General features: G+C 44.5%; 2 protein-coding genes and 1 long non-coding RNA gene across 13 annotated transcripts; all 3 read left to right on the top strand.

Annotated features, from left to right (window-relative positions):
- Positions 1 to 243: 243 nt before the first annotated feature.
- Positions 244 to 17,798, top strand: TRA2B (transformer 2 beta homolog). Of its 8 annotated transcripts, none has more exons than XM_058662191.1 (10): positions 249 to 500; positions 10,270 to 10,403; positions 11,220 to 11,382; positions 11,557 to 11,712; positions 12,599 to 12,787; positions 13,608 to 13,723; positions 14,238 to 14,321; positions 15,770 to 15,829; positions 16,332 to 16,402; positions 16,810 to 17,798. In XM_058662191.1, the coding sequence occupies exons 1-10, from the start codon at positions 465 to 467 to the stop codon at positions 16,818 to 16,820; spliced, it is 1,020 nt and encodes a 339-aa protein (XP_058518174.1). In that variant the 5' UTR covers positions 249 to 464; the 3' UTR covers positions 16,821 to 17,798. The 8 variants fall into 8 exon arrangements, with proteins under 8 accessions (XP_004577779.1, XP_058518174.1, XP_058518173.1 ...); XM_058662190.1 differs by having other exon boundaries at positions 252 to 500; positions 16,329 to 16,402; XM_036494833.2 differs by lacking the exon at positions 11,557 to 11,712 and adding an exon at positions 5,879 to 6,154 and having other exon boundaries at positions 270 to 500; positions 16,329 to 16,402.
- A 2,270-nt stretch (positions 17,799 to 20,068) lies between these two features.
- Positions 20,069 to 20,418, top strand: LOC131479833 (uncharacterized). Its single transcript, XR_009245127.1, has 2 exons — positions 20,069 to 20,183; positions 20,346 to 20,418. It is a non-coding gene; the product is annotated as an uncharacterized LOC131479833 (long non-coding RNA).
- A 91,967-nt stretch (positions 20,419 to 112,385) lies between these two features.
- On the top strand, positions 112,386 to 282,982 carry IGF2BP2 (insulin like growth factor 2 mRNA binding protein 2). 4 transcript variants are annotated; one of them, XM_058662187.1, is made up of 17 exons: positions 112,386 to 112,638; positions 114,320 to 114,380; positions 233,072 to 233,120; positions 235,721 to 235,772; positions 243,945 to 244,008; positions 246,826 to 247,098; positions 248,937 to 249,071; positions 261,350 to 261,472; positions 261,794 to 261,929; positions 264,373 to 264,501; positions 267,981 to 268,067; positions 274,616 to 274,684; positions 275,226 to 275,342; positions 277,147 to 277,221; positions 279,966 to 280,097; positions 281,274 to 281,387; positions 282,501 to 282,982. In XM_058662187.1, exons 1-17 carry the CDS (start codon positions 112,461 to 112,463, stop codon positions 282,591 to 282,593), a joined length of 1,887 nt encoding a protein of 628 aa, XP_058518170.1. In that variant the 5' UTR covers positions 112,386 to 112,460; the 3' UTR covers positions 282,594 to 282,982. The 4 variants fall into 4 exon arrangements, with proteins under 4 accessions (XP_058518170.1, XP_058518171.1, XP_004577781.1 ...); XM_058662188.1 differs by lacking the exon at positions 264,373 to 264,501; XM_004577724.3 differs by lacking the exon at positions 267,981 to 268,067.
- Positions 282,983 to 288,358: the final 5,376 nt, after the last annotated feature.

Raw genomic sequence — 288,358 nt, 5'->3', positions numbered from 1 at the left:
GATACCGTTCCTCCCTCACTCCCCTTTCCCCTCCCCCCATAGCTTCCCTGAGAAATTCTAGAAGGGATTCAAGCGTAGCGGCTGACATCACTACGTCTCAGGGGCACGGTCTCTTCAGTCACTCCACACGCTCTCTTTCCCGCCTCGCCCGGGCCTGGACGTGAAGGGCGGGGCGGGCAGAGGCTGACGTCAGATCCGGCTTGGGCCGCCGCGCCGCGGGGGGGAGAGAGGCGGAGAGGGGGCGGGGCCTACACAAGCGCGCGTTCTGGGGGAGGCGGGGCCGAGCCGCAGGGGCCGCGTCACGTCCGGCAGCGTTAGAGCCCGTGCGGAGGCGGTGCGGAGTGCTTCGTGTCGGGCGGCTCGGCTGCTGCGTCCCGGGAGGCTGCGGCGGAACCTCCTCGAGGCGCCCAGAGGCTTGACAGCTTCGACGGAAGCGCGGCGGGTAGCGACAGCAGCCGGGCGTCATGAGCGACAGCGGCGAGCAGAACTACGGCGAGCGGGTACGTGGCGGTGGGGTCGGGGGTGGCCGTGCGGTTCCCCAGCCTCTCTGCATCTTCTTTCCAGGCCCATCGGCCTCAGGCCGGGAGGCGGGGGCGTGTGAGGCTCCGAAGTCCGAAGCCGGGAGGGATAGGCGACAAAAGGGGTTTAACGAGTCCCGGTGCCTAGTGTCGTGTGAGTAGCGGAGGAGGCTGCTGGCGGTCCCGTTGTGGCGGTGCCCGGGACGGCCGTTACGGGGAACGGGGGGTTCCTGGAACATGGCCGCTCGTGCCCGCGGGACTGGGGAGCGGCGTGGCGGGGCCGCGGGCCTGCTGCGGGCCGGCCTGCCGCGAGCCTCGCGCGGCCATCTTGCGCTGGCGGGCCGGGCTGCCACCGGCACAAAATGGCGGAGGAGCGGGGGGCTCGGGGGGCGCCCGGCGCGGGGCGAGCGAGGCCCCGGGGAGCCGGCCTTGGGAAGGGCGAGGGGCTGAGTCCCCTGAAGGAAGACCGCCGCTCGGAGCCCGTTAGCCCGAGGGCGCTGCGCGGGAGCTTTTGTTTCAGCCCAAATGGGTAGAGGGCTTTTTTTCCCCCCCCGAATACAAAAAGGGGGGGGCTTTGTGAGTGGAAATAGTCCGTGTCCCGTCTGGACAGACTGAAGGTGGCCAGGGTGGGTTTTTTTTTTTTTCTCCTTGAGGTTGCGAAGGGGAGGACGGCGGGCAGCGAGCGATGGCGGCGTCGTTTCCTTTGTTGTGAGGCGGCCTGAGGTGGAGGCGCAGTGCGTCCGCTTCTCCGCCTTTATTTTATTTTTGTGGGTGATGGTTGGATCCTGACGCCTAACGGTGCAGATGGGTGAGCCTGGGTGCGAGTGGCGGGCTGGGACCCTGTGTTGGGGGCAACAGGCTGGAGGGGAAAGGAGGATGTGTTGAGGCAGGGAACGTAGGGCGAGGAAGATAAGCAAACATGGATTTTTTTTTTTTTAAGCAGGAGTCAGTTAAGTGGTGTGGCAGTCTGTTGCCTGTTCCCCCTTGTGGTAGAGATGGAAATACTAGTTGTCAGGTGAATTTTTTTTTTTTTTTAAGAAAAAAGCGTTTGGTTTCTCAGGCTATTTTGGGAAGAACCTCATCGTTTGGCACCTAGTATCTTAATGAACTTGACAGCCAGATGAAATTGCCTTGAACATACTCAGATGACAGAGTTTTTTTCCTTCAGAGGTTGACTCGATTTTCTTAAGCTCCTGCCTTCTAGGATAAAGTTTGAAATATGCTCACAGATGTTACAGTTAATGAGTTCTGGTGGCTGCCGGTTACACATTTGGAGTTAGTCATTGGCGTTCGGATTGGAAGGCACTAAACAATTACTGGATAACTTGGCAATTGTTAATAATATATGATTGGTTTGACTAGCTCTCCTTTGGAAACAGGTGGAGAGGGCAGAGAATGTGCAAGTGTGCCCAAAGAATGCAAGACATTTTTGCCTGTGGAGGAGGAACCAATTGAAGGAAGTTTGGGATATACCTAGAAAGAAATGTCATCTCACTAATTTGAAATTTTCAGATTGGTTCTATTTTATATTCATGAAAGATAAAGTAGTTCCAGTGTTAATCATGTTCTTGGAAAGATTATTTGCTAAATCTGAGAAGTTAAAGTTGCATGTCAATTATTTTACTCTGTAAGAGACTTCAGAATTTGTAGAATACTTCCATATAGATTTGTTTAGTATTTGTGCTTGCTTTCCAAGGAACCGGTACAGATACATATTTACTCGGGCCTCAAGGGATTTGCAAGGTGCAGCTGTCAAATATGATGGCCTCTACACTTTGGAAAGTACAGGAAAGCAGGGAAAAAAACAAGTCATAATATTGGACATGCCCGGTATAAATAAATAGCTTCTCCAATCTGAAGGACTAGCTTTCTTCAATTCTAGAATCATTCTGAACTGTTGTGGTTCATGTTATCACTCAATACAAATCTGAAACTCATTGGAAATCTCATCCCGCCCCACCCTTATCAGTGATTCAGACACTGCCACACCATCCCCTCGAGCCCTCTGAGATTGATTGTGGAGTAACTTATCTTCAGTCACTATTACAAAAATATTTTGAGTGAATACATGGGCAGCTATAGCTGTGGTTCATCCTGTTTTGTGTGTGGTGTGTCAGGTTCCTCACCCCTCCCAAGTTCATGATATAACCAAACCTAATGCGAAGGTATATCTCATCTCCAGATCTAAAATCTTTTCCAGTACTTTCTAAGAGAAAAAATGGTCGCATTTTTTAAGACAACTAGCTGCTACCTTTTCTTCAGGGAGGAAAAAAAGTTACTAAGCAATTACATCACAGATTGGGGCGAACTTCAAAGACACAATATGTAGAATGTTATTCAGGCTGTTTTTGGTGTTGCTCAATGTTCCCTAATCCCCGTTTTGATTGTAATTGTTCTTACAAATTAGTGTTTGCTTAGAGTCCAGAAACTAAGGATAGTCTTGCAGAACAGATGTGTTAAATGTCTGTCAAGCTTTCAAAGAGTTCGGTGTTGTTAGTTTTAAAGCAAGTCTGTTTTTACCCAGCAAGTAGTTTGATGAAGTATGGGTTGTTTCTGTAGAAACATTTGCAGCATAGGCACTTTCTCTTTACTTTTTATAGAAATGAACAGTGTCTGGCTATACGATCCCATCAAACTGCTTTTCACATTCTGCAATTTTTCTCTTCCTTCTGCTTAATCTTGGAATGTCTCTTTTTGTACTCCTTATTTTTAAGCCCTTAACTCTAAATTCTAATTATCAAAACCAAAACATCTGAATCTGTTCTTATTGAAGAATTATAGTCAGTACCAAATTTCATTAACAGAGGATGGAATTAATATCAATTGTGGGTGGCAGGGAGAAACTGTTTAAATTGTTTCTCAGAATCTGGTTAGGTATGAGTCTCGACACCAGATATTCTCTCTTGACTTTTGAATAATGCTTTAAATGTGGATACTATCTGAAACTGGAAGGTGGTATTTCCAGCTGAAATTGCAAGTGATTTTACAAGGTAAGTGCTGTTGATTTTGTTAAAGGTTGAAGAGGAATTCAGATGATAAAAGAAGTGTTGATGGACCTTGTATAGCCTTTCCCAAATTTCCAATAAAATCTCAACATTGCTTTTTCATAGTTTACGTTGTGTCCAAGACAGGAATCACAGGGTTTTCGGTTTTGTTTGATTTGGTTTTTTGGTTTTTGTGTTCGTTTGTTTTGCATCTTCTTGAGCCTCAACGTTTTGTATTTATGCATACTTGTATTATTTTCTTGCAAGGTATTGTGATTACTTAGAAATTTTGAGTGTTTTTTAACCAGATTGGCATTTCGAAGTGTGAGTGGGATTAGATATTGTCTTCACTTAGTGTTTTTTAGGTCACAAGTTGAAAAAAATGCAAGTTGGTCCTCCAATTCCAAAAATCTTTGAATTGGGTTTTGGATGTTACTTTCTGTTGATAGTTTTGTCATTAATGAATGTCATATGATGGATATAGCCTCCCTTTTTGTGCTTAGATCTTAAAGGTGAACTGCGACAAAGCATAGTTACTAATTGTTTTAACTGGACAGCACCCAGAGAACTTCAAACTTACAGCTGATTATAAGCAGTTTGGTTTTTCTCCAGACTGTTGTCAGCCCTTAAGAATTTTTCTATTCCAACCTTCTTGTAGATGGAGTGGCTCAGAAAAAAATACAGTAACTTACTGATACTAAGCACTGACCATTCCACAGTAAGATGTCTATGTGTTCATCCCCAATTTAAGAAAATTATCTTGTTAACCTAATAAGTTTTTGTGTGTTTAAATAGACTTCAGTTGTATGCCTTGGGAACATTTTTAACAAAATTTGTGTCGATGGGACAAGTTTGTTTATCTCTAAGTAGGATCTCTTAACAATATGTGTATAACATTAGCCCAGTAGTTGGTCTTCTGGTTTTATGAAGTGGCCACTTGAATTTAGCAGCTGAGTTGAAATAAGCCTACTGTTTATATTATCTAGTACTGGGTTTGTTCTTAGAATATAAAAGGAGGAAGATTAGAGAATGTGGTAATAAAATAACAGCAGGAAGGCATCAGTATTGAGAACAGTTGTGACATCTAGGGCTTTGGTCTTTATTACAGTATCTTCACCTAAGCCCTCTGTCTTTACCATTAGGAGGCCCTAAAGAAATCTGCTTGGGCATTCTGATTCCACGATTACATTTGTGTTGCCAGAAAGTGTTTCCCATTACATTTTAGTGATGGATATTAAAAGCCAATTGCTGTGATTCCCTAAAATTAAAAGCTGTTTAAAAACTGTTTGGCGGAGTAAATAAAGCAATAATGGACTTTAAAACTAACCTGGAAATTAAGCTGTTAACACTTCCTAGGATGGCGATGGTTGTCTTTATACCGGAATAGATATAAAGACAAAAAAATTTCATTGTTTTCTAGAAAGAAAAACTAGGAAGTGATAGTAAAAATGAAATGCGGAATAATAAGAAAAACTAGAACGTTTGTTTATTTTATCAGAGTGTTCAAGACATGCTTTAATGATTCTCAAAATTGAATCTTTAGTACTTACTTCGGGAGGTGAGCTACAATTTTCTTAATATTACCACCTTTAAAAAACAGGATCTCCTTTGGATATCCAGAAGACTTTAATGTTTTGTTCATTTGAGTGGGGGAGGTTTTACAACAGAATTGTTGAAAATACCACTGCTGGATTCAAGTTTGTTCCGATTTCCTTTGTAGCTACTGGCTTGTACAAGTTGGTTGACTTCATTGTCTTTATTTTAGTTCTAAATCTAGTAATTGGATCATGCATACTAATCTCACTTAAGCAGCTTTCCCAGGGTGGGTTAAATATTACACTTCCAAATTGTCAGCTTCCCTGAGATTGTCTTTTTTTTAGGACTCTTTTAAATATGCAATGCAAAAATGTGTGACATAAATGTTTCTTTACCCTATCTAGACAAGTCACAGTATTGTAAACCTCTTTAAACCTGAGCCTTTGTCGCTGTGCAGATGAATTGTCCGTGCTTTCCTTTCTTGCACTTTTGTATTAATGTCATTTTTTTTACTAGAGTTGTGTTTTTGACACTTGTTAACACTTTGTATTGGTGAATACAATAAGTTAAGAAGTGTGAAATATAATTCTAGTTCTTAAAAATGTTCAGTGGCGCACTTCACGTTCAGCTTAAGCATGATAAATTTATTTGGAGTAGACAAATGAGATTACCATCAAAGAAAAACAGTAGTGTCAGTTTTTTGAGCTGCATATTCTAGGTCTTCTGTTTTTTTTTTAAACCAAAACAAAAGGGATTTTTTTTTTTTCTAGTTTCAGTTTTGGCACTGGATTTTATCCTGGAGTTTTAAAATATTCTTCATCCTGTTCTTTTTCTATTAAGGTTAATGTTGAAGAAGGAAAATGCGGAAGTCGTCATTTGACAAGTTTTATAAATGAGTATTTGAAGCTCAGGAATAAGTGAAGCTGAAATTTGAAAAAATAAAAGAAAGAATGCATGCTAATTATCAGACCAGAAGTCCCACTTGTAGAATATTGAGCAATTTGTGTGAAGTGGGGAAGATGAAAGAAGTCAGAATTTGAAACGGAAGAATGAAGAAAAGAAATAAAAATGAAGTTAAGATAAGAAGTAATCTGGAATCAGAAAGCACTACGCTAAGTAATTACTAGTCTGTTTATGTGTCCCTGTATATTTTGCTAAAGATGCATGCATTATTTGTTTAATAGAAGAAAATATATACAGGGTAAAGAAGTGCCTTCCAAGGGAAACGTTTAAATTAGGTAATTCTAATTTAACTGCTTAGACAAATGATTGAAATGCAATTTTAAAATACGCTTTGTAGTTAAATTACAGGCAACAGTGAGCTCTGTACCTCCAGCTGGGTAACAATTGGCTTCATGGTGTCCCTTTTTCTTTTTTTAACTCTTCCTGGGGAATGAGTGGTTAGAGTTGGAATGGTGGTCTGTGCCACCACCACCTAGAGACGCACATGGTGCTCTGACCCCTCTGCTTCAGTGCTGAACAGTTACAAGCATGGTGACTAATCCAAAATCCTAGCAGAGCACTGCACAAGATAGTTCTTTGTGGATGCCAGCAGGTTTTTGTTTTTTGTTTTCTTTCATGTTGCATTGGGGGACACTATGATCATTAAGCCTTTGTTACCATACATATGTACGGATGAACAAGTAGAATTCTTCAAATTTTAAGCACTTGAATGACCCTTTCAAGAGTTAAGCTGTTAACAGTGGTGTTAGAAGTGCAAATTATGAACTAGTGCTTTTTTTGTTGCTCCTCCCACCCTTTACAATGTCCTGTAAAAATAAAGCCATACTTTTGTCTTTTGTTTCAGCTGTTGGATGTAATTGTATGTTACCAAATGGGACTAGTACACACCAAGATAATGTCCAGTAACAGCCACCACTTCTGTCTGGTTGTGATTCAGAGAGTACTATTCTATATGTTTCTCCTAAAATTAAGATTTAAGAAGTTTAGGGTTTACTGGGGCTCTTTAAAAATTCTTTGACAAATTACTTAAAATGGCATCTTTGAAAAATTCATTTTCTGGTGCTTTAAGGCCTGTCATAACAGTATGAAGCTTGGCTTTTTAAGTTTCTGGTTTTTTGCAAACAAAAATCCCCTACAGGAAATGAGATTTAGCATTTGCTCTGCCCAGTTTTGTAAAATATCTAAACACTAATAACCAGTGATGATGTTACTCAAAGAACAAGCAGATAGCTGAGGTAAGAATGATTAATGTGGAGTGAATATTGAGCCAAAAGTTGATTGAGATCTAAAGAGAAGTAAAAGCATTTTGGCATCAGGGTATGGTTCAGGCTAGATATAAAGTGAAAACATTGGTACCGGTGGGCTATCTCACCTATTTTTAATGTTGGGGGCAGGCAAAGCAGCAGAGGTGATAGAAGCAGGGTAGCAGGGTTTTAGAAAGGTAACATTTGACAAGGTGAAAAATAGGCAGAAAACATATCTTCTGAAATGGAGTAAGTGAGCTAACTAGCATAAGTAAAGGTACAGTTTGCTTTTAAGAAATGTAAATACCTTACTCATACCAGACCTCTGCAGATAATTACAGTTTGGGGCCCTGAATGTTCAAAGGTTATAAAAATTCAATACATAGCTGTTGATGAGCCAGTGTTCTAAATTCAACGTATTGTCCCAGTTTTTTAAATTAAAAAGCAACTCAAAAATTTTGGGAAATGGAATGGAAAGTGTATTTTGGTGCACAATTTTGAAGTTGCTTTTTTTTTTTTCCCAAGTTTTTAAAATGCCTGCCAGAATAGAGAGCTGTAGCTTGTGTTTTGTTGGAAGCCTGCTTGTGAGTGAGGTCCAGTCATTATCAGTTAGGTTCCCTGGACATTATTTTGGGAAACCTGGCTTTATTTTATTTTTTTTCCTTGAGGCATTGGTATGCAGAGTAGGGTTGGCTTTTTTGTTTCTGTTTTGCAGCTATAGTTTTTGTCAGCCCTGAATGTAGAATTTAAAGATGTGCCTATACTACAAAAGATTGACAATTTTAACATTACACTTTAGATTTGGCTGGTATTTTTGGGTAGATTTGTTCTCTTGCATGTTATCCCAGCCAACTGCAGTGGCCTATGGAGGTGCAGAAGGCTTTAACTTGAAGGAGAGTCCTAAGAGGGTTTTCAGGACCTTGGTTGGGTGTCTTCTGCATTATATTTCTCCCCTTTGTAGTCTGAAAAATGGTAATTCAAAACAAAATACCTACATAGTCTAGCAGTTTTGTAGACAGTGAAAACTTGAAATTTCACAGTGTATTTCGACTTGGATTTGATGAGGAAATCTCATTAAGGTTGTAGTTAGGCTAGTAATATTTTTTCTTTACTGCTAGTGGGTAGGCTAGTGAAAACCTACAAGAGGCTTTTCTGTGAAGCAAAGGGAGGGAATCTGTCTTGCCACTCCTTCTTGGTACTCCAATTCCTTGACTAATTTCTGTTAGCTACAATTTACCTTGCTTTGGTTGAGCTTTTGAGGCACAAGTTATTAGGTAGGTTATCTCCATTTCTGGCAGGTTTTTTTTTTCTCCATTGAAGGTTATCATTCCTAAAGAAATCTTTCTAGCATTAGCATAAAATTATTACGTAATTTTTATTTCTCCATTTTTACCTTCTCTCCAAGATTGCCTTTATATGTGGTGAAAGTGGCAGAGACGGCAGCCTATGTAAGAGGCCACTTTTTAGTTCAAGGAGAGAAAGGGGGTGTGAATTCCCTGGATGTCTTGATTTGATGGAGAAATTCAAAGGATTATTTATTGGATCTCAGAGCATCAGTATGTCTTTTAGCCATTTCTTGGTGCTAAAGGCAGCTGTTCTCACTAATAAAGCATGCTATCATCTATTTCTTTTAATCTCTTTGCAGTTGCTCAAAGGTGTGGGGGTTTTGGGGGCAAGGCTGACCTGTTAAAAAAGTGTTTGAAAATGTCTAGAGTTGAGGCCCTGGAGACCTGAATTCAACTAACTGTGAGTTAGTCTCTCACTGTACACAAGTTTTCCCTTTATATATTTTAAGAATTCTGCCTTCATTATACTCTAAACCACAGGTCTGTATTCTTAAATGTTCAGGACTGTAACTCAAAAGTAATCTGATATCCTTTAAGAAAACGAAATAGCCATAACATTATCATTACTTGTCTGGAAGTCCTGACTAAATATTTAATATCTTTAACACAACAGTAACTTAATGTGCTTCTTTTGAGTATGGCAACTGAGATTAGACTATTCATGGATTTTGCCTAAGTGTTAACTCACTTTGGATAACTTGGCTGTCATACTGAGTGGGCTCTTTTATATCTATTCTGTGTACAAAGTACTTTGCCTGCAGAGCTTTTCTCTGGTTGTCCTGACTGTATATGTTATACACACATAAACACAACTTTTGTGTTGGTCAACTAACCATATGCCCTGGGTTGGTTGAATTAGTTGCTATTTCATTGTTCTTTTGTGTTTTCTTTTGGGGTAATCTTTGCTACTTAGCTTCCAGCCAGTCTTAGACTGAGCAATGTATAATTACACAATAATTACTCTCACATTGATTTTGCTAACAGTTCTGAGCCCTTTCTCTGCTGGGTCCAAGATTAGGAGCCTTTAATACAATCTGTCCTGGTTTTAATATATCCTTTACATAACATTGTTAGTTATTTCCAGTTACCTATAAAATTTACTGTTGCTCATCTATATTTTGATGAGAAAGCTTTGGATCTCTTTGGCACTCTTACCTTTTTTCTATAGCTTCATTCAGTTGCTTTCAGTTTGATGGTCTTTGAAGTTGCTTCTTTCCACTAGGTTTCTGTCTTTAATGCTTTGTGAAATCATCTTTGTCTTACTCAGCAGTACATAGAAATTTAACATAAAAGTTCATACAACTGCATTGAAATAGTTACAAAGTATAGGTTTCATAGGTAAGATTTCTTCCAACCTAGTCTTTACTGAACAACTTTCCCAAATACAGTCCTTGGACAGTTGCCTTAAATGCTTGGCTTTGACACTCCTTTTTGAAGGGAGTAGGATCAAATAACTCAACACCTGCTCTCAAAAGGTGGGCGAAAGGTCAAGTTAATTGATTAATCTCAGTTGACTCAATGAAACTATTATACCAGGTATACTCATTTCCTGCCCTTACTTATATTTTCTTGTCTTGGAAGGGTATTGCTCTCCCTCACCATTTATCTCACAGCAGCTTATTTGTTTTTAAAGTTACCCAGAAAGTACACAAATTAAACTTTTGACATCTACGTGTAGGAATCCCGTTCTGCTTCCAGAAGTGGAAGTGCTCACGGATCGGGGAAATCTGCAAGGCATACCCCTGCAAGGTCTCGCTCCAAGGAAGATTCCAGGCGGTCCAGATCAAAGTCCAGGTCCAGATCTGAATCTAGGTAAGAGGCTGTCTTGAGATTTTCTTCAGCTCTGAAATTTGTGTGTGCTTTATAAACCAGGGAAGTAGAAAGGGTCACATCATTTGTTGACCTGTTTAATATTGTACTAGATATAGTACAATATTACGAAGTTGTACGAGACAAAAGTAAGTGGTAAAGAGCTTGGGCTTTTAGAGTCAGTGTTCAAACCTTTTGTATGTTTTTGCTGGTTTAGGCAGATTAAACTTTAATACTTTAGCTTCCTTTTGTGTTAGTACCAGTCTTCAGAATTGTGAGGATTCGTGATGACTGTTAAACTGCTTATTAGTCTGGCAAATAAACTCTAGAACACTAATTTACAGTAACTGAAAGTCTTGATAAACAGGCATAGTCTAGTTTATTATGTATCTGTGTATGTAAAGTAAGAAATATCTTACAGTGCCCCAGTTTATGCCTGTTGTCAAGTATAATTAACATTTTGTTTCTCAAACATGTCCTATATTAGGTGGTAGCGGTATGGTTTTTCTTTCTGACTGCAAATGAAAATGACCTGATGACTTTGTTAATGTGTTAAATGAATGGTGGGCATTGAGGGTGGTATTCTGAGAGGGGGTCAGGGGGAAGATGGGCAGAAGCCAAACTAGTGAAATTCTTTGTGATTTATGTTTCTTCAAAAAATAAGTATGCTTTACTTTAAGAAATGGTTGAATAGAGCTTGCAGTTTTGAATTGTCTCCTGGCAAAGCTGAATATTGATTCTATTGGAATTTAACTCCATTGAAATTAGCTGATAACCACTTTTTTTGTCATATACTGAGTCATAGCCCTTTTCTTACAGGTCTAGATCCAGAAGAAGCTCTCGGAGGCATTATACAAGGTCGCGATCTCGGTCCCGATCCCATAGACGATCCCGTAGCAGGTCTTACAGTAGAGATTATCGCAGACGACATAGCCACAGCCATTCTCCCATGTCTACTCGTAGGCGTCATGTTGGGAATCGGGTAAGGCGGGAAACAGCTGTTGAGTGCCTGAGTTTACTTAAAAAAAAAAGAGAGAAAAACTGATTTAATTGGACAATGAAGCTTATAGCAGTGATTGCATGAGTGAAATCTTGAGGCTTAGTGTTTTGAGATGTCTCTTTTTTTTTTAATTTATTTTATTTATTTGAGAGACAGGCAGACAGAGCCTCCATCCGCTGGTTCACCCCCCAAAGTCCTGCAACGGCCAGGGCTGGGCCAGGGCCGAAGCCGGGAACGCATTCCAGGTCTCCCACGTGGGTGGTAGGAACCCAGTTGCTGGAGTCAGGAGCTGGAGCTGGGTATCGAACCCAGGTACTCCGACATGGGACGCGGGCGTCTTAACCGGTGTCTTAACTGCTAGGCCAAGTGCCCGGCCCCAAGATGTATTTCAAATGCCATCTTTTATATCATAACAACTACTGACATAGCATTTAAAATGGGTTGGGCATTATTAAATAATGAGTAGCTTATACTGCACAGGAGGATGTGTGGAGGTTTTTTGAAAATACTCTACATTTTATAAGGAACTTGAGCATCTGGCACAATTTGGTATTCTTGGGGTGTCCTGAAACCAATCCCCAGTTGTCCAGATCTATGGACAACTATGCAACATTTGGAACTGTCTCTGGTTTCAGGCGTCCACTGGGGGTCTTCGAACACATTGCCCCAGGGATGAGAGCAGATTCCTTTATGTTCCTATAAAAAAATAGAAACTATGTGCTCTTGTAAATGTTTTTGGCAATTCTGAGCATTCCATTGTATTACAGTGTAATTTTAAAACTAATTTTTTTCTCTAATGCTATTCTGATTAACCATATATCTGCCTGTTATGAATATGTGAATTCTTGACAATAAATTGCTAGGTGAATCCCTCATCCAGACTGCCCTACAGTCTGAAAGATGCCAAGTTTTTAGTTTGTTTGTTTTTCTTTTTTACCAGTAGAAGTCCCTATTTCTCTCAGTTAATTCTAAGATTAAAATTATTTTATAGTCTTTTTCTGCCCATTCTCAAAAAATGCTTGCAGTGCTTGCTGTAATGTTTTGTAATTTCTAAATGGTGGTATTTGGTCTAATTGTTAAGTAGTTAATTGTTTGTGTTATACTTTTAGCTAGCTTTTGGTTATTTGGTGTTTGGGTGGGGGGGGGTGAACTTTGAGACAAACTTTTCAGAATTTAACATCGATTTTTCTATTTCTAGGCAAATCCTGACCCCAACTGTTGTCTTGGAGTATTTGGTTTGAGCTTGTACACCACAGAAAGAGATCTGAGAGAAGTTTTTTCTAAATATGGTCCTATTGCTGATGTGTCTATTGTATATGACCAGCAGTCTAGGCGTTCCAGAGGATTTGCCTTTGTTTATTTTGAAAATGTAGATGATGCCAAGGAAGTAAGTAAACCATGTATACCTTAACTGCAACTTTCAATGAGCAAGTGTGTGGATGTGGATGGTGCTTGGTTTTACAGTGTACAGTAGGATATACAGGCACAGTTTGAGTTGATGTTAACCCTATTGTGGAGAAAATTGAATCTGTGTATGTTTCTAGTTATCCTGTGATTATGTAAGTAAGTGGATTGGTGGTTTTCTAGTTTAGCATACCTAATTTGTGCTTAAATATGAGCTATTTTTGTGTGATGAGAAATAACCAAAAATAATGGGACTAGTTTGGAGTATATTGGCAGATAATGATATTGGTTGAATTTTAATTTGACTTGAGGTAGATTACATTATTAGTGTGGGCTGTTTAAGAAATAAAGGCTAAATACTAGAATGGCAGCTAAGTCATACCGCGGAGAAGTAACAGTAAAGAAGAGAAGAGCATTAAGAAATGGTTGACAGGATAGTGTCTTAAAGGTGGGGATCACTTGATTTGTTAAATGAAAAACTACAAACTAAAGACAACTAGAATTTGAAGCATTGTTGTATGAGCGAAGATAAGGCAGCTAGCCAACTTTAGCTCGACTGTGAAAAACAGATTATTTGAATTATTTAGGTACAAAAGTTGACTATGGGATGTCTTCATAAAGCTTTGTGAAAAGATGTGTATTTTAAAACCACACTTGCGATAAACTTAAGTTCCTTTTTTTTCCCCATAAACCTAAAAATACTGTTCTAGTTCATGGATTAAATTAGTCTTCTGGCATTTGTAAATAGAGCATAATCAGTAACTTTATCCAGGATGTAGATTACAATTATTTATCTTTTGAAGGCTAAAGAGCGTGCCAATGGAATGGAGCTTGATGGGCGTAGAATCAGAGTTGATTTCTCCATAACCAAAAGACCACATACTCCAACACCAGGAATTTACATGGGGAGACCCACATAGTAAGTGTGTTTGCGATATGCAAATGTCATTGACAATTTGGTTTACTTCCTCTGTGCTGGTGAAGTCTTTGGCATTCCATCTGATTCAGCGTGTTAATCAGTGTTTAAACAAAGTAAAAAAAAAAAAAAAAAACATGGACTTTGGTTAATAGTGTTGTCATAGCTCTTCCACCCCCAAAGCGGTATTTTTCATGTGACTACTACTTTCTCCTTGGAAACATATGTTCTTATTTTATTAGATTAGTAGGGGAAGTCAGTAGGTATGTGCCGCATAAATAAACAACAAAGAAAAATTGAAGGCATTACAGCAATTCAGATAGTCTTTCTAGGGCATATCTTCAATTCTTTTCCTTCCTATTGGAATAAATCTGTAATTGAAGCATTTGCCCAGTACATAGGCGCTTGATGAGCCATCATGCTGCTGCTAAATAGATTTTTATAGCAAAGCTCATGTCGATGTATTTAAGCAAGACTACTGCATATTGTTTTGAAACGTCCACCTTGTCATTCCTAGTGGCAGTTCACGCCGTCGGGATTATTATGACAGAGGGTATGACCGAGGCTATGATGATCGAGACTATTACAGCAGATCGTATAGGTGAGTTCTGATGTAAAATGTAACATTTAGAATATGTGATCAAAATTTAAAGCAACGCTATACCTATGTTTTATTCCTTTATTATCTGGATTGGATAGCCAGTTGGATAAAAAAGACTGCCTCCCTGTTGCTCACACTGCACCCCACAGCTACCACTGTTTGCTGGGGTAGAGTTGCATGCTTATTCTCTAGCAAAAGACTTTGTCACCTTGATGTGCTAAATATTACGAGTGTTGGTCACCACACAGGGTCAAGATTTTGTGAGCAAATCAGATGTGTCAACTGAGTGTCTAAGGTCACTAAGCAGTTTTAACTTTAATTTTAAAAGCTTTACTTGGTACTTGAATTTTATGCCAAGAAACTCAAAGTATTATATCATTGTTTTAGAATGTCTAGGATTTTGTTATTTGAAGACAGAATAAAAGAGAGCTTCCATCCGATTTTCACTCCTCAGAGCTGGGCCAGGCTCAAGAGCCAGGAACATCAGCCAGTTCTCATCCATGGGTGACAAGCCCAACCTAAGCACTACAGCTGTCTTCCATTGCCTTCCAGGGACTAGATAGTAGCCAGGATTTGGAGCTAGCACTCTGTAATAGGGGACGCAGTGTCACATGCCCTAACAACACACTGTACCACAACATCAGCCCCCAGAATGTCTGTTTTAACAAGAAAGCCTTTTGTGGGCCCAGCGCAGTGGCCTAGAGGTTAAATCCTTACCTTGCACATGCCAGGATCCTGTATAGACACGGGTTTGCATCCCAGCTACTCCAATTCCCACCCACTTTCCCTGCTTGTGGCCTGGGAAAGCAGTGGAGGATGGCCCCAAAGCCTTGGGACCCTGCACCTGCGTGGGAGACCCAGAAGAAGCTCCTGGCTTGGATGGGCTCAGCTCCTGCCGTTGCAGTCACTTGGGGAGTCAGCCATCGCACATAAGATCATCCTCTGTCTTTCCTCCTCTCTGTGTATCTGACTTTCCAATAAAAAAAAAAGTCTTAAACAAAAGAAAGCCTTTTGTATATAATGTGATGCATTGGAAAACTGGCAAAATTCTTGAAGAGCTAGCATAGTGGCATAGTGGGCCACTGGGGATCCCCTATTGGCTGTGGTTCAAATCCTGGCTTATCTACCTCCAATCCAGATCCTTGGGAAAGCAAAGCCCAAGTCTTTGGAACTCTGTACCCACATGGGATACCCAGAAGCAGCTCTCAGCTCAGTCATTTAGGGATTGAACCAGCATATGGAAGATCCCTGTCCTCTTTGTAAATCCTGCAGTTCATATAAAAACAAAGGAACCTTTTTAAGGAATACATTCTTGAGAATTAAAATGTAGCCCTTTGTAATGATGGAAGGTTTTTTTTTTATCACCTTACCTATAAGAAAATGCAAAGTTCACATTGTGGATGTTTTAATTACAGAAATTCATAGCAGACTTAATTTTGTCTTCACAGAGGAGGTGGTGGAGGAGGAGGTGGATGGAGAGCTGCTCAAGATAGAGATCAAATTTATAGGTATGCCAGAAAATTACTATGTTCTGTGAAGCTGTAGAAACCTTTAATAAAAATGTCCTTAGCAATATCTAGAAAGCTAAGTGGTATTATATAAATCTGAATTTCTTAATGTTCACCCATAAAAAGGGACATAACAATATAAAGGGCTTGGTGGGCTTACAGAAATAATTTGGTCTGTAAAGAGAATTTACACAGTATTTTAAATGGATATAATGACAAAAATTAATAAAATGAACTTGTTTTTCCCATTCCTGATTACCATGTTCTTTTCAATATTTTCATTTGCTGTCTGTAAGCATCTCGAAATAAGCATCCAAGCCATTCAAATTAAACTGACTAGAAGCACTAGTGAAATTGACTTGGCCCTCATAACACATTTTATTCTTACTACTTTCAACATTGAAATCTCATGCTAGTGAGAAATACTTGAAAGTTGATGAGGGCCTCTTTTGTCATTTTGTGATTGATGGAGACTTACAGTCTTAACGTTTGCTTACAGAAGACGGTCACCTTCTCCTTACTATAGTCGTGGAGGATACAGATCACGTTCCAGATCTCGATCCTACTCTCCTCGTAAGTTTCTATCTAATGATTCTGCTGCTTAGGATGGCTTGCTCCGATTGTCCAAACTACAGCCAGGTAGCTTCCTTGTGCAGATAATGGCTTAATTTAAGTAGTCCTTTGGGTGCTGTTTTTTGCTTCTGGTGAGTGAATTGTCACCATCAGTAGCTTTTCTTTTTAGGGATCCTTGCAAATCTTGGACAACTTAGACCTTCTTAGGTGATTTAAATTTAAAACCTTTGTTCTTAGGCTAAGTTCTACTTCCCCAGTTAGAATGTCTGCTTTCCTAGTGTTAACACTAAATATTCATTTTCAAAGGAAGGAGATACTGATATGTAGGAGTTAGCTAATGATGACATAGTCTTTATTTTCTTCATTAAATTACATTTTAATCATCCATGTGTTTGTTTCCTTCCCAGGTCGCTATTAAAGTATGAAAGTGAACACTCTGAAACCTGCCCTATGCTGGGATGTTGTTTGTGGACAATATTTTTTATTGTCTCCTGTTTAAAAAGTGAACAGTGCCTAGTGGAGTTAGGTGACTTTTACACCTTTTATGATGACTACTTTTGGTGGAGTTGAAATGCTGTTTTCATTCTGCATTTGTGTAGTTTGGTGCTTTGTTCAAAGTTAAGTGTTTTCAGAGAAGTATGTTTTGCATGTATTTTTTTACAGTCTAAATTTTGACTGCTGAGAAGTTTCTATTGTACAAAACTTCATTTAAAAGGTTTTTCTACTCAATCCAGGGTATTCTGAAGATCGAAGCCTGTGTGTAAAATGCTGCCAAACGGCAAAAGCAACAATAAAGTTTGGTTTTTACTTTTCTTTCTGACATACAAATGCTCAACAGAAAGTTCAAATTAAGTTGTCAGTAGTAAATTAAAAGAAAAATTCCTGTTTATCCAGTCCATCAAACATCCATACCTATGATACTCGCAACTAAGTGTTAAAAATTATGCTCTGTAACTCTGTACTGCTAGTATTAGAACTAAAACTCTTGCAATATAGCAAATGCTTTATGCTTATAGATGTGGATTTGTCAGCATTTATGTAACCTGTATTATATATAGCAGGGAATATGAAAAGAGTTACACAATGTATGCCTTTAAAAGGCTTTTTCTTAAAGCTGTTACAAGAGGCTTAATGGTATTTCAACTAGATATCAGCAAGTGACAATACATTCCACCACTAATGTGCTCTTGTTCTAGCTTTTAGACCATACGAAAAAACTGGGTGCTTCCAAGTATGAGATGAGAGAAGGGAACACTACACCTGTGTCATGGATAAACTGAAGACCTTGCCTGTTCATTTTTTAAATTTTATTTTCAGGTCCTTTGCTTACCAGAGGAGACCCAATTTCACTCAAATGTTTTGAGGACTGTGTTTAAATAAACGCTATTGAAAAGAATATTTGTTGGTACTATTCAGTTTGCAAGAAAGTATTTGAATATATTCTTAATATATCTGTGTAATATGCTGAACTCGACCTTCACACATACCTGAGGATACCTGGAGTGCAGTTATATTGTAAAGTCAGTTATATTGTAAAGCGCTTCATCCTTGAGTGACCGTGATACAGAGTGCTTTACCTTGGTTCAAATATTGGAGATCATACCCTAGGGCCAAAGCCAATGAATTATAGATTCCCACAATAAAGATAGCCATTAAAGTCTCATTGCCATCATTGTCTTGAAATGTACAAGGATTAAAGATGGCGTCTGGCTGAAATGCTTAGTCACAAGCTGAGTAACACACTTTGCTCCATCAATGCCAATTTCTTACTACTAGAAAGTCCTAATTGTGTGGAGTGCCTTACATGATCTTCATCTGCCAGTGTCTCCTTCCTGGTTTGTTTGTGTTTTTCTCAGCACTTAATTACCCTTCTACACTGTGACCACACAAATTCAAAGTAGGCCAGTCATTTGGTCCCAGAAATATGATCTGTGTGGAGTCTAAAATTCAGGATAAAAAGTGGTTGAAAGGAATGACATCCATAATGTAGTGAGTTTTGGCTAATGATAATCACCAAGAGAATGTCATTAATCCTGATTTTTGGCTCTTAATTGAGTATATCACCTCTGCTGTCACAGTAAGACAGTTTTGACTTCAATTTCCTGATTCCAGCATCCAAAAGAATTTTGACAATTTCTAAATTGCCATCAAGAGTGTGTAACAGATAACATGTTAGAATTATTCAGTTTACCAGTTTGGAGAGTAGTGTAGTACCTTTCAGACTGGGATAGAACTAAGTTGTTGATGTGCTGTAATATTTACCTAGTTTCTGAAAGGAAAAAAGGTTTTGGAAACCTGAGTAACTGCTCCTGCAGATAGAGAGGGAATTCCAACTTCTCTGTGCACGGTGGGCATGTGGGCCAGGAGCCAACTGAAAGCAAAATGGCTTTTCCCCTCTTTTTGCCTTATGGATAGATAAAGTGGACATTGAATGCGATATTCTCTGGTGGAGAGCACCAGGACATTCATAAGGTGATGACAGCACGTGGCCACAGAGCTGAGATTAAAGTGAAATAAAACGATGGTTCTCAGGATTGGTTTTAGTGATCTGACAAAAGAATGCTCGGGAAAAAAGCTAGTGTGCCAGCAGTGGAAAGACAAACTGTTGAGAAGCCCAAACTTGAAATGCTGTTTTTCTTACATTAAGAATGTGATTCAATCTCTGCTCTTACTGCTCTTGGGTCTGCAAGGGAGGCCCAAGGAGCAATATTGGGCATTGAAGTAGGAAACAAATTTCTCCCAAGAACAGTTTTATTGACCAAAGTTTTTAGAATTTTTACAGGCATTTTGAGAATCGGTTAGGCTGGATTTATTTAAAGCACCACCCCAGCTTTTTGTGTCATGATTTGTCTGTTTTAAACCTAGCCAGTGCACTAAGATCACAAGGGCAGAATGCTCTTAGAATACAGAAGTCCAAAATCTAAGTTGGAGCAGTACTGGATTGATTGACATTTTACTCAGCTGGACCCGAGCTGTTACTCTGCTGACCTTGTTCCTGCAAACCTGGTGTTGAGCATAATCTGAAATTCGTACTAGGCCATTTCGCACACATAACACATCCACCCTATTGCTTAGAAACAATAGCCCTGCTACTTCAGTTTGTAAACCCAAACACCTGGTCTCTGCTAATGTGAAATCCTATTTCACCTTTTATCATACACAGGCTTGTTGAAGTATTAATCTCCATTACTCAGGAACAAGGTCAGCAGCGTCATACCTTGCTTAGAACCAAAGCCTGAGTCTCTTGAACATAGGCCTAGCATAAGTATCGGTGACATAGACCCTCTGATTAAAGAGGCCAGAATTCTAAAAGAAATCTACAGAAACAGTCTGGGAAAATGTGCTCCAGATTTCAACTCCGCTTATGCACACCCTAGGAGACAGGAGGTGGTGGCATATGTAGTCTGGCTCCTAACGCTCATGTGGGAAAATGAATTGTACTCCTTCCTGGCTTCTCTGCTGGTCTAGTCCCTGTTATTGCAGGCATTTAGGGAGTGAACCTGAACTTGGGGAAAGAGGTTTTTGTCAAGTTTTTTTAGGGCCTGGCATGTGGTATCCACATGGACATTGATTGGAGTCCTGGCTGTTGCACTTCTGACCCAGCTCCCTGCTCATGTGCCTGGGAAAAGAGTGAACGGCAGCCCAAGCACTTTGTCAGCCACACCCATGTGAAAAGCCTGGTTGTGAAGCTCTTGGCCTCTGCCTGGTTCAACCCTGGCTTGGTGCTTCCATGTAAGGGGAGAACTAGGTGCAAGATCCCTTTCCCGTCTCTTTCAAGTAGGTAAGTCTTTTTTTTTTTTTAAGATTTATTTTATTTTCATTACAAAGTCAGATACTGAGAGGAGGAGAGAGAGGAAGTGGAGCTGCCGGGATTAGAACCAGCGGCCATATGGGATCAAGGCGAGGACCTTAGCCACCAGGCCACGCTGCCGAGCCCAAGTAGGTAAGTCTTAAAAAGTTCTGTTTGGATTCTCGCTAGAGCTTTCTGCAGCCAATTATTTTTCCAGCAGATTGAATGTATGAGAACCAGCAATGCAGTGAGTATCGAAAGTGTGAAGCAGGATTCTGGCACAAACCCACTAAGTGAAATCTAATGCCCATCCTCTGACTTTGCTGCTTGTTTCTACTAGTTTACCAGTTTTGAGTCAGTGAAGAATCCTTGTTACCTTGGGACAAAGTCCAAAGGAAACTAGGAAGAACTCCCCTTGAATGTTAATGCCACCTTTATAAAATTTTGCAGTGGCATGAATGATGACATGTAGCTGAGGGTTTGGGGGATGTAGTTCCCCACCCCTGTGCTAGCATTGTGCCATGTAATACTGTAGTGTTACAGGGCGCCACAGCTCCTAGCTGTGCATTCATGAAGGTAAAGAGCATTACAGTTTCATGTTATGTTTACTATGTAAGAGTAATTTACAATGGGGCAGCATCAACCCACGTGAGAATCAGTTCAAGTTCTACCTGCTCCACTTTCTGATCAAAATGCTAATGACCTTAGGTAAGCAGTACAAGACATACGAAGTACTGGGGACCAAATGAATTTCTGGCCTCAGCCAATCTGGTTCAGTCCTGGCTGTTGTGGGCATTTGAGGAGTGAGTCAGCATTGGGAAACTTGTGTCACACTCCCTTTCAAATAAATCTTTTTTAGAAATTGGTGGGCCTGGCGCAATGGCCTAGCAGCTAAAGGCTTCGCCTTGAACACGCTGGGATCCCATATGGGCACCGGTTCTAATCCCAGCTGCTCCACTTCCCATCCAGCTCCTTGCTTGAGGCCTGAGAAAGCAGTGGAAGATGTCCCAAAGCCTTGGGGCCCTGCACCCATGTGGGAGACCTAGAAGATCGGCACAGCACTGGCCATTGGCAGTCACTTAGGGAGTGAATCATCAGACAGATGATCTTCCTCTTCCTCTCCTCCTCTCTGTATATCTGACTTTGCAATAGAAAATAAACCTTAAAAAAAATTGGTTAGTGGGCCCAGCACAATAGCCTAGCAGCTAAAGTCCTCACCTTGCACACACCAGGATCCCATATGAGTACTGGTTCCAATCTCTGCAGTCCTGCTTCCCATCCAGCTCCCTGCTTGTGGCATCTTTAAAAGCATAGTAGGAACGCTTGTACTGGCTGAGATGGAGAGTACATGAGAATGCAATGATGTCTTGATTCATACTTTTCCCCATTTCTCATGGCTCCTTGGCTTCAGATTGGCTCAACTCCAGACATTGCGGCCGCTTGGGGAATGAGCCAGCCGACAGAGGATCTTTATCCTCTGCAAATGTGCCTTTCCAATTAAGAGAAAAAAATGCCAGGGGCTTCTTCTGGGTCTCATTGTGGGTGCAGGGACCCAAGGCTTTGGGCCATCCTCCACTGTTTTTTCAGGCCACAAGCAGGGAGCTGGATGGGAAGTGACGTGATTAATAGGTGCCTGATAATCTAGAAAGTGAATTTTCTTGACCATTAAGGCAGACAGACCTCAGAAGCAATGTGCCTATCTGTAAAGCTTGTTTGCCTTTCAGTGTTGCCTGAATGTTCAGATTCCCAGATAGTAGCAAGCTCCATCCTGTCCAGTAAATCTTGTCTGTCTCCAGTTTTTTCCACCTGGAACACAGCTGTACCCATTCACTTATATAGTGTGTTTGATAACTTCCATATTATCATGGCAGTGTTGGGTGTTGTGATAGTTGTTGAGTCACACCATGTGATACGCTATCAGTTTTAGAGGACAGTGTTAGGTCTAGTCTTGAGGTACCTGTACAATCACCCACATTCCACTCAGGTGATCCTGATAATGGAAGTCTTTCGAGTGGGTTCTAAAAAGCAGTATCATTCACTGCTTTTTAGACATAGTTCATATGTATGCCCTAGAGAGTGTCTGATCTTACCCTGTAATCAGAGGTTTGGAAGTAGCTGGATCAGATAACAAAAGCAAGCCATGGCTCAATCCTCAAAAAGGGTTTTCACTCGCCTAGACCGAAACATCACTGTTGGAGCTGGGAGCCTGGCTTGCCAGTGATAACGATCAACCCCGATCTAAAGTGAAATGGACTTGGGAGAATAGTTGTGCAACAGATTAACTAATGTATTGGGCTTCCATTATGAAGAGAGCAATAATTTATTCTCACTGGAAATAATTCAATCTGGATTACTTTCTACCTATCTGGGTCATGAAGACACTTGTCCCACACAGCTTGGCTCTGTGATCCCCCTGAGTCAGACGCAGCTGGACATGGATGTACAAAGGAGCTTCAAACAGTCCACCAGTGGAATTAGTAGATAGATTTTCCCATGAGCCTTTTGGATCCATAGTTGATATTGTCAACTGTACGTACATATTTTAGGTTGACTGCTTTGTTCATATTAAGCATTTTCTGTGCTTTTAAAATATTTTTAAGACACCTGTTTATGGGAATCTTTGATGTTCACATAGTTGACAAGGATGCAAGCCCTTGAGGACTACCAGTTAGGGTGGGGACAGTCAAAGCATGAGGGAAGGTGGGTAGGACAAATGCTTGCAATTTTTTTCCCTTTTTTCCTGTATGGGGGTGGCAGAGTGGCATGCTGCAAGAGGGCCACTCCTAGCTGCCAAATTACATAAACACCTGAGGACGGGTGATATCTGCTTGATGTCATCTTAGAAATCCTAATGTGAAGAAGAATGTTCCAGAGGTATTGCTTCAGTGTTTGTATTGCTTGAATGGTTTCAAAAATTTTGAGATGCTGTTGGTTGAGAACATCCTTCCGTGATCCATCGGGCTGATGAAGTCCGTCCTAATGGGTCCACTCACTCAGATACTTGCTGCCAAAGCTCAGCCAGGAGAGTTACTCAACTTTTAGGCTGTCCAACAAGGTCCTCCACAGGCTTAAATGAGCTGGCTGTCATGTGCCTCTGGGCATTCTGTCCTGCACAGGCATCAGTAACTTAGGAGACCCAGTCCCAATATATGCACTCTAAGGTCAAACCACAAATCCTGTGATTTTTCCCTGTGACCAGAATTTTGAGTCCAGTGGTCCAGTTTAGGGATCCTACAAGAAGCCTCCCCTAGGTTAACCCAGACCTGACTTCTTGTGTGCTTCAGCCAATGCAGTTCAGTCTGTCACCCACATCAGCCTACATACACACTGGTGATTGCACTTGCCTGGTCAGGGGAAGTCCCTCAGAAATCATCACTGTAAAGTAGTCCTTCAGCAGTCCTCCTTCCCACACATCCTCCAACCCCCTTCCCAAGCAATCCACAACCCCCACACCCACAACCTTGTGTGTGTTCCCTGACCTGGTCTTCCAGTGGGGCGGCATGCTGGCATAAGGACCTGCCTGCCTGCCTGCAGCCTGCTGAGAATTAAACTTAAGTAGTTAGAAATTGTCAGCTGTTTAGCTTTTATTACTGAAAATGATGTGGATCTTCTGTCAACTTCTCCATTTTTAAATCCTATATTGGAATTACTAATCTAAAATGTATGAACATGTTTAAGGCTCTTGCATATGCCAATACATATCGCTAAATTCCAGAAAAACTAATTTACTCTTCTAGCAGGAAATGTGTGAAAGTACCTATTTCCTTACTGTTTTAAGCACTATTAAGTATTAGCATCACAGAATCTTCAAAGTTGATAGGTGAAAGCCCTCTTTCCAAGCTAACAATATCTGGATTATGTGATATGAAAGATTATACTGGCTGTACCTTCAAAACTTTGTTCTTTCAGTGTATCCCAAGACAAGCAATAGAACTATTTTCCACTTTCCAACCCATATTTTCCTGCTTAATCCCCCATCACAAAGCAGGATGATGGGATTATGTCATGCAATCTATCATTTCATAAGGAAACCAAAATGCTGCTTTGAAGTTAAGAGTTTATTTGGAACTCTTGGGTAGGCAACTTGTATCTTTTGTGTTCAATGAACATTCATTTTTATGTTCAACGTGTACGCTAATCTGGGCCCTTGGGATGCAGTAGTGGACAAAGTTATTTTCGTTTTGTTAGGGAGACGTAAGTATAATACAAAATATGTCAGACTTTGAGCACAATGGAGGAAAATAACATAAAATCCTAAGGGAAGACTATCTTGAACAGAGAAGTGGGGTAGCCAACATTGTTACTTGGGGAAAAAATACTCAAGCAGGGGCCCGGCGGCGTGGCCTAGCAGCTAAAGTCCTCACCTTGAACGCGCCCTGGGATCCCATATGGGCGCCGGTTCTAATCCCAGCAGCTCCACTTCCCATCCAGCTCCCTGCTTGTGGCCTGGGAAGGCAGCCGAGGACAGCCCAAGGATTTGGGACCCTGCACCCGCGTGGGAGACCCGGAAGAGGTTCCAGGTTCCCGGCATCGGATGGGCGCACCAGCCGTTGCGGCTCTCTTGGGGAATGAATCATCGGATGGAAGATCTTCCTCTCTGTCTCTCCTTCTCTCTGTATATCTGACTTTGTAATAAAGGATAAATCTTTAAAAAAAAAAAGCAATGGGAGCTCCTTGGCCTGTTCACATTTAAGGCACACCAGGGAGGGAAAAGAAGGATGAATGGAAAAGGGAGTAGGCATTAGCAGACATGATTTAACTTACAGAAGCTCAACTATTGAGTACCTAGCAATGTGTAACAGATGCAAGAATGGGCTTTCAATGTAGGGGAAAAGACAGTGTTGGAAACCATGAAGCAGTATGTAAATGTAAGAGAAAATTTTTAAGATCTATTTCCATTGAAAGCATTACAGAGAGGAGAGACAGCGAGATCTTCCATCCACTGGTTCACTCCCCAAATGGCCACATTGGCTGGAGCTGAGTGAATTCAGTGCCAGGATCCTGAGGCTTTTTCTGGGTCTTCCACACAGGTGCAGGTTCTCAAGGCTTTGGGCCATTCTCTACTGCTTTTCCAGACCATAAGCAGGAAGTTGGATCATAAATGGAACAAACCACCATGCACCTCAGTGCCTTCCTTCCACCAGGTGCCTAGGTGACCTTGGGGGCCTGGGGCTTTCAATGGAAGCCAACAGTGTTGGGGGTCCTGTGTTCAGTGTTAGGGTGCGTGTTCAGACCCAGCTGGGTGGCATGGAGTTAGGGCTGAAGGCTGGCATGGTGTGCTGTTGAATTGAGCACGTTGAGTTCCAAGTGGGTGGAGGGGTAGGGTCGAGGGCCAGTACAAATGCTGGAGGACTGGCTCTAGGGTCCCAGGTGGGCAGGCAGGGCTTCAGGCCAACACACCAGAAGAGTGGGATAGGGAATCCATATGGTTGCAGATGTGAGAGCTGTGGGATTGATCAGAAAAGGGGGTATAGCATGTGTGGGAGGGAGGACAGCTGAGGGAGTACATTACAGATGAGGAATGACTTCTGGGGGACGTCTGCTGAGAAGGACACTACTTGCAGATAGGTGACTTGCAGGTAGGTGAGGGGGCTGAGGCTGAGCGGTTTGAAGGAGGGAAGCTAGAGGACCTTCCTGTGCCAGAGTCCAGCTCCAGCTGAGTCCGGAACTTGGGAAGGGTGTGTGGAGTCAGCGATAAAGAGAGACAGTCACTGTCACTTTGTGCCTTCTTGCTTTTATTTTGCTCAAGAAGAAACTGTTCTTTTTATTTACTTAGACACATCACAAGCCTCTGCACAAACATTTTTTATCTTTAACTTTAGAACTAAGACAGCATGCACAGATGTTCACCTAATTTTTACTTCATGGTCAACCAGGTGCTCTTAAAGATACTTCTGTAAGTTACTATAATCAGTTTCTTTAAAGCAAGCCGTTATTCATTCTTCAGAAGTAGCCATTAGGTGACAGCCAGAACTCCAAGGCCAAGGCACAGATGGTTACCTACTAATCAGTAAAACATTCCTGCTACATTTTACTTTCACAACTTAACAATCACTTAGTGGAAGAAATACATCAAAAGGGAAAAAAACATAATGATCTAAGACAAAAAGTTTCAAACATTAAATCCCCCTACAACTGCAGGCTCTACAACCTCATACACAATCAAACAATAATCAAAAGATTATCTCCATGATGTTAATAAAATTGCCCTATATTTCCTGTAGTTAAAAAATTATGAAAGAGCTCCCAGCTGCTGGTGGGTCTCAGGATGGGGCGTCTCATCTGAGTTGCCAGCCACCACGTGCACGTGGTGAGCTGTGCCCGGGCGGCCAGTGTGCCATTTGGTGCCAGGCTTCGCCTGCTGGCTGCCCAGCCGGAACTTCTGGGGTTTTGGTTCTTTGAATCGCTGCTTAGGTAGCTCCAGGTTGAACCCACTGTGCTTCTAGGACATGAATCAATTCTAAAGATTCCCAATGACAGTAACTCTTCCTTTGAAGAACTTGTAATCACTGAACAATGCTGACCACCAAACACCAGTCCATGCAAAATCTATGGCTCAGAGCTTGTCCAGCAGAATCATATCCTATTACCTGACATGATGATGGATCAGGAGAAGGGTCACTGGCATGCGCATGATCTATAGCTGTGAACAGGCCTGGTTGGGGAACTAAGGGGACAACCCTCGCTGGGTTGAGGTTCCCACCAAATGGCGCGTGGGCTGGAATGGGGGCTGCGCTCTGATCAGAATACGGTTGTAGTCTCCCTTGACACAAGTGTGGACTGGGATTGGATGCACCGAGCCAGGCCAGACTCCAACACCCTCTGGTGTCCTGGAGGACCAGGGTAGATGTGGGATGGACTAGGCAAGGTCTAAACACCTATTGAGCCATATGTGGGTATGGACGAGCCATGGCTGGACTGAAACATCCAAACAGCAAGGGCCAGTTTGGGTTGAAGGCCAGTCAGGAAAAGCCACTCTTCCTGCTAGGACAGGAGGGGAACTGAGTAGGGCTGGCTCATGGACCTCCTGGTATGCGCAAAATCTGGCATTAGGAGAGGTTCTGATGGAGGAGCCTGGGCAATTCCTCTGGCAGGACACAAACCCTGCAGGTAAGCGCAAGAAACCTGATAGGAAACAGCCCAGACAGGCCATGGAAAGTTTCCCACTGGTATACATTTGGCATAGGTTGGGGGCAGACCAGGCTGAATCAGTTCACGTCATCCACTGGCAAATCTGAGCACCAGAACAGTGTGGGTCGAGCCAGGTTTGGTCGTGACAAAAACCAGTGCACATTACAGAATGCCAAGGTGAGGTTGCCTGTACCAGATGTGACTGCAGCACCCAAGCAGCACATATGAGAACCAGGGAGGGAGGGGGCGAAGCCAGCAGGGGGAATAAGGGGTGGTTCCCTTGCTGGACAGCTACTCCCACTGGAGAGTGTGAGCTGGGATGGGGACAGACTAGACTAAGCAGGGCTACAACGCCTGTGCGCCTCATGTGGACTAGATCAGGGAAAAGCCAGGCTGGGCAGATTATTTCTACTGGTGCAAACAAAGTTAGGGTTGTTAGGGCTTAGCCATAGCATCAGCCAGCAGAAGCTGGCACTGGGGGCTAATTCTGTCAAGTCAAACCACAGAATTACCTGGAAAGTGCAAAATCCAGGAGTGGGAGAGGCCTGGGAGGGAAATAGTGGGCTCCTCCCTCTTGGGTTACCACTTCCACAGGAGGGCACGAAAACTAGGACGGGGGCTGGGGTGGCAAGACCGATACCCCACAGCATCTGTGTGGGCTGCAGAGTGGAGCTGGTTAGATGGAACTAAGCTTTAATACCCATTGACATGTATGAGAGCTGAATGGGGTGTGGGACAGACTGGACTACTGCTACACATACTGGCAAACCAGGGAGGGGAGGGCCTCGAGGGGGTTATTGTGGGTCACTCCAGTTAGGCTGCAGCTCCCACAGGTTTGTGTGAGGGCCGAGTATGTGCTGGGCAGAACCAGGCTGGACTGCAACACCCATTGGTTCCAGTGGAAGTCGGGGCTAAAAACAGAACCAACCCAGCAACTGAAACCACCAGCTGATCATGGTGATGGACTTTGCCGGGCCCTGTACTTGCTAGAACATACAAGAATCTGGTCTGGGAACACCTCAGACAAAGTTTCTTTGGAGATCTCCCCAATCGAAATGCTGGACTCAGAACCCTAACCAAGAAAAGATAGAAGACAGAACAGGTCAATCAACCATCTCAGCTATATGTTGGCAGCGAAATACTGGGCAAACGGAGCCTCTATGATGGACTATGTCAATCAGTGGATTCTTCAAAGACCTCATCGTGCTTGGAGCGACAAGATTGGCAGTGATTCACAATTGGTGAACCATCAAAACCACTTGAGCAAGAACCTCGGAGTATGCCCTATATCGGGATCTGGGGTGAGTGGGAAACTGGGTGGGCCTTCTCCCTCAATATCCCCCTTTAAACATGAAGGAAACAATATGGAAATAAGTCTTACCCACTTTCCTATAGCCGTTGAACCTGTTTACCCTAATTAACTATGTAAAGATTGTCAAAAATATAATAAAAAAGAAAAGAAAAGAAAAAAAAAGAAAGTGTGAGGCAACAGGGCTAATTAACGATGAAGGAAAGGTCTTAATCTATACCTATAATTTTATGAAAACCACTTAGAGAAAGTGTATTTCTTCACTCTAAAAAAAGTGTGAAAGTTACTTTTTTGCAAGCTATGTGTGAAGTTTTATGAAAGATCATTCAGACTTGAGATCATAGAAGGCTGCATAAGTGTACAGAACCAATTTCATTTATGAGTTTTCATTTCTTTTTAGAATTTTTAATAGATATTCTTCATTGTAAGAAGTACAGAAGCTTCTCAGCTTGATGCAGTCCCATTTGTTTATTTTGACTTTGACTGCCTGTGCTCTTGGTGACTTTTCAAAGAAGTCTTTTCCAATTCTTATATCTTGTAGAGTGCTTCCTCTGTTTTCCTCTAATAGTCTGATGGCTTCTGGGTGCAAATTAGGTCCTTGATCCATTTAGAGCTGATTTTTGCATAAGGTGACAGATGGGAGTCTTACTACTTACTTCTGTATCCTGCTATCCAATTGTCTCAATAGCATTTGTGGAGGAGACCAGACTTTTCCCCTGGATCATTTTCAGTTCTCTTGTAGAAGATTCGTTGGCTATGCATGTGTGGGCTCCCTTCCAGGGTTTCTATTCTGTTCCATTGATCTTCTCTGTTTCTGTACCAGTACCAGACTGTTTTGATAATCACTGCCCTGTAGTATGCTTTGAGATCTGGAACTGTGATTCCTCCAGCTTGATTATTATTCTTCAAGATAGCTTTGTCAATCTGTGGTCTCTTGTGTTTCCAGATGAATTTTTGTATCATCTTTGCTATTTCTGAAAAGAATGTTGATGCAGTTTTGACTGGGATTTCATTGAATCTGTATATTACTTTTGGTAATATGAATATTTTGATGATGCTGAGCCTGTCAATTTAGGGAATATTGTAAGTTTCTCCATATTTTAATATTCTCTATTTCTTTTTTTTCCTGTTTTGTAATTTTCATTATAAAGGTCTTCCACATCTTTGGCTAGAAAACAAACAAAAAAAATTATGAAAGAGACTAAAACAGCTATATTTTGAATGCTCCAAAGAAACTGCAAAGACAGACTAGACTTTGAGATAACAATAACTATATTTATTGCCATAGCAGTTTCAGCTCTCACTCCCATCACTTGCATTAATATTTAGGATATTTATCAAGCCCTGTCCCAGAAGGTGTGCTATATGTCTGGGCCAGATTTCAGGGCAATGGTTAGCACACAATAAGGTATCCAGAAATCGCACGGGCTTAATTGTGCTCCTGTGTGTAAATTGTCAAAGGTCCAACCACCAAGACAGCATCAGAAACATTAACTCTCAAGCTCACATCAGTTGCAAAAGCCATCTCACAGGGGCAAACAACAATGCCTCAATAGATTATAGAATTCTTAGTGGGGTGCTTGAGTGTCCATGCAAACGGGGGTGAGACTGTATCAAGGTGGTCAGAGAGACATCTGCCGGGCCTTGCCAAATAGGGGAGCTTCCAGCTCCCCTGGGCCTTGCCAAACAGGGGAGCTGTTCTCTTCACACCTTCATGTCATCCACACGTCCTGCACGGACCCCAGCATTCCTGGGTCAGACCAATGCACCAACCCACTTGGAAACCATGAACTGGGCTAGTTAGCATTAACCAACACCCCCTGGTGCACACTGAAGTTAGGGCTTGGGGTCTTTCTGGCAGGGCTAGATCACAGTACCCACAAGTGAGTAAGAGTTGGGACTGGGGTTAGGCTAGGCCAGACCAAGCTGCAGCATCTGATAGTAAAAGCCAATACAAGTTATGGATCAGATCAACCATTGGCGTGTGCAAGATCTGTGCCTGGGGGTGAACCTGGTAAGTGAGCTAAGGGGATGGGCAGCTTGGGTTGTGGTTCCCACTGGTGAGTGTGAGAGCTGGAGTGGGGGTGGCAATCTGGGTTGGGCATGGCTGCAGTACCCCTCAGCATGGGTATAGACTAGGTCTGGGGCGTACCAGGCAGAGCTACACTCCAGAACCCACTGGTGGGCTAAGTTTCGGCACCTGCTGAGCCACACAACAGCAGGGTCGGGGATGCACCAGGCAGGGCTGGGCAGTAGCACCCAACAGTAAAAGCCAGAATGGGTGTGGGCTGGTCAGGCCAGGCCATTGTACCTGTCAGGACAAGAGGTGAGCCAAGTCAGGCTGGACCAAGAACCCACCAGTCTGTTTGGGACCTGCCCCTGGGAGGTGACCTGAGAAGAGGAGCTTGGGGAACTCCTTTGTCAGGATGCAGTCAGTCCCTACAGGTGAGTGCAAAAACCAGACTAGGAACAGCCCAAATAAAGCTAGGCCACAGTACCTGCCGACATATGTATGGGTCAGGTCTGGAGGCAGCCCAGGCTGGGCCATTTAATAGTACCCACTGGCAGATGTTAGAACTAGAACGGCGTGCATGATGGGCTGGATTGAGACACAACACTAACCAGTTCATATTAGAGCCTGGACTGGGGACAGTTCAGGCTGGGCTAGGCTGTAGCACCCACCAGTATGAGCTGGGACTGAGGGTAGACTGGGCTGAGCCAGGCTGCAGCACCTTCTGACAAATGCCAAAGTGAGGCGGGCTAAGCCAGTCTGGACCTCAGCACCCACCAGCACATGTAAGACTCAAGGAGTGGGGTAAGACTGGTAGTGGGGCATCAAGGACTCCCCTGCTAATCTACTGCTCCCTCTGGAGAGTGTGAGAATTTGGACTTGGGGCAGATCAGGCTGGGCAGGACTATAACACCCACTGGCATACCTGTGAACTGGGTTAGGGGAAAGTCAGGCTGGGCTAAGCAACCATATCCACTGGTACATGCATGAGCCAGAGTGAGTGTAGGCTGATTGGGCTTTGCTGCAGCATCAGCTGGCAGGTGCTGGAAATGGGGCAAGTCCTGTGAAGCTAGACCGCAGAACTACGTGGAAAATGCAAGATCTGGGGCTGGGAGTGGGCCTTTTAGGGAGACTGTGGACACCCCTCTGATGGGCTGCAGCTCCCATTGAGAACATGGGAGCATGAGAATCAGGGTTGGGGATGGACATGGAGTAGCACCCAGCAGCATGAGTGTGGGCTAGATAGTATAGTTCTGTTGGGTGAGCTAGGCTAAAGCACCCATTATTGCAGCAACCCCAAACTAGTGTGCTGCACCAGGAACCAGGGCTGGGGGTTCTGGTTGGGGTTGCTGGGTGTTGCTCGACTGGGTTGCAGTTTCCACTGGTGTGTGTGAGGACCAAGTATGTGCTGGGCAAGGTTGAGCTTGGCTGCAGCATCCATTGGTTTGTGTAAGAGATGGGACTAGCAACAGAACTGATCCAAAACTGCAACCACCCGTGTGTGTGTGTAGACTAAGCCGTACCCTGCACTGGCTGGCACATGCAGGAGTCAGGTCTGGGGTCACCTCAGATGAGGTTTCTTTGGGACTCTCCCAACTGAACTGCTGGACTGAGATCTTCAACCATGGGGAAAACGCAGGATCTGTGGTCTGACTGCAAAGTGCATTGTGTCAGAACGGGGCCTTCTCAGTTGCTAAAGATGATGTACTGGACAGCATGCCCAGATATACATGGGGGACATGGGATGCAGTTCATTAATGCCTGCAATGGATGCTTAGTACCATGGATGGCAGAATAAATTTGACAATTTCAGGCAAGCATGGATAGCAAGTATCTGGGCAAGTGAAAACTCAGAGGTGGACTTTGTCAGCCAATGAACCTCGGAAGGATTTTCTCATTCTTGGAGCAATCATCAGCATTTCAGATATATTAAAAGTACTTGAGCAGGACCCTTGGAGAATGCTTCACATCGGGGACCTTCAGGTAATGTCACGTGACTGTCCACCATCCCCAGCTACTGAAGTGGTTAGGATACTGGGTGTGGTTTCTCCCCATCTCTCCCCCTTTCTTGTAGATATAATAAAAGAAAAAGAAAATTGAAGAAAAAAAAAAGGAACGGAGCAGGTGGGACTCAAATTGGCACCCACATGGGATGCCATGGCACCTGCCCTGCCTGGGAGAGGTCTCCTGGGGTGGGGCAGCCCTACTGATCTCAGCCAGGCCAGGCTGGTGGGACGTTTGCTGACCTAACCTGCACTGTCCGAGACAAGTCTGCTTCTCATGCCTCTCAGCGTTGTTAGAGAACAAGCCACTGCATAGTCTTCTTAGACTGATGACAAAAACACAACACCAAGTCTGACCACTTGAACGTATGTCAAGCTTCTACATAGATTCCATCTACTAACTTCCCACAAGCCAAAGCAAATCACAAGGCCACGGTGTAAGTCAAGCAAGAAGGAGATGCACAATTTCTTGTGGGAAGAATCACAAAGGTGTATGCAAAGATCACAGATACAAAAGGGATCGGTAATTCAATCAATCACACCAAGTTTTCCAGACTGGTATTGGATAGGTGTCATTTTTTTCTCAATTGTTCAACTGCCTGGCATAAGACCCGCCTTTGTTTAGGTCATGTACACATTGACTGAGTGTTGCTGGCAGGCAGAACTCACCTAACACCACAGATCCTGAGAAACCCAGATACCTGTGTATCCAGCTTTCTTTGTGATTAGGACATATACATGTCACCAAGGCTTTGTGAGTCAGATACATCCAAACTTCAAATTAATGGGGCCCAGCACAATGGCTCAATGGCTAAATTCTTACCTTGCAAGTGCTGGCATCCCATATGGGCACCTACTCATGTCCCGGCTGCTCCACTTCTCATGCAACTCCCTGCTTGTGACCTGGGAAAGCAGTAGAGGACGGTCCAAAGCCTTGAGACCCTACGCCTGCATGGGAGAGCTGGAAGAATCTCCTGGCTCCTGGTTTCAAATCCGGCTCAGCTCTGGCCACTGTGGCCTCTTCAGGAGTGAGCCAGCAGATAGAATATCTTTCTCTCACTTCTCTCTGTAAATCTAATCTGCATTTCCAATGGAAATAAATCAATCTTTAAAAGGAAGAAGAAGAAAAGAAACTTTAAACCAGTAACCAGTGACTCTAAGGAGCAGAGCCTAGGAAATCTATCTGGGCAGAGTGGATGGTGAGTGTGCCTCTGAGAACGGCAGCAGTTTAGGGGGTAGGGGTTGAAGGGGCGTGGTTCCCGTTCCAAGCAGCCGGAGTCTAACCCTGGTTCTCGCCTCTTCCTTGCAGAGTCTGAACTACCCAATATTCTGCCAAAGCAAAAAACAAAACAAAAACCCTTTTGTGTAAATCAGCTGACATCTTGTTTTCTTCCATTCCCCCTACCCCTGTTTATAACTGGGTTTCCTGACTGATAGTTACTCCACGCCATAATGATGCCTAATTGATAGCCACCTCTAGTCTTCACGTCTCCTTCAATCCATTCTCTATTTAGCAGTGGAGATGACGATCCTAAAAGGTAAACCAGACCACATCATCCTTTGCTTTATAATTCTCCAATGACCTCTTCCTGCATGTAGATACAAATCTGAATCACCTTCAGTGGTCTGAAATACCCACTGTGAGGCCACCTCTCCAGCCCCCACCTCTCTCTGAAGCTTCCATGTGCAACCGCCTTTTCCCTTTGAATACTGGAAGCAGGAGCTCCAGCAAGAAAATGCTTAGGGAGGAGGCAAGGTGAAGACAAAACTTGGAACTGGGGGTAGGCATTTAGCCTAGGGGTGGGGATATTAGGATGCCTTTGTCCCACACCAGAGAGAGGCTCCAGTTCCTGATTCATTTCCTGCTAATTTGGACCCTCTGAGGCAGTACTTGGGTCCCTGAAATCCACATGAGAGACCGGGTTTCAGTTCCCAATTTCCTGTTGTGGGCATTTAGGGAGGGAACAAGCACATGGGAACACTATCTCCCGCTGTCTTTCTGTCTCCCCCTTTCCTCTAACTTTGATTTTCAAAATAATTAAATCTTTAAAATCAGCCAACAGTAACTCAAACAAATCTTTTATTAGAATTTCTTGATATAATGGGTATATTATTATTATTATTATATTTTAATGATCTTTATATAGTTGATTATGGCACAAGAGGTCAAGGACTACAGGAAAGTGGGTAAGACCATTGTTTCCACATTCTCTCTCTTTTTTTTTTTTCTGTTTCTGGGGGAAGGGAGGAGATAAAGGGAGAAGCCCCACCCAGCTTCTCACCCATCTCAGGGTTCCCGAAGTGGGGCATGCTCTGAGGGCACTGCTCAAGTTGTTTTGAGAGTTCAACAGTTCTGAATTGCTACTAATCTCTCCATTCTGAGCACGAAAAAATATTTCCAGAATCCACTGGCTAACATAATCCACCTTAGAGTCTCCATTTGGCCAGATTTTCACTGCCAACATGTGGCTGGAGTAGTTGATTGATTTGTTTTGTCTCCATCCTCTGTTGCAGTACCAGGTGTCCTCTGCAGGTTCCAATGGACTGCCATATCCTCCATGTGCACCTGGATATGCTGTCTACTGCTCTGTCTGAGCTACTGAGGAGGCTTAGCTTTGACACATGCACAACATGGTCAGACCATGGAACCTGCACTTCTCTTCATGGTTGGGGTTCTGAGATCAGCAATTCAGTGGGGGGGATCCCCAAATAAACCAGAGCTGGGGGTGGACTTGGTTTGACAGGCAGTAGAGCCTATCAGCATGAGTGTGGTCTGGATGGTGGCATTGGTCACAGTGAACTAGGCTTCAATGTCCATTGATGTATATGAGGGCCAAATGGGATGTGGGACAGACTGGATCAGTCTGCTGCATATACTGGCATGCGCAGGAACCAGGACTGTTTATGGGCCTAGTGGGGTTAGTGAGAGTCGTTCCAATTAGGCTGCAGTTCCTGCTGGTGTGCATGAGGGCCGAGGGTGTAGCAGGCAGTGTTGGGCTGACTGCAGCATCCATTGGTTTGTGTAAGAGACAGGCCTAGGAGTCGAACCGATTGTAGGCTGATATGGGTGACAGACTGAGCCGTACCTTTCAATGGCTGGCACACACAGGAGTAAGGTCTGGGGTCACCTCAGGCAAGGTTTCTTTGGGGATCTCACAATTGGACCACTGAACACTGAACTCCAACCACAAGGAAAATTGCAGGATCTGTGGTCTGACTGTAGAGTGCACATGTAAGAACTGGGTCCACTTGGTTGTTGAAGCCTATGCAGCTGATAGCATGCCCAAATGCACATGGGGGGTGTGACAACCAGTTCATTGAGACCTGCAGAGGACATCTAGTAGCATGGAGGGCAGAATAAATTGGACTCAGGCCCAGCGCGGTAGCCTAGTGGCTAAAGTCCTTGCTTTGCACACACTGGTATCTCATATGGGTGTCCGTTCATGTCCCAGTGGCCCCACTTCCCATCCAGTTCCCTGCTTGTGACCTGGGAAAGCAGTCGAGGATGGTCCAAAGCCTTAGGACCCTGCACTTGTATGGGAGACCCAGAGGAAGCTCTTGGCTTTGGATTGGCTCAGCTCCAGCTGCTGTGGCCATTTGGAGGGTGAATCAACAGATGGAATATCTGGCTCTCCCTCTCTCCTCTCCTCTCTGCATATCTGACTTTCCAATAAAAATAAATATATCTTTAAAAAAATTAGACAATTTTCTCAGCCAACAATGGGCAGTGAGTATCTGGGCAAGTGAAAACTCTAGGACGGAGTCTGTCAGCCAGTGGACCTTGCAAGTATTTCCTCATCCTTGGAGCAATGAAATCAACAGCATCTCAAAACAGTCAAAACTACTTAAGCAGGACTCTTGGAGAATCCTCCATATCGGGGCCCTGGGATGACATCAGGTGGCTGTCCCCTATCCTCTGGTACTGATGTGGTTGGGCTGCCGGGAGTAGCCTTTTCCCCTTCTCTTCCCACTTTCCCCAGATACAGGAAGGAAAAGGTTATTGAAAACAGCTGTATCATCCACTTTCCTCCATGTCTCTACCCTATCCATCCTAATCAGTGTTTTACATAGGCATGCATTCTTTTTAACTATATAAACATCATCAAAAATAAAACAAATTTTAAACATTTATTTAAATTTATTTTCCTCTTGTTTGAAAGGCAGAGTGATACAGACAGGAACAGACAAGAGACTGATCTTCTGACTGGCAGATTCACTCCCTAAATGCCTGTGACAGCCACCGCTGGCCTAGGCCTACAAAGCCTGGAGCTCAGTCTGAATCTCCTACCTGGATGATAGAGACCCAAGTACTAGAGCCATCATCTGCTGCCTCCCAGCGTTAGGCATCTGCAGGAGCGGGAATCAAGAGTGGAGCTGGTACTTGAAGCCAGGATCTCATGTATGATAGGTAGCCTTCCAAGTGGTACCATAACCCACTGTCTCAAATGCCTATCCTAGGAAAATTTCACCTTGATGAAATCCAATTTACCAACTTTTAAACATTTTTTTTATTTTTATCATTTTATGATACAGTTCAATAGGTCCTGGGATTTCCCTTCCCCCATCCCAATCTACCTAAATCCCCTGAGATCCCCTATATTACTACTATTAGTATAGTTCTTCATAAACAGTCATATGTTCATCATTGTAGGCATGGACAATGGCAGAGAGTCCAGCATCCTATTGTCAAGATATAATAAGCAGTTTCGTTGGGAGTCCATCTTTAGTCCGGAAGGAGAGATGCATACTGTATTGTATTCTCACATCTGGATATGATAGTCTCTATTACACACTATACATCCTCTTAAATGAAAAGTCACAATTCAAAATCTACAACAGGAAGAAAAATAGAAAACAATGCCATGAAGTTAAATAACATGCTACTGGATATGACAGTCTCCATTACACAGTTACTGAACATCCCTTTAAATGAAAAGCCACAAAACAAAAACAGGAAGAAAAGAAGAAATTAAAAACACCATGAAGTTAAATAACATGCTGCTGAATGACTAATGCGTCACTGAAGAAATGAAAATCAAGAACCTTCTTGAAAAAAATGGTGGTACTCTATGATCTATGAGTCATTGAAGAATTTAATGAGAAAATGTTTTGAAGAGATGAAACTAAAAAAAAAATCACAATCCATGAAATTTAGTTTCCACTGATCTTTGCTGGTGAGATATGTCTTCTGTAGGCAACAGATGGGTTTTGTTTTTTTAATCCAGTCTACTGATCTATGACATTTGATTGATGAGTTTACGGCATTTACAATCAGGTTTTATATGAATGGATGGTAATTTGGTCCTGTCATTTTAGCAACAGGTTATTCATTGATTTAGTCTTCTGTTGTTATTTTACTGGGATGTTCTTCACATTTGCCTTTGGTTTTGGTGGGTGCTATTCCTCTTCTCTGCCAAAAGAACATCCTTAGGGCCCGGTGTGATAGTGTAGTGATTAAAGTCCTTACCTTAAACACATGGGGATTCCATATGGGCATAGGTTCTAATCCTGGCAGCCCTGCTTCCCATCCAGCTCCCTGCTTGTGGCCTGGGAAAGCAGTTGAGGATGTCCCAAAGCTTTGGGATCCTGCACTTGCGTGGGAGACCAGGAAGAAGATCCTGGCTTCAGACTGGCTTAGCTCCAGCCGTTGTGGTTGCCTGGGGAATGAACCATCGGACAGAAGATCTTCCTCTCTATCTCACCTCCTCTCTGTATATCAGCCTTTCCAATAAAAATAAATATTTTTTAAAAGAAGAACATCTTTAAGTCTCCTTTGTAGGGCAGGTTTGGAAGAGGTATATTCTTTTAACTTTTCTTTACTGTGGAAGAATTTTATTTCATTTTCAAAGGGAAGTTTTGCTGGGTACATTAATCTGGACCAACAATTTTTTGTTTTTAGAAGCTGGAATTCCATTCTCTTCTGGCCTGTAGAGTTTCTTGTGAGAGGTCTCCTGTGACTTTAATTGACATTCCTTTATATGTCAATTGATTTTTTTCACGTGCACATTTAAGGATCTTTTTCTTATGTTCAATTGAAGAGAGCTTGATTATCATGTGTCATATGAGGATCACTTTTGTTTAACTCTGTTGAGAGTTTTGTGCCTTTCCTGGATGTTGTTTCCTAATTTTTTTCTCTAGATTAGGAACATTTTCCCTTATTATTTCATTAAATACATTTTTAATCCAAGCTTCTCTTTCTTCACCTTCTGGAACCTCCATAACTCTTATACTTGGCCTTTTAATAGTGTCTCTTAATTCTTGAAGCTTGACCTAGCTCTGCTTCCAGCTTTTTGTTTATTTCCTCCTGGGGGTGGGAAACATCTTCCAATTCTGAGATTCTTTCTTCTGCCTCCTTCTTTTTATTTTGGAGACTCTCCATTGTATTTTTTTTAAAGATTTTATTCATTTTATTACAGCCAGATATACACAGAGGAGGAGAGACAGAGAGGAAGATCTTCGTCCGATGATTCACTCCCCAAGTGAGCCGCAACAGCCGGTGCGCGCCTATCTGAAGCCGGGAACCTGGAACCTCTTCTGGGTCTCCCACGCGGGTGCAGTGTCCCAATGCATTGGGCCGTCCTCAACTGCTTTCCCAGGCCACAAGCAGGGAGCTGGATGGGAAGTGGAGCAGCCGGGATTAGAACCGGCGCCCATATGGGATCCCGGGGCTTTCAAGGCTAGGACTTTAGCCGCTAGGCCACGCCGCTGGGCCCTCTCCATTGTATTTTAATTTCTAATATATCAGCTTACATTTTATTCATTTCTTGTGTGACATATTCTTTAAATTTGCTGAACTCCTGTATTACGTGCTTCTTGTCGTTTTCTGAATTCTGAGGGTGACAAAGGCCTTTGCTCCTTTGCAGGGGAGTCTTCAGTAACATTCATTGTGCTTCTGTCTCTTCTTTTGCTCTTGGTCATTGTACTTCTGGTTATCAGAATCTTTTCCATGGGTTAGGTTTCTAAGCTGTGTCACCCACAGGTCTACAGTTCAGTTTTATTTATTGTGGTTGGTACATGCTCTTTGTTTGCAGTCACTTGTGCCACTCCCTCCAGAGAGTTCCAGGTCTGGGTTCTTATGTTAGACTTACCATTGTCTCCATAGTCCCAGCTCCTGGCTCACCACTCTCCACCTCCTGTGATTCTGTGCTGAGTTTGCACCTTTGTCTGTGCAACCTTTCTTCCACTTCCGGTTGGAGCAGTTCCCAGGATTAGGGAGACACCAGGTGTCCCTAGCTAGGCTGTTGGTGGTGTTGATCTTGCTGGAATCTGTTGGCCGTTAGGTCTGAGAGCCACATAGACCTATTTTCACCCATATGATGCCATAGTCGGTATTATTTTGTCTGTGGGACCAGTGCAATGCACAGAGCTCAGTGAGTTCTTGCTGAGCTCAGCGTATGCACAACTCCCTGTTGTCCCTACAGTCTGAAAGCCTTTGCCACAGCATACAAAATGGCCCCTGATGTGCCACTACTAGCGTTCTTGATCTGCTTTTCATCAGGTCTGAAAGCTACCCGGACCTATGTTGGGTGGAATCTGTAATAGCTTTTGTCTCCCTACACAAAATGACACCAATTCGGCTCTAGGGGGTGGATTGGGCTATGAAATCCACCCTATTCCTGCACCACCTGTCTTGGACCTGCTGCTATCTCTGCTCCTAGTGCTAGTCTGGGACCTGCTGCTCTGTTTCTGCTCTTGGTCAAATGAAATAGACCAGCAGGTTGGGCAGTTCTTGCCTGGGTTCACTTCCTGAGCTTCTGGTGGATATCCCTTCCCACCTTGTTGCTGCTGAGGGAGTTCCTGCTGTCTGTGCAATTCAGATCATCGCTTGTTGAATGCTGGGGTATCAGTCGCTGCAACACAACACTGTTGTGTCAGCTGCTTTCCTGTGTCTGTCAGTCTCCAGGTACCCCTCTGCTGTCACTCTATCGTCTCTGTTTCCTGGAGTGTGCCCTCTCTGCTTCACCCTGGCCAATGTTTCTCTGTTTAAATATATCCTTACCCTAATCCATCATTTTATTTGGACTCTAAACTTTTTAAAAATATTTATTTATTTATTTATTTATTTATTTATTTATTTATTTATTATGTAGGCCAATTCACAAAGAGAAGGAAAGATAAAGATCTTTCATCCACTGGGTTGACTCACCAAGTGGCTGCAATGGTCCGAAGCTATACTGATCAGGAGCCAGGAGCTTTCTCCTTATCTCCCACATGGGTCAGGGGCTCAGGGACCTGGACCGTCTTCCCACCGCTTTTCCAGGGCATAACAAGGGAGCTGGATAGGGAAGCTGGGCATCTGGGACACGAACCAGTGCCCATAGGGGATGCCAGCACTTGGAAGTAGAGGATTACCCAGTTGAATCAACAGGTCCTATAGCAGAGACTACCAACCCCAACTTTTAAACTTTTAATTGGTAGTACCTTGTGTTCTAAGATACCTTTGCCTACATTAAGGATCCAAGAACAGTATTCTCGGGTTACATCTGAAACACACACATGGAGCTGAGGGCAGGCTCTACCGTTAGCCTCAGATGCATCAGAATCTTTGATCATAAGGATCATAGTCCATGGATGTGTGTTATGTCCTTGGTGTACACATTGCATGTTAGGCTTTTTCTATCGCTAACTCCTGTGCCAAGGAGACGAACATATCAGGTATACATGAAAGATAAACTTGCTTATTCCTGTGAACCAACCAAAGACCTCAAAAAACTTCTTCACAAGGCAAAAAGATAAGTAAAGCCTTTGCTCTCACAATATCAAGGCTGCTGTACTTTTAAAAGATGATTTATTTTATTTTATTTTTATTGGAAATGCAGATATACAGAGAAAAGAAGATGCAGAGACAAATATCCTCTATCCACTGGTTCACTCCCCAAATGGCTGTAATGGCCAGAGCTGAGCTGATCCAAAGCCAGGAGCCAGGAAACTTCTCCAAGTCTCCCATGCAGGTGCAGGGTCTCAAGGTTTTGGGCCATCCTCCATGCTTTCTCAGGGCATAAACAGGGAGCTGGATAGAAGTTGAGCAGCCAGGACATGAACTGGCTCCTATATGGGATCCCTGCAAACACAAGGTGAGGATATGACCACTAGGATATTATGCCAAGCCTAACGCTGAGTTAGGCAAGTTTTAACTACTCCTTCTCTTGTTCAACTCTGATAGAACTGCTGATAGAACTCCTCAGTTAGTTTTAATATAACTAGAAGATATCAGTATCATAAGAAGCTACTTTTAGGGCCTGCTGTGGTAGCCTAATGGCTAAATCCTTGCTTTACATATGCCAGGATCCCATGTGGACACTGATTCCTGTCCCAGCTGCTCCACCTCCCATCCAGCTCCCTGCTTGTGGCCTGAGAAATCAGTAGAGGTTGGCCCAAAACCTCAGGACTCTGCACCTATGTGGGAGACCTGGAAGAATATCCTGATTCCTGGCTTCGGATCAGTTCAGCTCCAGCCATTATGGCCACTTGGGGAGTGAACCAGTAGACAGAAGTTCTTCCTCCGTGTAAATCTGACTTTCAAATAAAAAAAAATATAAAGAAATAAATAAAAAGCAGCTTCTTACAAAAATTTGAATAGTGTGTTCGGTAATTTGGCCTGCTCCTCAGATCAACTTCTACAGGTATCCATGTCTGTGGACACTCCATGTTAAGTAGTCATGGGCAACTGACATGGCTTAGAATATTAACTTATAGAACAAGGAGAAGACTGTGTAGTGATTAATGGATTCTTTCACCTCTATTCCAACAGTAATAAATTAATTGAGGGACATTAGAAGTTTTTTTTTTAAAGAGGTTTATACTTTTATTGGAAAGTCAGATTTGCCAAGAGAAGCAGAGACAGAGAGATCTTACATCAGCTGGTTCACTCCCCAAATGACCACATTGCCAGAGCTGAACTGATCTAAAGCCAGGAGCCAGGAGCTTCTTCTAGGTCTCTCACATAAGTGCAGGGTCCCAAGGCTTTGGGCCATCTTCTACTGCTTTCCCAGGCCACAAGCAGAGAGCTGGGTGGGAAGTGGAACAGCCCATATAAGACATGCCCATATAAGACCTTGGCACTTGCAGGGGGAGTATTAGCCAATGGAGCCATTGCATGGATCTAAAAAATAAAATCTAAAAAAAAAAAAAAAGATTATGATTATGAGTTGGAAGCCATACCTGTCCCATTCTATGTAATCCCATCCACCTGTCAATCAAATGACTCTTCCCCAGCATGTACTTCCTCTTAGCTGGAACCTGGGGATGCTACTGATTAACCGCTCTTTTTCAGGTTCCTAAGAAGCCTGGTAATGGGGAGGGGCACTTTCTCTTGTGGACACAGAGTGGAACGTAGAAACATTTCTCTCTTCCTCCCTTCCCCCTTTCGGATTCCTCCAAACCTGAATGTGGTCCAAGTGTATGCATGATTTTCTCACCTCTTACATAAACTTTATTTTATGTGTATCTTATGTTTTTTTTCTAGAAGCTTTATCATTTTAGCTTTTTATGTTTAGGTTTATGACTCACTGATTTAATTTACATGTATGGTGTGAGGATGGAAATCAAGATTCTTTTGAAAGCATTTATGTATTTACTTGAAAGGCAGAGTGACAGAGACACACATACAGAGAGAGAGAGAGAAAGAGACAGATCCTCCATTGCTGGCTCACTTTCCAAATGGTCACAACAGACCAAAGTCAGGCGTCATGAGCTCCTTCCTGATCTTCTAAATGGCTGGCAGAGATCCAAGCACTTGGGTTATCCTCTGATGCTTTCCCAGGATCATTAGCAGGAAGCTGAACAGCCAGGATTTGAACTGGCATTCTGGTATGAGAGACTAGTATCACAAACAGCAACATAACCCACTGCTCCGCAACGCCAGCCACAAGATTTTTTTCATAATGTGTATGCAAACACAGTCGGCCAACCCATTTGTTCCTGAGACTGATTTACCCACTGGATTACTCTGGACCCGCTTGTTGAAAGTAATTTGACGTTGCAAGTATGGATTTACTTCTGGACTTTCAATTTATTCCATTGATCTTTTTGTTTACTTCTCTGTCTAGACCACATTTGTTGCAAGCACACTTCATGCTGACTTTGTGGGATATAACAGTGTAAGTTATATTATGGGTTATAACAATATAAGATTGAACTTGAATATAGTTCTAAGGTTTTGCAATTCATTACTAAAGCTCAAACGCCTTACGTAATTACAGAATCGCTCATTTTTACAAGCTCTGTGGAAAAATCAACATTCCATGTTTGGACCAATGAAACAAAGTAGTAGGAAGCATGCTGTGCTGTACGCAAACACAGGTGCTTTAAACTGCCGGCTACCACAGAAATACAAGAGACACAAGATTACCCAGCTAAAATATTTTTCTTTGCAGGTTGGTAAGATCTACACTGTTAACGCCAATCATTGGAACTCCTGGCGAGAAAACTAAAAATCCTGCATCCTAAAAAGTTATCAAAACAATTAACTTGTGATGAAACACTTGAAGTGGTTGATGAATCTTTTGGAACAAATGAGATATTATGGAAAGTGTATAAATGTGATGATTCAGGGGCCATGACATAAATTTTAGTTATTGAAATTGATTCTCAGAATCCTAAAATCAAAGAATGATAGCATATGATTCTTGGAGAAACGCTTAGGTATAGAAGTTTGCAGGTAACTTTGTTGTTTTGTCTTGACTATGGTGATAGATACACTAATCTCCACACAGGATAACATTGGTACTTCACCAAATATGCATATGTGACCAATGAGTACTGGGGAAATCTGAGAACAAGAATTTTGCTTATATTTGAATCCATGTAATGTCATTCAACTTCAAGCCACTACAGTTCTTTTTCAGCTGCATAAAAATAAAGGGCACCACACTGCTATTCTCTACTGATTGAAACTGAAGAATAAAACTAGCTCATTTCAAAAGAAGACAAATGAGTTTCGTCAAAAGTTAATGATCTTGCAGAAAATTTGTGTGTACAAATAGTCCTTGCCTTGCGAATTTGCTGAAGGATATTGTTCTCAGGAAAACAGCTTGCTTCTTTTGTTTGCTTTTTTTTTATTATTCATTTGAAAGACAGGCCGACATAAATCACCCATCAATGCTTCACTCCTCACTTGCCTGCAACAGCCAACCTTGGGTCAGGCACATTCAAGGATCCAGGAACTCCATCCGGGTCTCTGACGTAGATGGCAAGGACCCAAGCACTTGCACAATCATCTGCTGCCTCCCGGCGTGACCATTAGCAACAAGTCTGATCAGAAGTAGAGGCAGGACTTGAACCGGGTGCTTTGATATGGGATGCAGGCATTTCAAGCAGCAGTTGAACCTGCTGGATCATAATGCCTACCCTTGACATTAAGAGTTATTTTTATTTTATTTGAGAGAGAGTTCTTCCAACTGCCAGTTCATTCCATGAATGGTTGCAACAGCCAGAGTCAGGAACTCCACTGTGGTCAGCCACAAGATTGTGCGCCACCATCCACTGCCTCTACAGGTACATTAGAAGGGATTTGGATCAGAGGCCAAGCAACAGCACTCCAGTATGGAATGCTGGCATTACAGGTGGCAGCTTAATACACAATGCCACAACACTGTCCCCTGTCATCATTTTCTATGCATTTCTTGATTCACAAAAGATTGGTAGACTCTGCCCTTCAGTTATTCCATGAACTGAAAACCTACCCTTTGTGCACGGGGCTTTGAAATAAAATGTTTGTTAAATATGAGCAAGCTAATCAAGGTACTGCCAAGCTTGAAGGGCTTCACAAGGACAAACAGTAGACTAAGCAAACAATTGGAAATGAAAATGAGGATGTTTTAAGAGGAAAAAAAAACTAACCATAAAATACACTGATAAATTGGACCTAATTAAAAATGTTAAATTTGGCTGCAGCACTAATATCTGATATGGGCACTGGTTCATGTTCCAGCTGCTGCACTTCTGACCCAGCTCCCTGCTAGGGTGCCTGGGAAATCAGCAAAAGAAGGTTAAGGGCTTGGGCCCCTACAACTCACATGGGAGACCAGAAGGAGTTCCAGGGGCCTGGCTTCTACTTGACCTCGGCCCAACCCCAGCCATTGCAGCCACTTGGGAAGTGAACCAGCGAAATGGAGATCTTCGACTTTTCTCTGTGTCTGTTTCCTACTGCTTGTCACATCACCTTTCTATCAATCAACTGATCGATTGATGGCTCGATCAATCAATTTTTTTAAACCGTGTGATGTGTCTTCTTCCACAACAAAACTGTCTAAAATTAAGCAATGAAAAGAAATGACAAAGTAAGTGTAATATTTAGGAATAGAAGTAAATATCAGACCAAAAGCTAGGCTGGTGATTATCTCTGAGGAAAAGAATTGGGAAAGGATGAGACTGGCAGGACTCATTATGTGTCTGTGTGTTTTAAAGATTTTTTTTTAATTGGAAAGTCAGATTTACAGATAGAGAGAAAGATCTTCTGTCTGTTGGTTCAGTTCCCAAATGGCCGCATTGGCTGGAGCTGCGTGAATGCAAAACCAGGAGCCAGGGGCATCTTCCAGGTCTCCCATACGGGGACAGAGTCCCAAGGCTTTGGGCCATTCTTGGCTGCTTTCCCAGGCCTCAAGCAGGGAGCTGGATGGGAAGCAGGGCAGCCAGGACATGAACTAGCACCCATATGAGATCTTGGCGCTTACAAGGTAAGGACTTTAGCCAGTAGGCTACCACACCAGGCTCTCGTTTGTGTTTTTATGTTCAAAAGTTTTTGAAGTATCATATGATTTGAAAATTATTTCCGTAAAACCTTTTATAAGATAAATTATAAACAAATTAATCCTGTTTCCAGGCTTGCCATTAAGTTCCAACTCAATGAGTTAATTTCCTTGAAGAAAGTGATTCCACTGAAAGATAATCAAATGTATTGTGATTAGCTTGAAGTGGAGAAAGAAGAAAAAGAGGAAATATATGAAAATGTGTGGTGGGGTGAATGTAAGAATACTAATGCTGATTTTTAGCTTTTTTGTTTTAAAAGATCTATTTATTTTTGTTGAAAGGGCAGATTCACAGAGAGAAGGAGAGATAGAAAGAGAGATATTCCATCAGTTGCTTCACTTCCCAAATGGCCACAATGGTTGGAGGTGAGGTGTTCCAAAGCCAGGAGCCAGGAGCTTTGTCAGGGTCTCCCACATGTATGCAGGGATCTAAGCACCTGAGCCATCCTCTGCTGCTTCCCCAGGCCATTAGCAGGGACCTGGATCAGCAGTGGAGCAGCTGGAACACGAACTGGTTCCACAAGGGATGCTGGTGCCACCACATCGGCCTCTGTTTTTTCTTTTTTAAGGATTTATATTTTTATTTGAAAGGCAGGGTAGGTTCGGGCCTTGGGATTCGGGGGCAAGTGCCGCTCCTCACAGTGTGGCGGCTGTGGGGGGTGCCCCTGCCGGGTCGGACCCAATGCTGGGGGCTCACGCCAAAGACACTGCCGCAAGGCAATGAACGAGTCCTCAGCCTCCCCCAGGACCCAAGAGAGCTCTTCCCTCAGGGTAAGTACGCCATGAGGGAACTTGGGAACTGGGTTAAAATTCCTAACTCTGCCCAGCTGCTAATATCTTGTGGCAGCGTGAGTTTGGGAGGGGTTCAGGCCTTGGGATTCGGGGGCAAGTGCCGCTCCTCACAGTGTGGCAGCTGTGGGGGGTGCCCCTGCCAGGTCGGACCCAATGCTGGGGGCTCACGCCAAAGACACTGCTGCAAGGCAGTGAATGAGTCCTTGGCCTCCCCCAGGGCGGCTAGTGCACCATGTGGTGCCAGGCTCTGCCTGCTGGCTGCCCGGCCAGGGAGCTCTGGGGTATTGGTTGTCTGAATCGCTGCTTAGGTAGCTACTTGAGTCAAGGACACTAAGTCACACTGACTAAGGCAGAGGCCAGGACAAGTGAGGGACTGAGATAAGCTGAGTCAGAGCAACCACTGGCAGGCGCATGATCTACGGCTAGGAACAGGCCCAGTTGGGGAGGCATGGGGACACCTTAACTGGGTTGAGGTTCCCACCAAGGGGTGCGTGTGCTGGGATGGGGGCTGCATTCTATCTAGGAAACAGTTGTAGCCACCCGAGGCACTAGTGTGGGCTGGGATTGGATGAACCAGGCCAGTTCAGACCCCAAAACCATCTGGTGTCATGAAGAACCAGAGGGTAGATGTGGGACGGATTAGGCTGGGTCCCAATCCCCTCTTGAGCCATGCGTGAGCTGTATGTGGGTATGGACGAGCCATGGCCGGGCTGAAATATCCAACAACAAGAACCAGAATGGGGTGAAAGCCAGCCAGGAAAAGCCACTGTTCCTGCTAGGACAGGAGGTGAACTGGGTAGGGTTGGCTCAAGGACCCCCTGGCATGCGCAAAATCTGGCATTGGGAAGGGTTCTGATGGAGGAGCCTGGGCAACTCCTCTGGCAGGACACAGTCCCTGCAGGTTAGCGCAAGAAGCATGATAGGAAACAGCCCAGAATAGGCCATGGAAAGTTTCCCACTGGCACACATTCAGCATGGGTCGGGAGCAGACCAGGCTGAATCAGTTCATGTCACCCACTGGCAAATCCGATCACCAGAACAGAGTGTGGGATGAGCCGGGTTTGGTCGCGACAAAACCAGTACACATTATAGAATGCCGGGGCGTGGTTACCTGTACTGGATATGAATGCAGCACCCAACCAGCACACGTGAGATCCAGGAAGGGAGGGGCAGAACCGGCAGGGGGATTAAGGGGTTGGTCCCCTCGCCGGACAGCTACTCCCACTGGAGAGCGTGGGCTGGGATAGAGACAGACCAGACTAAGCAAGACTACATCACCTGTGCGCTGCATGTGGACTAGATCAGGGAAAAGCCACGCTGGGCTGATTATTCCTGCTAGCATAAACTAGAGTGGGTGAGGGATGTATGGGCATAGCCGCAAAAGCTGGCACTGGGAACTAATTCTGTCAAGTCAAATCACAGAACCACCTAAAGAGTGCATAAACCGAGACAGAGAGACCCAGGAGGGAAATAATGGGTTCCCCCCTCTTGGGTTACTACTCCCACGGGAGGGCATGAAAACTAGGATGGGGGCTGGGGTGGCTAGACAGAGAGGCACTCAACAACAACCGTGTGGGCTGGATAGTTGAGCTGGTTAGATGGAACTGAGCTTTAATACCCATTGACAAGTACCAGAGCCAAATGGGATGGGGGACAGACTGGACTAGTCTGCTACACATACTGGCAAACCAGGGTAGGGGGCAGGCCTGGTGGGGGTTATTGTGGGTCGCTCTGACTAGGCTGCAGCTCCCACTGGTTGATGTAAGGCAGAACCAGACTGGACTGCAACACCCATTGGTTCCAGTGCAACTCGGGACTGAAAACAGAAACAACCCAGCAATTGAAACCACCAGCTGATCGTGGTGATGGACTGTGCCGGGCCCTGTGCTTGCTAGAACATACAAGAATCTAGTCTGGGAATACCTCAAAGTTTCTTTGGAGATCTCCCCAATCGAACTGCTGGACTCAGAACTCTAATCAAGAAAAGACAGAAGACAGAACAGGTCAACCATTCATCTCAGCTATATGTTGGCAGCGAAATATGGGGCAAACGGAGACTTTATGATGGACCATATCAATCAGTGGACGACCTCATCGAGCGAAACTGGCAGCGATTCATAACCGGAGAACTATTAACACCACTCGAGCACATATCTCAGAGCATGCCCCACATCCGGGACTTGGGGTGGGCGGGAAACCGGGTGGGGCTTCTCCCTTAATATCCCCCTTTACCTCAGATACATGATGGAAACAATATGGACATAATAGTATTACCCACTTCCCTATCCCCTTGAACCTTTTTTTTTCTTTTTCTTTCTTTAACTGTAATTTACTATGTAAAGATTGTCAACAACAATACAATAAAATAGATTTAAAAAAAAAAAAAAAAGAAAGGCAGGGTAACAGAGAAAGAAGGAGAGACAGAGAGAGTGCCAAGAAATTAAGCCATCTTCTGCTGCTTTCTCAGGCCATTAGCAAGGAGCGGGATCGGAAGTAGAGCAGAAGGGACTTGAACTGGCACCCATATCGGATCCTGGCACTGCAGGCTGAAGCTTAACCTAATATGCCACAGTGCGGGCTCCATGCTGGTGCATTTTCCAGCCCTCTCTCTGCATTCAGATTTTCTGTAACCTTCACAAGGTCAGTTAATGCCTTTGAAGGCCATGTGGTCTGGGACCTTGGAGCACAGGCTCCTCTGCTTGCTGTCCCTTTTGGTTTTTCTTGAGACGTTTACCAGACTCGAGGCTCTCTTGCATGTCCTTGCAAACCTGACCTGTGGGAGGAATCAAGAGATGGACAGAGGAGGGGCTTGTTCAAGCTCAGAGGAACAATGCAAAAGAAAATGAAACTCTACTTAGAATAAGCAAAGGATAAGAGAAAACAAAACTGATTCTCACTGGCCTGGCTGTGTTTATGAGCTGTGGTTTCACTCCTGATTGTAGCCAGAGACTTGTTTTTGAGGAGTTACAGGGATCCAAAGTTGCAAAGCTTAAGTGTAACTTGCGGATTAAACCGGAGAGTATCAGTGTACACAGAGCAGTCCTTGGAGACAAGAGTTTCTGCGGTTTTCAATGTGGTGAAATAAAGTTTAAACAACAGCAAGAACCAAAAATTGAATGTGTTTTAAAGTCACTCCTTCACTTACTCAAGAAAAAGTAGTTGTGCTAAGTAGGTATTTTCCCTGTCCTGAGTGAGGGAAAGAGGTTAGGACAGAAGGCTACAAAGAGAAATTGATATATATGGATGGATCCCTAACTTTATTTTTAAAACAAACAAGCAAAAAGCATCCACTTGAAATGAAGATAAAGAGGCACACAGAGAGATCTTCCATATGCTGGTTCACTCCTCCAACGTCCACAGCAGCCAGACCCAGGTCAGAGCGAAGCCAGGATCCAGAATTTGCGTACTCAGGTGTTGACAGCCACCCGAGTACGTGAGCTGCTGACCTGCTGCCTCCCAAGTGTGCATGAACAGAAAGCTGGAATGCAGAGCAGGGCGGGAAATCAGCTGCTCTGACCTGAGATGCAGACATTCCAAGCAGCATCCTAACCACAGCCTCCAACACCCACTGCAGGTGCCTAATTTTAAAGGTACTTATTCTTATCAAATACAAAGGAAGCGCTACAAGACAGCACAGAGGAGAAAATGACCCAAAGAGGCACATGTAACAGCTACAGCACTGAGTGGGGAGCCAGAGCTGGTGTCAAGAAGGCAGTGTCCCCCTGAACTGTGCCTTGGTAGGAGGATGGGCATGTAGGCTCTTGACAAGCAGTGTCCTTAGCAAAGCAAGCACTGATGGGTTCTGGGCGTTCTTCAGGCATGAGTCAAACTGACAGAGGTGATGGTTCAGCCTGGAGCTGGTGGCTGGAATCAGTGTCCCTGAGACAACTGACTTCCATCCCCCAGAGAGGAGGGTATGTGAAGCCAGTGCCTTACTGAGCAGAAACTGCTGACACCAGACCCCAGCCGGCTACTGACTCAGGCCACCCAGGCCCCACCCTCTTTCTCTCCTCCCCCCTTCCCCTGCTGCAGCTTGTGTGAGGCCTCACAGCAGCAGGTGCAGGGCCATGCTTGCAAACTGCCTCTCAGATCACTTGGCAGGCATTTTACAGAAATCTGCCCTCCTCCCTGCCCCTCAGAGACCCCCTCTTGGGAAGAGGAATAATATGCTTAGCCACAGAGCTTTAAAGTAGAGACAGCAAAACGGATACATCTGAAAGGAGAAACAGTCAAGTTATAGCTGGAGTCTTCAGCACACCTCCATAATCAATACAATGAGTCAACAACACAAAGTCAGCAAACGCATACACCTAAAAAAACCCACCATCAACCACACGGGAACTGAAATCCTACAGAGGATGTTTTCTGACCACAATAAAATTGCAAGCCACTGGAAGTTGACAAATGCTAATGAAAGAAATGCAAGAAAACCCAAATAATAAACAAGCGTACCATACTCAGGAACTGGAAGCTAAATATGCCTAAGATGTTAATTTTCTCCAAATTTCCCTCCACTTTCCTATTAATGTAAAATCACCAAGATTGCTGCTCAATAGTTGAGCACCTGCTTCAGGCCTGGTCCCAGCTTTAGCTGACAAACAGGAGAGGACTGCAAAAAACTCATGGAAAACATGTTTTCTTTTAATTCAACATTTCCCCCACACATTTTCAAAGGTTTATTTGTTTTCTTGAAAGGTAGGGAGAGAGGGTGAAACAGAAATTTTCCATCTGTTGTTCTGCTCCTCAAATGTCCTGCGACAGCCTGGACCAGGCCTGGCATGCAGAACTGCCTTGGGTCTCCCATGTGGGTGGCAGGGAGCCAAGCACTTGAGTCACCTGTTGACTTCCAGGCCACATATTAGCAGGAAGCTAGAACTGGACTGAACTGAGATTCAGCTCATGCACTCTGCTAAGAGTCTCCTAATATGTAAGTGGCATATTAACCTCTGCACCAAGAGCCAGTCTGGAGCTTTCTGAAGTCCCCAAGTGGCTTAAAATATTCTTAGGGACACAAAACACAAATGAACATAACACACAAGAAGATAATGCAAAGCATGAGTAAAAACCTGCATAATAGTATCTCATGGGTGAGGTGGGGTTTGTTCTCGGCCTTGGAGAAGGATTAGATTTCAAATCAAGGGCTGCTTTGATTTTTTTTACCATTTTCCATCACGAATCTCCAGTATACAAACTTTTTTTTTTGTCTACTTATCACCTAACAACATATTATGAAGTAATTTGCTTTCTAATATTGTTATTATCAAAGATATTTAACTGCTGACCAGAGATTTTTTTTTATTAAAAAAGTTCCATTTTAGTGAATATTGTTATCGATAAAAAGCAAGATTGTTTGACTTTTTTAGTTGGCCTTGGTGGCATCAATGAAGGAAAAGGTATTTTTTAAAAAGACTTATTAATTTGAAAGTTGGAGTTACAGAGAGAGGGAGAAACAGAAAAAGGCCTTCCTTTTGCTAGTTCTCTGAGGATGGTGGCACGGCAGGGTTGGGCCAAAGCCAGAAACAAGGAACTTCCTTCTGTCTCCCACATGGGTGCAGGAGCCAAGGTATTAGGGCCATTCTCCAATGCTTTTCCAGGCCATTATCTGGATGGGAAGTGGAGCAGCCAGAACACAAACTGGTGCCCATATGGGATGCCAGCGTTGCACGGAGTAGCTTTATCCTATACCACAACACTGGCTCCAAAAGATATTTTACTCTCTTCCACTGAGAGATATTATATTTAAAATATTTCTTTCCTTATAAAAAAAGACTTATTTTTATTGAAAAGGCAGATTTACAGAGAGTCAGGGAGAAAGATTTTCCATCTACTGGTTCACCCCCCAAATGGCCACAATGGCTGGAGCTGAGCCAAGCCAAAGTCGGGAGCCAGGAGCCTCTTCTGAGTCTCCCAAGGGGGTGCAGGGTTCCAAGGCTCTGGGCCATCCTCTACTGCTTTCCTAGGCCATAATCAAGCAGCTGGATGAGAAGTGGAGCAGCACTTGGAAGTGGAGGTTTAGCCAATTGAGCCATCACACCAGGCCTGAAAGGCATTATTTTTAAACTATTGAACTCATTATTTGTTTTTCTTTGGATATACCTGTATATTTTTGTTGTAGCAAAACAAACAAAACTGTAGGCAAACTAATACAGCGAGCTACATTTTATTATCCTTGCTTTATACATGAGGAAACTGAGATCCAGACACACATTCAAGACGTGGAGGAGTAGATAGTTGAACTGAAATCTCTCTGTAACCACAATCTCTGCTCTTAAGTAATAATAATAAAATAAAATAAATAGCTATAGGGGCTGCATGGCACGTTGGCTCAACTGGCTAATCCTCTACCACTGTCTAAAAATACGCATTGTTTGGGTCCTTGCTGCTCCACTTTTAATCTAGTGCTCTACTTATTGCCTGGGAAAGCAGAAGAGGATGGGCCAAGGCCTTGGGCCCCTGCACTCACATGGGAGACATGGTAGAGGCTCCTGGCTCTCAGGTTTGGATTGGCTCAGTTCCGGCCATTGCAGTCATTTGGGGTGAACCAGTGGATGGAAGATCTTTCTTTCTGTCTCCTTTTTCCTGTAAGCCAGCCTTTCCAATAAAAATAAATAAATCTTAAAAAAAAAGAAAAAGAAAAACTAGTTATAAGACGATAGTTCAAGTACTTGGGTCCCTGCCACCAACATGAGAGATTCAGATTGAATTCCAGGCTCCTAGCTTCAGATGGACCCAGGCCTACCTATTGGAGATATTTTAGGGAGTGAACCAACAGATGAAAGATCTCTGCATTTCTCTTAAATAAAATGAGAATCAATTTAAAATTTTTTTTAGTTTTAAAAAAATTAGTTATTGGGGGTCAGTGCTATGGAATATAGGTTAAGCCTCCACCTGCACTGCCAGCGTCCCATGTGTGTGCTATTCAAGTCCTGGTTGCTCCACTTTTGGTCCAGCTCTCTGCTAGTGTGCCTGGGAAGGCAGTGGAAGAAGGTCCCAGGGGTTGCATTCCTGCACACATGTGGGAGACCTGGAAGAAGCTCTAGGTTCCTTGCTTTGGACCAGCCCAGTCTCAGCCATTGTGGCCATTTGAGGGATGTATCAGTGAAGGTAAGATTCTCTCTTTCTCTCTCTCTCTGTAACTCTGTTTTTCAAATAAAAATAAAGTGCATTTTTGACAGTCAGTTGTAAATACAGAGGATTTTAGCAGCAGGGGAGGCTCACCTGACTTCTGCATAGTCAGTCATCTCCACAGAGTACTGCATCCAGGAGGGTGGGCCCACGGGAGCTGACAGAGAACCCATCTGCTGGTTGACTGCTTACATGCTTACAGTGGCCAGGGACTGAGGTGGACCAAAGCCATGGGCTGGAAATTCAGTCCAAGTCTGACCCATGGATGGCAGGGACACGCTTCAACCATCAGCATGGCTTCCTAAGAACTGCATTAACAGGAAGCTGGAATCAGAGGTGGAACCTGCTATGGAACCCAGGTACTATATTGTGAACACTTTAATTTGCATCTTAATTGTTGGGCTAAACACTCAGTCTTAAAAATTCTTGACCATATTTATGAGCAAACATATACATATGACACTTGGGCACATAACAGAAAGTAGGATGACTGGATGTAGATGGTCTTCATGACTTAGCTTTAGCAAATCATGCACAAGTTTTCCAAAATAGTAGAATCAATGCACACCCCCACAGCAACTTATAAGAATTCTATGGGGCAGGCCCAGCACAGTGGCCTAGCGGCTAAAGTCCTCGACTTGAAAGCACCACGATCTCATATGGGTGCTGGTTCATATCCCAGCTGCCCCACTTCCCATCCAGATCCCTGCTTGTGGCCTGGGAAAGCAGTCAAGGATGTCCCAAAGCCTTGGGACCCTGCACTTGCATGGGAGACCTGGAGGAAGCTCCTGGTTTCCTGGCTTTGGATCAGCTCAGCACCGGCCGTTGCAGCCACTTAGGGAGTGAATCATCAGACAGAAGATCTTCCTCTCTATTTCTTCTCCTCTCTGTACATCTGACTTTCCAATAAAAATAAATAAAACCTTAAAAAAAAGAATTCTATGAGGCTGGCATTATGGTACAATGAGTTAAGCCGCCATCTGCAATGCCAGCATTCTGTATCAGCTCCATTTCAATTCCTAGCTGCTCCAATTTCACACTAGCTCCCTCTTGATGCAGCTGGGAAAGCAGCAGAAGATGACCCAAATCCTTGGGCCCCTGTACCCACATGGCAGATGAGGATGAAGCTCTTGGCTTCTGATTTCAACTTGGCCCAGCCCTGCCTGTTGTGGCCATTTGGGGAGTGAACCAGCAGATAAAGATACCTTTCTCTCTCTTTCTTTGTGTGCATGTGTTTCCCTCTCTCCATGTAACTTTGCCTTAGAAGTAACTGAAATAAATCTTTACAAAACGAGTTCTATTTGCTCCATATGTTTACCAATATTTGACATTGTTCTGGCGTATAGTGATAAACCATGGTGATTTTGACTTCCGTAGAAATTACTGACGGGCTCGGCAGCGTGGCCTAGTGGCTAAGGTCCTCGCCTTGATCCGATATGGCCGCTGGTTCTAATCCCGGCAGCTCCACTTCCTCTCTATCTCTCCTCCTCTCAGTACATCTGACTTTGTAACAAAAATGAAATAAATCTGTAAAAAAAAAAAAAAAAGAAAGAAATTACTAACCATTCAACTTGCATTTCCCTGATAGTTATTTGCCATTTGGCATTTCATTCATTTGTTTTAAAGATTTATTATTTTTATTGGTAAGGCGGATATATATAGAGGAGGAGAGACAGAGAGGAAGATCCTCCATCCACTGATTCACTCCCCAAGTGAGCGCAATGGCCGGTGCTATGCCGATCCGAAGCCAGGAACCTGGAACCTCTTCCAGGTCTCCCACAAGAGTGCAGTGTCCCAATGCATTGGGCCGTCCTTGACTGCTTTCCCAGGCCACAAGCAGGGAGCTGGATGGGAAGTGGAGCTGCCAGGATTAGAACCGGCGCCCACATGGGATCCCAGGGCATTCAAGGCGAGGACTTTAACTGCTAGGCCATGCCGCCGGGCCCTCATTCATTTTTAAACAAGGTGTGTTGGTGCTTTCTTAGATATGCAGTTCTTTGTATGGTCAGACCATGAATCTGAGCTGGGAACTATCCTTAGAATCCTCTTCTCTGTGTAATTCCCAGCTAACACAAACCCAAAGAGGAAATATCCCAGTATTTGGCAGGAAAAGGAAAACCAGAAGCATCCATTCCTGATGAAATAACAGGCAGGAAAGCATGGGTGCAGAGGTGCCTGATAGGCTTTTATTTGCCCTTACTCTGCTCCGCATCATTTCCTGCTCATCTTCCAAAATGCTGCCCTGTAGCGGCCTCAGGCCTGTTGCCAGATACTCATGCGAACACACCGCTCACCCCTCCCTTTGCCCTACCACTGGGTGCAGTAGCTCCAACAGCTTGTCATGGACTTTTTCCTTCAATAGCTTGTCATGACTGGCTTCTTAGACTTGCAGATAAGCTCTGACTTGTGAGGCTGGGTGAATGTTTCAGGAAGACAAATTCTTGTTGGTTTCTCTGATTCTCCAAAAGAGTTAGACCATTCCCTACGAAGGAATTCTTGCTTCAGTTGCAAAGAACGTAACTTCACCTCCATAACATTGCATTTCCACCCCGCCCTCCAAATTGCATACATATTTGTTAAGGGGGGAAAAAAATCTAAACTTTGAAAAGCAAAAAGGAGAAAATAATCATTCTTGATCTCACCACTCACAACTCTCCACAGTTGGTGTTTTGGCATATTTACTCTAGTGGCTTCACTGTGTATTTCTGCATCCATTTACATAATAAGGTCTTTCACAGGGTTCATGGACAAACGCAATTAAAAGGTAAGCCTTTTCTTTGGTCTAAAATGTTTGAATCTATGCGTATGAGGGATCTTCAATATGTTTACAGAAATTGCATACTGAGGAAAAAATATGGATTTCAAAAATCTTTTGCACCAAAATAAACTCATCTTTCACTTCCATTTATTCATAAGCTTCCTGAGTCCCATGCATGTGCTTTTATTTCCTTTTTTAAAGTACATGGGATTTCTGAATATATTTTAAAAGTTTTACTTATCCACTTTCACTTTATCTGAAAAGCAGAAAACCATACATAGAGACAGACAGACATCTTCCATTTGGTTTACTTCCTAAATGACTGCAACAGTCAGGGTTGGGTTAAACCAGCACCTAGAATCCAGTCTAGGTCTCCCATGTGGATAGTAGAGACCCAAGCACTTGAGCTGTCACATACACCTCTCCAGGGGTTCACTACCAGCAAGCAGGATCAGAAGCAGAGTGGGTGGAACTCAGGCCAGGCACTGTGACAAGGAAGGCGAGCATCCCAAGCAATATCTTCACCACTATGCCAAATGCTCACTGCAGGATCAATTTGTCTACTATCTATCTATATCTTAATTAATTAATTAATTTGAAATGCAGAGCGACAGAGAGATCGAGAATCTTTTTTTTTTAAAGATTTATTTATTTTATTACAAAGTCAGATATACAGAGAGGAGGAGAGACAGAGAGGAAGATCTTCCGTCCCATGATTCACTCCCCAAGTGAGCCACAACGGGCCGGTACGCGCCGATCCGAAGCCAGGAACCTGGAACCTCTTCCAGGTCTCCCACACGGGTGCAGGGTCCCAAAGCTTTGGGCCATCCTCGACTGCTTTCCCAGGCCACAAGCAGGGAGCTGGATGGGAAGTGGAGCTGCCGGGATTAGAACCGGCACCCATATGGGATCCCAGGGCGTTCAAGGCGAGGACTTTAGCCACTAGGCCATGCCGCCGGGCCCTTGAGAATCTTTCATTCATTGGTTCACCCCCCCCAAAGGCTGCACCAACCAGGACTGGACCACATGGAAACTAAGCACCAGAAACTCCATTCTGCTCTCCCACAGGAATGGCAGGCGCTCACATACTTGGTCCAGTTTCTGTTGCTTTCTCAGGGGCACTAGCAGGAAGCTGGATTAAAAGAGGAGCAGCCAGGACTCTAACAGGCCATCCGGTATGGGATGCAAGCAATTTAACTTGCTATGTCACAGTGCAGGTCCCAGGGTCTACACATTCTTGTACAAGGATACATTGATAATTCTTTGCCCATCTAATCTCTTAAAAGTAAAAAAAAATTCTGACTTGAAATCTCAGAATCAAAAGATAAATACACCATTAAAGTTCGTTTATTTAGTGAGAGAAAGAAATCTCCCTTTTGCTGGGTGACTCTCCGAATGCTTGCAACAGGTGGGGTTGGGCTGGGCTGGGCTGAAGACAACAGCTGGGAATTTGTTCTGGGTCTCCTAAATGTGTGGCGGGGACTTAAGTACTTGAGCTATCACCTGCTGCTTTCTGGGGTGCCACATCAACAGGAATCAGGAGCAGAGCTAGGCACTCTGACATGGGTTTGGGTATCCTAAGTGGCAGCCTATGCAGGCCAAATACTGTAGCTCTGTTAATATATATAGCTCAAGTGACCTCACCAAAACTCTATGAATGTCCATGTTTACCTTTCCCTACTTCCCTCTAGCCTCCCTAGAGATTTCAAAACTTCCTGCCAGTTTAAGGTACAAATCCTATCGGGTTCCTATCTGATTTTCATCTTACATGACCAGTGCTACTGAGCAATTTTCATTTACATCTTTTGGCACAGGAGCAGCAAGCGTTGATGGGAAGAGAATGAGGAAGTCTTCCAGCTCTGCAAAACTGGACAGACTTGAATGGAGGCCGTGGATGCTTGACCTTGGGTGTGTCACTTAAACTCTGAGTCTCAGCTTACTTATGTGACAAACAGACACGATGGCAACAGTGAAAACACCATGGTAATAACAGTGAATTGGGACCAGCCCTGTGGTATAGCAAGTTAAACAGCCACCTGCAGTGCCAGCTTTTCCACTTCTGACTCGGTTCCCTGTTTATGGCCTAGGAAAGCACTGGAGGACCCAAAGAAGCTCCTGGTTCCCGGCTTCTGTTGTGATCATTTGGGAAGTGAACCAGTGGATGGAAGACATTTCTTTCTCTCTCTTCCTCTGCAGGCATTTAGCCTACTATGGCACAGCCCCAAACCTGGGAATTAACTTTTTACTAAAAACAAGGTGAAGGAATGCAAGTGGAGTTGATTTCTAGAGGAGCAGAAAAGACAATTCTTGGTCATGCTCTTCTGCAGTGACATATTGTCTGGCCTTGCACCTGATTCATTCACAGTGGGACCAGAAAGACTAGGAAGGACCAGGCTTTATTTATTTGCTTGTTTTTTGTTTATTGTTTGCATGTTTACTTTTTATTTTGTGTACTCACTGTCATTTACCATGTCTTTGGTATCTTCTACTTCTTGCAAAGGTAAAAATTGGAGCACGACACAATGACTCAACTGGCTAATCCTCTGCCTGCAGGCACTAGAATCCATGTGGGCACCAATTTGTGTCCTGGCTGCTCCACTTCCAAATCCAGCTCCCTGTTTATGCCCTGGGAAAACAGTTGAGGATGGCTAAAAGCTTTGAAAACCTGCACTCATGGAAGACCCAGAAGAAGTTCCCGACTTCTGGCTTCGGATTGGCTTAACCTCAGTCCTTGTGGCCATTTGGGGAGTGAAGCAGCAGCTGCAAGATCTTTCTTTCTGTCTCTCCTGTTCTCTGTTAAATATGCCTTTTCAATAACAATAAATAAATCTTATTTTACAAAAGTTAAAATTGGGCCCATTGTGATAGCCTAGTGGGTAAAGTCCTCGCCTTACATGCACCAGGATCCCATATGGACATCAGTTTGTGTCCTGGCTGCTCCATTTCCCATGCAGCTCCCTGTTTATGCCCTGGGAAAACAGTCAAGGGTGGCTCAAAGCTTCGGGACCCTGCATCCAAGCCAGAAGAAGCTCCTGGTTCCTGGCTTCAGATCAGCTCAGCGCTGGCTATTACAGTAACCTGGGAAGTGAACCAGCAGACAGAAGATCTTTCTGTCTGTCTCTTCTCTGTAAATCTGCCTTTTCAGTGAAAATAAACCTTTTTAAAGGTAAAAAGTGATCTTCTTAACACAACTGGCAAATAGGTACACTTAATTTTTCTGAGTGAACAAGAAAAAAGTGCACATAGTTTGGGGATTGGTGTTTAATTCCCCTTTCTCCACTCTCTTCCTCCTCCCATCCTCCTGGCTTGTTTTTGTGGGCATTGCTCTGTTTTCTCATTTCTCTACACTCATTGTATACTAACATAAAATAATTTTCTGTTGCTTACTGTGCAGCGTATCCCAAACATTTCCATTCTTTTGCTACTCACACTCATGGGTTTGCTCAGACAATATTTCCAGTTTCAGGACCAATCTATGTGTGTACCTACTGGGACTCCAGCCTGTCCGCAGCCCTCTGAGTCATCAGTATCCACCTTGGGTTTCTAGACTCGGGCCTCAGGCACTGCAGAACATAAGGGTAACAGTTCGTGTTCTTGGGCAAGATAAATTGCTGTTGCTCATCTATAGCACTAGGTTTCGGGATGGTTTGTTATGCAGTATTAGATAACCAGAATAGAGGAAATAAACAGAAGAATCACCTGGGCTTATATTACATTCTGTGATATGAAGTAGGAATCCAAGCTACGTCTTTCTCCCACAGTGACTGTTGTCTCCATACCTCTAAAGTCCTTCAGGTGCGATCTTACACATACTGTGTTCTAGCGGCACATAGAATGATTAGCTAACAATGGGTATTGAAAAAGCCTGCTGAGGGGCCGACATGGTGGTATAGAGCATTAAGCCACCGCCTGTCACACAAGCATCCCCTAGGATGGCTGGTTTGTGTCCTAACTGCTCCACTGGTCTACTAACAAGCCTGGTATGGTCCAAGGGGTTGGGTTCCTGTCTCTAACATGGGAAAACCTGGATAGAGTTCTGGCTCCTGGCTCCAGCCTGGCCCAGCACCAGTTCCTGTAGCCTTCTGGCAAATGAACCAGTGAAAAGAGGATCCATCTCTCTGTCTCTCTATAACTTTGTCTTTTGAATAAATAAATAATAAATCTTTTTTAAAAAAAGCTTGTTGAATTGAAATCTTTGTAGTCACCGTGGAAGTGTGTCATCTTTACCCCACTGATTCTTCAGAAGCCAGGCTTACCTCTTCCATATTCATGCCGTCTTCTTTTTCATCTCTAAAATTTTATTTAGCTATTTTTAAAATCAGATCTCTTTGGTTTGGTGAAAAAACTGTATTACTTTTTTTTGCTGTATGAAAACAGAATAAAACATGCAATTGGCTTTTATTTTCTGGAAAGCTTTGATTTAATTTAAATTTTAAATACTTTTAGCTAAAAAAAAAAAAAATACTTGGAGCTCCATGTTGACCTCTACAGCATCAAAAGATTGCATTAACAAAATGAAAAAGCAAACAGTCAACTGGGAGAAACACCTTTGTTCACATAATATCTGATAAAGGATTTGTATCCAGAGGAGCTCTCTGCTTCAGTAAGAAGAAAAACATTCAATCTGAAAAAAATGAGCAATAAGCACTCCATGAAAAATGACATAATAAATATGCTCAGCATTATTAGTCAACAGGGAAATGAAATTTGTTTAAAAATCTATTATTTATTTACTTATGGTTTATTTCTTCTATTTGAAAGGCAGAGTTACAGGGAGAGAATTGGAGACAGACACACGCAAAAATCTTTCATCTGCTGGCTTACTCTCCAAATGGCCATAACAGCTAGGCAGCTACAAAGCCAGGAGCCAGGAGCCTCTGGATCTTCCACATGGGCATATTTGCGTCATCTTTCAGTGCTTTCCCAGGCACATCAACATGGTTCTGGATCAGAAGTGGAGCAGCTAGGAGTCAAATTGGCACCCACATGGGACACTGGCAAGACAGGCAGAGGATTAGTCTGATATACCACATACAAGCCCCAATTTAGTTTCTATTTATTTGAAAGGTAGAGTCTCAGAGAGCAGAGAGAGAGGAATCTTCTATCTCTTGGTTCATCCCTCAAATGGCTGCAGTGGCCAGGGCTGGACCAGGCCAAAGTCAGGAGTTCCATCTGGGTCTCCCATGTGGTGATAAGGCCCCGAAACACTTAGGCTATCTTTTGCTGCTTTTCTCAAGTCACTAGTAGGAAGCTGGATGGGAAGTGGAGCAGCTGGGACTCAAACTGGTGCTCATGGGCTGCTAGAGTCACAAGTGACAGCTTTACTGGCCACGCAAAAACATGATGTCCAAGGAAAGAAGCCAGGGACAAACCCTATGTTTCATATGACTCCAGACTCAGAAATATCCAGAAGAGGAATTTATAGAAACCACTGATGGCAATTCAGTGGTAGCCTGAGGCTGTGGATGGGAGGAGAGATTCATTGCAAATGGGCATGAGTCTACTTTTGGGGCTCATAGAATTGATTGAATTGTGGTGATAGCAGTATAATTTATATATTTATTACAAGTTATTCAATTGTACACTTACAATAGCTAGATTTCATGTATGCAAATTATATCTCAATAAGGAGGCTTTTTTTAAAGTGATGATCTAATTATGTAATTGTTAGGATTTTAATCAAGAAAGGATGAGGAACTGTAATTCAAGCCTGGCAGCGATCTCCATTTAGTTAGAGCATACGGCCTTTTTTTTTTTTTTTTTTGAGAGGGAAGCCATCAACCCCTGAGGAATCCATTCAGGAAATTCTAAACAACCTTGTTAGAAAGGAACGTTTTACTCTATGTCTTATTTTTTTTTTAAAGATTTATTTATTTTTATTACAAAGTCAGATATACAGAGAGGAGGAGAGACAGAGAGGAGGATCTTCCATTCCATGATTCACTGCCCAAGTGAGGTGCAACGGCCGGTGCGCGCCAATCCGAAGCTGGAAACCAGGAACCTCTTCCGGGTCTCCCACGCCGGTGCAGGGTCCCAAATGTTTGGGCCATCCTTGACTGCTTTCCCAGGCCACAAGCAGGGAGCTGGATGGGAAGTGGAGCAGCCGGGATTCGAACCGGCACCCATATGGGATCCCAGGGCGTTCAAGGCGAGGACTTTAGCCGCTAGGCCACCGAGCCCTCTATGTCTTATTAATGCCAACTGTTTCTTCAGAAGCTGTCCTGGCTATTAACTCCATTCAGCCACTCAAAAAAAGTCATATAGAGTGCTAATGTATTTGCCAAGTGTTATTTGTTAGACTGGAGAAGGATAGTAAAAAATGAAAAGACCCAGTCTGGCCTCTGCCAACTTGTGGCCTCATGTCAGAGTTCTTGGCTTCCTCCCTGTCCACTGCTATCCTGGTTTTCCTGGATTTCACAGCTGACATTGGCCCTGTAGCCATCTCCTTCCTTCTTCAAGCATGATTTGTTCTTTTCGCCAATGTTTCCAGCATAATCAGATATACCCATGTGCCAGTCAGTGCTCTTTTAAACCCCTTTTACACCTGAATCTTACACTGGTAAAAATACACAGATGAAGCCATTTGTGTTTACTTCTTGTCTTACAGAGGTAAGCGCTGTCCTGAAATTAACATCTATCATTGCACACACTATATACTATTCTTTCATGTATAATGCATGCCATTATTTTGCAGCTTTCGATCTTTCTGTAAATGTGTTGATACCTACTAATTTCCCTACATTTTGTTTTCTTTTCTCGTCATGTTTTTTGCGGTTCACATGTAATTTTAACTTCTACCTAGTATTTCAGTAAGTGTATAAAGCACAATTTATTTAACCATCCTCCCAGCGCTAGGTATTTAGGTTGTATCAGTTCTTCTTTTTCCTTTCTGTTGTAAATAATCCTGCAGTAAATATTCATACTTGCTTCCTCATGTAAATACAGTTTTTGCAGGCTCAATATCTCGAAGGGGAATTGTTGGGTCATAGGGTTACACCTTCTGCAAATTTTGGTAGGTCTTTCCAAGTTTCTCTTCAAAAACTATCCAAATTTTAATCACAGGACCTGCAATTCTTTGTGAATGCCACGCTTGGTCAGAGTAAACTTTGCTTGTATTCAAGATGGAAAGTGATGTCTCTTTGTAGTTTTTACTAGCCTCTTTCTGATCTTAGTGAACATGAGCACTCTTCCATATTTCTTGGCACTGTCAACTGCCTCCTCTGTAAGTTTTCTGTCATTCTTTGATTGTTTTTCTGTTATAATGCTTATCTCATTTTGATTTACTATATGCATTTATCTTTTATCAGTCTTTTTCAATATTCATTTACTTTTATTGGAAAGGCAAATTTACAGGGAGAAGGAGAGACAGAAGATAAATATCTTCCGGGCCCGGCACCATAGCCTAGTGGCTAAAGTCCTTGCCTTGAATATGCCGGATCCCATGTGGTCGCCGGTTCTAATCCCGGCAGCCCCACTTCCCCATCCCTGCTTGTGGTCTGGGAAAGCAGTTGAAGATGGTCCAAGGCCTTGGGACCCTGCACCCGTGTGGGAGACCTGGAAGAGCTCCTGGCTTCAGATCAGCTCAGCACAGGCCGTTGTGGTCACTTGGAGAGTGATTTATCAGACGGAAGAGCTTCCTCTCTGTCTCTCCTCCTCTCTCTATATATATCTGACTTTGCAATAAAAATAAATAAATCTTTAAATAATAATAATAAAAAAAATCTTCCATCCACTGGTTCACTCCCTAAGTGGTCACAACGGCCAGAGGTGAGCTGATCTGAAGCCACATATGTGCAGAGTTGCAAGGCTCTCGGATACCATGTTTTCTTCATTAATTAGCTGGAATACTTTTATAAAGAAATCTTCATTTAAAATCTTTTGCTTTGCATTTAATATTGTTTACATAGTTGGGAGGGATGCATGCCCACGTGGGCCTCTGTTTAGGGTGAGAGGGTCAAAGTATGGTGGAAGGTGAGTGGGACAAATGTTCAGTTCTTTTCTTTTTATTCTCCTGGTCTGCTGGTGGGAAGGAGTGGGGAATGTTCCTTGCTGTCAAACTACATCAGCACCTGGAGAGGGGAGACTGTCATTTGAAGATGCCTTATAGACTCTTTTTTCCCCCGGTGATTCCTAAAAGCAGTTTTAAGATTTTTTTGTTTGTTTTGTCTGTAGGGTATATCCCACTAAGAATATGTAATTGAATTACAGTATCCACATATTTTTGAATCATTCATATTTGTGTGGTTATATCATTAACTCGAACATAAACCGAACTAGATTTTGAAACTAAAAGAATAAAAAAAAACACCCTGTTTTCAGGAATCATAATGCTTGTATTAGTGTCAGTACTGTGATTCTAGGATTGTTATATATGCAAAGGGACTCAAAAGAATGATCATGTTGGGTTAGTACAGTGGTCAGGTGTCTAGGTTCCAGTTCCAGCTTGACTCCAGGTTAGCTTCCTGCTAACATGCACCCTAGGAGGAGCAGGTGACAGATCAAGTACTTGAGTCCTTGTCACTCACATTGAGACCTGACTTTGGCCTGGCTTAGCCTGGTGACCATAGGCGTTTGAGGAACAGATAGTACACAGAAACATGCACTGTCTATCTACCTTTAAATAAGCTAAGTAAACAATTTTTTAAAAAGAATATTTCTTTTGAAAGAGTTAAAAAGAGACAGAGAGGAAAAGAGGGAGAGAGATCTTCCATTCACTGGTTCATTCCTCAAATGACCTCAACAGCCAGAGCTGGGCTGGTCCAAAGTCAAGAGCCAGGAGCTTTCTCCTGGTTTCCCAAACGGGTACAGGGGACCAAGCACTTGAGCCATCCTTCACTGCTTTCCCATGGTGTAAGCAGGGATCTGGATGAGAAGTGGAGCAGCTGGGGACGTAAACTGGCTGCTGGTATTGCAAGAGGTGGCCTAGTCTGCCCACAGCACTGGTCTCTCAGGAATCCTTTTTTATTTTGAAGCTTTTAAGCTTATTTGTGAGAACACTAATACAAAGAATACCATTACTGTCATAGTCACTTCAATACATATGGCCCCTGATTTATGACTTACGTGAAAGTTCAACTTATTGGTTGTTTTTGTTTACCTTGTGGTATAGAAGTGATACACATGCAATGGAAATCATACTTTGAACATTCCTTTTCCCTGGGTTGGTGGTACCCGGTGTGAGGCTCTCTCGGGATGCTGGGAGGAGGAGTAACCTCAGCTCCGAGTTAGCCGTACGAACATGAAGGGAAGACCAATGCTCCACAGCAAGTGTTGCCTGCTTAGCAGTGTGATTTGCCTGGACCGAATGCATTTTTGGGTATATGGAGGATCATCCATATTTGACACAGTATAACCACATTTTAAATAGTTTTTATTACAAAATTTTTGCAGTTTTCTCTTTACAATCTAAGGTCAAATCCACTTATTAGAATAAGTACTCTTTTCAATTGTATCACAATTTATATTTCCAGATCCAGCAGTTAAACTTGAAGTTGCCATTGTATTTTCACTTCATCCATTTTTTTTCTGTTAAATAGTCAATTTAGGGCTGCCATTTTGACATCGTGGGCAAGAGCTGCCATCTGTGACTCTGACATCCTCAATGGGCACTGGTTCAACTTCTTGCTAATGGCCTGGGGAAAACTCTGGAAGATGGCCTATGCCACCCATGTGGAAGACCTGGATGAAGCTCCTGGATTTGTCATAGCCCATCCCCTGTCATTACAGCCATTGGGGGAGTGAATCCGTGGATAAAAGATCTTTCTTCTCAATTCTTTCAAATTAATAAATAAATCTAAAATAAATAAACAAAAGTTAACTTAGAAGCACTCTGCACAAATTTAGTTACAATGCTGCAAATTGTCACAAACTCAAACTATGTTGCTTTCTTCCCCAAAGCTCATGAAAGGCTTAACAATTTTGTCAACAGCAGATATAATGACACAGTTTGCTTCAGCTGTAACCATGCAATATTAACATTATGGTGATATGGTGGTAGCCAAGTTGAACATTACCTATTATGGGGCTTGCATTTATCACAGCCCTGTCTGTAGGCACAATTCACTGCAATTGGGCAGAAAATAGGCACTGTGCGTCCTTTTTGCTAAGCATCCCTATCGCGAACTCTGGTGTTTCTATTCCATTATGTTCTAGTATATTCTACTTCATTTTTACAAAAGAGCAGGTTGAGAGCCACTAACTTGATTTCATGACCCACTAATGGATCACGACCTGTAATTTTGAAAAATACTGCCCCAGGCTTGGTCATGTTCACAATATTACAATTTTCTCTTTGTTACTGTGGAAATTCACTTAACTTATTTCAGTATCTGCATCTTTACTCTCCTTTTTTTTTTTTTTTTTTGTGCTCTTTGATTTCCACTGCTACTTAGTGATCAACGCAGTTCACATTATGCAAATCATGAGCATGTGCAGGTCGTGCTGTGGATTTCCTCACTTTCCAAAGGGAAAAAGTCAGCCTGCCTAGGCAGAGGTTCAGTCCTTTGACATTATTTATTCTTTCTTCCTACTTACCTTCCCTCCTTTTTTTCCTTCCCTCCCTCTTCCTCTCCCTCCTTCCTTCCTTTCTTGCTCTCCCTCTCTTTAAAGATTTATTTTATTTGGAAGAATTACAAAAAAGAGGGACAAAGGAAGAGAGAAGGAGAGAGAGAGAGAGAAAGGTTCACTCCCCAAATGGCTGCTATAGCTAGAGCCAGGCTGGCCCAAAGCCAGGAACCAGGTGCTTTTTTAAGGTTTCCCATTGGGTGCAGGGGCTGAAGCACAAGGGCCATCCCCTGCTGCTTTCCCAGGCCACAGTTAGGCAGCTGGATGGGAAGTGGAGCAGCTGGGACATGAACCGGCGCCCATACGGGATTGCAGGCAGAGGAATTGTCTATTACATCACTGTACTGGCTCCTCTTCTTACTTTTAAGATTCATTTATTTGAAAGAGTTTATAAAGAGAAAGAGAAGGAGAAACAGAAACAATCTTTTTCATCCTCTGGTTCACTCCCCAAACAGCCACAAAAGCCAGAGCTGGGTTAGTCAGAAGTCACAAGCCAGGAGCTTCGGTTTTAGCAAAAGGCGAAAGATTTATATTATCTGAAGAGAAACTAGAGTATAGGAGCTTCATTTTAAAAAGACTTTTAAAAAGACTCTATTTTTACCTGCTGGTTGATTCCCCAAGTAGCTGCAATGGCCTGAGCTGAGTGGATGAAGCCAGGATCCAGGACTTTCTTCTGGGTGTGGGGACACAAGCACTTGCTCTGCCTCCCCTACTTTCCCAAGCACATTACCTTGGAGCTGGATTGAAAGTGAAGCAGTTGGGGGCCCGGCGGCATGGCCTAGTGGCTGAAAAAGTCCTCACCTTGAAAGCCCCGGGATCCCATATGGGCGCCGGTTCTAATTCCGGCAGCTCCACTTCCCATCCAGCTCCCTGCTTGTGGCCTGGGAAAGCAGTCGAGGATGGCCCAATGCCTTGGGACCCTGCACCCGCGTGGGAGACCGGAAGAGGTTCCAGGTTCCCGGCTTTGGATTGGCAGCACAGGCCGTTGTGGCTCACTTGGGGAGTGAATTATTGGATGGAAGATTTTCCTCTCTGTCTCTCCTCCTCTCTGTATATCTGACTTTGTAATAAAATAAATAAATCTTTAAAAAAAAAAAAAAGAAAGTGAAGCAGTTGGGCCTCAAACAGGTTCTTATAGGGGATGCTGGAATTGACGGCAGAGGCTTAGCCTACTGTACCACAGCACTGGCCTCTACAGTAAGTCTTATCCTTGGGTCTCTACATTTTTTTTCCCCTCTTCTAATTATAACTCACTAAGTCCTGACTTTTTGAATTATTCAATACTTGACAAAACCTCCAGAAGAAGCTCATAGGATGTGTCCTGATTCTCCTGGGTGGTCTATAACAAGCTGCCCTAAACACAGTGGCACAGCACAGTAATTATCTGACTGTACTTGTGGAGTCTGTGGGTCAGTAATTCAGAGTGGGCATCACAGAGTTGGTTCCTCTTTGCGGCACAATGTCTACGGCCCCTGCACCATGTCAAATGGCCAGAAGATAGAGTAGCTGGAGGGGGAGCAGGGGAAGTACTCACAGGCATGAGGCCTAGTGAGGAGGACTAGAGGCTGGCTGTGCTTGGCATACACAGGCCTCCACTATGGCCAAGGGTCCTCCCAGTGGGGGGACTGGGCTGTCAGGAGCGTGAGCAGGCCAAGTTACACCATTGGAAGCTTTGCCCACTCTCTGACTGGCCTTGGCATCTATTCAGTGGTGCTTCTGTCAGTTTCTTCAATTGAAAACCCCCAAGTCCTTGCCAACTTAAAAGAACTAGCTCCATTTCATGGGTAATGCTTCAAAACCAGGCAGGCACACTACCTTGTAGATCCCTGCTTGGGGCTCTACCTGTCTTCTCTCTTTGTCTTTATTTGTTTTCCTACATCCTATCACACTGTGTGATGCACCAGAGATACCATGATAAAGCAAGAGAGATATGACGCCTACTTTTTTCAAATGGAATCTGCAGTCTCAGCTTTCACTGGCAGGTGTGACAGCCCAGCCCAGCCGAGCACAACCGACACCCTGTCCTGGCTTTTGTGCGTGCCTGCAGGTGCTGTGGCATGGCCTAGCTCTGCCTGTCCCCAGGTCCAGCTCACACAAATGCTGCAAGTACTACAGCTTTGCCTGCCTCCAGCCCAGGCTCTTGTGCTCCTCAGTGGGACCTGTGGCCTAATATGGGAGTTCCCCTAGTTGTCCTATCAGGCCTGCTCCAAGCCCTGGGTCTCACATATGCCAGAGTGTACCAAGGTCCTGCTTGACATGATCTGCCTCAGTCCCAACCCTTGCATGGGTGGGTGCTGAAGCCTGGCCCAACCTGGCCCAGCCCAGCCTCCTCCCAGCCCCAGCTCCTGAAAGTATTAGGTGGGTTCCTTTCAGCTGAGTTCTGTATTCCAGCCTGGCTTGGCCTGTCACTTCAGCTGTCTTTGTACACCAGCAGGTGCTACAGTCCCACATAGGTGAGTCCTCAAGTTTCCTACAGAATCTGCCCCCAGATCCCGTTCTTTTGCATTCTTGGGTGCTCTGCTAAGCCTGACACGGGCCTTTTCTTGTCCCAGCACTGGTGGGAAGGTACTGTGGCCCAGTTCAGCCAAGGCATGCCCCCTAAACCCAACTTTTTTCCCCACATTATTATTATTATCATCATCATCATCATCATCTGTATCTGGGGGAAGGGAGAAACCCACCCAGCATCCCATCCATCCCAGGGTCCCCAAAATAGGGCATGCTCCGAGGGTACTGCTCAAGTGGTTTCAATAGTTCAACAGTTCTAAATTGCTGCCAATCTCGCCATTCCAAGCATGATGAAATCTCTCCAGAATCCACTGGCTGACATAGTTCACCTTAGAGTCTCCATTTGGCCAAATTTTCCTTTTGAATTTATTTTATTGTGTAGTTGTTGACAATCTTTACATAGTTAATTATGGTTAACAAAAAAAGGTTCAGGGGGTATAGGGAAGTGGGTAATAATATCATGTCCATATTGTTTCCATCATGTATCCGAGGTAAAGGGGGATATTAAGGGAGAAGCCCCACCCGGTTTCCCGCCCACCCCAAGTCCCGGATGTGGGGCATGCTCTGAGATCCTTGCTCAAATGGTTTTAATAGTTCTCCAGTTATGAATTGCTGCCAGTTTCACTCGATGAGGTCGTCCACTGATTGATATGGTCCATCATAAAGTCTCCGTTTGCCCCATATTTCGCTGCCAACATATAGCTGAGATGAATGGTTGACCTGTTCTGTCTTCTGTCTTTTCTTGGTTAGAGTTCTGAGTCCAGCAGTTCGATTGGGGAGATCTCCAAAGAAACTTTGAGGTATTCCCAGACTAGATTCTTGTATGTTCTAGCAAGCACAGGGCCCGGCACAGTCCATCACCACGATCAGCTGGTGGTTTCAATTACTGGGTTGTTTCTGTTTTCAGTCCCGAGTTGCACTGGAACCAATGGGTGTTGCAGTCCAGTCTGGTTCTGCCCAGCACATACTCGGCCCTTCAACCAGTGGGAGCTGCAGCCTAGTCGGGGTGACACACAATAATCCCCTCCAGGCCCGCCCCCTGCCCTGGCTTGCCAGTATGTGTAGCAGTAGACCAGTCTGTCCCCCATCCCATTTGGCTCTTGTACTTGTCAATGGGTATTAAAGCTTAGTTCCATCTAACCAACGCAACCATCCAGCCCTCACGGATGTTGTTGAGTGCCTCTCTGTCTAGCCACCCCAGCCCCCATCCTAGTTTTCATGCCCTCTCGTGGGAGTAGTAACCCAAGAGGGGGGAACCCACTATTTCCCTCCCGGGTCTCTCTCAATCCCAGTTTATGCACTCTTCGGGTGGTTCTGTGGTTTGACTTGACAGAATTAGCCCCCAGTGCCAGCTTCTGCCATCTGATGCTGTGGCTAAGCTCTAACAACCCTCACCCACTCTAATTTATGCTTGGACCAGTAGGAACAATCAGCCCAGCCTGGCTTTTCCCTGATCTAGTCCACATGCAGCGCACAGGTATTGCAGCCTTGCTTAGTCTAGTCTGCCCCATCCCAGCCCACGCTCTCCAGTGGGAGAAGCTGTCCGGCGAGGGGACCAGCCCCATATTCCCCCTGCCAGCTCTGCCCCTCCCTTCCTGGATCTCACGTGTGCTGGTTGGATGCTGCAGCCAAATCCAGTACAGGCAACCATGCCGTGGCATTCTATAATGTGTACTGGTTTTGTCGTGACCAAACCCGGCTGAGACCACACTCTGATCTGGTGATCGGATGTGCCAGTGGATGACATGAACTGATTCAGCCTGGTCTGCTCCCGACCCATGCCGAATGTGTGCCAGTGGGAAACTTTCCATGGCCTATTCTGGGCTGTTTCCTATCATGCTTCTTGCGCTAACCTGCAGGGACTGTGTCCTGCCAGAGGAGTTGCCCAGGCTCCTCCATCAGAACCCTTCCCAATGCCAGATTTTGCACATACCAGGGGGTCCATGAGCCAACCCTACTCAGTTCACCCCCTGTCCTACATTTGGCCAAATTTTCACTGCCAACACATGGCTGGAGTAGTTGATCAATTTGTTCTGTTCTCCATCCTCTGTCCTCTGCAGGTTCCAATAGACTGCCATATCCTCCATGTGCACCTGGATATGCTGTCCACTGCTCCATCTGAGACACTGAGGAAGCTCAGCTTTGACACTTGCACTCCATGGTCAGACCATGGAACCTGCACTTCTTTTCATCGATGGGTTCTGAGATCAGCAATTCAGTTGGGGGAAATCCCCAAATAAACCTCGTCTTAGGTGATCCCAGACCTGATTCTTGTGTGTGCATGCCAGTACAGGGTCCGGAATAGTCCATCGCCCCATTCAGCTTATGCATATGCTAGTGGTTGCAATTTCTGGGTCAGTTCTGTTTTCAGCCCTATCTTCCACATGAACCAATGCAACCCCAGCTTCTGTGTGTCTGGAGGCAAGGTTACTTAGTCCAGCTCATGTCTCCCCCATGGACAGGTGTCTGACCCAGACATGCTCTCTGGTTCTCCCTTGCCATAAACCACCCTGTCCCAGCTCCCTCACCTATCTGTGAGCACAGTGGCCTGGTCCATGGAAAACCCCAGAAGTCATTCCTCCCCTGTCAAACATGCCCTCAGCTTCTCACACTCCAATGTGTTCCCAGACATCTTTCACAGGTAAACTGCACCTCTAACACCAGCCCACCCATCTAGGGGCTAGGGTGTCATGTCCCAGCCTGGCATTTCCCACTTTTCCCACATACCTTAAAAAAAAATAGAATAGTTAACACAGATTTGGCATTAACCAGTCCCTGAATGCCCACCGGCTATGGGCTGCTTTCCTCCCAGCAGTGTAACACTCACCTAGGTACAAGGCAACCAAGGCCGTTACCTATAGTTGGAGCAAATAAATAAATTAAAACTTTTTTTTTGAAACACAATTTTTCCTCTTTGGCTCCATTTCCCTTATTTTTTTCCCTGATAATGATTTCCACACTGTTAGCCTTCCCTGTTTCCTCAAGCGTTCCATGTACCCACCCTTACCCATTATCTCTACTTGAATTTTTCCAATTACTCCATGTTCCAGATCTTTCAGCTTTTCTTGCATTATTCCATGGCTTTTTGTTTTTCTTGTGTGTCATTAAGTGCAACTCTCCTGAGACTTTGTTTCTGATTTGGTTCTTTCTCCTCAGCTGCTTATTTGCTCAGTGGCGCCTTTTTGGGTTTTCATCACTTTACTCAATGTGTTGTGTTCAGACCTACTAGGCTTCACACCTGTGTGTGCTACATTGATCACATGGGAATAAAGCTCAGTTGCCGCATTTGCCTCAGGCAGGAAATGCTGGGCAGTGCAGGAGTGGGGACTCCGATCCCAGGCAGAGAGGCCAGGAATTGCAGCCTCGTCACTCACTAGATGGGGCCTTGCCTGATCAACTGCAGGCCAGCAGTCTTCTTCCTCCTGAAGACGGTAATGCTACCTTGTGGAAATTCTCCAAGGCATAGAACATGGTGGAGTCTTACTGTATGTTGATGACCTTAAATATATTCAATATTGAAGGTGCTTGAGAGCCCAGGAAGAATTCTGAGGGAATGGCAAAGGCATAAGAGGTGCAAATAGCATCCACAGATTTTTTAAAAAATATTTATTTGAAAGGCAAAGTGACACACGTACAAACAGAGAGAGAAAAAGAGATCACTCATTTGCTAGTTCACTCCCCAAAATGGCTGCAATATCCAGGTCTGGGTCAGCCCTAAGCCAGGAGTCATGAACTCCAGTCTCCCACATGGGTGGTAGGAGCCCAGGTCCTTGGACCATCTGCTAATGCTTTCCTGGACACATGAGCGGGAAGCAGCATTGGAAGTAGAACAGATGAATTTAAAGCAGAACTCTGATACGGCATGTTGGCATCACAAGTAGCAACTGAACTGCTGCTTCACAGTGCTAGCTCCACAACAACGTTCCTTCCACAACTGGGATTTCTTCAATCTCCTGGCAAATGGCAAGGGTGGCCTTGGTGACCCTGGCCTGAATCCCAGCTGGCCCCTTGCTTAGGTCAGGCAGGAAACACCAGTGAAACAATTCACCCAATGATGAGTGAGAAATGCTAACTTTAAGCTCTTCCTTTCTTGTCCTCTGTGTAACACAAGCCTGAAGCCAACAGCACAATTCTCCCACAGGTGACCAGTGGATTATAATTCACAGCTTCCAGGGGTAACCTTCCCTTTTAGGCACCCCATGCAGTTTTCCTCATTTCCCAGCCTTCCGGCCCCACTTCCCTTCCAAAGGAGGTCACTCCCCAGATAAGGTTCTCACACTCAAACCCTTATAGCACACAACTGCTGCTAGGGGCAGCCCATGAGGGAGCAGCAGCAGCCATGACACTCTCATTCAATAGCTGCTGATCACAGTCAGGTGGGGAACACCTCATTCTCCCAAAAACCCTGACACTGGGGATTTCTGGCATCTTTCTTTCTTTCTTTCTTTCTTTTTTTTTTTAAATATTTATTCATTTCTTATTGAAATGAAGATTTTACAGAGAGAAAGAAGGACAGAAAGATTTTCTGTCCACTGGTACACTCCCCAAGTGACTGTAATGGCCGGAGCTGAGCTGATCCGAAGTCAGGAGTCAGAAGCCTCTTCCAGGTATTCCATGTGGGTGCAAGGTCAAAGGCTTTGGGCTGTCTTCCACTGCTTTCCCAGGCCACAAGCAGGCAGCAGGATGGGAAGTGGAGCTGCTGGGATATAAACTGGTGCCCATATGCAATCCCAGTGCATGTACAGCGAGGGTTTAGCCACTAAGTCATCACGCCAAGTCCCTAGCATCTTTCATTTTTAACAATTATAGGATTTAAAAAATTAAAGGAAGAAAAACATAAGGGAAAGTCTATGCCATAATCGCATGAGCTCATCACAAAGCTGTTTTTATTGCTTCCTCTCCCGTACCATACTCGTTTTTCCTGTCTTTCAAAACTGAGACTTCAGTACTGCAATGTATCCCACCACTCCATTGTATTGCGATGGTTTATTTTAGGTGTCATCCTGACTAGGCCACCACAGGGTGTCCAGATACTGGGTCCAAAGTTAACCGGTGTGTCTGGAAGTGACCAGGCTTCTTTTAAATTAATAGAGTAGGGCCTGGCAGCATGGCCTAACGGCTAAAGTCCTCACCTTGAACGCGCCGGGATCCCATATGGGCACCGGTTCTAATCCCGGCAGCTCCACTTTCCATCCAGCTCCCTGCTTGTGGCCTGGGAAAGCAGTCGAGGACGGCCCAAAGCCTTGGGACCCTGCACCCGCATGGGTAACTTGGAAGAGGTTCCTGGTTCCTGGCATCGGATTGGCAGCACCGCCCGTTGCGGCTCACTTGGGGAGTGAATCATCGGACGGAAGATCTTCCTCTCTGTCTCTCCTCCTCTCTGTATATCTGACTTTGTAATAAAATAAATAAATCTTTAAAACAAATAAATTGAGTAAAGCAGGTGGCCTTCCCTGATGTGATTGGGCCCCATGTAGTCAGCTGTGAGTAAAAAGGCTGATTTCCCCTGAGCAAGAGGATTCCTCCTGACTGGTTGTCCTTCAACTAGGACCCTGGCCTTGTCCTAGTTGGGCCTGAATGGAAACACCTCCAGCTTCTCTACCAACCCTGCTGGTCTCAGGACTTGCCAGTCTGGGTGGCCATGTGAGCCAGTTCCATTTCATAAATCTTTGGAGGGTACAGGCTTTTGGCACAATGCTTGAAACAACCACATCCATGCTGGAGTGCCTGAGTTGGAGTCCTGGTTCCACTCCTGAGTCCAACTTTCTGCTGATGTGCACCCTCAGAGCTGGAGTGGGGAGTGGTGATGTGTAAGGATTAGGATTCTGTCACTCACATCAAGAACTAGATTGATGGAACCTGCACTGTAGTGCAGCCAGTTAAGCTGCCACTTGCAATGCCTATGCCAGCATGCCACATTGGAGGACCTGTTCAAGTCTCAGCTGGTGTGCTTTCAATCAAGCCCCCTGAAAATGCACACGAGGGAGCAGTGGAAGGTGACTCAAACGCTCAGGTCCCTGATACCCTCATGGGAAACCCCAGTGCAGTCCAGGCTCCTGACTTTGGCATGGTCTAATCTCGGCTGTTGCAGCCATTTGGGAAGTAAACTAGCAGATGGAAGAACTCTTTTCTTTTTCCCTCTCTAGGTCTCTTTGACACTGCCTACCAAATAAATAAGGTAAATATTTCTTAAAAGATCTTGATGGGAGTTCCTGGCTCTTGGCTTAAGGTATTTGAGGAATGAACCAGAAGACAGAAAATTTCTTTCCCTGTTTGTCTTTTAAATAAAATGAAAATAAATTATTCTTTCCCCAGATACATTGAATTAACAAATAATAATTGTATTTATATAAGGTGTATGGCATGGCTTCTGCAATACTATTCACTTACTTGAGAAGCAGAGAGACAGATAAGCAGACAGAGAGACAGTTCTTTGTTCTTTCCTATTCTCTGGTTCAATTCACAACTGTTCATACTAGTAATGGCTGAGCTAGGAGCTGGGGACTCAGTCAAGGTCTCTGCCACGGATTGCATAAACCCAACTACTTGAGCAATCGCTGCTTCCTCCCAGGGTCTGGTCTTGGCAGAAAACTGGAGTCAGAAACTAGAGCCTGCAATTAAACGCCAGTGTTTAGACTTGGGACATAGGCACACTCATTTGCATCTAATTTGCTAAGTTGAACCTCTTGCCCCTAACATAATATCAGGCTTTAAAATTGTAATGTATAGGACCTGGCGCGATAGCCTATTGGCTAAAATCCTTGTCTTGCATATACCAGGATCCCATATGGGTGCCGGTTCTAGTCCCAGTGGCTCCAGTTCCCATCAAGCTCTTTGCGGCCTGGGAAAGCAGTTGAAAGCCCTGGGACCCTGTACCCATGTAGGAAAACGGGAAGAAGCTCCTGGCTCCTGGCTTTGGATCAGCTAAACTCCAGCCACTGTGGCTGCTTGGGGAATGAATTAATGGATAGATCTTCCTGTCTGTCTCTCCTCCTCTCTGTATATCTGACTTTCCAATAAAAATAAATAAATCTTTAAAAAAACGGAAACTAAAATTGTATGTATTAAATCTGACTTTCCAAGAAAAATCAATAAAATCAATAAATCTACTTTGTTCATTATCATTGGATCCTTCTTCCATGAAGAAGTACAGGAAGGAACACAATCTGTGATTCATTTTCATGTTTTGAATCTGAAAGTGGACCATGTAGCTACTTCCCTTACTAAGCCCAATTCACTGGTCCCAGAAGTTAGGGGCAGAGGTCCTAGCAAGAGGCGATTACTTCTCCAGGCTTTATTTATTCTCAAAGATATAAATGCCTTGTGCAAAAACGAAATTATGCATTTATTTTCAATAGAGACAGAACTAGAGCTGGAGATGGATAGCAGGAGGACAAAAGAGTGAAAGAGAGAGATCTTCCATCTGCTGGTTCAATCTCCAAATAAACACAAGAGCTGGGACTGGATTTTGCCGAACGGAAGAGTCGGAAAGGTTCAAAATATTTGTAAACCACATATCCAATAAAAGGTAAATATCCAAAATATATAAGAAACTCACATACAGTTCTCACAAGAAATACAAATGACCTGAAAATACTGGGTAAAAAGCCCAATATCAACATGCATCAGGAAAAGGCAAATCAAAGCCACAATGAGATAGCACTTCACCCCTGTCAGGCGGTTAGAACCCAAACCACAGAAAGTCACAACTACTGGCTAGGATGTTGACACAGAGGAACACTCAGACACTGTCGGTGGGAATATAAATTAGTGGTCATTGTGGAAAACAGTGCGGAGGTTTCTCAAAAAGCTAGGAATAGATTGGCCACATAATCTAGCAGTCCCATTACTGGGTATATATCCAAAAGACTTCAATACAATGTACCTAAGAGATACCCACACTATCATGTTTATAGCAACAGTGTTCACAAAAGACAAAATTTAGAATCAATTGAGGCTTCCTTCATCAGATGAATGGATAAATAAAATGTGATATATATATATATATATATATATATATATATATATATATATACACACACAATGGAATTTTTAAAAAGATTTATTTTTATTGGAAAAGCAGATTTACAGAGAGGAGGAGATAAGGAGAGAAAGATCTTCCATTCGCTGGTTCACTCCTCAAGTGGCCACAATGGCTGTTGCTGAGCCCATCTGAAGCTAGGAGCCAGGAACTTCTTCTAGGTCTCTCACCCAGGTGCAGGATCCCAAGGCTTTGAGCCATCCTCTATTGCTTTCCCAGGCCAAAAGCAGGGAGCTGGATGGGAAGCAGGGCCACTGGGACATGAACTGGTGCCCATATGGGATCCTGGTGCACGCAAGGTGAGGATTTAGCTACTAGGCTATTGCCCCAGGCCTGCAAATACAGTTTTGTAAAACTTTGTTTTTTACTTTCATCAAACCAGTGGGTAAGACTGTTATGCTACTATACTTCAAATAATCTATAATTTCTTTGTAATTTACTGCCTATAGATGGTCATTTTTCTATTCAATTATTTTTCCTCCTTTTAAAAATGATCTATTTTTAAAACTTATATTTGAAAGATAGATTTGCAGACAGAAGGAAAGACAGAGATCTCCCATCCCCTGGTTCACCTCTCAAGTAGCTGCAGTGGCTTATAGCTGAGCTGATCAGAAACCAGGAGCCAGGTGCTTCTTCCTTGTCTCCCATGTGAGTGCAAAGGCCCAAGGCCAATCTTCAGTTATCCTCTGCTGCTTTCCCAGTCCCTAAGCAGGGACCTGGATCATAAGTGAAGCATCCAGGACATGAACTGGCACACATACAAGATGCTGGTGTTGACGGCAGGGGCTTAGCCCATGGCATGGGTCCTATCAAACTACTGTTCAGAGCTATTGTCTGTATTCCCACCAAACTAAGGCCTTTTTGTTTTGTACTTTTTAAACTTTTTGTTCAGTGATGTATTAAGTCTTTTACTGTAGTATAAATCTAAAGTATGCTATCTCAAAAATTAAAAAAAAAGAAGAAAGGAAGAGTAGAAGGAGGAGGGTGAATGTCAATGTGTTCTTACAATGCATATCTGCAGATTACATTGAATCTGTTAAATACTAAAATGAAAAATATAAAAAGACTCATACATCGCTTCTCAGCCTTTTGGCTAAGATCCACTGTAAAAACACTCATACAACTCAACAAAACAAAAAAAAACAATTAACCTGAGGGGAAAAAATGGACAAAGGACCTGAAGAGAAAATTCTTGCAAAAGTCATACAAATGGCCAATGGGTATATGAAAAAATTTTGATTTGCTAATCATCATGAAATGCAAACCCAAATCACCAAGAGACATCAGTGCAGTCATTAGGATAGCTACTATTGAAAAACCAAAAGAGACCAAGTGCTTGCTGGTGAGGGGTCGACAAAGGGGAACCCTTGTACATAGTTGGTAGAAATATAAATTGGCATGGCAGTTATGGAAAGCAGTGTATTAGTGCCCCAAAGTGCCAACAATAAAACATACGATCCAGTAAGTCTTTAGGTGTTTCTGTTACTGGGTTGCAGCAATTACATGTTCTGGGTATAAGTCAAAGGACATAAAATCAGTAGTCAAAGAGACACCTGTAGTCCCACGTTTACTGTAGCATTATTTACGACAGCCAAGCTGGGGAAGTAACCGAAGTGTCTGCTGAAGAATGAGTGGCATATATACAGACGATCAGTTGCTGGTCAACCTTCAGGAAAAAAAAAAAAAAGGTACTCCTGCTACTGGTGAAGGAGTGGCTAACCATGAAGGCTGGTGTACCAGGGCCCCCTTCAATGCCAGTGTGCACTGCCTCTGGGCTTCTAACAGATTTCCCTCATTTGCTCCCGCTTCTCTGGCTGGTTTTGGAGGTTTTTTTTTTTTTGTTTGTTTGTTTTTTTAAAGATTTCTATTATTATTGGAAAGCCGGATATACAGAGAGGAGGAGAGACAGAGAGGAAGATCTTCTGTCTGATGATTCACTCCCCAAGACAGCCGCAACGGCCGGTGCGCGCTGATCCAAAGCCGGGAACCAGGAACCTCTTCTGGGTCTCCCACGCGGGTGCAGGGTCCCAAAGCTTTGGGCCGTCCTCGACTGCTTTCCCAGGCCACAAGCAGGGAGCTGGATTAGAACCGGCGCCCGTATGGGATCCCAGGGCGTTCAAGGCGAGGACTTTAGCCGCTAGGCCACGCCGCCGGGCCCCTGGAGGGTTTGTTTTAATATATTTCTGTTCTTTGTGGTAGCAGTCCCCTATGAAGCAACTGTGCCATAGGCACACTAATCAGGACTTTCTTCTCTAGTCCCCCACTCCATCACTCTTTAAGTCAGTTGGCAAATTTGTGCTGAGCATTTACATTGTGTGAGCCCTGAGCCAGGCCATGGCTTACCAAGCATGCCACCGACTCAGAAATCTTGAGGAAGCCAAGTGAGTGAAGAGTTGGAGTATGCACTAAAGGGATGCTGTCCCAGGAAGGATTCCTGCAGGGAAGGTCACCTGTGCTGAGATCTGAAACAAGTTTGCTTTTTGACTAATTCCTTCAGTCTGATGTTTCTCTATTCCTTTTATAACCTTTGCATTATTTAAATGTTCATTTATCTATGAACTTTTTTTCATTAATATTTTCTAAAGTATTTAGTGCTTCCTCTAAGGATTACAATGCATACCCTTAACTACAACAGCTCCTGCTGTATCACTTTCTTAGCTGCTTTTCTGTTGTTACAAATGAATGCCTGGATCTGGGTAATTTATATAAGGAAAGGAGGCTGTGAAAGCCAGAAAGCCCAAGAATATGGTGCTGGCATCCTTTTGGTTTTGTGTTGCTTCATTACATGACAGTAGGTAGAAAGGCAAGTAGGCACATGCAGAAGAAAAGCAAAGCAAGGAGTGGTCTTACTTTGTACTAACCTGCTTCCACAGCAACCAATTCAGTCCTGAAAGAACAAGGATTCAGGCTAGCAAGAAAGGGAGGTGATCCTTTCTTCACCCCATGACTTAAATCACCCCTTCTCAGCTCCATCTCCCAAAGCTGAGGCATTAATCAACGAAGGTCCCAGAACTGAACGTTTAGGGGACACACCTGAACCATAGCAATCCAAAAGTAGAACCTGGAGACCACTCTAGCCTACTCACTTCTATCATTCTTAATGAAATGCATGTCACATGTCTTACTTCTATAAAAGAAAAAAGGTTGTGTAAAATGGAATGAAAGGGTAAGTTCAGAAGTAGGTGTTTATACTAATGGTTAAGCAATCCACAACCTGGGGCCAGTCCTCTGGAACACTGAGCTAAGCCACGCACCTATGTCACTGCCAACCCCAGGTACTCCACTTTGATCAAGATCCTGTTAATGCCCCTGGGAAGGCAGCAGAAGATGCACCAAGTGCTTGAGGGCCTGTTACCCTGTTGGAGACCTGGCTGCAGCTCCTAGTTCCAAGCGCAACCCTGACGATTGCAGCTATTTGGGGAATGAAGCAGATAAATTTCTCTCTCTCTCTCTCTCTAAATATATATACACACACAGATATAGATATTTTATATATCTGCCTCTTAAATAAATTTTAAAAAAGTAATTTTGGTACAAAAATATTTTTTTTGAAATCCATTTATAGTTCCTGCCACAACTTCTTAAAGGGACCCTCATACCTTATACTTTAAATCCCACAAGGAACCGTTGTCTTCTTTGCTTTGAATTGTTCTATGTGTTGCAAAGAAATTAACAGAAAGTCTTTTATATTTATGCATTTATATTTTTTCTTTATTCCTTCTTGAAAATGTGTTTCTATCAGTTCCCTTCAGTATACAAAATTTCTTTCAGTACTTCCTTTCTTTCAATAGTGAGGTACTAAAAAACTATTTTAGCGAGTTTTTTAAATGAAAATAAATGCCATTTTGTGTTTTTTTTAAACTTTTATAATTAAAGGATATACTCGCTGAATAAGTAATTCTGGGTTCATTTTTAGCATTTAAAAATTGTTTTACTATTTCCACTAGTTAATTTTTAAAAGTTATTTTATTTGAAAGACTTATATAGAGAGACAAGAGGGAAGGAGGGAGTTAGGAAGCAGAAAAGGAGAGAGAGAGAAAGAGATAGATAGAGAGAGAGAGACATCAGGCAACCACTGGTTCACTCTCCAAATTAGTGTAGACTGCTATGGGTGGACCAGATCAAAGCCAGGAGCTGGGAACCCCTTCCAGATCTACCAAGTCGGGGAAGGGGCCCAAACACTTGGGCCTTCTCCCATTGCTTTCCCAGGAACAGAAGCAGGAGCTGGACCAGAAGCAGAGCATTTGGGACTTGGGTCAGTGCTTACATGAGATGTTGGTGGCACAGGCATTAGTTTACTCCACTGTGACACTATCCTGCCCCATAAGTTTCTATTAGAAGTCCTCAATTACACCGATCATCATTCTGTAAATAATGATTTCATGATTTCCTCTTTAGCTTTTATTTTTAAGGTGTATATAGTGATTTGAAAGGCAGAGTTACTGAGAGAGAAGGCAAGACGGAGAGATCGCCCATCCTCTGGTTCACTCCCCAGATAGCTGCAGTGGTTCTGGCTTGACCAGATAAAAGCCAGGAGCCAGGAGCTTCACCTGAGTCTCCCATGTGGGTGGCAGGGTCCAGGGCATCTTTCCCTAGCTTATCAAACTCATTAATTCCCCTTTAACTTTTTCTGCAGTTTAACTGAAGTGTTTCAAATATGGTTTTCTTTATTGTACCCTCCTTGGATTTCACTGATTTTTAAAATCTATAACTATGCACCTTTTAATAAATTTAGGAAAATTTTTGTTATTGTTTACTGAAATGTTCTTTGCTTCATTCTTTCTTTCCTTTGACCACACTTACGTTGGATTTTTTCTATTGCCCTGCAAGTTCCCAAAGCTGTTTATTTTTTATTTATTTTTTTTAAAAGATTCATCCATGTTTATTGCAAAGACAGATTTATAGAGAAAAAAGGCAGAAAGATCTATCTGCTGGTTGACTCCTCAAGAGATCTCACAGCCAGAGCTGAGACAATCCAAGGCGGGGAACCATGAGCTTCCTCCAGGTCTCCCACATGGGTACAGAGTCCTACGGCTTTGGGCCGTCCTCCACTGCTTTCCCAGACCAAAGCAGGGAGCTGGTTGGGAAGTGGAGCATCCATGACTTGAACCAGCACCCATATGGGATCCTGGCACTTGGAGGTAGAGGATTATCCAATACATTTATCTATTTTAGATTTATTTTTATTGGAAAGGAAGATCAGATTTACAGAGGGAAGGAGAGGCAGAGAGAAAGATCCTCCATCCACTGGTTCACTCTCCAAATGGTCGCAATGGCCAAAGCTGGGGCTGATCCAAAGCCAGGAGCCAGGAGCTTCTTCCAGGTCTCCCACATGGATGCTGGGTCCCAAGGCTTTAGGCCATCCTCTACAGGGATTTGGATGTGAAGCAGAGTGGCTGGAATAGGAATTTGCACCCATATTGGATTCTGGTGCTTGCAAGCTGAGGATTTAGCAATTGAGACATTGAGCTGGGCCCTTATTTTTCTTAAAAAACATTATCCCCATTGTTCTTTGTATCAGATGATTTCGAGTATATTTGGTCATTACTTTGTCACTTATAGGCTGCTATAAAAAACCACCAACTCAAGAGAGTGCTGTAGCTAAGTTAAGCTTCTGTCTGCAGAGTTAGGATCCCATATGGATGCTAGTTCAAATTCCTGTTGCTCTACTTATGATCCAGCTGCCTACTTACGGCCTGGGAAAGCAGCCGAATATGGCCCAAGGCCTTGGGCCCCTGCACTCATGTGGGAGACCCAGGAGCAGCTCCTGACACCTGGCTTCAGTGAATTTTGCATTTAAGATTAGGTTTCAGCTTCAGAATTCCTATCTGATTCATTTTCACTGTTTCATATATAGTTGATATTTTATATATTTACATTCATTATGAATATATCCTCCATTATTACTTTGAATATAATTATAATAGCTTCCAAATACTTACTTGTCACATTTTGATTTTTTTTGCTTAAACATGGGTGATTTTTTCTTTCTTTTTTTTTTTTAAAGATTTTATTTTTTATTACAAAGTCAGATATACAGAGAGGAGGAGAGACAGAGAGGAAGATCTTCTGTCTGATGATTCACTCCCCAAGTGAGCCGCAACAGGCCGATGCGCGCCAATCCGATGCCGGGAACCAGGAACCTCTTCCAGGTCTCCCACGCAGGTACAGTGTCCCAGTGCATTGGGCCGTCCTCGACTGCTTTCCCAGGCCACAAGCAAGGAGCTGGATGGGAAGTGGAGCTGCCGGGATTAGAACTGGCGCCCATATGGGATCCCGGGGCTTTCAAGGCGAGGACTTTAGCTGCTAGGCCATGCCGCCGGGCCCCATGGGTGACATTTTCAAACTGTATCCGGTTCCTATAAAAGCTATGCTATAAAAATGAGGGGGTCCTGCTATATTCTCTAAAGAATGTAGGCAATTTTTTCCAACAGGTGGTGAATGTGATTGTGTTTGGACAACTCTCCTTGATAACAATTCATATATTGTTTTAATTCTTTTTTTTAATGACTTATTTTTATTGGAAAGGCAGATTTACAAAGAGAAGGAGAGACAGAGAAAGATTTTCCACTTGCTGATTCATTCCCCAAATGGCTGCAACAATAGTTGCCGAGCTGATCCAAAACCAGGAGTCAAGAGCCTCTTTTGGGTCTCCTACATGGGTGCAAGGTCCCAAGGCTTTGAGTCATCCTTTACTGCCTTCCTGGGTCACAAGCAGGGAGCTGGATGGGAAGTGGGGCAGCCAGGCCACAGAATGGCACCCATATGGGTTGATGGCACTTGCACATGGAGGAACAGCCAGTTGAGCCATTACGCTCTTTGCTCAAGTCTGTCTCATGCTGTGGACTCAGGAATCAGCCAGAATTTATAAATAGAATTCAGAGCCATCTCTTGGGCCTCTCCTTCCTGGAATTGTACCTTCCCTTCTTCAGCACTGGCCATTTCCCTGCATCCTGTAGTGTGGAGTTTTAGGCAGCAACACAGCCAGTGTTCTGTTACAGCTATGACATGTAGTGCGGGCTGTGGCCTACTTTCAGGCAGAAAGCTCTAGAAATGGATTACCAGTCCTATGACGTCCTTTTCCTCTTGCTTGTTGATTCCTCCCCAATATCTGCCTCCTTTTGTTTACTTTCTAATGCCTTTGGGTTTTGTATCTTTGAATTTTGTCGAATTTATTATAATCTGTGCAAGGACTATATATGCTGGGGGTGAATCAGCTTTGAGTTTGAATCACATGCTTAGCATATATTTTCAGGGTATGGATTTATGAAAAGGGGTATGAAACATCTATTCACATGATCTCCAGATACATTTAATCAGAGATATTTCTTCAGAATATTAATTAATACAAAAAGAATATTAATGAATATTTGGGCCCGGTGCAGTAGCCTAGCAGCTAAAGTCCTTGCCTTGCATTCCTGGGATCCCATATGGGCGCTGGTTCATATCCCATTGGCCCTGCTTCCCATCCAGCTCCCTACTTGTGGCCTGGGAAAACAGTCGAGAACGGCCCAAAGCCTTGGGACCCTGCACCAGCATGGGAGACCCAGAAGAGGCTCCTGGCTCCTGGCTTTAGATTGGCTCAGCTCTGACCATTGTGACCACTTAGGGAGTGAATCATCGGACAGAATATCTTCCTCTCTGTCTCTTCTCTTCTGTGTATATATGACTTTCCAATAAAAATAAAATAAATATTAAAATGAATATTAATGGATATTTGAAGAATTTCCATGAGGGTTATTGTTTATTTCTTGCTTCACTGTTTTGACAGAAATGTTTCTACGACGAAGTAGGGACAAGGGTGGAAATGTAAAACACTCTTAGAGGAAAGTGAAGATTTGGTAACAAATCATTCAAGCTAAAATTTCACACTGGGGACAAGCATTTGGACTGTTGGTTAAGATGCCATTTGGAAAGTCCTCATCGGATCTGCAAGTGCCTTGTTCAAGTCCTGGCTCTGCTTCCAGTTCAAGCGTCCTGCTAATGTACACCCTGAGAAACAGCAGATGCCACCTCAAATAATGAGTTGCTTCCTCTCATGAGAGACCTAGATCAGGTTCTGGGCTCTGAGTCAGAACCCAGTCCCAGCTGTATGGCTATTTGAGGAGTGAACTAATGTCTGTCTCTCTCATACTGTCTTTCAGAGAAATAAAAAATAAACAACCAATTTAAAATGTCACATTATACTCCAGAAATATGTATCACTCTTGCACATGAATCAAACATGTTTGAAAAGTTCAAGGAAACAGAAATGCTAACCATTCTATTTGCCCCTTACTGACAAAAACGTACATTAAAATAGCCCATCTGGGGCTGGCGGTGTGGCACAATGGAAGCGGGTTCTTGTCCCAGCTACTGCACTTCCCATCCAGCTCCCTGCTGATGCACCCGGGGAAGCGGCAGCAGATGGCCCACGTGCTTGGGCCCTTGCATCCATGTGGAAGACCAGGAGGAAACTCCTGGTTTCTGGCATCAGCCTGGCCTTATGGGCAATGAGCAGCAGAAAGAATCTCTCTGTCTCTCCCTCTTTCTCTCTGTAGCTTTCAAGTAAACCAATCTTAAAAAAAAGAAAAAGACAATCTATCACACTTAAGATTCCATATTTGCATTTCTATTTTTTTTCTTTTAATATAAGTACTACTTCAGCAGATGTTAGAGAACAGGTTTTATAGTCGAGTAGACTTGGGTTTGAATCCTTACTCTGGCAGTTGCTTAGCTAGGAGAACTTGTGTAAATTACTTCTCTGAGTCATATTTCCCCACAAATCATCCATAATGTATCATTCACATGCAAACCCTGTAACTATTTTGGTGTGTTTATCTTTTCTAAGCACATATTAATCCCACCCCCCCACATTTGGAACAATTTCCTAAAAACTTCAAGGCTTCATTTTTCCAGATAGTAAAAATTTCTTGAAATAATCTATATGTATATTTTTTTCTGCTTTCTTCTCCAAATTTTGTTGGAGTTTAAACTTTGGAGTTGAGCTTTGTGTGTTGGGAGTAGGGTGGGGTTCTCACACTGTGCTCACATTAGAATCACACAGAAAGCTTTGCAGAGATATGAACTCGGGGAGCCAGTGCCATGCCATGGTAGGCTAAATCTTCACGTTTGGCGCAAGCATTCTATATGGGTAACAGAGTGCTGCTTCTCCACTTCCAATCCAGCTCTTTGCTACCGGCCTAGGAAAGCCGCAAAGGATAGAACCAAGTGCTTGGAGATCTGTATCTACATAGGAGAGGAGACCTGGAAGAAGTCCCTAGTTCCCAGCTTTGGACCAAGCCAGCTCTGGCTATTGTGGCCATTTGGGGGTGAACCAGTGGATGGAGGATCTCTGTCTTTTCACTCTGTTTTAACTCTGCCTTTCAAATAAAGTTAATACATCTTATAAAGAAAATAAAAGAAAAAAAGAAAAGAAAAAATGAATTCTGCTGGTTTCTAAACTTGCAAAGACTGAATACCTGGGATTGGGCTCTGAGTTAAGATTCCTGCCCCCACCAGACAGGCTTTATATATATAATTTTTAAATTAATTACGTTGCATTATGTGACACAGTTTCATAGGCTCTGGGATTCCCTCCTTGTACACTCCCACCATGGTGGATTCCTCCACCTTGTTGCTGTATCACATTTCAAATTCAGTCAAGATTCTTTCATTGCAAGTGTATACCTAGCATAGAGTCCAGCATCTTATTGTCCAGGTAAATTCAACAGTTTCTTGGGGAGACCATTTCTGGTCTGAAGGCAGAGCTGGCAGAATATCATCCTGATCAATTTAAAGCCCCAACATAACATCAATGACAATTTACAACATTATGAGATTAATTGACATGGTATTGAGTAACCAATATGTTAAAAAAAAAAAGTGTAAGTTTTTAACCACATTCTGTGACTACTTCATTGACATTTCAATTTTAGTTTATATACTACTGGCTTCTATATACCTTAAAATGGCTCTAGGGTACTATTCAGCTGTCTTGTGTCTATTTTCATTTTAGTATTTAGCAGTTTATAGTGTTGAAGCATAATTTTGCTGAACCTGGCAGATTTTAGGACAGACAGGACAGGCTTTGTTGCATTGAGTTAAGGGGCTGAATTCCTAAAGGCCCCGCCGGAGCGTGCACTCCTGCTTTCATCCTGCAAGTCTTAGACAACCAGAGAGGCTCTGCCTCTTCTGATTGACTCCCAGGCTCAGAGACAAGCAGTTTTCAGATGCCCCATAATTTTTTTTTAAAGATCTGTTTTTTTGGTTATTTTTGTTTGTTTGTTTCTTTGTTTTTTGTATGAAAGGCGGAGTTACAGAGAGAAGCAGAGTAAAAAGAGAGATCTTCCATCTTTTGGCTTACTAGTCAAATGACTTCAATGGCTGGAGCCCGGTCAGTTTCAAGCCAGAATCCAGGTGCTTCTTTCGGGTCTCCCATGTGGGTGCAGGGACCCAAAGATCTGGGCCATCCTCTCCTGCTTGCCCAGACCAGTAGTAGGCAGGTGGATCGGAAACGGAGCAGCTAGGACTCAAATCAGTATCCAAAGTGGATATTGGTGTTGCAGGCAGAGGACTGATTTTCTATGCCACACTTTTGGCCCCTAATTTTCATCCTATAGATTTAGGTATTTATTTTCCTCTTGCTGGGCATTCAGGGTGTTTTCAATTTGCCACACAATGCTGCAATAAATTCATTGCACATAAATTTTTATTACAGTTTAGATTATTTCCAATGGAAAGATTCTTAGAAGTGTGATCACTGGGCCAAAGGCAATAAAGATATTTTAAGGCTCCTGATAAGGACTATATGGCCAAACTGCCTGAAGGAAAGGTCACAGTAAGCTTTCTCCTGCTAACATGATATCCAAAAGGTAAGGCTGATGCTTTTAGTTGGAACTCCAAAGTGATCATTTTCACTGAAGATAAGAACTTTAGTTACATAGGATAGAATTAAATTGGGAATACTTCACTATAAATTTCTCTTAAAAACAAGTTGGAAGTAGCAAGGCAATATTTGGATATGAAAGAAACTATTTTTATTATAAATACTGAAATCTGTATCCTGTAGAATACAACCTATAGAGAACAAACTACAAATGATGATAATGGCAGCCTGCAAGTAATCTTCAGCATTCTGGGTGAAGAAAAATCTGAATGACAATAGAGCGAAGAGCAGTGGGAAGCAAATTGGGGTCTGTCAATTCACTTCTGAGAAAATGACAAGGAATAAAAACGACAAAGTGAGTACGAGCTGGCAAATGATTTTAGGGGGAAAAAAAGCGAGATTTAAAAAACACATTGATGAGGAAAATTGTACTAGGGAAAAATGTCTATGCTCTAATCAAAATAGTGGGGGCATAAGGAAGGGATTTCTCAAGACTCTGAAATCACACTTTAAGGTGTCACTATTTTGAAAAAGACAAAGGCGATGATGGCTAGAGTGGGTTTTGACTGTGCCCCACATAGGTGTGTCCGAGTTTGAGTCCTGGCTCTCCTTCCAATTCCAGTTTCCTCATCATGCACACCCACAGGGAGCAGCTGGTGGCAGCTCAAGTCCCCCAGGCCTCTGCCATCGTGGAAGATGCCAATTCATGTCAAGGCTCCCCGGCCACTGTGGGCATCTGTGCAAAGGAACCTGCAGATGGCAGATCTCTGACTGCCTGTAAGTCTCCTTTGTTTTTCTGCCTTTCGGGGGAATAAATTTAAAATGTAAGAAAGCAACATTACCAGGGAGACTCTCAGAGATGCTCAGAGGGCAGGTTAGCACCAGGGATAGCTGGCCTGGGGAGTAGGGGACACTTTACATCTGGCCCAAAGCCCTGCAAGGCCTCTGCTGTCCAGGAGGGTGGTGTTTCCAAGGGCTTCTCCGCTTCCCAGGTTGGGCTTTCTGAGGCTGTCTCTGTTCCCCAGTGGCCATATGGTTCCTCACTCATCTTTCAACAAGCCCTCTTCCCCATCATATACACATACACAGGGCATTTGTATATTCCAGTCCTGCTAGCATCTAAGGGTTGTGAGGAAGGGTAACATGACCCATTATGCCACAAACCATTTTAAATTTCATTTCAGGTTTTCTTCTGAAAAGTCCTTTTGATCATTCCCTGCTTGAGGTTTCTCACTGGCTTTCCCTTCCCACAGGGCCCTTCCTCAGTCTCCCAGCCCTCCCCTGTCCAATCCTCACTCCTCCATCCCTTAGGGGGCACTTTCCCCCACCCTCAGCCCCCAAGAAAAATTAATTTCCTGCTTCTCCAAGTGCAGCCTGTGAGCCCTTTTTGGTTGCCTGAGCCCTAGCCAGCCCTTATGCCCTAGGGGTTTATCATGGTATTTCCTGAGACAAAGACGGCTACTTTCCCAAGAAGAATTCCGTGAATAGATTTTACCGCTGAAAGACACCCCACAAAAGATGATTAGATCCAGCATTCCGCCTTCGGCTACTGATGGAGACACAGAGATTCAGTGCAGTGCCCCAAGTTCAGAGGACAAAGCAGAGGTGAGGATCAGAACCCTGGTTTTGGATTTCTAAAGCACCGCCCTGGCTTTGCTTTCTGATAGGAATTAGTGATTGACCTTAGGCAGCCTGCTTGGTCTGCTATCGAAAACAGCAGCCTTGTCACCATTGTTTGTCTTTTTCGTTTCTGGTAACAGTTCTTAGGAGTAACTGAGTTGGACATTCAGAATTCCTTACTGCTGGACTAAAAGTGAAGTCATAGCACTACTAACTGGAACAGCATCACAGAGCCTGTCAGTGCCATACTGGCCCATGATCATCTCACCGGCCCCCCTATCCCAGCAAAAACAGACATACTAGACAACGTGTTTAAGCAGAGCTGGGGATAATACCAGTCTTAAACAGAATCTTATTTGATCTTGATTACTAATTTAATGGAGGAAAAGGCTCTTTGCCTGGAAGAGAAATAGCATTCAGGAAAGCAAGAGTATTGGCTGATACTGTGGCACAGTGAATTAAACCAGTGTTTGCAGTGCTAGCATCCCATATAGGTGCCAGTTTGAATCCCAGCTGCTCCATTTCCCATCCAGCTCCTTGGTGCTTTGTAAGCATTGAAATGCCTGCTTTTTTTTCCACTTATTTTTTAAATAATCTTACTTAGTTGATTAGGGTACAAAGGGTCAAGGGCTACAGGGTAAAAGTGGGTAATACCATTGTTTCCACACTAATATTATCATTTTTCCCTGTATCTGGGGTTAGGGGAGAAACAAAGGGAAAAGCCCCATCTAACCTCCCACCCCTCGCAGATCCCCAATGGGAGGCGCTCTCTGAGGGTCCTGCTCAGTTTTGATAGTTCATCAGTTCTGGATTGCTGCCAATCTCACAGTTTCAATCGCAATGAAACCTATTCAGAATCCACTGGCTGACAGTCTCTTCATGGTTGGGCTTTTAAGATCAGCAGTTCAGTTGGAGGGATCTCCAAAGAAACCTCATCTGAGATGATCCCAGACCTGATTCTTGCGTGAGTTTGCTAGTACAGACTCTAATATCGTCTGTCACACCAGTCAGCTTATGCATACGCTGGTTGTTGCGATTGCTGGGTCATGAAATGCCTGCTTTTATCCTGATATAATTTCGTAATACACTCTCAGGTAATGGTTCATTCTGATATATCACGTTGTCTATTTTCATTAAGCAGAAATCATTTTCTTTGGCTCACAATTTAGAAACCCTTCTGAGAGGCTGGTGTGATGGTTCAAGTAGCTAATCCCCCACTTGCAAGCTTCAGCAACCTATGTGGGTGCTGGTTTGTGTCTCAGTTGTTCTACTTCTCAACTAGCTCCCTTTTGATGGCCTGGGAAATCAGTGGAGGAAGGCTTAGGTGCTTGGGCCCGGGTACCCACGTGGGAGACCAAGATAAAGCTCCTGGCTCTTATCTTTGAACTGACCAAGCTCCAGCTGCTGTGACATCCGGAAAGTCTTGTGCAACTGTAGAAAGCTACCCCTCAGGCCAGACCACAGTGAGAAAATGCTCATGGATCCACTGTCTGACTCTCAAATTCAGTCTTACAGTCTACTTGAGCCCAGGACAAATCCTCCCACAAAATGCACTACTGGAGTGCAAAAGCTAGTGGTTTCTTTCCTTACCTGCTAAGGGCTGCTAATAACTGTGCTTAATTGTTCTTTTTTAAATTTTAAAATAGTAACAACAGGGCCTGGTGCAACAGCCTAGTTGCTGAATCCTTGCCTTGCATCCGTCAGGATCTCATATGGGCACTGGTTCATTTCCCAGCTGCTCCACTTCCACCCAGTTCCCCGCTTGTGGCCTGGGAAAACAGTAGAGGATGGCCCAAAGTCTTGGAACCCTGCATGTGGGAGACTGGAAGAAGCTCCTGGCTTTGGATTGGCTCAGCTCAGGCTATTGTGACCACTTGGGGAGTGAACCAGTGGATGGAAGATCCTTCTGTTTCTCCTTCTCTCTTTAAATCTGCCTTTTCAATAAAAATAAATCTTTTAAAAATTAGCAACAAGGACCCCAAAAATGCCCTACAACTAAATGTTGTATTATTCTGAATGTGTATTATTCTGAACTGTCTGTTTAAATTAATTGTAAGCTTCTGATGAAAATAATTTTAGTTTTGGCATACTTATTTAGTTGTTCTTTTTTAAACAATTTGCTAATCAGATCAGTGGCTTTTGAGATCATTTTTGATGTGACTGCTAAAAAATGTGCTTCACAAAAAGATGATTTTTAGAGTCTGTTATTTAGAAGGACATTTTTCCAATTTGCTGAAAAAATTACAAAGGGAAAAATTCCCAGAGGAATATAGTGGGTACCTAAAGGTAAACATGGATTGCTCCTACTAAAATTAGAATCCAACTACCCATTCTAGCAATGTCAGTGGTCACTGGCATTTGGACTAAGAAAAAAAATCTCAAATAGGTCATTGATGGCTACAGCAACTTCATAAAAACATTGCTCTTGGGCCCGGCGGCGTGGCCTAGCAGCTAAAGTCCTCGCCTTGAACGCCCCGAGATCCCATATGGGCGCCGGTTCTAATCCCGGCTGCTCCACTTCCCATCCAGCTCCCTGCTTGTGGCCTGAGAAAGCAGTTGAGGACGGCCCAATGCATTGGGACACTGCACCCGCGTGGGAGACCCGGAAGAGGTTCCAGGTTCCCGGCATCGGATTGGCGTGCATCGGCCCGTTGCAGCTCACTTGGGGAGTGAATTATTGGACGGAAGATCTTCCTCTCTGTCTCTCCTCCTCCTCTGTGTATATCTGACTGTAGTAAAATGAATAAATCTTTAAAAATAAAAAAAAAAAAACATTGCTCAGCTGAATAATACAGCAACTTTTCAAATGTTATGGCCATTTGGGGAGTTATCTCTCCTCTTTCCATAACTCTGACTTTTGAATAAAAATAAAACAATTAAGGGAAAAATGAATGGAAAGAAATTCATTTTCTTCTCTGAAAAAGGCAACTTGGGAATTGTATCAAAAACTCCTATATCAAATGGTGGTTAAAAAACAAATTTTGGAATCAAAACTGAGTTTTTTGGAGTGGTTATATATTCTCGAATAAATTACCTCCAAAACTTAATTTCTCATCTGTAAAGTGGGGATAAGATCAATAGAACAAACAATACAATCAACAGGTAATAATATTACTAGGCTAGTGGGGAGTAAGTGAGCTCACACATATAAGGGCTTAGCACTGTGCTAGGGGCAGCATGCAGAAGGCAATTTCATCAGGAGCACATCAGTATAAAATACAAATAATAATAATAGCAATAATAATAACCAACTGTTAGAATGAGCAGCAGCCAGTATCTGCAGAAAATGCAATGGAAGCCATGGGGTGGGAGTGGCCTCTCAGGCTCCCCCAGGGATGCTTGGTTGCAGATGAGTAGATCAATGCCCATTGCTTAGCCATTATATAAGGCTGTAAGTTAGATGCCCAGCTTAGAGGTAACCCCTTCCAGAGTGTCTGCTGGAATTCCTTCCCCAGAACATTCCCAGTCTCTCCTCAGGCTTTTTTCTCTGTTTGATTTTATTACTAACTCCTGTTTAGATCATGTTTAGATCATGGATGCATCAGCCCAAGTCACTCTTAACGGCTTTTGCTTGCTTTATGTCCAAAGCAGGAACACTGGCACTTCTCACTACAGTGCCTTCATGTGCCCCTCCAGAGTCACTCCCTGATGCTCTCTGCCCCACGTGGCAGGAGGCTGTCTCTTACAAATGGTGCCCACGAGCTCGATTTGCCCTCGGCTTTTGGGCTTCCCTTTAGCACTAGGGCACTCTGACAGGAGGGGAGAATCAAGATGATGTTTGTTCCTATAACTCCTAACCGATCCACTCCAGTGAGCAGGGACTAGGTTCCACCAAGTCCAGGTTTCTGTGACAAGTCCTGTCCCAAAGATTTCTCAGTATTAAGTGGTCTTTCCTATCATCCAGGCAAAGGGGTGTAATAGTTTCCTGTTGTTGCTACCGGCAGGATGCCTGAGCAGCCCTGATTTATGCCTTCAGCCACCCACACCTCCATTCCTTTTTTTTTTATGGAAAAAATTTTTAATGATCTATTTGAAAGCCAGCTAGAGACAGAGAAGGAGGCAGGGAAAATGAGAGTGGGAGAAAGGAAGAGAGAGGAAAGGAGGGAGGGCGGGAGGGAGTGAGGGAGGCAGGAGAGAGAGAGGCTGATTCTTCCATCCACTGGTTTACTCCCCAGAAAGCTGCAACGGCCTCCAGTCTGAGGCCAGGAGCTTTAGCCAGGTCTCCTACATGGGTGCAGAGGTCCAGGCACTTGAGCCATCCTCTGCTGCCTTCCCAGGACATTAGAAAGGATCCTGATCGGAAGTGGAGCAACTGGGACTAAACCTGCACCCGTGTGGGATGCTGGCATCACAGGTGGCAGCTTTATTTGCTATGCCACAATACCAGTGCCAATTCTTTTTCTATTATTAGATTTTTAATCTCCCTAATAGCATCATCTCTTTCCTACTAGGACATTGACTAACACATGTACTGAAAGACTTTTTTTTTTTAAAGATTTATTTATTTTTATTGGAAAGTCAGTTGTACACAGAGGAGGACAAACAGAGAGGAAAATCTCTCGTCCTCTGATTCACTCCCCAAGTGGTCACAATGGCCAGAGCTGTGCCAATCCAAAGCTAGGAGCCTGGAGCCTCCTCCCAGTCTCCTACGCTGGTATAGAGTCCCAAGGCTTTGGGCATCCTCGACTGTTTTCCCAGGCCACAAGCAGGATGCTGGTTGGGAAGCAGGGCCACCAAGATCAGAACCGGTGCCCATATGGGATCCCGGCGTGTTCAGGGTGAGGACTTTGGCTGCTAGGCTACTGAAAAGACTTTTTTTTTTTTTTTTTTAAGATTTTCTGTTCTTATAACTCTTTCTCTTGCTTTTTATCTATGTATTTCTATTAATTTTATCTTTATCAACTTTAGCCATTATCCAATTGCTTTCCATTGAGTCAATATCAGCTCTCCCACATCTCCTTCTTTCTCACTAATCGATTAGAAGTCAACATACTTTGTTAAATAACATCGTGGAATGGAAAGACACCCTTTACTCCTAGACAGGATGACTCCACATCAGAAAAATGACTGTTATCCCTAAACTGACATATAATGTAAGGCAATCCCAATAAAAAAAAACTAACAACTTTTTAAATGGAGCTTGACAAGGTGATACTAACCTTCACGTGGAAAAAGAAATGTGTAGAATAGCCATGAAAATACTATGAAAGGAAAAAAATCACAAGTGGGACTAGGACTACCAGACATTAAAATGTAAATGCTTTGTAAAGCATGTACAAATAGTGGGGTATTGTGCTTGCTTCGGCAGAGCATACACAAAATAGTGGGGTATGCTCATATGAATAAACAGACCAGTAGAAAAGAAAGTCCAGAAATAGACCCAAATACATAGGGAACTTTAATATGTGACAAAGCTGGCATCTAAAAATACTGTAAAATGTAAATGTAAAACAAACAAAAAAATGGGGCTGGCACAATGGCTAAAGGCTAATGGCTCAACTGGCTAATCACCCACCTGCAAAATCCCACATGGACTCCAGGTTCACGTCCCAGCTGCTCCACTTCCTACCCAGTTTCCTGATAATGGCCTGGGAAAGCATCAGAGGATGACCCAAATGCTTGAGCCCCTGCACCCACATAGAGAAGACCAGGAAGAAGCTCCTAGCTCCTGTTTTTGAATGAATCAGTGAGTGGAAGATCTCTCCTGTCTCTCCTCTTCTTTGTAAATCTGCCTTTCCAAGAAAAATACATAAATCAATCAAAAACAAAAAAATACATATCCTATTTAAACGAGTGAATTTCTCTTTAAGCTGGGTATAGAGAAAGGCTTTCAAAAAATAGTTCAAATCAAATGGAATCAAAGAAAAGGCTGATAACCTTAACCATATAAAACTAAAACCAGATCCCAGTGCAATGGCTTAGTGGCTAAATCCTCAGCTTGCATGCACCGGAATCCCATATGGGCACCGATTCATATTCTGGCTGCTCCACTTCCCATCTCACTCCCTGTTTGTGTCCTGGGAAAGCGGTACAGAATGGCTCAAAGCCATGGGATCCTGCACTTGTGTGGGAGACCAGAAGCTCCTAGCTCCTGGTTTTGGATCGGCTCAGCTCCAGCTGTTGCAGCCACTTGGGGAGTGAACAAGGGGACAGAAGACCATTCTCTCTGTCTTTCCTGCTCTCTATAAATCTGCCTTTCCAATAAAAATGAACACACCACTAAAACGAAAAACAGCCAGCACTATGGTTATGCAGGTAAAGCTGCCAACTGTGAAGTCAGCATCCCATATGGGTGCTGATTAATGTCTCAGCTGCTGCACTTCAGATCCAGCTCCTTGTTAATTGGCCCGGGAAAAGCAGTGGAAAATAGCCCAAATATTTACACTCCCACCACCCTCCTGGGAGACCTGGATGGGGTTCCTGGCTCCTGGCTTCAGCTTGGTCCTACTTAGGAAGTTAACCAGCTGACAGATGATCTTTCTTTTTCTGTTTGTGTAAATCTGTCTTTCAAATAAATAATTATTTTTTAAATAAAAACTTGGGGTCAGAATTGTGGTATAGCACATTAAACCTGAGTTTACATGTCTGCCTGAAAAACCGGAATCCATATGGGTAACCAATTTGACATCCGGCTGCTGATCCAGCTCCCTGCTGATATGCCTAGGGAACCAGAAAATGGCCCAGTCCTTGGGTCCCTGCACCCACATGGAAAACCTGGAAGCAGCTCTCAGCTCCTGGCCCTGTGGCCATTTGGGAAGTAAACCTATGGTAAACCATAAAAAAGTAAAAATGGGGCCCAGCACAATAGTGTAGTGATTAAAGTTCTCGCCAAGCACATGCTGGGATTCCCATATGGGCGCTGGTTCTAATCCTGGTGACCCTGCTTCCCATCCAGCTCCCTGCTTGTGGCCTGAGAAAGCAGTCGAGGATGGCCCAATAGTTTGGGACCCTGCACCTGTGTGGGAGACGCAGCAGAGCTCCTGGCTCCTGGCTTCAGACTGGCCCAGTTCTAGCCGTTGTGGTCACTTGGGGAGTGAACCATCAGACGGAAGATCTTCCTCTCTGTCTCTCCTCCTCTTTGTATATCTGACTTAAATAAAATAAATAAATCTTAAAAAGTAAAAATGTTTGTGTACAAATATTATAAACAAAGTCAAAAGACAGTTAAAGCCTAGGAGAAAATATTTGCAATATAATATGTATTCTTGTTAAAGGACATCTATCTCTAAAACATCAAGAATTCACAAAAATTTAAGAAAAAATATAATTCAAAACTCAATTAATTTGGGCCCGGCGGCGTGGCCTAGCGGCTAAAGTCCTCGCCTTGAAAGCCCCAGGATCCCATATGGGCGCCAGTTCTAATCCCGGCAGCTCCACTTCCCATCCAGCTCCCTGATTGTAGCCTGGGAAATCAGTCGAGGACGGCCCAAAGCTTTGGGACACTGCACCCACGTGGGAGACCCGGAAGAGGTTCCTGGTCCCGGCATCGGATTGGCGTGTACCGGCCCATGGGGGCTCACTTGGGGAGTGAAACATCAGATGGAAGATCTTCCTCTCTGTCTCTCCTCCTCTCTGTATATTTGGCTTTCCAATAATAATAAAATCCTTAAAAAAAAAAAAAACTCAATAGAATGACCAAAAAACATGAACAGAAAATCTAAGAAACATAATCCCTAAACTCATGGAAATGTGTTTCCCCATATTCACAATTACAGAATTTATAAATTTGAACTGAGATATGACTTTTTGTCTACCAGAATGGCAGAAATTAAGAACCATAATCACGCACTTCATTGTCGGGCTGTGGGAAAGCAGGCATTCATACAGTGCTAGCACACACATCAGTAAAATCTTCATGGAGAATTTCACAATATACTCTTAAATACACATGCACATAGGCACTATTTCTTATATTTCTTATTTTCCACTTCACTGCTTTGCAGGTATAGGGCTTCCCCTTTCCCACCTTTTCCTCCCACCCTCTCTCCCCTCCCCATTGTTCTGTATTTTACAGTAATACAGTCCTTCAGCTTTAGTATCAACTCCAGGTTTGTGGTCTTTATGTGTGTGATGATACTGTAGGCGTAAGCAATAGTAGTCAGTCTAGTATTTCGTTGTCAAGGTATGTTTAACAGTTATATTGGGGACCTGCTTTTATTGGGGAGTAGTGATTGTATACACTATTTTTTTAAAAATTTATTTATTTTTTTTATTGTTATTGGAAGCCGGATATACAGACAGGAGGAGAAACAGAGAGGAAGATCTTCCATCCACTGATTCACTCCCCAAGGGAGCCGCAACGGGCCGGTATGCGCCAATCTGATCCGAAGCCAGGAACCTCTTCCGGGTCTCCCACGTGGGTGCAGGGTCCCAAAGCTTTGGGCCATCCTCAACTGCTTTCCCAGGCCACAAGCAGGGAGCTGGATGGGAAGTGGAGCTGCCGGGACTAGAACCGGCGCCCATATGGGATCCCGGGGCTTTCAAGGCGAGGACTCTTTTAGCCGCTAGGCCATGCCGCCAGGCCCAAGATCTATTTATTTTTATTGGAAAGCCAGATGTACAGAGAGAAGGAGAGACAGAGAGGAGGAGAGACAGAGAAAAAGATCTTCCATCTGATGGTTCACTCCCCAAGCGGCCGCAACAGCTGGAGTTGAGCCAATCCGAAGCCAGGAGCTTCTTCCAGGTCTCCCACGCAGGTGCAGGGTCCCAAAGCTTTGGAAAATCCTCGACTGCTTTCCCAGGCCACAAGCAGGGAGCTGGATGGGAAGCAAGGCTGCTGGGATTAGAACCGGCGCCCATAAGGGATCCCGGGCGTGAAAGGCGAGGACCTTAACCACTAGGCCATCACATTGGGCCCGCCCATGCACTATTGTTTTTAAAGATTTATTTTTATTGCAAAAGCAGATCTACAGAGAGAAGGTGAAAGAGAGAGAAGGATCTTTTGTCAGCTCGTTCACTCCCCAAAAGGCCGCAACAGTTGGAACTGAGCTGATCTGAAGCTAGAAGCCAGGAGCTTCTTCTAGATCTCCCATGCAGTTACAGGGTTCCAAGGTTTTGGGCCATCCTCCACTGCCTTCCCAAACCACAAGCAGGAAGCTGGATGGGAAGTGGAGCAGCCAGGACACAAACCAACACCCATACAGGATCCTTGCAGATGTAAGGTGAGGATTTAGCCACATTGGAAATTACCACATTGGAAATCACTGACATGCTTATATAATTGAATACTATGCAACTGTTTTAATAGTTAAGAGCTCTATGAACTGAAATAGAGTGATTTTCAGCATCTATTATTAAGAAAGCAAAATGCAACATTCCTAGTAATATACCACCTCTTCTGTAGAGAAGAATATAAATGGAAAAATTACATGTATATGTTGAGGGTTTTTTTTCAGTGTTATAAAATTTATTCCATGTTTTTTCACAGACAGGGCAGACCAGAACTGAAGACTGGTAACTGCAGTGGTGAGATGGAAATGAGTTGGGCAAAACAGAAGTAATGAGAAAGCACAACTGTTCTTACTTTACCCTTTGTGTCTTTTTTTTTTTTAAAAGATTTATTCATTTTATTACAGCCAGATATACAAAGAGGAGGAGAAACAGAGAGGAAGATCTTCCATCCACTGATTCACTCCCCAAGTGAGCCGCAACGGGCCGGTGCGCGCCAATCCGAAGCCAGGAACCTGGAACCTCTTCCGGGTCTCCCACGTGGGTGCAGTGTCCCAATGCATTGGGCCGTCCTCGACTGCTTTCCCAGGCCACAAGCAGGGAGCTGGATGGGAAGTGGAGCTGCCGGGATTAGAACCGGCGCCCATATGGGATCCCGGGGTGTTCAAGGCAAGGACTTTAGCCGCTAGGCCACGCCGCCAGGCCCTACCCTTTGTGTCTTGCAGGCATGTTCGTTAATACTTTACATACTCAATAAAAAACAAAATCAACAAAAATGGAAAACTAAAGTAGAAATAAAAGAACAGAAGACAAATGAACCAACCAAATCTCAAATAAGATAACAAAACTGAAGGAGGAAAATGAAACTCCAGTAGCTTTTTCTTTCATTTTTAAAAAATTTTATTTTTGATGATGTTTACATAGTTGAGAAGGATGGATTCCCATGTGAACCACTGATTAGGGTGGGAACAGTTGAGGAATAGGGGAAAATGGATGAGACAATTATTTACAATTTTTTCTTCTTTCTGTATGTGAGGAAAGAGGGGAGGGAAGGGGAGAAGTTGCACCCCGTATCCTAACTGCATCAGTACCCGGGGATGGGGAACAGCCACTCAATGTCATCCCAGGGTCCCTGATGTACTCCAGTAGCTTTTTTTTTTTTAAGATTTATTTATTTTTTATTACAAAGTCATATATACAAAGAGGAGGAGAGACAGAGGGGGAAGATCTTCCATCCGATGATTCACACCCTAAGTGACCGCAATGGCTGGCGCTACGTTGATCCGAAGCCAGGAGCCTGGAACTTCCTTCTGGGTCTCCCACGCAGGCCCTGGGTCCCAAGGCTTTGGGCTGTCCTCAACTGCTTTCTCAGGCCACAAGCAGGGAGCTGGATGGGAAGTGGAGCTGCTGGGATTAGAACCGGCGCCCCTATGGGATCCTGGCGCGTTCAAGGCAAGGACTTTAGCCACTAGGCCATGGTGCTGGGCCCATCCAGTAGCTTATAAAGCACTCTATTTAGACTTTACATACTTGTGCCAACTGGGGGAAATATTTTTTTAATAGGAGAGGGCCCTAGTTAACAGGCTTCTTTTTCAAAGAAGCCTGAGTAATTCTATATTCTAAGGTTGAGCACATAAGTAAGTATGTTAACAATAACAACATTAATATTGGGTTCTCAATATTAAAGGAATTACAAATAGCAAAGGTGGGAAAGAGAATGAATCCTGCAGTGTTTTACTGGGATTAGAGGTTATCAATATGAACTTGTGATTTTTAATAGAGCACTGGATAGATACAGACATACACAGATTTGCATGTATGTATTTACATGCTTGCATGCCAATCTTGGTTTCCAAACACTGTTCTCAGCTAAAAAGCACCAGGTCTCTCTAGTTAAGGGACTGATTACGGGACTGAGACAGAAGTGCAAATCCGGAACACTATCAGAAGTTCATATATACATTGAACATTGAGGGGGCTTCTTGCTGGCCAAACTTGGGTCAATTTAGGTAGCCTTAATGATAATAGACATATACAGTACTTCAATTAAAATAAGACTCTATTAGTGTATGCTAATATAAGTTGAGGAGAAAAGAACCCCGTGGCTTACACTTGAAAGCCAACTGACAAGATGTGCTTTGACAAACACAAAAATAATTAATTTAGCAAAGAATCAATTGGTGGCTGAAATTTTAGGAGATCACTATATATTGTTTCAAAGGAAACCAAGAAAAAGTAACTTCACAATAAAGAAACTTGGCACATACCAACACACTACCATACCCAGAGGCGCAAAGTAAATTTCATTAGCAATGGGACAAAGCAACATTCTGTGCTTCTTGATACAATGCAAAATATCACCTGAACACAGTATCACCTCTGTGACATTTCTGCAAGAAAATATATCCTAAATCTAATGAAGAAACCGCAGACAAATCCAAGCCAAGGAGAATTCTACCAAATAGATACCAACCACAATGTCAATGTTACTGAAAATAAAGACTTGAGAATTCTAGAGATCAAGAGAAAAGACAATCACAGCAAACAAATTCAGGATTTTCCTTTGCTCTATTGTAATAAACATGACTGACAATGATTAGTATCATGTATATTATCAATGTTTATTTTTGGGTATTTTTAGCATTCTTCTGGGGCTATACAGAGAGCTTTTCTGGTTTGTTTTTAAGAAAGTAGCTACAGGGGCTGGCGCAATATGGACGTCAGTTTATGTTCAGGCTGCTCCACTTCTCCACCAGCTCTCTGCTTACGACTTGGAAAAGCAGCAGAGGATGGCCCAAGTCCTTGGGACCCTGCACTCATGTGGCAGACCCAGAGAAAGTTCTTGACTTTGGATTGGCTCAGCTCCGGCTGTTGTGGCCATTTGGGAAGTAAATCAAAGGATGGAAGATTTTTCTTTTTCTGTCTCTCCTCTTTATAAGTCTGCCTTTCCAATAAAAATAAATCTTTTTCTTTTTTAAAAAATTTTATATTATTCTGTGACACAGTTTCATAGACTCTGGGATTCTCCCAGCCCTCCCCCCATACTGAATTCCTCCATATTGTTACAGTAATACAGATCATATCCAGTCATGATTCCTTCATTGCAGGCATGGATCATGTGGAGAGTCCAGCATCTTACTGTCCAGATAAATTCAACAGTTTCATTGGCAGACCATCCTTGGTCTGAAAGTAGAGCTGGTAGAATATCATCTCCTCCAATGAGATGGCACTACACAACTTCAACAACAGGAAGAAACATCAAAACTAACAACATCATGAAGTTAATTAACATGGTATTGAGTGACCAATATGTTAGAAAATGCAAGTTCTTAACCACATCCTGTAACTACTTCCTTGGCATCTCAATTTTAGTATATACACAACCAGCTGCTATAGCCCTTTTTTTTCTCCCAAGCTAACATGTTTTTCAGTTTAACCTAAATCAGACCGGCACAGGAACAGTGGAAGGATCAATACTAACATTCATTATATATATAACAGCTGAGTACAAACTTAGCATCAAAGTTTCTATGCAGTTATATCTTGTTTAGCATTAACAGTCATAAATTAATAAAGTATTTTGGGGAGAAAATTAAGCCACAATTTAAACTTTGCAGTATATAGTGGTTTTCAGATAGAAAAGCCAAATGGGAAGCCTGATCAGTAAGGCACAAGCTGCATGATTATCAACTAGCTGAGCTTTATCAGTCTTTGTCTGAACTAATTTTGGGGCTCACAAGCAACCCTGATGGGTCAGTAAAAAATAAATCTTAAAAGAGACAAAGTAGCTGCAAATTGAAGTATTTAGACTTAATGGGGCATCCTGCTGCATCTTATTCTCAAACGGTCCAGAGAACAGAAGAAAAATGTGGTTAACTCTAAGCATATGAGGAATCTGGAACTAACTGCAGTATTGCAGCCAACCTGAAGGTCTAACATTACATTTATGCTTATTGCACATATGTATGTATATACATATCTAGCAATTTTTATTCAAGTCCATTTAATGGGTCTTGCGAATCCCTATTCTTAAAGTTCTCCTGGAAATTTTGATGCATAACCTGGTTTAAGAATTTTTCCTGGTTCACAGACATTTTGCAGCACAAGAGATGAGGATAAACACCACCCATGTACCTATTACCTAGCTTTAAAAAAGCAAAACACATATGTAATTTAAATTCAATTGTTTGCCCCTCCAACTCTTATTCTTTTTCTCTTCTTTCCTAGAGGTAGTCATTCTCATCATCATCCTAAATTAGGAATTTATAATTCCCATGCATATTTTCATACACTCATACCATACACAAACATCTGTATCAACGTCCCAGCTGGCTTAGGAAAGCAGCAGAGGATGACTCAAGTCCTTAGACCCCTATACCTAGAAGATCCCAAGTTTGGATCAGTTCAGCTGTGGTCATTGCAGCCATCTGGGCAGTGAACGAACCAGCAGATGGAAGACCTTTGTCTCTCCCTCTCTTTAACTCTGAGTTTTATGATAGAGAAATCTTAAAAAATAAATAAATAAAAACTACTTGCAACACAGCCTTCAAATTGACCCCCCAAAATTAGAATTCTAAGGTACAGAGTATTGCTGAAGGCGCAGCGCATCAGAAACAGTCATCTGTTGGCACTAGCATACTTACTAATACAATGACTCTGAAGAGTGAGTTGCCAGTATCAGGTAAAGCTGAAGAAATAGGTCTTGTGTGTTGCCTGGCAATCATTCCCCAAAGTAGTTACTTCTTATCTCTCTCCACACCTCCAATTGTTCATTCTCCACCCCAGGTCTCAGGTGATAACCTTGCCTTGTATTCCCTGAGAAAACTGAAGCACTCAGAGAACTGAAACCTTTCTGCTGCTCAAATCCTTACATCTGTACCCACAGTTACCTTTCTACTACCCTGGATGACTGTGCATGATCTAGAAGGAAATGACAATTTGATGACTGAAAGATAAAAGCATTCACATCATTTTACCTAGCAATTTCTCCTCTTACAAAATCCTACATACACACATAAACATGCATAATATGGGATGCTCATGCTCATATGGATGCAGGCACTACAGGCAGAGCATTAGCTTGCTAAGCCACCATGCTGGCGCCCGCAAATAGATTTATTCCTCTAATTACTCAGGAATTGAGCTAACATGCATTTAAATTTCATGTTCTGTGAATTGGTCCATTCATACTCTTTGCCCATTTTTCCTGATAACTGTCTTTTTCTGGCTGGTATATAAGTTCTTTCTACAGCTTGAATAATACATCAGTGTTTACCTTATGACTGTACAAATATTTTCACTGTTGAGCCCATGATCATTGCTCTTTTCTTGTATGACCATGTGTTTTTCCTAGAGTTAATGATTTCCTTGTTTTCCATTTGCCTAACTTTCTATATATCTGAGTTTTTCCAAATGTGCCAACGTGCCTTCCATCCTGTCAGAAAGGACTGTGCATACATATAAATGAGTTCAATTTTTATGTCCCTCCAAGTTTTCACTCTGGGTCACCTATCTTTTGTTCTGGTCTGTGCTGTTTTTCCTCTGGATGGTTGTTGCATTGCTGGCATTCTGTATTTTTCTATTCATGGTTTCCTGGACTGGATTCCTTATTTGCCAAATCCCATGGTTTTGTTGGCATTTATCTCCAACACAGGGGTGGGGAATGTTTGAGTCCCTGTAAGTCTTTAATTGGTGATCTCATGAGGTCTAAAATTCTAGACTGAAAATCATTTCCACTTTGTTTTTAAGGCACTGCTCTACTATCTTGTGGTATCCTTTATGTTTTAGAAAAACATTCCTATTCTCTTTCCAAACCCTTTGTATGTGACCTGTTTTTCTTCCAGATGCCTTTGTAATTTGAGCTCTAAATTTCATAATGATGTACTTTTATTTTTGTTTTTTAGATTTATCTATTTACTTAAGAGAGATATTTCTTCCATTGTCTCACTCCAAAAATGGTCACAATGTTCAGTGTTGGGCAGTTCCAAAGTTAGGAGCCAGGAGCCTCCTCTGAGTCTCCTAAGGTGGTTGAGCCATCTTCCAACTGCTTTTCCAGACCATAAACTGAGAGTTGGATTAGAACCAGCTCCCATACAGGATATTGCCACTGCATCAGGCCTTATGATGTGCTTTTGTTCCGAGTTGTTTGTCATTCACTATGTTGGGTCTTCCAGAAACCTGGAGAATTGAAATATGGAGATGCATGTCTTTGATTCTGAGAGCTTGTCTTGTTTTGGATTATTTCTTGTTTTTCTTTTCTCAAACGTATTTGTCAATTGACATTTGGATGTGATTTCAGGCGTAGCGCAGATACTTTGTGCCTCTGCCTTTGCATATATTCATACTATTCCTTCTGCTGTGGGTGTTATTTCCTTACATATCTTCTCCTATCCTAGCAAACAGCTAATTATAATTCCAAAATCCACTTCCAGTATCAGTTCCTCAATGATATCCTTGTTTCCCAACTCCAGACTGAATGAGATGCACTTTTTTTTTTTTATTGATTACATTGCATTATAGTTTTACAGGCACTGGGATTCCCCTCCCACCCCTCCCCAAACCTCCCCAGGTGGATTCCTCCACCTTGTTGCATTACCACAGTTCAAATTAAATTGAGATTCTTTCATGAGATGCACTTTTCTATGTTTGAAAATTCTACTGTGGTTCTTCTAATGTCATATTACACTCTGTTTATACACCTGCTATCCTCTACCCACCACATCGAATATCCTCAGTGTTTAGCATTACAAAATTCCAAGGATCAACAAACTAAAGCTCGACTGAGGGTGGGGGAGCTCTGCTGCATGTCAGACACCATGCGAGAAAGGTACCATCACATACACCTTCATGTAATTCTTAGAGCAAACCTCAGATAGGCACTGCTTATTCCACAAATATTACTGTGCCTCCGTTGCAGGCTGGGTTTCCTACTGGTTAAATAGGATCCACCGAGGGAAGAGGCAAGGTCTCATTCCTTGAGAAACTCACCATGGAACCAGAAAGACGAAACAACTTCTCATATGGTCGTAAAAATTTGAGATAAAATTAGCACACCATTAACATTCACCCATTTAAAATATACATTCTAGTAGTTTTTGGTCTATTCACAAAGTGATACTGCTATCACCACCGGACAAGTTTTTTTTTTTTTTTTAATTTGAATGAATAAAGTGCTAGCTATCCAGGTGCCCAGAGCAGGAGGCAGAAATTTGCCAGGGGAAGAAACGCATCCCAGAGAAAGGCTGCTGTATGTACATAACGGAAGAGTTCTGAGATAGCCAAGTATTTGGGAAGTACGGAAAGAGCAGAAGGTTAAAAAAAATAATTGCGCTATTTTGCCAGTAAGGACTCAGAAGCCTGGAGAGGTGAAGCAACTTAAGTCAGGTCAGACCAATTGTCTACTGTGGATTCAAGGCAAAGTGTCTAAGGGGCACTGCTCCATCACCAAACCATTCCTGATGGACACGCAAGATGCTGACACAATCCTCCCAGAATCACTGCTGTCAGTTCTGCCTCAGTTTTCCAATAAACAGGCTATTTTTTCTAACACTGTCTGGAAACATTGGTTATCCTGGACACCAGTGTCATTTGAGCAATGATTTCCACTGTTGCTTGGTAGATTCCAAGGGTTAAGGCCACTGTAATGGATAGCAACATTCCAGTCACAAAAATTCAGCAGGAAGATTTCTTGCTTCAGGAATACTTAGGCCAAAATGCACTTCTCAGGTGTTTTAAGCCATCAGGATGACTCTGAAGAAATTCTTCTGCCTTTGTATGCTTCAGTTTTCCTTAGTGGGATAAGAAATCTTGTCTCAACCACTGTACCGCCATCCCGCCCGAAAGGATCAACTGGGAAATTACAAGAATCTGCACTGTCTTCAACTTGCTAAAATAGAGCTAGGTTACACATACTTAAATCACTCACCAGGGCAGTGATTTTTTTTTAAGATTTATTTATTTATTTTAAAGATTTATTATTATTGGAAAGCCGGATATACTGAGAGGAAGAGAGACAGAGAGGAAGATCTTTCGTCCGATGATTCACTCCCCAAGTGAGCCGCAACGGGCCAGTGCGTGCCTATCCGAAGCCGGGAACCAGGAACCTCCTCCAGGTCTCCCTCACGGGTGCAGGGTCCCTAAGTCCTGGGCCATCCTTGACTGCTTTTCCCAGGCCACAAGCAGGGAGCTGGATGGGAAGTGGAGCTGCCGGGATTAGAACCGTCATCCATATGGGATCCCGGGGCATTCAAGGCGAGGACTTTAGCTGCTAGGCCACGCCGCCAGGCCCTTATTTTGTTTTTTACTGGAAAGTCAAATTGACAGAGAGGAAAGACAGGAAGATCTTCCAGCCGACAGGAAGATTCACTTTCTAAGTGGTCACAATGCCCAGAGCTGAGCTCATCCAAAGCAGCAGCCTCTTCTGGGCCTCCTATGTGGCTGCAGGGTCCCAAGGGTTTGGGCCATCCTTGACTGCTTTCCCAGGCCACAAGCAGGGAACAAGATGGAAAGTGGATGCCTGGGACATGAACTGGCATCCATATGGGATCCTAGAGCATGCAGGTCACGGACTTTAGCCACTAGGCTACCGCCCTGGGCTCAGGGCAGTGATTCAGCCTAGCAGTTCAACTGTTGGTTATGTTTCATGTTGGAGTGTCTGAGTTTGAGTCCCAGCTGTGGGTCCCAAATCTTCCTGCTAATGGAGACTTAGGAGATAGCAGTGACTGCTCAAGTGACTGGGTTCCTGCTACCCACGTGGGAGACCCGGACTGACTTCCTGCCTCCTGATTTTGGTCCAATCCAGCCCAGCCCTGGCCATTGCAGGCATTTGGGGGAGTGAACCAGAAGATAGAAATGCTTTGTCTTAATAAAACCAGAGCAAAAAGTAACATATACTATAAGAATGTCTTCAAATGTCTGGCCTCAGTCAACCATTTCTAAAATCTTAACTTTTAATTAGGCTTAAACTGATTCCAGATCCACCCAGAGCTCTAAGTGACCTTCACTTCAGCTCTCTGGGAAAGAAAACTCAGGAACAAACAGGTAAGAGGTACGTGCTGTCACACAGAGGCAATGACTTTTGGATTTCTGGTTTAACATGGAGAGACTGTCCCCTGTTGTCTTGGAAGGTGTCTCAACCTCTTCCCAGTTATATGACAAAGCAACTCCACATCTAAGATAAGAAATTATGGATGCTGCAAGCCACAGCACTGGAGAAAAACTGTCCTCTGTCACAGGACTGACCTCTTTCTGCAGCACCCACTACATATAAAATGCCAACGGGACAGAAGACACGGAGTACGAGAAGCAGCAGTTGCTTCTTAGAAAAAAAGTTGGACCGTTACTGGTCAAACAGGGTAAGAACTCCTGAGAAACCATGTCCGTCAAGCATCCTTAATTACATCTGCTGCCCACTAGAGCATGCATGTGAAAATGTTTGTGGTTTTGCAGTAGGACCAAATAATTAGCATGTCTGAAAACATAGTACAACAGAAAACAGTTTTACTAACTTTTCAGAGAGGAACTAGATCAACTCTCTGCCACTCTCTTGTCTTTTACAACATGCAGTTTTAAATTACTGTAAATAACATGAGCAAACGGGCAGCTGTTGTGACACAGTGAATTGAGCTGCTGCTTGCGACGCTGGCCTCTCATGTTGAAGTGCCAGTTCAAGTTCCAGCTTGCTCTTCAATCCCTCTTCCTGCTAATGTCCCTGGAAAAGAAGTAGATGATAACCCAAGGTACCTGGACCCCTGCCCCTCCCCTGTGAAGACCAGGATGTTGGCTGCAGCCTGGCTCACCCCTCACTGTTTGGGGAATGGACCAGTGGATAGGATCTAACATACGCTCTCTCCCTCTCCCTCTGCCTTTCCAATCAATTAATCATTTTATGAAAGTCTATTTTTTAAAAATGACTATGCATTGGGGTGTCTGTATAAATCATCTTTAGACAGTTCCCCTTCTACTGAGGTTTATGCACAAAACAAGTAGGTTTCATCTGTGATTCTTTTCTACATTTTACAAGGGAGGTATACAGAGCTAACCTACTCACTAGTTTGAAAAATAATGGCAAAGTCCATTCCAAATTCCAGCGCAGTAAAAATCAATTCCTCATTAGAGAGGAGGAAGTCTGCGAATGTATGAAACAAAAGTGAGAACCTAGGTAATTGGGTATCAATAATATCTTCTCTTCTGGACTAATTATTCAAAATCTTCTCCCCCCAAAGTATTTTAGAGGTGGCTGTTGGGATCAGCCATCTGGAGGGCCTGTATCCCAGACCTGCTTGGAATACCTGCACTCCATATTGCAATGTCAAGGTCTGAGATCTATCTGGACTTCTAATCCCAGCTTCCTGTGTATCCTGGGAGGTTGCAAAAGGTGACTCAAGTAGGTGGGCTTCTGTCACACACCTGGGACACCTGCCTCCTGCTAGGGACTCCTAGCCTGGCTGAGTCCACTGTTGCTAGGGTCTGGGGAGTAAATCAGGGACTCTAAGATGACTATTTTTTTTTCTTAAAGTATTTTAAGCTCATGACTTTCTCGGGCAAAGAAAAGAAAAAAGCAGTGTGTGTGTGTGTCCCGTGCCCTTGGCCTTATCTGTCACATAGCCCTCACAACAGCCCTGTGGGATTGTTGCTTTCCTTTTTAAAACATTGCTTATTTATTTGAGGACAGGAGGGTAGGGAAAGCAAGGCAAGAAGGGAAGAGAGCAAGCACATAGGCTCCCATGCATGGGTTCACTTGTGGAATGTCTACAAAGGCCTGGGCTAGGCAGAGAGCCGAAAGCTCAATCCTGGTCTCGCAGGTGGGTGGCAGCCACCTACCCTGAGCTCTCACCATCTGCTGCCTCCAAGCTCTGCATTAGCAGGAGCTGAAATCAGAACTCAGAGTCGGGCACTCTGTCTCATAGGCGGTTCTGGCATCTTAATTTCAGTTCAGATCAAATGCCCGTCCCTTCCTTCCTTTTAACAAGTGAAGGAATCCAGGCTCAGGGATGCTGGAAGGTCCCCAGGTTGCTCAGCTGGGGTAGAAGGGAGAAAGGTGCGCGGCCCCGAAGAGCCCGTTATCCTCCGCAGCTGTGTTTGCCGGATGAGAATCACCTGTGTCTGCTGGTGAGCAAACACAAAGTCCAGCATCACCTCCACGCTGTGCACGGGGCAGCTTGGGGAAAGCCAAATGTCGCCCCTCCATTTGCAGCTTCTCCACGCAGCAACACCCTTGTCCCCACAAAACTCACCAAATCCCGATCAAACCACCAACACTCGTGAGGCCACTCAGGGATGCTCAGCCGTTTCTCCATTTAGTTCTTTTTCTCTCGCGCATGGAATTGCATTTACCGGCTGCGACCAGGCTCTAACCACCAGGCTTCCCAACCGAGTGCTGGAATGGTAGTCCACCTCCAGCCAGGCAGTCGGACTCCGAGGGGGCTCGGAGACTGCTTTCATCCCAACCCTGCCTCCAGCTTCCGTCACGCAGGAGGGACCTCCTTCCTCTCCCGGCCTTCGAAACAAGGCTCTGGGAACTGTACTATACAGCCTGAGAGCCCCGGCTTCCAGCCACCCTGGACGCCGCGCAGTCCCGTAAAGCGCGCGCCCGTTCCCCCGGCCGCGTTCGTTTCCCCACCCGCCGCCACCTGGCTTCTTGCAGCGGCCGCCCGGGAAGCCCTCGGCGCTTCCCAGAATAGGGAGCAGCTGCTAAGGCCAGGCTGCCGCCCGCCTCCTCCTCCCTGGCCTCTCGCCTTTTCCTCACGGGTCGGGAAACTGAGGCCCGGAGTCGCGGTCACACCGCCGACGCCGCTCGGTCGCCCCGCGGAGCGGACGCGAGTCCCCGAGCTAGCGAACGCACCGCGCAGGGCGCCGATGTCTGCCGACCCAGAGCCAAAGTTGCAGCCTCGCAGCCTGCCCTCGCCACTCACCTCCTCGCAGACACACCTTGCCACGGGCCCGGCAGCTGCGCTCCCACATCCGGTCCACCTTGCGCACACCCCTCTCGGCGCGCCTTCGCAGCCCCTCAGCTTCCCGGCGCCGCTCGTCCCGGGCCGCTCCCCTCCGCGTCCGCCACCCACCAGCATTCTGTCCACCGCACATCGTGCGCTCCCACCTGTGCCCCCAGCCACTCGCAGGCGTGCCCGTCAGAAGCCGTGACCCCCCTTTCCGCCCCGCCGGACGCCGAGGGGCGAGGTAACCCCGAGTGGCTGGCCGCGGCGGGCGCGAGGCGAGGGGCGCAGCGGCGCGCCGGGCCGGGGGAGGGGGCGCTCGCTCGCCGCCGCTCTCGGCTGCGCACACGCCCGTACAAACTCTCACACAGACACACGCGGGGTGCGCTGCCGCCGCCCGCCGCTGCTCCTCCTCCCGCCACCGCCTTGAGAGGGAGCGAGGGAGGCAGAGAGAGCGCTTTGTCCGCGCGCCGCCGCCCGGCCCGGGACTCTGCCCCGAGGAGGCAGCCGCGCCGAGTCCCCGCCTCCGCCTCTGCCCCCGGGCGGGCCGGGCCGGCCGCGGTGGGGGGAGCCAGGCTGAGGGTGAGGGTGGGGGTGGGTGGCGGAGGAGGAGAGAGACGAGGGCAGCTGAGGAGGCGAGGAGCGCCGGGTACCGGGCCGGGGGAGCCACGGGCTCTCGGGGAAGACGCGGATGATGAACAAGCTTTACATCGGGAACCTGAGCCCCGCCGTCACCGCCGACGACCTCCGGCAGCTCTTCGGGGACAGGAAGCTGCCCCTGGCGGGACAGGTCCTGCTCAAGTCCGGCTACGCCTTCGTGGACTACCCTGACCAGAACTGGGCCATCCGCGCCATCGAGACCCTCTCGGGTGAGCACTCCGGCGCTGCCCTCCCTCCCACCGCCCCACCGCCCCACCGCCCCACCGCCCCAGCCTCGCCCGGCTCAGGCCGGGACGGCGCCCGGAGCGAGGCCGACCCCTCCGGGCGGCGCCTGGCGGGGACTCCGGCGTCCCCGCGCTCACTTCCACGCACCAGACCCTTAACTCCGGCCGCCCGCCTGCCTGCTCGCTCCCGGGACAGTCCGTTCCTCTCTCCGCTGCCCCCCCCTCCGAGTCCCGGGACTCATCCCCTCGCCCTCGGGGCCGCAGCGAGGGGTGCTCCCCGCGCCTCTCTGGGGGTCCCGGGGGCTTGCCCACACTCTGGAGGAGACCCCTTCGTCCTCCTGGTGCCCCGAGCCGCTCTCCGAAGCTTCCCCACCCCCACCCTCCTGGAATGCCGGGTCACCCCCACTGCCCTGACCTTCCCATCACTCCCCACCTTTGTCTGGGACCCTCTCCTCAAATCCCACACCTCCTCCTCCTCCCCTGGCCGGACCTAATCTCTTTTCCCTTGCCTCGTGCCCCGCACCTCTCGCCCTTAGGCGTCCGCAGAGCCGTACTCTGCTTTCCAGCCCCTCCCCACCTCGTTCCTTGCCCCCCGCTTTCGGGACCCCTTGGGGGGCACCCTGGTGAACCCCTCTGAGGTCTCGGGACTCCCCTCTCCACGTCCAGCCCCCGCAGGACGGCACCACATCTCCGTGGGTCCTCTTCCGAGCCCCAGTCCCCTCTTTGCTAGTCTCCCAAGCGCTCCTATTTTTCCCTGAATTTTTTGTCCGATTTTATTAAGAAGAGCTCGGGGCTGGGGGCTTTCCGCCGCCCGTCCCCCCGCCTCCCGCTCGGCCAGAAGCACCTTTTTACGAGGTGCCCTGTCTCAACTCGGTGGGGGCCCGGGCTGAGAACCGGGAAAGAGGCGGCCGGGGGGCCCGCGAGCGCGCCGGAGCCCAGACGGGAGACGGAGAGCGACACACACACACACATACACAGGCGCGCGCGCTCGCAACTCGCCCTCCCGCACCCGGCGGCGCTCGGAGCCTCGCTCGCCCCCCGACCCCCGGCCCGCGCCCCCGAACCCCGGCCGGGCCGGCTCCCCTTCCCCACGGGCGCGTGGGGTGGGGGCGGGGCGGCGCGGCGGGGAGGCCAAGGTGACTGACACCCAGGAGCGGGCAGGACGCGGCTCCTGTCGGCAGCATACCCCGGGTGTTGGGGGTGGGTGGGGATGCTGGGGGGCTTCGGCGGGGTCCGGGTCGGGGCCCCCGGGAGCGTAGGGCCAGAGAGGAGAGCGCGGCGGAGCCCGCGGGTCGCGGGGTAGCGGAATAGAGAGGTGGGGGCCGGGAGAGGAGTGGGGCCGCGCCAGCCCTGCAGCTTGAGTTTCATATGAGCTCATCCTTTCAAATTGGCGCCGCTCTTTATTAAATTTGTTTTTCCGGTAATGCCACCCACGGCTCTACCTGGGGTCGGATCCCGGCTCGCAGCCGCCTTCCCCACTTCGTCCCGAGACTCGGGGCGCCCACCTTTCTGCACACGCTGGGAACCGAGCTCGGGCCGGGGCAGGAGACCCCTGGAGGGCGCCCGAAGGCGGAGCCGGAGCTTGGAGTTCCCGTGCTTGCCCCTCCTAGACCCCCGTGGGTGGGAGCCGAGGAAGGTTCTGAGTGCTTTAATTTCTGTTTTAAAGGTAAAGTGGAATTGCATGGGAAAATCATGGAAGTTGATTACTCAGTCTCTAAAAAGCTAAGGTAAATACATTTTGCTTTTTAAATTTCTTTTGCGATTGGCTTTACGTATAAGTAAAACAAAAATACCCAGGTTTTGGAAATGTGTTCCTATGTATATGTATGTGCATATAAATATTCTCATAAATTTTAAGAAGAAGCTTTTGCTTGTGTTATTAGTGGAGGCACATGGCTTAGAAAGTTACATTTTTTACTTTCATTATATAAGGTGTTTACTGCACTTGATGCCTATTTGGGGGTCGGAGTGGCGAACACTGGCCACTGGCCACGTTCACTCGCGCTAGGGCCCCTTCACTTGTTTATCCACAAGGGTCTATCCCCCATCCCCCTACTTCCCACTCCCACCCTCACCCCCAGCACAATGGCCACAAATGCTTGTCAAGACTTCCTGTGAGATGTTAAAGAGTAAATATTTACTGTGTCAGCTGAATTGCCCAACTCAACTTCACGATTAATTACTTTTCTTTTTTAGATAGTTTAATGGGGGGAATCATAAGGTAATTCAGGGAGAGCTCAGTATTTTGCATGGCAATCTAAAGAAGTGGGTTGTTTGCTACAAGCCAGACTTTTTAAGGCACTGGGGCAGCTGAGTGTGGCTTCTCAGCGTTTTGTTGTTGTTTTTTAAGAAACGTTTGAAGCTGAACACATGCCGCTGTGGAATCTGCAGTTACCTTTAAGTGCCTGGTTGTTAAGGAAGGAGTAACACGTTTTCTGGACCCTGGGTTTCCCCACAGTGATTTGCTAACCGGAGGGGGGAGAACATCTTTGTTTAAAGTTGATTGTGGACTTTAAATGGGGGCCCTTTATTACTCACTCTGATATGTATTTTTTTTTCTTCTGTGGCGTAGCTTAGTTTATATCCCATTCACATACATTTCTCCACCATTAGTCATGGAGTTGCTGAATTGGAGAGGCTGAGACTTTCCACCTTTGCAGCTTGTGATAGGAGTATAATCAGGATGTCTACAAGAAACTCTTGATTTTATAAATGCCTGAATGTGTCGTTGGAGGCAATTTTAAAGCGCATGTGCACATTCCCAGATATGCTTTATTTGAGGCAGTAGAATGTCTTCTGTTTGCAATTCATTTTGTGACACATCAGAAAACTACTCAATACCTTAAAAAAAGAGGTAAGAGTTGTGATTTTGCAGTTCTTCCTGCTGTTGGAAAAGATGTATTGTGTGACTAATTGACTTTCAGTATTCTAAATTCATATACTTTAAAACGATAGCTTTTTTTTTTTGCTTGAGAAATACAAGTTGAAGCTTTCTGATACAAGTATTTCTTGTAAATTTAAGTTACCCCACACACTTAAAATTTAATAACTATATTTAACAACATTAGAAAGAACTGCCTCTAATACCTGATGCATTGTGTTCTACAAAGCTCTGATCCTCTTGACTTGGTAGCCTTTGCAAATCCTTTTGGGGTTCTAGTGAGTAAAAAATCACTCGGATTTTAATTTGAGTTGATTGATGTCTTATTTCACGTTGGAATGTACACTATTTAATTTTTTTATAAGTGAAATGCCAGTTTATCCAAATTTATTAACATCTATAACTTGCTATACTACTTGGTAGCTTTTTCTTTTAAAATGTTGAGATTATTTGCTGTGCGCTCTAGTGTCATTTAAATAATTTTGTTCTGCTGTGTGAAAGTTCAGAATTAGAGGCATGTCCCACGTTGTGAATATCAAATTAAAAGAGCAATCTCGGATTCCTAGAGCTCCATGAGTCCTTGTTTTTTTGGGACATGTGGGCGATATGAAATACTGAAGTGGTAGATTCAGTGTGCTGTGTGTGATTCACTACTCTGAAGATGTTTAACATACCAAATGTATGCATAAGCTGCTGCTGGAGCCCTTACTGATTGGGTGGTTTTAATCTCTTTTCCTTTATTAGTTTAAAATGCAAAAATTAGCTACTTGCATCGCAGGCTGAGGGTGAGCTAGCTGATGGCTGGTACTATATACTACAGGCAGACTCTTGGGGTGAGCAGTGTTGTCTCCTGTGCTGGGCACCACCACACTGGTGGCTTTCAGAACCCCGGGTACTGTGACATTGGAAACCATGGCTTCTATGTTAGGTGGTGACTGTTTCGGTGTTCTTTGGTTGCACTTCTGCTATAATTAAGAAGTTCGGAGTACATTGGTGGGCATTAAGTCAGTTCTGTATATGACTTTTATGTTGCTTGAAGAGGAAAATGAGAACAGCTCATCCTCATTAGTTGTTTGCTTAGAAAATTCACTCAATAATTGAGTGCTGATTTTCTTTATATTGTACTGAATTCTCAAGAATCAGTTTTTACTTGTCCCAAGTAGATTTCCTAAAGCAAATGATAATTTGGAAGAAGATCTTTTAAATCTTAGATTATGAAATTATTGGCATGCCATTTACCTACCAGTAGAATCTTTTGCTACATGATGATTTTGTGTGCATTATTACAATAGTCAAACTAGATACCATTTTTTCCCCTTAGGGTCACTCAAAAATAAACTTTTTTCCTTTTTGCCACTTATGTTTTATTCTTCAGTGCAAATCTATTTCTCATTCTAAGTTGGTTTCAGTCTTTTTTGAATACAAATATTTGGGTCATTCTTTTTCTATATAGATTTTCTTGCTAATCTGTGAAGATCAAAGATTTATTTAAAAGGAGGAAAACTTGTAACCTTTAAAATGCTGCAAAAAGTTAAGGAAATTTCCCGGAAAGAAATTTGGTTTTTGGTGTTAATGGAAGTTTACTGTGAATAAATATATATGCAGACACACACATATTGCATAAATTGTTTTGAGCTAAGACATGTGGAAGCTTGGATGTACTTTTGTATCTAAAGTTGAATGATTCTGTGAGAAACAAAACTTTGAAAAATGTAATTTCTGCCTACTTCTAGGAAGTAACTAGTACATGTTGGGTATGTTTTCACTGAGAAGTGTGAACAGTATGTGGTAGTGTAGGGGAAAAGCTATGAATTTGTCTTTCATGAGTTAAAAAATCAGTAATTGTGTTCTCCAATGCAAATGAATTTGGTCTCCTATAGGAATGTTAAAGAAAACAGTATCTCAATTGTATTTTGCTTGTATGTACTACATTGTGTATAGCTGAATTAAATACCAAAAAGAAAAAAAAAAAGCATCCAGCTCAAGCCATCCATCTAACAAAGGCTTTTGCTGCATCAATTTTTATTTTCTAGAAACAGAAAAGACTTTTTTTTACTTACAGTCATATGGTAGCTTCCTGTTCCAAGCATTTGTTGAGTTAGGAATGAATACTAGCACTTAATTGTATAAACTGCATGTGTGGATATAATATATGTTAAAACAAAAATATGTGACATCACACTATAAGGTTACTTTTCATTTGGCTTTGGAGTTGGAACTTTAGTTTACCATTTTTTGAAAGCTTGATGATCTTTTCATGTGACTCTAGGAAATACCATAGAGAATTGCATGTTTTAGTTCTCTTGAAGAGATAAGTGTTAAACAGAAATAATAAATAATAATTTGGTCAGTTAAGTGATGATGTAGATTTATAATTCTAGTTTATATTTTAAAAGGCTGGTCATCTGATTTTTTTTAGCCTTAGATATTAAAAACTAGCAAAAGTCTGTGTATCAAAATGTTTTCTAATTCATCAAGCTTATCAATTTTAAATTGTAGTGTAACAATTTATAAAAAACATTTAATGACTAAACACCTAGACATTAACCCTAAAAATTAACTTAGCAAAATTGTAGTGCATTTGCCAAGTTATGCTTTTCAGTAATCATCATGTTTGCTGGTATTTATGCCTGGCTAGAAGATGACTGGTAAGAGATAGTTAAGAATTTTTGTTTTTTACTCTGTTAATCTGATTATTATTTATTAGAAGATGAGGGAAGATTTGTAATATTTGTACAAAATCTTTTTATACATAATGATCTAAAGTATGTTTCCTTAAGAACTTTTAAAGTGCTTTTCATAGACTTCAATTTAGAACTGATTTTATATCAGAATTAGCATTTCAGTTTTTTGAGTGAACACATTTTTTAATGGAGGTTACTGAATTTTTTAAAAGTATTGGATTAGGGAGGAACGTAAATGATACCGAATTACATGTAAAAATAGCAATTTGGATGCGTTTATTAAAAGTCAAAACTATGAAAGCCAGATTTCTACAGGAGCTATTTATATTTGATACTTACAGCTTACTAAATGTTTGCTGTCCATGGCTGAATCACTCTTCCAGATCTGCTCATGAAACCCTCCAAAGAACATGAGCCATCGGTCTGAGTTGTAAGGGAATATTATGGAAGCTAAGTGTGTCACTTTTGTGACTCAGTGGGGTGTGTGCAAATGTGTATGTGGGCTTTGTGGGGGATAGTAGTTTCTGAGATGGTATTAAGAATCAAGAGGAGAGCTTTCATTAAGTAACAGTTGCTGCGAATTTCAGTACTAACAAGGCTAATGAAAATCAGTGATGGAAGCTGTGACTAAAGGAACCCAGTGCTGTGAAATGGCCTTGAGTGATACAGAGTTCCTTGCGATGGTCCTGTGGGAGGCACCGGCAGCTCACAGGCACCTGTGGTGACTTTTCAGGGAACCCTACTACCATCCAATGCAAAATCCACTCTTGCTTCCTTTTAGCTTGAATGTCTCCTCTCAGAAGCGGTTCTGTGAAGTCTGAGATAAGCTGTGGAATAAGTGTCAGAAAACTCAAGATTTGAATATTCATTTTCGTTTAGAAATTCTATACTTTAGAAGCCAGTGCTAATTTGCATAACACAGATCCTCCTCTGAGTGAATCACTTTGTTAGAAGCGTAGTGTTGAAATTTCTTTGAAGGTCGTTTAAAAAGTTGAATTATTAATTTCATGATAGAATTTTTAAATTATATTTTAAACATTACAAAACTCTTCAGTGATTTGTTTTAGGGAATAGTAAGGCTTGGCTAAATCAATTATTTAGAAATTTTTACTCTGAAACTTCTAGTCAAAAGTATAATCTCTTAAAAGCTACGATGAACATCTTAATTTGAGGGGTAGGAAAGTTTTGTCTAAAAATATATATGCCCAGATAATTTGTTGATCAAGTTTTGCCCTTATATTCAGATTCAAGTTCAGATTAGTGTGGGTAGTCATTCAGAGCTGTGCCATTTTAGAAATAGTGCTCAAACAACAAATACCTACCAGTAAAGATAGCCTTTGCTCCTGTTTATCACCATTAAAGCATTTTCAATCTCTGACTTTATAATTCTCCTTCATGCTTACAAACTTGTAATTTTCATTTGGTGGCATGGACGGTATGGGTTCTATTTTGGGCAACAAAATTGCAGAGTGCTCAGAGCATTATTTTTAAGGTTTTACTTTTCCTGTTTTGATTATGGATTTTAGTCTGGTCTCTCCATGAAATAGTGAAGAACATTTTCTCTTTTGTAGAGAGCTTCAGAGTCTGTTGCTTTGGTTGCTGATGGGGGTGAGGGTTGTTTACGGGAGCTGTTTCTTTAATTTGGTTTAGTGTTTGATGGTATATTGCGGTAGAATAAGTAGACCCATGAAAATGGATGCATTTGCATTAGGAGCAGTCAAGTCTAAAAGCTAGCCTTAGGTTCATCATTTGACAGTTGTGTATCTGTTCCCCAGACCTCTGATTTCCCATGGATATTGCTTCCAGTTTGGAGATACGTTTTGTCTGTGTATTCTTGTCCTTTTGAGTATTTGTCAGTTCTACAGCTTATTTCTTAAAATATGAACATTAGGATTTTCCTGTTGTTTTTACTATCAAGGACATCTCATAAATAAAATCTGTATCTTAACAAACAAAAAGTCCTGATACATGTTGTAGAGTTCTAATATTTATTTGTATTGTAAGAAATTTATCTAATGACTGGGAAATTTTGTAGGGTACATTGCCATGAGAGTGTTTTCATTCTTCTTATAGGCATATAATTAATACATCCAGAAATGTGTATTTTGTCTTAGAGGGAAGATTTAACTTTGGATGTATGTGTTCCTGGTGCCATGTATTGATGTGTGAGTAACACAGTGGCTTCACAGGGAGCTGCATTTTTATGTTCCCAGAGCTCAAGTTGATACAACACTAATGCCATTCCAGCCTCTTCAACAAGTAATTTTATTGTAAGTAATAATTTATTTTTTAATTGATATTGTCTTTTTTCAGGTGAGAATAGTCAGACTAGAAGTTGAATAATTTTGCCCAAGGCAACATGATTATTAAGTAATAGAGCTAGAACTCCAAGCTTTTTCGTTTCTTGCTCTAACATCTTCCACCACCCTGCTCACCCCCTCTTCATCTTTTTTTTTTTAATTAAAGTCAGCCCAAGTGTTAGGGTTCACAAAGTGTCATGAGCAATGGATATACAGTAAAATAGATTTGTAAATTGACTGTCTTAGAATGGTCAGGGGATCTGTACTTTGTTACCCCCCCCCTTTTTTTTTAGGAGAAAAAAGGAAACAAAAAAGCTGTGTTGCCTCCTGGCTTCACCACTCTTGCCTAAAGGAGGATACCTAAGCAGGTTGTGTTCTGTTGCTGTTGTGTTAGAAAATGTAACTTTGCCAAGGCAGACCAGGCAGAGTGCAGTGGTGGTGAGCACTGCGTGAACTAGTTGATGCAATCCCTTGGTGGGTTCTCCACAGGTTTCAGCCAGCACCTTGTAAGCAGGTGGGGACTGTGTTGTGCTTTGTTTCCTGGGTAGACTCTGCCAGGTCTTTCCCAGATTGGCCCCAGAGAGGGTCTGTCTCTGCTTCACATTTTATTGAGGCAGGGTCTCTTGCCTTTGCTGTGAGGGTGGCATAAGGATGAATGGAGGTGATCTCCATCAGGCTGTCAGAGTTCTTTCTTCACGATTGAATCACTTGAAAAACTTGCGCTAAGTAACTGAGCCTGTGCTGTGCAGCTTATTTTCTCCTTCATTGTAAACTTCTCTCACTCGTGTTCTCTGGTTTCTTTGAACTTTGGTTGATTGTCATGTTGAGGGGAGGGAAAGGAGAAGGAATAACCAAGAAAAAAATGTGAAAAAAGCTTTATTTCCAACTTGCTGTGCATGTCATCAGGTTAGTACAGTGCAGAGTGGGGTGCTGAATTTCCCACGGAGAGAGAATGTAACCTACAGAGTAGCTGTTAGGTGCTAGGTGCTGGAGCTGGCCCTCTGCTTGATCCTCCTAATCCCTCAGACAGGTGAGACTCTAAATGGCCCCTCCTTCTCCCTGACTAAGGTATTGTCCTTGCTGTCATCAGCACTGCAGTAATAGAGGAGGAAAGTGTGATGATATGAATGAACTGAGAGAAGTAGAACCTTTGTATATTCTTCCTAACCTAGAACAAGAAACAAAATTTGAGTGTTCGTAACAGATGCTGGAAAACCTTTGGGCTGAAGTTCTGTGTATTAATTTAATGTAATTGAAAAATCAATTAAAATGTTAGTGATTATTTGAAGAGCTTTCCTGAAGTAGTCCTTTAAGTAGAGGTGGTTGTAATTATGTGAAGATAGAAAAATGTTAAAAGAAATTCTATGCACTATAGAAAATGGATCTGTATTCTGTTTTGGGCCAAACATTTTGTTTTTAGATCCCTTATATTGTAGGGGTGAGGGAGACAAAAAATGTGAGCTCTTTTGTTTAGGACCTGAAATGTCAAAGGAAAATTGTGAATTCTCACGTATTACTTTTTATAAAATGTATCACCTTATATTAGAAAATGTTACATTTTTCTCACCCACGAGAAGTGATGGCATGAGGAGCAGAAACATTACTTGTGTCTTCCTGATACAATACTTTAAGCACCTTATGTATTTGTAACTTTTTGTTCAATCAAACATGATTGAAGGTATACTACCAGTGAAATGAGGTATGTAATAGGCATTCTTCTAGATCCAGAGATGATTTTTTTTATTGGAACATAATTTCATAACATTTGTTATTAAGGGATAAAAATAATTACTTTTCCCAGTCACAAACTTCTGACAGGACTTAAGATCTCTGAAAAGATGTTTTCACAATTTATGGTATCAATGCAGAGTGGCTCGGATTCTGTGGGCAGGCTTTGTGAAGCCCAGAACTTGTTAAGGAGTGCGTGTGAGGGCCAGGCTGGATGGTTTCTGTACCGCTTGGCTACATGGGGCCTCTCAATTCCTCCTGAGCTTTGGGGGCTTAACAAGGCAATGTGGACAGAGCAAGTGTGATTCTTCCTCATTGTACAGATGAAATCTTGAAGTAAAATGCTTGATGCTCTTTTTTTGGAGAAACTCAGAGGTGGATGATGAAGGATGATGCCAGTGTATTATACACTGACAAAGTGTGCTTTACCGTATTTGATTATGAAGAAAGAAAGATGGAGGGTTGAGGAGGCAGGGAGAAAGACAGAATGGGGAAAGAGGCAGCCACAGAGCATATGTCACGGGGCCAATGGACCTCACGGTGAGCTGGTGCATTCTCTAATTCCAGAGATGTGGGAGGGCCTGCTCCTCACCATTAGCCTATGGGAGACAGGAAGTGGTTCCAATGGTGACAGCAGGACTGGGAGGCTCCCGTAACTTGTTCTGTTATTTGACATTTAAAAACCCTGTGAGTGTGTGGCTGGCTTGCTCCACAGAAGGTTTTGCATTTCTGTGAGGCTCTGTACTGGCCACTTTCTGTCTTTTCTTTCTTGTATATTTCCGTGGGGATGGCTGGGAAGCGCTGCCAGGGCAGTGCCTGGTGTGCAGGCCTGCCTGCAGCCCTGATGCCCCTCGTTGGGTTGGCTGAGGTGTGGGGAAGCCAGGGAAGCGTGTGTGTGCTTGCTCAATGTGTTGGAATGTATGGGTTCTGTGGCATACGCTTCCTCGGAATGTGCAGCACACGCACGCTTCCATGCTGCTGGGGGTCAAACCCTGTAGGTTTTGTCAGTGGTCGACGAAAATTGGGGAAGGAATTTCTCAGTGCTGAGAGTTTAGGTTTTATTTCTTTTCACTCTCCTGAAGCACAATTGTATTTATTCTTTGTAAAAGAAAAACATCTTTCTTTTTTTTTTAAGCCATTAAAGGATAGAAAACATTTTGTGGATGCATAAATAATCTGGCCGCTCTCCTGATTCCAGCTGGCGTCTTTTCCTTTTCTTTTTAAACTGATAGTAGTGTCTTCAAATCCATGGACACTGATTTTGTTAAGCTTTTTAAAACTCCCTGAATTGGGCCATTGCTACAGATGATGAAATCAAGATCTGGAGATATCAGATTGGAAGCTGCAGTATTTCAGAATGTAGGATTTATTCTCCCTTTTACGGAGTAAAGAAAAAAAAAGTAAATTGTTTAGCTGGCTATTTTTTAAAGGCTTTTACACATTTTATGTTTTCTTTACAAAATATTTGATGCAGCAAAGATGCTGGTGCTCAATTACTTGAAATTGAGGAGACAGCAATTTGTTTATGAGGTAGGTAAGTTAAAAAGGTATTTGTTTTAACCATTGTAGAGAACCCAGAAAAGGTGACTGGTAGCGAAAGAATTATTTTTACCTTGTAACAATTTTAGCAGGGAAGAATTGGTTCATTTACCTTTGTATTGATGGTTGACGTGTGATTTCAAAACAAGAATTTAGATATTGAAATTGCTTTGTGGATTTTGTTCACATGTAATGTCTGTGGTCAAGGTGTTAATGCCTACTTTAAAATGTTCCAGGCCAAAGTCACATCTTTTATTTACCCACTGTGGTGTTTTTAACACTGCCCAGAATTGTGGGATTCTCAAAAGATGCTGAGTGGAAGGACATGGATGTGTGTTACCCAGCCTGGCTTCTTCCCCACATTCACTGCTGTTTACCAAGGTTTCCATGTATCTCCTGGAGCAAAGGACTCTAGACACTGAGTTCACTCTTGTTTAGGCCTCAAGTAGATCCAGAAATCTTCCTGAGGATAGTTTAGACTCTGCCTTTGCTTCCCCAGGAATGGCCTTCCATCTGGCACCTGCCTTTCAGCAAAAAAATGTTTGCTTAGCTAACTGTATATGGCAGAATCATGTGTCCTGAACAGCACAATGCTTGCCCTTTGGGGGGACCTTCCCAGGAACTTCTTGGCCAATCATTGTGTCCAGTTCTTGGCAGAGCCATTAGATTCAACTGACTTGGAAGAGTGTGAATATAGGGATGTGAAACTCATCCATTAAGAACACGTTTTGGCTTCAGGAGCTCCAAACAAATTGGCCTTCCTGTCCCTTCTTCAAGGAGGGGAGCCCTCGTTTTTTGTGTATGTGTTGAGGTTCCATTCAGTGCAGGGGTAATCTTAAACATTTTCAGCTGCTTGAAATGAATGTCCAACTGATCAGATGGGACATGAACTGTTTTTATACTCTAATACTTTCCCTGGTAACTGTCCTATATGTATGATTTTTGTTCAAAAATAGGATATTTTTTTTTAAGTTAAGAAAACAGTTTTCTTCCATAATTTCTCACGCTGTTGAAGAGCCCCCCAAATAATTCTGATGCTTGGCTCAGAGTCCTGCTCTCTTTGCTTCCCGCAGGCTGGTCTGCAGAGGGGGATGATTTCCTCTCATGCATCCAGTTTTTGCAGTAAATGTTAACAGAGGTAGTTGTGTCCTTACCCGAGTCTAGGGACTGCAGGTGCCGTGAATAAGTGATGGCAGAAGGGCTTCTGGGGCATGAAGGTGGGAGAGCCTGTCAGTTGGCTCTTGTCAGCTACTGCTGGCTGGAAATGTAAGGCCAGTGTTCCCAAACCTGACTTTTCAAAAGAAAGCAGAAATCAGAATTCTTAGGCTTGATCTGCAAATTAAGAAACACTGATAATAACATAGACATTTTTGTAGATGCTGTGAAGCTCCGCAGGGACCCAGCTGTGGGTTCCTTCTGGCTCATGGGTTGCCAGTGTGAGTCTCTGTCCTTTGAAAATCTGCAGTGGCTAGGAAGTGGTATTGGAGGTACTTTTCCATTATGTTTAAAATTCTTAGGCTTGTCTATGAGCAAGAGGGTAAAATCCTTCTCTTGATAAACTGGATGAACTAGTATGTCTGTTATCTAATGATAGCTGTTTGGAAGCCCTAAATTAAGTTAGGTTTCTGTTGTAGCAACTATCCTTCATCTACTTTTGTTGGAATAATTGTTTTGTTTTGTTCCACTATACAGTACTCAATATTTTATCTCTGTGGGATGAGCTCATTATGTTTCTCTTCTATTGAACCACCTAAAATAGTTTTTGTAAACATAGAATGTACATGTGTTGAATATGTGACATTCTAAGTTTTTGTAGGTAATGCTGCATTACTCATATACATGAGAAAAAATAAGCCTCTATTTTCATATAATCGGAATAACATTTTCATATCAATGTAAATTACACCTTCATCATTTAAACATTAAATCTTTTCTAGATGTTTTAATCCATTTTCTAAGAAATTTGATTCTCATGTCTGACAAACACTTTAAAAATAAAAGCTTGAACTATGTTTTTTAAATGTCCGCTACAAGGAAAATGTTTTTTTTAAGTATAGAGGTTAGTAGTAGGAAAATCCAATTACAAAGTGCTTTGGTTATTATTCTGCTTTCTTGTATTTAACTTAAAGACATTGAAAGCCATATGGATTCTGCTCCTGGACTATGAGTACAGTAAATACTCAGTTACGGCCAAACTAAAGAAAACTGCAAATTGCTTAAGGCAACGTTTTAAACAACAGCAACAACAACAACAACAGAAAGGCAAAAAATGACTCTGACAGTTAAAAGTAGCATTTTTTAAATATATCATTTTGTTCTATAACTTACATGCATATGAGATAGCTCATTAGTAATCACTTTCTAGTGGTAAGGGAAGGCATATGCCTTGGAGAGCTTGAGCTGGGAAATCATCTGTGGTATGGGTAAAGTATCGTAGAGTGGCAAATGAGGCTTCCCTCGTGTTAGACACAAATGGTTCCACAGGTAGGTCCTGCTCCGTTTTGGAGTGGTGGTCTTTGGAACTCTAACTGCTTGAGGTCTCAAGGTATTTGTGTCTTGTCTTTTTTTCTTTTAAATCCACAGATACGTCTTGAATGCCTTGAAATAGCTGCTCTTGAAGTATTTTTAATGAATTAATTTAAATTGAAGCCATATGGTGTCATTAGTAATCTACTTTTGTTTGTTCTCCCTCTTTCCTCTTGCTTTTTTTCTTTTTTATTTTTAAACCAAAGGGGAAGAACAAAGGTAGAAAGATTTGCTTTTTTGCAAATGGATTTTCTTGGAATTATTGACTAAATCCTTGCCCTTAGTGGAACAAAATATTTTTCATGGGCATTTTGGGTATGAACTTTCTTTAAAATACAAAGTGGGATTTAAAATGAGCATTGGGAAGCAGAATTGCAGATTTGGTGGAACCAGAATCGGTTTTGCAATTTTTTTTTATGAAATAAGGACAGACCAATTCTTAGAAGATGCAATGTGCTTTCTTTTTTTTTTTTTTTAAAGATTTATTCATTTTATTACAGCCAGATATACACAGAGGAGGAGAGACAGAGAGGAAGATCTTCCGTCCGATGATTCACTCCCCAAGTGAGCCGCAACGGGCCGATGCACGCCAATCCGATGCCGGGAACCTGGAACCTCTTCTGGGTCTCCCACGCGGGTGCAGTGTCCCAATGCATTGGGCCGTCCTCAACTGCTTTCCCAGGCCACAAGCAGGGAGCTGGATGGGAAGTGGAGCTGCCGGGATTAGAACCGGTGCCCATATGGGATCCCGGGGCTTTCAAGGTGAGGACTTTAGCCGCTAGGCCTCGCTGACGGGTCCGCAATGTGCTTTCTTTTTCTTTCTTTTTTTTTTATTTTATTTTATTTTTATTACAAAGTCAGATATACTGAGAAGAGGAGAGATAGAGAGGAAGTGGAGCTGCCGGGATTAGAACCAGCGGCCATATGGGATCAAGGCGAGGACCTTAGCCACTAGGCCACGCTGCCGAGCCCGCAATGTGCTTTCTTGAAAGTAGAATTTTCCCTGTCGGTATTTCTCTCTGAATTCTAAATTGAATTGAAAATCTGCTAAGAATCACAGAAGAAAAACTTAGTTGGATGGTAAAAACTAATACACCCTAGCAGCTATCCTATTATTACAATTAAATAAGAATATATATAGGAATTAAACTTGTATATTTTCATATATAGGTTAAATATCTGTTACCTAAAGTACTTAGTACCAGAAATGTTTTTGAATTTTGATTTTGGAATATTTGTAATACACCTGATGGGATCTTGGAGATGAGATAAAACCCAAAACATAGACTTCATTTATGTTTCATGTGAACTGTATTCAAATAGCCTGAAGATAATTTTATACAATATTTTAAAATTTTTCAGCATAAACTTTTCCCAGTGTGGAGTTTTCCAATTGTGTCATGTTGGTATTCAGAAAGTTTCTGATTTTGGAGCGTTTGGATTTCTGATTCTTAGATTATGGATGCTTAGTAAATTAAGAAACAGCTTCTAAGGTTACTGGGGGAAGAAACAGACAAGTGCAACCGTGGTATCTACCAGTGGAAAAGAGAATTCATAGCCAGAAAAAAGGCTGATCTTCAGTGTTGCTTGCAAAGCATGATGATACTGTCAGATTGTTTTGTGTTAGTAATCTATTAGAAATTTTTTTTAAAAGATTTTATTGTTATTGGAAAGCCGGATATACAGAGAGGAGGAGAGACAGAGAGGAAGATCTTCCATCCAATGTTTCACTCCCCAAGTGAGCCACAACGGCCGGTGCGCGCCAATCCCATGCCGGGAACCAGGAACCTCTTCCAGGTCTCCCATGTGGGTGCAGGGTCCCAAAGCTTTGGGCCGTCCTCGACTGCTTTCCCAGGCCACAATCAGGGAGCTGGATGGGAAGTGGAGCTGCCGGGACTAGAACCGGCGCGCATATGGGATCCCGGGGCTTTCAAGGCGAGGACTTTAGCTGCTAGGCCATGCCGCCGGGCCCTAGAAATTTTTTTAAGATTTATTTTTTATTAGAAAGATTTCCAGAGGGAAGGAGAGACAGAGAGAGATCTTCCATCCGTTGGTTCACTCCACAAGTGGCTTTGAATCAGAGCTGAGCTGATTCGAAGCCAGGAGCCAGGAGCTTCTTCCAGGTCTCCCACGCTGGTGTGGGGTCCCAGTCCACAAGCAGGCAGCTGGAAGGGTAGTGGAGCAGCTAGGATAGAATCAGCACTCATATGGGATTCTGACACATGCAAGGTGAGGACTTTAGCCACCAGGCTATTGTGCCAGGCCCGTAGAAATTTTCAGATTTCCTTTACTTGAAGGAAAAGAGGGACAGAACGATTTCCTAGTATGTGCTTCACTCCCTTTGAAGGCCTGTCACAGCTGGGACTGAGCAAGGTTGAAGTCACAAGTTGGGAACTCAATCCAAGTTTCCCGTGTTACGGCTTGAGCCATCACCTGCTGCTAGGGTCTGCAGGAAGTTGGAATTGGGAATGGAGCTGGGATTCAAACACAGACATTCAGATATGGCAAGTGGGCACCCCAGATGGATCTTAACTGCTCAGCCTAATGCTCATGTCTATATTCCTAATCTATAGCTGCATACAGATTCCCTTCAAAACCAGCAATTAAAAAAAGCATGATTATCTCACACATTTCTCAGAGTTGGGAGTTGGAAGAGTTTAGCCAAGCTGCTGTGGTTTAGCATCATTTAGAAGTTGCAGTCATGGTGTCAGGTGGAGCCGGAAGATCTGCTGTGACTGCCCCCATGGGTGCTGGCTAAAGACTTGGAAGGTCTCTCCCCGTGTAACAGCAGGCTTTCCCCCAGAGTGAATAAACCAGGAGCAAGGGAGAGTGACACCACACAGCCTTTCTGACCGAGTCATTTATTTCTTCTGCCTTATGTTGTTCATGAGACGCTAAGTCCAGTCTATATTCCATAGGATGCAATTACTCAGAAGATGAAAAATAGGCAGTGCAGGATTATTGGGAGTCAGATTAATGCAAGTCAACAAATCAGAGATACTTGCCTAATTTGGGGCTTGTAGTGAAAAAATTGTTTCTTTATAGTTCATTCATTTGGATATAAAACTTTTATTCCTGGTAGAGCAGTGGTAAAAATAATTAGTAATTACTAAATCCTTTTATAATTCTTATTAATTTTTTTGATAGGCAGAGAGATCGAGAGTCCCCAACCACTCAGATGGTTTGTTCCTCAGATGACTTGTTGAACAGACTTTGCCGAGCTGGCCCAAACCTAGAACCAGAACTCAATCCAGGTCTATGTGGATGGGCTGTCACCTGCTGCTTCCCAGGATCCACGGCAGCAGGAAGCTGCAGTTGAGGGTCGGAACTGGGACTTGAACCCAGGGACTCCTATAATGGGACATATTCTAATCACTAGGCAAGGCAGCAACCCCTTATTGATTTTTTACAAAACCCTCCCCATTTATAGATCACAAAGTTGAGGCCCAGATTGTACATTTTTAGTGTTCAATCTCAAGGTTTATTATCCTTTTCTATCCTTCTGTTCTTTCTCCTGAAGAATCACTCAAATGGCTTTCCTTTGAGTGAACCATAGTGTACTCGTTCCTTTTCTCTTGTATCTTTTTTTTTAAATACCCAATTGAAAACTGTAAAACAGGTTCTCGTATCAGTAAGGATGTTTGTCACTTTTCTCTCAGCAGTAAGAGTCCTTTTTGCTATTTTTGTAACTGGGTGAGGTCTCATTGCTCCAAAATTGTACCCTAGTGTGGTTAGTCTGGTCTACAAGAAGAAAATATAGTTATGCTTCTTTAAAACCATTGGTTTTCTAAGAAATATGCCATTTACTATGCCAAATTTTAGTAAATCTTTTCAGGCAAAATGCAGTGGTCACCCTAGTTGCCTCCCTTTCACCACTTAGAAATGCAAAACATTGGGTCCTCAGTTGTTGGGTTATACATTAGAACAGTATGGCAGACATTTCTAATGGCACATTGAAGAAGTTTCGTAGTCTTTTTGTTGTTGGTGGTGCCCAATATTTAGTAGATCTTTGCTGGTGTTGATCCATTCTATGTGAACGGGTCCTACCAAGCGCCTCGTTTTTGCCTACAGGATGTCCTAAATGACTTTAGCTATGGGCACATATGTTGCTAGTTGTGTCTTTGACTTTTTATCAAATCTCAGTGCCGTACTTTATTTGTACTGTCTATTCCCATAACCCAGCCTTTTCTCTTCACGGTTCTGATAACATGACAGTTCTAGGAAGTGAGAAATTATTTTGGTTGCTTTTGAACTTGGGTAGACTGAGGCCTAGAGAATGTCAGAGTCCTTCACAGTACCCCCTCTGTAAGAAAGATAGGTACCTGTTGTTTTTAAACCCACTTGGGATAAATGTAAGACTACATGCCGTTTATATGTTCGAGTCAGCTAGAGGACCTGGGTTCTCCTTCAAACATCTCTCTGGAATGTGGAATGTTCTGAGGAGCAGCTTTTGACCTTGCGGTAGTTAAAATCTGTGTCGTATTTTTTCCACAAAGCAGTCAAATAATTATATTAAAAGATTTATTTTTCCTTTTTAGAGGGCTTAGTGAGAACCCTTAAGAGTTAGTGGAGACACTGAATTTAAGATTTATTTTAGATTTTTGCAGTCTTCCTGAATTAGGAAGTGAAAGGTAACGAATTCATTGAGCTTAGAGAAGCGAGTGTGATATGACTTTACACTATTATTTGTAGTAGTATTGGTTTTTAATATTTTAGTTGCCTGTGGATATGCACGCAGATTTCTCACTTTCTCTTTGACTTTTCTTGTTGGTAATTCTACCCTTGAGAGAAAGGAGCAGGGACTATCAGAGGCCGTCTGGTGGGGCTGAGCCACATCCCAGGGACCTGCTCAGGTCTCAGGTCTCAAGCCATTCCTCTTGAATTTGCCTCAGTTTTTTTTTTTTTTTCAAGTCAAGTCAAGCAGTATTTGGAGGTAGACAATAGTATGGAGAGAGTCTTCCATAATTGGCCACCACAGTCTGTTTCCCAGGTCTCTTGAAAGGGCCACGTGGGTAGCTCTGCCCACAAAACCTCATCCCAGAAGCTTTGTAAGAGCCCTAAATAGGATCCTACCCTCGTGGGTTTCCCTAGGTGTGTGGGGATAGCTCTAGCATGTGCTTATCAGCCTTTAGAAACATTCAGAAATGCCTCTGAGCTGTACAGTTGATGCTTGAACCTGAGCCATTCAGTGTGTGTCCAGGATCCCTAGGAATCAGAGAAAACAGCTGGGCATTTTTTTTAATCATAAAGTGCATCAGAGTCTTTTCTCTGAAAACACGAATTTGTTGAATATTGTTCCATTCTTAGTATGAGGTTAGAGCTGGTGTTAAATATATTGAGGCCTCATTGATTAACTGAGGTAAGAGTAAAGTCAGTGATAATCAGTAGAATGTTTGGGCAGATTTAAAAAAATGTTTTCAATTAAATATTAGAACCTGAGTAAACTGACAAAATGTTACTAAACCATGCAGTTAAACCTTGTTGTTGCATATAGAAAATGATTTATGCTTAGTACATCAGTTATAAACTTGTATAAATGCTTCTGAAATGTGTTTAAGCAGCATAGTCTCAAGTGGGTTAAATTCCCCCTTAGGATTTTGTTTATATTGATTCCTTTGTTGAATTTGCCACACTATTAAAAAAAAAAAAGTAAATTCCAGTTTTGTCCTGTTATAATTAAGAGTGTATTTTACTATTCGATGAATGCTTTAAAATGACTCATTTTATGTTTTTAATGCCCTCGTGAGACACACAGGTAGTTGATATCTGGATAGTGTTCTAACCTGAAAGAAGTTGAATGATGCCTTCATTACTTTTGTATGACAGAAAATGATTATAATGCATTAATTCAAAAGAGCATTTCATTTAGGTCATGACACTATAGTAATTTAATTGACAGAAAATGAAAGCAACTTTGGAGAACTCACATGTAATAAAATGAAAATTTTTTGGTACTTTTTGGGATATATTCACAAGAGCCTAATAACCCAATAGTGCCTTAATTTGATACTATTTTAATATTTTTAAAGATTTATTTGTTTTTATTGGAAAATCAGATACACAGAGAGGAAAAGAGATAAAGATCTTCAGTCTGCTGATTCACTCCCCAACTGGCCACAATGGCTGGAACTGAGCTGATCCAAAGCCAGGAACCAGGAGCCTCTTCCGGATCTCCTACATGGGTGCAGGGTCCCAAGACTTTGGGCCATCCTCAACTACTTTCCCAGGCCACAAGAAGGGGGAGGAAGCTGGATGGGAATTGGGGCTGCCGGGACATGAACTGGTGCCCAAAAGGGATCCCAGTGCATGCTGTCAGGAGGCTACTACACCAGGTCCCTATTTTCATATTTGATCATTTGATTCTTTGCTGCCTTGCCTTTTATTTATTTATTTTTTCAAAGCTCCTTTCAAAGATCTGTGCTGCCCTTTAAAAGTAAAGTTTAAATTCATTTTAATTTTAAAAGGGTGGTATGAATGACTTCTAGATTAAGTCTAGCAACCACATTTCTCAAAAAAAAAGAAGAACAACTTGTAATTCCCTTCTTTTAAGTAGAAGGCTGCCTGGGAATTAGGTTGTAGTGGGAGGTGCAAATCTGTGCTCCGTTAGCACTCACAAGTTACCTTGGCATGTAACTTCTCCATTTATTTCAGTTCCAAGAGCAGAAAAGTGTCTGGATGTTTTCATCTTGAGAAAAGCTTTCACTGCTGCATAGTTTTCTGTGTTGGGATCTTTAGAGACTCAAATTTCCTTGGTGGTGTTTCAGTCTCTGTGTTCTCCATACCTAGTTGAAGTTGCATTTGGGCTTTGAAATTTAACTGCTTGCCAGCTCTTTTTTTCTTTTCTTTTTTTTTTTTTTAATTATTTATTTATTTACTTGAAAGGCGGAATGACAAGAAGAAAATGAGAGCTCTTTCGTCTGACCTCCTTTCTCTACCTGGGTGCACCTGTGGGATGTATTAGGCTTAGATTTCAGATTACAGCTGGCCATCATTATCCCCCAGGTATTCAGCAAATGCCTCCTGTGTGTGTGAAGCATTGGACTGTTATAAAAAGTACAAAGGTAGACAAAGCCTGGAACTTGACTGCAGCCTACAAGTCCAATTAGCCTGTGGTTGCAGATCACTCGCATAATGTCGGGCCAAGGTCCAGATGCAGTCTCATGAGGCAGGGGGTAAGCTGCACTGACATAGTAAAATCTGCTGTAGACAGTGGAAGACTGACAGCTGGGTGGTCCCCTTGGACATCAGCCAAAGGGCCTCCACTTTGTGTAAAGGTCCTCCGGGTCCTTCTGAAGTGCCCCCCCCACTCATGTTCTCACTGTTACACGACTGCTGCCATTTGTGTGATTGTATTCATGGCAGTCGTAGCTACAAGTCCCTTTGCTCTTGGGTGAAGAAAAGGGTGACGTCCTCATGCTGTAGGTCCCCCTGCTTAGTAAGCATTGAAATGAATTATGCCTGATTTTATCCTGGTTTAACTTTAGTAATACACTCTCAGGGAATGGTGCGTTCTGATACACCATGCTGGCTGTTTTCATTAAGCAGAAATTATTTTCTTTGGCTCACAATTTAGAAAACCCTTACCTGCCAGCTCTGGCATCCCATTTTAGTGCTGGTTTGTGTCCCAGCTGCTCCACTTCTCATCCAGCTCCCTGCTTATGGCCTGGAAAGCAGTGGATGATGATCCAAAGCCATGATACCCTGCACACGTATGGGAGATCTGGAAGAACTTCCTAGCTCTGAATCAGCTCAGTTCTGGCCATTGCGGCCATTTAGGGAATGAACCAGTGGATGGGAGAACTTTTTCTGTTTTTCCTTCTCTCTATAAATATGCCTTTCCAATGAAATAAATCTTTAAAAATAAAACCATTAAATTTTAGGCCCTCCTTAACATGGAGCAGTCTAATATTTTTATAATTAAAATTAAGCTAAGACTAACCTATTGAACTAGAGAAGGTATAGCAAAATGGTTCCCAGTGTGACCCTTGGGACAGCAGCACCCATACTACCTTGGAATTTGTTAGAAATGCAGGTTTTCATGTCTTTGGTTGTGGCACACTGAGGTAAGCTGCTACCTGCAATGCCAGTATTTCATATCACAGTGCCATTTTGAGTTCCAGCTCGATTTATAATCCAGCTCCCTGCTACGCTGCAATAGGTGATGACCCAAATACTTGGGCCCCTATTACCAGCATAGGAGACTTGGATGGAGCTCAGGGATCCTAGATTTGCCTAAATCAGCCCCAGCCACTTGCCGTGGTGATTTGGGGAATAACCCCCCAATTTCATTTTCAGCAAATGAAAAATATTTCCCTACCTTTTTCTCTCCCCTCTTCCCTTCAAAGAAATAAATATTTTTAGGAAAAAAAAAAAAGAAATGCAAGTTTTCCTAGACCTACTGAATCACAACGCCCCAAATGGGGTCCTACAACTTGTGGCCTAAGGCCTTTGGAGGCACACTTCGTGAGAGCCATTCATCCAGGGATAGTTGTTCTCAGAGCTGACCAGGGCTTATGATCCAGTTGGTCTGGCGTGACGACTACCGTAACTATCTCTAAACATGTTTTTGAGCCCAGAACTCAATGCGTGTCTCGCCCATAGATGGAAGCCACTCTCGTCTGGTGCCTTCCCAGATTGTACATTAGCAGGAAGATGGGTTAGAAGTGGCATGGCTGGGACAACACCAGACACTCAGATATGAGATGGGGTGTCCCACATGGCATTTTAACTACTATGTCAAACACCATTCCATAGCTCTTTTGTGTGTGGGGAGATGTCCCACATGATACTCGTGTGCAGCCAGAGTTGAGAACCACAAGTGCAGGGATGGGGCAGAAATTTGGGATGCACTGCTAGTTTATCCCCTATAACTTCCTCCTCTTCAAGGTTGATTGAGGAAATCACCTACGTTTGTATTTTGCTGAGTCAAGTTTGTATGGACCCGACAGCTACTGCTTTTCACAGCATTATGTGAGCAAAAACTTGCCCGTAAAAGTAGGTGGTTTTACCTGTGCACCTCATGCGGACCAGATCAGGGATAAGCCAGGCTGGGCTGATTATTCCTACTGGTGCAAACAAAATTAGAGTGGGTGAGGGTTGGTTGGGCTTAGCCACAGCACCAGCTGGCAGAAGCTGGCACTGGGGGCTAATTCTGTCAAGTCAAACCACAGAACTACCTGGAGAGTGCATAATCTGGGAGTGGGAGAGGTCTGGGAGGGAAATAGTGGGCTCCTCCCTCTTGGGTTACTACTTCCACAGGAGGGCACGAAAACTAGGACGGGGGCTGGGGTGGCTAGACAGATACCCCACAGCATCTGTGTGGGCTGCATAGTGGAGCTGGTTAGATGGAACTAAGCTTTAATACCCATTGACATGTATGAGAGCTGAATGGGGTGGGGGACAGACTGGACTACTGCTACACATACTGGCAAACCAGGGTAGGGGGCGGGCCTGGTGGGGGTTAATGTGGGTCACTCCAGTTAGGCTGCAGCTCCCACTGGTTTACGCGAGGGCCGAGTATTTGCTGGGGCAGAACCAGGCTGGACTGCAACACCCATTGGTTCCAGTGGAAGTCGGGGCTGGAAACAGAACCAACCCAGCCGGGCCCTGTACTTGTTAGTACATACAAGAATCTGGTCTGAGAACACCTCAGACAAAGTTTCTTAGGAGGTCTCCCCAATCGAAATGCTGGACTCAGAACCCTAACCAAGAAAAGACAGAAGACAGAACAGGTCAATCAACCATCTCAGCTATATGTTGGCAGCGAAATACTGGGCAAACGGAGCCTCTATGATGGACTATGTCAATCAGTGGATTCTTCAAAGACCTCATCATGCTTGGAGTGGCAAGATTGGCAGTGATTCACAATTGGTGAACCATCAAAACCACTTGAGCAAGAACCTTGGAGCATGTGCTGCATCCGGGACCTAGGGAGGGTGGTAAATTGGGTGGGCCTTCTCCCTTAATACCCACCTTTAAACATGAAGGAAACAATATGGAAATAATAGTCTTACCCACTTTCCTATAGCCCTTGAACCTGTTTACCCTAATTAACTATGTAAAGATTGTCAAAAATATAATAAAAAAAAGCCAAAAAAAAAAAAAAAATAGGTGGTTTAAAACCAGTGATACTTTCCCACAGGACAATGACATTTTGGCGTTGTTAACTTCCTCATCAAGGCCTTGGCATCAAATAAATAGTAGATGAGACCAATAACATGTCATAAAATCAATGATACAATTATTATAAACCTCCAAAGTCATGTAAAATAATAGGATTGTGCCCTAAGTCTTATAAAATTGGAAGGAATGTGCTGTGTAGCATAGGAATGCCTCCAGTGTTGAAGAACAATGCATGCAGTTATAGGAGCGTGGTTTTCTGAGTCTGTTATGTAACACATGTATGCTTGAGAAAGTTTGTGAAGAATGGAATTATAAGGTAAGCTCTTATTGTCCAACTACTCACAAATTCCAGTGTTTGGAATGCATTCTACACATTCTCCATAAACTCTTTGAAGAGATCCTTATACTAATGAACACTATATGTACTCTTGGAATTTGTACAGATTTGAGTAGCCTGAGCCTCTAAAAATGGCAAGGAAGTGCTTGTGACCTCGTTTTCCCACAATGCACTTCCTGGAAGAAACCTGGAGGTACATAAAAGCTCGGGGCCCAGTCACTGCTGCTGTGAGAGGTAGTGAACATGTGGCTGTTTCTTTCCTGTTATTTTTATTTAAAAAGCAGAGTTTCAGAGTAGGACAAGGAGAGAGAAAGAGATCTTCCATCTGCTGATTCACTGCCCCACATGGCCCCAACAACTGGTACTGGTCACGTCTGAAACCAGGAGCCAGGTGCTTCTTCCAGCCCTCCCACATAGGCAAAGGGACCAAGCACTTGGCCCTCCCATTAGTAGGGAGCTGGATCAGAAGTGGAGTGGTTGGGGCTCAAACTAGTGTCCACATGAAATGCTGATACTACAGGGGGAGACTTAGTGTGCTATGCCATGGTATTGGCCCCTGAAAGCTTTTTTTTCCAGTTTTAGTTTTATTTGAAAGGCAAAGTGAAAGAGAATGAATGAATATGAATGAATATCTCTTTTTATTCATTCTTCAAATGCCTGCAACAGCTGGAGCTGGGCCAGACTGAAGCCAGGAACTAAGAATTCATTCTGATTCTTTCACATGGGTGGCAGGGACCCAACTACTGAAACAGTTACCTGTTGTTTCCTAGGGTCGTTTTAAAAACGTTTTTACTTATCTTTTCGTTTACTTGAGAGGCAGAGAGACAGATGATAGACCTACTTTTTTATATAGATTTATTTATTTTTGTTGTAAAGTCTGACATACAGAGAGGAGGAGAGACACAGAGAAAGATCTTCCATTCAATGATTCACTCCCCAAGCAGCTGCAACAGCTGGAGCTGATCTGATTCGAAGCCAGGAGCCAGGAACCTCTTCTGGGTCTCCCACACGGGTGCAGGGTCCCAAGGCTTTGAGCCATCCTCGACTGCTTTCCCAGGCCACAAGCAGGGAGCTGGATGGGAAGCAGGGCCACTGGGACATGAACTGGTGCCCATATGGGATCCTGGTGCATGCAAGGTGAGGACTTTTAGCTGATAGGCTGCCATGCCGGGCCCAATAGGCCTACTTTTTAAAGAGAGGATTTCAACTCGTTTTGCTAGGGATGGTCAAGTTGGCACAGGCTTGTGAGTGTGTATGGGCAGATGGTATGGACTTGTGGCTGAAGATCATGTTCTGGAAGGCTGTGCTGCTTACTGCTCATGTGGCTCTCTGAGCTGCTCTCCTCTCCCCCTCCGAAACATGAGCATGTAAACATCTAACTCTAAGGAGTCGAAGAATTGAAGAGATTCATATCGGCATGGGGAGCTTTCCTTAAAGTCGTTTTAAGTAGTTGGAATAGTGATCAGTGAAGCAAAACATGGAGAATTCTTTCTCTTATCTAAGTGTACTTCTGGTGGGGCTGGAACAAGCAGGGTATAGAAGTGTTTGTCACTCTGCAAATCCTTCCTGGGGAGGTGGTGTGACATCTACCATCTACGTTGCTGGGAGAGTCCTGAGAGTGCGTGATATTCGCTGTGTGATGTTGTCATGTTTTTCCTGGAGTTCAGTCTGCATTTTGACTCAGAGTGCATTGCCAATGGGGGGGGGGGGGGATCTTAATGACAAAGGTGTGTTGCTCAGTAACTGAAGTTGTGTTTGGACCAGACTATTGTAGCAAAATCTTCTTGGCAGCAGTGCATCCTTGGTACTGAGCCCAGTGTACATCGATAGTTTTGTCCCAGTCACTACAAGTAACCACAAGTTCACAGTGGTTCAGATTATACAGATGCCCTGTTCTAGAAACCAAATGCATGTATTGCTGGAGAAAATGATTACCTGTAAATTAGTCTCATTTTTTCTCTAATTCAGAAAACCTTGTTTTAAGAATACACAATTCTTTACAAACAGTTCTTTAAACTCTGATAGGCTTGGTAATTCAAACAGGACTAATAGAAAAGAGAAAAAAAAAACAAGTTTTTTCCATGGAGTCATAGAATCCACAGAATCCATAGATCTGAGGGATTATATAAGGATTTTCCCTCTCTGCTTGTGGAAATTCACACACAGATCCAAAGGCATTTCTGGTGTTGGAGTTGTTTTTCCTCTTCACAGTATAACGCCTGAAAGTTTTCTCATAGAATGTATTTTCAAATAAAGCTAAGTTCAAAAGCAAGGCAAAAAGATACTCATTTTTGTAAAGGAATCACCCAGCAAGATTACTTTGTCTCATCTTTTTCCATTTTGAGACACATTTTTAAATAGCAGTGGTGTTTATCATAGCAAGTCTGTCTCTGGGTTTGTACCTAAAAGAATTGAAAGCAGTGATGGAAGCAGATGCTTTAAAATTTTTTTAAAAATATTGATTGATTTATTTGAAGTGCAGAGTTAGAAGAAGGGAGGGAGAAAGGGAGAAAGAGATAGAATATCTTCCATCTGCTGGTTCACTCCCCAGATGGCTGTAACGGCTGGAGCTAGACCAGTTCAAAGTTAGGAGCCAGGAGATTTCTTTCAGATCTCCCATATGGGCAGCCAGACCCCCAAGATCTTGGGCTATCTTCCACTGCTTTTCCAGGTGCCATAGCAGTGAGCTGGATTGGAAGCGGAGGAACTAGGACCGGAAACAGTGCACATATGGGATGCCAGTGTCACCAGCTGCAGCTTTAAATGCTATCTACCATACTCTGAGAACTAATATTTGGACACGTTGCTCATAGCCAAAAAGTTCCAGCAACCCAAATATCCCATCGACAGATGAGCTAGTAAACAAATGTGGTCTGTATATACAATGCAATATTGGTCAGTCTTAGGAAGGAAGGCAGTGCTGACATGGGCTGAATATGGATGAATTTTGAAGACAGGATGCTGAGTGAAATAACTGGGATACAAAAGGATGTATGATTCCACTTAGAGGTTATATAGGGAATAGTCAAATACATACACAGAAAGTGAAAGGATGGTTGCCAGGTGTAGGGAAGAAGGAGAAGTTACTGTTTCAAAGAAACAGAGTTTCTGTTTGGAAAAATAAAACTTCTCGAGGTGGTTGGTGATGATGTATGGAGGTGTGAATGTGCTTAACACTATATCTAAAAATGGTTACTATCTTATGATTATAAACTCATTTATCGGTGGGACATTGGGACTGCTTTTGTCTTTTGTTTATTGCAAATGGTGTCCAGATAATACTTGTTCTGGTCCTTGCTTTCAGTTCTTTGGAGCCAGAGGTGGGATTGCTGGGTCATATAGGGTACCAGTACTGTATTGAAATATGCCTGAAAAGAGACAAAGAAGGAATTTAATATTCTTGGTTGCAGAACTATTTACAAAAATTAAGAGTACTTTCTTTTCTTTTTTCTTAAGACTTATTTACTTATTTGTAAGCGCTACAGAGAGAAGGAGACAGTCTCCCACCCACTGGTTTACTTCCTGTATAACCACAGTCTTCCAGATCTTTGGTTTGAGTGACTGGGCTCCATTCATTTGGACCATCTTCTACCGTTTCCAGGATGTTAATGGGGAGCTGGGTCATAAGCGGACAGCCAATGGTTGAACCAGTGCTCATATGGGATGCCAGCATCATAGGTGGTAGCTTTATTCACTATACTACAGTGGCAGTCTTGAGTGCTGTTTTGTTTTTGAATCTATCTTTAATGAGAGAAAATTTTGGAAAAAAAATAAGATGACGTCCTGGCACACTGGCTCAGCAGCTAAATCCTCACCTTGTAGGCACTGGAGTTTCAGATGGGTGCTAATTTATGCCCTAGCTGTTCCACTTCCCATCCAGCTTCCTGCTTGTGGCCTGGGAAAGCAGTTGAGGATGAGCCAAAGCCATAGGACCCTGCACCCACGTGGGAGACTCAGAAGGAGCTCCTGGCTCCTGTCTTCAGATTGGCTAAGCTCCAGCCAGTGCAGCCACTTGGGGAATGAACCAGCAGATGGAAAATCTTTATCTCTCCTTCTTCTGTAAATCTGCCTTTCCACTAAAAATAAGTCTAAAATAATAATAATAATAAAACATGGCCTCCAAATAGTCAAGACTTTGAAAGGCTTAAAAAAATGCACTGACAGATAGAGCCCTGGCTATTCACTGATATTTGAATAATAAAAATGACGAAAGGAGTACCAGCGTGAGCCTTATCTAGTGGTGACTGCTGTTAATTATCTCTTTTGACCATTAGTTTTCACATCAATGAAATACAGTTAAAGGCTCGTGTATCTCCAACGTTGCTGCTTGGGCTAGAATTCTGTGAGTCAGTGATACATCCTTAGTTAAGAAATACTGGCTTAGGAACAACTGTCTCTGTGGGAATATGAAGCCAGCACACCTGTGATGTAAGGACAGCCAGCTCTCCAGCACCTGTTCTTACCAGCCCCAGCCTGGGGCTCTTTGAAAATACAGTGTCTTTAACTGGCTATCCAACATGCTGTTCTATTGGCAAGACCAGAGCTTCCTAGAGTTGGCAGGGTCCCGTACCTGCTTTAATACCAGACCAGTGCTTTTGATGCACAATTGTGAAGTCAGAAGAAAGAAACTTCTTTAACACTCTCTCAAGGATGTGAGTGCTCTCCCAAGTTTCCCTTGTTTTTGTTATATCAGGAAAATGATTGTTTGGTGCTGGTACTGTGGCATAGCATGTCGTCTCTGGCTGTAGTGCTGGCATGCCTGTGGTGCTAGCATGCCTGTGGGTGCCAGTTTGAGTCCTGGCTGCTCCAGTTCCAATTTAGCTCCCTGCTAATGCACCTGGGAAAGCAACAGATGTTGCAAGTGCTTGGGACCCAGCTTCAGACTAGCCCAGCTGTGACTCTTAAGGCCATTTGGAGAAGTCAACCACCAGTGGATGCAAGATCTCTGTCTCTTCCTCCCTCTTTCTGTAACAGTGCCTTTCAAATAAAATAAATAAATCTTTAAAAAAAATTACCAGGGCTAGTGTTTAAGTTGTATAAATATTGTTTCATATTGACTTTGAAATATGTAATTTGGTACTAAGTTAATCCTGCTCTTTATGTTTCCTATAAGCATATGTTACCATAGCTTTGCTTTTATTCCTTTCTATTTTTAAGAAAGATTTTATTTTTATTTGAAAGGCAGTCTTACAGAGAGAAGGAGAGTCAGAGATTTTCCATCCTCTGGTTCACTCCCCAAATGACAGTTGCTGGAGCTGCGCCAATCCGAAGGCAGGAGCAGGAGCCAGGAGCTGCTTCTGGGTCTCACACGTAGGCTTAAGGCCCCCTTAGTCATCCTCTGCTGCTTTCCCAGAAAGTTGCAGGGAGCAAAGTGAAGCAGACTGAAGTTTGTCTTTGTTACACTCTAGTGTGTCACATGTGGGTCTGTAGAATGAGAGAAAGTCAGATGATGTGAAAAATAGAGGTTGTTTACTGAGCTAGTTGCCGACTTCCCACAAGTCTGTAGTGGCAACCTTCTTCCTCAGAAGAGGTTCAGGGAGTTTACCACTCTCCCTAGTCACCAGCAGAAATGGGTGATGAGCCTTAGAGCTGAGCTTCTGAGTCAAAGCCTGCGTTCTTTAGGTTACACCATGATCCTTGTAGAAGATATGTACCTGTACACTTGGATGATTTAGAACTGCAAGTTTATCTCCAAAAGGGCTATCACAGAATAAGTGGTCCCTGCCATGTCTGTAATTCTGGGATCTGAGGAATTCTGTGAGTTGAATTCTGTTCATGCTACCAAGACCAGAGTGTTAAGCATCACTCTCAGCAGGATATTCTAGCTGAGATGGAAGAGGTCAAATCGTGGGCTGCAGGCTGCTTGTGAGTTGTGAGGTGGTCTCGTGTGGTCTTTGTCGGTTGATCTGTGGGATCTGTTAGGACCAGATTACCCGGCCCCCTCCTAGCTTGTTGTGTTTGCAGCTGAGTTGTACTGGGTGTGTGTCTATTTTGAACTTCTCTGCTGACTCTCATTTACCATGGGCTAGTTCTTGGAATTTATCTTACTTTCCTATTCTGTTAGGCCTTTACAAGTCAAGGAAGCAGTATAATCCTAGTTTAAATTACTAATTGAGAGTGTATTTCCTTTGTGGACTGTTCCTGTGTTTTTTCTAATTTTAAAGAGGTGCTGCTCCAAGAATAAATGAATGGATGGGTAGAAGAACTTGCAGATTTTAGAGAATCATTGCTTATGTCCTTGATAAAATCTCTGCAAAATGAAAAGATATACATACTTCTTTTTTTCTACTTTGAGTGTTGAGGAGAAAAGCAAGTTTTCTATGCCAAAATTGGTTAGGCTTTAATCTTGTATAGCTGATGAGTTTTTAGGAGTCCTAGTTGGATGGTGTCTGAACCTACTGATATGACCGTGTATTCAAGCGGATGTCATTGATAGTAATGTTTTCAGTCAGATGGTATTCTATTTGACAAGGTGAAATAGGTTTGATGAAGTTCAGAAATAAGTATGCATTCCCTCCTGTCTGTGGATACTCAAATAATCCATATTGCATATAGGAATAATGTATTCTTCACATCTGCTTCCCATAGCTTCCTGTCTTCAGAGAGCTGCATGATCGAAGTTGCCCTTCTTTATGTCCTACATGAGGAATTAGAAATGTGGACACTTGTATCCCAGAACTAGAGCATGTTTTCTGGAATGTGTTTTCCCAGAGAAACTATTATGGGGATACTAGGTTCTATGATCCCATAAACCACTACAATAGCTGGGATACTTAAATGCATTTAGAAATCATGATTTTTCTTTTTAAAATATTTTTGAAAAAACAAAAAAACAGAGAAGAGAGATAGAAAGAAAGATTTTCCGTCCATTGATTCACTCCCCAAGAGGCCTCAGCAGCTCGAGTTAGCTGAGCTGGTCCGAAGCCAGGAGCCTGGAGCCTCTTCCAGGTCTCCCACGCAGGTACAGGGTCCCAAAGTCTTGGGCTGTCCTCGACTACTTTCCCAGGCCACAAGAAGGGAGCTAGATGGGAAGCAGGGCTGCCAGGATTAGTTAAGATGGACCTTTCTGTTGAGGGGATTGGCCTCCAAGTGGTGGAGGCTCACCCTGAAGACGCACACCTTGGAGACAGGGCCTCTGTGCACTGAAGACAGCAGTGAACCAGTACAGTGGTTCTGTCTGCCCTTGGTAGCATATAGTCTGATGGGAAAATTCAGACTGTCCTTGGGAGGACATGAACCAATCCAGCATAGACTCTAGGAACTGAATCCTCTACAAACGGGAGCTATATCAGAAATGCACACATGAGCCTTGGTTTCTCCCACACTTCTGATAGCTTTTCTTTTCTTAGCATTATCTTTCAGTATCATTATTTTATTTCCTTTCAAATATTATCCATACTTTTCTTAGCTTAACATTAGCCATGGAAAGAAGACTTTGTAAGTTGCTCAGAATTGTTGTCACCAATAAACTTTAATTAAAAACGTGATGTGGGCAGTTTGCTTCTATATAGTCATTGATTGTAGAGCAATTCTTATTGGCCTTTTCTGCAGTAGATTCTTAATACTGTGTCGTAGACATTTTAAAAGATAGCATTTTTTTTTACTCAGCTACTTAATTATTAATTTTCTGCCCTTTTTTTCTATTTTAAGTAAAACCAATGTCTGGGTTACTTGCAAACAATGAGAAACTTAGCTGTATGCTGGTTTTATTCCTGTGTTTAGGTAGAATGGAGCTGGTTTTACATGCTTAGTTACACATGAAAAAAATCAAAATCAAAAGAAGGAAGGGTAAGAAAAATGATAATGTTATCAGAGTGGCTGGTGGTGGGGACTGGAAGAAAGTCAAATTTTGCTTTGACATTCTCTTGGTTATGCAGTTGCTTTCTGAAGATCAGTTTAATTTACTGGGCTGTTGAAGAGATTATATTCTTAGCAGACACCTTAAAGCTCTTTGTTACATATAGCCTGAAGCCTAGTCACTTCTCCCTTGTCTGTGAGTGGTTGTTCTATGAAATATAAAGGTGCTTTCAAGGTAAAATTATTGTATTTCAGGATTTGGGGAGACCCATTTCTGTTTAAAAACAGAAGTGATGAAACTGAACATGTTGTCAGATCTGCCTTGGGTGAGGGATTCCAGCACACCTGGTGGTAAAGAGGCTTAGCCTGGTTTCTCAAATAATAGCCAGAGGTAGAAGGAAGGCAGGGAGGAGGTCCTGGGTGAGCCAAGGAGCTGCTTGTCTTTAGCCTGAGTTTTCTTGGATCTTCCTGATATGTCAGACTCCTTGGCCTGTGGAGTAAGATTTCTCATTGCGAGTAATAGTTTTATTTTGCTGTTTGTATAGGAACAGGGGCTAACACTGTGTATTGTAGCATGTTCTCAAGAATTATGGCAGACTGTGAATATAATCATTGCATTCCATGACATGTTAGAGGTGGAAGAGACCTGACTACCCCACTTTCCATTCAGCTTCTTGTAGTGTACCGGGAAAAGCTGTAAAAGATTATACAAATGCTTGAGCCCCTACTACCCACAGGGAAAGTTGAAAGCAGCTCTTGTACCCTCTCTTCCCTCTCTTCAGCCTGGCCCAGGCTTGGCTGTTGCAGCCATTTGGGAGAGAAACAGCACGTGGAAGATCTCTGTTTCTCTGACTCTCTGTAGCATTGCCTTTCAAATAAAATAAATCTTGAGAGACCCTAAAATTCATCTGAATTTGATAGATTCTGATATATTATGGAGTCTCTCAAACATTAAGAACCCAGAGATACAGGAGGGTAACCACAGTTTCAGATGCTCTCTCTGTCTCTGTTCTTCATTCTCTCTCTTTTTTAAAACAATTATTTACATATTTTCACTTTATCTGAAACAGAGATGGAGAGACATACACACAAATATGCATTCTCTAGTTTCATTTCCAGATGCCTGCACAGCCAGGGCTGGGCCACATAAAAGCCAGAACCCCAGAGCTTAATCTGGGTCTTTTCACATGGTGGCAGGGACCCAAGTACTTGAGTCATCATCTGCTATCTCCCAGGATGTGCATTGCAGCAGGAAGTTGGATTGAAGGCAGAGGAGCCAGGACTTGAATCACACACTCTGATGCGGGATGTGGGTGTCCCAGCCAGTACATAGAACACATACTTTGCTTTTTCACACTTCTAGGTCCTGGGCCCTGTTCTAGGAACTGAGGATACTGGAATAAAGCAGACAAGGAAAATCTTAGTTTCTTGGAACTGACATTCACAGAAAGAATATCTGTACAGATTAATAGGATGCCAAACTTCTTTGCTTTTTGCTTGAAATTGTGTTGATGTAGACCTTGCAAACCCCTTGAACAGATCTGAAGCTCTGATTATGGTTGTCATTGCCTAAGAGGAAAATAAATGCTGGCTGTAATGTTTGTTCAGTGCTCAAAGATTTTGAAATGTGGCATGTATTGCAAAAAATAAATATGAGGAGTTACTGGTGGGGAGAAAATTGGGATAACAGTATCCCATTATGACCAAGAATTTAATCATCAAGCTAACGGATTAGAATTCAAATCTCAGTGCTCCGTTGGTTAACCTTGTAATTGACAAGCTATCAGAGCTCTTTACATTTCATATTCTTTGGCTATGAAATGATATGTTTTTTAAATGGAAGTTATGTTTTAACAACATTTTTGTTGGAAAATATACATAACAAAAATGTACTCTTTTAACCATTTTCTTTTTTTTAGATGTTTTACTTCTCTTTATTATTATTATTGTTACTATTATTATTATTTTATGATACAGTTCCATAGGCGCTGGGATTTCCCTTACCCCCTCCCTAATCCTTCCCCCTCATCCCATAGAGTTCTCCTATATTATGACTATTAGTATAGGTCTTCATATACAATCGTATGTCCATCATTGTGGGTCTGAACAATGGCAGAGAGTCCAACATCCTACTGTCAAGATATAGTAAACAGTTTCATTGGGAGTCCATCTTTGATCTGGAAGTAGAGATGCATACTGCATTGCATTCTTTTTAAAGATTTATTTATTTTTTTTTAAAGATTTATTCATTTTATTACAGCCAGATATACAGAGAGGAGGAGAGACAGAGAGGAATATCTTCCGTCCAATGATTCACTCCCCAAGTGAGCCGCAACGGGTCGATGCGCGCCAATCCGAAGCCGGGAACCTGGAACCTCTTCCTGGTCTCCCACGCGGGTGCAGTGTCCCAATGCATTGGGCCATCCTCAACTGCTTTCCCAGGCCACAAGCAGGGAGCTGGATGGGAAGTGGAGCTGCCGGGATTAGAACCAGCGCCCATATGGGATCCTGGGGCTTTCAAGGCTAGGACTTTAGCCGCTAGGCCACGCCGCCAGGCCCTAAAGATTTATTTTTATTGTTTTTATTCAAAAGGCAGATATACAGAGAGGAAGGGAGACAGAGAGGAAGATCTTCCATCTAATGGTTCACTCCCCAAGCGGCCACAACGGCTGGAGTTGAGCCAATCCAAAGCCAGGAGCCCGGAGTCTCTTCCAGGTCTCCCACACGGGTACAGGGTCCCAAAGCTTTGGGCCATCCTCGACTGCTCTCCCAGGCCACAAACATGGAGCTGGATGGGAAGCGGGGCCACTAGGATTAGAACCGGCGCCCATGTGGGATCCCAGCGCGTGCAAGGTGAGGACTTAAGCCGCTACGCTATCGTACTGGGCCCTGCACTATATTCTCACATCTGGATACAATAGTCTCCGTTACAGTTACCATACATCCCATTAAATGAAAAGCCACAATACAAAATAAGCAATAGGAAGAAAAACAGAAAAATACAATGCCATAAAGTTCTCAAGAAGATTTGATAGTTCAACAGCCCTGAACTGTTGTCTATCCTGCCACTCCAATCGCGATGAAATCTCTCCAGAATCCATTGTCTGCTATGGTCCACCTTAGAGTCTCTGTTTGCCAACATGTATGTGGCTGGGGTGGTTGATCAATTTATTCTGTCTTCCGTCCTCTGCCATGGTACCAGGTGTCCTCTGGTAACTCCAATGTACTGCCATATCCTCCATGTGTATCTGGAAATGCTGTCCATTGCACCATCTAAGCAACTGAGGAGGCCCAGCTCTGACACATGTACTCCACGGTCAGACCGTTGAACCTGCATTTTTCTTCGTGGTTGGGGTTCTGAGTCCAGTGGTTCAGTTGGTAGGGAATCGTGGAAGAAACCTCATCTGCGGCTATTCCAGACCTGATTTTGTGTGAGTGTGTGTGCATGTGTGTGTGTGTGTGCATGCGCACACACGCCAATACAGGGTCGGGCACAGTCCATCACCCAAATCCATTTACATACACACTGGTAGTTGCAATTGCTAGGTCAGTTCTGTCTCCAGTCCTGTGATTTACGCAAACCAATGGATGTTGGAGTCTAGCCTTATCCTGCCCACCACATACTCAGCCTTCATGCAAACCAGTAGGAGCTGCAACTTAGTTGGAGCGACCCATAATAACCCCCACCAAACCTGCCCCCTACCCTGGCTACCATGCTTGCCAGTATGTACAGCTGACTGGTCCAATCTGTCCCATATCCCATTCAGCTCTCATACATGTCAGTGGGAATTGAAGCCCAGTTCATCCCAACCAGCCCCACTATCCAGTCCACACTGGTGCCAGTGGGTGCCACCATCTGTCTAGCCATGCCTGTGCCTGACAGAATTTGCCCCCTGTGCCAGCATCTGCCAGCTGATGCTGTGGCAAAGCCCAACCCACCCACACCCACATTGGCTCATGCATGTACCAGAAGGTACAGTCATCCCAGCCTGGCTTTTCCCTGTATCGTTCCAATTTTAGTACATGTGCTGCTGAAACAAGCACCTGGCTTTTCCCTGATCCAGCTCACATGTAGGCCATCAGATGTTGTGACCCTGCCCAGCCTGGTCTGCCCCCATCCCAGCTCTCATGCTCACTTGGGAGTAAAGGGCCCTCACAGCCTCCCAACTGGGTTGGTCCCCACCACCTCCTGTGTTTATCATGTGCTGGTTGGATGCTGCGGCCCAGTCTGGCACAGCCTGCCTCACCTCGGCATTTGCTAGTGTGCTGTGGCTTGGCCGGGCCTGGCCCACCCCCAATTCCAGCTCACGCTGGTAGGGGCTATGGCCTAGCCCAGCTCAGCTGCCACCCAGTCCCAGCCCTCATGTGGACTGGCTGGTATTGTGTCCTGACCCAGCCTGACCCATTCTGGTGCTTGGATTCACCAGCAGGTGATATGAACTGACCCAGTGTGGCCTGCCCCAACCTGTGCCAAATGCATGCTGATGGGTACCGTATTTTGGCCTGGTCTGGGCTTCTCCCTGTCTTGGTCCTTGCACTCACCTACAGGGAGCGTGAGAAGTTCCCCAAGCTCCTGCATCAGGATCTGTCCCAATGCCAGATCTCATGCACACCTGTGGGTCCATGGAGCAGCCTTACTTAGTTCTCCTCCTGCCCTAGCAGGATCAGTGTCCTTTCCTGAATGGCCCTCACCCATTTTGGTTCTTGTTGTTGGGTTCTACAGCCCAGCCAAGCCTGGTCCACACCCAGACACAGCTCATACATGGCTCAGCAGCAGCACAGACTTAGCCTAGCCCGTCATACAGCCACCCTGGTTATCATAAGCAGCGGATGGTGCTGAAGTCTAGCCCAGTCTGGTGCATCCCAGACCCATTCTACACACATGCCGAGGGATCCTATAGCCATATCCAGACCAGATTGTATCCCCCACCCTGGCCCTTGGGCTCACCACTGGGAATCACACCCCAGCCAGGGTATCCCCTTTGCTTCCCAACCAGACCTGTTCCCATTTACAGATATCACACATGCCAGTGGTTGCTCTGACCTGGCCTGACATAGCCCCTCATCTGTCTTAGCCTTTGCCTTTGAATGCTGTAACCTGGCCTGACCTAGCCTCCAGTCCTAACTCTCACTGTTGGGTGCTGCAGCCTGGCCCTGCTCAGTCTGCTTCCATCCCTGGCTCATGTAAACCCGTAGATGGGATACCCTAGCCTGGCATTGCCTGCACTCCAGCCTGGTTTCTGCACTCACCAGTGGACTAAAGTTTGCTTGGCCCTACCCAGTCTGCCCTCTTCCAAAACCAACCCACATACTTGCCAACAAATGTGGCTACCTTGCCAGCTTGCCTGACCCCTAGGTCTGGGCCATGTGCTCACCAGTGGGAGTTATGGCCCCGTAAAGGAGTTTCCCAGGTTCCCCCACTCAGCCCACTCCCAGACCCAAATCTCACATGTCCCAGTAGGTGCTAGTCCCTTGTCCGTCATAGCCTGCCCCTCCATCTTGGCCTTTGTATGAGCTGGAGGATGTTTTGGGCCGGCCCTCGCTACACCCTGCTTTAGGATGCACATGCAGGTGCTGCAGCTTGGACCTGCCCAGACTATTCTTGGCTGCAGTACCCATGAGTGTTGGTGGGTTCCATGTTCACATCTAGTTCAGCCCATCACCACCCCAACTCTTGAACTAAGCAGCAGGACTTGTATTTCCACAAGGTTGGGCCCACTAATCCCCCACAGAGTTTACCCCAAGACTTGGTTCTCTTGCGTGTTGGTTAGTGTCATGGCCCTGCCTGATGTGACCTGTCTTCTGATCCAACAGTCAGATACTGGGATCTAGGTCTGCTAGACAGACCCCCAGCCATAGATTTCGTGTGGTATGGCATGTGGTAGACAGCGATGCTGTGTGCTATAAGCCTATGTGGGCTGGTGAATCAGTCTGACCCATACAAATCTTCCTATCTCCCCTCAAAACTACCGCATCAGTCTCCTCTCTTACCTGCAAGTACAGTAGCTTTGTCATTTAATGTCCCTCAGAATTTATTCCTCTCCTGCACATACAGTGGTCTTATCCATGAATGTCCCTAGGTAGTCATTGATACCCCCAAGACCCCACAACTCGCCACTGGGTAACCAGCAGGCAGAACCCAGCGGCTGCCCACAAACCCAGAACCCTCCCCCCACCCAGCACTGGTAGATGGGGAACTAGGTTCCCCAGCAGACAGCCTGGTGCAGCATGGTGCAGCATGGGTTCTAGTAGCAACCACCACTGTTGTCCCTGCATTCTCAAAGCCTTTGCCACACCATACAAAATGACACCTGATATGTCAGTGCTACAGTTCTTGATCTGCTGGTTGTCAGGTCTTAGGGCTACTGGGACCTATCTTGGGTGGAACCTGCAGGATGCCACGTTGTTGCAGTTAATTGAGCCAGAGATGAGTTCATTCCCAGCTCAGTGCTTGCACAGTCCTGTCCCATAGCCTTTGCCTTCCTAAACAAAATGGACCAGATTCAGCTCTAGGGGGCGAACTGTACTGTGAAATCCACCCTGTTCCCGCACTGCCCATGTGGATCCTGCTGCTATGTCTCTGCTCCTAGTCAAATCAAACAGACCAACAAGACGAGCAGTTCTTTGTCTGGGTTTACCTCCTGAGCTCCCAGTGAACACCCCTTCCTACCTGGTTGCTAGTGGAATTCCCAGCTACCAGTGCAGTTCAGATTGCTGCTTGCTGAATGCAGCTGGAGTATCAGTCACTGCCACACCACACTGTTGTCCCTACTGCTTTCCGGTGTCTGTGAGTCTCCAGGTGCCCCTCTGCTGTTGTTCTGTTCTCTCCTATTTCCTGGAATGTGCCCTTTCTGCTGCACGATGGCTAATGTTTCTCCATCTGTTTAAACGTGTCCTTACCTTATTCTGCCATCATGATTCTCTAACCATTCCCTTAAAAGAAGATTTATTTGTTTATTTGAAAGGCACCTTATAAAGAGTGAGACCAATATCTCTTCTGCTGATTCACTCCTCAGATGGATGCAGTAGCTAGGGTTGGGCCAGGTTGGAGCCAGGAGCTTCTTCTGGGTTTCCCACTTGATTTTCAGGGGTCTGAACTCTTGGACCACCTTATACTTTTCCAAGATTGTGAGCAGTGAGCTGAATCAGAAGTTGAGCAGCTGGAACATAAACTGTTGCCCATATTGGATGCGATCATCACAGGTGGCAGTTTTACCTGATACACTCTCTCATAAACATTAAAAAAAATTTTTTAAGATTTGTTTATTTTTGAAAAGGCAGATTTACAAAGAAAAGGAGAGAGAAGTCTTCCATCTGCTGGTTCATTCACCAGTGGTCCCAATGACCAGAGCCAAAGTCAAAGCCAGAGGTCAGGAGCCATGAGCTGGCTCCGTTTCTCCCACATGGGTGCAGGGTCCCACAGCAATGGGCCTTTTCTCCACCAGCTTCCCAGGCCTTAAGCAGGGAGCTGGATTGTTAGTGGAGCAGACAGGACACAAAGTGACAACCACATGAGGTGCTGGTGTTTGCAGGAGTAGGAATGGCCATTTGAGCCATTGAACTGGTCCCACTCATAACCATTGAATGTGTACAGTTCAGTGGTTTTAAGCACATTCACATCACCACCATCCAGCTCCAGATCTCTTCATCTTGCAAAACAGAAACTGTACCCATTAAGCAGCAGCTCTCCATTTCCCTTCCTTCCAGCCCCTATAAACCACCATTCTACAAACAGTTACTTTTTTATAAATGTTAAGATTTCCAAAAAATGTTAACTATCTCTGTAGATCAGGAGTCAGCAGGTTGCAGCCCACTCACCAGGTTTGGTCACTCGCCTGTTTTGGTAGGATCCTTGAACTCAGAAAGGTTTTCACATTTCTAAAGGGTTGTAAAAACAAAACAAAACAAAATCGAGATTATGCCTCAGACAGTATGTAGCCCACAAAATCTAAAATATTTACTATCTAAATAGCTAAGATATTTACAGAGCAAATTCTCTCACCCCTGTTGTTGGTCTGATCTTTTTTGATTATAGAGTCCTTTAGGAATTATGTATGTGTACGCACATACACACACACACAGTCACATGGATATGTGGGTAAGTATGTATGTGTTCCAAAGAGTTTATGGAAAATATACTTTATCGGAAAGTTATTAGGGGAATTCATAATTTTTGCACCAAAACAAGCTTGTCGTTTTGTACCGTTTTTCCATTAACTTTTGCTTTTATTTATGTAATTTCTTTGAAAGAGTTAGAGGTGTCTACAGCCATAGCACCCTGAATGCGTCCAGTCTCGTCTGAAAGAGTTAGAGCGGGGAGAGAGGAACATCTATCTTCTGGTGCAATACTCTGCCAGTGGCTGCAGCATTTAGGGATGGACTGGGTGGCAGTCTGGAGCCAGAAGCATCGTCTGGGTCTTCCGTGTTGGTGACAGGGGTCCATGGGTTTGGGCCAACTGTCCTTTTGCATCTGTTAAGAGGGTTATGGGAACTTCTAGATCACTGTGCCTCAGTGTAGCCTGTTAGTTGTGGTGGGGGGAGTGGAGGTAAAAGTTCTTGGGGGAGTAAAATCTTAGCATGGTGATTTGCAGCCTGGGGCTGCTGTTCATAATAGGTATATAGTGATATCTCTACCTTTGCTGCTTACTGCAGGGCTCAATTAAAAAAAAAAGATTTATTTTTCTTTGAAAGGCAAAGTTACAGAGAGGACAGGCAGAGCAAGAGAGAGCTTCCATCCACTGGTTCACTCCCCCACATGGCCATAATGGCCAGAGTTGGCCCAATCTGAAGCTGGGAGCCAGGAACCTCCTCCAAGTCTCCCGCATGGGTGCAGAGGCACAAGGACTCGACTCACACTCTGCTGCTTTCCCAGACTGTTAGCAGGAAGCTGGATTGGAAGAGGAGTAGTCAGGACACAAACTAGTGTTCATCTGGGATGCCACTACCACAGCCAGAAGCTTAGCCTACTACACCACAATGCTGGCCTCATTCAGTTTTTAATAATGTCTAATTGGGCTTGTTAAGGAAGCAAGAAAAAACAGATTTAAGACTTTCCTCAGAAGACAGCATTCTGAAACATAGGGCATGTGGCTTATTAACTTCCGAGTATAATCACATTAGCAGAGGATCCTGGACCTCTGCTATTTGTTACCTTTTCAATTTGTTACCTTGTTGAATTAATGAAACCTCTGATCTGGCTCAGTGGCCTGTTCAAATCCAGAAATTGCTTTCACAGCAATCTCCACATCACTATAAGCTGTGTGTGTGTGTGTGTGTGTGTGTGTGTGTGCGTTTAACCATTTAGCAGTTTGCAAATGGTTAGTGTTTCTCTGATATAGCAAATGGATGCTTCCTTCTTCTTGGAGCAGAATTTATAATTATTCTTGGATTTGTTACACAATCAAATGAGGGCAGGTTTGGAAGTGTAAACACCTCTAACTCTCAGGCTTCATGCATGCGCCTCACAGTCATGCCAACACTAAATCGAAAAGAACACACAGATAGTTCATTATTTCACCTAAAAAATCAAGTGCCCTTGGCCCATAGCAGATGGTTGTGGACTGTGCTTCTGAAACTGGCCGCACCAGGGGTATTTCTGCATATGCCCACCATCCTTAGCATTCTGCCTACTTGCAGTTCTCCTTTGCTCCACTTTGCTCTTGTTTGTTTTTTTTTTTTAAGATTTATTTATTTTTATTGGAAAGTCAGATTTACATAGAGGAAGAGAGACAGAAAGGAAGATCTTCCATTCGATGATTCACTCCCCAAGTGACTGCAACAGCCGGTGCTGTGCCGATCCGAAGCCAGGAGCCAGGAACTTCCCCCAGGTCTCCCACGCGGGTGCAGGGTCCCAAAGCTTTGAGCTTTGGGCCGTCCTCGACTGCTTTCCCAGGCCACAAGTAGGGAGCTGGATGAAAAGTGGAGCTGCTGGCATTAGAACTGGCACCCATGTGGGGTCCTGGTGTGTTCAGGGCGAGGACTTTAACCACTAGGCCACGGTGTCGGGCCCGCTCCACTTTGCTCTTATAGATGCACTCCTATAGATACAGATTTTGTTGTCTTGCATTGAGCCACTAGACCCTTTGGTCTTTCTGCTCCTGTTGCAGCATTTGGGGATGATAATGGAGCAGGGAATTGTCCAAACGGCATTCATGACAGAGGGAGAATCCTCATGATGTGATCCATGCTGATGCATTAGTGCTCATGTGGTTGTTTAGAGTGCAGTATTAGGGATTCATGCTTTGTGCCTGGCTGGAAGCTGCGGATGGATGCACTTAAGAGGGACCCTGCCATTGTTTGTGAAGGTGGGCGGGAACTATGAGAGCAGTCCAGCAAGCCAGAAAGCCAGGGAAGCAGACTCAAACCCTTCTGCTGAGCAGACCATAAAGCTGGGCATGGGCTAAATTGATGCTAAGTAGGACAGTTAGGAGAGAATGTGGGGACTCCCAAGTGGGGCCTATTTGCAAGGTTGGGCCCCTCAGAAAGAACAGGGATGGAGATGTCCCCAGAGATCAGGAGATGTCTACCAAAGTGACATTTGTGCACAAAATCTTGTCTCTTGGCTGGTCCGAGTGCAGTGGTGCTTACAAAATCTTGTCTCTTGTTTGTTTTGGAGTGTTTAATTGACACAGGTTGTATTTATTTAACATGTGGGTGTTCTTATTCATGCACACAATATATGTTCTCACATTAAAATATCAAGAATACATTAAGCCTTTCTACAAAAAAATGAACTACATCTATCATGTACACCCTAGCTCAACACTCTGAATTCCTGGGAAGACTTTAACATCGTAGATGGAAAAACCTGACTGAGCAATTGTCTGTGCACAAATATTGATCCTTTTGGCCATCGGTTCTTGGACATGGAGGTGTGTATTCTCATAAAGAACCAGGTATAGAGCCAGAGGTCTTTGGTTAGAGGGACAAAGTAGCAGCCCTCATAGACTCCTCTGGGTTCTGCTCCTGAATATGTAATCGCCTGCTGGTGGGAATGACTGGGGACATTTACCGCCCTTGGCAAAGTCCTTGTCCACCTCTGCAAAGATCCCTGCTACCCTGGAGAAGCCTGACACATTCTCCTTGTCAGAGGTTGGGGGAGAATTCAGCCTCCCATGGTTTTTGCCAAGGAGAAGCATCGGTCCGTTGTCAGTATGAGTCCAAATGCTCAGAAATCCACATAGGTAAGGGACACATTTTCTGCTGATGCTCCTCATGGGTCGAGAGGGTTTTTTTTTAAAATGGTTTATTTATTTTTATTGGAAAGTCAGATATATACAGAGAGAAGAGACAGAGAACAAGACCTTCCGTGCACTGATTTTCTCCCCATGTGACCGCAACGACTGGAGCTGAACTGATCCGAAGCTGGAGCCAGGAACTTCCTCCAGGTCTCTTACATGGTGCTGGGTCCTGAGGCTTTGGGCCGTCCTTAGTTGCTTTCCCAGGCCACAAGCAGGGGCTGAGTGAAAAGTGGGGCTGCTGGAACACTAACTGGCGCCCATATGGGATCACAATGTGTGCAAGGCGAGGACTTTAGCCATTAGGCTATTGTGCCAGACCCTTGTATCAGTCTTTTATTTCCTAAATTTTCTTCCTAAATGGCCTGCTTTCAGCAAGACACATAAGTGGGATAAAACTCATTGAGTGAAGCATGTAACTTGATAGTATGGGGGTCAGAGCTAACAGGTGGTTAATCCCTACTGCGTAGCTTCTTCCTATGTGTTCCTTAAGATGAACTTTAAAACAGCCATTGCCACACCAAGACTTTCAAGTTAAAATGTCAATTGGCTGTTCTTTGGTATCTGAGTTAGAAGACCAGCAACTTGCAGGTCCCTGCCACCTGATGGAGTTGGGGTACACCTTGGTGGAGGCTCTTCTCCGTGAACAGCCTGTATCCCTCAAGCCTTGTGCTTTGACATGTCCGCGTTGCTGTGAGGATGGTTAGTCACGGAGCTATTTTCAGACAAGGCTGGTGTGGCTGTGCCCATTAATTTACATTCTGAACTCCCGGTGATGGCATAAAATGACTAGGAATCTCTGTGTTCTAATGACTGCCTTGTAAGTGCCGTGGTGTCATGGAAGCCTTTTTCAAGCTTCCTCAAAATGAGTGGATGGTAATATAACTTTCTTTAATAAGGAATGTGAGTTTCCTGAACAGCATACCTTAAAGAAAGCCACGATCAAAAAGGGTAACTCCAAACAGATTGGCAGAAAAATTTATCTGAAGACGCTGTGAAGCAAGCCTTTGGTGCCCAGAGATCGGGGTGAGATGCAGGACTGGGGCAGACTTTAGGGCCAGACAGACCTGTGTTGAAAGGTCAGCTGTGTGAGGATAAGCAGCTTTTAAATGTCTTCTACCCAGTGTTTCCTCATCCAAGAAAAAGGGGGTTGGGGCTAATAGTTCTCTCCATCATTAAAAAGTTCCTGGCACCTGAGGTTCCTGGCACGCAGAGGGTGTTTTTAGCAGTGCTCTCTTCCGGGGTGACCTCTTCCACTCTTCCCTCCCCAGAAGACGGAAGGACTTGTCTTCTCCTCCTCGCCCAAGTCATGGTTTAAATTTAGCAAGATCTCAAAGCAAGTACATGCGTACATTCTAAATGGTTATGAGAAACATACCTGCTGCCCAGAATGAGCTCTGCCTGGTTCAATTTTTTACCTGTAGTTAAAAAATAGGAATATACACTCAATTCTTAATTTTTTTTAAATGGAGAATTTCTTAATCATCCTTAACTCTTGGGACCTGATTCTGCAAATGCAACCCTGGCTGGAGCTCTTCCAAGGGTCTTTTATGCTTCAAATCTTCTAACCTTGGTTTGCACATTTCTCCAAAGCAAGCACATATATGCCTACACACACACACACACACGACCCAAATTTTGGGAAGAGTGTTAGAGCAACAAACAAAAAGCTGTTAGAAAGTGGTGAGGTACTTAAAATAGTTTGATTTTGTAAATGATTAAGTGGCTTTTCCTGTAAGACTTGGTACTTGTTGCTACAAATAGTGGCATTCCTATATGTCCAGAATGACCACTGGAGTTAACAGGAGTTAGGAAGTTGCCTCAAGAAGTCAGTTGTAGGGCCCGGCGCCATGGCCTAGCGGCTGAAGTCCTCGCCTGCCATGTGCCGGGATCCCATATGGGCGCCAGTTCTAATGCCGGCAGCTCCACTTCCCATCCTAATATACTGAAAGTATATTAGGACAGACTTTTTAAAAATAACTCAGAATAACTGAAATTCATCTTGTTTCTACTTTAATGATGGGGTTAGGATCTAAAAGTTAATAAGTCAAATAAGTGCAGAGATACCCGAAGAGTACATACTATTTGAATTCTAATTTTCTCCTGAGAATTTCTAACCTCAGGCTATCTTAAAACCACCTTAACATGTGGGTACATATTACATTTAATTACAGCAGTGTGGCAAATTGGTATAACTGAAAGGGCACAGGACTTGGAAGCACAAGGTGGCTTTCACGTTTACTGGCTAAATGGTCCCTTGGTACCTCCCCCAGCCTTTCTGAGCTGGTCTCTTCAGCTGCCACATTCAGACAACTGTGCCATGCCTACTTCATGGGTACTTGTGTTGGGGGCTTTTGGTGAGTTAATCATTTAGCTAGAGTTATAATTTTCTGTTAAGCTGGAAACTAGGACTTGTATCAGCATAGAAATAATCACATACATGATTGATTTTTAGGTTGCTCATAGACAGTTGAAGGGAACACACCGTGTACCCTAAAAAATGAACAGAATAGGCCCTGTGGCTTGGCCTAGCGGCTAAAGTCCTCTCCTTGAACGCCCTGGGATCCCATATGGGCGCCGGTTCTAATCCCGGCAGCTCCACTTCCCATCCAGCTCCCTACTTGTGGCCTGGGAAAGCAGTTGAGGATGGCCCAAAGCTTTGGGACCCTGCACCCGTGTGGGAGACCCGGAAGAGGTTCCTGGTTCCCGGCATTGGATCGGCACAGCACCGGCCCGTTGCGACTCACTTGGGGAGTGAATCATCGGATGGAAGATCTTCCCCTCTGTGTCTCCTCCTCTCTGTATATCTGACTTTGTAATAAAAATAACTAAATCTTTAAAAAAAATGAATAGAATACATCTAAAGAATTCAGTTTCTTTTTATTTGACACATTAACACTGGGAGGAGGAAGTTATGCACTTGAGAGACGGCAAGGGAGAGAACCAGTGCTCCCGTCTTCTGCTCAAGTTTCAGTTGTCCATACAGCTGGGTGATGGAAATACATTCTAGCTCTCTGAGTGCCTCTCTCAGGGTCTGCACAAGCAGGAAGCTGGAGTCAGGGCGAATTGGGAGTTCCATCTAGATTTCCCACACAGTCAGCACGGGCTTTTCCCAGGTTATTGGCAGGGAGCTGCTGGGAATCAGAGCAGCTGGAACACAAACGGGCATCCATATGGGATGCCAGCATTGCAGGTGATGGCTTTTCCTGCTCTATCACAAGGCTCCCAGCCTCTGTAATCTTTTTCTTTAATTTCCCATCCCTTATCCCAGCTCCCTTCAGTCCTTCTCAGATGCAACCACTGTTTTCTTTTAGTGTCTGTCTTGTTGTGTGTTATGCTTCCTTTCTATATGCATAAACAAGTCTGTATCTATGGAGAATATAAGACTATTTCAAAAAGTTCATGGGGAAAATGAAACAAATGGCAAGTTATTTTGGTGCCAATTTTTTTTGAAATAATGTGCAGCTTTCTCCTTTTCCGTGAACTTTTTGAAGTTTCTTGTGCATAAGGAAATATTCATGTTCCTTCTGTTGATTTTAAGCAAATGTCATACTAAATAGAGCATTCTGTAACTGTTTTTTCACTCAGCAACATGTCTAAGAGAACTTTCCATGATATATCTCATTCACTTTAATCCCTTTAACTGTTCTCTACTGGTTTGTCTCCTCTTGCACCTGGTGAGGGACAGGTGGATAGTCCAGTTAGTTTGTTTCTAATTCCAAACAGTGCTACCATCAATATCCTTGCCATGTTCTATTATTTAAGTATATATGTGTAAATATTCCTCTAGAGTGGGTTTTGAGAAGTGGAATTGCTAAGTCATAAATTATATACCTTTGATTTTTACTGGCTAGTGACAAATTACTGTCCCAGATAAAATGAACACTCAGACAGCAGGAGTGTCTGAGCCACAGAGTTAGGAGATTTGATTGTGGTGGTCTGGAATAGACCAATGCTTCTAAACTTTAATGTGCAGATTAACTAAGTCATTGGAGATTTTTTTGTTGAAATGCAAATTACTACTCAGTAAGTTTGGAATGGAACCTGAGATTCTGTATTTGTTGTTGTTGGTTGGTTGGTTCTTTAATTTTAGTGCCAAAGAGAGCACAGTTGGATTGAGCTAGGCTGGAGCCGGGAGCCAGGAACTCAATCCAGGTCTTCCCAATTTCTTGGGCTCCCACCACTGCTTCCCAGTCTGCATTAGCAGGAAGCTGGAATGGAGAGCTGTCTGAGACTCCTGGGACTCTGATCCAGGCACTACTGGATGGGACGGGAGCATCTCAAGCAGGGCTAAACTACTGTGCTGAACATCCATCCCCTACTTAACATTTTGGAAGTGTTTTATTCTACTAGTTGTGTATTTGGTGTGAGTTTTAATTTCGACATCTCAAAAATATTTTTAAAAAGAACAGCAATAATTGGGCCCGGCGGCGTGGCCTAGCGGCTAACGTCCTCGCCTTGAAAGCCCCGGGATCCCATATGGGCGCCAGTTCTAATCCCGGCAGCTCCACTTCCCATCCAGCTCCCTGCTTGTGGCCTGGGAAAGCAGTCAAGGACGGCCCAATACATTGGGACCCTGCACCCGCATGGTGAACCTGGAAGAGGTTCCTGGTTCCTGGCATCGGACTGGCGCGCACCGGCCCATTGCGGCTCACTTGGGGAGTGAATCATCGGATGGAAGATCTTCCTCTCTGTCTCTCCTCCTCTCTGTATATCTGACTTTGTAATAAAAAAAAAAATCTAAAAAAAAAAAAGAAAAAGAACAGCAATAAAGAGCTTTGCCGTGTCTGCCTGCCTTAGAAGACACAGTCAATTCCCCTTCTTCCTTTAAGACACAGTGCTATAAAGTATGACATACTCCTGTACCCCCATCACAGCAGGGAATGTGGTAGCCCTGGAGGTGCTTCAGAACTCTGAGGGCAGTTGATTGGGTGGTGCTTACCTGGAATACTGTTGTGCAAGATTTTAGTAAATCAGCAAGATTAAACAGAGAAGACTTTTGTGATTCACTAGTAGTGTCTCTTGAGACATACTAGTTTGGAGAATTAGAGCACAAAAGCTACATCTACATAGTGTTTTTGCCCTGGTTCTATGAAAAGTACTTATTTTACTCATAGCATTGACCAAAAAAGGAACAAAAATTTTGGAAGAATGAGTGAAACGAGACAGACAGACACAGAGAGATCAGTGTTCATCGGCTGGTTCATTCCTCAAGTGACTGCAATGGCTCGGGCTGGGCCAGGCTGAATCTGGGAGCTTGGGTAGCAGAAGCCCAAGTGTTTGGATTATCAACTGCTGCTTTCCCATACACATTAGCAGTTAACTTGGTCAGAAGCAAAGGAGCAGGGATTCAAAGTGATACTGCCATACAAAATGTTGACATTTCAGGTGACAGCTTAATCCTTAGCCTTCCCACCCTGCCCCTCGCCTCCCCTTTCCTTCCCATTTATGTATTTCAGGACCCTGCGCAATAGCCTAGTGACTAAATCCTAGCCTTACACAAGCAGGATCCCATGTGGGTGCCATTTTGTGTCCCAGCTACTCCGCTCTTTTTTAAAAAAACATTTATGGATTTTCATTTGAAAGGGAGATTTTACAGAGAGGGAGAGAGAGAGAGAGAGAGAGAGAGAGAGACAGACAGACAGACACTTGTGTATGCTGGTTTACTCCTGAAACGGCTACAGTGGCCAGAGCTGAACTGATCCAAACCTAGGAGGCAGATACAAAGGGCCCGAGCACTTGGGCTATCCTCTGCTGATTTCCCAGGCTGTTTAGGTGACCATATCCTCCTCAAGTGGATGCTGCCTGGAGTGTTTATGTTGCTGTTTGAGTCTGTATCTCCAGTATTCAGTGCTATATGTGCCATTACAAATGTTCATTAGCATGCTTGATGAATGAAGGCACCACAATTCTGGAAACTCCTTTAGAAAGCAACACTAGAGGGGCTGGAGTTGAGGTGTTGTGGGTAAAGCTTATGCTGGTATCCCATATGGGCACAGTTCATGTCCCAGCTGCTCTGTTTCTAATCCAGCTCCATTCTGATGGCCTGGGAACAGCTACAGAAGGTGGCCCAAGTACTTGGGCCCCTGTGTACACATGGGGGACCTGGACCTGTCTCCTGGTTCATTTCCCAAATACCTGGATGAAGCTCAGGCTCCTGGTTTTAATCTGTCCCAGCCCTGGCAGTTACAGCCATTTGGAGAGTGAAGCAGCAGATGGAAGATCTCTCTCTCTCCCTTTCTCTCTTTCTCTCTGTGACTCTTTCAGGTCAGTAAAATTATTTTTTTTTTTAGAAAAGAGAAAATAGCACAAGTAGTAACAAAGCTGTTACAGGAAAATGGTGCAAAGAAAAGAGGCTTCCTCAGTTCTTATCTCACATGAAAGAATTTCCATGTGGACAGCGCTGTGAACAAACCAAGATTTATTAACGTCAGAAACCCCTAGCCACAGCAGTCAAGGTGATGGTAGGAGGGAGGCCCCGAGAGAGCCAAGACCCAAGAAAATGGCCAAAGTAATGTCTTTTAAGCATAATTTTTTGGGGTGAAATAGAACAGCATCTAGCAGTCAGCTAACAGTTGGGGACAAACTCATCTTAGTACCAGGATTGGTTATACCGTCTGTCTTGCTCAAAAAGGAAAGCCATCAGAAGGATGTGATTGGTAATTACTTCTTTATATTCTATAATAAGCTAAAAAATCAAAAGAGTAGACTTGCTGACTCCTTGCTCTGCTCATGATGAAACTAGAAACTCTGGAGTGGGGTTGGTGTTGTGCTTTTCCAAAGGCTCCTGGGGAGAAGCAAGTATCTGAAAGGGACTCCCCTGGTTCTCATTCCAACAGAGACTTGACCCTATGTATCTGTTAGTTCATCTCATTCCTGACAGAAGCAATTACTGCCATCATTTATGGAACTCTTGCATGCCAAGGACTGTTCTGAGCATTGTACCTGTTTATCTCAGGTAACAGCCTGTACCGTCCTGTGAGGTCAGTGTTGTTATCCTTATTTTACAGGTGAAGAAGCTGAAGGCAGAATTTAAGCAACTTGTTAGAATTCACCCAGGCAGTACATGGTAGAGCCATGATTTGAATCTAGCTCTTTCTTAGCCATCACAATATACTGTCTGTGAGACTGATTTGTTTATTTATGGGAATGTAGGGCTTGACTCAGCTGTCATATCTTGAAGCTGTTTTGACCTCCTTGGTCTGATTTTGCAGTAGAGGAGGAAAATGGGACATTGGGAACCCACTGCATGCCTCTGAAATCATGTAAGTGCTGGCTGATAGGCTCCGGCTTCCCTCCCTCACGTCCTGGATCTGCTGGTCACTGCAGTGTGTGAACTAGAATACAGAGGAGGCCACCGTTCTTTGCTCTAATAGAACATTCCCATCAGGAGCTTCTCCAGAAAGCTTACTACAGCACGGTAGTAAGGAGAGGTGAACCACAGGAGCTTTAACCCCCATCCTAAGAGGTTTGTTCCCCACCCCGCGTCTGGTCAGCAAAGGTGGGACTTCCTGGAAGGGAGGGCAGGAGTGACAAGAATTCCTGGTGAATGGTGCTGAGAAGTGCTTGGCTTGTCAAATCACTTGCCCAAGAGTGCTTTGGCGTTCAGTGTGTTGGCATGGAGCTGTTAGAGTGCTTGTTGGAGTTCTCGGACTCAGGAGTGACTGCTGAGAAAAAATGTTGTAAGCATTGAAACCCAAGGAATTACATGGAATAGAGACATTAACCCACAGAAGAAGGCCATCGTGAGAAAACAAGATGATAAAAAGAGTGGAATAAGGCCAGGGACTCCTTGACCCATTTGTTAGCATGTTTCTTGTCAATAAGTACCTTCTTGGTCATCCTTAGTTCTTATGTGGGTAGTTCAAACTTACCTGTGTTGTTTGTGACCAAGTGAGTTTTAAACATCACTGAATTTTAAAGTCATGCATTTGGAGACGTTTTCTTCTACAAAGTTATCTCTCTCTTTGTCTATTTGAACTTGTAATGTGCACTTGAGCTTTGTGTAGAAATGACACATTCCACACTTGTGCATTAAAAGGTGGTATTTTAAAAAATTTCTTCTTTTAATTCAAAGAGAGGTCTTCTGTCTCTTGGTTCATTTCCCAAATACCTGCCACAGCCTAGGCAGGGCAGGGGTGAAGCCAGGAACCTAAAAGTCTAACCCAATCTCCTACATAGGTGGCAGGGACCAAGTGCTTGAGCGGTCACCTGTTGCCACTCAGAGCCTGCATTAGTAGGGAGCTGTTGTTGGAAGCATAGCTGAGACTCAAAGCAAGGGACTTCAGTGTGAGATGTGGCAATCTTATGAGTCTTTTGAGGACTGTGGCAAATTTTAAATTGCTTGAAAGTCTAGTAGATCATTCTATTTTGGCCAGGAGCCCAGCTTTCTATAACCTTGCTGTTACAGTAGTAGTTCTTAACAATAAAGAGAAACAGGAATGGTGCCTTTTTCTAACACCACACCGATTGAGGAAGTGGCTTAGCTGTAAGAGCTGAAACAATCTCCAGGAGGCAGAAGGAGTGGACAGCTGTCTTTTTTGCAGCACTGGAGTGGGTTGGAGGAGCCCTGGTGCTGTGGTCTTCCCTGGAAGGAATTGCATGCTTGCTGCTCTGGGGAGCCTGAGTGGTGCCGTCATGGAGTCATCAGGCCTCCAGGCAGCTCTTCATTCCCTTGTCTGCCATCAGTCACATCCAGGAGCTTGTGACATAGAAATGATGTTTTCTGCCATTCATCAGTAGGTGGACCAGCCTGGAGTGCTACTGGCAGTGGATATTTGGAAGGACAGAAAGGGAAGAGCGGAAAACAAGGAGCTCATCCCGTTGTGATGAAACAGTCTGCTGTATTCATCAGATATAGTTTCAGACACAGATGTGTGAGAAGTAGATTTTTGGGAAAGGATGGGTTAGAAAATTGTTCACTGTGGAAGGACAATGAGGTCCTGTCGAGGAGCTGGACTTTCGAGGTGCAGTGGGGAAACACTTCAGGAAAGACTTCTAATATACCTTATTGCCTGCAGAGTTTTAAGTGTCTTCTTTGGAACAAAAATTTCTATCCTCAAAGAGCTCATTAGTGCGGAGAAGCAGGAAATAAGCAGAATTGAGGATGTAAAATGTTTGGGCCCTTTTGGTTCTGTAGAAACAGAATCCAGCTAGCTTATGTGGAAGGAATTGCTGTAAGGAAGTCTCTGAGTGCTGTATGTAGAACAAATGTCTGCTCCTGGTCAGAATGGCCACAGGGCCAGGATTCCTGGCCTTGGAAACGTGGGCTCCAGGAGCCCAGCACTGTGTATGAAGGAAGAGTCCGTGTGAGCTGCCGAGAGCCTCAGGCAGTGTCTGCTGTGCTCCTCCATCTTTCCAGTTTCCCTGCTTCCTTTCATTATCAAAAGCAAGTTTTGAATGAAAATTAGCCTGTATTTGTAATGTACTACCTTAGAAACGGATAGGACAAGACCACTTTCCAGCTGTAAGTCGAAGGGGAAATGAAAGTGTAAGAGAAAAGGAGGGAAGAGGTGGCATTGTGACTTAGCAGGGTAACCTGGCATCCCATAGTGGAGCTCCAGTCCAAGCTGCAGCTGCCTGCCAGTGCACTTGGAAAGGCAGCTGATGATGGCCAAGCGCTTGGCTCCCTGGCACCCATATGGGTGACCTAGAGGGATTTTCTAGCTCTGACTTTAACCTGTGGCATTCAGGAAGTGAAACAGCAGATGGAAGAGATCTCCCTCCTCTTTCCGCCTTTCTTCCCCTCTTCTCCCCTCCTGTCCTCTCTCTCTGTCTCTCTCTCTTTCTCTCCCTCTCTCTCTCACAGACACACACACACACACACACACACACATATACACACGCAGCCTTTCAAATAAATACATGCTGTCTTTTTTTTAAAGATTTATTTATTTTATTAAAAAGCCAGATATACAGAGAGGAGGAGAGACAGAGAGGAACATCTTCCGTCCAATGATTCACTCCCCAAGTGAGCCACAACGGCTGGTGCGCGCCAATCCGAAGCCGGGAACCTGGAACCTCTTCCAGGTCTCCCACACGGGTGCAGGGTCCCAATGCATTGGGCCGTCCTCGACTGCTTTCCCAGGCCACAAGCAGGGAGCTGGATGGGAAGTGGAGCTGCCGGGATTAGAACTGGCTCCCATATGGGATTCCGGGGCTTTCAAGGTGAGGACTTTAGCCACTAGGCCACGCCGCCGGGCCCAATACATGCTGTCTTAAAAAAAGAGAAATGAAATCATTGAAGAGGCTTTCACCTTACTTATGTAGGTTTTTGGAAAGTGGCAAGTTTACCTTCTTCAGCAAATGTTTCAGGAGTTTGGGGTAGCAATCTTTCTAAAGTGAATTTCTCAATTTCCTGCCTCTTAAATGGACTGTAATGAACAGATTTAAATTGTAATATGTAGTTACCTGAGGCTCTTTTCAAGTTTTATAGGCCTGTTTATTCTTATTCTAAGTGGTTTCAGGAATCTTTGCTTTTTAGGTTCTGTGATTGTTCCTTGGTTGTTTAGGTCTGTTACAGTGCCTGACTGCTGGCCTGACTGTGTGTGACTGCCCATAGGGTCTCCTCCTCTTATTTATACTTGCCCATACTGAAGCCACCTCCCACTAAGGTGTGACAGGAGCTCTGGGGAACACAGGAACCCTCGGGGCATCTTGAGTCAGCTATCAACTTGCCAGGTTATGCAAAAAAGTCATGTAACTATTCAATTTTCTCTTCTTAATCTGTAGCCTGGGAATATAGGCCTTTAGGGTCACAACTAAGGGACTCAAAGACGTGTCTGGGAGATTCTCTGTAGTGTATAAAATATTTGCCAAATATAACCTACCACTGTTTCTCATACCAACATGGTGAGTCTCTGTTTTCTCTTCTTCCTTTTCTGCTTGTTCAGGGAGAACTAGAGAGTTTCCTGAACATCATTAGATATGCCCTGAGACTGGCAGGACCTACTTGACCAGTCCTCAGTCCCAGCTGTGTGATGTGCTGTGCCAGAACAAGATGTGGGCTGCATTTCCTGCTCTAAATGACAACGTCCACTTGGATTCCATTGCCACAGAAGCCTAGAAGGAAGACTGTTCACTGTGTTCTCACTGAGAGGATGTGTGGGCTCAGGAGTCATTTCCCTTCCAAGGGTCCTGGACTCCACAGGGTACATGCAGGCCTCTAGTCCAAAGGGGTTGGGCTTTGGGAGGGAGGAGTATAGTGACTGCCCTGCAGGCAGCTGGTGCTTTGTGAGGGATAAAATAGGAGAAGGTGGCTCCTTCATTGTGGGTCTGTGGGTCTCACCTGGTTGGCAGTAGGCAGGACACAGACACAGATCTCAAGTTTGTGTGCTTTTGTGACAGGAATGAAATCATGCCTAACCGTTTGTAAAGGTTGACTTGAGCAAATTGAGGGATGGAGCTGAAAATCCTGATTTGGTCATGACACAGCAGGTCCAGCAGTGCACAAGTTCACCAGTTCATGTCCCTGCTGCTGTACTTCTGGTCCAGCTTCCTGCTAATGGCTTGGGAAAGCAGTAGAGGATAACTCAAGTTCAGGTGCCCCTGCACTAACATGGGACACTCAGGAGACACTCCTGGCTCCTAGATTTATACCAGCCAAGCTCCAGCCATTGCTGTCATTTGAGGATGGAGTATCTCTCTCTGTCCTTCTGTCTGTAAATCTGCCTTTCAAATAAATAAATCTTTAAAAAAAAAAAAGCAAAGGGAGGTAGGAAGAAAGGAGGGGAGGAAGGGGTCCTGGTGTGATGGCTCAATGGCTAAATCCTTACCTTGCAAGCACCAGGATCCCAGTTGGACACTTGCTCATGACCTGGCTGCTCAACTTCCCATCCATCTCCCTACTTATGGCTTGGGAAAGAAGTAGAATATGGCTTAAGCCTTGGGACCCTGCACATGAGAAACCCAGAAGAAGCTTCTAGCTTTAGATCATCTCAGCTTTGGCTGTTGTAGCCATTTGGGGAGTGAACCAGCATAGGAAAGATTGTTCTCTGTCTCTTCCTATCTCTGCAAATCTAATCTGCCTTTCCAATTAAAAATAAATTAATCTAGGGGCCTGGCGCAGTAGCCTAGCAGCCGAAGTCCTCTCCTTGAATACACCAGGATCTCATATGGGCGAGGGTTCATGTCCCAGCAGCCCCACTTCCCATCCAGCTCCCTGCTTGTGGCATGGGAAAGCAGTCGAGGACAGTCCAAATCCTTGAGACCGTGCACCTGCATGGGAGACCCGGAAGAGCTCCTGGCTCCTGGCTTTGGATTGGCTCAGCTTCAGCCGTTGTGGTCACTTGGGGAGTAAACCATCAGATGGAAGATCTTCCTCTCTATCATCCTCTTTATATATCTGCCTTTCCAATAAAAATAAATAGATCTTTAAAAAAAAATAAACCTAAAATTATTTCAAAAGAAAGGAAAAAAAATGCTTGCTGTCTTTTTACAAGTTTCCTTTGGGGAAGGTCGTTAGGAAAAACCTCGAAGTTGATGTGTGGTACTCCACCACTAGGGGGCATTTCTGTCTCAGTCACATGATCTGAATCCACAAATTGCTGAATTGGAAGCACTCTTCAACCATCTGCATATTCGTCCTTATGACTTCCTTTATTTCTTTTTGTATGTCAGACTTAACTATTTTTTAAATTTTTATTTTTTACTTGAAATTTATATTTACAGAGAGAAGAAAAGACAGAGATCATCCATCCGCTGGTTAACCCCCCAAATGGCCACAATGGCCAATCGTAAACGGGTCCAAAGCTGGAAGCCAGGACCTTTCTCTCCATGTCTCCCATGTGGGTGCAGGGTCCCAATGACTTGAGCCAAGCTCTGCTTCCTTCCCAGACCATTAGCAGAGAGCTGGATCAGAAATGGAGCAGCCAGGACCCTAAATGACCGCCATTTGGGATATTGATCTTACAGGTGAAGGATTAACTTGTTACACCACTTAAGTAACTATATTGACCTTTTAGAAGTATTTAGCTGTTTAAAGACTTAATATACACTTCCTTTATTATCACTCTCTTGTTTAACAAGTTAACTTGATTCCTGAAGTAATATTATGTCACAGAGATTGGTAGTTTATCATCAGCTTTCAGGTCAGCTGTGCCTCCAGCATCTCAACTGCTCCTTTCTGTTGCTTGTAAATGCTTTCACTGCCTCTGTTGTGGGGCTGCTATGCTGCCTCTGGCCTAGAATGCTTCCCTTAACAATAGTCTGAGGCAATTGATTTTCTCTCTTTTTTTCTTAAGATTTACTTTTATTAGAAAGTCAGATTTACAGAAGGAAGGAAAGATGAAGGAAGGGATCTTCCATTCAGTGGTTCACTTGTCACATGGCAGCAATGGCTGGGGCTGTGCCAGGCTGAGGTCGGAAGGCGAGCTGCTTTGGGTCTGGGGTGGGTGCAGGGATCCAGGCACTCGAGCCGTCTTCCGCTGCTTTTCCTGGCCATTAGCAAGGAGCTGGGTCAGAGCAGTTGGGACTCCAACCAGGCGTGCTGGCACTGGAGGCCAAAGCTGCACCTGTTGTGCCGCAGTGCCAGCACTTCAGCTTTTTTGTTTGTTTGTTTGTTTGGATGAGAAGGAGCCACACACGCATTTGTATAATACCAAGATGCTACTAAGAATATAAAAATCCTTTTGTTCTGTTTCCTCAAGCTTAGGAAATTCTTAGTCTGTCACCTGAGTAGAAGGACGAAGCAACCCTCTTCCCCTTTCTTAAGGCACAGGAGGCACAAGGACCAAGGATCTGCTGTTCGTTCACATTTTAGTTTAAGTTCCTGGGAGAGGATTGAAGAGTACAGGTGTTAGAGTTCTTGTTGATGATTGTTCCAACTACAGCAGGTCATTCCAGACTCTAACCACCTCCAGTGGATTTTCCTACATTTTTACCTCAACACTGGAGTCTTATTCCTCATTTCAACAATGTTATTTTAAAATATCTTACAATTCTTTTTACAAATAAAAGTTCTTTAGTGTTTCCAGAATATAATTACCATTCTCATTAGTTGTATTGAAAAATGGCTCAGTGGTCCAATAAAGTGTCAGGTGTTGAATACTTGTTCCTTCCTTGAAGATTTGGGAAGCACATGCCATCTTAAGACTCTGAGACATACTGAAGTACAGAAATCTGTTAAATTTGGTGTTTTGTAATTTTATTTACTTATTTATAGAATGTGTTTTTACCAGTCACAACCATTAGTATTTTAGAGAAATGGGATTGTATTTTGTAAGATGGTAGTGGTCATAGGAAGTTGTTCCAGAGGTTTTTAAAAAGTATTGTAGTATCATAAGGATTTTTTTAAAGATTTATTTTATTCTTATTGGAAATTCAGGTTTACAGAAAAGGAGAGACAGAAACATCTTCTGTCCACTGTTTCACTCCTAAATGGTCACAGTGGACAAAACTGAGCCGATCTGAAGCCAGGAGCATCCTCCACATCTCCCATGAGGATACAGGGTCCCAAAGCTTTGGACCATCCTCTGTTGCTTTCCCAGGCTATAAGCAGAGAACTGGATGGGAAGTAGAGCAGCTGGGACACGAACTGGCGCCCGTATGGGCTGCTGGCACTTGCAGGCTGAGGATTAGCCAGTCAAGCCGTTGGTGCTGGACCCATCAGGATTTCTTCTGATCTTAAGTTGTGTATGTCTGTGATTTCAGTTGTGGAGAACAGAACCCTCAGGAGCTTGATTGAGCAGGAAGGAACATGTTAGGTTATATGGTTAGATCACAGGATTGTTGTGGGGGGAGGGGATGAAAGAACAGCCTGTAGGCAGAGCATCCTTCTAGAAACCCCACAGAAATGTCTGCCAGGGAAACTGCTTCCTCTGCCACCTTCTAGAAGCTTCCACCAGAACTGCCCCTGCCAAGATGTGAAACCACTTAGTCCACAGTTGTGTGTGTCTGCTCTAGCAGGAAGTGGCTCCGGGAAGTTTGTTTTCAATCCTGTTTTAGAAGGGATGGATTTTACACTGGTGAACTATCAGATGTAGACAGAAGGCTTAAAAAGACTCTGGGTAACCACTGTTGGCAGACTTCCAAGAAGGGAGTTGTGTATGTGTGTAAGAAAGCCTAAGGATGTAGGTCAGAAAACTGTGCTGTGTCTTGGCCTGGCCACTTAGCAGTCTATGACCTTGGACACACACATTTTCAAACTGCTGTGTTCTTATCTTTAATGAGAACATAACAATTCCTGCTTAGCTAACTTGCAGGCTTGACTCGGAAGGTAAAATGAAAGTAATGGATCTGGCTATACCTAGTATTGAGTCAGTAAAAAAAAAATCTTTTTCACATCCCAGGTTTGTGTCTGTATGAGGGATTGATAACTTTCTCTGGAAAGAACCAGATAGTAAATATTTTTTGGCTTTATGAGCCAGATGGTCTCTTTCATACCTACTCAGTTCTGCATCAGCGTGGCTGAGTTCCAACAAGACTTCATTTATGGACACTGAGATTTGAATTTCATGTAGTTCTCATATCGTGGAATATTGTTATCTTCAACCTTTAAACAAAGTAAAAAATAAATTCTTGCCTTGTGGGCCATTTATGAAAACAGGCAACAGAGGTGGGTGTTTTGGCCTAACAGTTAAGATGTCCGTATCTCATATTGGAGTGCTGGGATTCAATACCGGGCCCCAGCCCCTAGCTCCAGCTTCCTGCTAATGCAAACCCTGGGAGGCAACAGGTGATGGTTCAAGGAGTTGGATTCCTGCCACCCGTGTGGGAGACACGGGTTGAGTTCCCAGCTCCAACCAAGCCTAGCCCCAGACATTTCAGACTTTCGATGAGCAATGAACCATCATATAGAGGCTTACTCTTTGTTTCTGCATCTCAAATAAATTAAAAAAAAAAAAAAAAAAAAAAAAAAAAACCAAACAGGTAGTTGGTGAATTTGGCATATGAACATGTCTAATGATTCATGGTGATCTAGACCACCACCCCTAAAATATTTTCAAGTGTAGGGTTGTTTTTGCCTGTTCAAATAAATATGGGGTTTGTCTGATAAAACTAATTAGGGAATTGTGGCCTTCATTGCTGTTCAAATTGGACATGACCATAGTTTCCTGTGGTTAGCAGAAATGCATTTCTTAGTGGTTGTGTTTGATAGCACAACCCTGTTGAGGCAAGCATGCTTCGGGAAGGCTATGTCTGCTCCCCAGCCATCAGGTTCTTACAGCCTCCACTTTTCCCCACATCTTAATCTGTGCTTTTGTTTGGGGGAAAGGAATGGATCAGTTAAGTTCCTTTATGGAAAAGGTTAAGTTGGGTGTGTTGTCATGTCTGTGTACGTGTCTACAACCCGTTTCATCAACAAACTACACTCCCGACTGTGGAACCTTCTCTGCTTGGATTTATAGCTTTGTTGCCTTACATGAGATTTTATTTCCCCCTCTCCAAAATATCGGTGTCGCTCTCTTTTTTTTTTTAATTTCAAGACTTTTTAAAGTATTTTTTGAAATTTTTATTGGAAAGTCAGATATGCAGAGAGAAGGAGAGACAGAAAGATCTTCCATCCGATGATTCACTTCCAAAGTGGCCTCAACAGCTGGAGTTGTGCTCGATGTGAAGCCAGGAGCCTCTTCTGGGTCTCCCAAGTGGGTACAGGGTCCCAAGGCTTTGGACCGTCCTCAAGTGTTTTCCCAGGCCACAAGCAGGGAGCTAGATGGGAAGCAGGGTTGTTGGGATTAGAACCAGCACCCATATGGGACCCCAGCATGTGTAAGGCGAGGACATAAGCTGCTAGGCTACCATGCCGAGCCCATTTCTGTCCTTCTTAGAGATGCAGAAACAGAAGTTTTTTCCTATTCATCCAAGCTCATAGAATTTCCTTCAGTGAACAGGACTGAGCCGCTTGGGTTAAAAGCAGTCAGTGAGAAGCAGCTGCAGTGGTATATTAAAGTAGCTTGGTTTAGAGCTCCTTGGCTCTCTGGCCCTTCTCCATACTTCTTTAGATATACCCATGTCAGTCCTCCCTCCAAGTGCAGGCAGAGTAGTAGGTGGTGATATAGATACAGTGACATCCAGAATGGAGGGCAGGGTGACGGTAGGCACTGAGAGGGGCTGGTGAAGAAGCAAGAAGAAATGAGATGGCCTGCAACTGGGGAGGGAGAGATGGAGTGTGCCTTCTGGGTACACTGGGCACTTGGTGAAGCCATCTGTGGGAAGCAGTGTTCCTCTTTGGTGTCTGTGTGTTTGAATGACTTTTCTTACTTGCCACCCCATAGGCCAACTCTGGGGCTTAGTGATTCAAAGGAACTAGATTTAATTTTGCTTTACATGTATCCCTTTTATTTGGACTTTACTAAATATAGCTGGAGGGGAGAGGAAGGGTGAACTGTGTGTAGAGAAGAAGTTAAAGCACGCCAGTGTTTTGGCAGCTTTGGGACAGAAAAATAAAACTTTAAACTTGCTTTCTATTTTGAGGCCATCACAAGATGTTTTGTGCTTACGTTCATTCCTAAGTCATAAACAGGGATAGGAGGGGCTGGGAATAAAGTTATCTCTTGAAAAATATTAATTCTTATCTCTTAAAAAATATTAATTTGAAATTGAGTTAAAATTAGCCAAGGGGTGGGGGAGATAGGAAGAAATAAAACATTGGACTCAGCCTATTTGGAAACAAAATAATAAACACCTTGTAGGGTGGGGGGAAGAGGCATGCAAATGTCTTTCCAGTCTTTGGCCTCGGCTCCCTCAACAGAGCCGCATTGTCTCAGAGGAGGGGGCAAGGTTGCCGGCTGTGAGAACTGACTTGGCAATAAATGCTTCCGTGCCACAGGTCAGCCTGCAGTCTCGGAGTCAACGTGATTTCCAATTAACAGGCAGTGGCTGTCGTACTAAGCATGGCTTTATCGTCATTATCACATGAGATGCTGTAACCACCTAGTTTTAGGAATCATGGAGAAGATCGTGATCTCCAGAAAAGCTCCTCCCAGTGCTTGGAAACCTCCCCTCCCCAGGCGAGACTTTCATTCCTGACCACCTCTGGGGACTTTGCCAGTTGGTCTCTCCTCCCTGTCAGACCTTTCCATTTTTGCTGAATTTTAAAACAGTATTTATGAGGCAGAGAGAGAGACAAAGATAAGGAAAGACCGAATTCCTGTCTGCCGGTTCACTCTCCAGAGACCTATCATGGCTGGAGGAAACCTGGAACTCAAGGTTATCCCAAGTGAGCAATTAAGATGGAAGTACCTGAACCACCACTGCTGCCACCCAGAATCTGTATTAACAGGAAACTGGAGCCAGGAGCCAGGTGGCTATGGTATCCAGATGATCCAGAATGGGCACAGTTGGGCATCTTAACTGGTGCCTTAAGCACAGGTCCAATGCTGCCTTCTCCCTTTTGCTGAATAGGGAGAATGCTTGCCCCCGAGTTGTCCACCTTGGTCATACCCCTAGGTTCCCACTTACCTCTCAGGACATCCTGATGGGTCTGCTTGAAATATACAGACTCCTCCAATTTGTGCATTTTGAAAACCCACAGTGGCTCCTCCCAATGCACTCACCAGTTTTCCATGCTTCAAACTGATTTGGCATTTGAAGATTATTTGTCAGGCCCAGCACAGTGGCTCAATTGGCTAATCTTCCCCTTGCAAAGTGCCTGGATCCCATATGGGTGCCATTTAGTGTTCCAGTTATTCCTCTTCCCATCCATCTCCCTACTTATGGCCTTGGAAAATGGTGGAGGATGGCCCAAAGCCTTGGGACCCGACATTCGTATGGGAAACCTGGAAAAAGCTTCTGGCTCTTAGCTTTGGATCAACTCCGCTCCAGCTGTTGTGGCCATTTGGGGATTAAACCAGTAGGTGGAAGACCTTCTCTTTCGCTTCTCTCTATAAAGTCTGCTTTTCCAATTAAAAAAAAAATGTTTTTTAAAAGTATTTTTCATATATTGCTTGTAATAGAGCTGGAAACACACACACATACACAAAAAGATAAAATCACTAATTCTTAATTCCACTTCTTAGGGTTGCTGCTAGCATTTTTGTAATGTCGCAACTTTACAGCTGAGAGTGATCTAGTACAACTTGATATCTGTAACTATAAAAGGTTGCCTGCATCCCATAGCGGGGGTGCTAGTTCAAGTCCCAGATGCTCTAGTTCTGATCTAGTTTCCTGCTTTTGTGCATGCTGGGAGCTAACAGGAAAATGGCTCAAGTACTTGGGCTCTTGCCATGCGTGTGAAAGAAGACGATGAAGTTCTGGGCTCCTGGTTTCTCCCTGGCCTGGCTCTGACTGTTGCAGACATTCAGGGAATAAAGCAGTGGATGTAAAATCCACCTGTATCTTTGCTTTTCAAATACAGTAAAAATAGTAAGTTGGTCCTGTCACGGTGGCCTAGCAGCTAAAGTCCTCGCCTTGAACGCGCCAGGATCCCATAGGGGCACTGGTTCTAATCCCAGTAGGCCCGCTTCCCAGCCAGCTCCCTGCTTGTGACCTGGGAAAGCAATCAAGGATGGCCCAAAGCCTTGGGACCCTGCACCTGTGTGGGAGACCCGGAAGAGCTCCTGGCTCCTGGCTTCGGATTGGTGCAGCTCCAGCCTTTGTGGTCACTTGGGGAGTAAACCATCAGACGGAAGATCTTCCTCTCTGTTCCTCTCTGTATGTATCTGACTTTGTAATAAACGTAAATAAATAGAAAAAAAGTTAGTAAACAATGCTAGTGCCTGGGCTCAATTTCAGACCAGTCCAGTTAGTGGCGAGCTGTTTTTTGTTTGCTTGCTTTTCAAAAAGCTGTTCAGGTGATTCTAATGTATACGCATGCCTGAGAATCATAATGTGGATGAAGAATGCTTCTTAAGAAAGAAACTGCTGTGTTATAACATTGTTGGAGAAGTCAGGAGGTGGATTCATCTTGAGAATGAGAGGTTTTGGCAGGGGTGAGAATAGCTGGTGCTTTTTTCTGTATTTTATACGTACTTTAAAGTACTTGGAGAAGGTTCATCCTTTAGCCATTATTAAGAAAGGATCCTTTGTGCAACGTAAATTGCCCAGACTTTTCGCCACCAACTCAAAAGCTGCTTTCTCCTAGAACAGGAATCCAAACGGAATACAGCCCAGCGTGTCACCTCTATAACATGTTCCCCTCTATGACAGCTGGACTTCTTCCCTGTTAAAACATGATTAAAGCACACCTCATTTCAGATATGGTATTTCCCATGCTAGTTCCTTTGTTTTTCATGTTTTCACACACAGCCACACATGCTCAACCTCAACAAAACCAGCACCAGTAAACAGAGTTTTCTTCTGCAGACTCTTCTAATACCAAGAAGCAAGGTATCCCTGTAACTTATTATGTGGAAAAGGGAATTCTGTTGTCTGGCTCTGCTGTGGAAGTCATCCCGCACCTTAGAATAACACATTAGTCACTCCGTGCCCTTTGAATTGAATGCAAGAAATGTTCTTTTGCTAACTTGTGCTTTCATGTTCTGAAACACACTTGCGTGTTGTCCTACGGTAGAGTTTAAATCCAAACCCAAGTGTCTTTGTTGCAATGGAAATATTTCAATTAATGTTTAAGGTTGGAACATATAAACAAAACTGGGGTCCAAATTAACTGATTAATCATTGCATTCCTGGGTGCAGAGTTTTGTTGAACTGTATCAGGGCAGGAATGAACATCCTCTGCCTGTGAGGTCCTTCCGTGGGAAAATCTGGGTCTTAACGTTACTTGGTCCAGGATATTTTCCTTTTGGCAAGAGTAGAGTAACCAATATCACCACCGAGTATAATGCACTAAACAGCCAGCTCTGGGAGTGAGGTTGAGGACTTCATACTTGAGCAGTAGAGCTGGCCTACTTGTTCTCTGGTGATGGCTCAAACCTCCCCCACAGGAAGTGCAGGGGAGATGCGTGACTCCCAGCCATGGATCCCAGAGGGAAGCCTCTATTCTTCTTATTTTCGTTCAACTGTTAGGTTGAGTTTTCCAGACCATGGGCTCACCAACTTTTTTCACAGGTCCTGCCCGGAACATTCCTCAGCATGGATTTCAATTTCTGTCTCACCAAATTCCATTTTCCATAAACATTGTGGAGTACCCTCATGCACCTATTTCTTATATGTACAGAAGTAAATTTCATGTATCTGTTCTTCTGTGTTCTTTAGTAGGGCTCCATGAACCATGTTTTTCCAGTACTACCAGTCTCAATATTCATCATCAAGGAGAAAATAATCATAGCCAAATGAGAGACATTGTCCTAGACTAAGACATGTACCATTGTACCAGAGCATCTACAGAGAAATGTGTGTACATCTCTCCTGGTTCAAAAAAATAAATATATTTGAGACAAAATGCAAAAATACTTGAGGGGTGTGTGGTTGGCATAGTGAGCCAGATGCTGCCCTGGTAGAGTGCCTGAATTCAAGTCCCAGCTCTGCTCATCATTCCAGCTTTCTGCTAAAGCACACCTTGGGAAGCAGGTGGCGGCTCAAGCACTGAGTCCCTGCCACCCACATGAAAGACCTGGTTAAGTTCCTGGCTCCCAGCTTCAGCCTGGCCCAGTCCAGTTGCTCTAGGCATTTGGGGGAAGGAACCAGTGAATGGGAGACCAGTCTCCCTTTCTCGCTCTGTCTCTTCCACTTTTAAAGTAAATGAAACTGGGGCCCGGCACAATAGCGTAGTGGTTAAGATCCTCACTTTGCATGCACCAGGATCCCATAGGGACACTGGTTCTAATGCCGGCGGCCCCGCTTCCCATCCAGCTCCCTGCTTGTGGCCTGGGAGAGCAGTGGAGGACGGCCCAAAGCCTTGGGACCCTGCACCCATGTGGGAGACCCAGAAGAGCTCCTGGCTCCTGGCTTCGGATTGGCTCAGCTCCAGCCATTGCGGCCACTTGGGGAGTGAATCATCAGACAGAAGATCTTCCTTTCTGTCTCTCCTCCTCTCTGTATATCTGCCTTTCCAATAAAAATAAATCTTAAAAAAATAAATAAGTGAAACTTTAAATTGTTTTAAATTCTTAAAAGTATAGGAAAAATGGGAAAGGAACAAAAGGAAAATTAAGGTAGCATACTAAATAGAACCCAGGGAAACTTTGATCAGAGGGATATACTTGATTATGCAAAAGTTAAGTCACAATTCAATTCTGAACTTTCTGTTTAAAAAAAAAATTATGTGAAAGATTTTACAAAGAGGAGAGGCAGTGACAAAGATCTGCCATCCGCTGGTTCACTCCCCAAATGGCTACAATGGCCAGAGCTGAGCTGCTCTAAAGGCAGGAGTCAGGAGCTTTTTCTGGGTCTCCCTCATGGGCTTGAGGACTTGGGCCATCCTTTGCCACCTTTCCAGACCATAAGCAAAGAACTGGATCAGAAATGCAGCAGCTGGGACACGAACTGGCACCCATATGAGATGCCAACACCAGCAGACAGAGGGTTCGTTTGCTATGCCACCATACTAGCCTCCAGCTCTAAGCTTTCTGTTACAACAGAATGACGCAGCTGCTCCTCTGCTACCAAATTGGGATGTTGGGGGGAAGTTTTAGAGGAGCCTGCCAGGAATCTTGTTCTATGCCTATCAGATAATCCTAGTATCCTCCCAAGGTTCCTGCCCGTAGTCAGGGACAGACTCCCAAACAGTTTTAAACTGTGTGTGGAATGAGAATGTCTAGAAAGGTAAAATCCACGGAGTGGGAAAGCCAGCTGGGTGGTTCCTGTGGCCTGGCCAGCAAGGGAAGATCAAGAGTGGCTGAATGGCTATTGGTGGGCGCTGAAGTTTGGCGGGGGGGCAGTGATGGAAAAAATAGCGATAATGGTGACACAAATTCATGAATACTTTTGTACATTTTAAATTGCTGAATTGTATAGTAAGTGAATTATGTCTCATTAAAAGTCATTAATTTTTAAATGTTTTATTTTAAATGATGCTTACATAGCTGGTCAGGGTGGGAGGGATCAAGGGTTAGGGAAAAGTGGGTGGGATCATTGTTTCCAGGTTTTCTGTTTCTATTTCTTGTGTCTGGAGGAAGAGGGGAGACAAGAAAAGCCACACCCAGCTTCCCGCACCCAGGGATGAGGACCAGCCACCCATTGTTGACCAAGGCTCCTAATGTGGCGTATGCGCCCAGGGTTCTGCACAGGTGGTTTCAGTAGTTCTGTAATGTTGTCAATCTCACCAGTCCAAGGATGAGGGAACACTTTCGATGAGCATTGGGTGACATAGTCCACCTTAAAGTCTCTGTTCACCCAGGTATTTGCTATCATTGTTGGGCTGGGATGTATATCCCTTTTGTTCTATTGTCCTTCCACTCTGATGGTAACAGATGTCTTCTGCAGGCCCCTATAGGCTGCAGTGTCCTTTATGTGAATCTGAGCCAGCAGTCCACTACTCCATCTTTTCTGCTGAGGAAGACCAGTTCTCACAGATGGGCCCAAGGACCCGGGCCAGGCGACCCAGGCCCCCAGAATCCCCCACCCTGGGGCTCACGGACCTGGCACCCACCTTGCAAGCAGACCGAGGATCCAGGCCAGGCAACCTGGACCCCCCCCACCCCTGGGGCTCACGTATATGACACCCACATTGCAGACAGGTCCATAGACCTGGGCCAGGCAACCCGGGCCCCACTGGATACTCCACCAAGTGTTCATGGACCCAGCACCCACTACGCAGGTTGGCCCAAGCACCTGGGCCAGGTGACCCAGACCCTGCCAGATTCCTCACCCCCCGGGGCTCATTGTCCCTACCTCACTGCCCTCAGAGTGGCATGACTTGCCTCACCTCAGCATCAACCTGCAGGTGCTTCAGCCTGGCTCAGTCTAGTCTGCCTCCATTCCAGCTCCTGCTGGTTGGTGCTGCAACCTGTCCTGGTCCAGCCACCTCCCTGTCCCAGCCTCAGTGTAAACAGATTAATTGTGGCCTAACCCAGCTCCTCCTGCAACCCACCTTGGTGCACAAATACAATCATTAATTTTTTGGAGAGTGCAGTTATAAAAGATGGTAAAATAACATACTGGCAGGCAGCAGCTGAGGAGTGGAAGATTTAGGTCTTTTGCAAGTACCCTCTTCTCGAGAGAAGTGTCTTCACAGCTGTGATACTGTCAGGTCATGTGGGTCATATCGGGTGAAACTAGTTCCTCGGTTTCTTTCCATTGTGAACATTCAGTTATTGACCGACTGCAGAAAGCTAAGGGGTATGAGACAGTTGCATATTTGCTAACAGAATGCAGTTGCCTTCCATTTGTAATATATAGCAATATTGTGACTTAAAAATTTATGTTTTAGACCTAAGTACTGAAGTTTTTATAAATAATATGCTGCATTATCTGATTAAGCTTTTTTCTTAAGATTTATTTGTTTTTATTACAAAGTCAGATATACAGAGAGGAGGAGAGACAGAGAGGAACATCTTCCGTCCAATGATTCACTCCCCAAGTGACCTCAGCTGCCGGTGCTGTGCTGATCCGAAGCTGGGAACCAGGAACCTCTTCCAGGTCTCCCGCACGGGTGCAGGATCCCAAGGCTTTGGGCTGTCCTCCACTGCTTTCCCAGGCCACAATCAGGGAGCTGGATGGGAAGTGGAGCTGCCGGGATTAGAATCGGCACCCATATGGGATCCTGGCGCGTTCAAGGCGAGGACTTTAGCCACTAGGCCATGGCACCAGGCCCTGATTAAGCTTTAAAATAGTCTTTGAGTCGGGTGCAAATGACGGAATATGCCCACAGATTGGTAAATATTAAAAGTCCAGTTCATCATACCATCTCTCTATTTTTATGTTAGGTTCTGAACATTTTACAATAAAATGTTAGAATAGTTTTGTCATTATCTGTTAACTATCAAAAAAAAAAAAAATCTAGTGACATAGCCAGGGTTCTTCCTCATGAGAAATGCTATTTGCAGCACTTGTCTCATTTGCTGATTTATGGGTGCCTTTTGAGAGACTGGAAACCTGGGTCCTGGCTCCAAGCCACATGTGTAAGTAAGCATGAAATTCTAGTAAGGTCACCCACAGCTTCCTGAGCCTGCCCAGTGCCTCTCAGATACTGCTATGTGGGCCTTGGGAGGGAAGTCACCTCTCCTGCAGAGGGTAAAGGGGAACGGGAGAAGGGAATGCCGCCAGGTCTTGCTCTCTTAAGGATACCTTGGCCTTTGCAGTCCTTTGTCTTCTGATGGTCCCTGCTGTTCAGCAGGAGTTGAGTGCTAAAGTGCTTATGTTTAATACGTAATTGAGAGGAAAGTTAAACTTTTTTAACATGATGCTGAAGCAGGACGTTTATCCTTGACTTCCTATATGAACTTGGAACCTGCTCAACTAATCTAGGCACACACACCCCAAAGGCTGTGCACAAAAAGAGGAGGAAGTGAGGCAACACATATTTCAGGGTAAATGCCAGCCTCTGTCTCGGGGCTTTTTTGTCAGTACACCTCGTTGTTTCCAGGAGAGAGTGAAACTGGGTATTCATATTAGCCACATTTCCTTCTTGGCTGCTGAGCACCACTAGGACCACTAGGACCCTTCTCCATGGCAACATTTATGACATTAATGCCCCAGATATTGCATTACCCTGAATGTACAGGTCCGTTGTAACAGAAGCTCCTTCTCAGGTTGAGTGAACGTTTGTATGTTTAATATACGCTAGATGTGCAGAGCTGAATTCTTACACTGGTTTTGGATTCCCGGCATTATCTTTCCTATAGAAACAGCACTGGTTTCAGAAACTGGTGGCCTTCCCGTAGTTCATAGGCTGCTAAGCTCAAGGTGAAAGCACAGTGAAGTGTGGTTAAATGCCCCACTGCTGAGCCGTACCCCCCAGAGCAGTTGGAATCATTGATATGAGAGTAGGGTGGAGATCAGTGTTTTCCTTAATAAATGTTTTGGGATGAGCTTGCTTGTAATGTCAAAGAAGCACCTAAGCGTCCATATTATTTGGGCCTTAATGTCAGACACAGTCCCAAGGCATAAGAAATTCATCAAATTTCCCTTCAGTAAGTCAGCATCTCTCTAGAGATGGTCTTCTTGGATATTGAATGGTGCAGGTGACCCTCCTGCCTGCTAATCTTATTCAGCCATAGCAACAGCTTACCCCTTACTGAACACCTCTGCAGTGCTAATGGCTTTGCATGTGTGTCTCATTTAATCCTCAGAGCAAATGCTGTGAGATAGTTGTGTTTATCCTTGTTTTATAAAGAAGACAAAAGCTGAGCAAGGTCAGACATACACAGGTATTTTAAAAAGTTCATGGATAATGTAATGCAGAGAAGCTGACTTTGGTGCAAGAAAATTTTGAAATCCATGCTTATCATGGGGTCTTTAGAAAGTTTATGAAAAGTGCACATTATAAAAACTGTAACTGGATTTCAATATTTTTGCACCTAGGTAATTAAATGTATCATTTAACCCTATTTTTCAATGAACTTTTGGAAGTGTTTTTCCACACAACTGGCTAGTGCTGAATCTGGGAATCAAACCTAGGGTTTTTACTTTCAGAGCTGATTCTTTTTTCCCTGCGTGTTGTCTAGAGGCTATATTTGATAAATCTGCTGAATTGATGCACACTTTGGATACTTAGACTTTAACATGATACAAACTTTATTTATAAACATACAGACTTACATGATATTCTATAAGGAATATGAACGGTATTGAGTAGAGTAGAACTCTTTGGCCAAACCCATGGGTGGATACATGAAGGCAAAGACTGCCTGTACACTCTCCTATTGCCTCCAGAAGTGGGGCCTTTTGTTGTTGTGGCCCAGGGTTTCACAAGGGACTCTTGGAAACTAAGGCAAACTACTCACATTTCCTGTGGGAATGAGAATTATTGTACTTGGTCAGTGAGATCCATGGGTTAAGGAGCATAGTGTTAATAAAGATTAATCTCTTAAATATGAATCAGCTTGAGTGGGTAGGTAAATGGATATTGTCACAGATGGGTCAGGGTGTGTGTGCTTGTGCGTGGATAGATTATATCTGTAACCATTAATTAAAAATCATTCAGCAATCATTTATTAAGTGTTTTCCATGTGCCTGACCCAATGCTAAGAACTCTGAAGTATTAAAAAACAATAACAAAAATCTTTACAACGTACTTAGTGCAGATTTGATCAGGAGAAAGGACAGTATAAAAACAGAAACTGTGCTGGTGGTATTTTGTTTTTGCTTTTGTTTTCTTTCATCATTTTATATTTAGCAGCTACCTTAGTGCCTGGCACATCATATAGGAGCTCGGTGAATATTTTTTTTAAAGATTTATTCACTTTATTACAGTCAGATATACAGAGAGGAGGAGAGACAGAGAGGAACATCTTCCGTCCGATGATTTACTCTCCAAGTGAGCCGCAACGGGCCAGTGCGCGCCAATCCGAAGCTGGGAACCTGGAACCTCCTCCAGGTCTCCCACATGGGTGCAGGGTCCCAAGTCCTTGGGCCGTCCTCGACTGCTTTCCCAGGCCACAGGCAGGGAGCTGGATGGGAAGTGGAGCTGCCGGGATTAGAACTGGCGCCCAAACGGGATCCCAGCGCGTGCAAGGCGAGGACCTTAACTGCTACGCTATTGCGCCCTGGAAAGCCAAGTTTTACAGGGAGAACGAGAAGAGGGGATGGGATCCACCATCCACTGGGTCACTCCTCAAATGGCCACAGTGTCCAGGACTTAGCCATTCCAAAGCCAGAAGCCAGGAGCAGCTTCTGGGTCTCCCAGGTGATGGCAAGGGCCCACACGCTTGGACTGTCTTCTGCTACTCCTCCCAGGCACATTAGCAGGAAGCTGGCACCCATGCAGGGTGCCAGTGTATAAGCTACAGTGCCAGCCCCAGAAGCAACTTTTTAAGGCAAGATTATGTAATGATTTCTGCAATTTCAAAGAAAATGCATGTGTTCATGTGGTAGGTTGCTTATCTTTAATCAACCTTTGTGATCATATCTGGACCTCCTCCATGTTTAGAAGGACAGTTTTTTTTTTACTGTGATGACAGATTTGAAGACTTGAAGAGCGTCTGGATTGGACCGTAGCAACAGGCACGACTGGGGGAGAGCCAGGAGGACTTGCTCTCTTCTGGCATTGACAGCTTCTTGTTAAAAATGTGAGTTGGTATAATTATAATTTCTATAACCTTAAAAAAGAAAGAAAATTGTGAGTAGGTGGATAGATGTTGCTGGAGGAAAATTGTGGATTGTGATCTGGGCAGGAAGTGTTAGAAATCTTCAACAAGGACCAAGTGGGATGGTATTGACACTGAGTTTTCTGTGACTGAGGCTTTTGGGTAGGAGTTTTATGGTTATTGTTACTGTTTCATTCAGTTCTCATAACACTGTTGACATGCTGGCGTTATTATCCCTAAGTTACAAATGAAGAAACTGTAGCTCAGGGATTAAATAACTTACCTAACGGCTCAAGTTCAGAAGCCAGCGAGCCAAGACTTGAACTTAAATGGGTTCTGCTCCAGAATTTGTGCCTTGTGGGTATATTCTGCTGAGTGAGGTGATGTTTAGCTGGGAGAACTGCTTTACTATGTTTTGAAATATCTCAGATTTATAATCTACAGATGCGAGGTGAAAAGGTAATACATTTTCAATGTCAAAGGCAAATTGCAAGCATTGCCTGGACGGTTCTTTCACAGAGCAGCTTTCTGATACCATGGAGTGGATCTTGCCCACCGAGAAGTAGGCGTGCTCTTGTCTTTGCACACCTCATGTAACAAGGAGCCAGTGCAGTGATTCTCATTATAAACCCCTTGCCATCAAAGGGGAACTTTGGGAAATCCAAGTGCTCAGGACCCACCCAGATCATCTTCAGAAAGTCAGAAGAGTGGGACCTGACACACAGGTGCTGGGAGGTTTCCTGGGCCTCCAGATGCATTCTAGGGTCTGAGCTAGAGGATCACGCTTTAGTCACACACCATGTGGAAAGGGAGATACAAGCTGACAAACCACTGGGTTTGGAGTGTCCTTTTAATTTTTGTTAAAGGTGTGTGCTTGCCTGATCTGTCTTAGGAACAGGCTCTTCGCTGTCTGAGCCAAGCTAATTCATGTTCTTGGCTTGATGTCAGGAATTTTTTTTTAAACATGCTGCAGTTCTGTTACTTGAATAGTACCTTTGCCCTTCAATGAGCCATCATATTCTGGCTAATTCCAAGTCTGATAGTAGCTCTAATTTAACATTCTGTGCTGGGTAGTAAATAAAACAACTTCAAGTTTCCTCTTGAAATTACCCAGAGGATAAAGTGATGTTCATAAAAGATGGTGGTGTCTGCATAGTACTGCTGCACCTGGGAGGAGGTGGCCTTGATAGTTACCATGGAGATTCATGATAGACAGTTGCTGAGCGAGTGGGGTAGTTACCATGGAGATTCATGATCGACAGTTGCTGTGTGAGTGGGAAAGTTACCATGGAGATTCATGATAGACATGTGTAAGTGGAGACCAGTCTCCATTGAGGAGAGCAATTTACCCATTCCTTCATTGCTTATACTTCCAGTGTCAATGTTGAATTGCTTATTTCAGCTATGGCTCCAACATTAATTATGATCATTAGTGTCTAATCAGTAATTGATTATGTGCTTTAGTTCTCTAAATGGGTTGAATGTTCACTAGATTTTTAAAATAAGATTATTTATTTGAAATGTGGAATGACAAAGAGAAAGATATTCTATCTGCTAGTTCACTCCCAAAATGGCAGTAGTAGCCAGATCTGGGCCAGGCTGAAGCCAGAACCAGGTCTTCTGCATGAGTAGCAGGAGCCAAACTCCTTGGGCCATGTTCTGCCTCCTTCCCAGGCGCATTGGCAGGAAGGTGAATCAGAAGCAGAGTAGCTGGAACTGGAACCAGTACTCTAAAATGGGAACCAGTGTTGTGTGTGGCAGCTTAACATGCTGTGCTATGGTGCCGGCCCCAGGTTGAACGGAAAAGTGTCCTAATATTACTTTGGCTGGTATTTTCTAATTACTGTATAATATTTTGGGAATGCAAATTTTATTTGAATGTCAACTACAGTTAAGCATGTGCCGTTTGTTTTTCTTACTCAGGTTTTATAATTTGATGGAATGTTTTTATCACAATTTAATAAATGTTTGCTTTACTTAATAAAATAAATAAATAAATAAATGACTCCACTCCTGCTTTTCCCCTTCTGGCATTTATTTTCAAGACCAGGAGACACTGGAGTGGAAACTCATAGGTAAATTCTCCTTCACAACATAGTCTTGGCTGTGTAAAGGTTTGGGTTAAATTATTGCTCTCAATGAAACCAAGCCAGAAATGGGAGTTCTTGAATTACTATACCAGTTTTAAAATGAATTTAATGGTTGATAAGAGTGCTTTGTGTAATTTCTGAGTTTATCCATGACATTGAAGTTCCTTCTGTCAAGAACTTGGGGAACGGGTTTTGCAGAATGACACTTATCAGACTGGCTTTTGAACATTACATGGAGCAGGCAAGGCTTTCTGAGCAAGGCTGTCACAGTGCAGGCTGTGTGGGGAGGTTGAAGTGGCAGTTGGCATATTCTAAATCAAGAGGTGGGGAATTCAGCTGCTACCGAATGGTACCTACCAAAGCCTTGCCAGTGCTCCTGGTCTAAGATTTGCTGGCTGGGGATTTTTTAGAAATAAAGCAAATTCTGTAACTTGCAAGAGAACTATGTATAACTGCTTATTGAGAGGAAAGAAAATTGAAGAGGTTGCTGTTTGACTTCCCACAATAAAAGCAGGGGCAGGCTTTGTGGCATGTTTTTCTGTTTGCTAGTTGCTGCTGTTGGTGTTAAGGTGCAGTGGTGCGTGTTTTCTGCCAGACAGCCATCATGCCAACTCAGGTTCCCTCCCTGCCTCTTCTGCTGTTGCTGAAGGCAGTCTGAAAGATATCTTTTAAAAAGTGATAGGAGAATGTGACCATCACATTTGTGACACTCCATTCCTTGTCCATGTCTACATTTTTAAAAAGATTTACTTATTTTTATTTAAAAGGCAGATTTACATAAAAAAAGGAGAGGCAGAGAGAGAGAGAGCTTTCATTTGCTGCTTTACTACCAAATGGGCACAACAGCTGAAGAATCTAATTTAAATGAAAGCTTAAAAAGTTACAACCAGGTGCTTGACCAAAACTAAAGGTTTCCCAATAACTTTATCCCACACACGACTCCATCTTCCCATACAGTCTTGCTCACAGAGGCCTGCAAAGCTTATCCATCAGTCTCATACCCATCCTAGTGTGAGCTGCCATTTTTGATCCAGAAGGAACCCGGCGTTCAATTGGAATCCGTGTGCCTGTGCTGCAAAGGCCAGTCCCTCTGAATTCTGATTCCCTGGCTGGACTTCCCAATATTGCCGAGAGAAATGATCATCATTAAGTATATCAGTCCCTGCTTTTGTGAAAAAGGAAGAGGTGGAATTGACCCGTCGTTGTTGGGGGCGTGCAAGCCCCTGGGAGCACTGGTGCTTGTAACCAGCTGCGTTATGTGCACAGCTGCCATGAGCAGTCAGGTGGCATGCCAGTAAACAGCAGCTGAATGTTTTTGTGTTCTCTCGTAGGTTTTGAAATTGCTGTCTTTGGGGTTCCTTGTAATAGGGTATGTTCTTTGAAGGCTCGAGTGGTTTAGTTGTGGTTCTACCTGAGAGAAGGTCCTCTTCATAAGCCCGGGGTTCTTGGCTCTTTCAGCTAGCACGGAATATGAAGAAGTGGGCCTGGCTGTGCCAGGAATATAACTTTCAGACCACCCACCAGAGCAGAGAAAGGCAAAGATTTCATGCCTGTTGTGCAGGTTGCCCAAAGCCCATGCCTTTTATTGCCACCCCATGGGGCTTGCAATGTTAAATGGGGCTGCCGATATTTCAACCTGTTGGGAAACAGCTAGCCAGCCTGTGTGCTGTGACCTGATGTGTTTGCTTGGCTAGCTGCTTCGGGCGGTCGGTTTGTGGCTGGCGTTTTGTTTGTGAGTGTCCTGTTCTCTATGGTTTCCTGCTTCAGTGGATAAGGCTGGGAGTTGTGAAAGCTGAGGGGAGAGGACAGACAAAAGATGATCAGACTCATTTCCTGAATCATTTTAGGCAGTCTTGCCATCTCTTCGTCCCATTCTGGCTGGGCAGCGTGTCCCACTGATGTGTCAGACCAACTTTCCCAACCATCTTGAGGATGGGAAAAGAAAACCACACCTTGCTCTGTGTCTAAACAGGCAGAATTCTGTTCAGTCAGTATTTGAAGAACCTCCCTGCTAACCTCGAACCCTGCAACGTCATTACTCTCGGAGAGTTTGTTCTCTTCCCAGGCCTACCATGTGACAGTTTGGGCCTATCAGTATACTGCAGATGGGCAACTTTGATGACCCTTTGCCTGTAGGGCTGAGTGCCACAGCAGCTCTCCCTGTACTTGATTGACTGTGGCCCCCCAGTTAGGGTGAGGGAGTGTTTGTGGGAAAGGATCTGGGTGGATTGTTTTCCGTTACTTTGCCTTTAATTGGTCAAGTTAAAGCCTTGTGATCAGAGAAGTGCAGAACCATGCATGGGAATGAACTCGGCCTCCTAAGCCAGTGAGCTGTAGCTTCTTCTGTCTCTCCAAGGTCAGGGGTTTCCAGGAGTTACTGCCTCTCCATGAAATAGAGTTAAGCGCCCCGATCACAGTGGAAATAAGTTGAAAACCATGCAAATATCCAACAAAAGGAGATTGGTGAAATAAATTAGAATCCCTGTTTATTAAGAAACAAAATTTTGGGCCTGGTGGCTAAAGTCCTCACCTTGAACACATCAGGATCCCATATGGGTGCCGATTCTAATCCCGGCAGCTCCACTTCCCATCCAGCTCCCTGATTGTGGCCTGGGAAAGCAGTGGAGGATGGCCCAAAGCCTTGGGATCCTGCACCCTCGTGGGAGACCTGGAGGAGGTTCCTGGCTCCTGGCTCTGGATTGGTGCAGCACCAGCCGTTGCGCTCACTTGACGAGTGAATCATTGGATGGAAGATGTTCCTCTCTGTCTCCCCTCCTCTCTGTATATCTGCCTTTCTAATAAAAATAAATAAGTCTTTAAAAAAAGAAAAGAAACAAAAGTTTAAGTGCTGTGAGAAAACATAATCTGTGTTGAGTTTAAGAATTAAGAGTCATAGGCCCGGTGCGGTAACCTAGCAGCTAAGGTAATCACCTTGAATGTGCTGGGATCCCATATAGGCCCCAGTTCTAATCCTGCAGCCCTGCTTCCCATCCAGCTCCCTGCTTGTGACCTGGGAAAGCAATCGAGGATGGCCCAAAGCCTTGGGACCCTACACCTGTGTGGCAGACCCAGAAGAGGCTCCTGGCTGTGGATTCGGATTGGCTCAGCTCCAGCCGTTGCAGCCACTTGGGGAATGAATCAACGGACTTGTGGGAGACCAGGTGGAGGCTTTTGGTTTCAGATCAGCTCAACTCTGGCCATTGCGGCTGCTTGGAGAGAGAACCAGCAGATACATCTTTCTCTCTCTGCCTCTCATCCTCTCTGTATGTCTGACTTTCCAATAAAATTTTAAAAAAGAAAAAAGAAATTTTCGCTGAGCTAAGAGTCTCACCTCCTTTCCTCCCTGCACATATCTAGCCTCCCCAGGAGACCCTTTAGGCATGGCTTTCAATGATGGAACTGAGTGGATGTTAAAAAGCCTCCTTTCTCCATTTCAGGCTGGACATTCTTGGTTTTCTGTGGTCCCTGGATTGTTTCTAAGCGTACAAGGAGATTGTGGTTGTGTCTTGGTTCTATTAAAGTCAGAATTCTGTGTAGTCAAGTTTTTGCTTTATTATTGAATCATCTGATTTGATTTGAAATATGATTGGGAAGAAGCAGTCAATCATAATTTTTTATGTTATGATTGCTAAGGCCAGCTGTGTAATTTGTGGGGCCAAGTGCAGAATGAAAACATAGCACTCCTTGTTCCAAACTGGGGAATAAGTGTTAAAGGTTCCAGTATACTAAGTCTGACATGTCATGATGTTTTATTTGCAGTTTAATGTCATTGCAAGTAAAGAAAAAACTGTTCATTGTTAGTGTGAATTTTACTTTTCACTGTTGTATTATGCAGTGTAGTTAAAATGCAAATATGAGAGTACTTTGTTTATTTGTAGAATCATCAAAATCACAATTTATGTTTTATAGGTCATACATTATTCCTACCAAAACAGTGGAAATGCTGCACCAAAGAACTCAGCTTTTTTTTTTTTTAAGATTTGGTTTATTTGTAAGGCAAAAAGTTACAGAAAGAAAGGGAGAGAGAGATCTTGATCATTCTTGTGCTGGTTTATTTGCCCAGTGGCCACAGTGACCAGGGTTGGGCCAGACCACAGCAACAATCCCAGATTTCCACCTGGGTCTCCCTATGGGTACCGGAACCCAAGGGATTGGGTCATCTTCTGCTTTTGCAAGGAACTGGGCCGGAAATGGAGAAGCCAGAATGTAAACTGACACTGGTATGGGATGCTGGCCTAGCACGTAATGCTTTAACTTGGTGTGCCTCCGCTTCAGCCCCAACTCAGCTGTTTTATTTTATTTCTTAATTTGTGCATGTTCTACCCACACTCTGCTTTTGGCTTGCTGATTAAGGGACTAGTGGGAAGAGGAATGTGAGATGCCTTATCTTTCCTTTTATATCACATTAGGAAGTAACATGAATAAGAAAGGGTGTTATACACACAGTCCCTTGATCATTTCTGTTTCTCAGAGTGCCATTTGTGTATGTTCAAACCAAGTTCTGATTCAAGTGGGAAGTGTGACAAGGAATGGCAACATGCATGTCACATGGATCTCTGCTCACACCTGTGCTCTGTTATTTCATGGGGTTCTTTGCACAACAGGAAAATTTGAAAATGAATTACTAAGAATTTTTATGGGGTACAGCAGGGTATCACATCAAACAGGAGGCCTTTCTCAGCACAGGTCACTACATGACTGTATGGATTATATGCCCCAATTCATTTATGTAGTCCCAGTGGCCAGTTCCTGTTGTTACTTACCATGGCTTTCTGTTTTGGGTTATCCATTTGCGTTGTCTGTAATCCCATGGGCCCCAAATTCCAGATTTTTTATGATGACAGATAGTGTTTGCTCTTGGGACAAGGTGCTGTTCACTATTGATGCCGGTTCATGCTGTTAGTGTATGTTTACCAGTCAAATTGGCCTGGGAATAGAAAAGAAAGCTAAATTTGAAAGGCTAGGCCAAGATTTAGAAAGTTTCATAAAAATCAAATTTTACAACCAGCAGCATTAAAATTGTTATTCTCTTGGCATAGAAACTCTCCATAAGTTAATTGGATTTACAAAAATCATCAGTGGACTGATAAAATATTTGCAAACCAATAGCTGCTGAACTTTTCTCTAAGATTTTACATACTATTTAAGTAATTTTGCCCCTGGTGTCTTGGATATCACAATTTCTCATGAAGAAAATATCCAGATATCCCTCCATTTGTAGTGAATTTTGGCAATCCTTTGAGTGAGTGAGAGCTACAAGCTTGGTAGTTAAGAGCGTTAAGTCCTAGTTGGGCAGATCCAACTTTACTTCCTGGCTGTAAATTCTTACTAGGTGTGTGACCTTAAGCGAGCAATCCATAGTTCTGAGCTTGTTTTTTTTTTTCCCTCCTGTGAAAATGCGTAGCCTGTTTAAAGATTGTATCTGACAATATACAAAAAATGGGCTATACATGTTTGATATAAGTAAGAAATTCAACCAATTTTAACTGCTTTGATCGTTAGAATGCATAAAGTGTCGGGGGTGGTGCTTAGATTTCAAATGATTCTGCATTTCAGGTTGGGAGGTGAGTAAGTTTGGTAGTCTAACCTATTCTTGAAAACTGAACAAAAAAAAGTTAAATATAAAGGAGAAAATAATGTTGGTTGCTACCAGACTGTGAGTGTTTTAATATTGACAACGGTATCCTCTGCCAAGCACAGTGCTTAGCACATAGTAGGCAATAATGGTAACATAAAAATGGTAAACAAAGAATAGGTAAATATCTTGTTCTCATATTGTGTGACATGGGATGTACCTTTCTAAATCCGCAAACAGATTATTTTCAAGCCTGTCAGAATTTGTGGATACATGTAGCTTGTAAGTTTCCCCCTTGGTTTTTGTTTTGTTTTTAAAATTTACACAGTCTCTCACTTGAGTGACAGAGACTCAGGCCCTTGAGCTATGATACTTCGCTTGCCAGAAACATTAGCAGACAGCTGGCTCAGAAGCACAAGAGCTTACAGTACGCAAGCCTTGGTCGCAGTCGCCAAGCGGCGCTGCCAGGGTAGAGGTGAGCTGCCTCAAGTGAGCTGACCTCAGAGCTGCCACCGTGGATTTACCTGAGTAGAACAGGAATCTGTATGATTGTAATTTTTCTGCCACTATAACCAGAGATTGTGTGTTACTAAGTAACCAGACTGGGAGGGTAGAGGTAGAAGTAATGAGATGTCTGTTGCCCAGATTTTGAAGCTTATGAGAATGTGTAATCATTCGCTGCTTTTTTTTTCTTTTAAGTTTTTTTTTTTTTTTTTTATTTAAACGGCAGAATTACAGAGACAGTAGGAAGTACAGAGATCTTCCATCTGTTGGTTCATTCACTAAATGGTTGCAGTGGCCAGAGCTGGCTTTTTTTTTTTTCTTATTAAAAAAAAAAATGTATTTTTTAAAAGGATACTTAGGATCTGGTGTGGTAGCCTAGTGGCTAAAGTCCTCACCCATAGGGGTGCCAGTTCGTGCACTGACTGCTTCACTTCCTTCTACCTCCCTACTTGTGGCCTGGAAAAGCAATTGAGGACAGCCCAAAGCCTTGAGATCCTGCACCCATGTGGGAGACCCAGAAGAGGCTCCAGGCTCTTGGCTTCGGATGGACTCAGCTCTGGCCATTGTTATCACTTGGGGAGTGAACCAACAGATGGAGTATCTTTTTGTCTGTCTCTCTTCTCTGTAAATCGGACTTTGCAATAAAATAAGTAAATAAATCTTTTTTAAAACTCCCACTCTTTATTTTAAAAAAAGAAAAGGATACTTATTTTGATGCAGAAACTTTTTTTAGGAATCTCTGTATCTGAAGGATTTTCCAAATGTTAAGGAAGGGAGATATTTTTCAGAAGGAAGAAGGAGTAATCTTGCCCTCTGTATTGGATGAAGTAGTAGGAAGAGTTGCCAGTTGCGTTTTCCTTATACAGATATGCAACTGCGAGGGGCCAGCGCTGCAGGCATAGCGGAGAAGGTCATTGCCAGCAGTGCCATCATCCCCTGCGTCCCACCTGCTCCATTTCTGACCTAGCTCCCTGCTGATGGCCTAGAGAAAGCAGTGGAGGCTGACCCAAGTTATTGGGCTCTTGCTACCCACGTTGGAGACTTTGAGAAAACTCCTGGCTGCTGCCTTTGACCTGTAGCCATCTGGGGAATGAATCAGTGGATGGAAGATCTCTCTGTCTCTCCCATTCTTTTATAACTCTGAGTTTCAAATAAATTAATTTTTTTTATTTTTTTTTTTAAAGATTTTATTATTATTGGAAAGCCAGATATACAGAAAGGAGGAGAGACAGAGAGGAAGATCTTCCATCCAATGATTCACTCCCCAAGTGAGTCGCAATGGCCGGTGCGCGCCAGTCTGATGCCGGGAACCAGGAACCTCTTCCGGGTCTCCCACGTGGGTGCAGGATCCCAAAGCTTTGGGCCGTCCTCAACTGCTTTCCCAGGGTAGCTGGGAAATCAGGGAGCTGGATGGGAAGTGGAGCTGCCGGGATTAGAACCGGCACCCTTATGGGATCCCAGGGCGTTCAAGGCGAGGACTTTGGCCGCTAGGCCATGCTGCCGGGCCCAAATAAATTAATTTTTAAAGTGCAGCTGCAAATGATAGGAATAAAAACAGTAAAATTGCTTATGAGTTTAAACCCCAGATTGCTAAAACTTAATAAAATGTGACGTTTTGGGGGGAAGGATGATAATGTCTCTAGAAACCAACAGCTTGCTGAGATTGTTCTCTTTGGTTCTCCCCTCTCAAAACGCCTACCCATCCTTCAAAACCCAGCTCATACATCACCACCTGCATGAAGCCTTCCTGGATTTCTTAGGATATTCATGGCTTCCTCTATTCAGGAAGAAGCATTGTAAATGTGTAGGTTTTTTGTTTTGTTTTTGTTTTGTTTTGTTTTTTTGCACTAGATGGCAGGCTTTTTGAGAAATATTACATCTTTGTGATCTAACCCCTGATGTATTCCCTGGAAGTTAATAAACATTCAGTGAATGTCTTAAACTTTCTGCAGAGGCTTTTGTTTAATACATAACCACCACAAAGTGACACCAAAATATATTTGCATGGATTTGAATTTTTTAGTAGCAAAATACGTTTAATTTTTTTTCCATAAGCTTTTTTTTTAATATATGGGAAAACGCTATTTCCTTTATTTTTTTAAATACATTTTATTATTGTTATTATTTTATAATACAGTTTCATATTCCCTTATCCCCTCCCCCGTTCCCTCACCCCCAGTTCCTCTATATTATTACTAACATTTAGTTCTTCATACTCAGTCATATGTCCATCATTGCAGGCATAGACACTGGCAGAGAGTCGAGAATCCTAATGTCAAGATATAGTAAACAGTTTCATTGTAAGTCCATCTTTGTGTGGAAGTAGAAATGCATACCACACTATATCCTCACATCTGAATGTTAATCTCCATTTCGCAGCTACAGTACATCTCCTTAAATGAAAAGTCATGATTCAAAATCAACAATAGAAAGAAGAAATTTACAATGCCATGAAGTTAAATGACATGTTACTAGATATGACAGTTTCCATTACACAGCTACTAAACATAGCCTTAAATGAAAAGTCATGATACAAAATCAACAATAAAAAGAAAAATAGAAATTTACAATGCCTGAAGTTAAATGATATGTTACTAGATATGACAGTCCCCTTACACGGCTACTATACATCCCCTTAAATGAAGAGCCACAAAACAAAACCAACATCTGGAAGAAAAAAGAAATTAACAACATCAAGAAGTTGAGTAACATGCTATTAAATGACTGTTGTGTAGCTGAAGAAATGAAAATCAAGAACCTTCTTGAAGAAAATGATGCCACTTCATGATCTACGAGTCATTGAATGATTTAATCAGAAGGAAGTGTTTTGAAGAGATGAAAACAACAGAAAACAACAAAACCCATGTGATATAGTTTCTGTTGATCTTTGTTAAAGTGTGTCTCCTCCAGACAATAAGCAGATGGGTTTTGTTTTTCAATCCATTCTACTAATCTGTGACGTTTGATTGAGCTTAAGCCATTTACATTCAGAGTTTAATATACATGGGTGTTACGTTGGTCCTGTCATTTTAGCAATGGATTGTTCATTGGTTTAGTCTTCTGTTGTCATTTTACTGGGATGTTCTTCACATTTGCCTTTGGTTTTGGTAGGTGCTATTCCTCTTCTCTGTCAAGAGAACATCTTGAAGTGTCATTTGTAGAGCAGGTTTGGAAGAGGCAAATTCTTTTAACTTTTGTTTACTGTGAAAGAATTTTATTTCATTTTCAAAGACAAAAGAAAGCTTTGCTGGGTATGTTATCCTAGGCTGACAAATTTTTTCTTTTAGAATCTGGAATATGTAATTCCATTCTCTTCTTGCCTGTAGAGTTTCCTGTGAGCTTAATTGGCATTTCTTTATATGTCAATTGATTTTTTTCACATGCACATTTAAGGATCTTTTCCTTATGTTCAATTGAAGAGAGCTTGATTATCATATGTCGTGGGGAAGATCGCTTTTGATCAAGCCTGTTGGGAGTTCTGTGCCCCTCCTGGAATTTGTTTCCCAATTCTTTCTCCAGATTAGGGAAATTTTCCTTTATTATTTCATTAAATACATGTGCAAACTCAGCTTCTCTTTCTGCACCTTCTGGGATTTCCATAACTTTTAGATTGGGCCTCTTAACAGTGTCTTTCAATTCTTGAATACTTTTTTTGGCCTGATCCAGCTCTGCTTCCAGCTTTTTGTTTGCTTTCGCCGATGACAGGAAATACCTTCCAATTCTGAGATTCTTTCTTCTGCTTTCTTCATTCTATTTTGGAGACTCTCCACTGTACTCTTAATATGCTCTACTGTGTTCTTAATTTCTGAGATACCAGTCTTGATTTGCTTTATTGCTTCCTTGAATTCTTTGAACTCTTGCATGAGCTTCTCATTGTTGATCAGAATCTTTAAAATGAGTCTTATGGATTCTGTGTGCCCCATTTTCTCGATGTCTTCCTCAGTTAACTCTGAGGTTGGCATAGGGTTTTGCTCCTTTGCAGCGGAGTCTTCGGTAATATTCATTGTGCCTTTGTCTCTTCTTTTGCTCTTGTTCATTGTACTTCTGGTTAGCAGAGTCTTGAATTCCTTGGGGCAGGTTTCTAAGCTTTGTCACCCACAGGTCTACAATGCGATTTTACTTATTGCAGTTGGTACACAACTTTTTGCTTGCAGCCACTTGTGCCACAACCTCCAGCGAGTTACAGGTCTGGGTTCCTACATCAGATTTCCACCGTGGTCTCCACAGCCCCAGCTCTTGGCTCACCACTCTCCACCTCCTGTGATACCATGCTGAGGCTGCACCGTTGTCTCTGCAACCTTTCTCCCACTTCCGGTTGGAGCAGGTCCCAGGATTAGAGAGACACCGGGTGTCCTCTATAGCTAGGTTCTTGGTGGTGCTGATCTTGCTGGAACCTGTTGGACTTTAGGTCTGGGTGCCACACGGACCTATTTTGACCGGTACAATGCCAGAGTCAGTATTATTTTCCTGTGCAACCAGTGCAATCACGGACCTCAGCAAGTTCTCGTGAGATCAGCACATGCACAGTTCACTATTGCTCCCTGTAGTCCCAAAGCTATTGCCACAGTGCCCAAAATGGCGCCTGATGTACAACCACTACAGTTCTTGATCTGCTTGCCGTCAGATCCGAGGGCTATCCAGACCTACCCTGGGTGGAACCTGTAGAATGCCACGTCATTGCAGTTCACTGAGACAGAAATGAGCCACTCCCAGCTCAGCGCATGCTCCATCCCTTCCCTTGCGCTTTCCTCCTTTCACAAAATGGCGCCCAATTCAGCTCTAAGGAGCTGACTTGGCTGTGAAATCCACTCTGTTCTTGCACTGCCCGTCTGAGATCTGCTGCTCTGTCTCTGCTCCTGGTCAAATCAAACGGACCAGCAAAATGGACAGTTCTTTGTCTGGGTTCACCACCCGAGCTCCCAGTGAAAGTCCCTTCCCACCTGGTTGCTGGTGGAGTTCCGGATGCTGGTGGAGTTCAGATCACCGTGCTGGAGTATCAGTCTCTGCAACACCACACCGCTGTGTCCGCTGCTTTCCTGTGTCTGTCAGTCTCCAGGTACCCCTCTGCTGTTGTTCTGTCCCTTCCTATTTCCTAAAATATGTCCTCTCTGCTTCATCCTGTTTAAATGTTTTTCTGTCCGCATAAACGTGTCCTTACCCTATTCCGCCATGTTGATTCTCTCTTCCATAAGCTTCTTAAGTATATTCCTAAATGCCAGGGTAGAAATTTTTATGTTGGTAAAATTGGGCTATTTTGTTGTTTTTTTCCAATTTTTAAAAGATTTATTTATTTTTATTGGAAAATCAGATTCACAGAGGAGAGACAGAGAGAAAGATCATCTGTCCGCTGGTTCACTCCCCAAGTGGCTCCAACGGCCGGAGCTGAGCTGATCCAAAGCCAGGAGCCAGGAGCTTATTCCAGGTTTCGCATATGGGTGCAGGGTCCCAAGGCTTTGGGCCATCCTCTGCTGGTTTCCCAGGCCACAAGCAGGGAGCTGGATGGGAAATGGAGCAGTCGGGATACAAATCAGCACCCCTATGGGATGCTGGCACATGCAAGGCGAGGATTTAGCCAGTAGGCTTCTGTGTCATGCCCTTGGATTTATTTTATATCTTCTTACGCTTTTATTGATAATTTCTGAAAGAAGCCTCATTACATTGCAGAGAAGATAGTATTCTGTAGCAGTGGCATGTTTACAGACTATACTGCATTAGTGATGAGGGTAAATTTGTTGTAGCCTTTCTGGGAAACTATTTGTAAGTTTGATAATGTTAGATGTATTTTTCAACATATTAATTCTGTTTCTTAGAATCTATTCCAAAGAAACAAATGTCATCACAGTATTAGACCATAAGCCTAATCCAAGAGAGCAGTAACAGTTTTCTGGTATTATTTGATTCAAATCAAGTATAGGAGGAAGTTCCTAAGAACAGGGGATAAGTATAAATTTTGGGGATCATTGTTTCCTATTCTCTGCATCAGCCAACCCATTGTCCAGTAGAATGTAGAAGTTCAGTAAATGCTTTTAGTGAATGGATAAGTGAATAAATCCTTAAGGTTGAGACAAAAGCACTATACACCCACACAAGTGTAACTATTATTTCTAATACTACCATCACATTTAAGAATTATTTAACATGCATATTTTTGGACCCAGCCTGGTAGCCTGGTAGCTGGGTTCCTCACCTTGCATGTGCCGAGATCCCATATGGCCCCGGTTCTAATCCAGGCGGCCCAGCTTTCCATCCAGCTTCCTGCTTGTGGCCTGGGAAAGCAGTCGAGGACAGCCCAAAGTGTTGGGACTCTGCACCCGTGTGGCAGACCCAGAAGAGGCTCCTGGCTCCTGGCTTCGGATCGGCGCTACTCTAGCCATTGTGGTTGCTTGGGAGTGAATCAACGGATGGAAGATCTTCCTCTCTGTCTCTCCTCTTCTCTATATATCTGACTTTCCAATAGAAACAGATAAATCTTTTTTAAATGCGTATTTTTAGTCTTGCTTTTTTAGACTTCAAATTCTGCAAGTTCTATATGTACATATTCTTCATGCACAGTATTTTGTAGTCTCAAAGTGACTGTATGTTTTATGTTCTCTTTTCATCAAATCAGGAGAGGTATCATTCCCATTTATAGCTGGGGATAATGGAGGCTTGGCATAGTCCCAGGACTATTAACTATCACTTCCGATTCCTACTCCAATATTCTTTTTACTTGTAGAAGTTTTTGGAGAACTCTTAGGAAACAAGGAGTACCTCAAGTGTTTATTAAGGGAGGGTGTGCATCAGTTCCAGAAAGATGTTGACAGATTGAAAGGAATTTAAAGAGGAGCCAACCCTGCTGGAAGGAGGGACATAGGAGAGATGAAAGGAGCTAAATATGTATAGCTTGGCCAAAGGATGATTAAAGGGGGTATGATAACAGTTCCGAAGAATGTGAAAGATGTAAACATCATGGAAAATGTATTTAGAACTGATCAAATCAGTATCTAAAAAGAAATAAAAATGGATGTTCAACATCAAGAATATCTGTGTTCCTGGTGAAGCTTGTAAGCTTACAAAGTGGACTCAGGAAAAGTATCAGAAGCCCTATGCAAGACATTTAGGATCGAGTTCTTCTGCCTAGATTTGGGGAGGGCTTCTCCAGTTCTAATTTTGATGGCTGAGATCATGTTCCTTCTAGCATGGATTTGCCACCCAGTTCTAATTGCACAGTTTTGCATATCAGGGTCAAAAGGGAGAGTCTCATTACAGTCTGAGAGAAGCCAAACGCAGGCATGTCCTCGGTGTCACACAGTCTGATGTTGCAGAGGCAGCCTGTGAAACCCAAATTGAATCTCGAAGAATTTGGCTGATTAACTTGCCCATCAGAAGGCAACCACTTCCCCCTCCATTGTGCCACCTGCTGGGAATTTCAGATTGTGAGCAAGATGAAGAGGTGCTTCCATGCTTGTAATGAACAGGCCATGTCACAGAAGCAAATGGCATGTTCCCCAGGGAGAAAATGCAGTCTGCCAGCCCCTGAATGCAGACAGACATTGCATTGTGTGAGTAGGGAATGATTTTGCACGTGTGTATGTGAAACTGTGTGCAAGAAGCCTGTGGTGATGTCATATAAAATCTGAGGCCATAGCTCTAAAAGTTACCCACCTTCCATTGAGATGCTACCCCCTAATCATCTGCCCCTTTGGAGTTAGTCAAGAGAGATGTACTTCTAACTGAATAAGAATTTACAGAGTGGTCTTAGTAAGAGAGTATGGTGCTTGAAATGGGATGGAATCTGAGTATTGAGACTCTTGGAAAGGACTGGAAGACACATGGATTTTGTGAAAGATTTTGATTCCCTCTTCTGCTGAGTCCTCATGACAACAGATGAAGCTTGGCCCAGGGCCATCTTATACCAGAAGTGCCGAAGTGACTTCATCCAGGTACAGGAGCTAACTGCGTTTGTGAACTGGTAGGTTTGATCTGACAAACGGAACAGGACTGAACAAGGTGTTGTGGAAGTCCTGTTGTGACTTACAGCACTACCACAAAGAAGGCATTCTGGGTGGGAAGGAGCTTGCCCGCCCATCAGCCTTACTGGAGTAGCCCAAGCATCCTACAGAAGTCTGAGCTGAGCTAGGACTTGAGTCAGCAAGATGTGTGCATATTGTTTGTGAACCAACTGCCCTAGTTTTGTGTTCACCATTTCCATTTGTTTGTTCACTGAGCGCACTTGAGGAACCCCTCTTTGGAGCCTGTGATAATGGAATATGAGTTAGAACCATGGTGATAGGGATAGTGATGGAAGGTGGATTTTTAGAGTTATTTAGGATGCTGGTTAGTGCTGTGCCTACAATCCAAGACTTCAGGTTCTAGGGCAGGCAGCCTTCCCCTCTGTTGTGAAAAAGCTATTGTCTCCCTCCCAGGGGAGTGCTATAGCACTCTACCCAAACAGACCATGGAAGGCACAGTGTCACAAAAGCAAAAATCGTAATTGATATTTCTGCTCTAAATCCTTTAAGATACGTACAAATCATATTTAATGTACATAGATTATCAAGGAACTTAAATGCATTTTCAAGTGTATGTATTGTAAAATTTGTGACAACTGGGGGATCTTAAAAAATAGTTCAGGGAAAATTCATGTTGTTAAAACACTAGATGGGTTTTAATGGTTTTTTGCACCAAAATAAACTTACCTTTTATTTCTTTTCTTGCCCCTTCCCGCCTCCCTCTCTCCCTCTCTCTGGCACTCTGTCTTTTAAGTAAATAAAAATAAAGCTTTCTTTAAAAAAAAAAAACCTTACTTTAAAAGTAGAAAGGTATGATAGACAAAGATCTTCCTTGTGCTGGTTTGCTCCCTCAGGGGCCTCGGCAGCCAAGGGTGGGCCAAGCCAAAGCTAGAAGCCAAGAGTGCAGCCCAGGTCTCCCATGTCAGGGGCAGGTACCCATGCCCATGAGCCATCATCTGCTGCCTCGCAGGGTATTCAGAAGCAGGAAGCTGGATTGGAGGGTGAGCTGGGTCTTGAATCCAGGCACTCTGATAGGAAACACCTGTGCCAATCACTTGCTCCCAAATACATTTGTCTTTCAGTTCCATGTTCCATAAAGTTTTAAGAGCCTTCGTAAAGCACATGAAATTACTCTGTTTTCTCTAGTAATCACTAAAAAAAGTAGGGGCTGTATCTGGCCTTTGAGAGTAAGGTCTGCATGTTGCTGAAGTGCTTCCTGGTGTGTGTCCACGTTGTAACCATTAAGCTGTAAGGGGCTACTGCTCTTCCCTCTTGCAGAGGAGAGATTGAAGTTTGCATAACTGGCTCAGGGTCATGTGTTAAATGAAATAACCTGGATTTGAATTTTGGCTGCCTCCAGATTTTACATCACTGTGCTGTCCTGCTTCTCACAAGGAGCTGTTCTTAGGAGTTTGGTTTGGTTTTAACCTGAACTCATATGATATCCAACCAAAGAAATTTGAGTTTACCATTGGTATAAACAACACTTAGCTATTATTCTAGTCTTGCTACTGATTGGGATGCTATAGCCAAGTGTCCACATATTTCTTACTACTTTGGAATCCTATGAAAATAACTGCCTAGTATTAACATGCTTTTTAAAAGAATTTGAAAGAGTTACAGACAGGGAGAGACGGAGCAGGATTTTTTGCTTCTACTGGTTTGCTCCCCAAGTGGCCACAGTGATCATGGCTGAGCCAGACCAATGCCAGGAACTAGAAGCTTCATCTGTATCTCCCACATGCTAGGCAGAGACTCAAACACTTTTGCCATCTTCTGTTGCTTTTCCCAGGCTATTAGGAAGCTGTATCAGAAGTGGAGCAGCCAGGATTCAAACCGGAGCCCATATGGGAAGCCTGGGGCTTTATGTGCTATGCCACAATTCTAACAAAACATACTTTTTACAAGCAGCTCACTCTTTCTTGGGCCTGGTAGCCTAGTGGCTAAAGGCCTCACCTTGCATGCCCAGGATCCCATAGGGTGCTAGTTATCCCAGCTGCTCTGTTTCCCATTCAGCTCCCTGACTGTGGCCTGGAAAAGCAGGAGAGTACAGCCCAAAGCCTTGGGACCCTGCACCCATATGGAAAACCGGAAGAAATTCCTGGCTCCTGGCTTTGGGTTGATGGTTGCAGCTGCTTTGGAGTGCATCAACATTTGGAAGATCTTTATCTCTCCTTCACCCTGTAAATCTGACTTTCCAATAAAAATTTTTTGAAAGACTTATTCATAAAAAAAAGCAGCTCTCACATTGCAAGAGTGAATAGAATTTAATTCTATGCTCAGAAAAGTTGCTTTTAGAATGGGTGGATACAGGCATTGAATGATTGCTATATGGATTTGTATTTGACCCTTCTAGGGGGTTAAGGGAAATATGCATAGGTTTGGGAATCAGAAGGCCTCGGTTCGAGTTTGCTCCAACTTTGGGCAAGGCCTGGTGCCTCTGAGTCTGCTTTCTCATCTAAATGGGGTTGATTCCTCTCTCTCTCTCCCCACGCTCATAGAGCTGTTAGGATTAGGTAAGCTAGAGTGTGTGGCAGGAAGTCAACCTACATCACCGCGTGCATTTGTTCATCACTGTAGTGAAGAGATGAAGAGAGTTAGGGAGGGCTGCGCCTGAGGAGAGCGGCTGCCCCAAGAACCCAGGAGGATTTTCTTTGGTGACTGTGTTAATGGGGAGATGTGCACCCTCTTGTGGTAAAGTAAAGGGCCGAAGGCATCCTTTGAAAAATACCTGAATGCTACTCTTGTTGGTTTTTAGTCACCAAAAACCCTTGCTCGGTGATGAATGTGCACACACCCTTTCCAAACAAATCCTTAAACTGCAATGTGAGTAAACTGACTAGTTTTTACCCAGAGTTAATTTTTTTCTTCCATATCTTTCCTGTCCCCCAGAGCCTTGACAGAGCTTTTCTTTTCTAGACTGTATTTAATTTGGGATTTTCATGTGTGTGCACATGCTTCTTGCATTTGTCTCCAATCTTCTCTGATTTAACTAAATTAAAAAATAATTGACCTGTTTGTTTGAAAGATGGAGTAAAAGAGAGACAGACAAATCTTTCGTCACTGCATCATTCCCCAAAATGTCTACTATATCTGCGAGTGGGCCAGGCTGAAGCCAGGAGCAACGAACTGCTTCTGGATGTCTCACATGGGTGACAGAGACCCAAGTAGTTGAGCCATTATCTGCTGGTTCCCAGGTACATTAGCAGGGAGGTGGCTTGGACTCCGAGGAGCTGAGGCTTGCATCCGCATTCTCATATGGGGTTAGAGTATCCCAGGTGGTGGCTTCATGTGCTATGCCACAATGCTGGCCTCTGTGAAACCTGACCCAGGACCTCTGGCACCAAGTATATAGCAGATGCTCAGAAGAGAGTGTTGAGCAAATACTAACCACGTTCTTAGCCACTGCTTCCTTTCTTTTTACCCTTTTGACCCTTAGGATACCCCCTTTTTCTTAGCATTAGTTTTCCTGAAACTGACATAAATGATTTGTGGAAGTCTGGCATTTCAGTTTCCTGTTTGGTAAAATAAGGGGATGAGAACAGGTGACTCTCAAGGCGCTTAGTCTCAGGAAGTAGGATTGTTTTCTCTGGCAAAATCTACAAAGCTATGAAATATTTTATAGTCATCAGCTTTACTGTCTTCTCCCCCCAGCCCTCATTCCTAAGGGATAGAATGAGAAATCAGCAGTATAAGCTGGAGTAGAAGGAAGGGCAGAGGCAGGATACACAACAGGATAAGAGAACATTGGAGGTGGGGCATTAACAGGACAGTAGCAGCATTCCAGAAGGAAGCTGTAACATCCTGAGCTATGTGAGCATTTTTCAGAACTTACATAATATTATCTGTGATTCTCACTGGGGATTAATTGACTCAACATCCTTTATTCCCACATATTGCTTACATTAAATTTGAGGGAAATTTTTTCTCCAAATTGTATTTTAAATTGTCTTGATAAACATGTAATACTGCTAGCTGTTTCTGTTTCAAATCTAACTGTTTAACAGCATGATTTTGCTTTTAGAGGGTCTTTGTTTTGTAATGTCACATAGGAAGGCAAATGTTTGGACACCAGCGAATGGTCTCTGTGGGATGTTTGGGCGGGGGGAGCACAAGAAATTTGCCAAGAAGATTTTGAAATCCTAATTTGGGTTTCAGTTTTGAAATGTTGGTGCTCACACCAATCTAGTCATCTGTCAGTTGAATATCATGCTCAGGAATATTTTAAAAACCTGTAACATTTTCTTCAGTTGGTCAACATAGTCTTCAGAAAAGCGGAGTGCTCTTAGAAGAAGGTGTAGGTTTGGGATTTGCTTGATTTAAACACAGATATTACTGAGTAAGGTAATTAAGACAGAATTCTGACTTTTCAAGGCATCACACTTCCAACACAGAGAATGCCCCTTAAATGGCTATCAGAGCCACCCACCTGTGCCGTACTGCGGACCGGGGAGTATGCAGCCTTAGTGCTCAGAGGCGAAGAAGAAAGTTGAGCATTACAATTGAAGGACAACAGGAGTTTTCCAGATGGGCAAGAAAGAGCAACAAGGTGGAAGGTGGAAGGGAACGCACTCTGGGAATGGCAGGGCATCGGAAGTGATCTTTCATGTTTGCTGTCATCGAACTTGGGTTCTCATGAGAAGCTTGGTGGCTGGTTGTGGTGCACTCTTCCGTGGAAGATGATGCGCCTGCAGGGTCTACTCTCATCCTGTCTGCCTCTGAATTCCGTGCTCCCAGCAGTGCTTTACCAGTTTTTGACCTCTGGATCCCTTTATACTTTTACAAACCATGGAGGACTTTTCAAAGAGCCTTTGATGTTTACTATATCTGATGTCAAAAATAAGAATTTTGAAGTGTGTGTGAATTCACTTTAAATAGTAAAACAATTATGTGTTTAATATAAATATGTAAAAACAGTTGTATTTCTAGTGCTAAAAATTGTACTAAGAAGCACTGTTCCACCTTTTTTTTTTTATAAGATTTTATTATTATTGGAAAGCCGGATATACATAGAGGAGGAGAGACAGAGAGGAAGATCTTCTATCCGATGTTTCACTCCCCAAGTGAGCCGCAACGGGCCGATGCGCGCCGATCCGAAGCCGGGAACCAGGAACCTCTTCCGGGTCTCCCACGCGGGTGCAGTGTCCCAATGCATTGGGCCATCCTCAACTGCTTTCCCAGGCCACAAGCAGGGAGCTGGATGGGAAGTGGAGCTGCCGGGATTAGAACCGGCGCCCATATGGGATCCCGGGGCGTTCAAGGAGAAGACTTTAGCCGCTAGGCCACACCACCGGGCCCATCCACCTTTTTGTTTTTGCAAATCTCTGTGATGCCTTGTGTAAGAGAGGACATACAGATTTGTGTGTCTGTCTCTGCATTTAATCTAATGCAATATGTTATTTTGGTTTAAAAATATGAGGAAAATCTGGGTTCACTCAGAAATGTAGTTGGAAAAAAGAGTGTTTTGAACCTTCTCAGGTAATTATGGGTGTTTTTCCTGTGATATTACACCAAAATTAAGCAAGTAGTTTTTTAAAGTTTAGTTGTCATGTAGTATCTGAAACCATATAAAGGAACTTGAGTATTCTGTTACATTAAAAGCTTTTACTAATGTGTAATTATGTAATATTATACATTAGTGATTTGAAAAATGTTGGGTCACTGGGTTATTCATCTCTTCCAAATGTTGATAAGTTTCATTGTACAGTACTAAAATCACATTCATTGCTGTCATGGCCAGTCTTATCCCAAAAGTCTCTTCAGTACTGGGAAACTACAAGCTCACAATGGTTACCCCAAGTTTTCCGAAATTCTAAATTTTGCTTGCAAGGTCAAATTTCATCATTGGCAGCAATGTATTATGAGTTGTTTTCTTCGTAGTGATAGGCTTGTTTAATTTATTTCATGAAAATGGCCATCAAATACGCAACACTGAATCATCATAGCTGTCAGTCCATAAAAATGGTATTCCCTAAAGAGAGTGACTGCTGTAGTTAATAGTGCAAACAGCTACCCAATTGCACACTCCTGAGATGTCTTCAATGTTCTTTAGTGTGCAGTAAAGTGTTTCATGCATACTTTCCGTCTTGTCACATACAGTATTCTGATAAATCTGTACTTCAGGGTCAGGAATTCTATGCAGATATCAAAATAACAACAACAACAAAAAAAGGCAAATGACATCTGGGTGTAAGTAGGATGGAATTTTAGCCTTGGGAGCCCGGCGCCACGGCCTGACTGCTGGAGTCCTCACCTTGAATGTGTCACCTTGATGGGCGCCGGTTCTGATCCCGGCGGCCTTGCTTCCCATCCAGCTCCCTGCTTGTGGCCTGGGAAAGCAGTCGAAGATGGCCCAAAGCTTTGGAACCCTGCACCCGTATGGGAAACCTGAAAGTGGCTCTGGGCTCCTGGCTTTGGATCGATGCAGCTCTGGCCATTGCAGTCACTTGGGAAGTGATTCATCAGAGGATCTTCCTCTCTGTCTCTCTGCTCTCTATATAACTGATTGTGCAATAAAAATAAATAAATCTTTTAAAAAATAGAATTTTAGCCTTTGGAACCCTGAAGCAGCCAGGGGAACCCGAAGGGTCTGTAGATCATACTTTGAGAACTGCGCAACTCAGGATCTATTTGTCCCTTAGTTTACAGCCTACATCTGGCTACTTATACACTGTGTAACATGGAGAAGTGAAGGGAACTTACTGTGAGTGTGTCCTCTCTGGTAAATTAGCTTTTTCTCTGGGTTAATCTGCCTGATAGTTGCATGGGTAATGGTGAGACTCTACCTAATGTACTGATTGAATGATTGATTGGCTGGGAAGATGACCAAAGTCCTGCTTACAGTTGATCACCTCTGTTAGTCTAGATGCCTGAGCTACCCACCTTTGGAATTTCTCCGTTGTGTTCTTTCATTAGTAGTGTGTTAACTCTTTAAAGAGGTGATATATCTGTTAACAATTGAGCAGGGGTTTCTTGTCGTAAGAGGGGAGAATGCCTGATGAAAGGCCACGGGGAGACACCCAAGAGTGATGAGTGTCCCTGGGCAGGTGGTGTGTATAGCAGGGAAGTCTGAAGCCTAGGGCTCTGAGGAGGGAAGGGTGGCAGTGACCTTGCCTTTCACATACCACAATTAGTGGTCCTAGTCACATCTTGAACTTGAACGACTTGGAGACATAGTTCAGACATACTGTAAATGGCCTCTCTGTACATTCTTGTGTTCTAGGCACAGGTTCCCTGGGCTGCTAATACATCTCATTAGTTTGTGCCTGATTTCTGCTGAGAGGTAGGCAGTGCACTGTAGAAGAAGAGAATGTGAGCTCTGGAATCAGGCCTCTCAGGGCTAGTGTCCTGGCTCCATCCTAGACTGGCTGCATGGCCTTTGGCCAAGAGCTTTCCCTTCTCAAACTTCTGTGGAGTCTCTGAAACAGCACTACCAGTATCTCATCGCGGTACTGTGAATGTTAATTGAAATGCCTATGCTCTGGGCAGTTGTTGGCTTATTAAGACTCCAGTTGCGATGCTTATGTCCCACATGATAGTGGCTAGGTTCAACCTCTAGATCTGGCAGTAGCTTCCTAATAATGGAGCCCCTGGGAGGCAGCTGTAAGAGCTCACCTAACTGGGTACTACCACCCGCATGGGAATGAACCGCAGGCAAAGGATATTCATTCATTCATTTTCATTCTCTCTCTCTCTTTCTGTTTCTCACCTTTAACTCTACCTGGCAAATAAAACCATAAAACTAAAAGAACAAACTCTTCTTTTTGTAAAAGTTTATTTCCTTTCCCTAGACCAGCTTCATTTATCTTAAACACTGTCATTTAGTTTATAACAAGCCCCTAGCTGTTTCTCAAAGCCACCGTTGCTTTTCTTCTTTATGAAGAATTTGATTTTATATGAAAAAGTTAGTCCTAGAAAATTGTGATGCTCTTGCTTCTCCAGGGATTTGCTACAAAACTGTGAGGTCTACTTTCACTGTTTCCGGGGATGCCTAGGTGCTATGTGATCCATAGTCCTGTCTTTTTGTTCACCAGCTCAGCCACTTTCATGCTGTGTCTGAACAAAGTAAAGAGGCAAGAGGAGGCCATGCGTGGAGCATCTGGCACACAGCCACTTACCCAGTTCTCAGTCCGACCCCCCACCGCTGTCTGCCCTGTCCTGGTAAAGTGCTTTGGATCTCCCTTGCTGTTCTTAGAATCCCCATTGTTCCCGGAATTTCTTTTATTGTTGCTGCAATCTGGGTGGCTGTACCTTTTGTTTTTGGGGTTTTTTTGTTTTTGTTTTTGCTTTTTTATCCTTCTCAATGAGTTTCATAGAACCTTATGGTCCTTAATGAATGCAGTTTCACAGCCACCGTGAAATAAGTCTATTCCATGTTATAGATCAAAGAACCTATTACTAACACAAAAGGACACCAGCCAGCTGGGCATCTCCCCTCCAGAAGGCAGGCCCCATCCTAATCTTTCCTTGGCTTTTGACTTGCTGTGTGGCCTTTGTTTCCTGCTCCAACGATAATATCTACCTCCCAGGAATGTTGTGGAGTTCAACAGATGCTAAGAACTGTTCTTCTTCAAGGTTGAAAGATAGGTATCAGAGTTGCTACAGTGCCAGAGAACTTAAAGCACTTTGCAGGAATCTAATCTGTGCTTTATCTTCCTGAGGTGGATGAGTAGCAGGTGTTCCCATTGTGCCCTTAGAAACATGCAGCTCCCAGAATTATTTTGTCAGCACTACACTCAGCTGTCCACCAAGAGGAGACTGGACACAGGCTGAGGGCTCTGCTGACTAGGTTTGGTGTCCCTTCATTCCTTCTTCAGTTGGTATATGCCCTTCTACTTCTGGTCAGACACAGAGGCTTCCTCTGACCCTCGTCCCTTCCTGGTCAGTCTTCTTTTGGACCCCAGTCCCGTTTCTGGATCTTTTCTCTCTTGCAGCATTTAGCACTAGTAATGACCACACCTTTCCAAAGCTTTGTTATGACATTCTGTTCTCAGAATTCTGCCTTTGTGAATAACGAAATTAAAATGGGTGTCTAACTTCTAGTCCTTCCCTCTTGACACATTTGTTAGATTATTTTGAGATCATAATGGCTTAACCAATGTATTTTCTATCAATACGTACTTATATATATGTATTTATAGGGTACAATGTGATGTTTCAGTACAGGCCTATCTTGTGTAAAGTTGAAATTAGAGTAGCTAATCCTTTCTTTGTGGTGAAAACACTAAAGACATCAAAAACAGGGGCCGGTGTCAGCATTGTAGGTTAAACATCTGCCTGTGGTGCCAGGCACTGGTTCAAGTCCCGGCTGCTCCCGTTCTGATCCAACTGCCTGTTAATGTGCCTGGGAAAAGAGTGAAAGATGGCCCAAATCCTTGAGCCCCTGCACCCACATGGTAGACCAAGAAGAAGCTCCTGACACCTTGCTTCAGACTGGCCCAGCTCTGGCCTTTGTGGCCATTTGGGGAGTGAACTGGCAGAGGAAGATGTCTTTGTCTCTCCTCTCTCTCTGTAAATCTGCCTTTCAGATAAAAATGAATTTTTACAAAAACACACGTGGGGCTCGACATGATAGCCTAGTGGCTAAATTCTCACCTTGCAACTGCTAGGATTTCGTGTGGTCACCGGTTCGTGTCCTGGCTACCCCACTTCCCATCCAGCTCCCTGCTTGTGGCCTGGGAAGGCAGTAGAGAATGGCCCCAAATCTTGGGACCCTGCACCTGCATGGGAGACCTAGAAGAGCTTCTAGCTTTAGATCTTCAGCTCTAGCCATTATGGCTACTTGGGAGTGAACCAGTGGATGGAAGATTTTTCTGTCTCTCCTTCTCTCCTTCTCTCCAAATCTGCCTTGCCAATAAAAACAAAAACAAACAGCACACACAGAGACACTAGAAATCCTCTCCTAGCTGTTGTAAAATATATATCATTAACTGAAGTCCTGTTGTATAAAAAAGAAGACCAGAACTTGTCCTCCTATCAATGTGTTTATAATTGAATTTACTTTCTTTGTTTAAAGTTTTTTAAAAATTAATTATCTTTTAATGATGATTACATGGTTGATCAGGGTGGGGAAAACTGGGTGAATTCAGGGATTAGGGAAAACTGGGTGAATTCATTGCTTCCAAATTTCATTGTTCTTAAGGGAAGGGGAGAAACAAAAGGAAAAACCACTCATGACTTTCCAAACGTCCCACTACCCAGGAATGAGGAACCACCACCTCATATCAACCCAGAGTCTCAATGTGTACATATTCCAAGGGTTCTGTCTAAGTGGTTTGGATAGTTCTGAAATGCTGCCAATTTCACCAATCCAAGGATGATGTCACCCTCCCAGTATTCATTGGCTCCAACAGTTGAATTTACTTTTCCTCCTCTAACCTCATTGGCCACCAGAAAAGAAAGAAAAAATTTATTCTAGATGAACTTAATTCTGCCAGGGGTTCCACTGACAAGCTCAAATCTTGGAGTCTTTGAACCAGTCCTGCCACTCACACCCCCTTCAGGTTGTTTTTCCTCGTGGCCATTCGCCATCTACCACCCATGTCAGCCCAGTGTGCTCAGTTCACTGGAAGCCTTCCGCTTGCTTTCTCACCACCTTCCAATTCCTGCCAGGGTCCTCTTATCTGAAACCATTGTACTGATGATTTCTGACTATACAGCAAACCCAAATAACGCAACACAGAACAATCACTAGTTCATTAGACTCCTAATTTCTGCAGGTTTGAAATTTGGGGAGGACACGTGGGTGGCTTGTCTCTGCTCCATGGTGTCTGGAGTCTCTGCCAGGAAAAATTGCAAGGCTGGGGTGCTGTGAAAGCAGAAGATGAGAGAGAAGAGAGGCATTCAGATACCCAGTCGGGAGGTCGGGCCCAGGGGGTTCCCTGCAGAGTTTCGGGTGACACCAAGGCGTCACCTTGGCCAGAAACTGTCAGTCCTCAAACAGGTTCGCCCCAGGGTCACACATCCACGGCCGTCCTTCAAAGCAGAAGATGAGAGAGAAGAAAGGCACTCAGACACCCAGCTGGGCAGTCAAGCCTAGAGGGTCCCCTGAAGAGTTTCAGGTAGCACCGAAGAGTCACCTTGGCCAGGGACCATCAGTCCTGCAACAGGTTCACCTCAGGGCCATGCATCCATGGCCTCTCAAAGCAGAAGATGAGAGGATAGGGCAGAAGCCAATGGGCCCTAACACCTCCCTTCCCTTACAACCTCTCAGGGGATTCGACCGTAGCTATGCTGTGGCCAGGGGGCCCCCAAATTCATGCAGAGCTGTGGGGTGCCAAGGGTCACTTTCGCAGGGTACAGTTCCATTTGAGAGGAGGAATACTGTACCTCACGTCGTCTTCTCTTGTTAGGGGCTCACCTGAAGAAACATCACTTCTTCGCCAATGTGCTTCCTTTTGGAAAGCACTGTGCTGAAGCTGTATAGCCAGCCATTTCCTTGCCCGTCTTTCAGAGCTGCGCAGTGAGGGGGTCAGAAGATTCAGCCTTCATGCCCCACGTTGGGTGCCAGTTTTGCAGGGTCTCCCCCACAAATTCCTCTAGTACCCCGTTGTTGGAGAGGGTGAGCCTGCTGCCCGCCAACCAGCCTCCTGGTGCATGAGAGACACACAGACGTGGCAGGGGTTCCATCTAAGCAGTTCTGGTTTATTTGAAAAATGCAAACTCATATAGGAACAGCAGGCAGCGTCAGGCAGAAAATTCCAGGAGTTCCAGAGGAGGAGTACTGGGAACCGATTGTCATCAGCACAATTGTGGAAGCCACCTCCCATAGGCCAGGGGCAGGTGAGTGAGATTGCCCTGGCCAATCAGTCTTTCTTTAAAACAACTTGACTGCTGCCCTGGTTCACTCCCAGGGCTTTGACCTTGGCTGCCGTCTTGTTCACCACAGTGACCCTGACTGTTAGTAGCCATCTTGTTGAAACAGTGACCCATTCGCCCCTGAGCCCCACACTGTGATATCTGAAGGCCCGCTGGCTCACATCTGGGACTGGACGCTGGCTATGATGTGGAACAGTGGGCCTCCAGGAAGATGTGGCTGTTTGTACTTCCTCACAGCATGGGAGCTGGATTCTAAGAGCAAGCCTTCCTCACAAGTCAGAGACTGACCCTTTTGCTGTGTTTGTAGATGACTGGATTTCAGAGGAGAGCTAGAGAACCTCATGTCTCCAGGGCAGAGGTATCAAAGTCCTGAGAACAGCTGCATGGTTATGTTTGAGAAACTCAGTTCCCCACAAAATCCAGACCGATGTGGGAGCCCCTCTACCAGCTGGCCCTACTGGCCTTTCCAATAGAACACTCATGGAATACTTTTCAACGTGCCACATGTTGTGCCGCATTCCCACCTAACAATTTTGAGACCTTAGGGAACAAAGCACAGGCAGACAGGTTAAAGCAGTTTTGCCAAGGGTCACCCAGTCTAGTAAACTGCTGGGTGGGTTTTGAACTTGGAGCCTCTAACTTCAAGCTCTACTATCTGTAACTACCAGGTCAAAAGCCCAGGTGCAAGAAGAGAGAAAAAAAGGAAATGGAAGTTATAAAAATTTATTAGAAATTAATTTTAAGCTCTGACCTTCCCATGTGTCCTATGAGTCACAACTCAGGTCCAGCATGGTAGCCTAGAGGTTAAAGTCCTCACTTTGCAAGTGCTGGGATTCCATATGGGTGCTGGTTCGTATTCTGGCTCCTCCACTTTCCATCCAGCTCCTTGCTTGTGGCCTGGGAAAGCAGTCAAGGACCCAAATGGAAGACTAGGAAGAAGCTCCTGGTTCATGACTTTGGATCAGCTCAACTCTGGCCATTGCGGCCACTTGGGGAGTGAACCAGCAGACGGAAGATTTTTCTGTCTCTCCTCCTCTCTGTAAATCTGACTTTTCAATAAAAGTAAATAAAATCTTTTTAAAAAACAGTTCACAACTCAGGCGAAATAAGGCTTTTGTTGTCTGATGGCTCAAGACAACTCTGTATTTGAACCTCCTTGTGACCCCAGTGGACAGGAGCACAATGATCCCCATGGTCATCCCTGAATTTTACTTAGTGTGCTTTCTGGGATGCTGTCTTTTTGCTTCTGATTCTCTTCCCATCTGTTCTTCAGTGTTCATTTAGGACTCACTATCCCCAGGCTGTTTGCTTCCATCTCATGCTTAGCATGGCTGCACTCGGAGTTACTGTAATATGTCTCTGTATACTCTGGCTTCACAATGGAAATGGCCTTTACTGGCCTGCTTACCCTTCTGGGGTGACCTCCCAGCCTTGCTTGTAAGCTGTTTCCTTGCAGAATGAGTGTACCCATTCTTTAAAATGTCCCCTTTTCTTCCCTGACACATGGGTGTAGCCAATCCCCAGAGTTTTCCTGTACATTTTTCTAGAATGGTCTTCCCCTCATCCATCATTTGTTTATGTGGAAGCCTCTCTAGCCTGGGAGCTCCAGCAGGGAAGATGCTGTGTGTCATACAGCTTGGAGCCCTCAGACTTGGGCTGACTCAGTGCCTGGAACACCAGTGCTAGTATAGTCCATTAGTGGATTAATTAGCTGGATGCCACCAGTGCAGACATTGGAGTGGGAAGAAGATGCAGTGATCTCAAGATGAAAAGATATGGCTTCTCATCCTACACACTGTTGTATGCCCTCGGGCAAATCAGCTCTCTGGAACACAGTGTCCTTATTGATGCAATAAAGAAGTTGCCCTAAGAACTTTGCTGCACCTGATGTTCTGATGAGTTATCGCAGAGAACCGAGGCGTGAGTTCTAACTTTTGTAGATGTGATTCTATATCATCATATCCAGGAAGCTTGGTTGTTTCATAATTTGGGTTGTGTCCCTGGTATGGGGTTGTAGCTTACTATGTTTGATGGAGTCATAACCATGTGCACAGTTCACAAACCCTTTCCCCTTCCCACAGAAACCTCAGTGGATCCTGATTCACCAGAATTAGCATTGTCCACTGAATTTTGTTGTCTTCTCTCCAGTTTAATCCATAAGAAATATTTGAACATTTTTCAACTCTTAATTAGCAGAGGCAGGCAGAGCGACATACCCTTCATGGACAAGACAGAACAATGTTGCAGAGGCTGATGGTTTTCAAGAATGGTCTTGAAAATACTCTGAATGTAGTGAGTTCTTGTAATTCATTTATAATTACATAGCTATAATTGTCTGAGCTTGCCTCTTTATGTTCATGTATGCACATATGTGTATGTCTGTATCCGAGTATTTGCATAATTACACAACAAATGCCCAGAGTTCTAGTCCCAACAGCCTTGACATAAAAAGGCTGTTCTTACAGTTTCCCAGGAGCATTCTCTGCAGAACTGGGGGTTGTTTGCTGGAGCCTCTCCAGCTCCAACACCTTGACCCTCCGTAGTTTTATTTTCCAAAGTCTGAATCATAGACGCCTCTTGCTTTGCTTGCCTTCTGTCGCCATCCTACCTCCACATCACCTATTTGAAAGCTCATTGCACCTTCTCCAAAATCACACAATGACATAAGATTGAAAACTTAAAATGTCAATGTTGCCCTTTATGAAAGTTCATTTCAGGTCTGGTCTTGCTGGCCTGGCGGCTAAAGTCCTTGCCTGCACATGCCAGGATCCCATATGGGTACCAGTTCGTAACCCAGCAGCCCCGCTTCCCATCCAGCTCCCTGCTTGTGCTCTGGGAAAGCAGTAGAAGATGGTCCAAAGCCTCGGAACACTGCATCCATGTGGGAAACTCAGAAGAAGCTCCTGGCTCCTGGCTTCAGATCAGCGCAGTTCTGGCCATTACAGACACTTGGGGAGTGAATCAGTGGAAGATATTCCTCTCTGTCTCTCCTCCTCTGTGTATATATGACTTCCCAATAAAAATAAATAAATCTTAAATTTAATTTCATGGCTGCTGGAAGACATAAAGCCAATGCTGTCTTAAGGTGGGATTAGGTTCTTATAGCCAAGCTTTGCTTCATTTTTGAAAACTGTTCACCAAGCTTAATTACTCTAATCCTGGTCTTGGTCCTGTGGCTTTCCCTAGCAGTGATTTCCACTCGTGCCTCATTTTCATCCGTTTCAAGATGGGGATCAGCAAACACTTGCCACCTGGAGTCTCTGAGGACTGCCAAGGGGGCTGGTGAGTGGTGATGGGATTATTGATAAGTAGAAGCATGCCTGCCACCCAAAGGAAAAGCAGCTCACAGACAGATGGGAGGCTGCCCTGACTTAAGGCAGGAGCATTCTCTGCAGACTGTGGGAGCCAAAAGGAGAGCCACCGAGGCTGTTTCCCCCAGGGTCTAAGGACACTGGGAACTTACTAAGTGAGTGTTGGTGGCTTTTCAGGTGAGAGCGAGGTGAGTAGGAGGAGGAAGATGGGTGCATGAGAGACCTATTTGAGGTTTAGCTTGGAAAACAGCATGAAAGAATTATTTTTAGACAAAGAATTGATTTCCAGTAACACTTCTAATACATTTGCTGAGCTGAGCAGGTAGAGAAATTAGAAGTTTTCATCCTAAGAATAAAATTCAGAAAGAAGAAATAAAACCACAGGGAAGATAAAAAGAATATGAAACTCCTTTCACATGTGGCATTAATTGGCTAAACATCACATACTAATTTTCTTGTTATTTCAAGTAAGATGCCTGGGGACTTTTTATTCTATTGACAGTACCCAGGAGGTAGTAACTGGGAGTGCTTCGTGACGTCAGCCTGCTCAGTTGTATGCCTGCATGCGCATGCACACATACATACGTGCAACTTCTAAACATTGCTAAATGTCCTTTCTTTCTGTAGACCACACAATATTCAGTGCATTTGTGAAGCTTGTATCAGCTGTGCTTTGATGTGGCTTGATTGTGGGCTGCCTCCTCTTCCTCCAGCTAACTCACTGTCTGGTTTCAGAATGTGTTTCTGGTTATGCAAAGCCTGCCATGTAGCTCATGCTGAGCAGTTCTGCCACTCTGGAACTGTTTGCTAATCTGCAGAGTGAGGTCCTGATGTCTTTTGACCAAGGCTCTTCCTCAGCTTTGGAAGTCAGCTGGAGGCTCCTGGCCTCTGAATGAGCCATGGCATGACTTCTAATGACCTGCCACTGCTCTCAGATGACACAGCCACCCACTGCCCAGTTAATAGTGGACGTGAGTGATTTGCTGGGTTTTCAGTGGGATGTGTGAGTTGCTCACTTAGCTCACGAGAGCCAATGCACCTCTTTTTAATACGCATATTGTGCTGTTTTAAAATGTTTATTTTCATATACTTAAGAGCTCTTCCATCTGCTGTTCACTTGCCAAGAAACGTACGGTAAATGGGTCTAGGCTTAACAGGATCCAAGAACTGCACCTCAGTCTTCTGTGTGAGTGGTAGGGTCCTAAGTGTTTGAGCCATCATCTGCCTCCAAGGATACATCAGCGATAAGCAGGATCAGAAGCAGGGTATCAGGGCTGACTTGGTGGTCTAGTCTGGGATGTGGATGTCCCAATCTGTGACTTAACCATCATGCTGTAATTCCACTCCTGGCACCTCTCTTTTCAGTTTACATTTAGTAATAGCCCATCGGTTGCTTTAAATAGGTCGTGAGAGCATTTACACCCCAGATACAAAGCTACACATTGCTTACTCCTATCAAGAGCCTTTTGTTAAACATTGACCATCTTGCTCTCACTTCTTACTGACCTGGTCTGAAGGCCAAAGGCTCCCAGTACCCTGCCTTGGGCTTAGTGCCTACAGTCTCAGGGTTCGTGGGAGTTTACCCAGGCAGAGAATGTTCTCTGCAGAGGATGACACTTTAGAAGGGGCAACGAGAAATGTACACCTGCAGCTGTTCTCACACCAGCACTTCTGGAGGTAGGCATAACTGTGGCCCACAGACCCGCTGCAGCTGGCCTTGCCTCTCTGGCTCAGTGAGTCTCTGTTCAGGTTCACTAGTTCACACTCCTGGTCACTTCAAGCTCATTACTGCCTTCTCCCTGGCCCTCGAAGAAGGGTTCACGGGTGTTTCTGAGCCTTTGGTGGCAACAGGTTCCTGTGCACGCTGCTGGAGAAGTTGTTTTGTTATACCTGATTCTAGCAAACCCAATGCAAACGGTCTCTGACACTATTGTTAATCAAAGATGTGTAGCATCTCAGAGTTCTACAGAGTGCTATCATGTTCCACTCTCTTTGTCACACAAATGACAGTCTGCTCAGATCCTTCTAGTGGCCTCTGATGGCTGTCCTAATGGGACACATTCCTCACCATACTAACTTAGGGCTCTGCTAATGTCCCTGCTTACTATTCATCTGTTTCACTTAGATATACCCCCTCTGCTCTAGCCCAAACACAGCCTGTTACCTTCTCTCTCTCTCTCTCTCTCTGCTTTCCCTGGCTTCCCAAGAATGCGGTTGAGCTGCAAGAGATTGCTCCTTGAGAAAGTCTGGGAAGCCTCAAAGAGCCCATCAGAGGGGTGGTGCTTGCTTCCAAAAGATGCAGGATGTTGCTTTCTGTGTCACTGTTCCTGCCTCTGTTCTGTTTCACGAGTTTTAATCATGGCTATATTCTCCCCTACTCCTGCTTCAATTTTCCACTCAGATTTCATCCTGCCCATCTGCCAGTTCCAGCCAAGAGTTTTGGACTTAGCTTTCTGATATTTCCTGCTTTCTCCTTTGAACTACATTTACGCCACTCCTTTATCCTTAATCATCTCAATTTCCCTCTCTGCTTCCTATTCCCTGCCCTTGAGTCTGAGGATCTGGAATTCTTTTTCTATAAAAGGGTCAACGATAAACATGCCAGGCCTCGTGGCCCATATGTTGTCTAAGCAGCTTCTCACCTTTGCCGTTGCAGCAGGAGCAGCTGTAGACAATAGCAAATAAATAGGGGTTTCAGGGAAACTTTACATAAATAGACTTTAGGCTGGATGTAGCCCAGGGAACCATAGTTTGCTAATATCTACCTCAGGCACCTGCTAAGGTCCTTTCCTGACACCTGTTCAGGCAGCCATCTCCCAGCCTGAACATGTGCTGCACATAAATGCAGGCCATAGAGAGGTGAGTCACCTTGGGACATGGCCAGCTGGGAACCCTGCAGTCTCAGAAGTAAGAGCTCTCCAGAACACTGTGCTGTTCACCCTTCCCGCAGAGGAGCACTGGTCCAGAACCGGACAGAAGCCCTTGTGCTCCGAGGGCCAGTGTAACACAAAGTGGCATTTCCCACATTTCAGCCATCTGTGTCTTATTTTCATGTTTTTGCCAAATCTCTATGACTTGTGCTATGAATTACTTAATACCATCTTTCAAAGTGATCCCTCTTAAAGAAAAACTGTTCTTCCTAGGAAAAAACTTTTTAAAACTTCAGTTTACTTCAGAAACAAATACATCCTTTTTTATAAATAAAAGACCAGTACTGTCTGTCATAAGTAGAAAGAAGTTGTGAAAACAAAATACTCTGAAAGCAAAGTGCCGCTGTTGTTACCGGAAATTGGCTGCTTTTTGCACAGAGAAGAATGGAGATATGAGTGAAGCATAGAGGTAAGCGTGTGCTTGCCAACCTTAAGGAGGAGAAATAATGGAGAGTACCCCCTGACAGACGGGCGAGTGTCTCAGGAAAGAACTGAGTACGTTCAGTCTGGTTTTTGTGGCTGTTGAGTGTGGGCCTTCCCTTTCCCCCTACCTACACCCTCCTGGGCTATGACTGAGTGGAGGGCATTTTGGGTGTGAAATGCCTCCTAGAACTTCACAGTTGCCCACTTGGTGATGAACAGATGAGGTTCCCCTAAGCTCCCTGTCCCCAGGGGGAGGACTGGGATTTACCCAGCCAGGTTATTGAACAGGGGAAAGACTTAGGCACCTACATGCTGGTTTGCTTCCAAAGGCCTTTTTCCTTGTTCCATCATACACAAGTTCCCATTTTAAAAGAAATAATTTTTTTTGATGATTACATGGTTGACCAGGGTAGTAAGGATTGAGGGTTAGGGAAAAGTGGGTGAAATCATTGTTTCCTAATTCTCTATTTCTTCTTGTCTCTGGGTGAAGGGGAGAGATTAAAGGGGAAGCCACACCCAGCATCCCAAATATCCCAGTACCCAGGGATGGGGAACCACCATCCAGTGTCAACCCAGGGTCCTGCTTGTAGTGCATGTTCTGAGGGTTCTGATCAAGTAGTTTGGATAGTTCTGAAATACTGTCAATTTCACTAATTCAAGGATGAGGCAGCCCTCCCTATGTCTATTGGCTGACATAGTTGACCTCAAGGCTCCATTCACTAAGATTTTTGCTGTCATCGTTTGCTGGGGTAGTTGTCCAATTTGCTCTGTTTCCTCCACAACAGTACCAAATGGGCTACCTTATTCTCCATGAGCATCAGGGTCTGCGTCCCCTGCTCTGCCTTTTACACTTGCGGGCAGGTCAAAGGATCAGGGCCAGGCAACCTGAGCCCCACCGGATCCCCTGCCCCTGGGGCTCACAAACCCAGCACCCACCACTCAGGTTTGCTGAGAGACCAGGGCCAGACGAACCAGCAGCCACCTCATAGGCAGGCCCCAAAACCCGGGAAAGGCGATCCTAATCCTGCCAGATCCTGCAACCCCTGGGGCTCTCAAAATGAGTACCCACCTCACAGGCGGGCCCCAGGACTCTGGCCAGGTGACCCGAGCCCTCCAGGATCCCCCGCCCATGACAAGTCACCATTTTTTTTCTGCCCTCTCCCCCAATAGGCTCCTGTCTTAACTCCCTTAAAAGTGTTAAATTTTCTCTGGTGATGTGTGCTGGGAAGTGCTTAGCCCAACTTTCTTTCTGAAAGAGAGAGGAGGGAGTAGTATAGAAGATGTGTGTAAAACTGACCAGCGCCAAATGGATTTCTTTCTCCTTGCTACAAAAAGAGATCATAAGATAAATGGAATTGCATCCATTGTTTTCAGTGCTGTTTACGCACCTGCTGAAGTCACTGCGTGAGCCCTGTTAACAATAGTACCAAAATGAAAGGACCAGCAACACTAGTGTCACAGTGACATTCATTCAGATTCTTGACTTTACCACCAATTCTCCAACCACAAAGTGGAAACAGTAGACGCCTCACCTTAATTCATGTGGCACATGAGGTTGGATGTGGATTCTGCCTGGGTCAGGCCCAATGCAGCACCTCGCACTTGGCCAGTCCCTAGCATGGGCACCCATTAAAGTCTGCTAGCCTTGTCCTTGAAATTTGTGCAAACTCAAAATTCTCTTGCAATTCATGTTTCCATGAGAAATGTCCATGTACAGCCCAAATCCAGCAGAGCTGAGAGGCCTTCTGACCATTTTTGAGAATCAGTTGAGGGAATGTGCTTTATCACCAGCCATACCTTAGGGGGATGGGTTCTGGAGGGTCTTGTTCTGCTTTGCCCCTTTGTGTTGGCTTAGCCCCAGGAATGCAAGAGTTGTTCCTGTTTATGCTTATTTCCTTCTTATCCCCCTGTTTCCCAAGGCAGGGGGTTTGAGCCCTATGACGGATGAATTTTGGTGGCTCCAATTTCCCGAAAAACCCAGTGACCTGAAGATGCATTTCTGTGAGCATTGTACATGCTCTGCCTCCAGTTACTTCCAGGCTTCTAGAACTCAATATCCACCTCCTATACGCTCCTACTGACTCACAGTGTTTCCCTTAGAAATTTTGTTTCTTACGGATGTTTTTACAAGTCCCTCGCCATGGGGTTCTTTTCTTCTAGCCCTTACAAATCGTTTTCCTTGGCTCTCCACTTACAGTCTGTCCATCCATTTCTGACACTGAGTGGAGATTTTAAAGCTTTTCTGAGTCTTTATTCTCAGATTAAGCTACTCTAGAGCCCAGAAATACTCCTTGCAAAGGTGCTTTTTCCACTTGGACTGCTCAGTTTCTGTGCCATTTCTGGGAAGGAAGAGGCATCTGTTCTGTCCTTGAGAAAGATTGTGGGCTGTGCTGGAGAGGTCCCCACACTGGGGAGGTGCTCCAGAGAGGCCATCTGGCCCCACACAAGTGGAATAATATGCCCAAGTCACATGTCTGGGTTGTGGCTACGTGCCCAACAGTCCTGATGCCTGGACCAGTTCTCTGTGCACAGCCTCCAGACAACCTGGGGTGTCCTGCCTGCAGAGAACAGGCTCCCTCTTAGAGCCCCATGACCGTCAACTTTACAGGATGCCTGGTCAGAGGCAGAGAGAACCTTTCACATACAGATGACCAAAGTGGGTTGAGTTGAGAAGCCTGATTCTTGGGCCTAAAGAGCAGCTCTTCCTGCTGTCTATTCACTTAATTAGCCTCATCACTGGAGCATGCAAAGTGCTGGATGTTGGCATGAACAGATCACAAGGAGGGTTCAGTCTGGGCAGCAGAGACAGCAGAGGGTTACAGTCGTATATGAGAAGTGCTACCAGGTGCTGCAGAAATTAGCATCAGAAATTCAGAAAATACATCAGGCAGAGAAATCACTAGAATAAACAACTTTCTAAAGGTGTTACACATTTTGATGGAGACATGATTCATGAGTGTTAAAAAGATAAAAAGTTTTGGAGTGATTTAAAAAATCGATCATGTTATTTAATCAAAGCTTCTGCTAACCTAAAACACTCATTATATTTAATGGAGCTGTTACTCAAGAATTGTGGTAAATACCTACTGGGAATACAAGAGTATTAGGATAGTAGTTTGATTGCTTCTCAGCCTTTTGACTAAGATCAAGTGTAGGATAGTACTTTGAGACACTCATTTGGTTTGAACTAAAGAAGTATTTAATTTGTTAAGTGTGCCTTGTGAGCCTAGCTTGATGGCTTAGTTATTCTTACCTTGCACGTGCCAGTATCCCATATGGGTGCCAGTTTATGTTCCAGTTGCTCTACTTCCCATTCAGCTCCCTGCCTATGGCCTGAGAAACCAGTAGAGGATGACCCAAAGCCTTAGGATCCTGCATCCATGTGGGAGACCCAAAAGAAGCTCCTGGATTTGGATCAGCTTAGCTCCAGCCATTGCAGACACTTGAGGAGTGAACCAGCAGATGGAAGATCTTTCTCTCTTGTCTCTCCTTCTCTCTGTAAATCTGCCTTTTTTATTTAAAAAATATATATACATAGCAGCCACATACCAGGGAGAAGTTAGAAACCGTAAGTAGACTGCCCTGCGGATGAAATGTACACAGCCATGGAAAAGGGTGGCATTGTATATACACACCAAGTTTCACAGTCACAGGGCTGTCTTCCTTGATGGAGGAAGTCCAAGAGGAAGAAAATAGCTTCTGAAAAGAGAGTAAATGCTGGCTGTTCAATAGCCTGTCTCCTAATGCTTCATGTGGTATCCATGGAACATCTAGGGTATGATGATTCAATTTGAATTCATCATCTTCACGATTCAACTCAGAAAACAGGATACCTTTGCCAGTCTAATTTCAGTCAAGTGGAAACTGAAAAGTTTACCTTGCAGGAATACGGTAGTGCAGTGATTCTGCTTCGGGACAATGGAGATCGAGAGAAAAAAATAAAAGGCATCTATTTGTATTTGGCTGAAAAAATATATATATATATACACACAGACCCACAATATATGCTTATGTACGTAATATTCTGGATGAAATTTTTAAAAATTGGTTATATGAACTAAATAACTGAATGTTAGGTATAAAAGGGAGAATTTTCCTACTCTTTGGTGCATTTCATATAAAGAATATATAGTACTTGTTTCTAAAAGGTAAATTTGGTTTGAGGTAAGCGTGGCGGTTCGGCATGTTGGGCCTCTGCTTGGGAATGCATGCATTTCATGTTGGAGCCCCAGCTAGTCTGCTTCCAGCTTCCTACCAATGTGCCTGGAAAAGCAGCAGATGATGACCCAAATGCTTGAGTCTCTTCTTCCATGTGGAACACATGGAAGGAGCTCTAGGCTCCTTGTTGCAACCTGGCCAAGTCTTGACTGTTGTGGGCATGTAAAAACAAAACAGTGATGGAAAATCTTCATACCTAGTTCTGTTTCTCCCTCCACATGATCCCTCTGCCTCTTAAATAATTTTTTAAAGATTTATTTATTTGAAAGTCAAAGTTACATATAAAAGAAAAATTTCTTATCTAGCAGTTCACTCTCCAGATAGCCGGAATGGCAGTAGCTTCCTGTAGGTCTCCCATGTGGGTGCAGGGGTGCAAAAGCCTGGGCCGTCTTCTGCTGCTTTTCCCAGGCCACCAACAGGGAGCTATGTGGGTAGTGGAGCGGCCAGGACACAAACTGGCAACCATATGCTTGCCGGTATCTCAGATAGCAACTTCATCTGCTTTGCTGCCCCTTAATAAATTTTCCAAGAAATAAGTTTGTTTTGTTTTGTTTTTTGTAATACTAGTTGAGAGCACAGTGTAAGTGTTCAGGTTTGCAGGGGTGTACAGAATGACTCTATAAAAATTGTGAGAAAGAGCTGTGTGTAGTGTCAACACTCCACTCTGATTTCTCAACACCACCTTCACTACCTTTCTTTCCTGTGTTTTGTCTGCCGGCCTTTGTAGTCTTACCTGTTACCTAGACCATTGGAGCTGGAAAGGGCCTAGGACAATTATCTAAAAGTGTTTCAGTAAATAAGCCACCCACCACTGCTTTTCCACGAAATGTGTCATGCCTTAAGCTTCTCTTACCTGCTGCTGAAGCATATTACCTTAACCACGTGAAGGCGTACCTCACAAGACTGTTTTGATTAAAGTTGCAATAACAAGTAGAGAGTTACTGCCATGCTAATTAACTAACGTCTGAATTAGGGCCAGAGTTCAGTTTCTCTGTAGTGGAAATAGACACTTTGATCTGGTAGTTTATAACATCAGTAGGATTCCCTGGGGGCAGTTCAAGCTTTCTCACTCACCACCCTGCACCAAGGCCTACATAGACCTCTAGGAAATGAATGAGCTCCTATTAGCGGTGCAATACCTTCTCTTCATAGTAAACCCTCATGAAAGTGCATCAGACCTTCAAACTGGACACCACAGGTTGCACAAGAGTAACCATGGCCCTGATGGAGATGTAAACCTACAGCTCTCTGCAGCAGGCTGGAAGAAAGTATCAGTCCAGGCTCTAGGGGGTGGGTGTGACCTCAGTTGAGTTACAAACCTGTTATTATTTTTAAGCTAGTGCAAAAATACTATGTATGGTCTTCTCATCTAACTTACCTGTTGGCTTGTTCAAAATTGTGATGCAAGCAAATGCAAGCTTTGTTAAGATTCTTCTTTTTCAAACTTCAGTACCTGTTGCCTGAGGTCCATATTAGGACCCTTTTTACTTCTGCTTACCTTATTTTTGAAGCTGTTTTATTTTGCTGAGAAAATGAACTAAATCTTAAACTGGAAAGAGTCTGTTGTAGCTATCGTCTGTCTCACGCGTGAGGCCTTAGTCTGAGAAGTTAAATGACTGATGGCATTTCTCGGGTGACTTTGCTGTGTTGCAGTGAGGGTCTGCCCCCTGAGCTGCAGTTCCTATCTTGTGCCTCTTGCTCTGCTTCTCTCTACTGTTGAAATAATGGCAGCCTTTGGTGATAATAAGATGTTTTACTAGGGGTGGGTGGAATTATTGGATACATTTTTCTGTACAAAATCAAGGGCTTTGGCCTTTTCCTGTGGGTATTTATAAATTAAAGTCTTTTTATGTCCGTGATCATGTTGATGGAATATTACAAATCTTGCATTTTTCACCAAAACACACTTATTAACACAGCAATCAAGTTGTACTTTAATGAAAAAGCAGGGTCTGGCACAAAGCCTAGTGGCTAAATCCTCACCTTGAATCCACCAGGATCCCATGTGGGCACCAATTCATATCCTGGCTGCTCCACTTCCATTCCAGCTCCCTGCTTGTGGCCTGGGAAAGCAGTAGAGGGTGGCCCAAAGCCTTAGAACCCTGCACTCAAGTGGGAGACCCAAAATAAGCTCCTGGCTCCTGACTTCAGATCAGCTCAGCTCTGGCTGTTGCAACCACTTGGGGAGTGAACCAGCAGATGGAAGAAGACCTTTCTCTCTGTCTCTCCTTCTCTCTGTATATCTGCCTTTCCAATAAATAAATATTTTATATATAAGAAAAGAGATGCAGCAGCAGAATGTATAGGATTAGTAGCTGAAATTGCTCTGACCTGGGTCTTTAGCCTGAATCCACAAATGACTCTGTAAAATTTTGCAATTTCTTTCCTGGTTCATTGCTAACTCCAGGCAATGACTCCTTGGGTTGTGATTCCAGCTCTCCTGAGTGCATCAGGACCAAACCTGGGAATGGGAGGGGCGAGGGAGTTTAGAGGTTTTGAGCCTCTATCAAAATAGCCTTAATACCTACACTTATAGAATGCATGCTGTTTGTGGCATTCTTTTTAATGATTTCCTGAGGGCTGATGAAAGGGGACAAGTAAAAGGGCAAGAATTTCATCATAATAGCAGTGGGACTGCGGACTGTGAATTGCCAGGGAGTGTACCTGCTGAATCTCTTCCCCCGCCCTCTGCTCCATCCAGTGAAAGGAGCAGGACTCTGAAGGTAAGGGCAGTCCTAGGCTGCATCCAGGGAAGCAAAGTTTGCAGGAAAAGGAACCTGAAGCTATGGTAGCAGAGACTTCCTGTGTCCCCCTGCTGAAGCAGGGCAGTTACTCACAATCATCCAGTTCTAGTGGTGACTCCAATATGCAACTTCCTGTGAATGGGTACTGCTGGAGCCTGCCCAGTTAATGGTGCTGCCGTGAGAAGAAGCGATGAAAACCCAGGAACCAACTGAGACAGATGCTCTGTTTACAGTTTTTGTAAGACAAGGAACTCAGAAGAACGTGTGAATCAGCAGCTGGAAAGAATTTTGTATTTAAGCACCACTGTTATTAACCCGGTCGTGTACATACATTCATTCATCAGATTGACTGAATGGCGGTTATGTTTGCGTCACCAGCCCAGAAGCTGTGTGTGTGTGCGCGCAGGGACAGGAGTAGGACGTCCATGGTTCAGGAAAGAAACTGCTCAAGAATATTGCATTTCTGGTAACACCATGGGAAAAATTTCTCTGTGTAAAAGTCTTGTCCCCCCCTAAAGTTGGTTATATATTAAACCTGAATATTTGAAGTTATCTTCCCTGTAATTTGCCCTAAATGAATTCAGAACTCAATCCTCCATGAAATACCTGGTTTTTGTTCTTTCCTAGTTTGTTCATCTGTTTTAAAAATTGGCCACAGTAGGAGCTTTTAAAATGGATTTCATTATATTTGTGCACACCAGCTCCAGGAGTGAGTGATTTTCCTCCACCCCATCTATACCTTATATTGAAGATGTTGACTTGTTCATCCTATAAAGTACTTTTGTTTGTTTTTTTTTATTGGTATGTGAGCTCTTCTCACAAAGATGATAAGTAACTTTCCTCATAGCAAGAAAAAAAAAAATCCCTGATCTTCTCCCCTGTGGTCCATGTAAACATAATTGCCCTGGGGCTTTCTAATTCTTGTTGCAGCTGCTTGTTGCTGCTGTGAGTGGCAGAGGAAACTTCTGGGGACTGCGGATGTCCCACGGCTCATACCAATGCCGGTCCTCGTGGTGCTAGCTGCAGGGTCGCAGGGATGCTCTGTCACAGCTGTCCTCCCATCATGAGGACTCTGTGCAGAAATGGGTGCTTTGGGGCCCGGCGTGATAGCGTAGTGGTTAAAGTCCTCGCCTTGCATGCTGGGATCCCATGTGGTCACCGGTTCTAATCCAGGCAGCCCTGCTTCCCATCCAGCTCCCTGCTTGTGACCTGGGAAAGCAGTCGAGGATGGCCCAAAACTTTGGGACCCTGCACTCAAGTGGGAGACCTGGAAGAGCTCCTGGCTCCTGGCTTCGGATTGGCACAGCACCGGCCGTTGCGGTCACTTGGGGAGTGAATCATCGGATGGAGGATCTTCCTCTCTGTCTCTCCTCCTGTCTGGATATCTGCCTTTCCAATAAAAAAATAAATAAATATTTTTTTTAAAAAAAAGAAATTGGTGCTTCTGCCTGCCCACTAAAACTATGAGCTGGGAGAGTAGGCCCAGCCAACTGTGAACTACAGATGGAGCAGTCTAAGGGTTGCTGAGCTCAGTATGTCCTCTTTCTTACATCTTACATTGTTAGCTTCATGCAGGTTTTTTTGTGTTATTCACTGCTATAACCCAACACCTGGAACACATGTTTATTAGCCTTTAAGCATACAAGAGCTTGAAGAACATTTTGATATAAATTTGGGGAAAAAAAAAAACACTTTTCATCTTAGAGATTGTCCTGTTGGTCAAAATCAGATGAAAGGTGTCTTAATCTTGGTCAGAGTACTTGGGTATGGATGGTTTGGGTGGTTCATGCCACTTGGCTTGGAATGTGGGCAAGACAGTCCCCTTGTAAGGATGGGAAATACCAGTTGATTTACATGGCAAGCAGCTCTCTGTGACGGAGGCACAAGTGCCTTTCTCCCTTGATCATTATCATGACTATAATAAGATCAACGTGATCTATATCTGGAAGGAACAGCTCCTTCTTTCCAAAACTTAAATGCTGTTGCTGTTGGCATTCGTAAGAATTCTCCACACTGTTTTCCACCGTGGCTACGCTAATTTATACTCCCACCAATAATGTGTGCGTGGTGTCGTTTCTCCACATCCTTGCCAGCATTTCTTACTCTGTATTTCTTCTTCATTTTTGAAAATTTATTTATTTGAAAGACAGAGTTACAGAGAGAGAGAGAGGGAAAGGTCTTCCATTTGCTGGTTAATCCCCAAATGGCTATAACCATAACTGGTTAGAAACTAGGAGCATGGAGTTTGTTCTCTGTCTGTCATGTACCTGTAAGGGCCCAAGCACTTAGGCCATCTTCTGCTACTTTCCCAGAAGTTAACAGGGTAACAGGGAACTGGATTGGAAATGAAGCAGCTGGGATTCGAGCTGGTACCCTTCTGGGATGCCAGTGGCTTTTCCTGCCATGCCACAGTACCAGTCCCAGTGCTGTTGGTTTATCACTGATAAACTGGAATGAAAGAAATCACATTGTCTGATGACCAGTGTCTTCAGGAAGCACCTGTTTCTCTTCGCATGGGAGCATGGGATTTGGGATGAAATGGGCCAGGGAAGAAAGGCAGCAAGCAATCAGCAGCTGATGCTCGTGGGGAGCCTTAGTGATGGCTCAGCACAAACTCTTCCAGACCAGGCTTGAGCCGAAGAAGAGTAAGGATAGACACAGGTATGGGAGGAAGGAGAGGGGCAATTCTTTGGGAATGAATAGATGAGATGCTAGAAGGATGGTAGAGTTGTTGGTGGCTTGGACATGGAACTGTAGCTTCACAAAAGTGATTTGTGTTTACCACGTGCCACACAAGGCAAACATTTACACACTTAGATTATAATTTGTGTTGCATTGTGTTTCTGTATGTTATGTAATTGGAGCTTAAAGTATTAGGTGTAAATATTTGTTTTTACCCTTAGTGAAAGGTAACAAGTAGAGAGCAGTGAAGGGTGAGTGGCAACACTATTTCATGCCTCTGGAAGCACTGATACTTTTTTAACTGGACTATTCATCACAACAAAGTGAAAGCATGAAAGCAAATGCCTTTATTTGTTCCTCTGATGAGACTTTGAGAAACTGAAGCAGAGTTTTGGCTCACAGAGTCAGCCTCACAACCCAGAACCTTAGCTTCTTGTACTCAAGTGCACATGAGCATCCTAGCCCTCCTGAGTACTCTTTCTGTTTGTCTGTGATCACTTCTAGAGCAGTACATATTTTGGGAATGCCCTTGAACTTGATCTTGGGGCTGACATTATGGCATAGCATAGCAGATGAAACATCCTCTATGGGTGCCAGTTGGAATCCCAGCTGCTCTACTTCTGCTACTAATGTCTTTGGAAAAGCATTAGAAGATGGCCTAATCCCTTGGGTTCTTGTACCCATAAGGGAGACCAGAGGAAGCTTCTGGCCATTACAGCTATCTAGAGGGTGGACCGGAAGATGGAAGATCTATCTTCTCTATCTTCTTCTTCTTCCTCTCTCCCTCCCTCTCTCTCTCTCTCTTTCGAATAAATAAATACATCTTAAAAAAAAATACCCCTGATGTTGCTGCATGCGGCTGGTGCTAAGCATACATGTGAAATGGGTTATTTGTCACACACAGGTCCTGCATGTATGTACAGCCCTTGGCCTTGTGCCAGGCGAGCCTGCTGGTTAACCAGGAGTCAGCTAATCCTGTGAAGGAGTTTACTAGCTATTACCTTTGTGACTCTCTCTGAAGGGTGCTTAATAAATCCCTGTAAGGAGCAGAAAACAAACCACTATGATGAAGTTTCCAAAATAACCCTTCCTGGAAGAGATGTTTTTGGCCAGAATATCCACAGTGAGGTTGACTCAGGGAGGGAAAAGCTGAGCTTCCATTCTTGTTTTGTTGTTGTCTTTTTTTTCTTTAAGATTTTTTTTTTTTGCTTATTTTTTTGAAATGCAAAGTTAAAGAAAGGTAGAGAAATAGATCTTGTATCTGCTGGTTAACTCCCTCAAATGGTCACAATGGCCAGGGCTGGACAGGTACGAAATCAGGAGCTTCTTCTGGGGCTCCATTTGGGTGCAAGGGCCCAAGCACTTGGACCATCTTCCACTGCCTTCCCAGGTCATTAGCAGGAAGCTGGATGGGAAGTGTAGTAGTGTGGACTCGAACCTGTGACCATATGGGATGCTGGCACTGCAGATACCAGCTTTACCTGTTGCACCACAACATTGGCTCCTGGAAATCCATTGCTAATACCCATTTTTTTAAGATTTATTGGAGGGTTGGGAGACAGATCTTGTCTAGAACTTGTTAAACTGAAAAACCTAACTGAAATGTAAATTTTATTATTGGCGAGTTGATAATTCCATGGTGGCCTTTTAAGAACAAAGATTTTGGGCCCAGCACAATAGCCAGGTTGCTAAGTCCTTGCCTCATATCCGATCCCATATGGGCACCGGTTTGAGTCCCAGCTGCGCTGCTTCCTGTCTAGCTCCTTGCTTGTGGCCTGAGAGGGTAGTGGGGGATGACCCAAAACCTTGAGACCCTGTGCCCATGTAGGGGACCCGGGGGAGCCTCCTGGCTCCTGGCTTCGGATTGGCTTGGCTCTGACCATTGCATTTATTCGCTTATTTGAAAGAGGGTGAGGGGGAATCATACACAGAGAGTGAAAGAGATCTTCCATGCCCTGCTTTACTCCCTGGATGGCTAAAGCCAGGAGCCAGGAGGCCAGGAGCTTCCTCTGGGTCTCCCAGGTGGATGGCAGGGATCCAGGCTCTTCGGACATTTTCTACTGCTTTTCCTTAGCCATTAGCTGGGAGCTGGATTATAAGTGGAGCTGCCAGGATTGGACTTTTTCCTCCCCAGTCTCTCCCCTCTCTTTGTAACTTTACCTTTCAAATAAATAAATCTCTACTGCCCCAAAAAAGAAAATCCCTTTACTAAAAACTGAATATGAGTACAACAAAAAGAGAGGCAATTCCAGATGTTGAGTTCCTTTTTTAATTAAATTTTTCTGTTTTAATTTTGATTAACTTTACATAGTTGATTAGGGAACAAAGGGTCAAGGGTTACAGGAAAGTGGGTAAGACCATTGCTTCCATATTTGTGTGTGTGTGTGTGTATCTGGGGTAAGGAGGGAGACAAAGGGAGAAGCCCCACTCAACCTCCCACCCCATCTCAGGGTCCCCGACATGGGGCATGCCCTAAGGGCACTGTTCAAGTAGTTTCAATAGTTCAGTTCTGAGTTGCTGCCAGTCTAGCAGTTCCTAGCATGATGAAATCTCTCTAGAATCCACTGGCTGACATAGTCCACCTAAGGGTCCTCTGTTATGGTACCAGGTGTCCTCTGTAGACTCCGATGGATGGCCATTTCTTCCATGTGCACTTGGATATACGGTCTACTGTTCCATCTGAGCCTCTGGAGGTTTAGCTCTGACACCTGCCCTCTATGGTTGGACCATGGACTCTGCAATTCTCTTCATGATTGGGGTTCTGGGATCAGCAGTTCAGTTGGGGAGATCTGCAAATAAACTTCGTCTGAGGTAATCCCAGACCTGATTCTTGTGTGTGAATGCCAGTACAGGGTCTGGCACAATCCGTCACCCCAATCAGCTTATGCATATGCTGGTGGTTGCAATTGCTGGGTCAGTTCTGTTTTCAGCCCTGTCTTCCACGCGAACCAATGAGTGTTGCAGTCAAGCCTGATTCTGCCCGCTTCACACTTGGCCCTCATGCAAACCAGTGGGAGCTGCAGCCTAGTCAGGGCGTGAGTTTATTTTCAAAGAGCTAAAATACTGCATCTCTAGAAAGTCAGGATGTTTTTGCTCTAGACCGCTGTGTGATGGATTCAACTGTAAACAAGCCAGCTGGTTCCTTTGAATGGGAAGTGGTTTTTACTTTTTTTCTGGCATCTCTTTCCAAAAAAAGAAACTTCCAGAAACCTGGAGTTAAAATGAATCTTAATGGTCATTTTAATGCAAATTCCACTCACTGTACCCCCAAAGCCAGTAGAGCAATTCCTCTAACACCTTGTCCAGGACAATCATCACACCTGTCGTAGATAACCACCTCACTGTCTGTTTTCGCTTTCCGCTTCCTTCAACAGCAGACAGATAACAATCCCTGATGCTTTCCCCAAAAGGGCAGTCAGAAGTTAACACCTCTTTTTTTATTATTATTAAATGTATTCATTAATTACATTGTGTTGTAATTACATAGGAGTCAAGGTCTGTTGATGAGCTGGTAGATTCCTATGTTGAATTCCTGATGCCCAAGGTGTTGGTATTACAGTGTAGGACCTTGTGATCCATGCAGCAGACTAGCTCCCCTTTAAGAGGGACCCCAGAGAGTAGCTTTCCCTTTCCATCCTGTGGGGGGATAGATGGAGCAGGCTTTCACCAGATACCACATCTCCCAGAGCCAGGGTCTTGGTCCTGGTGGCCTCCAGCACTCTGAGGCAGGCATCCCTCCCAGCATAGAGGTGGAAGTGAGTTCTTGCTGCTGCTTCCTTCTCAACCTGACACAGGCTGAAAGGTTCTATAGCTCAGCCTGTATCGTCACTAAAGTAGCCCTAATAAAGCATGAGTACCTTTTTGTTAAATTAAAAACAAATATAATAAAAAGGTAAGGAACTAACGCAGGGACACAGCATGCTAATCCTCCACCTGTGATGTCGGCATCCCATATAGGCTCCAATTCAAGTCCCTGCTGCTCTACCTCTGAGCCAGCTTACGGCCTAGGAAAGCAACAGAGAATGACCCAAGTCCTTAAGCCCTTGCTCCCATGTGGGAGACCCAGAAGGAACTCCTGGCTCAAGTCCAGCATTGGAGCTATTCAGGAAGTGAACTGGTAGATGGAAGATCTCTTTTTCGCTCCTTTGCTCTGTAACTTTGTCTCAAAAAGAAAATCAGCCTTAAAAAAATCTTTAAAAAAGAAGGTTCAGTAGCTAGAGCCTCTCATTTCCTTCACTGTTTGCTTCTCCCTGCTCTAACCTTTTACCTCAACTGTTACTCGTCTCTCTGAGGCTACTACAGTGTCAGGTTAAGCCACAGGGAGACACACGACAATCCAGCCCCTATATGACACTTCTGACCCAGTAGTAGCCAAGAAAAAAATAAGAATTTCTTTGGCAACTCCCCATGAGGTTGTTTTTGGAATTTCAGTGACAAGTCTTTCTAATAAAATGTTTGTATGTGTTTTCTTTCCAGGTCTAGCATATTCTCAAAAAAAATAGAAAAAAAATGAAATCCTCATATTTCATTCTTTTCCTGATTTATTTTTTAAGTAAAAGCAAAAGCAGTCTAAGTTATGCGAAGCTATTAAGGCAGCTATTAGAGCAGGTCTTGTTAAAAGCCTCCGCATAAAAAAGGTGGAAAGGGCTCCACTGTCCACCATGGGGGTGGGTCAGCATTCTTTAGAATGTCCATGCAGCGTGAAATGGTGTGAGGAATGTAGGAAGATCTCCAAGATGTTAGCAATAGGAGGAAAAAAGCAAGAGGAAAGGAGTGTGCAGATAACTGTTACTGCTTTCCAAAGTAACTGATAGCCTTAGATGGGATTCACAGTAGGAAATTTTTGCCATGCCTTGGTGAACACAGAACAGTGAACTCAAATTGCAATCTTAAATGTTTTTATTATTTGCTGAAGTTTGTAGAAAAAGTGTTACAGGTTGTGGTTTTCTTTTTGCAGGAGCAGGAAAATTCAGATTCGAAACATCCCTCCTCACCTGCAGTGGGAGGTAAGCCCAAGGTTGCCCAGACTTCTCTCTCCGTCAGCTCCCTTTCCCCCACTCAGGATTACTGAAGGTCCTCAGACTTTCCACCAAGCCTCTGGGTCCTGTTTCTTCCTCTCCTAGTACTCTGATGTCCAGGAGCTGTCCTAGGCCTGTCTTTGTAGTTATCACCTAGTTATGCAAAAAATGTGCATTAGGATCTCTTCTTTTCTGTCCTCTTGAGCACAACAATGCCAAGAACCAGTAGACAAGCTGCGAACCTGGCATCTGGATTTTGTATCATGATTTGAAAACAAAAATGTGAGAACCAAAGTTGTTACTTACCACAGTAAGCCACCGCCTGCAGCACCAGCATCCAGTGTGGATGCCGTTTACATCCCAGCAGCCTCACTTCTGATCTAGTTTCCTGTTAATGCACCTAGGAAAGCAATGGAAGATGATTGAAATTCTTGGGCTCCTGCACCCAAATTGGAGATTTAGAAGACATTTCTGGCTCCTGGCTTTAGACAGACCCAGTTCTGGCTATTGCAGCCATTTGGGGAGTAAACCAGTGAGTGGAAGATTCTCTGTTACTCTGCCTTTCAAATGAGTAAATAAAAATAATCCAGTAAAAACCACAAAATCTTGGTTTGAGTGACGTTTTTCCTTTTTAGATTTTAATTTATTTTACTGACAGGCAGGCAGGAAAAGAGAAAGAGAAAGCTCCTATCTGCTAGTTCACTGTCTCAAATTGCCTGAAAAACAGCCAGGTCTGCTGGGGACCTTGAGCTCAATCCAGACCTCCCATGTGGGTGACAGAGCTGTAACCTCTGGCCACCAGAGCTGGAGTAAACCGAGGCTTTCGAATTAGGATGCAGTTGTTCTATTTTTTTTTAAGATTTATTTTATTTTTGTTGGAAGATAGATTTACAGAGAGAAGGACATACAGAGAGAAAAATCTTCTGTCTGCTGGTTCACTCCCCAACTGGCCACAGTGGCCAGAGCTGAGCCAGTCTGAAGCCATGAGCCAGGAACTTCTTCCAGGTTTCCCACACTGATGCAGGGTCCTAAGGCTTTGTACCATCCTCTACTGCTTTCCCAGGCCACAAGCAAGGAACTAGGCTAGAAGAGCAGCTGGGACATGAGCTAGCACCCACATGGGATCCTGCAGTTGCAAGACAAGGATTTAGCCACTAACTAGGCTATTGCATGGGGCTGATGCAGCTGTTTTTATTTGTTTATTTAATGCAGTTGCTCTTAACCATGAGGCTAAACTCTGCTCCCTGAATAGGGTTATGTTTGTGGTGGGTTAAATGCCATGAGCAACAATTAAGATGTGTTTCCACTGTTGTAAAACTTGTAAGTGTACTACCTTAAAACAAAGTGAGATAGAATATGGAGAGTGGCCTTAAAGCATTATTTAAAAACAAAACTACCCTATATTGTATTCCCCAAACCAAAGGAAGTCAAAATCACTTTAAAGGAAACAGGATACTTTACTTAACTTTTTTTTTCTAAGACTTATTTATTTTTACTTAAAGGCAGAGTCACAGAGAAATAAGGTGAGACAGAGAGATTGATCTTCTAACTGCTGGTGAACTCCCCAAATGGCCACTCGGCCAGAGCTAAACCCACCAAAAACAAGAGCCAGGAGCTTCCCCCAGTTCTCCCACATGGGTGTAGGTGCCCAGCTACTTGAACCATCCTCTGCTGATTTGCAAGTCCAGAAGCAGGGAGTTGGATCGGAAGTGGAACAGCTGGAACTCGAACCAGTGCCCATATGGGATGCAGAAGCTATAGGCAACGGGCCAGCAGACTGCACCCGCCCCTTCACTGGCTCTTTTTATTTTTTTAGATTTATTTTTATTTTTATTGGAAAATCAAATATACAAAGAGGAGGAGAGACAGAAAGATCCTCCATCTGTTGATTCACTCTCCAAGTGGCCGCAACGGCCGGAGCAGCGTCAGTGTGAACCCAGGAGCCCGGAGCCTCTTCTGGGTGTCCTATGCAAGTGCAGGGTCCCAAGGCTTTGGGCTATCCTAAACTGCTTTCCTAGGCCACAAGCAGGGAGCTGGATGGGAAACAGGGTCACCGGGACACGAACCAGCACCCATGTGGGATCCCGGCATGTGCAAGGTGAGACCTTTAGCCACCAGGCTACTGCATTGGGCCCTTCACTGGTTTTTGAAAACCTTTTTATTACAGAGAATTTTGAACATGTATATCCCAATCCATTGTAAAATAAGCAGATCCCTGGAAGGAAAACTGAATGAAGAATCATTTTACTTTCCAAGAAGGAGAAGTAAACCTCACTCTTATTTATTCCGTTTCTTGTTTGAAGAACAGCCAGTGGGTTCAAGTCATCATGTGGGGTGATTATTAACACTTAGCACAACTCTGAGATTCTGCCATGTCACCTTAAGTGAACAGATCACTTGGGAACCAATGAAGAAATGCAAGTCTTCTATATTCAGTTCTGACTTTTTATGGAAGACCTCAGATATCAATTTAATTGTTAGCACAGCTGTCCTTGTTTTCCTTTAATTCATTTAATAAGGAATATCACTGCACAGTATTTTTATACGACTTTTTCTTCCCTTTTTGACATTAAAGCTTTCTTTTCCAGGTGTTGGATGGACTTTTGGCTCAGTATGGGACAGTGGAGAATGTGGAACAAGGTAATTATGAGGAAATCAACCAATTTGAGGTTTGGAAAGCAACGTTAGGGATATTATTTCTCATAGGTTGGATCAACTTCAGGGAGAAATAATGAATTCATGTAACAGGTTTCCTGGAGTTCATGGATGTAAATCTGTGTGTGAGAGAGATTTGTATCTTTCTGTTTACTTGAGTTTATTTTTTTTTTCAGCAATAGGATTTTCAGGCTTTTTTTCCCTATACCTTGTAATGTGCTCAAGCACTGGGTAGGGATGGGGTAAGCCTAATTCCTGAAGGGTCATTGAGTTTACGTTCTTACTGCTTTCCTTTTCCTTGCTAAGAAAAAGATCCCTGATGTCTTAGACTGAGGGTTTCCCAGTGAGCAAGATTCCCACATGCAGAATCGCTTCAAGAGTTTGTGGAAATGCAGGATCCTTGCAGGAAGAGCTCAGAAATCTGTTGGAAATAAGCACCACACCCCGCAGTGGTTTTCATGTACCCTCAGGTAGAACCAGCATCCTAGGGACAGCACTGCTCATGCCCAGGGTCACACATTAAATGCTAAGATTTTGTAAAAGAAAATTGTTTAAATTTGAAGCAGGGGTCTTGGGCATGTGTTTTAAGTCTGCCAGACCACAGCTTTAGAGAACTGCTTGGGTTGTCTTGTACCTTGGCAAGTGTTACATTGCTGGGAGAAAAGTAGCCACGAGCTGGCAAGTGTTTTAGGCCTGGTTAATGCCAAATCTGTGTTAACTGTACCAGTGTGCCAACAGAGTTTCCTGTTCTGTGTGTATGTGTTTAAGATAGGTGGGGAAGGTAGGGTAAGCTGGACCAGGACACACTGTCCTAGTCCCCAGGCATTCCACATCGCTGCACAGTATGAGGGACTGCAGATTGCCCAGGAAAGGCAGGGTCTGGGAACGTGTTAGAGTGGAGGCCACTGAAGGCATGATTAACAAGTGAGGCGTGACTTGTAGGGGCTCCCACAGAACCGACCACTTTCCTGTTGCTTAGGCTAGGATGCTGAAATAGGGTGGTTTAGTAGGGGGAACCAGAGGATATGTCTGGGTCATGCCAAGACATCAACTCAGCTGGGCTGAGTAATATCGTTCACTGCCTGCTGGGGCTGGAGGGCAATCCTGGCTGGGTTAGGCTACAGTACCTGTAGGTGTAGGGGCAGGGAGAGGGTAGGTCACATCAGGCTGGACCTCAGCACACACCAAAACACAAGAACCAGACCTGGGGACAGATTTTGTAGGGGATTTGTGGGCTTGCCTCTGTGAGACTGCAGCACCCACTGGTTTGCATGACAGCTGGGGGTAGTGATAGCCTGAGCCAGGCTGGACTACAAAACTTACCTGACACTTGCGGGAACTTGGACTAGGAGGAGTCCAGACTGCCAGGCTGCAGTACCCATTGACACATGCAAAAGTCAGGAATGAGGGCAAACCATGCCAAGCAGGGCTGCAACACGTGTAAGATCTGAGCTGGAGGCAAACCTGGTAGGAGAACTTAGGGAATTTCTCTGCCAGATTGAGGTGCCCACTGGGGAGCATGGGAGTCAAGGTTTAGGGGTAAGCCAAGCCAGGCAAGGCCGCAGCACTTGTCAATATGTGTGTGGGCCAGATGCGGTGGTAGGCCTGGCTGCACAAGAGCCAGGACAGGGTGTAGGCTATGCCATGCAGAACTAGGCTGCAATTTGTGAAACAAGAGCTGAGACTGGAGTGGACCATGCCATGCTGGGCCGAAGCACCCACCAGTACACACAAGATCTGGGACTGCAAGCAGTTCTGGTAGAGGGACTTAGGAGACTCCCCTACTAGGATGCAGCTCCCACTGGTGAGCATGAAAGCTGGGAGTGGACCATGCTGGGTAAGGCTGCAGCACCCATCAAGATGCATGTTGGTTGAGTCTGGGGGCAGGTCAGACTGGACAAGGCCCTAGCACCTGCTGGTGGTTGGGAGAGCCAGAATAAGTGCAGGACAGGCTGGGCTAGGCTGCAGCACATGCCAGATCACGTGAGAGCCAGGTATGGGTGTCGGCCAGTCAGACTAGGCCAGAGAACCCACTGATTAGTGCCAGGATTAGGGGCTAGCAGCATGTCAGGCTTGGCTGCAGCCCCTACTGGCACACACAAGATCTGGGGCTGGGAGCAGTAAGGTGGGAGACCTTGGGGAATTTCCTTGCCGTGTTGCAACTCCCACTGGTGAGCCAGGGCTCAGGGCAGCACATGCCAGGCAGAACTATGGTCCTGTCGACATACATGTGAGCCAAGTCTAGTGCAGGCCAGGCTGGGCTAGTCTGCAACACATGCTGGCACAAACAAGAACCAGGGCAGGTTTGGGCAGCAACATCTACCAGTTCACATGAGGGCCAGGGCTGAAGGTGGACCAGACTGCTGCACCTGGCTGAGATAGCTGGGACTGGGGATAGCCCGGGCTGAGCCAGACTGCAGCACTTGCTGTAAATGCTGAGAATGAGGGTGTGCTGTGCCAAACAGGCATGTGCAAAAATCAAGGCTGTGAGCGGGTCAAGTTTTTCACAGGACAACTTTGGGAACTCACTGCTTGCCCATTGCTTCTGTTGTTGAGTGTGGGATCCAGGACTGGGTATGTGCTAGGCTGCCATACCCACTGTCACTCACAAAAACTGGAATGAATGCAGAAGCCATAGCACCAAATGGCAAGTGCTGGGACTGGGTACAAGTCATGTAAGTCTGAACTGCAATGCCTCCTAGCAAGTGCAAAATCTTGACCTGCATTGGGGCTAGTAAGGGAACTGCGGGCACTCCCCTGCTAGGCTGCAGCTCCCACTGGTAAGCAGAAGAGTCAGAGCTGGGGGTGGGCTAGGCTGGACCAGGTGGCAGCACCCAACATCATTGGTGCAAAGCCCAGTGTGGAGAAAGGTTGGGCTGAGCAAGAGAGCCAGATGGGATTTGGGATGGGCTTGACTGGGCGTAGCACATGCTGACACACACAGAAACTGGGGGTGCGGGCAGGCCTGGTAGGAGTCATTGCAGGTCACCAAAACTAGGCTATAACACCAGTTGGCATACCTGAGGACTAGGCTTGTAGTGGGTTGGCTGGGCTGGCGGCAAAATTGACCGGGCAGCTACATCTACTGGTAAGTGTGGCGGCTGGTGCAGATGACAGATCAAACCTGACCCTACACTAACTGGTACACACAAGAGTCAAGTCTGTGGTTTCCACAAGCAAAATTTCTTGGGGGACTCCCAGACTGGACTGCTGGACTCAAACCCTGACCACAGGGAAAATCACAAGAGGTGTGGTCTGACCTTGGAGTTTATGTATCAGACCTGGGCCTAGTCCTTAGTAGCTGAATGCCTGTGCAGTGAACAACCTGCCCAGATGCACATGGGGGACATGACATCCAGCTCATCTAAACTAGTGGAGGACAGTTAGTGCCTCATCACAGGATGGAAAGTAGAACAGGTTGGGCAGCTGTTCAGGCAAAGCCTTACATGTCTGGGTCTGTGGATGCACTAAAGTGGACCTGGTTAGCCAGTAGAACTTGGAAAGATTTTCTCAAACCTAGTGTGATGAGACTGACAGTGTCTCAGAACTATCAAAACCACTGGAATAACACCCTGGGAACATTCTTTCTCACACCAGGGTCTCCAAGGCATCATCTGATGACCGTCCGCCATCCATGGGTGCTGATGTAGTTTGACAGCAAGGAGCAGCCCTATCCGCCTCCTCCCCTGTGGACACAGGAGGAAGGAAAAAAGTTTGTCCCACTCGCCTTCCATACCTCAACCCTCCCCACCCTAATTGGAGGCCCACATGGCCATACATCCCTCTCAACTAAGTAAACAATGTTAAAAATTAAAAAAAAAATAAAAGATGACTAGAAAAGTAGATTACAGGCTTATGAAAGGAGAGGTAGTGATGTGTGATAAAAATTAATTTTTTTGCCTTGGCGGAGAAAGCAGAACACAAGCTGTCACTTCTGACTGTAAGTCCTTTGAAAAGCCACCTGCCCTCACAGGCTCATCTCCACATATACAGAATGGTCAGAATCATCCTGCCCATCTCAGCTCTCTAAATAGTGGTGACACCCAAAGAGAACCTGTCTGAAGTACTTGTAGACCATGGAGTCATCCATCATCTTAAAGGGTTGTTAGGAAAATCATAGATAATCCACTTTGCAAAACTTTGTTTTGCATGCACAAAGGTGACAAAAAAGAGCGAAAAGATGACATGGTTTCCAAGGATTCAGCGTCTTAGTTCCTGTTTCCCTCATGTGGGAAAGAATAACATGAACACTTCATACAAAGGCCCAGGGTACGCTCAGTGTCTGCAGCATGGCAATGCCAGTGGCCGTTCCTCCTTTTTGATTTTTAAAGATTTATTTATTTGCCATGACAGAATTACAGAGACAGAGAATCTCCATCTGCTATTTCACTTCCCAAATGTCCTGGTGGCCAGGGTTGAGCCAGGTCAAAGCCAGAGCCTGGAATTCTATCCATGGCTGACACCATGGTGGTGGTAGGTGCACAGGCAATTGGGCCGTCTTCTGCTGCCTTCCCAGGCACAGTAGCAGGGAGCTGAGTCAGAAGTGGAGTAACTAGAACTTAAACTGATGCTCAAATGTGATGCCAGTGGCATACGGTGGCTTAGCTGCACCACAGCACCAACTCCAGCAGTTCCTCTTGAGATTAGCCCACATGCCTGTAGAAACTGAAAGTACCTTTAAGTTACTGGGCAAACAATTTTTTTCCCTGAACATCTTTTAGACTTTTTTATGATCGCTAAAAATGGAGGGGTCACATTCTCACTTTTAGAATCTTAGGGAAATGATAAAAACCAGATAAATTGGTTATTTCCGCAAGTTTGCATCATTTGAAGGGAAGATGCCATAGATTTCCTAAAACTCAGCATGGATCCAGGAGTAAAAATTATTGTATGAAAGAATTTTTCTATCACTTTTAAAAGCAGTTTTGTTATTTTTTCAAATTATCCATAACTATTTTAAGGGACATTTCTTATTTAGTCCTACATTTTGAGAAACAAATATTCTTGGGACCCAGGACAATGGCCCCAAAATTCTCAACTTGCAAGCACTGGGATCCCATGTGGGCACCGGTTCATATCCCAACTGCTCTATTCCCATGCAGCTCCCTGCTTATGGTCTGAGAAAGCAGTGGGAATGGCCCGAGGCCTGGGCCCTGTACCCACGTGGGAGACCTGTAGGAGACTCCTGGCTTCAGATTGGCTTAGCTCCAGTTATTGCAGGCACTTGAAGAGTGAACCAGTGGTGGACAGGGGATCTTTCTCTGGGTTTTCCTTCTCTCTGTAAAATCTGCTTTTCCAATTAAAAAATAAAATGAATCTTTAAAAACCCTAATGTTCTTGGTGTAAGTTTGATGGTTTAAATTTAGAAAGATTTATCTGGCCTTTTCAATTTTTTAATGTCTGACTATGGAAGAAGAGTCAAGCCATTATGAACCAAAATCAACCAACTCATACCGATAATCCCTTGCTAACCAGTGTTGGTATTTATGAACTTTCTCCTTTTAGCTGCATGATGTGGAATGATCAGTTTTCTTTAATTTAAGTTCAGTTACCAGATTTAACTCAGACAAGGAGTTCATGCAGAAGGAGGCAAAAAAATAGTCATGATTCAACCTATTAAAATAAAAGATTTATTTTTATTTGAAAGGCAGAGTTAAGAAGAAGAAGAGAGGGAGGGAGGGGGATATAGAGTGAGATTTTTTATCCACTGTGTCATTCCCCAAATGGTTACAATGTCTAGAGCTGGCCAGTCCAAAGCCAGGAGCCAGAAGCTTCCTCCAGTGTCCACATGGGTGCAGGGGCCCAAGGACTTGCGCTGCGTTCCCAGGCCCATTAGCAGGGAGCTGGATCAGAAGTGGGGCAGTCAGGACTTGATGGGTCCCAGTGCTGCAGGTGGCAGTTTAGCCTTCATGGCACAGCACTGGCCTTGTAACAGGTCAGCCTTATTGATGTGCAAAATTAAAATTAAAAACATTTTTGTAATGGTGGTTATCAGCTGCTGGAAGTTGCAGAGTTAATGGGATGTTGATCAAAAGATACACAATTTCTAGCTAGCATGGAAGAAGGAATTCAGAGGCTCTATTGTATTTCATGAAGACTAGTTAATAGCAATGCATACTGAAGCATTGCTCAGAGAGTGGTTTAAGTGTTCTTGCCACCAAAAAAAAAAAAAGTACATAGGGTAATGTCGATGTTAAATAGCTTTATTTAGCCATTTCACTATAAGTACGCATCAAAACATTTTATGCATTACAGATAGGGATTTTTATTTGTTAGAACATTTAACCTCCCAATTAAGATGCCCAAGTCTTAGGGCTGGCACAATAGCCCAGTTGACTAATCCTCCACCTGTGAGCTGCTGAATCCCATATGGGTGCCAGTTTGTGTTGCAGCTGCTCCACTTCGCATCCAGTTCCCTGCTTATGGCCTGGGAAAGTAACAGAGGGTGGCCCAAAGCCTTGGGACTCTGCCACCACATGGGAGACCCAGAAGAAGCTCCTGGCTCCTGATTTCAGATCAGCTCAATTACAGCCATTCTGGCTATTTGGGGAGTGAACCAGCAGACAGAAGATCTTTTTCTTTGTCTCTTCTTCTCTCTAGAAATCTGGTCTACTTTTCCAATAAAAATAAATCTTTTAAAAAATTAAAATCATGACAATTGAAAGTTTAATCATTGAAAGTGGTATAGACACAGCTATCCTGCTCCTAGGAATATTCCCAAAGGAAATGAAAACTGCATATGAGAAGGGGATCTATAACCCTGTATTTACAGTAGCACAATCTCCAATAGCAAAGACATGGAAACAATCCAGGTGCCTATTCAAAGAGAAGTGGTTAAAGAAACTGTGGTACATCTCTGGAATATTACTTAGCTGTTAAAAAGAATGAGATTATACCATTTGCAACTAAGATGGTCCCAACTAGAGACCATTATGCTCAGTGAAATAAGTCAGTCCCCAAAAGAAAAATACCATGTGTTCTCTCTAATATAAGGAAACCGTCATGCAAATTGGAATATATAGTTATGGAGTAATAGAGACTGCCATATCCAGATGTGAAGACAATGCAACATGCATCCTTACTTCCAAATCAAAGATGGATTCCCAGTAAAGCTGGTAGACATATCTAGACAATGGGATGATGGACTGTCTGACATTGTCTGTACCAGCAGTGTCAGGACACACTTAAATAACAGACTGCTGGAAATATAACTCCTTATGAAGGACTGTACTGTTGTAACAATATGGGGAAAATCAGGGGGTAGAAATTTTGGAGGGGAACCCCCAACTCTACAGAATTGTATCATAAAATTAAAATTTAAATTTAAAAAAGTGGTACCATAAATTGTTCCAGACTCCTCAGGGAACAGCCTAAGAATATACATTTTAAATCATCATGTTTTTTACCTGGTTAAAAAGTAGTAGTAGTTCAGAAGAACTAGTTAAAGAAGTAGTTCAGAAGAATCAGAGGATTTGGCAACAAAGGTGATGTTTAGCAACCCTACTTTGAAGAGCAAATACTGGGAACAGCATACTTACCAACAACTGAGGATTGGTTAGACGAATCATGGTCTGTTTACTCCTTGTAATTCTATGTAGACATTGAGAATGAAAAATGGCCCAGTGCAGTAGCCTAGTGGCTAAAGTCCTCACCCTGCATTAGCCAAGATCCCATTTGGGCACCAGTGCATATCCTGGCAGCCCTGCTTCCCATTCAACTCCCTGCTTGTGGCCTAGGAAAGCAGTAGGGGACGGCCCAAAGCCTTTGGGACCCTGCACCTGTGTGGGAGACCCAGAAGAAGACCCTGACTCCTGACTTCAGGCTGGCTCAGCTCTGGCTGTTGCAACCGCTTGGGGATTGAACCAGAGGATAGGAGATTTTTCTGTCTCTCTCCTTCCTTCTCTCTGTGAATCTGACTTTTCAATAAAAATAAATATTTTTAAATGAAAAACAAAGTGTACCTGTTGTATACTCATGCAAGTGTGTTTATGAAATATAGCTCTGAGCTATATATAATGAACAAATTACCATGAATGCATGTAGTTCCATGTTTGGAATAATGGGGTTGTTTCATGCATTTTTCTCTGAAATTAGTTTGCTTCAGTAAGAGGTCAATTTTTTTTTTCTGTGACAATGTCATTTTTACCTCTTCCCTAGTCAACACAGACACAGAAACCGCTGTTGTCAATGTCACATATGCAACAAGAGAAGAAGCAAAGACGTAAGTGAATTGGAGCTTGTTTCCTTTTGGCTTCAGTTTTCTCTTTGAATTCTGTTGAGCCCTGGGTTACCAGACTTTTCTGAAAATATGCAGGCTGTGGAGGCCTGTCTGTGCTACCCGTGTCTCTCCATATTTGTGGCAGAATATTTACTGATCGCATGGGCGCTCTGTCTTGGAAGATGTCGAGTTTTAGCATTAGCATCCAGACCCAGGAGGAAGGAGTGTGTCTTGACCTGGTCAGGTCTGTGGCATCACATCTCGCAGTCTTGCTCTGCCAGCTATCTGGGTGGGGTCCCTTCAGCTGGAGTTCCTCCCAGGCTCCCTGATGAAGACGTTCAAGGCTGTTTCTTTCTGCACTGAATGGATCTGAAACGGCCGGTTTTCCTCCATGCAGTATTAGGAGGCACTCTGTCTGAGCGACAGCAGCAGCAGGGAGACTTGTTTGGGAGCAGTTAATCTATAAGTCTGAGTGTGGCTTCATTTTCCATACCCTCAGTTTTCATCCCAGTTCCCATTGATTCCATGTTGTTTCTGCATTGCTTCAGTGGTGATTAATTTTGAGCTTAGCTATTAATGGACCTGGGATTGAATTTTTTTAAAAAGCAGCAAAAAGAAATATCTATTTGTAGATCTTTGTAGTACCTGTCAATTCATCACAATTATGATGACTTTACAATTACTGTTATGTGACCATGTGCTGTATGGATATGATGCAACTGTGGCTGTATATTCCAGGACTGCTGTCATTTCCTTTTCAACTTTTCAGCAAGCATGAAGACATTACTTGTCTCATGCCAGTGTTTTTTTTTTTTTAAGTTACTTTGCCCTGCAAAAATAACCAATTTTCTGAATTTTCTGTAAACGTTTGTTCACATCTGTAAGCAGGGGATATGCCAAGAAGTGTCGTTTACAGCCCTTATCCAGCTCCACTTACCTGAGTGAACACCTGTATGTGACATTATAGTGTTACCTTTTCTGACTTCAGAAGGTGCTATTTGTAATAAATTCCAAAACCCTAAAGAGAAGCCTAGTGAGATTGGGATAATTCTGCGAAAAGCATTTGAAGAATCTGTCAACTTCATGTGTAGTTTTTAAAATGTGCTCCTGACTCCAGCCCCAGCCATGTGGGCAGTTGGTGATAGAACCAGCTGGTGGAAGATCTCCTTCTTTCTGTCCCTTTTACATTCTCTCTGTGTGTCTCTCTGCCTTTTAAATAACAATAAATAAATAATTGTAAAGAAAAAATTTAATGACATGGAAACATGTTTAAAATATGGTTCTGGGCTCAGCATGATAGCCTAGTGGCTTAAGTACTTGCCTTGCACACACTGCAATCCCATATGGGCGCCGGTTCTAATCCCAGCAGCTCCACTTCCCATCCAGCTCCCTGCTTGTGGCCTGGGAAAGCAGTCAAGAATGTCCCAAAGCCTTGGGACCCTACACCCACGTGGGAGACCTGGAGAAGGCTCCTGGCTGCTGACTTCAGATCAGCTCAGCTCCAGTCATTGAAGCCACTTGGGAAGTGAACCATCAGATGAAAGATCTTCCTCTCTCTCTCTCTTCCTCTCTGTGTATCTGCCTTTCCAATAAAATTAAATATTAAAAAATATATATGGTTCTAATACAGGAAACGGTCAGCGTGGATTCCCGTAAAGTTTACTAGGTAAAACACAAAGATTAGTTACTCCTCACTAGGGTATTGAAGTTTTCTCTGCACACCCCTCCTAAAACTGTTCTGCACCTCAACATATGCCTTGTTAGAGTTATAAGCCAGTTTAGACTATCCTAAAATCTGCCAGGTTCAGCAAAATCATGCTTCAACAATATAAACTGCTAAATACTAAAATGAAAATAGACACGAGACAGCTGAATAGTACCCTAGAGCCATTTGAAGGCGTATAGCAGCTGGTTCTGTATATAAACTAAAATTGAAATGTCAATGAAGTAGTCACAGGATGTGGTTAAGAACTTGCATTTTTTTTAACATATTGGTCACTCAATACCATGTCAATTAATTGCATAATGTTGTAAATTGTCGTTGATGTTATGTTGGGGCTTTTAATTGATCGGGATGATATTCTGCCAGCTCTACCTTCAGACCGGAGATGGTCTCCCCAAGAAACCATTAAATTTATCTGGACAATAAGATGCTGGACTCTATGCTTGGTATATGTTTGCCAAGAAAGAATCTTGACTGAATTTGAACTGTAATACTGCAACAAGGTGGAAAAATCCACCATGGGGGAGGGCACCAGGAGGGGTTGGGGGAAATCCCAGAGCCTATGAAACTGTGTCACAAAATGCAATGTAATTAATTATATATATATATACATATATATATAGAATATATATATATTTCTAACCATTAGAAAATAGTACATGCAATACTGATCCACTTTTGTAAAATTTCTATTTAGGGAAGACATATGGGTTAGAACTTTGGCATCTGTGCTTATGTGTTTCTGAATAATCACTAATAAGTCAGTGTTATATTTAGAGTTAGCAGACAAGGGTCTTAATTGCATATCAGCATTTGCCAAGAGGTTTTTTGTTTGTTTTGTGAGAAGTCAGCCTTGAATGATGGACAAGAGCAGAGTCAGAGTGCATAAGTGTATCAGATCTGGCTGATCTTGAGTAGCGCAGTGTGGTTACTTGTCTCATTGTCCACCGTGTGATCTGGGGGCATCTGGATGGTGTCTTGCTCAGTGCTGTTTCTGCGATGCCTGGCACCTCCCCACATAGCCACCTGATTAAGGAGAGGGGATGAGCCAGGCTTCAGAGAGGTCTGTCTTAATGTTGCTCTCTGCTGCATTTCAGAGCCATTGAGAAGCTAAGCGGGCATCAGTTTGAGAACTACTCCTTCAAGATTTCCTACATCCCGGATGAAGAGGTGAGCTCCCCTTCGCCCCCTCAGCGAGCCCAGCGTGGGGACCACTCTTCCCGGGAGCAAGGCCACGCCCCTGGGGGCTCTTCTCAGGCCAGACAGATTGATTTCCCGCTGCGGATCCTGGTCCCCACCCAGTTTGTTGGTGCCATCATCGGAAAGGAGGGCTTGACCATAAAGAACATCACTAAGCAGACCCAGTCCCGGTACGTGCCTCCGGGGCTTCCTTTGCTTCCTTCTGAGGGGTCCCCTGAGTGCTGGTGGGTCTCAGCCACCCTTGGTCACTTGCTCACGGCAGCACTGGGGGCTGTGCTAGATGGGACGACGGCTTCATTAAACAGGATTACTAACAGACTAACATGAGCCAAAGGCTTCGGTGAGCTTTCATGCTAAAGGACTAACAGATTACCCTGAGAGGCTGCAGGTTGGCACTGATGACCTCACAGCCAAGGACTGTTCCCATCAACTAACCAATGCTCATGAATGTGTCTACTTCTAAAACAGCACAATTGTGGGGCTCTGTGGGGTCCTAGAATCCACTTCTACCTCTCCTTCTGCCGCCTCTGAGTCAGAGTCCAGGAGTAGCCATTGTTTGAGGCCACTGTGTAGTCTCCAAAAGCCACAAGATGGTAGCCAAGGAGTGGCTGCTACATGAACAAGAAATAAAGCACACGGTCTCATGTGTACAGTTTGTTCAGGGGGACAGAACCAGAGGCAGGAGTTAGCAGATAAGGTGACTTATGGAGTGGCTGGTTTTTGTATCTTCATAACACCACAGTGCAGTGTCATGAAGAAAGCACAGAACTTAAAAACAGTTGTTCATATTCAAATTTTACAACTTAAAGGCTGAATGATGGGGGCAGCAGCAATCTAAGACATGGATTGCTTCTTCTATAAAAAAGAACTAGCTGTGTTTTGCCAAGATTATTAAGATTAGTACAGCCAGGCTGATTGGATGAAATAAGAGAATACTTAAATCACACAGTACCAAATTGCTGACATGTATTGATAATTTACATGTACAACTGTATTTTTGAGTGAATGTCTTATAATCAGAACAAGAAAAAGTCTTATTTTCTTCAAAGTTTCTGAGTATTCTTCCCCTCTCCCCCCAGTAATTGACACTACTATGACTAAGTTTCAGAGTATATAATCTTAGGAGTAAATTAATGAAATAGAAAAGAAGGGAAGAAGTTGCTGTTTGGTGTTCCTTCTATTTTAAAAATCGGCTTTCTTTCTAAGATTGCTACACTGTGAAAGTGATTTTTATTTATATCTTTTTGTTCTAAAAATTGTTCCAGGTGGCTTAAATGCATTTTTCAACAAGTTTAAATACCAGTGAGGTTAGCTCTGAGTGTTGTGTGCATCCATTTTTATTAGAAATAGGACAAAGATTCGGCACTGGGCTTTCTGACAGCCAAAGTAGAAAGGGATGTCATCAATTATGTGATTTTGAAAGTTCACAAAAACAAGTAAGACCACAACTACCCTGAGAAGTCTGATAAAGTCATCAGGCTTTTGAGCCATTAGTTTTAAGAGCCTGGAAGAAGGCAGGATGCCAGTGGAAAGGAGACCAAAAACTTAGAGGGCAGGCCTCTGTTTTCTCTCCACACTCAAATATAGAAAGCTTGCTTGATTTGGGTGTTTTGATTTGGATTAACATACGGCTTTTAAAGGCTGCAATCAGTTCAGAGTCCGGCACCGTGCCAACGTGCAGCATTATATTCACTTTATCCTTCGCTCCTACAGTCCCTGGAAAAGGCGCGTAAAATACTTCACTTACCACAGCAACTTCATTACCAAGTGGGCTTGCTGCCTTTTTGCCACAGTTAGAACCATTCCCTTCTAGCTGAGCCTTTCAGGACTAGAGTCTGGCACAAGGCCCCCTGCTCTGCTTGCCTCCTCCTTGGAGAATGGCCTTGGTTGCAAACGTGCTCGTGACGCTTTCTTGTCTGTGTCGTGCTGGTGGGTGTGCCTCTGCTTTGGGAGTAGGGTCCTAGCCCGGATGGCCTTGTCCTTATAGGTCTTGATTCTCTTTCTACAGGGTAGACATCCATAGGAAGGAGAACTCTGGGGCCGCAGAGAAGCCTGTCACCATCCATGCCAGCCCAGAGGGGACCTCTGAAGCATGCCGCATGATTCTGGAAATCATGCAGAAAGAGGCTGATGAGACCAAACTGTAAGTTTGCATACAGGGTCCAGATGACTAAACAGACAGTAAGAATGAATGCCCTTCATTCAGCCAAAAGTGTATTTTTAAAACTTTAAGTCAAGGGGCACAGCATATGACCTAGTGGCTAAATCCTTGCCTTGCAATTGCTGGGATCCCATATGGGCACTGGTTCTTGTCCCAGCTACCCCACTTCCCATCCAGCTCCCTGCTTGTTGCCTGGAAAAGCAATGGAGGACGACCCAAAGCCTTGGGACCCTGCACCTGTGTGGGAGACCTGGAAGAAGCTCCTGGCTCCTGGCTTTGGGTCGGCTCAGCTCTGGCCATTGTGGCCACTTGGGAAATAAAACAGAGGACAGATTATCTTTCTCTGTTTCTCTCTGTAAATCTGCCTTTCCATTAAATATAAATAAGTAAATCTTTTTTTAAAAAAGGAAAAAAACAGGGGTTAGGATTAAACACATACTCCAGCCTTTAAAAAAAGAAAAACACTTTAACTCTGGGATACACATCGCATATCTGCTCCAGCTTCCTGCTAATGAAGCTTGAGAGGAAGTAAAGGATGGTTCAGTTATTTGGACCCATGCTACCCATATGGAATACCTGGATAGTGTGTTATGAGCTCCTGGCTTTAGCCTTGGCCCATCTCTGGCTGTTGTGGGTGTTTGGGTAGTGAACCAGTGAATGGAACATCTTTCCCTCTATCTTTCTCTATATCTATGTCTCTCTCTCTCTCTCTGCCTGTAAAGTAGATGAGAAATAAATTTAAAATCTTAATAAAACTGTATGAGAGGGATTATATTGAAGAAGTTTGTTCCCTTGGGGCTGGAGTTGTGGCAAGCACACTAAGCCTCTGCATGAGGTACAGGCATCCCATGTAGGTGGTGATTCAAGCCTTCCCTCCACCTCCTGTTCTACTCCTGATCCAGCTCCCTGCTGGTGGCCTGGGAACTCAGCAAGACAGCTCAAGTTCTCAGGCCCCTGCACCCATATATTGGAGACCTGGAAGAAGCTCCCAGCTCCTGGATTTGGGGACCAGCCAAGCTTGGGCTATTGTAACTATTTGGGAAGTGAATCAGCAGATGAAAGATTGTGTGTGTAACTCTGCCTTTCAAATAAATTTTTTAAATTAATAATTTTTTGAAAAAAGTTTGTTCCCAAGAGTACAGTGGAAAATAGATCTTTGGCGTTCACCCGTGGCTGTTTTGCTGTTGTGTGATTCTTCTGGTGGTCCTAACCTTCTGTGACCCATTGGTAATAATTATAGACACATAGACTCATGCTGTCCAGTCTACTTTCTGCAAAAATGGAAATGTTCTGTCTGCCCTGTTCAATAAAATAGCTACTACCACATGTTGCTCTGGAGTAATTAAATTGTGATTAGTGCAACGAAGGAAATGAGTATTTTCTTTTAATTAGTTCAAGTGTCAATAGGCATGTGTATGGCTAATGACTGCCATATTGGACAAGGCAAGTCTGCAATCCCTGTTGTCACCAAATCCATCCAGTGCTGTTCTAGAAAAAATTTTTTTCTATCATGCCTTAGAACTGGATGACAATTCAAGCTGACTTTTGGCTTCTATGTTACACTTCTTGCTTTTTTTGTATTGTCCTGTAATTTCCTTGCCTTTCTTTTTTGGAAAACTTGAGATTCCATAGTGTGGTAAGTGTTATGCCAATCTTAATGGCTAATACAGTTCTGTCTGCACTAATGGATGGTAGTGCAGCAGAGAATATAGTTAATAAATAAAAAGACTACTGTCAGCTTGGGAAAACGTGTTTATACACAGCTATGGCAATTTTATGAGGAGCAGTGAAGGATATATTAAATATAACATTAATTTAGCAACTTAGCATCATGAATATTTCAAAACCAAGAAAGTAAAGGTAGTCTTTAAAAATAGATTTATTTCTGTTGGAAAGGAAAGACAGATTTACAGAGAGAAGGAGATACAGAGAAGATCTTCCGTGTCTCCCATGTGAGTGCAGAGGCCCAAACACTGGGTCATCTACTGCTTTCCCAGGCACATTAACAGGAAGTTGGATAGGAAGTGGAACAGCTGGGACCTGAATTGGTGCCCATATGTAATCCCAGCATATGCAAGACAAGAATTTAGCCATACAGCCATCTCACCAGGCCTGAAAGTAATCTTTACAAAGAGAGCTCTGCAGATCTGTTCTCAGATTTCCTTAGGAACCCTGACCTTTCTGTTGTGAATTATTTTCTCTGCATGGACTTTTGAAGCTCCCTCTAATGCTGTCAATTTGGTTTGAAAGCGCCCCATCTCATACAGATTATTGAGAACTTTATAAATGGCCCCCTCCTCTCCCGTGATCTAACACAAGCAAATTGCAAAATTCTAAGTAGTCAAGAATACTGATGCATAGATAGAATTTTCAAAGTTTTCATGCAGAGTTAAGGTAGAATATCTTTGACATAACTTTTCTAAATGCAATGCTGAAGATGCCGAAACTCCTGAGCTAGACCCAGGTCCTGCTTGGAAGGAACTTGTGGCCCACTGGTTAAACAAATGATAACCCCCCTGAGTAATAAATTGTGATTGTGAGAAGTGCAGCTTTGGGGAAATGCTGTGTCTAATGGTCCTTGTAAAGGAAGCTCAAATCCAAGTTTCAGAGGGATAGGTGGGGATTGACGTGTTTCAGAGAAGGCTCTCTGTAGATGACAGAACCCAGAGGGGACTGAGTAGGAGGTTAAAAAAAAAAAAAAACACGACAACAGGGATCCTGGCTTAGCCAGTTTTCTGTTGCTAACCCCCTGGATCTCTTTATAAAGAGAACAGGTTTGGAGGTGGAGTGTCTAGGATCAGCAGCCCCCTGCATTTACCTCCAAGAGAGTTCCCTGACCGCATCACCCCATGGTGGATCCTGCAGTAATGAGAGGGCATTCAAGAGGGAGAGATTGTGGGCTATGAGCACAGAAGCTTCAGGAGCACGCAGGAGCTGCTCTTGTTCTTATATCCTGTTTGCATTGCGCAGTAACTCACTCCTCGGGGTCTCCATTAATCCCTTCTTTTTAAAAATTTTTTTTTATTTTTATTGGAAAGGCAGATATACAGAGAGGAGGAAAGACAGAGAGGAAGATCTTCTGTCCCATGATTCATTCCCCAAGCGGCCGCAACAGCTGGAGCTGAGCCAATCCGAAGCCAGGAGCCAGGCGCCTCTTCTGGGTCTCCCACACGGGTGCAGGGTCCCAAGGCTTTGAGCCATCCTCGACTGCTTTCCCAGGTCACAAGCAGGGAGCTGGATGGAAAGCGGAGCTGCCTGGATTAGAACCGGCACCTACATGGGATCCCAGCGCGTGCAAGGCGAGGACTTTAACCACTATGCTATCGCGCTGGGCCCCATTAATCCCTTCTTAGGGCAGTGCCCTGGGAGACACTGCTTCTCCCTTTGGGCTCCATCACCTAAGGGTTCCTCCAGCTCTGAGTACCACCACTGTGGGAAACACCAGCACATGAATCCTTGGGGCTCAAACTACATTGAAATAATAGCAGATCCTATTCCTTTTTATTCATTTTTCAAATCTGTACTGAGCACCTACTGGGCATGTCAGGCATTGTTCATTATGGCTGGACCTCGGTGGTGAACAAAGCTGACAAAACCCCTGTTCTCAGGGCCAGCATGATGGCTCAACTGGCTAGTTCTCTGCCTGCAAAATGCCAGCATCCCACTTACTGTCTACTACGCTTCCCATCCAGCTTGCTGCTGGTGACCTGGGAAAACAGTAGGGGATGGCCCAAAGCCTTGGGACCGTTCACCCACATGAGACCCGAAGAAGCTCCTTGCTCCTGGCTCTGGATCAGCTCAGCTCCAGTCATTGTGGCCATTTAGGGGGTGAACCAGCCGATGGAAGATCTTTTTCTCTGACTTTCCTCTCTGTAAATCTGCCTTTCAAGTAAAAATAAATAAATCTTTACAAAACAAGTGAACAAATAAAAAATTGCCTGTTCTCAAAGTTACTTCATGGTGATGCTTCTGTTTACCTTGAGGAAATAATAATGCACCTGTTAGATACTTTGGTCTTAGTAACAGAAAACAAGTCCCGCAAGCCCTAAGATGTGATCAAGTTGTGGAAGAGTCACCTGACTTTGGGGCTCAAAGCCACAGGATGTTTTTCTGCACTGTCTTGCTCAGGACAAGTTATGCTGCCTTGGTGATGCGAGTGTGGTTATGGTGATTTCAGAAATTACATCTCCACTGGAAAATATGAAAAAATGAAACGGCATATCTTCCTTATATCTTTTCTTAAAAACTTTTCTAAGAATTGTGATTTTTAATATATATATATGTATATATATATATATATATTCAGCTTCATCCTTTTGAAGTACACAGTTCAGTGGTGTGAAGAGTATTCAAAGGTTATTAAAGTGAGATCTCCAGAACTTTGTCACCTTGGAAGCCCGGACTCTACTCATTGAACAGTTATGCTTCTTCTACCTGCCACCCACCTCTATCAAAACCATTCTTTACCAAGTCCAGTTCATGTGAATTTGACCACTCCAGGTACCTTCTATAAGTGGATTCATACAAGGCTAATTGTTGATGACTGGCTCATTTATTTCACTTAGCTTAGTGTCCTCAAGATGCACCTATATGGAGACCTCCCCAAGGGATCTAAGTCTGAATAATGTTCCATTGAATAAACTCCACTTTGTTTATTCATTAATCTACTGATGGGCATGTGGGGTTGCTTTAGCTCTTGGTTGTTATGAACCGTAATCTTGTGAACCTGGGTGTGCAGATCAATAGAGCTTCAAAATCCTATTCTCTTTTTTTTTTTCCATTTACATTAAAAAGTTAGTATAAAGATTTAATTATTGATTTTATTAGAAAGGCAAAGAGATCTTGAGAGAGACAGATATACCTTCCAACTGCTGGTTTGGTCCTCAGATGCTCCAATGGCTGGGGCTAGGGTAGCCCAGACCAAAGCCAAGAGCCTGGAACTCCATCCGGGTCACCCATGTGGGTAGGTGCCAAGGACTCAAGTACTTGTGCCATTTTCCACTGCTTTTCCACTTGCGTTATCAGAGTGCTTGATTGGAAGCAGAACAGTCAGGATTTAAATTGGCATTCCATAAGAGATCAACATCACAAGCCCCAAGCTTCATCCTCTGTCACAATGCCAGCCCTACATTGTTTCATGGAAGTTGAACCATCCTTGCACCCAAGGAATAATTCCCACTTGGTTGTGGTATATAATCCTTTTCATAATGCTGTGGATTTCAATTAGCCAGTATTTTGTTGAGGAATTTTATGTCATTTTTAATTATGGATGCTGGTCATGTTTGCTTGTGGTACCTTTGAGTGACTTTGGAATCTGAATAAATCTGGCTTTATAGAATGAGCATGCAAACATTCTCTTCAGCTTCCTGGAGGAGTTTTAGGAGGGTTATTAATAATGTTTGATATAAGGTGAGCTTTATGGTACAGTGAATTAAGTCATTGTATGAGACATCCACATCTCATACTGGGGTGCCTAGTTCAAGTCCCAGCTATTCTCTTCCCATTCAACTTGCTGATAATATGCATTCTAGGAAATAGCAGGTGATGGTTCATATTGTTGTGCCTGTGCCACTTGTGTGGGAGAACCAGATGGAGTTCTATGCTTCCCGCTTTGGTGTGGCCCAGCACCACTACTGCAAACAATCAGGGAGTGAATAGCAGATGGAAAATCTTTCTCTCGCCCTCCCTCTCCCTTTCTGTCTGTCTCAGTTTCTCTGTTACTGTGTCTTTCAGGTAAATAAAAAGTAAATAAACTTTTTTTTTAATGTGAAGCCATTTGGTCCTGAGCTTTTCTTTTGTTGGGAGGTCTTAAAATGATTATTCAGATTTGCTTTTATTTACAATTCGATCTTAGAAGGTTGTATATTTCTAGCAACTGATTCATTTATTCTTGGTTATCCAATTTTTTTGGCATATCTATTGTTGCCATAGTATTCTTATTCTTTCTGTGGCATTGGATGTAATGTTCCTTCTTTCATGTCTGACTTTAGTCATTTAAATATTCTTTTTCTTAATTTAGCTGAGATTTCTTAAGTTGCTTGATCTTTTATTTAAAACACCAACTGTATCGTTTTGTTATTTTTGCTTTAGCTTTACTGTAATCTTTATTATTTCCTTCCTCATACTAGCCTTGGGCTTAGCTTGTTTTTCCTCTTTATGTCTAGAGGCATAAAATTAGGTTGTTCCATTCATATTTTGTAATATACACACTGACAGAATAGACTTCCCTTCTAGCACTGCTAGTGCTGCCTCCTGTAAGTTTTGGCCTGTTGTCTTTTTATTTCATGTGTTCCAGGGATTTTCTAACTTCCTTTGGCTTCTTTGACCTACTTCTGGTGTATGTGTGTATTATTTTATTTCCATGTAATTAGAAATTTTACAATTTTCCTTGTGTTGTTGATTACTAGTTTCAAAGATACTTTCTATTACGTGTATTGTGGCCTACTATTTTGCCTATCTTAGAGAATGTTTTCTTCTGTTATTGTAGAGTGTTTTTTATTGGGTCTGTTCTTCAGCTCCTGTGTTTTTCTATTGCTCTTCTGTCTGCTAATTTAAGTATTATTAAAGTGGAGTATTAAAGTTTCCTATTTCATAATACTGCTTTCTGTTTCTCCCTTTAATTCTGTCAAGTTGGCTTCAAATGAGTGTATTTTGGAGTTCTGTGTTTTAGTGCACAGATGCCAATAATTTTTGCATCACTTGAATGGTCTCTTAGATTATTATATAATGTCATTCTTTGTCTCCTGTAATAGGTTGTTGTTGTTGTTGTTGTTAGTCTTTGTCTGATTTTAGGATATCATAGCTGCCCTCCCTCTCTTTTGGTTGCCATTTGTGTAGAATCTCTTATTTAACCTTTTTCCTTCAGTCTCTGTGTTTAGATTTTTCTTAATTGCTATTTTATTTTGAAATATTATTTACATAGTTGAGAGGGATACATGTCCATGTGGGCCTCAGGTTAGGGTAGGAAGGTCGAGGTATGGAGGAAGGTGGGTGGGATAAATGTTCTTTTTTCTGTTTTTCCTGTATATGGAGGGGGAAAAGAGGGTTGAGGAGGTGGGGTTGCGCCTTGCTGCCAAACTACATCAGCGTCCAGAGATGGGATAGTCGTTTGATGATGCCTTAAAGAGCCCAATATGAGGAAGCATTTTCCAGGGATGTTACTTGAGTGGTTTTGATAGTTCTGAGATGTTATCAGTTTCATTGCTCCAAGGTTGAGAAAATCTTTTCAAGGTCTCTTGGTTGACAACATCTATCTTAGTGTCTGCCCAGACCCAGACACTTGCTGCAATGTTTGGTCAGGAGAGCTATCCATCCTTCTCCACTTTCCATCCTCTGACAAGGCACTAGTTTATCCACTCCTGGCCTAGACGAGCTGGCTGCCATGTCCTTTGTGTGCATCTGTCCATGCTGTCCCACTGCGTGGGCATCAGGAACCAAGGAGACCCAGACCCAATATGTACACTCCAAGGTCCAACCACATATCTTATAACATCCCCGTAGTCAGGGTTTGAGTCAGCAGTCTAGTTGGGGAATCCCCCAAGAAACTGCTCCTGGAAAGACTTCAGACTTTGACTTTTGTGTGTTCCAGCCAGTGCAGGGTCAGATACAGTCTACCACCTGCACCAGTCAACACACATACCAGTGCTTTTCAGATACACTCCTAGCCTGGCCCATACCACAAGCCCCACCTCCCCCCCCCCCCCGGCTCTCGTACACACCCATGGGTGTTGTGGCATAGCTCAGTCTGCTCCACCCCCAGACCCAGCCCACATGAATGCCAATGCTTGGCCTGGGCTGTTCCCAATCCTGGCTCTCGGGCTCACTAGCAGGAGCTTCAGCCTAACAGGAGAGTTCCCCAACTTTCCCTATCAGACCCACCTCCAGCCAAGGATTTCTTGCACACTGGTAGATATTCGAACCAGCCTGACCAGCCTGAACGCATTTCAGCTTTTGCCAACAGGTGCAACAGCCCAAATCTGTCTAACCCACTCCAGACCTAGCTTTCTAGTGGACCAACCTAGTGCTGCAACCTGGCCCAGCCCATCCTGCACCCACTGTGGTTTATCACAAGTGCCAGTGGAAGCTGGAGCCTAGCCCAGGCTGGCCTGTCCCTGCACCTGGCCCACACACATGCTGAGGGGTGCTGAAGCCCTCTTCAGTCTGCTCTGCCCACTGTCCTGACTTTCGTGCTCACCAGTGAGAGTTGCAGCCTAGCAAAGTAGTCCCTGCAGTTCCTCCTCTAAGCCAACTCCCAGCCCTAGATCTTGTGAATACCTTTGTGTTTTTACCTAGCATGGCATGGCCAGCTTCCAGCCCCAGCTCTTGTGGCGGGTACTGCAGCCCAGCTCGGCCTGCACCCAGCCCTGGCTCTCATGTGAGCTGATAGGTACAGTTGTCTAGCTCACTATTGGCCACACTCCATCCTGTTTCAGCCCAGCCCCACCCCAAGACCTAACTCACACACATGCCAACTAGTGCTGCAACCTTGCCTGGCCTGACCCACACTCAGCCCTGGCTTTGTGCTCACCAGCAGGAGTTGTGGCCTAGTAGAGGAGTTCCCCAAGTTCCCCTACCAGTCCTGCTTCCAGCCCCGGATCTTAGGTGTGTTGACTAATGCTAGATTCCTGCCTGGCATAATCTGCCCCCAATCCCAGCCTTTACATGTGCTGGTCGGTGCTGTGGACTGGGTCAACCCAGCGTGCTTCCAACCCCAGATTCCGTATCAGTTAGTTAATGTAGTTGTGCCTGGCTTGGCCCATTACCACCCCCAGCTCTCATGCAAACCAGTTGTTACTGCAATCCCACAGATGTGAACCCACAAATTCCCTCCAGAATCTGCCCCAGTCCTGGTTCTCTGATGAGCTGCTTGATGCCATGGCCCATCCCTTGCCCTGACACTGACTGGTGAGTACTGCTGCCTAGCCCTGCCAGGCAGGCCAACCCTCCTCCCACAGCATACTAGCTTTCCTGTATGCCAGCAGGCAGCAGGTGATACTACTTAATCCAGCCCAGGTCTTCCTGCGTGGCCTTGCTCTCACCTTGATGTGCCTTCCCTTTTCCAAACCTCTTAAACCCTGGTTTACCTGCAAGCCTAGTGGCCTGACCTGTAGAAGTCCTCCACAGTCATTCCTCACCTGCAAGTGCAGGGGCCTGTCCTTGGAGTTCCCCAGAAGTCATTCCACACCTACCAAACACCTCAGTGGCCGCACTCCCACTTCTCCCCAAATCCCCATGCTAAGGCAATCTACAGACCCGGGAGGAGCTTCCAGTCTCCGGGCAGCATGGAGCCACCCAGGCCACTGTACAGGCTCCAACCGTGACCTTAGCTTTAAATTGAGTCCCTTGTAGTCAGTCAGCATAGTCAGATCCTGAGTTTGTTTTTTAATCCACTCAACTCATGTCTTTTACTATAAGGTGATGAGAGCATTTACATTTACATTCACTGCTGATAAGGAAGGATTGCCTGTTGCTATTTTGTTCATTGATTTTTGTATGTCTTGTTGCATTTTTGTCCCTCTTTTCCTCTCTCTGCCTTTCTTTGTTGATATGGGGTAGTAATAGGGCTTGATTTCCTTTTGTGTATATCCTGATAGATTTTTTTGTATTTGATTTTTTTGCATGATTACCATTGCAGCTACAAAAGCCATCTTAAGATTACAGCATGCTCTTGTATGTAATAACAAGTCAGCTTCCATCACGGGTAGAAACACTCCTGTGTGACGTCTACAGCCCCTTAAATGCCCCAGATTGTATTTTTATGTTGTGTAGCCATTGACATATATGCATAGCTTTTAAAATGTTTTTTCTAACTTTTGTGTACCCAAATTACTCTAGGATAACTTATTATATTTTTCCATGTATAAGGGAACTTCAACAAGTTTATGAAAAATGGAATTAGAATTGCTTTGATATTGGAGCCAGTGTAGTGGCATAGCATGCTAAGTTGCTGCCTCTGAGCCAGCCAGCATCCCATATGGGTGCCAGTTTGTGTCCCAACTTTGCATCTCCCCAGTGATGTGCCTGAGAAAGCAGCAGCAGATGGCCCAAGTGCTCGAGACCCTGAACACATGTGGGAGACCTGGATGAAACTCCTGGTTTCTGGCTTCAACCTAACCCATCCCTGGCTTTTTCAGATAGGTAGGTAGATAAGGAGAGATGCATAAATTTAAAAATGTATTACTTCTGGAAAGCTATATATTTTCATATAGCTCTGTATGTTAGCTACCACTCATTAGCATTAGTTACAGAAGTCACCTGACTGGTAATGAAGTATATTGATTGCCTTTGTCTATCTGGGAAAGTTTTAATTTCTCCATTTGAAAACAAAATTATTTTACTTGGAAGTCAGTGTTACACAGAGAAAGGGAGAAACAGATAGAGAAATCTTGCATCTGCTGGTTTACTCTCCAGATGGCTACAACAGCCAGAGCTGGGCTGTTTCAAAGCTGGAAGCCAGGAGCTTCTTCCAGGTTTCCCATGTGGATTCAGAGGCCCAAGGCGTTAGCTCTTCTCTGCTGCTTTCCCAGGCCATTATCAGGGAGCTGGATCAGTGGCAGAGCAACTGGGACTTGAACCAGCACCTATATGGAATGCTGACATTGCAAATGGAAGATTAATGTGCTATCCTTCTGTGCCAGCTCCGTAATTTTTCCATTTTGCCAGGTATAGATTCATGGTTAGCAGAGATGGGTTTTTCCCCCCTCTTTCAACATTTTAAATCTACTCATATCATTCTACTGACTTCTGGATAGAAAATTTCCTACTGAAAAATCTGTCAAGAATCTTTTGGAAGCTGCTTTCTGTGTCACAAGTTGCATATCTATTGTTGCTTTCAAGAGTCTATCTTTGACTTTAGTCAGTTGATTATAGTGAGTCTCTGTTCCATGTGGATTTAGCCCAGTTGGAGTTCTTAAAGTTTCTTGATCTCTTTGTCCCTTTATTCCCCAAGGCTTGGGGAATTTGACCACTTACTCCGATACACTCTCTCCCCTTGTTTTGTTTTCTCTGGGATTCTCCTCACACATTATATTGGTTTGCTTGACAGTGTCCCATAAATCCATTAATTCTCCTCTTTTTTTTTTTTATCCCTTAACTTGATTTCAAATGATCGACCTTCAGATTTGTTGATCTCTCTTGTTAAATGTTGTTGAACTTCTCTGTAATCTTTTGTATAATTCTTCTGTTGATGTCTCATTTGATTCATGCGTTGCTCTCCTGATTTTATTTAGTTGCCTGTGTTCTCTTTTAGTTCATTGAACATCTGTATGGTTGTTTGGTTCTTTTAAATTCTTTGTCAGGTTATTCATAATCTTATAATTTTTAGAATGGGTTTTTTGGAGTTTGGTCCCTTGGATTGGACCATGTTTCCCTATTTCTTGGTAGGCCTTGTGATTTTGGTGGTGGGTGTTGGGGCAGGTAGGATTTTGGCAAATGAAAAAAGCAACCACCCGTACTGTTAGCTTCATGCAGGGGTGCAACCTCTGTCAGCCTAGCTGGGGCCTCTCCAACCTTTCCTGTCTCCTAATGTTCCCAGTGTCTTTAACTATAGAACTGCAGCTCTCGCATCAAGTTTGCTTCTGCTTTTAGCAGCTTAAGTGATCTGAGTCAGTGACACAAATGCCAATCATTCAGAAATTTTCCCCCAGAAAAGACAGAATGTTGCGTGCATGATCCAGTCTTTTGTTGCCATGCTGACAGAGGACCCCAGCCCTTCTAGGTTGCTCTTGATTATACCGTACAGGGAGAGAGGCGTGAATGGTGAGCCAGGCTGCAGTTCTTACCTGTTTTGCTGGAATCCCTTGTTGATTTTATAGTGACCTCCATGTCACAGCTTTTCTCTTGATCTCCACAGTTCTCACAGACGCATCTTGGTCCGTCTTGGGCTGTAGATTTGATGTCTGCTCAGGACAGCAGAGAGGGGCCTGTTTCTTCCTTGGCTACCACTTTGATGAAGTCATTCTCTCTTGTGCCTTTTCTTAAGAGCAAGATGAAACTTCCCACACTCATGACCACAAACTTTTCTTCATGCCTCATTGTCCAGATCTGCCTCATGGACCTACTTCCAGCTACTTACTATCAGAGAGTACAGTGACCACTCAGCATATTCTCAGCTAAAATTCATGAACTGGAGTTGAACTAGAGTCCATGACCACTTGGTACCTGAACAAATTCATTTCTGTTTGTAAGAAACAGGGTAATGACTCTAGGAAAGCAACCATTGTGATCATTCTGTATGTTCAGTGGTTGTTTGTCTGTTGCAGAGCCGAAGAGATTCCTCTGAAAATCTTGGCCCACAATGGCTTAGTTGGAAGACTGATTGGAAAAGAAGGCAGAAATTTGAAGAAAATAGAACACGAGACGGGGACCAAGATAACCATCTCATCGTAAGCTACTCAGATTCATTGCGTCTGATAACAGAGAGCTTGCTTAATACTTCTGCTATTTCCCAACCGTGGGGATATATAAGTGAAATAAGTATCATCATCAAAAATAAACATGTGAACAGTTGTCAGTCAGATTTTTCTAGCATGGATGTAGTGTAAGTTGCTAGTAAGATTTAATGGGGACAGAACACCAGAATGTGTTGTGACAAAATCCAGTTTTCTCCCATGTCTACTAGCAGTTCTTTGTGATTTTTTTCCTGGAATTTTATTTTTTCCCTGTTGATAACAAGTATTTTTTCTTCTCTTTCTCGCAATGGCCAGATTGCAGGATTTGAGCATATACAACCCTGAGAGAACCATCACTGTGAAGGGCACAGTCGAGGCCTGTGCCAACGCCGAGGCTGAGATCATGAAGAAACTGCGCGAGGCCTTTGAGAACGATATGCTGGCCGTTAATGTAAGTGATGTGGGGCTTTACTCCTGGATGGTTTCCTAGGAGGCTTAGTGGGAAATCATTAAAATCATAAACTCTATAGACTATAAAATGAGGAAATGGTTAGGATAGAAGGTTTGGTAGGGAAAGCAGGATAGAAAAGGTTGTGGCGGTGCAGAATCATATGGATCAAGAAGACTGGAAGGCTGCTTACGAAATGAAGATGGGGTGGCTCTGTGGTGTCATGGCTTAGCCTCCCCAGCATGGAAGCATCACAGATAGGCACAGGTTCAGAAGCAGCTTCCTGATAATGTACCTGGGAAAGCAGCAGAGGATGTCCCAAGTGCTTGGATCCCTGCAGTCACACGGGAGACCCAGAAGAAGTTCCTGGCTCCTGCCTTTGGACCAGCCCATCTCCAGCCATTGTGGCTATTAAGGGAGCGAACTCGCAGATGGAAGTTCTCCATCTCCCTCTCCTTGTAAATCTGCCTTTCAAATAAATAAATCTTAAAAAAAATGAAAGTAACTGATAAGCCAGCTGGATTGGGTAATCTGAATCTCCCAGGTGAGTGGCAGGGAGGTAACTGCTTGAACCTGCAGCCCCCCCAGGTGCACAGAAGCAGAAGCTGGAATTGGAGTTGGAGCCAAGACTTAAACCCGGCACTCAGGTATGGGATGCAGGCCTCCCGAGCCCTCGTGCTTACATAAACCAGCTTCAGCACTTGTCAGCTCTCAGCCCTTTTAATTTGACCTGAACCTTATCTATTCCCCATTGCTCTTGGAGGACTTCGTAGCGAATCTCTGCCCTAGTAATGTTTCCTAAAGGAGTGGCTGTTGGCAACAGTCTCTGGGGAGTCACACCCCAGATCCCTCACTGCAGCACTGTCCCCAGAGCTCTATTTTCTTTTTCTTTTTCTTAATTTTATTTTTTATTGGAAAGTCAGATTTACAGAGAGGCAGAGAGACAAAGAGAAAGATCTTCTGTCAGCTGATTTATTTCTCAAGTCGTCACAACGGCCATAGCTGAGCTGAAGCCAGGAGCTTCTTCCAGGTCTCCCACATACATGGGTGCAAGGTCCCAAAGCTTTGGCCCACCCTCGACTGCTTTCCCAGGCCACAAGCAGGGAGCTGGATGGGAAGTGGAGAACCAGCAGAACCAGCACCCATATGAGATCCTGGTGGATGCAAGCTGAGGACTTTAGCCACTAGGCTACCGCGCCGGGCCCCTGTCCCTAGTGTTTATGGCTTGGGTTGGTGCCATGGCCCCCTCACTCCCACCTGCAGCCTGCCTTTCCTGTGAATCATGGGCCATGAGCGGGTGAGTCTAAAGGCTGCAGTAAGATTCTCCTCATACTTGGATACATTCATCTGTGGAGGACTCCCAACACTTTAGGGCTACTGTCTCCTTCTGGAAGCGCTGCAGAGTCCAGAGGCTCCCAGCATCTGCAGCTGAACCTGTTGCTCAGATGCATTTGTGTCTGGAACCAAGTTGAACACCCTTGTTGGACGAGTAACAGAATTACTATAGCAGATGAGGTGAAGACAGTCTAGACGTTGTCAAAGATGAGGTCCAAGGTGACCGCAGGCACAGAGGAGCAAACAGAAGATGTAGGAAAGCTGGCTCATGTCCAGGAGGCAGGTTGAGCCCAGGCTGGCATGGGTGCCCGCATTCCTCCACCTCTCACGGCCCATGTAACCGGAACCTGCCTCCAGCCTGCAGGAGCGTCTCCATGTGTAAAGGTGACACCAGCAAACAAGGCCATTGCCAAGCCCGCAACTTGATAAAGGAGACAGTGAGCCGTGTGGAGCCTGGGTTGTGGAACCCAGAACTGTAGTGTCATCTTTCCATGCATAAAGTTAAAAATCTGATTTGCTTAAAGTACAGTCATTTCACATACCAGGCACTGAGAACACAAGTTTGTGTCTGCCAGGGAACTGTGGTCTGAAAGGTTAGACATGGTGAGGAGTAGGTGACCGAGAGGCCGCGTGACAAGCGCTGTGTTAAGAAAGCAGGGGCCTGTGTGCGGGGACACCTGAACTCAGGTGAAGTCCACCTAGCCCTCGAGGAGGCCTTAGCCAGGAGTAGAGTGAGAGAGGTGCTTCCTTGCAAGGCAGATCATGTGCATGCTGGGCAGGGAGGTGAGAGAGTGAGTGTGGGGTGTTCAGGGAGGCTTGGGCAGGGTGGGGTGAGGGCTTAGCAGGGTGGCTTGGGTGCTCCGTGAGAGTCCTGTGGGCCTGTGGAGATGTGTGGACCTTCCCAAGGGCAGCAGAAGGAATGCCATGGTCACGCTGGGGTCAGTGCCCTGTCCCCCTCTAGGGTGCAGGATGCAGAAGATGAGGTGCACAGCCCAGTTAGAGCTGATCAGGAGACACTGATGCCATCCACACGAGAGCTGCAGGTCGAGCCAGGCAAGCTGAGCCTCTCTGGCCTCCACACCTCATCACTTTTCTCCATTTCTGTCCCCAGCAACAAGCCAATCTGATCCCGGGGTTGAACCTCAGCGCACTTGGCATCTTTTCGACGGGACTGTCCATGCTGCCTCCACCAGCAGGGCCCCGCGGGGTACCCCCCACTGCCCCCTACCACCCCTTTACTGTAAGTAGCTCAGACCCTGAGTTTTTCCCACACTCAGGGCACCTCCAGGCAGCAGTGTTGCCCTGCCAAAGCCCAGGTGTTCGTCCAGAGGCTGTGCTTACAGGCGATGACAGGATGCAGCCAGTACTGCTCAGGACTTCCTTCTAGTGGGAAAACTCACACCACACTGTCCTGTAAATACATGCTGTTAAACACGGTGTGAGGGTACTTCAACATGTGTGTGGGAAAGCGGAGTTAAAAGTTACGTTTATTTAATGATTTTGGAGTTCATGAATAGGCTTTCCCCTCCATAATATGCATTTTCTACAAACTTTTTGGAAACTTCTCACATATGTCCTGTCCTGGAAAGAAAGAAGCTACTAGCAAATTCATTAACTAAAGGCCTGTTTGCTGTGTAAAAAGAATCTGTTAGCTCAAGCAGTAATAGGTATTGGTTATTTATTAGAATATCAGAGTACCTGGATGATTTTATAAATACACATACACACACACGCATGCACACATACAATTCCTACCTGTGTTCACAACTGAAATGCATTGTTGTATTAATAAATGTTTTAGAAGAAGGTACTAGACAACTTGGGGTTTAACCACTTAGCATTTAGTAGTTCTCTATGAATAGTTATTGTTTGAATCCATTCACAACAGAGAAAGGAAGGTAAATTTTAAGTTTTCTGCTGGGTCCGGCGCATTAGCCTAGTGGCTAAATCCTTGCCCTGTATGCACTGGAATCCCATATGGATGATGTTTGTATCCCGGCTGCTCCACTACCCATCCAGCTCTCTGCTTGTGGCCTGGGAAGGCAGTAGAGGATGGCCCAAGGTCCTGGGACCCTGTGCCCGCCTGGGAGACCTAGAAGAAGCTCCTGGCTCCTGGCTTCGGATCAGCTCAGCATCTGCCATTGTGGCCACTTGGGGTTCAATGAGCCAGTGTAATGGAAGATCTTTCCCTCTCTCTCAACCTGTCTCTGTAGGTCTGCCTTTTCAATAAAAGTAAATACATCTTTAGAAAAAGATGCAAATTTTTTTAAAAAAGTTTACTTGTTGCTTTTATTTCACAAGCATTCATACCAGATTGGAATTCCAGGTACTTGACAGTTCTGTTTGCAATCCTAACTCTTCTCACCACATGCTGCTAATTGTATGAGTGAGCTTCTTCGTGAAGAAGGTCGTGCTGTGTACATGGGAGTAGTCAGGTAGGTAGAGCACTGGGCCGGGACTTAGGCATTGCATTGTGTGAGTTCCTTGTAGCTTCTTTTTAAATTTTTATTTATTTTCAAAATTTTAAAATTTTTGTTGGAAAAGCAAATTTGCAGAGGAGAGACAGAGAAGAAAATCTTCCTTCCATTGGGTTATTCCCTAAATGGCCACAATGGCCAGAGCTGAGCTGAGCCAAAGCCAGGAGCCAGGAGTTTCTTCCAAGTCTCGACGGGACAGTAGGGCAGAGTCCCAGGGACCTGAACCATCCTCCACTGCTTTCCCAGGCCATATACACAGAGCTGGGTTGGAAAAGGAGCAGCTGGGACACGAACTGGTGCCTGTAAGGAATGCTGGCGCTTTCTGGCAGAGGGTTAGCTCGTTGAGCCACAGTGCCAGTTCCCTTAAAGGTGGGATGAATCCGCTGTGTTCTTCTGTCAACCAAATACTGAAATGAACTGATGACTGTTCACAGGCAGCGCTTCTGAGTCACCTCCGAATTGCTCCTGACCATCCATCTCCCCCGAGGCTGAAGGGTAGAACCCCACAGAGAGGCTGCGTGTGTGTGTGTGTGTGTGTGTGTGTGTGTGTGTGTGCGCGCGCGTGTGCGTGCATGGTAGGAGAGACCATGGCAGCTGCCATGGCATGAACAGCTGGGAGCTTGAGACTGATCCAGCAGGGAACAGCGAAGGGTGTGAGGCTTAGCTCGTTTCTCAGGCGAGAGGCTGTCCACTGCTGGCCCCCTGGCAGTGGAACTCAAGGGCAAGAAGAAGCAAAGAAAAAGCATTTCTTAAATTTGCAGTTTAAGTTAAGGTCTGCATACTATAGCCTGAGGAGGTAAATTTAGCTTTATTGGGAACCAGCCATGGCTGTTTACTTATGTTTGGTCTGTTTCTATTTTTCTACGGCAGTGGCCAAGGTAATACATGCAGCAGATACTATATGACCTGTAGGGTCTGAAATATTTTTATTCAGTGTTTTGTTTAGTTGATCCCTGAATTAAAACGAGGAAATGTTTTTTGATAACCAGTTTTCTAGACTTGCAAATAGGTTTTGCCAGTCAAAAAGCCCCTTTCTGAGGCGGCAGACACTCTGAAGTGTCTACCAAAACAGTAGAGTAGCTATTTTATTGTGTAGTACCTGTTCTTTATAAAGCAGGTTTAAATGGAATTCTCGTTTTAATAAAAGCTTTGTAGCTCTGAGCTTGACTCCGTGGATCAAGGTTGATCCAGAGCACACAGTTGCCTAGACTCTCAGAGGAGAAGTGACGGCCCCTGCAGATGCTGCCCGCTGCGGCTTGGCGGGGGAGACTGTGGGCAAGGAGGCGGCCCTCACTGCGCACCTTTGCAGGACCTAGGAGTGTCGCACCACAGGTTGTGGCCTGCTCCAGGGCCCTTTTCATTGGTGCTTTAAATTCTTCTACTTTCCTATCACATAAGACATTCAGATTGTGAGATTAAAAGGGTATTTTCGGGTTGCTTTAAGATATATTTATTTATTTAGAAGTCAGAGTTACAGAGAGAGAGAGAGAGAGAGAGAGAGAGAGAGAGAGAGAGAGAGAGAGAGAGAGAGAGAAAGAGATCTTCCATCTGCTGGTTACACTCCCCAGTTAAAGCCAATACTGGGCCAGGCCACAGCCAGGAGCCTCATGCAGGTCTCCTAAGAGGGTTGCAGGGCTCCAAGCGCTTGGGTCATCTGCTGCTTTCTCAGGTCACAAGCAGGAAGCCGAAGCAGGAGTGGAGCCGCTGGGATATATGCTGGTGCCTGTCTGGGATGCAGGCACCAGGAGTGGAGGCCTTCGCCGCTTGGGTTGCTCCTGCACAGCACAAGCATGTCATGTGTTTGCTTTAGTCTCCAAGGGTCAGGAAGTCTGTGCACCTCCTGATAGCTGGCTTGGCATACACTGGTTGGTCTGTGGAATTCTTGATGAGTATGTGTGGATGAAAGTATTATTTTTCATAGTTTTCTTGGTTATAAAAGTAATGCATGTGTAGTATTTATGAAGCTAATAATACCATAATATAAATTACAAGCTGTTTTCTTAATTTCAACCAGCGTTCCCATGTATATGCATATATGTTGATTGTTCTTATATGTTAGATATTTCACGTTGCAGTGGAAATTCTTGGTGTATGTGTTGTGGCTCTCTTACCCAGTTACTTCTCAAATAAATTCCTAGAAATCTCAATGTATGTCAGAATGTTTATGGAAAATGAAATGAAAAGCTAAGCTTGCAGGGCAGGCATTTAAGCTACCGCTTGGGACACCCGTGTCTAATTTCAGAGTGCCTGGGATCGAGTCCTGCCTCTACCTCCTCCGTTCCAGTTTCCTGCTAATGTGTACCCTGGGAGGCAGCAGATGATGGCCCAGGTACTTGGGTTCCTGCCACCCCCATGGGAGCCCTCCATGCAGTTCCAGGCTCCTGGCTGCACCTGATGCTTGCAGGCATTTGGGGAGTGAACCAGCAGACGGAAGAATTTTCCTTCCTTCCTTCCTTCCTTCTTTCCTTCCTTCCTTCCTTCCTTCCTTCCTTCCTTCCTTCCTTCCTTCCTCTCTCTCCCTCTCTTTCCTTTCCATTGAGCCGTTTGAATAATGGAACAAAAACTTATTTATTTTACTGCAGAACATTTTGAAATCCATGCGCACCTTTTTCATAATATACATAGTCAATGAACTTTTTGACTGTTCCTCCTCATATGCACAGATTTCAGAATTTTCTGCAGCAAAAGAAACATGTTCGTCGACTTTTTGAAGTAGACTGGTAGAATTGCTGAGTTGAAAAATGCATACATTCTACATGCTGATGGGCAAACACCGTCAAAGAATGTTTGACAGAACCAAGCTCAGGTTCCCAAATGCTCCCTGCCTGTTGATGCTCCCTTGTCGTCTGATATTTAAAAATAGACGGTTTTTGGTTATTGAGAAACTGAACAATGTGGATGCACTGGCCTTTTCCCTACTCTTTAATCAGTTGTCGCTGTAGCATGGACACGGTTTGTGCCCTCAGGTTCATCCCAGAGTGACCATGTTGGGTCGGTGGGAGGCAGCTGCATCTCATGGCTATACTGATGCTGTCTCCGGGGGGTAGGGCGGGTCTTGGGGACTGGATTAGTTCCTGGAAGAATGGGTGGTGGTCAGTGACCCAGCTGCCTGCTGCCCTCTCACACTCCTGCTTCCGCCAGCCCGTCAGGTGCTCAGCTGAGCCCCTGCACTTCCAGGTCCGAGGGACTCAGTAGACCCAGCGCAGGTGTTTTTATTAGAGCAACAAAAGCGGATTTAAAGCCAGCTGTCCCCGTGAGCTTTGCTGGGCAGCCTGTGGAGGAGCAGCGGTCTGCGGCGGACTTTCTGCCCTAGCATGCGCGGGCTTTGAACCTTGGGTCAGCAGTTTCACTGAGGTGTTCCCACCTGGCCAGTGGGAGGGACAGCCCCTGTAGCAGGGGCTGTTGGGAGGATTTACCGAAGAACCAAAAACCTGCACAGTAAAAACTGCTGGGTGGTTCTTACTGGCTTTTTTTTTTCATATTAATGATTTGTAATCCTTTATGAAGGCTGTGAAACGCTTGTTGTGTTGCAAATAGTTTGCACCAATTTGTCATTTCTCTTTGCTTCATTTGTAGTGTCTTGTAACTAGTAATTTCTTTCCCTCTCTTTGTGTCGAATGTATGAACTCAGCTGTGGCTGTTTCTCTTCAGCCCTCCTTTTATTCAGTTTTCCTCCAACTTCCACACCCTAGGCAAAGCCTTGTTACATGTACACATTTTTAAATGCTGTCTCAGCACATTTGTAAAATCACATTGTCCAGAAATATAAGTGGAATCATGCCACATAGAGTGAGTTATAAGAATTACGTAATTACAAGATATTTATCTATCTATCTGTCGTTCTGTAACTAGGCCTAATTTTTCTTAATGTCTACACAATATTCCAGTGGTTTTCCTAATGAGCCCTTTGGAGACGTGGGTTGATTCCAGGTCTTCTTACTACAAACAGTGTCAAAACATATATCCTTTGGAGTCTTTGCAAAAGTGACTATATACAAACATAATTGGGCCAGGCACAATAGCCTAGTGGCTAAATCCTCAGCTTGCATCCGCCAGGATTCCATGTGGGCGCTGGCTCATGTCCCGGCTGCTCCACTTCCCATCCAGCTCCCTGCTTGTGGCTTGGAAAGGCAGTCGAGGACGGCCCAAAGCCTTGGGACCCTGCACCCATGTATGTGGGAGACCCAGAAGAAACTCTTGGCTCCTGGTTGCAGATTGACTCAGCTCCAGCCATTCCAACAGATGGAAGATGTTTCTGTCTGTGTATCTGCCTTTCCAATTTAAAAAAAAAAAAAAAAAAAAAAAAACTTTAAAAAATGAATATATACACATAGCTGTCATCTGAAAGTAAATTCTCTGACTCGAATTATTACACCAAAATGTATATGAATTTTAATTATTCACAAATTTCTCCCAACAGAAATCTTGTAGAAATGTTCAGAATTAAGGTAGTTAAATCATGGGCCTGACATTTATTTATTTAAATATTTTTTTTAAAATTCCTTTTAAAAAAGGTAGTTAAATCAGTGATGTTTCCTTTGAGTTTCTGGACTTTGAACATCACACCACGAAAAAAAAAAACCAGCTTTCTTGCATCCAAAATTGTAAAGAAAAATTGTCCCGTGATTTTTCATACTAATTTTTCATTGTTGGCTTGTTAGAGATTGCTTGTCTGTGGGACACATAGAGAATTTATCTTGACTCACACTTTCAACAGAGTTCTAACATTGTTTTTCCCCAGGTAGATGGCCAGTGTTCCCAGAAGTATTTATTGACTGACATACCATTTTCTCATTAAAATGCCAGCTGTGTTGGAAGTTCACCTCCCCAAATGCCCACAAGAGCCAGGGGTAGGCCAGGCCAAAGCCAGGAGCCTGAGATTCCATCTGATTCTCCCACAGGGACAGCAAGCTTGGCATGTGGGCTGTCTTTTGCCGCCTCCTGGACACATTAACAGGAAGCCGCATTGGAAGCAGAGTAGCCAGGATAGAACTAGGCCTCACAAAGGGGATTACGTGTTGCAAGTGGCAGCCTGACCCACCTCACCCAGCAGGCGGCTCCCTTCCCCTCACACGGGCGTGGGCTTCACCTGATGTCTAGGAATTCTGTGGTCACAGTTCCTCCAGGACTCAAAACCTGATCTCGCACATTAAGTTTTTCAGATAAATGTGGTACCAGGCTGTTTTTCTTTTTCTGCAGAGAATGCTTTTTATGTTATAAGGCTTTGGGTTTTTTCTGTTGTTTGTTCATTTTACCTTTTCTGGCATTTGGCCATTACCCTTAGAATTGTGGATCTGTAGATTGGAGCTTCTGTTTAGATTAAGTCTTTTCCTTCTGTACACTAATTCCTATTTTATCTGTCTCCATCCGCTTCTTCACACTCTCCACTTGACAGAGAGTAAACTTTGCTCTTCACATCTGTCTGTCTTTGGGCTTCGTGTGGGTTCACCTCCTGATACACTTTTGGGCCTCTCAGCAGAGTCTGTTCTGCCATTGACGCATCCTCTGCCAACGTGTACTCCGCCCCTCCTGGTCGTAATTGCCACTCTAGATCTCCGATTAGTCTTCTCTGCTGCCAGATGACTCCCATGTTGTCCAAGTGCTGACTTCCTAGAAAATCAAATCAGAACTTACCCAACTTCTCCCTCCTTCCTGGATTAACTCACTAGGGTTGTCTACTTGTCTTACTGGGCCTAGTTCCTATCTTGGCTGCTGCTGAGTCTCTGTAGATGGCTAATGAGCTGTAATGGCATATTCTTGCATGTCAGTAAACTCAGGAAAGATCTTAGGATGCCTGGGATGGGAGGAGGGGGAGTGATTTTTAATCCCATACCTGACAGGCCTCACCTGAGCCAGTGAATCCAGAATATTCCAGGTGAGCTCTGTGTGTTTGGATCCTGTCTGTACGTCTTAGTGCCTTGCTGAGTTCTAGCTCTGAGCTCCTGGGGTTGTCCTGTAACGCCAGGAGGTGGGTAAGTGGCTGCTGTGAAGGGAGACACTTTGGCAGGTGGGGCCAGACCAGTGCACCTTCCGAGTCTTGGAAAGCCGCCTCCATGACACAGGCCCCTCTTAGTTCCCTCCACTTCCCTGGGCCCCGATCACTCGGTAATGACCCTGAGGTGACTGAGATATTTGAATGTGACTCGTGCACCTGGAGCTGGCTGCTGCACCTCCCTTTCCACCCTTCATTCTTCCCTACACTGCACACCACATGCCCTCCCCTGTTAGCGTGGCTGCTGCAGGCCTCCCAGGCCCAACTGTGTGGAGATCTCTTGTTCACCACACGCAGCCCTCCACCCATCCGTCACAGGGGCCAATCCCAGAGTGAGGCAGAAATGAATCCAGGAATGCTGCTGGGGGTGGTGACCCCCTCTTATGCCTTTCAGTTGGCAGAGGCTGGAGGAACACCTGCCTGAGACACCTCCCTCCACAGTAACTGCTCAGTAACTCCTGTGCCCTGCCCCGGCTGCAACCCTCTGCAGACTCTCAGAAGTAAAGCAGCTGCTGCTCGCTGGCCAGGTGGACTTCCCTCCTGACCTTTCCCTGTCTGTGGAATGTGGGCCAAGTGTCACTCAGCAGCAGCGGCTTCCTTGAGATCACTGCTGGGTGCTCTTTCTGGTCCCACCTAGGAAGCAGGCTGTGAGAAGCCCCTGCATGAGATTGTGAGCTCCATGTGGAGGGTCAGCATTCTGGGCAACAGAGGGTTTGCAGTCTCCTGTCCACACCGAATGCTGGTAGCCCATGTGATGCCCGATGCTGGGCTCCTTCACTGCTGCCACCTTCCCACAATGTGGATCACCCTGCAGGGTGCCCGTTGTGCTTGGGCTCAAATCCACATCCAAACCACAGCCTACAAGGCGTTGTCTCTGTCTCTGCTGCTCTGTGTGTTGTTCCTTGCGTTCACTGTGTGGGGAACCCCTCCTTTACAGACAGCCTCCCTCTGTACCGTGTCCCCCCCCCTCACCTGTGAAAACCCTGTCTAGTTTTCTCCCAGCCACGGCTGCCTTCCACACCTGCTTGCACCCGCTACCCAAGCAGAACACGCGTTCTGTGGTGGCAGCGACTCTCTCTCTCCTGGTAGCTGCCTGCACAGCACCAGAAGCGGTGCTGTCACCAGCGGGAAGGCGGCCACCTGTAGGAACGAGTCCTTACAACCGCCCTGTGTGGCCAGCCTGACAGCCTTTGAGTCCATTGGTGAATGAGAATCAGAAACATCAAATAAGTGATCCCAGCGTGCAGAGCTGGTGTCGCTGGCTCAGACCTCTGGCTGCAGCAATTAACTCCCAGGGCCTCAGTCAGCAGTGAGCTCCTGACAGCTGAGTCGAGGTTCTTCCCTGTGATGGTTTTATAGCTGTGATTTGTGAATCAAAAGGAACTTGTTCTGTGTGTCCTTCCATAGCTCACTAAAAATCTCTCTCTCATATTCCAAGTGCAAAGTCTGAACAGGATGTAGTGTGTGTGTCAGGAGTGTGTGACCCCCAGCCTAGGAACCACACTGTAACCCATCTATTCTGGGTCTCTTGTGATTATGAAGGGAAAAGGCAAGACAGGAATGCAAAGGATTATTTCCAGTAGCAGGGATAAGGCAGCCTGCTCCGGGAGAGACGAGGGCGCAAGTGTCCCTTTCCAGGATGAAGTTTTGTCTGAGGGACCAGTGCGGGAGAAGGAGCCGGGGCTGGTGCTCTTCTCAGGCAGCTGCAAGCACAGTGGACATCGCCTCACCCATGGTCCCTCCAGCCGGTATCAGTGCGCCCTCTTGTGGGACTATTGTGCCATTGCAGCCCCTTGCCTGCCTCAGCAGTGTCACCCTGTAATTCCCCCTCTGTCCCTGCTGGCCTTCTCTTTCTAAGCTCACAGGGGGAGAAATTGCATGTTTTCCCAGCATCCTTGGCCAGGGGTTGTAATCTGCAACTGGAGACTCAGCAGGTGGAAGATGGGCATGTCACTAGGAGATCTGCTTGGAGCCCCGAGTGGAGACCAGCACCCAAGTCCCAAGGTTCGCACATGCCTGGCAGTGGAGCCACCTGCCTCCAGGGGCGAGTTTGCAGGGATGGTTCCTGGTGCTGCCAGCGGTTCACCTCCTTTTTTGTCATAGGAATGTCAGGGTGTCCTTGGCCTTCCAGAAAGCACAATGAACTGGACTTTTTTTTTCTGACTTTGGTCAGCATCCCACCCATATAACTAGAATAGCAGGTGTGTTCTAGTCTCACAAGCCTATGGCTGGGATTAAGAGGTTAAGAGTTGAAATGAAGTATCCACCACACTACCTAGTACCTAGTAGGTATTTAGTACAAAGCAATGACTTGAAAATTCCATGTTCTGATAGCCCTGTTGTCTTCTGCCCGTGTCTGCCTTCCTATCCTCTCCTTACACTCACACGTGACACATGTGTCCCATTTCTTTTGCCTTGTCTCTTGATTGCTTTCTCAGTTTCTCTGCTCTCAGTCCATGGGATTCTCTGCTGGAGTGGACTGATTGTGTCCACGCTCCCCTACCACCTGGGCAGCTCAGCCACCTGTCCCGAGTGTGAACTCTGTCCCTGAATCCACCGACCTCCAGCACTGACAAGTCACTGCCCCGTCTCCACAGCCAGGGGCAGGCCAGGAGTACGTGCTTGCACTCCGGGTTCACTCCCACAGGAGCTGCTGAAGCCTGAAGCATAGCTCACCTTAGGAGTGATGGATGCTGGACCCAAGGGGCCACTGCGTCCAGGCAACTTTGGGCCAAGCTTTCAGTATCGGGGCATGGGGTGGAGCTCTGGGTTGCAGAGGACAGATGCGTGGATGCTGGTGTGGGCAGCCTGTGTTACAGGTGGGCCTTCTGCCCCCCGAACATGGGATGCTCACTCACTACCTGATGGTCTCTCTCCCCCTGCAGACACACTCCGGTTACTTCTCCAGCCTCTACCCCCACCACCAGTTCGGCCCGTTCCCACACCATCACCCTGTAAGTGCCCCTTCATGCAGCCCCGCCCTGTGGTTGGCCCCACGCAAGCTCTGGCTCTTGGGGTTGCAGATTGCCCTGGGTGCAGTGTGGCTGAGAGCTTGAGCACACCTGTCTGTTCTTGGGGCTGCCCTGTGGGACAAGCCTGCCAGCAGGTGGCAGGAAACACATGCAAGTCCACAACCAGGAGATCACATCAGCCAGTGCTGGGCTGGGCAACAAAGATCAGTCAATAGCATCAGGCAGTTGAGGTCTTGCATTCCTGCAAGTCCCTGTAGCAAGGACACCTGGCAGCCTTGCTCAGGAGGGTGTTCTCTCCCTCACCATGTCCCCAGGCAGTCACCCGTGGCCTGCCCAAGACAGGTCTAACTTCCTCATGGGAGTGCCCCACAGACTGGCCACCTACCAGTTCCCTCTAAGGCCAGTAATTTCCGCACTCCTAGGACAGCCAGTTCCCACAGGGTGTATGACAGGTGCTGAGGGGTGGCAGCTGGCCAGAGGAGAACCCTCGCTGGAGCTGTTCCTTCTGTCTTGTCTGCCCTAGTACCCAGAGCAGGAGATCGTGAATCTCTTCATCCCAACCCAGGCGGTGGGTGCCATCATCGGGAAAAAGGGGGCACACATCAAGCAGCTGGCCAGGTTCGCCGGCGCCTCCATCAAGGTAAGGCTGACCTCGGCTGCCACCGCACTTACACCAGCCGAGCCTCATGCCCCGCATTCAAACCTCTGTGGGGAGACCTGAAGGGAGCCCTGACAGGTAGGGCCTGAGAGGCAGCTGATGGCCATGGTAGGCAGCCGCACCCCACAGGCGGTGCTCAGCCTGGCCACTGTGCAGCCTGGAGGTAGAGCCGAGAGATTGGCTCCTCCAGTTCGCCCTGGTTCCCCTGAGGAAGGAGAGACTGGGTGCAGGGCTGGCTGGGACAGTAATGTTCCACTTACTGGGACCCAGGTTTCATGAGCTTGCCAAGGATATTTGATTTGCAATCCAGTGTTTTTTTTTCCCCCACCATAACAGCCCAATGGCTCTGCCAGAGTCACTCCAGCCACGCCTTCAGAAAGAAAAGGAGAGAATTGATCCGTGCCCTCAGGCGCTCACCCCCAACAGCCTTCCCTGGCAGTGGAGACTTCTTACTTTGCCCAGGGCCTCTGTGGTCTTTGTACGCTGGACCCACAGAAAGCTCAGTCACCAGTGCCAGCTGTGACCAAGCAAGCCCTGGTCACCTGTGCCTCACCGTCATCCACAGACCACACTCATGAAGGCCAGAGGGTCCCCTGAAGATCCTCTGGGAGCATGCCTCGGATATAGTCACAGTGAAAGTGAGTCACAGCACTGGGCCCCTGCAACAAGGACACCTGGCAGCTTTGCCCAAGAGGGCAAGTAATGGATCCCTGTGCAGGGGGAGGCCTTTTTGGAGCCCAGGACTGAGGCCCAGTGGCGCAAAGGCAACAGTGGTGCAAATGCCATCCGTGTCAGTGGAGACTCCCAGGTTCCCTCCGGCCTGTCTCAGCAATGGCCACTTCCTTGAGCCTCTGGAACACTGTGACCTACACCTACAGTTTTTCTGCACCTGCTGTTAGGGATGCCATCCATGTCAGTGGCTCACCAGACAGGCTTGTGGGGCTGGGGAGAGGCACCCATGTGCCAACCTCCCTTTGGTTCTGCCTTAACATTTTAGATGCCTGGTATACTTTTCACCCATATATTTCCTTTGAAAGCTGCCTGAAAGTTGGGAGAGTGTTAAGTCAGGAATTGGATAAAAAGAAAGGAAGACCTCATTAAGAACAATGCTTTCTGGATAGGTTGAGTAGTTACAAAGAATTCAGACACCCATGACTTGAATTAGGAAACTCTGCAGCCTCCACATTTGGCAAATCTGGGAAGGAGGTCCAGGGTGGGGAGGGGTCAGCAGGGCTGGGAGGGGTTGGCAGGGCCGGGATAGCAGCTGGCTTGTCCTCCTTCCTGCTGTGGCAATGCCGTTTCTATTGCTCATTTGCTATGGGTATGGCTGCAGGTGTTCAACCCCCATGTCATCTGCCATTGATTGCCTGTGGTAGCAGATTAGAACCGTGGTGACCTTTCCTGCAAGGGAGGCTCCAGTTTAATGCCTCTGTGGACCCTACCTTCCTGCCCACTGGGCCCTGGTTGGGTTGGCAGAGCCAACCTGGGTACCTCTCCAGAACCACTGACTCCATGAATTTAGCCCAGCTGAAAGGAGGCCAGTCCTTGTGATGCTTAGAGCAGGACCCTGCCCTGGCTACCACCGACCTGTTGCTTAGTCTTCCTGGGTGGCCAAAGACCTGAATTTCACAGCGCCTGGTATACTACAAGCTGGGGTAGAGATAGCCTGGTGTCAGGGAAAGCCATGTGCTTTGTTGGTATGTGCGCCCTCCACATCGACAAGGAGGAGGGGCGTCAGGAGCACGAGCAAGCATTGGTATTTTCCCTCTTTCCTTGTGAACTGCAGATTGCTCCAGCAGAAGGCCCAGATGTCAGTGAAAGGATGGTGATCATCACTGGACCACCTGAAGCCCAGTTCAAGGTCAGTGCCAAGGATATCTCCACTCTGCAGGCTCTAGGCACCAAGGCGAGGCCCTTTTTGGGAGACCCACCCCACGTGTCCCTTCCTGCTACTGTTTGCTGGTCTCAGACTCTGCTCTGCCCTGTCTTCCTTCACTGCCCTGGACAGGTAGGTTTTTGTGCTCACTTCAAAGGCACCTCTGGCACAGCACTGGTCCTCTCCCCTCTGTCATTTAGGCAAGGATGCCCTTCAGACTCTGGGGCCCTGACATGGTGACAAGGTACACAGGAGGACACAGCACAGATCGTCGGAAGTTTTTTGTGAAGGGCATTGTTTTGTTCTGGCCCTAGGAACATGATAACAAGTTTTGGGTGTTTTTTTTTTTTAGTTTTTTTTTTTTTTAATTGGAAAGTCAGATATACAGAGAGGAGGAGAGACAGAGAGGAAGATCCTCCATCCCCTTGTTCACTCCCCAAGGGGCCGCAACAGCTGAAGCTGAGCCAATTTGAAGCCAGGAACCAGGAGCTTCTTCCAGGTCTCCCACACGGGTTCAGGGTCCCAAGGTGTTGGGCCGTCCTCAACTGCTTTCCCAGGCCACAGCAGGGAGCTGGATGGAAAGCAGGACTGCCAGGATTAGAACCAGCACCCATATGGGATCCCGGCACTTGCAAGGCAAGGACTTTAGCTGCTAGGCTACCATGCCAGATCCAATGAGTTTTCTAAGGAAAGTCAGGAAAGGGAGGAGGGTGTTGTGATACAGTGGGATAAACTGCCTGGGACACTGGCATGCTGTGTCCATGAGCCCAAGATGGAGTTCTGCATCCACCTCCCATCCAGCTTCCTACTGAGGTACACCTTGGGAGGCAGTGGGTGCTGGTTCTAATACTTGGGTCCCTGCTTTTCACATGGGAGAGCTGGATGGGTTTCTTGGCTTCATCCTGGTTCACCAATGGCTGTTGTGAGTGGTGAAGGCAGGAAAACTAGTGGGTAGAAAATAAACTTTAAAAAGTCCTAGGCCCAGCGGCGTGGCCTAGCGGCTAAAGTCCTCACCTTCAACGCCCCGGGATCCCATATGGGCGCCGGTTCTAGTCCCCAGCAGCTCCACTTCCCATCCAGCTCCCTGCTTATGGCCTGGAAATGCAGTCGAGGACGGCCCAATGCATTGGGACCCTGCACCCACGTGGGAGACCGGGGAGGGGATCCGGGTTCCCGGCTTCGGATCGGCGCGCATCAGTCCGTTGCGGCTCACTTGGGGAGTGAATCATCGGATGGAAGATCTTCCTCTCTGTCTCTCCTCCTCTCTGTATATCTGACTTTGTGATAAAATAAATAAATCTTTAAAAAAAATAAATAAAAAGTCCACATTTATGAAAAAGCAATCCTTGCCGTTAAAAGTATTTAAAATTTAACAGAGAACATAAAACACACCTGGAGGCTCGGTGCAGTGACCTAGCAGCTAAGGTCCGCTCCTTGCATGCGCCAGGATCCCATCTCGGCGCCGGTTCTAATCCCAGCAGCCCTGCTTCCCATCCAGCTCCCTGCTTGTGGCCTGGGAAAGCAATCAAGGGTGGCCCAATGGCTTGGGACCCTGCACCTGCGTGGGAGACCTGGAAAAGGCTCCTGGCTTTGAATTGGCTCCGCTCCAGCCGTTGCGCTCACTTAGAGAGTGAATCAACGGACGGAGGATCTTCCTCTCGGGATATCTGACTTTCCAATAAAAGAATAAAATAAATCTTTTTTTTTTTAAAGGTTTATTTATTTATTTCAAAGTCAGATATACAGAGAGGAGGAGAGACAGAGAGGAAGATCTTCTGTCCGATGATTCACTCCCCAAGTGAGCCGCAACAGCCGGTGCACGCCAATCCGAAGCCAAGAACCAGGAACCTCTTCCAGGTCTCCCACGCAGGTGCAGGGTCCCAATGCATTGGGCTGTCCTCGACTGCTTTCCCAGGCCACAAGCAGGGAGCTGGATGGGAAGTGGAGCTGCCGGGATTAGAACCGGCGCCCATATGGGATCCCAGGGCGTTCAAGGCGAGGACTTAAGATGCTAGGCCACGCCGCCGGGCCCCTAAAATAAATCTTAAAAAAAAAATACACATGGAGCTATTCAAGAACAGTAACCTACTTACAAATGGATAAATAGTTATTATCCATCCAGCAAATGAGAAAGCATGACCCACTGTGCCTGCTGAAGCACGGGGGGAACCTAGAACATATGCTGAGTGGCAGAGGCGGGTGCAGAAGACACCTGCACTCGAGGTGATGAGCCTGTGGACAGGCCAGGTCCGGGGACTAGGGAAGGAAGGTATTGGAAATGACAGATAGTGACCGTGGCCACATGAACACACGCAGCTATAGACTGAGTCACCTCACCTGTCCTCAATTCAGACAAGCAGCCACTCCTGGTGTACTGGCTTTGGAATCAGCATCAACTGGCAAGATGAGGCTTAGTCACTCTGTTGCCACCACCTCACCTCCATGCTTTAGTGACCAGAGCATTGAGCCTGGGTGGCACTCAGCTACACACTTCTAGGTGCGAGAGAAAGTGGACATAGACGTGTGGCCCAGCCCCCTTGCCAATCTGGTAGGACTGGAGCAGTGTGCCCAGACTGGGCAGACAGGCTGCAGCTTCCCGTGTCTGGCCCTAGTGGATTTGGGTAAGGGGCTGCACAGCAGCCAGCACCCTCTGGTTCCCTTGGCATTACTGACAAGGCAGCCTAGCCCGGAAGCCGACCGAGTGTCACCAGCCCTGTCTGCTCCTCCAGGCGCAGGGGCGGATCTTTGGGAAGCTGAAGGAAGAGAATTTCTTCAACCCCAAGGAAGAGGTGAAGCTGGAAGCCCACATCCGCGTGCCCTCTTCCACAGCTGGCCGGGTGATCGGCAAAGGTGGCAAAACCGTAAGTGTGTGCGCTTCCCGCCCATGTCGACGCCCTCAGGTTGCCTTGGCTTTGTCCCGGCCAACGAATGGTCAGGGTGTGCAGCTGACAAACCAAAGGCTCTTCTGGCTTCTGAGCCCTGTGAGGCAGGAGAATGCCAGTGACGAGAACAGTCAGCAGCACTGTGGGGGCCCCATGCTGAGCCCAGGCCCCCCAAGCCTGGCCCTGTGTCCAGCAATCCTCATCTTGGCTCCACAGCAGTGGTTGGAGGCCTCTGCTCCATAAAGACAGGGAAGCCGCCTCCTGCTTCCTTCCTGCCTGCACACAGCAGCCAGTGGCAGTGCCAAGGAGGTTGGGCAGACATGTTTCCTGAGCTTCATGCCCCGCTGCTTGCAGGCCTGGTGTCCCACACTCTATCCTGACGGGTGCCCCTAGGACCCGGACTCAGCCTCTGTCTGCAAGCTGGCTCCCGACCCCTCCGTCTGCAGTAGTGGGGTACGGGGGCAAGGAAAACACAGTCTGCTTCCCACCATACCCAGGGAATCGCAGAGTACCAGAGCGTGAACCCTGAAGCTTGCAGGAATCAGAGAGGACTTGCCCCCTTGGTGGATTTTGGAGTCCTGAGAGCAGACATTATGCGTAGGGCTTGACATTTCCAAAGCCAAGTTCTAGACATGGTAAGTCAGCTTTAGGTGAGAGAAGAGTCACATGGACTGTAGTCTGCTCCCTACAACCAGCACTGAGTCAGCCTCCCAGGGCACACACGCCGAGTTCAGGCAGTGGCCAGCACACAGACCATGAGGGCCTCCTGTCCCCAGCTCTCCGGTGTCCTTGATTATTCTAGAGACTGCCTCCTGCCAAGGGACCAGAGGCTGGGCACCCAACCACCACCTTGTGGGAGAAGCATGGGCTGGAGGCTTCCAGGAGGAGGTGGCCAGGAGCAGCATCGGCATGACATGGAGGAGGCTGGTCAGCTGGGAGGAGGGGCAGGCTCACAGGCCCCCAGAGCGCTTGTCCAGGGCAGTGGCTGGGGTCCCAGAGTCACTGAGAGCCTGTGCGCCTCTGCGCAGACAGGAGACACCCCTCCACTGAGCCAGGGAATCCAGGCCGAGGTCAACCCCTGTCATCAAAGCTCCCAGGGCACAGACCTAGAAGGTCCCATGTGGTCAGAACCCACTGTCCCTTCTGTCTTTGCAGGTGAATGAACTGCAGAATTTAACCAGCGCAGAAGTCATCGTGCCTCGTGACCAAACACCAGATGAGAATGAGGAAGTGATTGTCAGAATTATCGGGCATTTCTTTGCTAGCCAGGTACCTGAGCAGTGAGGGTCCCATCTCTCTGGTTCTCCATCAGGTGGCCACAGCCTGCACAATCCTCCCTTCCCGACACCCCACCAGAGCCTTTCCCAGCTTGGCACAAGGGCTGTCCACGGAGGAGCGGCAGGGTATGCCACATCTCCCTGCACTGTATCCCAGTGTGCCAGCAGAACTGAGACAGGGTGCAGACTGCCTGGGTCCCCGAGCTGTCCCAGGGCAAGTTTGCAGCTTCCCTCAGCATCCCAAGGCCCCCTCCCGACCTCTCTCTGGGGCCCTCACCTGGAGGCTGCAGCGCTGCCTGGCAACCAAGCCCTCACTGTGCTGGTTCACTGTGTGCCACACGAGGTCCCCGCTTCTGGTTCCCGTCCTCCAAGGCCCACCCCGTCAGAATGCAGCCCTCAATTTGCCTCTCCTCTTGGGTAGCTCAGCCTGGTTCTCTCGTTGCTTACACGAGAGCGCAGTCTGGTCTTGTCGTAGACCTGCACGCTCCCGCAGCACGGCTCACACCTAAGGTTTCTCAGCCAGGCAGCCCACTGTCCCTGCAGAGGCACCACCAGGCCACTGCTCGCCGTGCCCAGTGCCCTCTAAGGCTCCTGCCCCTCTTCAGGCACAGGCCCTGGCCTCCAGCTCTGACTCTGCACCTGCAGGTGGGGCAGGGTCAGGTCAGGGTTCCCATGCTGGCCCCTGCCACTCGTGTTAGCATTTCTGGACCCAGTTTCTTCCTCCTCCCCAGCAGACACCTGCTCTTGTACCTGCTGCTCTGGGAAGTGGACTATGAGCAGAGCTGGGAGATGAGGAGGACATTTCAGCCTCCTGGCCTGTCTAGCAAAGAGCAGAAGCCTGCTGGAGCACGACCCCGTAACCCTCCTGCCAGCAGCCCTGGGGTGGGAAAGGGGGACTTCCACCACTTACTTCTAGGCAGAAAAGTGCACCCCCCCTCCCTTCCCTCCCTCCCCCAGCCCCCAAGCATGGGACAGTGGGGAGGGGGATGACCTTTTTCTCAGCATCCTGTCCTCCCAACCCCCCCAAGTCCCAGAGCGCCCCCTACTGCTTGTCCTTAGCACTGGGTTCCTTTCTCCTGCCCCCTCCCTCTCTCCCTCGCTGCAGACGGCACAGCGCAAGATCAGGGAAATTGTACAACAGGTGAAGCAGCAGGAGCAGAAGTATCCTCAGGGAGTGGCCCCACAGCGCAGCAAGTGAGGCTCCCACAGGCACCAGCAAAGCAACGGATGAATGTAGCCCTTCCAACACCTGACAGAATGAGACCAAACCCAGCAAGCCAGACCGGGAGCAAACCAAAGACCATCCTGAGGAATGAGAAGTCTGCCGAGGTGGCCGGGGCCCCGCAGAGGCCCTGCTCCCAGGGGCTGCAGCGGCGGGCCAGGAGGCTCCTCCAGGCCCCCGGCCGCCCCTGCCTGCCAGCCAGCACCTGCCCAGGGCCTCTGCGGGCCTCCCAGCCATCCACTTCACCATCCATTTGGATCTCCGAAACTCCCACGACGCTATCCCTTTTAGTTGAACTAACATAGGTGAACATGTTCAAAGCAAAGCAGATTTGACAGCCTTTTCTTTTTTCGGGGAACACTATCTCTACAATCTGTACATATTAGAAGGGGGAAGATATTAAGATGTGGCCTGTGGGTTACACAGGGTGTCTGCAGCGTTAATATATTTTAGAAATAATATATCAAGTAACTCAACTAACTCCAATTTTTAATCTTTTTTTTCTTCTTAAAGAGAAAGCAGGCTTTTCTAGACTTAAGAAAGTCTTTCTTTGGGAGGTTGAATGGAGTAGTAAGGAACTTGGAGGCCACCCACACAAAATTCACCTGGGGAGGAATCTCACCGAGGACACTCCCAGCAGTCCTGGACCACCTGTGTGTGTCAACAGAAGGGATACCGTCACTTTGAAGAGGAAACTCTTCATCCCTGTCTAGCTCACACACCGTTTCTCTTTGCTTCACAGGTTTTAAACTGGTTTTTTGCATACCGCTCTATAATTCTGTCTCTCTCTGTTTCTCTCTCCCGCTACCCTCCACCCTCCCCTCTTCTCCATTCCCATTCTGTTGAATGCCCTCACCCCTCTGTCTCAGATCCCCGTCCCTATGCACCCCCACCCCCAGGCAAAGCAGTGCTCTGAGTATCACATCACACAAAAGGAACAAAAGTGAGACACACAAACCAGCCTCAACTTACACTTGGTCACTCAAAAGAACAAGAGTCAGTGGTACTTGTCCTAGCATTTTGGAAGAGGAAAAACAGGAACCCACCAAACGAAGAAAAATTCCACAAAGAGAGAATGTATTTTTGTCTTTTTACATTTTGGTGTATAAGCCATCAATATTCAGAAAAATGATTTCTTTCTTTTAAAAAAAAATGTGGAGGAAAATAGCAATTTACATAAGGTTGTTGGCCCAGGGCGTTAAATTTACAGATTTTTTTAAACTAGAAACACACACACAAAAAAAGCTACCTCAGGTGTTTTTACCTCAGCACCTTGCTCTTGTGTTTCCCTTAGAGATTTTGTAAAACTGATAGTTGGAGCATTTTTTTATTTTTTTAATAAAAATGAGTTGGAAAAAAATAAGATACAACTGCCAGCCTGGAGAGGGTGACAGTCCAAGTGTACAACCGCTGTTCTGAATTGTCTTCCGCTAGCCAAGAACCTCGATGGCCTTCTTTTGGACAAACCTTGAAAATGTTTATTTAAAAAAAAAAAAACGACTAAGAAAAACAGAGAGAGAAAATATTGGAGGTGTCCAGAATTTCAATAGGGTACGCGCCATTAGGGCTTTTTGCGCTAAAGGATGAACATGACTGGTTTATGTGAACAAGCCATTATACCACCAGACTGCAATGCCAGTTTCCTCTACTGCAAACAGTGTTCTGTGACAAAAAAAGGAAAAAAAAAATATATACAGCTAACAAGATCCTGGTTTCATGGTGTCTTTTTTTTTTTTTTCTTTTAAAGCGTTGCCTTATCCCAAGGCATTGGCTGAATCCCAGCTAACAGCAACCTGGGGAGCTGGGGCAGGATGTGGGCAGCTCCTCTCTGCGGAAGGTCTCAGGGAGAAGCCAGTGGTTTCCAAAGCACAGTCCTGGACCAGCAGTGTCAGGATCACGTGGGAACTGGAGGGAAATGCAAATTCTTGTGTAAGTGATCATTCTGGGGCTGAGGGCCAGTATGTTTTTCAGCCAGCCCCCAGGTGACCCTTGTGTACACAAAGGGTTAAAGCCCCAGAACCCTGACTGCCTGTGTTAAGCCAGGGAAGAGGCTTAAGGCCACTTCAGGAAGTTCTTGGAAACATACTTACAAATTTATTTGGCTACAATTTTTTTTTAAGTCTAATAAATTTTCATAATGCATATTTTCCATGAACTTTGAGTCCTCTCATATTTCGCCCCTCCAAAAGAAGCTAAGTTTTCAGTATTCCAGACCAGCATGGCAGGTGCTGTCCTTCGCACCTCCTCCACGAATGCACTGTGGAAAGCCTGTTCCCTGTGTAAGGTAATGCGGCAGACTGATGGGGTCTTCCAGAGATGGTGCCCAACAATCTTGGTAACATCGATCTAATACTTGGATGAGGTGGTCAGTTGGACATCTCGGGGAACTGTTCAGGTAAAGAGTTTCACTCTGCTGGCAGACCAGACTGGACAGGACTACACAACCTGTCGGCCTGCATGTGAGCTGGGTTAGGGGGAAGAGTCAGGCTGGGCTAACCAATTGTATCCACTGGTGCAGGCATGAACCAGAGTAGGTGCAGATTGGTGTGCCTTGCAGCAGCACGAGCTGGCCAATGCCTAGACTGCAGGCAGGTCCCATCATCTGGACTGCAGAACCACCTGGTAAGTGCAAGATCTGGGCCTGGGAGTGAGTCCAGTAGAGAAGCAATGAGCACCTCTCTGACGGGCTGCAGCTCCTACTTGTGAGCTGGACTCAGACCTGGCTAGACAGGTGGTGGCACCTGCTGGCATGTATAGTTGGATAGTGGGATTTATTGGGTTGTCCTGGCTTCAGTGCTCATTGACATGTACAAGAACTGAATGGGATGTGGGACAGACTGAATCAGTCTGCCACACATTACGGGCAAGCACAAGAACCAGGGATGGGGGTGGGCCTGGTGAGGGCTATTGGGGTCCGCTCCAGCTAGGCTGCAGTTCCCACTGGTGTACGTGAGGGCTGAGTATATGGTGGGCAGAGTTGGGCTGAGCTGTAGCACCCACTGGCTTACACAAGAGGTGGGGCTGGAGACAGAACTAATCCAGCAATTACAAGTACCGGTGTGTGGAAGCTGTTGTGGGTGACAGACTGAGCTGGACCCAGTTACCGACAAGCACACACAAATCAGGTCTGGCATCACTTCAGATGAGCTTTCTTTCAGGATACCCCCAACTGAACCACTGGACTCAGAACTCCAACCATGAGAAGAATCAGAGAACATGTGGTCTGACCGTGGAGTGCAGGTGTCAGAGCTGGGTCTCCTCCGTGGCTTAGGTGGAGCAGTGGATGGATATACACACCAGGGGGAACTGCAGCCTAAGCAGAGTGATTAGGCTATCGCACTGAGCCCTAATTTTAATTTTGAAAATGTACTCATTCAAAGGACTCTGAAGTTGCTTTTCTAGCACTTTCCTACATGTATTTCCACTGGCATCTCACGCAAAGGCCTTAATGTTTTGAGAAACACCAGGTTAAAACAACTCATGCTTGTCAAGCTTCCTCTAATTGCCTATACATCACCAGGCGGAAAGGACACACTCCCCCCTCCATCACCACTGGGCTGTGGAACTCTATGATCTGCAGAGCAACAACAGAACATGTAGGAAACGTCAATTAAACTCTGATGTTTCTGCCCCATGTTTTCAGCAAGGGTCTGAAAGGCACAAGCCTGTTTCCCTAGATTTAGATTTAACCTCAACACAACCTTACAAGTCTCTTCTGATGATGGGAGGGGCGTGTCACAAGCTTTATAGCTTTATAATAATTTGGATCTTGCCGTCAGATTCATCAGAGCAATTTTTCAGCTCAAGGATACTGATCCATTAATGGATAGAAACAAACTGTAAGTACAATACTCTCTTCAAAACATTGTTCATGAGCTGTGTCCATCTATAATCACAGGATATGTGTGTGTGTGTCAATTTGTCACATCAAATACACCTATTTCCATGAGTTGTATTCAAAACAACTGGAAGGCCACTGAATTAAAGACATTTTATTGGCAAATAGATAAAAAATAGATAAACCCAACACCTATTCCAATACACTCAAACCTCATCCTTAGATATATATTAGGTAAATTAAAAGAAAAAAATATAAAAGCAATACAGCCTGCTAGACCCTCAACTTACAAATAAGTATCAAAAGTTTGGTAGGATATCAGGTGCCTAAAGTTATTCTCAAAGAAACTGTCACAGAGAAATTGTTTCCAATTAGTTCACAATTTAAATAATGTAGCCTCCTCACTACAGTACTAAGGTTATGACAAAGTTTCTCTAGATTGCTTCCTAATCTGCTTCTGAGGTTCTGTGCCCAGGACGCACTCTTCTGGCGCCCACACCTTGGTCCCAGCGCCAAGCAGCTCTTCCCCAGTGCAGGCAAATACCCACCAGTGGACATGGTACTTCCTCATTTACGCTTGGGATTGCAGAGAAGGAAAAAGGATGAGATGTTCTAAGAGCCTGAAGTAACTGAGGTAGACCATGGGGCTCCCGAGAACACCTCCTTTCATGCCCTTGCTCTACTTCTCTTCCACCCTATCAGGCTCTGGTTCAAGCTCAAGCAATGAGAAGCTTGGCAACAGTGTCATTTTTTTGAGTCTTCATCAAGTTAAAACTAGGGACTACTTACAGTAATTTACCGTACCTTTATCAGGCCCCAGACTACTGCAATGGGGGGTGGAGGGGAGAGTCGGCGCCAATGTGGTATAGTTGGTTAAGCTACTGCCTGTGGTGCCAGCATCTCACGGGGGTAGAGTTGTGGTCCAACTGCTACACTCCCAATTCAGCTCCATATTACTGGCCCAGAAAAAGCCCCTGCTCTCTAAATGCGAAACCCAAAAGCCCGTGGCTCCAGGCTGGCTTACCTGTGGCCATGGCAGCATCTGGGGAATGAACCAGATCTTTCTCTCCCTCTGCAACTCTGACATTTAAATAAACCAATCAATGTTGAAAAGAAAAAAAAATCACTAGCTCTTCTGCTAATTTGCTGCTGATAAAAATCAACTGCCATTGTGTTTTGTTCTTAAAGATTTAGTTTTAGTAAGAGAGGCAGATCAGATTTACAGAGAAAAGGAGAGATAGGAAAGATCTTCCATCTGCTGGTTCACTCCCCAAGTGACTGCAATGGCCGGAGTCAAGCCGGTCCAAAGCTGGGAACCAGGAGCTGCTTCCAGGTCTCCCACAGGGGCACAGGGTCCCAAAGCTTTGGGCCGTACTCAACTGTTTTCCCAAGGCACAAGCAGGGAGCTGGATGGGAAGTGGAGCAACCAGAACATGAACCGGTGATCCAGTGGTTCTAAGATGAGGATTCAGCCATTGACCATTGTACTGGGATCAACTGCCATTATGAATCACCAGATCCCACAGGGCCTCCACAAAGCCCAGTCTGTTAGATTCAAGAACTCTTGGCAACGCTCAGCGGCACATTCTAGCTTCCCACTCTGCTCTGACCACACTTGTTCTGTTATGGGAAAGCACTGGGAGTGCTCCTGAGTGCACTTCAATGAAAAACTCCATGAAAAACGTGCTTCACGAGCCCTTCACCTGCTACATGAACCCCTAGCAGTGTTCACTCAGGTGCCATAGAGACAGTCATTCCTAGGAAGACTACCCAGCAAGGCACAAGTCTTAACCAAGGTACTGAATTCTCAGAGTAGCATTGGTGCCCAGTGGGAACCAGCTAATACAATGCTGTCACCAAGTCTCTCACCTTCCTCTTCTGGTTATGCCAGTTCCCAGCACTT

This window comes from Ochotona princeps, chromosome 3 (genome assembly GCF_030435755.1).
Source record: "Ochotona princeps isolate mOchPri1 chromosome 3, mOchPri1.hap1, whole genome shotgun sequence".
Classification (NCBI taxonomy): domain Eukaryota; kingdom Metazoa; phylum Chordata; class Mammalia; order Lagomorpha; family Ochotonidae; genus Ochotona; species Ochotona princeps.
This window is presented reverse-complemented; position numbering and strand designations above follow the sequence as displayed.

Excerpts from the sequence above, each read along its gene's own strand:
- TRA2B (XM_058662190.1), top strand. The coding sequence starts at position 465 with ATGAGCGACAGCGGCGAGCAGAACTACGGCGAGCGG. Across the intron at positions 11,383-11,556 it reads GGCGTCATGTTGGGAATCGG|GCAGACAGAGCCTCCATCCG; the intron begins GTAAGGCGGGAA and ends TTTGAGAGACAG. Across the intron at positions 15,830-16,328 it reads GATAGAGATCAAATTTATAG|AAGACGGTCACCTTCTCCTT; the intron begins GTATGCCAGAAA and ends GTTTGCTTACAG.
- IGF2BP2 (XM_058662187.1), top strand. The coding sequence starts at position 112,461 with ATGATGAACAAGCTTTACATCGGGAACCTGAGCCCCGCCGTCACCGCC. Across the intron at positions 114,381-233,071 it reads TCAGTCTCTAAAAAGCTAAG|GAGCAGGAAAATTCAGATTC; the intron begins GTAAATACATTT and ends TTCTTTTTGCAG. Across the intron at positions 249,072-261,349 it reads GAGGCTGATGAGACCAAACT|AGCCGAAGAGATTCCTCTGA; the intron begins GTAAGTTTGCAT and ends TGTCTGTTGCAG.